General features: G+C 43.8%; 12 protein-coding genes, 2 long non-coding RNA genes and 2 other non-coding genes across 31 annotated transcripts; 8 read left to right on the top strand and 8 right to left on the bottom strand.

The window, feature by feature from the left end:
• The first annotated feature begins 26495 nt into the window (after positions 1–26495).
• On the top strand, positions 26496–31110 carry psmd7 (proteasome 26S subunit, non-ATPase 7). Its single transcript, XM_003228431.4, has 7 exons — positions 26496–26676; positions 27968–28059; positions 28137–28229; positions 29033–29130; positions 30125–30205; positions 30330–30421; positions 30576–31110. Exons 1-7 carry the CDS (start codon positions 26519–26521, stop codon positions 31057–31059), a joined length of 1098 nt encoding a protein of 365 aa, XP_003228479.1. The 5' UTR covers positions 26496–26518; the 3' UTR covers positions 31060–31110.
• A 3757-nt stretch (positions 31111–34867) lies between these two features.
• Positions 34868–75332, bottom strand: wwp2 (WW domain containing E3 ubiquitin protein ligase 2). Of its 5 annotated transcripts, none has more exons than XM_008122078.3 (24): positions 75200–75332; positions 70875–70938; positions 67831–67981; positions 67027–67148; positions 62280–62423; positions 60423–60522; positions 54494–54624; positions 54231–54408; positions 49765–49854; positions 49373–49547; positions 47359–47413; positions 44985–45066; positions 44718–44846; positions 44027–44105; positions 43831–43902; positions 42848–42936; positions 42096–42255; positions 38920–39053; positions 38433–38573; positions 37800–37920; positions 36960–37064; positions 36622–36718; positions 36282–36354; positions 34868–36162 (listed from the first exon to the last, which is right to left on the bottom strand). In XM_008122078.3, the coding sequence occupies exons 2-24, from the start codon at positions 70921–70923 to the stop codon at positions 36063–36065; spliced, it is 2577 nt and encodes an 858-aa protein (XP_008120285.2). In that variant the 5' UTR covers positions 70924–70938; positions 75200–75332; the 3' UTR covers positions 34868–36062. The 5 variants fall into 5 exon arrangements, with proteins under 5 accessions (XP_008120285.2, XP_008120282.2, XP_008120283.2 ...); XM_008122075.3 differs by having other exon boundaries at positions 75120–75272; XM_008122076.3 differs by having other exon boundaries at positions 54494–54621; positions 75120–75272.
• On the bottom strand, positions 42488–42592 carry mir140 (microRNA mir-140). Its single transcript, NR_129861.1, has one exon. It is a non-coding gene; the product is annotated as a microRNA mir-140 (primary transcript).
• On the top strand, positions 75324–85877 carry nob1 (NIN1 (RPN12) binding protein 1 homolog). The gene is made up of 9 exons (XM_008122079.3): positions 75324–75478; positions 77311–77443; positions 78340–78473; positions 79717–79788; positions 80020–80169; positions 80253–80450; positions 81928–82025; positions 83211–83355; positions 84991–85877. The coding sequence occupies exons 1-9, from the start codon at positions 75416–75418 to the stop codon at positions 85261–85263; spliced, it is 1266 nt and encodes a 421-aa protein (XP_008120286.3). The 5' UTR covers positions 75324–75415; the 3' UTR covers positions 85264–85877.
• Positions 85878–91817: 5940 nt separating this feature from the next.
• On the top strand, positions 91818–97833 carry nqo1 (NAD(P)H quinone dehydrogenase 1). The gene is made up of 6 exons (XM_008122074.3): positions 91818–91931; positions 94344–94508; positions 94586–94719; positions 95036–95149; positions 95269–95370; positions 96710–97833. The coding sequence occupies exons 1-6, from the start codon at positions 91925–91927 to the stop codon at positions 97007–97009; spliced, it is 822 nt and encodes a 273-aa protein (XP_008120281.1). The 5' UTR covers positions 91818–91924; the 3' UTR covers positions 97010–97833.
• A 1197-nt stretch (positions 97834–99030) lies between these two features.
• Positions 99031–144984, bottom strand: nfat5 (nuclear factor of activated T cells 5). Of its 10 annotated transcripts, none has more exons than XM_062961621.1 (14): positions 144846–144983; positions 124379–124504; positions 115404–115977; positions 112848–113040; positions 111387–111577; positions 109797–109969; positions 108813–108947; positions 108624–108676; positions 108334–108466; positions 107665–107742; positions 106740–106885; positions 103585–106039; positions 103063–103285; positions 99031–102904 (listed from the first exon to the last, which is right to left on the bottom strand). In XM_062961621.1, exons 1-13 carry the CDS (start codon positions 144937–144939, stop codon positions 103071–103073), a joined length of 4566 nt encoding a protein of 1521 aa, XP_062817691.1. In that variant the 5' UTR covers positions 144940–144983; the 3' UTR covers positions 99031–102904; positions 103063–103070. The 10 variants fall into 10 exon arrangements, with proteins under 10 accessions (XP_062817691.1, XP_062817692.1, XP_062817695.1 ...); XM_062961622.1 differs by lacking the exon at positions 144846–144983 and adding an exon at positions 136614–136835; XM_062961625.1 differs by lacking the exon at positions 144846–144983 and adding an exon at positions 120195–120307.
• LOC134293699 (U7 small nuclear RNA) lies at positions 113969–114028 on the top strand. Its single transcript, XR_010000660.1, has one exon. It is a non-coding gene; the product is annotated as a U7 small nuclear RNA (small nuclear RNA).
• Positions 137390–164176, top strand: LOC134293587 (uncharacterized). The gene is made up of 3 exons (XR_010000537.1): positions 137390–137581; positions 142202–142284; positions 161267–164176. It is a non-coding gene; the product is annotated as an uncharacterized LOC134293587 (long non-coding RNA).
• Positions 151045–166038, bottom strand: LOC100560941 (cytochrome b5 type B). 2 transcript variants are annotated; one of them, XM_008122068.3, is made up of 5 exons: positions 165576–166038; positions 159812–159940; positions 159193–159219; positions 152831–152862; positions 151045–151715 (listed from the first exon to the last, which is right to left on the bottom strand). In XM_008122068.3, the coding sequence occupies exons 1-5, from the start codon at positions 165720–165722 to the stop codon at positions 151625–151627; spliced, it is 426 nt and encodes a 141-aa protein (XP_008120275.1). In that variant the 5' UTR covers positions 165723–166038; the 3' UTR covers positions 151045–151624. The 2 variants fall into 2 exon arrangements, with proteins under 2 accessions (XP_008120275.1, XP_062817699.1); XM_062961629.1 differs by lacking the exon at positions 152831–152862 and having other exon boundaries at positions 165576–165824.
• A 986-nt stretch (positions 166039–167024) lies between these two features.
• Positions 167025–181239, bottom strand: LOC134293588 (uncharacterized). Its single transcript, XR_010000538.1, has 2 exons — positions 177313–181239; positions 167025–177179 (listed from the first exon to the last, which is right to left on the bottom strand). It is a non-coding gene; the product is annotated as an uncharacterized LOC134293588 (long non-coding RNA).
• A 203-nt stretch (positions 181240–181442) lies between these two features.
• Positions 181443–193785, top strand: terf2 (telomeric repeat binding factor 2). Its single transcript, XM_003228422.3, has 10 exons — positions 181443–181795; positions 185130–185213; positions 186398–186528; positions 187288–187374; positions 187771–187917; positions 188984–189408; positions 189709–190131; positions 191064–191149; positions 191374–191432; positions 193077–193785. The coding sequence occupies exons 1-10, from the start codon at positions 181609–181611 to the stop codon at positions 193233–193235; spliced, it is 1788 nt and encodes a 595-aa protein (XP_003228470.2). The 5' UTR covers positions 181443–181608; the 3' UTR covers positions 193236–193785.
• Positions 193786–193918: 133 nt separating this feature from the next.
• Positions 193919–198730, top strand: tmed6 (transmembrane p24 trafficking protein 6). Its single transcript, XM_003228425.4, has 4 exons — positions 193919–196020; positions 196545–196674; positions 197695–197846; positions 198275–198730. The coding sequence occupies exons 1-4, from the start codon at positions 195733–195735 to the stop codon at positions 198506–198508; spliced, it is 804 nt and encodes a 267-aa protein (XP_003228473.2). The 5' UTR covers positions 193919–195732; the 3' UTR covers positions 198509–198730.
• Positions 198731–199439: 709 nt separating this feature from the next.
• Positions 199440–202753, bottom strand: nip7 (nucleolar pre-rRNA processing protein NIP7). Its single transcript, XM_003228421.4, has 5 exons — positions 202646–202753; positions 200909–200995; positions 200534–200672; positions 199873–200013; positions 199440–199782 (listed from the first exon to the last, which is right to left on the bottom strand). The coding sequence occupies exons 1-5, from the start codon at positions 202699–202701 to the stop codon at positions 199663–199665; spliced, it is 543 nt and encodes a 180-aa protein (XP_003228469.1). The 5' UTR covers positions 202702–202753; the 3' UTR covers positions 199440–199662.
• A 24-nt stretch (positions 202754–202777) lies between these two features.
• cog8 (component of oligomeric golgi complex 8) lies at positions 202778–217677 on the top strand. Of its 2 annotated transcripts, XM_062961628.1 has the most exons (7): positions 202827–203250; positions 205817–206024; positions 206766–207596; positions 208551–208719; positions 210124–210277; positions 210855–210865; positions 217108–217677. In XM_062961628.1, the coding sequence occupies exons 1-7, from the start codon at positions 202874–202876 to the stop codon at positions 217263–217265; spliced, it is 1908 nt and encodes a 635-aa protein (XP_062817698.1). In that variant the 5' UTR covers positions 202827–202873; the 3' UTR covers positions 217266–217677. The 2 variants fall into 2 exon arrangements, with proteins under 2 accessions (XP_062817696.1, XP_062817698.1); XM_062961626.1 differs by lacking the exons at positions 210855–210865; positions 217108–217677 and having other exon boundaries at positions 202778–203250; positions 210124–210699.
• Positions 217678–217741: 64 nt separating this feature from the next.
• vps4a (vacuolar protein sorting 4 homolog A) lies at positions 217742–228266 on the bottom strand. The gene is made up of 11 exons (XM_003228420.4): positions 228087–228266; positions 223091–223202; positions 222821–222968; positions 222486–222547; positions 222281–222400; positions 222039–222195; positions 221016–221164; positions 220812–220893; positions 220316–220535; positions 219113–219253; positions 217742–218926 (listed from the first exon to the last, which is right to left on the bottom strand). Exons 1-11 carry the CDS (start codon positions 228105–228107, stop codon positions 218825–218827), a joined length of 1314 nt encoding a protein of 437 aa, XP_003228468.1. The 5' UTR covers positions 228108–228266; the 3' UTR covers positions 217742–218824.
• Positions 228267–230401: 2135 nt separating this feature from the next.
• sntb2 (syntrophin beta 2) lies at positions 230402–259732 on the bottom strand. The gene is made up of 7 exons (XM_062961620.1): positions 259144–259732; positions 247358–247568; positions 244601–244811; positions 241865–242007; positions 238397–238587; positions 236397–236584; positions 230402–234032 (listed from the first exon to the last, which is right to left on the bottom strand). The coding sequence occupies exons 1-7, from the start codon at positions 259679–259681 to the stop codon at positions 233940–233942; spliced, it is 1575 nt and encodes a 524-aa protein (XP_062817690.1). The 5' UTR covers positions 259682–259732; the 3' UTR covers positions 230402–233939.
• Positions 259733–262109: the final 2377 nt, after the last annotated feature.

The following is a 262109-nucleotide window of genomic DNA, read 5'->3' as shown; positions in this document are numbered from 1 at the left end:
GGGAAAAGGAAAGGGCCTGAGGCCAGGAATTGTGGGAGTTGAAGTCCAAAACACCTGAAGGGCCCAAGTCTGCCCATGCCTGACGTATAGGATGCACTCCTCTATGTGTATGTAGCTAGCTTATGCTATAGGACTACAGTTGGGTCCAGAAGACAATTTAGTCCAAATGCCAACTGTCTGCTTGAAAAGAGCTCTCAAATCGCATGGATTTTAATTATTGTAAAGTCCAGTCTCCAATAATAATGATGATTATGATAATAACAATAATAATAAGGATGATGGTATCCAGCATATCATCCCCTTGTGATGCTTGTAATCGATAGTGAATTGACGTTTCTCCCTCCATCCCTTTCTTTCTCCAGCAATAATTCCTCGGATCTTTCCCTCTTTCCGCCCTTTTCTTTCCTGCACTGTGATTTATAAATTTTTTAAACTAATGGTACAACAAACACAAACCCATGATATCCGTGATCTATGGTGGATCCTGGGATGAATAAGTGATGAGAGAGGAAATAACAGAGAAGGAGAAGGGCTCCCCAATAAAGGGTGTTTTGGGTTACAGGGTCATCCAGGCCACAGGGCTAGTGGTGACCCACTTCTGTCCCTCCATTCCTCCCTCCGTCCAGGCGAAGAGCAAAAAGGCAGCAGAGCCAGGTTTAAGTCTGAATTGCTCTAAGTTTTCTGGGCTGTATAGCTATGTTCCAGAAGCATTCTTTCCTGACGTTTTGCCCACATCTATGGCAGGCATCCTCAGAGGTTGTGAGGTCTGTTGGAAACTAGGCAAGTGGTGTTTATATATCTGTGGAATGTTCAGGGTGGGAGAAAGAACTCTTGTCTGCCTGAGGCAGGTGTGAATCTTGCAACAGGCTAGCTTGAATAGCAATGAATAGCCTGGCAGCTTCAAAGCCTGGCTGCTTCCTGCGTGGAGGGATCCTTTGTTGGGAGGTGTTAACTGGCCCTGATTGTTTCTTGTCTGGAATTCCCCTGTTTTATGAGTATTGTTCTTTATTTACTCTCCTGATTTTAGATTTCTTTTAATACTGGAAGCCAGATTTTGTTCATTTTAATGGTTTCTTCCTTTCTGCTGAAATTGTCCACATGCTTGTGGATTTCAGTGGCTTCTCTGTGTAGTCTGACATGGTGGTTGTTAGAGCTGGCCAACTGCAACATTCATACTTGCCTCAAACAGCTGGCCACCCTGAACATCCCCACAGATATATAAACCCCACTTGCCTAGTTTTCAACAGACCTCACACCTCTGAGGATGCCTGCCATAGATGTGGGTGAAACGTAAGGAGGGAATGGTTCTGGAACATGGCCATACAGCCCAGAAAACTCACAGCAACCCAGTGATTCTGGCCATGAAAGTCTTCAACAACACATTAAGTCTGGATGTTTGGAGGAGCTCTCCAAGGTGCTGGAAATGCTCTGGAAAAAGGGCCCTGCCCCTTTCAGATGAGTACTTCAAGATTTGAACTAAAACCCAGGGCAGGTTCAACATCTCTAAGGAGAGAGAAGGAAAGAAGGAAGAAAGGAAGGAGAAGGAAGAAAGAGAGCCTACTTTTGCCCATATATTTGTGGGGGGCACCAGCTGCTCCTATTGCCTCATGTGGAGAACTCTGCCCAACACCCTTTCCCTCTTCTTCCTCCCTCCTCCTCCATCTTTGACACTCCATCCTTTCCTGGCAGAAGGCAATTATTCAGCATCCCGAAACAGAGCCCTGCCGTTGAATGCTATTTCTGTCTCTATCAGGCCTTTGGTAATTTGTTTACGACTCCCACATCCAGTCATAGACAGCAAATGCAGCCCCGTGTATGTTAATGCCCCCTCTTTTTTCTCTCTCGCTCTTTCCCTCCCTTTTTTTCTTTCCCTTCTTCTTCTTTCAGATCATGTTCTGAATAAATATTAAGCAAAACCCCTGTTTGTAAAATACACCGAAGATGAGACACTCGTTGGGGGGAAATCCTAGAAAATACACATCTCTCATTATTATTATTATTATTATTATTATTATTATTATTATTATTATTATTATTTCAAAACTTAATCTCTTAAGTATACCGTTAGTGAAATTACAACCTGCTTGTGACATAATAAATTTACGACTAAATTCATTCCATAAATTATTCAATCCGAGAGGAGAGGAAGATCACCGCATGCGCTGGCGATTAGCATCTGAAAGGAAAACGTCCCAACTGTCACCGGCATTTGAAGCCGGATGGCAAAGTTTTGTACAATTACCATTAAAGGAGGCACAGTTAAGGCACAGCACCAGAGCCCCCATAAAAGGCTCTAACTATTCAATTTACATTACGGGTTCATTTGTTCTCCCTTCAGCTGTCTCCCACAGAACATAAAAACCCACTCGGATAAATGCGCCCTCAATCAAGGGCCCATTAAAACAAAAGGATGGTACAGTTCCGCAAAAGTGGCGTATCAGAAGGAGGAAAGAACCTTCCTCCTTTTGTTCATAAAAACACAATTATTGCATAGTGAGACGTGGTTGCAAACATGTCCACTGCACACATCCAACAGGGTTAAACAGCTTGCCTCCTGGGTTCATTATTGCCAAAAGTGTCCCCAAGTAGACAGCGATGCAATAAAGGGGTGAACACTACTATGACCACTCTTCATTTACTTGCACCAGTAAAATCTGTTTGTATGTATTTTCCAAGATGGCCCCCACTTCCAGAGAGCACTGTAACTCCTGCCAATAACAGATCTGGACCAAACTTGGCCCACAGATCCCACATGACCAACAGAAAATACTGGAAGTATTTAGAAGGGGGGGGGTTTGACCCGGGATTTTAGGAGTAGTTCATCCAAATCCAGAGAGGACTCTGAACCCAGCTGAAGATGGATCTGAACTAAACTTGGCACACAGACCTGACATGACCAACTTCAAACACTGGCAGGGTTTGGGTGGGGGGATTGACCCAAAATTTGGGTATTGTAGTTCACCCACAATCAAAGAACACTATGAACCCAAATGACAATGAATCTGGACCAAACCTGTTACACAGACCCAACATGATCAACTTTAAATACTGGCAGAGTTTGGGTGAGGGGATTGACCCACAATTTTGGGCATTGTAGTTCACCCACAACCAAAGAGCACTGTGAACCCAAATGACAATGAATCTGTACAAAACTTGGCACACAGACCCAATATGATCAACTTTAAATACTGGCAGCGTTTAGGGAAATTGACCCAGGATGATGGGAGTTATAGTTCACCCATATCCTTATACATTTTCTAATGGGACCATTCATAAAACCACAAAACAAGCAATGACTTCTTCTAATATTTATCACTACAAAAGACCTAATCCAGGCATCGGCCTAAGCTACTATATATAGAGAGTTTTGATGGTGTTTTGCGTCCAGTCCCACCACAGTTGGGTGAACCAGTCTTCCCAGTTTCCAACATCTGTTTCTGGGACCCCATCCCATGGATGGGAAGGGCCTCAGAGAAGGGGCTTTTGTGGCCTCTGATCTCACTGCAGCTGCTCCCAAAGAGGATGGGGGCTGCAGGGGTCTCCTTTCGCCCTGCTCCAGGATGCATTCAATGGGTCCCTTCTCTCTCAGACCCAGAGCACTTTGCTCTTAAGTCCTTCCCAGGATCCGTTTTCATGTTACATAATTCATTGGGATAATCAAAAATATGCAGAAAGGCGCGACAGAGGCAAAGGGGGGGGCGTGATGAAGGGGCCTCCTTGGTCCGCAGCCAAAGGGCCCCCCTGCTTCAAGGGGGAGCTGGATTTTCCCACGTCTCTGGTTTCCTGGTGAGACTCTGGGCAAAAATCATGCAACAGACCTCCCTCTCCCACCCCAAATATGAGTGGGGTGGCATTCTGTCTCAGCCCCATTGAGGAAAAGAGGAAAGACTTCCTTTCTGCTGCTCTGGAGACTGGGACACAATGGAGTAATGGATTCAAGCTGCAGGAAAATGGATTCCACTTAAATCTTAAGAAGAGCTGTATGACAATGGAATTTCCTGCTGCCTCTAGATCCAGTGAAGTCTCCTTCTCTGCAGGTTTTGGAAGAGGCTGGATGGCCATCTGTTGGGATGGCATGGATAGTGCCTTCCTGCCTGGATGAATCAGGTTGGACTTGATCCCCTTTGGGGTCCCTTCCAGCCCAGGATTCAGATTCTAAGGTTCTATGAACACAATCTAGACCAGGTATGGGCAAACTCTGGCTTTCCAGGTGTTTTGGACTCCAACTACCAGCTGTTAGGAATTGTGGGAGTTGAAATCTAAAGCACCTGGATGGCTGAAGTTTGCCCATGCCTGGTCTAGATGGCATTTGGGGTTTCCTTCAAACACAAATGAAATATCAACTACCTGGGAGTCCAGTAGAATTTGCATCCTCCTCTGGAGGATTTTAAGCAGAAGCTGAATGGCCATCTGTCAGGATGGGAGGGATTGGATTGTTTCTGGAAAAAGGGAGTTAAACTGGATGGTCCTTGGGATCTCTTCCAGCTCTAGCATTCTTCTATGCTTCCTTCTTCTTTTAAGAAGAGACTGGATGGCCATCTGTCAGGAGGGTGCCTTCCTGCCTGGCAGAAGGCAGCTGGACTGGATGGCCCTTGGAGCCCCTTCCAACTGCAGGATTCTATGATTCTGACTCTGGGCCTGTCTTGGATGGCATCCAGGCCTGGCCTCTCATTCGGAGTCTGCCAAAGCTGCCTTTGACACATCAGGCGGAACAGAGAGAAAACTTCTGTTGACCATCATTCACTTAAGGGCTGTTCATTTTAAGTGTTGGATTGGGCCCTGGGAGACCAGGATTTGAGTTCCAGTACTCAGCCTACAAAAAAGGCAAGAGTAAAACTGAAGAAATTTAAGAAAACCCAGTGAATGATAACTTTGCTGTATGTTGAAGTTGACCTGAAGGTCCAGCTTAATACACCCCTCCGCTGAGCTGAGAATGGAGCAGATTTAAGACGGAAAGCCCTGTCCTTTGTCATCTTTCCTCTATTTTCTTTGCAAATATACAGTAGGAGCCTTTTCTTCTCGTTTTGGCAAGTGGAAACAATAAACACGGCCTGCTCCGGCATCTGGAGAAATGGGAGCTGAGGCCAAGCTGTCCTGCGCTCCTCTGCCTTTGAACTCCCTCCGCTTGTCTAGCAAACCACAGGGAGGTTACGCCTGCAAAGGATCGGCTAAACCAACACAGGCAATTAGGCCCCAAAGACACAGATGGCTTTTGCATGGAGATGGCAAGCATTCCTTTGGGATGAAGGCATCGGTGACCCAAAATCACTTTATTGATGGACCAAAGGGCTTTTGCATGTGAACTTGGAAAGAGAGCAACCACAGGTCAGGTTCTGGGCCCAGTTGGTAAGTCACTAAATGGATATAACAACAGCAACAGCAGCAGCAACAACAACAACAACGTCATTTAGTAACCATCCTATCCATCTCAAGTGGAAAGGTCATTTGGGAAAATGACCTTTTGCTCAAACCCAACACTTTCTTGCATTCGGAACTGCTTCAAGATGCTGGTTGATATCTAGACTGTAGGGTTAATGCAGTCTGATGTCACTTGAACTGCCTTGGCTCCGTGCTCCCTATGGGATCCTGGGAATAGTAGTTTTTAGAAGTCTTTAGCCTTCTCTGCCAAGGAGTGCTGGTACCCCAGCAAATTACAGCTCCCGGGGCTCCATGGCAATCCGAGTGGTGCCAAACTGCATTCATTCCACAGTGTGGATGAACCCAGAGTTAACAGCACCTCAACTCTTGGGCAGAGAAGTTTGAAGGCCTTGCAAAACTAAAACTCCCAGGATCCCATAGCAGTTGTACTACATCTCTTGACCATACTGGGTGGACATTTCAAAGTGGACAAGCAACACAAGGGAACAATTGGCAATGTTTTAAAGAGTCAGCCCAATGTTAAAGAGAGTGACTGATGGAATAAATGAATAGATGGTATAATTAGACCCTGGCCATTTTCATTTTCTGGAGCTTTGGGCCTGGAGGCCATTTATTTCCTTGGTGTTAATGGGTCTCTTCTTTTCGGGCCCCAACTGATCAGGAATGTTAATCCAGCGGACAGTAGGACTGTAAGGCGGTTTAAAATTAGCCTGGAAACACTGCACAACTCATTAAAAGCGTAATCATGCGTAAAATGAGATCGATGTGAACGCATCCGAAAGTGCAAGGAGAAGGCATTTTTCCCAGCGCGATCTGGAGCTTAATAGACGGGATTTTTAATTTAGTCTCTTTGCAGCCCAAAGACCCTCCTGGCGAAATGGGAGCTCTCTTCTCCTCCCAGCGATTGGACCGACACCTCATTTTCTGCCCTTTTCCTTCTCCTATTCAATCTTATCTCTTCAGCTGAAGAGAGGCTTCAATATATTGCCAGAATTTGTTTTCTTTACATTTTTTTCCATTAAGGCTTTTCATTTGCATGATAAATGATCAGAGGCAGGAGCAGGATGAACACCAAGCCGGGCTCTTCTTTTATTAATTTGGGAGGAATAAAAGGGTGGGAAAGTCATGGCAATTTGGTTGCATTTTTCCCTTCAAAAAATAAAAAGAAAGAGAGAGATTGAGAGAGCTTTTGCTCTCATTTGGTGCATCCAAAGGAGTTGCATGATATGGTGAGTGTAGACCCATATAGTGCAGTTCAATGGCATTATATGGGTCTACACTTCAATGCAGTTAAACTGCATTATATGGGTCTACACCCATATATGGCAAAATAGATGGGGACACTGACTATATAATGCAATTCCAAACTGCATGATATGGCAATATATAATGCATTTTGGAATTGCATTGAATATGCTCAGTTTAGACCCATATAATACCATATGGGTCATTGAACTGTAGACCCATATAATGCAGTTGAAAAGCATTGGAATGTTGATTCATATAATGTAGTTTGGAGTTGCCTTATATGGGCTGATACAGACCATATGATGGAGTTCCAAACTGTGTTATTCGCCAGTGTAGATCCAGCCCATGCCTCGCACCTCGGTGCATCTGCTCCTGCTTTAGGATTTAAATGCAAAGCCGCCTCCTTTAAGCAGAGGCACCAATAAATCCTGGAAGCGGGAATGTCCCCAAACGCTAATGATGGGGTGCCTCTTGCTTGCGCTTGACTCCGGTTAACCTTTTCCCTTTCTTCCCTGGTGCTGCTTTTTAACATCTCCAAAGCAGGGACTAATGTGGGGCCAATATGGGCTTTATGTTCCCTGAAGGAATAGCCAGAGAGAGAAGGAGAGGGCCCTGCATAGTATCACAATCCGGCTGCCAGGAAAGAAATGGCAGGATTTCAGATCAAAGCCTCCCGGAGAAGGAATTTAATAACGACGGCGGCGGGGCGAAGGGTGCCCATCTGCGTCTGTTTGTGCGGGAGCCGTTCTTTATGGAATATTAATCCCAAACACAATGCGGCTGGAAATGAAAAGGCAGAGTGGGGGGGGGGGGAGAAGTCCAGGTGCCTCCCACCATGGAGGGCCCTTTAGAAGATACCCTTCAAGCTCTGGAGCATTTGGAAACATCTACACTGGAGAATTAATGCAGTTTTGCACCACTTGAATTGCTGTGGCCTCAGTGTAATGAGATCCTGGCCACTTCTATTCTCTTGGACCATATTTGGGGAGAGAAGACCAGTTCATAGACTTCTTTCCTGGGCTGCAGGTGATTCGGAGGCGATGGCAAGGCCCAACCAAAGCCCTGGCTCCAATTATGTCTCCAATTACGCTACTGAACACTCTGTTTATTATAAAGATATCTTAAAACAACACTCCTAATCGGCTCCACATGACCAGGCGTCTCTTTCCCTCTTCAAGATGCTCAGTCGGGGCCGTTAGGAACCTTTCCCAGCCCTTAACATATGGAAAAGTTCCTTTTGGAACCTCTCATCCAGCATGGCCAAGGCAGAGCCCCTTCGTCCAAACCCATGAACCCTATGACCCCTAGGCCCAATATAGACCTCCCATCAAAATCTGGATAAGTTCTTTTTCTGCAGGCTCCACACCAACATGGCCATGGTTGACCCCTTCCATCCTAAATGCCACTCAAGGGGCACTATGGGTTTCACCATCAGCATTTGGTGAAGTTCCTTTTTTGGCAGCATGGACATGATTGATCCCCTCCAGCCAAACCCATGAACCCCATGACTCTTTGGCCCATCATAGGCTTCCCCATCAAAATCTTTAAAAGCTTCTCTCTCTCTCTTTTTTTTTTTTTTTTTTTTTTTTTTGCAATCTTCAAGCTATGGTGGGACTCTCTCATCCTAAAAACCATTCAAGTGCCACCATATGTCTGTCAAAATTTGAGAAAGTTCCTTTTTGGCCATCTCCCAGCAGCATTGCCATGGTTGAGCCCTTCCATCTAAACTCATGAACTCCATGTTAGGTTATTTCTGCTTCTGCAAGAACCGTGGGCTCGGGGCCAAGTGTACCAACCTTCCAAAGGCCAGATGAGACACAGACAAGTTGAAGGCAATACCAAAGGCATTATTCTCAATCACCAAAGAGGATGTCAGTGGAGACTGCCCTCCAAAGAACTAAAATACCACAAACATACAGATTTATAGCACTTTACTCCTGACTCGTCTGAAACGTTGCTGGTTAGGATCCACTTCCTGATAAGTCCAAGGCTCCGTTCAACATCATCGCTGGTTCGTTCCAGTTGTGGCGGGAGATTTTAATAAACTGTTATTGAATTATTTTGAAGAGTTGTGTTTGTTTATTGATCCGCCCAAGAGAGGGCCGTGACCAGAAAAGGAAAGCAGTGTGGCAAGCAATAATTGGCTGGAATGGGTCTTGATATCCTATCTTCCGTTAATACAATGGGCACCAGTCAGGAAAACAAAGAGTGCTCAGGGTGTTGGCAATGTCAATGGAAACCCCAAGGAGGGGGTCCGATTTTAGTGACAGACGTGAGGAAACTTTCTTAGGAATAGATCAAATCATATCAGGAAGAAACAGGAAACAACCCAGAGGTTCTTGCATAAGTCCATTGTGTTCCATGGGTCTTCATAAGGCTTTGTGAAAGGATTATGCTATCGGAAGTGTTGCCATCCCCTGAGGTTGGAGTTGTGAATGGTGTCTGTGCATCATTCTGGTAGGGTGGTTCTAATTAAAATAACTGTGAAACTAAGAATGAAGTCAACGCATACTCCATCATTCACCCCTATGGAACCATGAGTGATGGGGTTCATCATTTTGGGATCCGGTTTTGGACAACATCCATGACTCTTAATAGGTTTCCCCATCAGAATTTGAAGACATTCCTTTTCTGCAGGCGGCAAGGCCATGCTTTTTCCCGCAGCCCTTCCTTCTCCTTCTCTTCCACGATGGCCGCCTTTCCCAAGATGGAAGCAATTATGGCCATCTGCTGCCGCCCCAAACCCTGTTTCCTCCCTCGCAGCTCATTCTTCAAGCCCTCGGTAGCTTCCTCCCTTTACATTTGTAAATGCTGTTGACTGTGGATCAAATCCATGTTGACTTTGTCTTGGGACCGGGTTTTAATGGCCAGCAGATGTTCCGCTCCGTTCTGCTTTGCTTGGCGCTACTCCTCTCAAGGGGAAGCGGCAAAAGGAAAATCTTTATTTTGCATTTAAATCGGAAGGTGGTTGCAGACTAAATAAAATGCCAAGCGGTTATTGGAGGCAACAGGGCCGCTGCCGTAACCAGGCCTGACATTTGCTTTCCAGGCCACGATAATTTTGTTGTTCGGGAGTCGCTTGAGCGGAAGATGGTTTTCACATTGGGAAGTTCCTTCCTCTGCAGGAGCCTTCCTCAGAAATGATTTGCAAGGAGGCTGGTGCAGACTTTTGGAATTTGTTTTTATTTAATACCAGCCTATGAGTTTATGAAATGCCGGGATTAGGATGCGAGAGACAGCGGATAGATTGCCGAATGCAAACCATCCCTCCGGATTCATATTTCAATACACATTATCCCCTTGAACCCGGTCGGTAAATGCCCTTTATTCCATAAATATGCATCGTCTTCCTGGACTGATTTGGCTGCTTTGTCTCTGGTTCCTTTCATATTTATGGCCACCTTTGATGTTCAAGATGCCCCCTGGGATTGATCCCTCGAAGGTGTCTGTGGCTTCAAGCAACGGCAATTCAGGGCAAACCTAGATTCCAATTCCTCCCAAAATTAGTCCATCCATGGAGTCCTAGAATCATAGATTCATATAATCCTAGAGTTGGAAGGGGCACTCAAAGGCCATCCAGTCCAACCCTTTTCTGCCAGGCAGGAAAAGCACAATCAAAGCCCTCCCAACAGATAGTCATCCAGCCTCATAGACATTAGTGGGTTTATGGAGAAACAGGGCTAAAGAATCCTAGAATTCTAGTGTTGGAAGGAACCCTCAAAGGCCATCCAGTTCAACTTCTACCATAAAGGAAAACATAATCAAAGCACTCCCGACAGCTGACCATCCAACCTCTGCTTAATAGCCTCCAGAGATGAAGACAGACTCCAAATCCATTTGGATATATCCTTCCCCCATGAATGAGGGTGACGATGGTAAAGATGAGGGACACCACAGTCTGACACTAGTTTAACTGCCATTACACTGCACAATGGCTCAATGCCATGGAATGTAGGAGTTGCAATTTTACAAGGTCTTGAGCCTTCTCTGCCAAAAAGTGCTGGTGCTCCCAGGATTTTAATAGCCTTCAGCCAAGGCAGTGAAATGGGGCCAAACTGCAATAATTCCACAGTGTAGATACACCCCAAGTGATATACAGGGTTACTTAGGCTCCATATACACTGTAGAATGACTCAACTTGAACTCCCCTGGCTCAAGGCTACGGAGTCATGTGAATTGTGATTTTACAGGGTCTCTAGTCCTCTCTGTCAAAGAGTGCTGGGACCTCAAACTACAACTCCCAAGATCCAAATAGCAGTCCAGGTGGTGCCAAACTGCATCAACACCACAGTGTAGACAGGCCCCAGGCTTGAAGGAACCCGCACTGCTCTATGACATGGTGTGCTGGTCTGAATTAGCAGCTCATTAAACAAAAACCTTTGCCAGGGTAGGTCTGGAAGGCAAAGCCCCCCAACTGTCAGGGGCAATTTCCCGCTGGAGGATAAACCCAGAAAGATGTCCGCCTCAAAGGAACAGGTGTGCCTTGGCCTTGCGACCCGCGACGTCAGCCCCACAAGCTCTCTGTTTACAGACCTTTATGGCCCTTTGGTCTCGCTCTTCTGGCACAATCCCTGCTTCATAAAATACGGAAACAGTTAGAACAAATGCCTTGCTCCGTCCCAAAGGAGAGCAGAGCTTTTCTCTCCAGAGGTCTGTAAATCAGAGGAAAGTTTCACATATTCCCCGACAGGTTCGGAAATCTGTTTGCGGTTTACAGTTCATTTTCAGGCATTCTATCTGGTCAAGCCACAAAGAAAAGGAGAGAGAGAGAAAGAAAGAAAAAAGAAAGGGAAATATATTCCAAATATATTTTCGGGTAACAAGCCAGTGGCCTTTGAAAACATTGGTCCGGCCCTTCCTTCCTTCTCGCCTGGAGGACTTTTCCTTCTAAGGCTGGCTTTTGCACAGAGAAGACATGCAGATGCCTCCCCTCCTCCCTCCCTTTACTTCTGTTTTCTGCTTTCTCAATGCTCTGGAATTTTTCAATATCAGCAGGAATTTCCCTGGCTTTGGAACTGCCCCGGGGAGAAAGGGATTAAGTCTCCCGGCCCATGATGTGTGCCATGGCTCCTTGGCACCATCGTCTGCAAGGCCGGAAGGAGGCTGGATGCGAAGGAGAAGTCTGGGCAGCACCATCCCCAAGCCAGACGTCAAATGGGAGACCACTGACCCCTCAACTTCAAGGGAGACGGGAAAGAAGGGGAATCACAGAATCATAACATCTTAGAGTGGAAAGAGATCCCAAAGGGTCTATCTAGTCCAACTCCTTATGCCAGGCAGAAAGGCACCATCCAAGCCCACCCAACAGAAGGCCATGCAGCCTCTGTTTCAAAACCTCCGGAGAAGGAAAGTCCATTGGACTCTCAAGAAGAAGCATATCATAAGAGTCAAATTGCTCTTCACAAAATTTTGGTGAAATCTCTTTTCCTGCAATTGAAAACCATGGGTCCTTTGTACCAGGCCAAAAGAACATTTTTTTCCTTATTTGAAATCCAGTTTACAGCAGCTGAGGACAAAGGGGATAGATAGGAGGAAGAGAGGGGAACTGGGATATGTTCAAGGCAACCTAAAAAATGGGATGGCAGAGGATTAACAGGAACTATGGCACAAAGGGAAAGGGTTCTACACATTGATTTTTGCCGTCATCCTCATCCAGAGTCTCCTTCTCTGGAGGTCTTTAAGCAGAAGCTGTATGGCCATTAGAGGGGTCTCTTCCACTCTAGGATACTATTATGATTATGATTATGATGATTATTATTATTAAGCAGAAGCTGGATGGCCATTTGTCAGGAGGGTATGGATAACACCTTCCTGGCAGAAGGGGATTGGACTGGATGGCCCTTGGGGCTCCTTTCCAACCCTATGAGTCTATCCTGTTCTCCCCAAAAGACCAGGATGGAGTGCAATCCTGTGGAAGTTTTGCCCGTTAGGATGAGCCCCCTCTTTGCATTAATCCCATGCTTTCCAATGGAGATGCAGAAGGCCTTGAGCCGGCATTACCCTTGTTCTGTGAGACATATATATATATATATATATATATATATATATATATATACACACACACACACACACTTATCCCTTCCAGACCGTTTCATTAATCGCTCTGCAGGACGTTTGCCTCCTTTGCAGAGAATCTGTCTGTCTGTCCTGCCAGGAACCGCGAGGCCTGGGCCCAATTAAAGTGGCTGATTTAATTTATGACACCGAGGCGCAAGGCAGGGACGGCTTAAGCGATGCTGACAGGACAGGGTTTTTTTCTTAAAATAAAAAACAAATGCTGCTTTTCTTCCTCCCCAACAATTACGTAGCATTCGGAGCAGGCTCATAATACATTCCATGGAAATGAAATAAACTCAGAAGGCTCACACTGCCGCCTCTTAAATATCTAAAAACTGGACTCCACAGGTTCAGTGCCATAGGATTCTGGGAGTTGTAGTTTCTCTAAGGGTGGATCTATACTGTGGAATGAATGCAGTTGGGCACAACTTTGACTACCATGGCACAATGCAATGGGACCCTGGGAATTGTAGTTTGACAAGGCTTTTTAGCCTCCTCTGCCAACGAGTGAAAACTACAACTCCCAGTAATCCATAGCATTAGGACATGGCAGATATAGTGGATTCAAACTACATTCATTCCACAATCTAGATGCACCCAGAGAAAACTATGTACCTTGGCAAACTACAACTCCCAGGACTCCATAGGCTTGAGACATGGCAGTTAAAGGACTATCAACCTGCTTTAATTCAATAGTGATGCACCCATAACTTTGCTTGAGGTTTCCTTCACAAGCAGAAAAGGAAATGACTTTTTAAGAGAGAAAAAGCGATAACACTTATAATACTAATAATACGCTGCAATCTGGCCATTGTGTGGCAAGAATCGCAAAATATAAGCCCAAGGAAGCCTTTAATCTCCAAACAGGTGGCCCATTATGATTCTTCTCATTGCAAGGATGTTAAAGGGGGCTCAGAGGGAGAAATATGCCACCGCCAAAAAGTCATCAGATCAGAGTTTGAAACCAAATGATCTTCCACTGTCTTTCCCCCCTTTTCTTCAATAGGAGCCTTCCCGTCATCGCAACTGGAGCCCTCTGCATCTGCCATCGGGAACCAAACAGGGGACCGGTCATAAATCTCCCCAAAGCTTCAAATTGTTCTGGGGCTTAGTAGCGGGGACTATGAACGGACCGTTTGTTTCTGGGACAGGAGACCCCCAAAGCGATGGGTGGCCACCATTGGATCTATGCCCCTGGCTCCATATAGCCACATGTTATTTCATTTTAATAGGTGATTATCCCCACACACATGTGCCCTCCTTGTCTGTTGTTATATGGCAACCCCATGGGTTTTATGGGATTTTCTTAGGCAAGGCAGGCCCAGAGGTGTTTGGCCAGTTCCTGCCTCTGGAACTCTCCCATCCTGGTCTCCCATCCAAGTCCTCACCAGGGATGACTCTCCTTGACTACTATTGGTGTCTTTAAGTTTCCTATCAATTTATGGAGGCCCTATTAATTGAAAACAGGGTTTTCTTAAGCAAGGACGGCTCAGAGATGGCTTTTAACATTAGGTCCTTCCTTTGAAATAAAGCATTCAGTGTTTGTTGCCGGTCTCCCATCCAAGTTCTAACCAGGACTGATCCTGCTTAGCATCCAAGATCACTTTGCCTGGGGACTTCTTATTCTTCTTATGTTTATATCATAATACTTATTGTGACCGCATGCATTCCACAAGTCGGTTTGCAATTTCTTCCTCTGAAATAGCAGGTCTTCCATCAAAGTAGTCACCAGGGCTGACACTGCTTAGCTTTCAATATCAATGTGTGTGCCTTCAAGTTGCCTCTGAACTTCTTATTCTACAATAATGCACTCTGCACATGCTCAAGAACTCCTTCCCTTCTGAAATACCTCCAGGGCACACCTTTAGCCCTGGGCATTCGGTGCACTGTCCAGTAATTAGTGCATCCTTCAATTAAAGGGACAAAAAAGAAATATTGGCTGACCAATGCAAAAACCAGCCAGCGATGAAAGCGCACAATTTCTCCCAAGGAAGATCCCTTCTGAGTCGCTTTCCTTTAATGGCCAAAAAGAGGGCAAACACAGCTGGGAAGGGAATACAACACAGAGACAAAGTCTGCCCTGACCTCTAGCGGAGGACAAGGGAGGACAACAGAGGCCCAAATGGCCGGACAGCTGACCCTCAGGGCAGAGAAACCACTGGGGGATTTTTCCTTTCGGAAATCAAGGTAAAAGGCAGGACAAATGTATCTTCATTTCATAGGATCTTATGGAGAGGGACCCAAAGGCCATCTAGTCCATCCCCACATTTTTTATTTGGAGAGATATTTCATTATTAGTTGGCTGTGGAACGTCTTTTCTGAGGCAAGGTGTACTTTTATCTTTATTGGTATTATTTTTATCCTTGTCGGTATTATTTTTAGACTTTTAAAAATCAGACTTTTCTATGGAGAAGTGTATTTTTATCTTTACTGGCATTATTTTGACACTTTTAAAATGAATGCCATTGAAATATGATAGCCTTGGGTCCCATGCTGGGAGAAAGACAGGATGAAATAATAGTAACAACAACAAGAAAAACAATATAGCAATAACAACAATAACTTATGAATAATAATAATAATATAGCATTAACAACAATAATAGATGGATACTACTAGTACTACTACAACTATTATTATTATTATTATTAATAATAATAATAGCAATATTAATGAAAATGTATACAGTGTTCCCTCACTTATTGCTGGGGTTAGGTTCCAGGACTCATCTTGGGCAAAGAGACCCCAAAAGACACCAAACTCATAACAAAACAGTTATCCCCATAATCTGCTGCCACTGAGAGAGACTCTAGGTTCTATTATCCACAGTTTCCAGTGTATTTGCAATTTTGTGGTTCCTTCCATTTCCCTCTCATCTTCCCCAACTCTCCTTCATTCATATTTTGCCAATTTTGCTGATTTCTGCAGAACCCCATCCAGGTCTGTGTTTGCTGTTTTGTTTTCCTGTGCTTTTGCATCTAACGTCTGAGTCATGGAGAGCAAAACGAATCCAGGGGCTCCGTAATGCAATTTTACAGTCATTTACTGCCCTTTATTGATCGGCCCCTTTAAAGTGCCACGGTATCATTTCACCACTGTATTGCATTAAAGCCCCACTTTAATTTTTTTTAAATGTGACTCAGGTATATATAGCAAGAGCAAAGCTTCTGGCAAAATAAATCAAAAGTCATAAGGAAAACATATCAGAAAGGGGCCTTCACCCCCTCCTCATTTAAGGCAGTCATAAACAGAGTGATCCAAAGGAGAAATTTCCCCCCAAATGCAATGAATTATGTTAGATTTCTTTTTTTCCTTTATCCATCTGGTGCTTTCTTACATCTGCTATATTCATTTAGGGCTTTTTGTAAAAAAATAAACCCTCCATTCATAGGTTGCCATATTTCGTTCCCAAAGGACCGCAATGCATAATATAAACCAGGTAGATGGAGGAGGGACATAATGGAATATGTGTGTGTGTGTGTGTGTATGCAGAAATTGAATTTCTGACTCTATGCAATAGTCTAACTATCCTTATTGCTCCAGGTATTTCACAAGTTTTTTCTGACCCAGCTCCTAAGTCCAGGGGTGCATCTATACTACTGATTATATGCAGTTTGAAATCACTTTAACTGTTATGGCTCAATGTTATGGGATCCTGGGAGTTGATATTTTACAAGGACTTTAGCCTTCTCTTCAAAGAGTGCAAACTACATCTCCCAGGATCCCACAGCATTGAACCAGGGCAGGGAAAGTGGTCTCAAACTGCATTCGTTCCGCAGTGTAGATGCAACCAGAAAAGGCCCAAAACCTTCTAAAATGAAAACTGTGTACATATGTATATGTAAGTGTGTGTGAGTGCATGCATACATATGTGTGTGTTTGTGTATATATATGTATATATTTGTGTGTGTATATATATATGTTTTGGAGCCATTGATGGCGCAGTGTGTTAAAGCGCTGAGCTGCTGAACTTGCAGACCAAAAGGTTGCAGGTTCAAAACCAGGAGCAGAGTGAGCGCCCGCTGTTAGCTCCAGCTTCTGCCAACCTAGAAGTTCAAAAACATGCAAATGTGAGTAGATCAATAGGTACCGCTCCGGCAGGAAGGTAACGGCGCTCCATGCAGTCATGCCGGCCACATGATCTTGGAGGTGTCTATGGACAACGGCAGCTCTTCAGCTTAGAAATAGAGATGAGCACCAACCCCCAGAGTCAGACACGACTGGACTTAACGTCAGGGGAAACCTTTACTTTTATCAACCTACGTCCTGAACCTATATATGTTTTATATGTGTGTATTTGTATATATGGGTATGTATTTTTATACAGATAGAAGATATGTACGTATCTATGTATACAGACAGATAATGTGTGTTTCTATATATACATACATATATGTGTGCATGTTTGTGTATACAGGCGAACCCTGAGTTACAATCATCAGATTTACAAACAGCTCATAGTTAAGAATGTGGGTAAAACAAGAGGAAATGAGAGAAATCTGCCCCTTAGAAGGAAAATCCACTCCTGAAAGTGTTATTATCATGGGGTAAAGGGGTTTCCAATAAAGCCTTATCACCAATCCTTGTTTAACATGAGTGTTTAACATTTATACAAATGATCAGCCACTGCCAAAAGGGACAGAGAATTTCATCTATGCTGACAATTATGTCATCACTGCTCAAGCAGGGAACTTTGAAATAGTTGAACAGAAGCTCTCTGTAGCTTTAGGTGCTCTTACTGCCTATTACAGAGAAAACCAGATGATTCCTAATCCATTTAAAATGCAGACGGGTGCTTTCCACCTTAAAAATAGACAAACTTTTCGAGTTCCGAGGAGTACCTGGAAAGAGATCCCACTGGAGCACTGCAGCACACCAAAATACCTGGGAGTCACTCTGGACCATGTTCTGTTGTATAAGAAGCACTGTTTGAATATCAAGCAAAAAGTGGGTGCTAGAAATAATATCATACGAAAGCTGACTGGAACAATCTGGGGATCACAACCAGATATAGTGAAGACATCTGCCATTGTGCTTGGCTACTCTGCTGCTGAATACACATGCCCACTGTGGAATACATCTCACCACATTAAAACAGTGGATGTGACTCTTAATGTGATGTGGCTCTTAATGAGACATAGTAGTAGTAATTGATGGGATATAAATATTTGCTCCAATTGTCCCATTGAAAATTTCATCATACATGTGTATCTATGTCTCATATAAATATAGAGTTGGATGAGACTTCTTGGGGCCATCCAGTCCAATCCCCTTCTACCTCCATGCAGGAAAAGCACAATCAAAGCACCCACAGCAGATGACCATTCAGCCTTTGTTTAAAAGCCTCCAAGGAAGGAATTTCCTATATATATATATATATATATATATATATATATATATATATACATATACACACACACACATACATACATACATACATACATATACATACATACACACACACACACATACACACACAAACATATATACATATAAAATATATATTTATGTATATGTGTATGTGTGAGTATATAAATAGATAGATAGGGTTTTCCCCTTTTTCTTGCTTCTAGGCCTAAATTCCATCATCCGTTTTCACAATCCTCTTTTTGAAGCCTCTCTAAACAAAAGCAAAAAAAGCCCCAATTGCCAACTGCAACATATAATAAATAACCAGGAATGCATTTTGGGAGAGTCACTATTTTCAACAATAGCTCGCAACAACAACAACAGCAACAACAACAACAACTACAGAGGTAGCTTTGCAGTGTTTTGTATGAATAATCCCTGGGTATTGCAAAAGAAATCCAGGCCAGAAACGGAGGGCCCATCTGCTTTCCTTCTCCGCCTTTATTTCCAGACTAATAGGAACGATCCCTGGCTAATAGGAAACAGGGCTGCGACTTCGCTTGCAGATGGCCCTTAAATGATCGAACATAAAAGCCCACATTTTTATAAAAACTGACCCCCAAACTGCTTTGTAAAGGGGATATATATATATATATATATATATATCCTTCTTTTTTAGATCTTTAAAAACTTTAAAGACATTGCTGCATTAAAAAAGGGCCCCAGAGGACAAAACAGGGCTTATAATTTTCCATCTTAAAATATCAGAGACAAAAGGTTTAACCCTGCATTAAGTATCAGAAATAACACACCGGTCCCTCTGCGGCTCTTATAGAGAAGGAAGCCAGGCTCCTGGCCAAAGCCTTTCTTGCTCTGGATTTAAGGACCGCCATAAAATTACAACAAACAGACCCACTTTGCCATACTTTCCAAAGCAATTTTTACAATGAAACAAAATGCAGGAAAATTCTTACTATTTTTTTGGAACGGGGATCCTGGGAGTTGCAGTTCAATTGTCGTCTATGCATCCGGTTCTTCTCCTTTATTGCTTTTCTTCCAATGTCTTGTTTCAGTGGGATGGTGGATCCATCCAAGTTTCCTTTTAAAAAATTGTATTAAGTTATGAACAAAATGGTATAATGCTTTTTTTCAAACAGAACAAACAAAAAACTCACCAGGCAATGCATATTATTTACCTCCAAAGAAAAAAAATAACATTTATTACTTATAAATAATATTTATTATTATTATTAATAATAATAATATTTATTTTCAAAATAATAATAATCATTGGTTCTCTCTCTTAAAAATAAAAACTGAGTGATAATAACAACAACAATAATAATAAATTTGCAGTGTATATGAAATATTTAGTTTGTTGGTTCAGAGCCTGAGAGAATAATATTGAATGTGCAATTCAACTAAAGTATCTCTCCAAAAATGTAAATTCCCTGCTATGATAAAAATTAAAAAGAAGCTGCCTTCTGGTGGGCCATTTCTATCATCTTGTGCTGCGGATAACCATTTCCCCCAAAAGTGTGATTTCCGAAATATTTTTTATACCAGGCTTGAATGGGGAAGTACTTTTTTTTCCAACTCTAAACCATTATTAATCTTCCAGCGAAGTATGGAGAGGAGCCCTATTTGGAGGCCAATGGGTTTGTCACTTGGTTTATTTTCAGGAATATCTCTCCCTAAATTCAGAAATACAGGGACGCTCTTGTGACACGTGAAAATATGGACCCAATGCTCCACAGTTTTTTTAGAGTAACATTTTGCTATATATTTCTGGGTTGCAGTTTGATAATAGGAGCTCTCCAAAGTGCTGTTTGTTTCAGTAGGAAATAAGGGATTCAGCACCTTGGAGAGCTCTGAGAGGAAAACTCTGAAGATCCTATCTGGTCCATTTAGAGGGAAGCCATGCATCTGGAAAGCGGATTTCTTCAGTCTTCCTCCCTCCCTCTCTCCACTTTCTTCCTCTCTTTCCTTCCCCTTCCTTTCTTCCTTCCTCCCACCTTTTCCTTCCCCTTCCTTCTTCCCTTTCCTTCCTCTTCCTTTCTTCTTCCTATTACTTCACCTTCCTTCCTTCTTCCCTTTCCTTCCCCTTCCTCCCTTTCCTTCCTTCCTTCCCCCTCCTTCATACCTTCCTTCGTCCCCTTCCTCCCTTTCATTCCCCTGCTTTCTTTCCTTCTTACCTTTCCTTCCCCTTCCTCCCTCCCTTTCATTTCCTTTCTTCCTCCTTTTCCTTCCCATGCTTTCCTTCCTTCTTACTTTTCCTTCCCCTTCCTCCCTCCCTCTCCTTCCCCTTCCTCCCTTCCTCCCTTTCCTTCCCTTCCCTTCCTTCCTTCCTTCCTTCCTCTTTTACCAGTTTTTATAACTGTCCTGTTCAAAGAGTTAAATTGTTGAACAGCCTTGTAGTTTGCTTAAATTATTTTTATTGCTTTAAATTTTTAAAACGCTTAAATCACTTTTGTTGTACAGCACCCTGCCGTCCCTGTCTATAAATGCTTAAATAAATCTAATAAATTTAGACCTTGGACATAAATATGGAGATAATCAAACATTTAAAGCATTGCTTCAGACAAAGATACGTGGCGCTGGTTCAGTTGCAAAGTCTACTAAGAAAAGCTTTTGCCTCGGTCTTATCCTCAAAAGGCCCGCAAGATGTTTTCTTTGAGAAAAACAAGGCCAGATCTCCTATATTTCCAAAACGGGTCTTAATGAAGGGGAAGGCGTCTTCTGGAAATGATTTTGATGGATTGAAATATGACCATTACTTTTGCTAATAGTTGTAAAAGTTTAATTCCTCCGCTGTCACCTTACGTCACAATGAGGGTGAACCAGCTGTTTTGCATTTCAATCACAAAAATAAAAGTGGGAAATAAATAAATATAATATCATCATCATTCTCAGAATATAAATAGGGCTCACCATCAATTGCTTCCTTTAATTGTTGCAGAAATCAAATTCCTGAGTGGTTACCTTAAGTTACAATCAGAGGGAATCGGTTGCTTTTCATCTCAATTGAAGAGATAAAAGCAGAATACTACTACTACTACTAATAATAATAATAATAATAATAATAAATAGCATATTCACAAATTAATTGAAAAGTTTGTTGCCATTCTTATAAATTTGCCAGTAACAGGGGACAGAAAATAACATTATTATTTGGATGCCATTTTTTAAAATGTAAAAACAATGGTGTTTTGCACCCTCACAAATCAAGGAAATGGCAAAAACATAAGGATTTTATATTCTCCTAAATCAGGATTATCTGGGTTTTCTTAGGAACGTAGGAAGGAAAGGCAGGAGAGTTTCTTCCTCTCAATTAAAATCAAAATTAAGAGCTGGGAAATAAGTAATACATACTTAATATGTATGTGTGTGTGTGTGAATTTGTATCACTGGGGGATCCTCTGTCCCATCAGCGCAGCGACTGTGCCATCCATCATCCCCAGGAGACGGAGACCAATGCAGAAACACACATTTTAAAGAAGGCTATAGAACAAAAGAACTCATTTTATCGCTGGAGAAAATGGCCGGACTCTGGGTGATAAATGCGCAGCCTCCAGATCTTTATTGCCCTCCTAAATCATAGGACTGACAGCCGTTAATAAGGAGGCTTTTGAGCCTGGCTTCGGACAAATAAAAAGACCTGTGAAAGAATTAGCTAGTCCTCAAGGTTTGCGGAAAACGACTCCAAGGAAAGCCTGGCTGCTTCTGCGTTTGTCGTTTAAAAATATATATCTTTCCCTCTTCTTTCTCCACAAACTGCAGCTCAGAGGATCCCATGGCAGTAAAAGTGGTATCAAACTGCATTAATTCAACAGTGTAGGGACACTCTAGGTTTTACTTAAACCAACCCTCTTCTTAACAGGCCTTGAATTGTCCAAAATACAGCTGCTTTGAGTCTCATTCAAGAGAGAAAATCAGATTAATAATAACAACAATATAATAATAATTAAGCTAAGAGTGCCCTGTATGTATTGAACATGGAGTTCAACAAAAGGGAATAATCATTCCAAGTGCAAGGAATTATATTCACAAAATCAGTCCAGTGTGAACTACTACTACTACTACTCCAACTCCGGTTGCTCCTGACACGAAAAAAAACAAAACAAAAAACTACTACCACTAATAATAATAATAATAATAATAAGTATTAGGGTTCTTTATTAAGCTAATAGCGCCTCCCATGTAATGAACATGGACTATTATTCTACTTTCTTTAAAAAAGAGATAATCATAATCCAAGGTGGAAGACATGATCCTTCATAAAATCAACTCAGTGTGAACTGATACTAATACTAATAATATAGTTAAGCGTTCTTCATTAAGGTAATATTTACTTCCATGTAAGGAACAAGAGCTATTCTTAAGGAAGAGAATCATAAATCCAGGTAGAAGAAATGATAATTCACAAAATCTACTACTACTAATAATAATAATGTTAAGAATTCTTCATTAAATTAACAGTGTCCTGCTTGTAATGAACATGGTGTTTAACAAAAGAGAACACTCATTCCAAGTGCAAGGAATGATAAATGATAAAATCAGCTTAGTGTGAATTATTATTATTATTAATTCTACTACTATTACTACTACTACTACTACTACTAATAATAATAATAATAATAATAATAATAAGACGCTTCATTTATATTCCACTTTATCACCTTGGAGGGAGCGGATTACAGTATCATATAGGCAAACATTCATGCCTTTTTACACAACAAACAATGACATACAATATACAGATAAAGTAAAGGCCTTTCCCTTTTCATCTCCAGCATCTGGAGGCACTGCTTAACTTCCAGCCATGGGGAGGTGCTCTTGTTCCATTTTCTATGCCCAGAAGCCTGCTGTCTGTAGACATCTCTGATCTTTTTGCCAGCAAGTCTGCATGGGGTGCCCTTTTACCTTCCCGCCAAGGTGGTACATACTGATCTACTCACGTTGCATGCTGTCGATCTGCTAGGTTCGCAAAAGCTAGGGCTGATAGTCCGGAACTCACCCCGACTCGTGGCTTCGAACTGCTAATACTAATACTACAAATAATAATAATAGTAATGCTAATTTTATTTCTTACTCATCTCTCCTTGTGGCTCGAGTCGGGTTGCAACGTAATATAATTAAGCTAATAGTACCTTCCGTGCAATGAACAAGGGCTATTTTTTAAAAAGGGAATAATTCCAGATGGAAGAAATGATAATTCACAAAACCATCCCAGTGTGAACCATTGCTACTACTATCACTACTACTACTATAATAACTTATAATAATACAGTTAAGGGTTCTTCATTAAGTTAATAGCACCTTCCATGTAATGAACATGGGCTATTTTTCAGAAAGAGAATCATGATTCCAGACAGAGGAAATGATAATTCATGAAATCGGCCCAATTTTTTTCCATGAGAAGAAGGCAAGTGTCGATTTGCCTGATTTAAAAATCCATATTTTAAACCTGTGATTAACGAACGGATGGATTAACGTGCCGATTAGTGAGACAGATGCCACCTTTGCCAAAAAGGAGAAGCGATGCCTGGAAGCCGGAGGTCAATCCAAGCCACGGGGTTATTATTGCCTGACATGATTTAACAACTGTAATGCCTTATTTAACGATGTCAAAGGTTTTTTAGGAAATTGACCGTATTTCACCCGCGATATATATTTCTCCTTGATTACTGGGCGGTTAAAAAGATTTTTTTTTGAAAAAAGAAAAACCACGGCAGCAAAATAAAGCCGTAATAAAATCAATAGGAAGCGCTTAAAACCTCCCTTCTATTAGGTAATGGCATTTAAAATATCCGCAGCTTGTAATGGCACTTAGGAAAGGCCCCAAAATCAATGGGCTAAATGACTTATTGAACTAGTTAATTTGGACACTGGGTTTTATATGTATATTGATAATAGAAGGGTCCAAAGACGGCAGGGTTTTGCTTACATTTGATTCAATCAGATGGTCAAATGTCTCCCTCTCCAGGAAAAGGGCCAAAATTCCACCTAAAAGGGAAAAATAAAAAGAAATAAATACAGGAATACAATACATAAATAACTGGACAGCTAAGATGTGGGAAATAATAGAAATAAACAAGTCAAGGAATAAGTCAATGGACCTTTTTACAATAAAGGAAAAGGAAAGTCTTTAATGTTTAGGTTTGGAGATACATAAACGGTCAGGGTATTTAATTAGTAATGTTAAAATAACTGGAAATAAACTATTTGTGGGACTTAAAGTGGAAGAAAAATACTAAATTATAGGGAAGAAACCCACTTTTAAAATCAATTTATGTATATATATTTGTAGTCTACAAACTTAGATGTAATGAAAATGTATGCCATGTAGTCTGATATGTAATTGTTGTTAGATATGTCTGTGTTTATGTATACATAAGGATTGTTGCTGTTATTCATTTGGGTTTTTTTGTTAAATATTTTAATTAAATATATGTGTGCTTGTGTATGTGTAATTATTATTACTATTATTGTGTCTAGACCTAGGTACCATCTCTGATATATATATAGATATAGATATCAGAGAACAGTGTTCCATGCAGTCATGCCGGCCACATGACCTTGGAGGTGTCTACGGACAACGCCGGCTCTTTGGCTTAGAAATGGAGATGAGCACCAACCCCCAGAGATGGACACGACTAGACTTAATGTCAGGGGAAAACTTTACCGTTACTATATATATGTGTGTGTGTGTGTAAATATTCCAAAATCCAATATTTCTCGTTCTGAGGATAAGAGATGCTCCACCTGTACTGAAAGCAGTGAGAGGTGAGTAATAAATAAAATTATAATTATTATTGCATTCAAATTAGAAATAGGGAAAAGTTAAAGACTGGATTGACCTCAATTATTATTAGTTATTATTATTATATTTATATTCTGGTTCCCTCCTAGGTCTCTCCACAGAGGGACTTCATTGAATGGAAGTGAACCTGACTGGGTGCCCTTTCCAATCTCACCACATGAAAAGGGGAAAGTTTTATATTAAAAATTATAACTAGTATTTATTTATTTATTTTACAATGATATAGACATATATACCGTAGGTGGTTCAGTTCACCTTGGAGGAGGTGGGGTTCTCAGATTCCTTTTACACAGTCTGCCAGGGCTTTAATTGCGCTTCTTTTTTGACTTGGGTGATAGTTTGAGTTTTTATGTAGGTATCTATCAGTATATATAGATTTTCTGTAAACTTTGTGGCCCAATTGTTGATTGGGTTTGCGGATGACTAGGACATCTACAAATGGCAGTTTTCCTTCCTTTTCTTTTTCCATGGTGAATTGGATGTTTGGGTGGATGCTGTTGAGGTGGTCCAGGAACTTGTTGAGTTCTTCTTCTCCATGGCTCCAAGTGGTGAAGATATCATCCATGTATCTGAACTATATATAAAAAAATTGGTCTTGTTTCCAGGGCTTGTTCTGACCAGGCTGAGAGAGCTCCCCATGGCTACTCCATCTTTCTGTTCATTGAATTCATTGTCCAACTGGAAGTAGCTTGTGGTGAGGCAATGGTGAAACAGGGTCGTGATGTTTTCTAGGAAATTCTGGTTGATTAGTGCAATGGTGTTTGCAGCCGGGACCTTGATAACTAGAGATACCATATCAAAGCGATCAGTTTGTCATTGGTTGTGGTGGTTCAGGTTGCTGATTTTTTTCTTTCTCCCATCCTGGACATCATTCCATAGACATAGAAACCTCACTTGCCTAGTTTCCAACAGAACTCATAACCTGCCAGAGATGTGGCTGAAATGTCAGGACAGAATGCTTCTGGAACATGGTCAGACAGGCCGGAAAACTCACCGCAACCCATTTTTCATGATAGTTTCTGTCCATACAGTTTAGCCTTCTCGTTGTGAAATGCCACTTCCAAATTAATTTAGAATAATTTTCTTTTATTCTAATTGACATGTTTTTAATTGCCTTGCTTTCCATATCGCTTCCCAATTTTTCTCTGTAGTTCTTATTCCTACTTTCTCCTCACATAATTCTCTTCAGGTTAGTCTTTATTTCCCTCCTGCGTCCTTAATTAATATAAAATGATAACTTTAGTCTTTATGTCCCCTGTATCCTTAATTAATATAAATGATAACTAGCAAAACTAATAAGGAAGTATTTACAGAGAATTCCCTGCAAGGCCTCTTGTCTTCTGCCCCGCCTTCTGTCCACTGAGCCTCCCAAAATGGCGCCCCCTCCATTTGCCCTTCCCAAGATGGCGGAGAGTGAGGAGAATAAGGCATTCTTCCCGCCTTTTGCTCTTCCCAAGATGGCGCCTGCTCTGACAGGAGAGTGAGTAGGAAAAGGCATTTTTCCTGCCTCTTGCCCTCCCCAAGATGGCGCCTGCTCTGCCAGGAGAGTGAAGAGGAAAAGGCATTCTTCCTGTCTCTCGCCCTTCACAAGATGGCGGAGCCTTCCCGACAGCCTCTGAGTTGCCTTACTCACGCCGTGCGCGACGCTAGGAGGCGCAGTGCATGCTGGGATTGAGGCGGCCGCCGGTGAGTGAAGCCACAAAAAGAAGGCCTGACGGTTCGGACTCGGAAAGCGGCCTGAGGATGCCTCCGGACCTGGCGGTGGAGCGGGTGGTGGTCCACCCCTTGGTGCTGCTCAGCGTCGTCGACCACTTCAACCGGTGAGAGAGTCTCAAGGGGAAAACGAGGCGAAGGTGCCGAGTCACGGCCTTCAACCATCAGTTCCCTCAGGCCTGGGCCAGGTTGGGCCCTCCCTCTAGGTGTTTTGGACTCCAACTCCCACCATTCCTGACAGCCTCAGGCGCTTTCCTTTTCCTCTCAGCCGCTTAAGCCTGAGGCTGTCAGGAATGGTGGGAGTTATAATAATAATAATAATTATAATAATAATAATAATTATACAGTGAAGTCTCACTTATCCAAAGTTCTGGATTATCCAACACATTTTTGTAAATGTTTTCAATACATCATGATATTTTGGTGCTAAATTCGTAAATACATTAATTACTACATAGCATTACTGCGTATTGAACTACTTTTTCTCCCAAATTTGTTGTATAACATGATGTTTTGGTGCTTAATTTGTAAAATCATAATCTAATTTGATGTTTAATAGGCTTTTCCTTAATCCCTCCTTATTTTCCAACATATTCGCTTATCCAGCATTCTGCCAGCACTTTTATGTTGGATAATTGAGACTCTACTGTAATGATAGCTGGGGCTAACAGCGGGCGCTCATTCCGCTCCCGGGGTTTGAACCTGGGACCTTTTGGTCTGCAAGTTCAGCAGCTCAGCGCTTGTAACACACTGCTCCACCAGGGACAATAAATACATCAAGAAAAAGCATACAACGACAATTTAAACAATGTTCAATGCATTATAACTTCTAGTGGAATGGTATAGCGATAAGGTGCAAAGTGTTGGAATAAAAAGTGGTAGGGGCTCACTTTGATGTTCTTCTTAATTAAAAATGGTTTGAAAAAAACCAGGCTTTCAGATCTTTCTTGAAGGAGGTCAGCGTGGGTGCTAGTTGGGAGTCCAAAACACCTGGAGGAAAGGAGATTCCACCTGAATATTAGGAAGAACTTCTTAACTGAGATCTGTTCAGCAGTGGAACTCTTTCTGCCCCAGAGTGTGGTTTTTGGAGGCTTTTAAGCAGAAGCTGGATGGCTGCCTGTTTGGGGAGCTCTGAATGCGATTTTCCTGCTTCTTGGCAGAATGGGGTTGGACTGGATGGCTCTTCCGACTATGATTCTATGATTTTAAGAAGAAGTGGGATGATGAATATGATGACAATGCCTTCCTTTCTTGCTGCCAAGGCTCTCTTCTGGAACCCTCCTACTCTTTGCCCCACCTCTTCCTTGCTCTTCACTTCCTTGGTTTGGCAGAACTTACAGTATTTTCCTTTCTGTGCCGGGCATGCATTGTGTCCTAATCCCCCTCTGTTTCATTTAGGATTGGGAAAGTCGGGAACCAGAAGCGTGTAGTGGGTGTCCTCCTAGGCTCCTGGCAGAAGAAGATCTTGGATGTCTCCAACAGCTTTGCAGGTAATAAAGGAGAGCTTCTTTCTTTTGCATTTGGGGTACTTGTGCCATGCAATAACAACCCACCTTTCTCCCCGCAGTTCCCTTTGACGAAGATGACAAAGACGACTCTGTGTGGTTCCTGGACCATGATTACCTGGAGAACATGTACGGGATGTTCAAGAAGGTCAATGGTAAGCAGCGCTTGGCTTGTGAATCCTATTGCTGTGAATGGTGTCCTTTGTATAACTTGGCTCTAGTTCTTCCCAGATGGCTAGTTATCTCGGAAATCTCATCTGTGGGTTGAATCTAGTGATGTTGCCATTGAGAACTTGAATGGGGCAAGTTACAGGAATAATAATAATTAATAATAATTATCATGAGTTTTGAATTTGCATTCTATTGCTCCTATATGTTGCATTTTGTACCCTGTGTAATTGTATATTTTAATCTATGCATTTTATTGTATGTGTGTTATGCTCACACATTTTGACTTTATTGTACCTTGCCTTGAGCCGTTAGAGACAGATAATTTATTATTATTATTATTATTATTATTATTATTATTATTATTATTATTATGTCTTGCCTGCCTCTCCTCACAACTCGAGTGGGGCACAACATAGTTAAAAACATAACAAAAATTCAGTAAAAACTATATATTATTAAAAATATTTCTCTCAACTTCTTTGTTGCAAGAGCTGAAATGGCTGGCAGTGTCTTTCTGATCATAATTCAAAGTGTTGGTGTTGAATTACAAGTCCCTGAATGAATCAGGTCCACTTTATCGAAAGCAGATAATCAGCTGGCAGTTCTCTTTTTTTGCCAGGGACTGATACTATACTTTTGCCCATTGATAGCTGGGAACTTGCCAGAGATTGTGGCTCAGAGACTGGCACCAATCTGGGTACCACCACTTTGAGAAACACTGATTTAAAGGAACTGTATATTCTTTTAATGCTTTCCCCTCTGTGTGTCCTTTCTTCTCCTTCCTTAGCCAGAGAGCGGATTGTGGGCTGGTATCACACAGGTCCAAAGCTGCACAAGAACGACATTGCCATCAACGAGCTCATGAAGCGCTACTGCTCCAATTCGGTAAGGGGTGCCTTTGGAACCACAGGCCCAGCTGCATTTATGGCAGCACTGACTGTGTTCGTTGCATCCTTTTTCCAGAGCCATATTTAGTAACTATTAACAGCTGGGTGGCCATCTGTCAGGGGCACTTTGATTGTGCTTTTCCTGCCTGGTAGAAAGGGGTTGGACTGGGTGGCCCACTTTGTCCCTTCCAACTCGCCAATTTTAGGATTCTATGATATGTATTTTTAACAGATGGATGGCCATCTGTTGGGAGGTCTCAAATTGTGTCCTACCTGGGAGAAAGAGGTTGGACTAGATGGCCCTTGGGATCCCTTCCTACTCTGTTTTTAAATTGATTTGTATATAATTCAGACAGGTTCATTTCTTAAGTGTCACTTCAGCCAAAAAATATATATAACTTAGCTTTGTTTAGCATAGGGAAGGGTTGACACCTCTGTGGTGTGTGTTTTCCTGCCTGTGCCCTTGTTCAGAAGACTTCCCCTTACTTTCTGTCCCTGTGACAATTGGATTTTGAAAAATTTGGCTTGTTGTGGAAACCAGGATTGGAGATAAAACTTCAATGGGGACACCTTTTCCCATGTTGGTAACTCTTCCAGGAGTGGATTTCCCTTCCAAGGGGAAGATTTCTCTCATTCCCTGTTGTCTCACCCCATGCTTTACTATGAATGTCTTGTAAGTTGGATGTTTGGAACTTGGGGACTGCCTATATATATATACAACTTTTAAACAATGATTTGTTAAGCCATATATATATATGGCTTAACAAATCATTGTTTAAAAGTTGTATATATATAGGCAGTCCCCAAGTTCCAAACATCCAACTTACAAGACATTCATAGTAAAGCATGGGGTGAGACAACAGGGAATGAGAGAAATCTTCCCCTTATATATATATGGCTTAACAAATCATTGTTTAAAAGTTGTTCGTAAGCCACCCTGGAATTCTTTGAATTATCAATCTTTTGACGGTGTTGGGATTCTTTCCCCATAGGTCCTGGTGATTATCGACGTGAAACCTAAAGACCTGGGTCTCCCCACAGAGGCATACATCTCGGTGGAAGAAGTCCATGACGTGAGTAGCCTTTTCCTGGGTCCAAGCACATTAACCCCTCCCTGCCCAGGAGCCACAAATAATGCCACACAAAGACCCCTCTCTGGCTCTGACTAGTTCTTGCTTTGCTGTTGTCGCCCCAAAGGATGGCACACCAACGTCCAAGACCTTTGAGCACGTGACCAGCGAAATTGGGGCCGAGGAAGCAGAGGAAGTCGGTGTGGAGCATTTGCTACGGTAAGAGACAGTCTCCTAGTGCTAAGGGTTCTATAGGTGTTGCTTTCTTGTGCTTTTCCTGCCTGGCAGGATGGGATGGCCCTTGGGGTCTCTTCCAGCAATACGCTTCTGTGATTCCCCTTCTGATGTGCTTTTCCTCCTCTCCTCCTGGTAGTGACATCAAGGATACGACGGTGGGCACGCTCTCGCAGCGCATCACCAACCAGGTCCACGGCCTGAAGGGGCTAAACTCCAAGCTGCTGGATATCCGGGGCTACCTGGAGCGGGTGGCCCTGGGCAAGCTGCCCATCAACCACCAGATTATCTACCAGCTGCAGGACGTCTTTAACCTACTGCCGGACGTCAACCTACAGGAATTTGTCAAGGCCTTCTACCTGAAGACCAACGACCAGATGGTGGTGGTCTACCTGGCCTCCCTCATCCGCTCCGTGGTCGCCCTCCACAACCTCATCAACAACAAGATCGCCAACCGGGACGCTGAGAAGAAGGAGGGCCAGGAGAAGGAGGAGAGCAAGAAGGAGCGCAAGGACGAGAAGGACAAAGACAAGGAAAAAGATAAGGACAAGGAGAAAGAGAAAGAGAAGGAGAAGGGCAGCAGCGAGAGCAAGAAGGAAGAGGGCAAGAAAGAGAAGAAGTAGCGGCGGCGCAGGGGCTGGTGTTTGTATAAATTAAAAGGTATGATAATTGAACCCTGGGGCTTTTGATGATGGTTCTTTGCTAACTGGTTCCAGGAGGAGAAGTGGATCTCTGTGTGAATGGACCAGGTATGTGACTTGATTCTGGCAGTGATACCTGTAGAAAGGGACTCCTTTTGACTCTTGCAGGAAGGGAGAGACCCAGGGCAACCAGGACATTTAGGGCACCATGGAGGGTGCAGAAAAGCCCCTCTCTATGGCAGCCATATAGACGCACAAACAAAAGCCCTTTTTGGATGTAGCACCCTACTATAGAGATGTATCAGACCCAGAAGAGCAAGCTCCGTAGCGCTCCTGCCATTTTGCTTTTGGGTTTTAGTTAAATGCCCTACTCTTATCTCACCATCCTGTTTGAAGGTACAGCAATGTGCAGAGCAAGAGGTGTTTATGGTTGGGCTTCTTTTTTTAGGGCCCCTGCACTACTGGCCTTCTGTCAGCAGGAGGCAGCAGTGTCTTTTGCACAGGCAGCTTTCAAAGCCCATCAATTATTTCCATGATCATTTAGAAAAAACTCTGGCCTGCCTCTCACTGCTTTCTTTAATCATCAGAGGTATTCTTCCTAAGGTTTAGATGGAATCCCTCTTGTTGTTTGAATCCAGTGTTTTGTGTCCTGTTTTTGTCCCATTTGCTTACACATGACAGCCCCTGTTATAATATGCCTCCTGCATCACCCTCTGTCCTTCTCTAACCTTAACATACCTCATTATCGGAGCTCTTCTTCACAAGGCTTTGCTTAGGCTAATGCCGAAAACTTGCAAGAAAGTAAAGAGAGCCTTCAGTGGTGCTTTATGTTAAGCCAGGCCCTAAAATGTAAGCAGTTCCTGTGGCTGAAAAAAGTCTGATGGCTTTGACAGAGTTTGATAGAGGGCAGAAGGGCTGAATTTGGGACACAGTACAGGCCCTGGGGCCTTCTGCTGGAAGCCAGGAACCAAGGCAGCCAATGATCTCAAGTCCGTGATTAAAGGATAAAGACGGTCAGAAGATCCCTCTTTCAGTGGCTGCAGGGAGCAACTAAAAAGAAGTTCTGGAGAGTTTGCCAAATTCCCATTTTATGGGGAAGAGACGATCTGCTGAGTGATGGCCTCCACTTGGGGAAGTGACCTTTTGAGCTCCTAGTCCCCCAACTAAACACGTACCTTCCTCCAAGGTCTGAGCCCCTCTCTTAAATGCTTTAAATGTTCATGGTGTCTTGGGTTTTTAACCTTTTAGGCCTTTTTCTGGGTTTTTTTGGGGCGCTGATTCAAAACATTGTTTTGAAGACACCACATCAGCACTGGTTTCTTAGGGTTACCTATAATTTCTCTGTGGGCGACTGGTTTATGGCATTATGTTCTGTATTCCAAAAGCTAGAGCTGATGGGGAAACGGGTGCCAGTTCTGGAATTTGCAGGACAAATATATCCAGAAATGGGGCTCACCTTTGAGGCACCAGAATGTGCATTTGTCAGTGTTATGTGTCAGATCCATCTTCCCAGCCCTCCGCAGATGGAAATGTCTTGCCGAGGCTGGTTTCTTTTGCCCTGGTATGAAAAAGCCAGGCCCTTCTGCCCCCAACATCTGTACCCCTTTTCCTTTGCTTTGGTGTTTTCTTCCCCAAGCAGGCTCCTCGCATAGGTTCCAAATCGGGCCTTGCCTCCTCCTGTTGGCCCTCCGCCGCACACGTTTCCCACTTGGAACATGGACAGGACTAGTGGGAGGTGGCCGGAAATACAGGAGGGGTGGGGAGACTGGAAAATGGCAGGAGCTTGGCCCTCCCAAGCCACAGTGCCCCTCCTGCGAGGAAGGGAGCGCTCTCCAGGCCAAAAAAGGCCACTCAGTGCCTGGCAGGGGAGGGAACGGCGCCTCCCCCTCCTCCAAAACAGCACCGGGAAGACATGGCTGGCTGGCTTCCCGCAAGAACAGGGCCGCCTTCTTTTCCCACTCAGCTCAGCGCCAAGCCTGCTTCTGGGGCCAAGTCAAACATGTTTTGCTGCGACTCCTGCCAGGCCTCTTCTGCCCACAAAGCCAGGGGCGGCTTCAAAATGGGCCAGAGACCCTCCTCCCTCTCTTCTGCCTCTGTTTTTTTGTGGAGTCTCTGGTCCTGGCAGAAAGCCTCCTCCACTGTGAGCATCCCCTTGGAATACAACCCATCCTTGGCTCCCTTTCTTCAATACTGGTCTTCCTTCTGACATTGGAGAGCTGTCCTTAGGTGCCTGCCATTGGCCTCAGCGGGGCCACTCTACCTCCCTCTTTCCACCCCCAGGGGCTAGCGTCCCAAGTTCCATCTTGCGCACCATCCCTGCCATCGAGTCCCTTGGCACCAGCCTTGCTGGCAGGAGGCAAGGGAGACCTGATGGAAGCAGCAGCCCTCTTGTTCCAACCAAGTGGAAACACACGTCTCCCGGACCTTTTCCAGAATTGTTTAAAGCAGGAGACATTTGGAAGTCCCTAATGCTCTCCCATCCATCCCCCCGTTTGGAAATGTATCTCTTTGCTTCCTGGCAGATAGAGCCCTTCAATAGTGGAATCTGCTGCTGCCTGGGAGTCTGGTGGAATCACCTCTGGAGGTTTTCAAACAACTGCCTGGATGGCCATCTGTCAGGAGGGCTTGGATTGGGTCTTCTTTCCTGGCAGAAGTAGTTTAGACTGGATTACCTTTGGGGATCCCTTCCAACTCTAGGATTTTGTGGAAGACCAGGATTTTTTCCTACTTGCACATTTCCTTTTCTGGAGATCTTTAAACAGGCTAGATGGGCATCTGTTGGGAGGACTTTGAAGGTGTCTTCCTGCCTTGCAGAAGGGGACTGGACTGGATGGCTTTTGAGAGTCCCTTCCAACTCTTGATTTTTTTTTCGTGTCAGGAGCAACTTGAGTCACTTCTGGAGGGAGAGAATTGGCCGTCTGCAAGGACGTTGCCCAGGGGACGCCCGGATGTTTTGATGTTTTTACCATCCTTGTGGGAGGCTTCTCTCATGTCCCCGCATGGAGCTGATAGAGGGAGCTCATCCGCACTCTCTCCGGGTGGGATTCAAACCTGGCAGCCTTCAGGTCAGCAACCCAAACTTCAAGTCATGAGGCTTTAGTCCACTACGCCATCAGGGGCTCCTAACTCTACGATTATATGACTATAACATTTTCCATAAAACTAATATCTATGAGGGCAAATTGCCATCTGTTGAGAAGGATTTGATGGTGTTTTCCAGCCTGGCAGAAGGGGTTAGGCTGGGTGACCTTTGGGGTCCCTTCCAATGGCTGTGGATCATGCTTCTGCCTGGGAGTCCAATGGGGCCATCGTCTCTGGAGGTTTTTAAGCAGACGTTGGATAACCATCTGTTGGGAGGGATTGAATTGTGCTGGACCAGATGACCTTTTGGGGGCGGGGGTCTCTTCCAATTTGGATTCTATGACTCTATAGTCTTACTTCTCCATAAAACTACTATGAGAGTGGATAGTCATCTGTCAGGAGGGCTTTGATGGTGTCTTCCTGTCTGGACTGAATGGCACATGAGGGCAGCAGACTCCATGACTGAGCCAACATTTTCACTTTGTGGCTGATGTGATTCTTAAAAGCAGGGAAGTCTTACTCCTTTCAGCCTTTTGAGCCTAGACTTGTCCCCCCGAAGTGGGGCCACACTCTCTGGCCTCATTGTTTACCAGAGGAACACAATTCTTCCGGAAGGCAAGCAGTGGGGGGTCTGAGTGCCGCAAAGCGGTACTCAGCCCCCTCCCTGGCCCCATGGCGCACCCCAGAAATGATCCCCGAAAGAGAGAGGTCAGAGGCAAAGCCCACAAGCAGCTGCTGCGGATTGTTTATTGCACAAGAAATTGGCATCGGCTGAGGCAGGCTGGTGCAGTAAAAAACTATCCAGGATCCCCGTCATCAAAAGAGCTATTGCAGTCCTTTGTATCCACAGACACATATATACAGATTTTTATATATTTATAAGTATGTACACACAGACACATTCTCTTCTTTCGCGGAGACTGAGACACAGAGGCTAGCTGAGGCATGGGCCAACTTTGGCCCTCCCTCCAGGTGTTTTGGATGCCAACTCCCACAATTCCTAACAGCCGGTAGGCTGTTAGGAATTGTGGGAGTTGGCGTCCAAAACACCTGGAGGGAGGGCCAAAGTTGGCCCATGCCTCAGCTAGGCACTGGGCAGGGAGGTGCTCCTATTCCCACTGAGTCCTCTAATAGGAGACCCACATCAAGGCAGAGGGGCTCTTCCGCTTTCTATGGGACTCTTAGAGTGCCGACCTTCCCGCCAAAGATGCTGCCCCGTTCCTGCAAGACTCCATGGGCACAAGGGCAGCCGGAGAGTGGACAGTCCCTTCGGGTCTGGACAATTCCCCCAAAACCTGCTCTGCAATGTGGGTAGAGTGGTATGAAGGACTGCAAGGGCCCTGTCTTCTTGTTCAGTGATGGGCCAGGTGCAAAGAGTAGGTGGATCTAGAAGCCTTTCTCGCTTGACCCAAGTGGGGAGGCCAGGAGGGCTTTGACGTCCACTCTGCACCAGTGGAGGACATCATGTATTTTGCGAGGGGGGAGAGCTTCCCCAAAGTGCTCGTTCCTTGGTTTGTGCTGAGTGCTTTTGGTTGAGACATTGGGGCAGGAGAGAGGAGGCCTATCCAAGCAGCACCCACATTATCCAGGGCAGAGGTACCGAGATGGTAGCCACAGCTTAGGATTGGGATGTGGGAGCTTTTGGAAATGGGGGCTGGACATGTGTTTGCCCTGTCAGGAGCCCCATGAAGCGGCTACCTCTTTGGTGTCATGGTTTGACAAATGGAAAGAATCAGAGGCCACCTTTGGCTTCAGGAAGGGGGAAAGAATGGGCCTGCAACTGCAAGGCCTCTCATGGTCTGAGCCTGAACACTCAAGAGGTGGTTCTGGCCACCATCTTGGCAGGAAGGAAGCAGGGGGGCAGCACCTTGGCTCCCTTTCAGAGCTGGCCTTCTTCCGCTTCCTCACTCCTGGCCAAAACCCTCCGTCTCCTCGATGGCGAAGAGAAGCTTCTCCTTCAGCTGCTCAAAACTTTTATAGGGAGGAAGGTCCAGGCGGTTGAAGCTGCCGAGGGGCAAAAGGAGACCGTCAGCATAGGTCCCTTCATTGCCCCCCACATCCTGGGAGGGAGGGAAGGAAGGAAGGAACAGGGACATTTTCCACCCACCCCAAATAGGACTCACCAGGTGTGGCTGCGAGGGAGCCAGGTCTCCTTGCCCACCTTGTCAATGCAGAACTTCTGCGGACCGTTGCTGCCTATTAAGGGGGGAAATCAGGAGGCATTCGATCCAAAGGAAAGGGATGCTGCAGGACACAGCAGTACAGCATTATGACAAACTACCAGGACAGTTAAAATTCTGGTGTCGTGCAAGGAAGCAACCAGGGAAAATGGGACTGGGAGAGTCAAGAGGGTCAACAACGGTGTCCACCTCCCGCAACCCTTCGTCTGTATGGCCCCAGGGCAAGCCCCACATACAGCCAACCCCGTCATCCCACAAAGACAGTAGAGGAGGGACCAAGTACCAATCAACTCTGCGAATCCTCCCACCGGCAGGCGGCACGTCCCTGTCACAAACTGCAGCAGCCGGATCCTCTTCTCATTGTCCATCTCTTTGACCACCTGGAAAGTCACATTTTGGGAGGAATGGCATGAAGTTGTGTCTTTTCAGAGTTACTGGATCATCCTTCAGAGCCAACTGGGGGACTTCTAGAGCTGGAAGGGACCCCCAAAGTCCATCCAGTCCAGTTCCCTTCTTTCGGCCAGGCAGGGAGACACAGTCCGAGCCCTTCCATCCAGCCTCTGCTTTAAAACCTTCCCCAAAGGAGACTCCCCGGGGCTCTAGGCCCTCCATATTCCTGACCTGCCAGAACCACTGGATCTGCTTGCTGTTCTTGGTGTAATGGCGATAGATAGTGTTCTTCTGCCAGTCACTCATGTCGATCTCCTGCATCCCACACAGCATCAGCTTTGTTTGGAGGGAGCAGAAAAGGGGAAGAGCATGAATGGCCTGGAATGGGGCAGAACGTGGCCTGCAAGTTCCCACCAAGGAGCCCAGCTGCCAAACCATGATCTGGTGGGTCCCTCTCCCTTCTGGGTTAACAAAATCTTTGGCAATGGATAAAGTGGGATAACACAAATGCCATGCATCACAAGGATAGTCTCCTGAAAGGCCATAATGGATGAACTGAAGGACAAATGGACAAGTCTTTGCTGTGGTTTGTTTGCTTGGGTGCTTTTGTTTCTGACTCATGGTGACCTCAGTTATTAATAGCATTATATTTATATTTTGCTTGAGACACAAAGCAGCCCCAAGACAAATCTTCAGCCCCGCAAAAATGGAAGTCTGTGAAAGGTGTGTTTACTTCTTTGCTTTGAATGCGATTTCCTGCTTCTTGGCAGGGGGTTGGACTAGATGGCCCATGAGGTCTCTTCCAACTCTACTATTCTATGATTCTCTGGAAATACCCCTAGTTCATATTACAACCAAACTAAATGTCCTAAAAGGCACTAGATTATGTCTGATAATGGAATTATACAGGGTCAGCCTTTGGGAGACCACGAGTAAATCCCAGGTGCTGGAGGCGGCATTTCAGGAGAAGGAATAGGCAGAACCACCTCTGAGGATTCCTGGCCTAATGAAAACTAATGGGGTCCCTGAGGAGTGGCTTTGTTTCTAGACCTAGAAGCCTTTCTCATTCACCTCCAGCTCCTTCTCGTCAAAGTAACGCAGCCATTCGAGGGGTGCCACTTCGTTGAAGCCATCCAAGAAGGCCTTGGTCTGCTCCTCCACACCCCGAGTGAAGCGCCAGTCCGTCAGCAGCCTGGAAGGGAAGGAGGGAAGGAGTAAAGAGGAAAGAAGGTAGATACTCAGCACCTCCAGGGCTCCCTGCGGATCCAGTGGATCCCATCCTGGCCCAGTCCTGATCCAGCCCTTGGAGCAGCTTGGCAACAGCTAGTGCTCTTTTGGAGATAGGCAAAGAAGCCTGACTAAGTGCTCTCTCCATCCTTGCCATTGCTTTCCCTCGGCCCATAGTGGCCTCTTTCACATCATGCAGTTTGACTGCTTTGATCCCAAAGCTTCATTCTATGCAGCCCTGGGACTTCTAGTCTTGGGTGGGGTCTCCTGAGCTCTCTGGGACCTCAACCAAACTCTACATCTCAGGGTTTCATGCAAGTGTGAAGTGTGAAAGAGCTCCCCGCCCTTTTTGGTGGAAGATCTGGACTCTGTAGAGCCCAGGCCAAACTGGGGAGCCTCACACTGCATGGATTTGAGCTACAAGGACCACCCCTTGGAGCCCCCCATTGCCCCGCACACATGTGTGCACACACTTACATGATGTACTCTTCCTTGTTCTCCTCAGTGACCCGAATGCTCTCCCCGCCCTCCTTAAGCTCGTGGGTGGTCACTTTGCCCAGGATGTCCATGTCCTGGATGAAGAACAGCTCCAGGCCACACTCCTCCACGTTATTCTCCCTGCAAAAAAGGAAGGAAGGTTGCATCACTTGAAGGGGAACTGGGCCCTGAGGGCTCTAGACCTTCTCAGCCAGGCCAGCAAGCTACGCTCCGATGGATTTCCCATATGGCTCTCTCTACGGCAAATAACAATTATTATTATTAAGCAGGGGCTGGGTGGCCATCTGTCGTGAGGGATTGGATGCTGCCTTCCTTTATGGCAGGAGGGACTGGGTGGCTTTTGGGGTCTCCTCCAATTCTAGGATTCTGCAATTAATTGATTGATTTCGTTGTTGCGCCTTTCTGCCTGGCATAATGAGTGTGGGCTGGATGTCCTTCGGGGTCCCTTTCTAATTCTAGGACTCACTTGATCCAGACGATGGAGTTGTAGAACTCAGGGTCAATGGACTCCAGGTCCTTGAGGGTGGGCCGCTTGTTGAGCATACGCTTGTAGAAGGGTAGGGTGAAGCCGGTGTCGATGAACTTTCCGTGGTACAAGGCCTGTAAGTCAGGAGATGGAGGAAGTGTCGGTAAAGCCATGGCCATGGCTCTGGGCAGAGCATGTCCTGGAGAGACTGGCCACGGAACAGGCCACACACAAGCAGTGAAGGCCTAAGCCCCTCCAGGTTTGAAACCACCTTTCGTAAATATGTACTCCACACCTCATGGACATTACAACTGGAGCATTCCTTAAAACTGCTTTAAATTGGTAATGCCAATAGTCCTGCCCTGAAACCTTGGGATACAGAGCAGCGTAGAAATGCTTTAATAAAATAAACCAAGAATTACACAGCCAGAATAAAGAGCAGGATGTAAAACAGGTTTTGTAATAGAACTCATCGAAATTTCCAGGAAAAAATGAAACCGTTTCTACCCTTGTGCTGAAAAGATATTAACAGGGGAGTGGGCAAATGTATTAATATTTTATCCCACATTCCTTCTGATAATCACGACTCAGGGCGGCCAATGACAAACACAACACCATACAATTAAACACATTAAAATATGAATAAAAACAGTTTTAAAAGCCAAAATTATTTCTGTCACGGAACACGGAAATACTGAAATACATTTGAAACCACATTTAGAAATGATGGTTTTTTGTTTGTTTTTAACTATGTACTTTCAATATGTTCTGCATTGAATTCTAATTCAATGCTTGCATGCACTGTGTTTTAATTTCCATATGGATTTTGTTTTAGTATGAGCTTTAAGTCTCCTTTGGGAGAGGAAAAAGTAATCGTATAATAAAAAAATATAATGATGATACAATATACACAAATAATAAATCATATAATAGTATAATAATGTATAATAATACAGTAATAGTATAATAATACATGCTAATAATAATATAATACTTCTAATAAAATGTAATATAATATATGCAAATTACATATCGTATAGTAATATAATGGAGTCACCGGTGGCACAGCGGGTTAAACCACTGAGCTGCTGAATTTGCTGATTGAAAGGTTGGCGGTTCAAATCCGGGGAGCAGAGTGAGTTCTTGCTATTAGCCCCAGCTTCTGCTAATCTAGCAGTTCAAAAACATGTATATGTGAGTACACTGATAGCTATCACTTCTGCGGGAAGGTAATGACGCTCCATGCAGTCATGCCAGTGGCCACATGACCTTGAAGGTGTCTACAGACAACACCGGCTCTTTGGCTTAGAAATGAAAATGAGCACCAACCCCCAGAGCCGGACACGACTAAACTTAATGTCAGGGGAAATCTTATAATAATGATATAATATACAGTAATAATAATATAATATAATATATGCTAATAAATATAATACTAATAACAAAATGTGGTAATATATATTCATAAAATAATAGTAATTAGTATAATAATATGATATACTGTACACAGTATACAATAATAATAATAATAATACTGTATATACTTGAGTATAAGCCTAATTTTTCAGCCCCTTTTTTAGGACTAAAAAAGCCCCTCTCGGCTTATACTCGAGTGAGGGTCCTGGCTGGCTTATACTCAAGTATATATGGTACATTTATTATTTTTCTCTATTTTTATTGATATTATTACATTTATTATTTTACTCTATTATTATTGTTAGTATTACTTTTTATTCTATTTTATTATTAATAATATATTTATTATTTCACTATGATATTATTGTTATTACATTTATTATTTTACTTTATTATTATTAAAAGGATACATAAGGGCATTTACATTGAAGAAGATAAGAATAATGATTTAATCAGAGTTGGACAGTCTTATCTTAAATTAAAGTTTTATGTAACTATTCAAAAACATTTAACCTAATGATGCCTCGATTAATGTAATTTTATTGGTTTCTATTTTATTTCTGAAATTTACCACTCTCGGCTTATACTTGAGTCAATGTTTTCCCAGTTTTCTTGTGATAAAATTAGGTGCCTCAGCTTATACTTGAGTATATACGGTAATAATAATAATAATAATAATAATAATAATAATAATAATAATAATAATAATAATAATAATAATAATAATACAACTAAGCCTCTAGAAAAGGAATCAAGTTCCCTCCGATAAAAGGGCTCCTTGTAAAACGAGTTTTTGCAAAGGAGACCTGAGCCTGATAGAGGAACAGGATGAAACCCAAAGGGCCCACAGCAGTTGAGACCCCAGACCCGCTTCCCTTTTAAAAAGATGCCCCCACATGCTTCCTCCTTGATTTTTCCCTCCCTTCAGGGCCCCCCAAGCGGCTGGGTTCAGCCAGGGCCCCCTCTGCGGCCACAGAACGACTTCCGAGGAGCCAAGAATAACCCAGACGTTTCTGGGCTGCGTCTGGAGGAAAAAGGAGCCCTTGGCGGCAGCAGCAGCGAGTGAGTAATAGTCTGGGGTTTTGGGGGGAGAAACCCCACTCATTTTCCCAAAGGCTAAAGGAAACGGAGAAAGGAGCCAGGAATTGGGGGCATAGACAGCACAGGGCCCCAGAGGCTGAGAAAAAGGCTGCAAAGGATGAAATGCGCTCTCTTTCTAGAAGGGAGCAAACATTCGGAGCCATGGGACCACAAATGCCACATTTCTTCGATTCTAAGATGCCAAGACACACAGTCATTGCAGGATAGGGAAAAATGCATCATATATATCTCCACGATTCCAAGACATCCCCTCAATGATGTCTATGTAAGAAGGAAAGTGCATCTTAGAATCCAAGAAACATGGCAAAAAGAACTGGGAAACCAATTCTTGGTGGGACCACTATTTTCCACATGGTCTCCAGTCTGTCCCAATTACCTTCTGTTACTTGTGTTTAAACTCAAACCAGTGCAGTTTCATGGCAAATGTGAAGTTACGGAAGATGAAAGTACTGTAATTTCGCTTCAAAATGAAAAACCATGGGGAATATTATTTTCGGTGTTTTTCAAATATCTCGATAGAACTTTCCGGACTCCCTTCCCAATTGGGTCCCTTGTTTTTAAGGGTCCGAAGGGTGGCGGTTTCTGGGCCAAGCTAAGACCGTCCCATAACTTGGGTCCCAAAGACCCTCCCCAAAAAACAACCCTATTCCCCATCTCACCATGGCGATGAACCGGCCAATGAAGCGGAAGTAGGTCAAGTGGTCGGGGTTGATAGAGGAGGCCGGGTTGATCTGGAGGCAGTAGTTGTTCTTCCCGGCGTATTCAAAGAGGCAGTACATGGGGTTCAGCACTTCGTGGGACAAGAGGAAGAACCACTCCCTGCAGGGAGAGAGAAGGAAGCCTCAGGATATCGGGCCTAGGAATTGTGGGAATTGAAGTCCAAAACATGTAGAGGAGGGTCGAAATTGGCCCAGGCCTAATGTAGGGGCAAGAAGCCAAACACCTAGATGAAGGAAACAAGGAGCAAAACCAGACCACAATTTGCACACACACACACACGCATGGCTCCATGTGCAAGTGTCGATCCTCGTCCAGATTGTCGCTGCTCTGGCGCAGAGAGCCCCGGCATCCCGTCCGTGGTTCTACCCTGTGGTAGAACAGCATGACGTAACCTACCATAGGGTAAAACCACTGGAAGGACACAGAGAGAGGAAGGAGGAGAGTGGACGCCATGGAGAGAGGAAGAAGAGCCAGAACGGAGTGCATTCTCAGTCCAGAAGTCCCTCCGCAAAAACCCCAAAGGCCCTCCTCCGTCTGATGCCACAGAACAAGGGAGGGTCAGCCCCATGCCGTTCTGCAGAACCCCCAGCCCACCTCTATAGTCCTCCCCTCCAGGTCTCTCCAGCACTGTGGTCCCAAAGGAACACCAAGACAGGAAAGGCACCATTCTTGGTGCACATGCCGCACTCACCGGGCGATGCCTCCGTAGTCCAGCCCCTCTTCCCCGCGCATGATGATGTAGAGCCGCCGGCGGAGGTCATAAGGCTTCATGTTCATGATCTGGGCACAGAAATCAATCCTCAAGTTAAAAGGGGCACTCAAGGGCCATCCAGATCAACCCCCTTCTGCCATAAAGGAAGGCAAAATCCTCCCAACAGACAGCCATCCAGCCTCAATTTGAAGGATGGAAGGAGGGAATGTGATACAATGTTCCCTCACTTATCGCTGGGGTTAGGTTCCATGATCACCCGCAATAAGTGAAAATCCACGAAGTAGGGGCACTTTATTTATTTTAATATTTATACATTATTTTAATAGGTAAAGGTTTTCCCTGACATTAAGTCCAGTCATGTCTGACTCTGGGGGTTGGTGCTCATCTCCATTTCTAAGCCGAAGAGCTGGCGTTGTCCGTAGACACCTCCAAGGTCATGTGGCCAGCATGACTGCATGGAGCGGTGTTACCTTCCCGCCGAAGCGGTACCTATTGATCTACTCACATTAGCATGTTTTCGAACTGCTAGATTGGCAGAAGATGGAGCTAACAGCGGGTGCTCACTCCACTCCCAGGATTTGAACCTGGGACCATTCTGTCTGCAAATTCAGCAGCTCAGTGCTTTAACACACTTCGCCACCGGGGCTCCTTATTTTAATAGTTATACATTATTTTAGTAGTTATACACTATTTTAGTCTTTATCAACCAATTGTGTATTGATAAATTGCCTCCTTCTCCTCCCGTTGCCACTTGGGTTCTTTTTCTCTCCCTTTGGCTTCTCCTTCCTCCATTCCTTAGGCTGTAAATTGTAATTTTTGTGATTTATAATAGTATTTTAGAGTTTATTAAAAACCCGCAAAACAGCAAATCCGCAAAAAGTGAACCACAAAGTAGTGAGGGAACACTGTATTTGGAGGTGGGAGAGAGAAGGCTTGACCACAGTCCCCAATGCAAGTCTCACCTGCTGGAAGGAGTCCTCAAAGAGCGTTTGCCGTGAGACGCTGATCTTGACGTGGCTGGGAAGCGCATTCGACTGCCAAGGGAGGAATGAAGGAATAAAGGAAGGCAACACTCGAATCCCCTCCCTTCATTGTCCCACTTTTTTGGGGGACCCTTCAAGCCCCCTCCCCTCTCCCCCAAAGGCAGGGGTCACTCACGTGGCACAGGAAGCGGAACTGGTGGAACTTCCAGCGGAAACTGCGGTCGTAGGCACCGGGGGAGCCTCCTTGTTTGCTCCTGAAAAGGGCAACGAAGGAGAGCTCTTCAGGTGGGCATCGCAGGCTGAACCCAGAGCAACGAAGCTTTATGGACACAGTCAACGACAAAACCCATGGTCCCCAGACTCCCCTTTGTGTGCCCCTCTTTCCCTATACCTCCCAGAATCCTATGGCAAGAGGATTCTGGGAGTTGCGATCCAAAAAATCCACCCTTCCACAAGCTCTGAGAGGAATGGAGGACCCATCGGAGGCCATAGCCCAGGTCTCCAAGGGGTCCCACAATCATCAAAGCCCCAAGAAGGGAGAGAGGGGTAGAAACAGACGTGGCATCCTCTTCCTCCCACTTGGTGACCTCCCATCATCCTCCCAAGGCTGAGCCGCAGACTGAGGATGATGGAGGATATTGTCCAGGCAGAGAGATGTCTGGGAACTCAGGTGTCATATTGGGAAGCCTGCTTCCAATCTGCCAATGTGATCACCCAGAACTTGGCGAGTCTCCTCCTCTTGTCACCACTTCCTTGCCTTGTAAACAAGCGTCCCATGCTGCATGCACAGACCATATTTTTAGGAACAACACCCTATAACAGCACCCCATAGGAGGAGAAAAGTGCCACCTGCAAGGGAGCCTTACCCGGACTCGAACCCGGGACGGGGGTCCTTGAAGGTGGTGGTGCGGGTGTTGTGGTCCACAAAGTAGCGCACCCCTTCGCTGGTGTACTTCATCTCCCATCCGGGGGGAAGCGCCGGCTCCTGGATCATTCTGTCCGGAGAGAAAAGAAAGGACCCTCAGGACCAGAACCCTGGACATCAAGACTCCCCTTCTCCCTGGACCCAACATGCACTGGAGGGGTCCGGCCTTTGCTTCCAAGGCCCAAAACAGGCCCTCTTGCCCCCTTACCCCTGCGTGCGGGGGTCCTCCCATTGCGTGGTGCGTGTGTTGTGGTTGACGTAGTAGACGCGGCCGTTGTCCTGCCTCTTCTCTGGAAACGGAAAGAACGACATGTGAGCGGTCCATCGTCAGCATAGGATCAGGGGCTTGTGGGAGACCCACAAGGACCACAACAAGACAACTAGGCCCCTTCCCTCAATAGATGCAAGATAAGAAAGTGCAAAAATGGGTGCAAAAGGAACCTCATTTCTCTGGACGGATGAGGCGTGTTTCAAAGGGGACAGACTCTCCTTGTCCGCTGGCCAATCCTCTAAGTAAGGGGAGGGGTCTCTGGTCCCAAAGGGTGTCCATACAAAGCCTCCAAAGGGACCCCATGGAGATATTAGGCTCAGGATCTGCCCACAACCCAGATAACCCTATGGATAAGCAAAGGTGATTCCATTTGAGCTTCTCCTAAATTCCACTGCCAAGTGTATAGGAGAAGATAGCAGCTCCTCTCAAGCCCCGGTGCCATCCCAGTGGGGTCGCTCTTCAAAAGGAAGCCAACAGATACACAAAGACACAACACGCACTAGGACACCCAGGCCTGGTCTGTTTGGATGCCCTCAGTGTGCCCCATTCACCAACTTGGTCGGCCATTTCACCCCACATGCATGTCCCATCTCCCAGCCTGCATGCCTGGATGGCTCCAACATTTTTTGGTGCAGGTTTTGGTACCATTTCCCCAGCTCAGAGCCTTCTCTTCAAGCTGCAAAACCCCAGAGGAATTCTCTCTCCAACTTCCTTCCTCTTCTTTTCAACCGTCACTCTATCCATCATGAGTCAGGGACGGAAATAATGGAGAGAAGAAGCCCTAGAAAGGGACTCCCATCGTCCCCTTACTTCAGGACAGGAACTGCCATTGAGCCTGATCTGAACTCAAGACCCCGTGGGAGAGAGCTGCCATCCATTTCCATCTCTGGAGGCTTTTAAGCAAAGGCTGGATGGCCATGTTAGGAGGGATTGGTTTGTGTCTTCTTGCTGGAAAGAAAGGGTTTGGACTGGATGGCCCTTGGGTGCCCCTTTCATAGAATCATAGAATCCTAGAGTTGGAAGAGACCTTGTGGGCCATCCAGTCCAAATCTATTCTGCCAGGAAGCAGGAAAATCGCATTCAAAGCCCCCCTGACAAATGGTCAACCAGTCTCTGTTTAAAAGCCTCCAAAGAAGGAGCCTCCACCACACTCCGAGGCAGAGTTCCACTGCTGAACAGATCTCAGTTAGGAAATTCTTCCTCATGTTCAGGTGGAATTTTCTTTCCTGTAGTTTGAAGACGTTCCACATCCTAGTCTCCAGGGCAGTGGAAACAAGCCTGCTCCCTCTTCCCTATGACTTCCTTCCCCTCACATCTTGATCCATGGCCCTCATCATATCTCCTCTCAACCTTCTCATCTGCAGGCTAAACATGCTCAGCTCTTTCAGCCGCTCTTCATAGGGCTTGTTCTCCAGACCCTTGATCATGTTAGTCGCCTTCCTCTGGACACATTCCAGCTTGTCAACATTTCCCTTCAATTGTGATGCCCAGAATGGGACACAGTGTGTGGTCTGACTAAGGCAAAAAAGAAGAGAGGGGGAGCATGACTTCCCTGGATCTAGGGACTGGACTCCTATTTTTACAGGACAAAGTCCCATTGGTTTTTTTTAGCTGCTGCATCACATTGGGGCCCCTGGTGGCACAGTGTGTTAAAGCGCTGAGCTGCTGAACTTGTGGACCAAAAGGTGCCAGGTTCAAATCCCGGGAGCGGAATGAGCGCCCACTGTTAGCCCCAGCTCCTGCCAACCTAGCAGTTCGAAAACATGCCAATGCGAGTAGATAGGTAGGTACCGCTCCGGCGGGAAGGTAACGGCGCTCCATGCAGTCATGCCAGTGGCCACGTGACCTTGGAGGTGTCTACGGACAACGCCCGCTCTTCGGCTTAGAAATGGAGATGAGCACCAACCCCCAGAGTCGGTCACGACTGGACTTAACGTCAGGGGAAAACCTTTACCTTTACTATCACATTGGTGGCTCATGGAGGCTCCACATCTCTGTGGAGGCTTTTAAGCAGAGGCTGGATGAGGGAAGAAACCCTTTCTTCCTGCTGGAAAGAAAGATTTTGGACTGGGTGGCCCTTGGGTGCCCCTTTCAACCTTAGGACTTTATGAAGAGAGACTTCCATCATTTCGGGACTTTCAAAGTGATACATGTGGAGTCAGGATTTGAACTAAGAGCCCATGGGAGAGAGTCTTTCCTCTGCTGCTTTCAATAGTAAACAAAAAAAGCCCGAAGCAATGAATGATCCCAGGGGAACACAACCAAAGTGCAGACACAAATAAAGCCAAGAAGTCAAAGAGTGGGCACTTACCCCATCCGGTGGGCAGCGGTCCGAGGGGGTCATTGTCCGGCGGGGCACCCGAGGACTAGAGGGGCAGAAGAGGCACCAGGTGAGGGTGAAGGAGAGGCTGGGGGTGGTGAGACGGGGGCTGTGTCCCTTCCCTGCAGAGGCCAAGAAGGCCATCCTGGCCAGGAGCCCATACAGAAGGCATGGGACGGATCAAGGGTGAAGAGACGGAGGGCAAAACTGGGCAGCCGAAGCTCCAAGGTGAGGCGAGGAAGGCGTCTGCTGCTGTTGCCGCTGCCGACTGAGTCCCCTCTGGGTCCCACCTCCAAACCCAAGCCCCCTCCTCCTCCTCCTCCTCCTTCTTCCCCCAAAAAAGAAGCAGGGGAAAAACATCCCTCATGGCAGGCCTTTCCAATGAAATCATCCCCACAAGCCCCGCCGCCGTGTCCACGCCCAGCGCTTCCTGGCTGGGACTGGAGGGGAGAAGGAAGGCCCAAACGGTGCCGCCTGAGCCTCCCTCCCGCCCTCCCGCCCTCTCCGCCAACACTAACCCCCCAACCCCACCCCACCTTCGCTGCCTTGACACTGGGCTGCGAAACCTGCCAGCGGAGACTGAAGGAACATTCATGCCACACAGACAGAAAGACAGACAGGCGTTTCCCCCCTGAACCGCACCACTCCCCCAAAGGCACACACACACGGGGCCCCATACAAAGCACCTTTATCCCGCTTCCAGGCCCCTGTTTGCATTAACCCCCCCTCCGCTCTCTGCCAGATGGGACCCAGGAGGCTCCCGTCAAAGGCCCCTTACAATTCCTGTGCAAAAAAGGGCATCCTTGTCCCAAGCAGGTAGGGCTCCTGCCCGGTTCTTTCAGGCGAGGAAGGAAAATGGGGCGCATTCAGAGGAACGCTCCCAACCTGGTCCTCGCAAACTGGAAGCCAAGGGAGCCTTCCCACTTTCCAAATAAGCCAAATGTCCCACTTTTGGAAGTATAGGGCCCGTCTCTGTGTGTTAATTAGATGCATACAATTACAAGCAGAAGGGTCAATATATAGTACTATCTACAAGGGAGGAGGATTGCATGAGCTAAATATCAAAAGCAGGCCTGGGCCAACTTGGGCCCTCCAGGTGTTTTGGACTTCAACTCCCACAATTCCTAACAGCCAGTCAAATTGAGCCATACTAAACTGGGTTCTGCCAACCTAGCAGTTCGAAAACATGCCAATGTGAGTAGATCAATAGGTACCGCTCTGGCGGGAAGGTAACGGCGCTCCATGCAGTCATGCCAGCCTTATGAACTTGGAGGTGTCTATGGACAACACCAGCTCTTCAGCTTAGAAATGGAGATGAGCACCAACCCCCAGAGTCAGACATGACTAGACTGGACTTTACCTTTACTTAGACTGGGATGCATTGGCAAAGCCATGGATCTAGTTACTGACAATATGGGGAATGTACTGTACACGGGCCCTTTGATGTTGCATTTCTTGAAATACTTCTAGAACATGGCTATACAGCCCAGAAAACATACAACAACCCTGTGATGTTGCTTTTGACAACATTTCCTGAATTATTTGCATTGCAATGGCATACGGACATCCTAGTGGCCATTGCACCTTTCTGCGTCTATCCATAGAGTCAGACAGTCCAACCCCCTTCTGCCAGACAGGTAAAGCACCATCAAAGCACCCCTGACAGATGACAATCTAGCCTCTGTTAAAAAGCATCCAAAGATGGAGCCTCTGCTGGACCCCAATCCAGCTATAAAAAGAATAATAATGACTTGTGATTTTAGATCAGGCAGTGAGGCTAAGCCTAACAGGACCCAAAATAGGGTGAAAAAACACTCCAAAAGAAGCACTTGCCAGCCTTGCATAGATACTACCCTAATGCTTCTCTCTGAGGAAGGAAAGGTTCCAAGGGAACACCATTTGGGGCACTTCCTGGTCCATTTTGCCACTTTCTTTGAGCTCACGGAACGCAGGAAAGTGGACCTTTTCAGGTTCAGAGCTCTGCCCCCCAGTCTCCCTTTATTACCTGGTAGAGGAAGCGCTGGCTGAAATGCTGCATGGCGCCGTGGAGCTGGCTGCGCTGGCTCTGCCACTGTTCGTAGTTGCGCACGTACTCGGCCGTGGGGCGCTGCCAGGTGGTGGTGCGCGTGTTGTGGTCCACATAGTAGTAGCGCCCGCGGGGGTCCACCCGCTTCTCCCAGCTGCAGAGACAATAGGGAGGCACCTCAGGGACCGGGATGCATAGGAAGGGGTCTCCATTTGGACCCTTCTGCCCTACATGCCAATCCAAGCCCCTCTCATTTCCAGAAATGGCCAAGAGCTGCAGAAACAGCTCTGGGTTGTTTCTGGACATTGGTCTAGTAGGGCTTTAGGGTCAAAGATGGTAGGGGGAGCCTTGCTGTGGCACCTATGACTTACCCAGGGGGAAGGGGCCGCTCCCAGGTGGTGGTCTTGGTGTTGTGGTCCACATAGTAGACTCTCCCGTTGGACAGCTCCCGCTGCTCCCACCTTCCAGGAAGGAAAAGAAAGACAGAGAGGCACTCAACGGTCATCCAGTCCAGCCCTAAGGCATTTTCCAGCTGCCCACAAAGTATTTTGGGAGTTTTGCAATAATAATAGTATAATAATAATAGTCCCCCACCTCTCCTTTCAGCTCAAGGCAGGGCACAACATAATTAAATATATTTATGCATGTTTTGCAAAGTTTTGAAGAATAGTTTAGATAATGAACCCTAGAATTCCTCCTCCGCCATGAGCTAGAATGTTCACCCAGAAAGGAACTCTTTGACTCTCTTTTTCTGGAGAGATAAATCAGGGTACAAACAACAACAATAACCACCACAACAACCAACACCACCACCTTCGGGGTGAGAAGGGCAGAGTATAAGTACAGTAAATAAACTACTACTACTACTACTACTACGACAACCACTACTACTACTTTTTTTTGTGTCAGGAGCAACTTGAGTTGCTTCTGGAGTGAGAGAATTGGCCGTCTGCAAGGACGTTGCCCAGGGGACATTGCCCGGATGTTTTGATGTTTTTACCATCCTTGTGGGAGGCTTCTCTCATGTCCCTGCATGGAGCTAGAGCTGATACAGGGAGCTCATCAGCACTCTCCCCGGGTGGGATTCGAACATGGCAGCCTTCAGGTCAGCAACCCAACTTTTAAGTCATGAGGCTTTATTTATTTATTTATTTTCAGCATTTATACCCCGCCCTTCTCACCCGGGGGGACTCAAGGCAGCTTACAACAGTTGGTAACATTTAATGCCAAGAACATAATAATAAAACAAAAACAGTACATATAAGCAATTAAAACTATAAAAATATATCATTAAAATCTATATATAAAAGAGTGATGGCATCACGGCGACCCACAAAACAACAAAACTACAGGCCCCCCGACCTCGAAATTTGACAACACAACCCATCATCCATGGCTCTAGGTTGATACAACAAAAAGAAAAGAAAAATAAAGTCCTAATTAGAGAGAGAGGAATAATTGCTTTTATCCAATTGCTGCCAGTTAGAAGGCTAAGCTCCTCCAACTTGGTCTCCTAGCAACCCAATAAAAAATAATAAAAAACACTAAAAAATAATTAAAAACACTAAAAAATTAATAAAATAAAATACTATAACAGAAAATAACTAAAAATAATACAAGAAAATAATAAAATATAATAAAAAGATAACTTACAATAAAATTTATTAAAAAATACAAATAACGTCAAATAAAAATTGCACAATTTTTAACCAATACCACCACCACTTTGCCACAGCAACGCGTGGCCGGGCACAGCTAGTACATTATAAAAATTAAAACATATGTAAATTAGATCCATTTGTCTAAAAACCTCATGCTTCAGCCTTCAATCGGACCATGTCAACATTATCGTATTACTCGTTAAAAGCTTGTGCACACAGCCATGTTTTCACAGCCTTTCTAAAACCCAGAAGAGTTAGGGCTTTAGTCCACTACGCCATCGGGGGCTCCACTACTACTACTACTATTACTACTACTATTCTTCCAAGCCCCAGGCAAACTGCCTGTAGGTTTCCTTTGTGAGCAAAATTTCACATCCTCCTCAAGTGTCAAAACCCCAGAACTGAACCCTGATACTGTCAGCAAAATATGGAAAGAGACCCCTTGAAAGGCAGATTAAGGGACCCTGTTGTTTCTCCCAAACAGCCTTCTCATGAGGACCAGAAACTTGCATTTTTATTAAAGCAAATGTGGGATGTGGAGTCATGGGGAGGACTGAGATGCCCAAACCGTGCCAGGGAACTGCCCATGCTCCCTCCCAACCAAACCCTAAGAGTCTGTGCACCCACCCCAACGCCTCCTGGCCCAGGCCTGGCTCAGGGAGGCCTCTGTCCCGCCAGCTGGCCACTTTGCCCAAACTGCTTGCCACACGGGCCACCTCCTCTTCCTCCTCCCTCGCCGAGGCCCATTCGCTCGCAGGCAAGGTAAGTCTGCCATCCAAGCAAGACGCCCGGCGGGCCTTACGTAAGGAACCACAGCCCCGCAGCGGCTGCCAGGGAGCACAATGCGCCTCTTTGTGCTATGCGCAAGCAGCAAGAGAGTGAGAGAGACGAGGCGCAAAGTGCTGTAGGCACTGCTGTGTTAATGAGGGCGGCTGCTGTCTGTCCCCGGTGCAGCCTCCGCTGATAGGAACCAGATGCAGGAGGCAAAGGAGGAGGAGGAGGCCATGGCAACTGCGGCAGGGCCACCAGATGTAACGGGAGTGCGCATGTATGTGCGTATCTATGTGCAAGACCAAGACATTCACCTTCCCCATTTGTGTGCACCAACAGCACCCCATTTCTGGTCTCGCGCCAATGAACGGTTCGGCCTCCAAACTCAAGTCCTAAAGGGCGCTTTGTTGCCGGCCACATGGAGCGCAGATGTGAGCAAGGAGAGCATCACAGAGCCATAGAGAGCCCTCCTCTCTTCCTCTTTGACAGGGCTTTACCTCAATATTATCTGGGCTCATGCAGAGCTCCGAGGAGGAGCTGAAGTTTGCAACATGCGCTCGCTCGGAAGTGCCAAGCCAAGCGCACTGCGCTTGGCTTGGCACTTCCGAGCGAGCGCATGTTGCAAACTTCAGCTCCTCCTCGGAGCTCTGCATGAGCCCAGATAATATTGAGGTGGGAAAAGGAGCAAGGCATGCACCCCAAGGAGCCTCTATGTGCCAAGTAAAAGGCACCCTGACCTCCAGGACCCCCGGGTGCAAGAGGGGCAAGAGCAGGGGCTGTGGGGAAGCATGTCCATGGCGAAGGTGAAGAAGAAAGGGCCCTTTGAGGCACCTGGCCTTTTCCATCCCTCGGCAAACAGGAAGCGGGGGGTGCTACTCGCAACCCGGCATCGAGGCGGCCCGAACTACCTGAGAGCAACTCATGCACACAGAAACACACACAGAGGGAGGAACAAAGGGCTCCCTTCTTCCTCGTCAGAAACACAGACGGACATTTCAAGCCGTCTGGGAGCCAAAGAAGGAGGGCTGTGTGGCCACCCCTTCATAGGAAAGACTCAAGGAAAAAGGAGGCTTGTGGGTCGCCCCAAAAGGAAGGCAGGGGCTTGTCATTTGCACACAGAGATGCCAAAGAATGGAAAGGAGATAGGTGAAGACTATTGGGAAAACCAGCCTTTTGGAAGCATGACCCTTTTATAATAATAATAATAATAATTTTATTCTTATATCCCGCCCCATCTCCCCGGAGGGACTCGGGGCGGCTTACATGGGGCCATGCCCAGACACGACAGCACAAGTCAGATAAAACATTAAACCGAGCAGTAAAACTTCAACATGATTAAAAACAGTCATAAAAGTCAATATACACAATAATATTAAAATCCCGATTTGGGTCAAAAGATCCAGGCCAAGGTGCAAAGCAATATCAAGTTTGGAGATTATTATTTATTTATTTATTTATTTATTTATTTACAGCATTTATATTCTGCCCTTCTCACCCCGAAGGGGACTCAGGGCGGATCACATTACACATATAAGGCAAACATTCAATGCCTTAACATAGAACAAAGGCAAGACAAACACGGGGCTCTGAGCTGGCCTCGAACTCATGACCTCCTGGTCAGATTAATTGGCACTCCCACTATTTGGAATGATCATAACCTTTTAGAAAAGTAGGACCTTTAAATTAGAGATCGTAACCTTTTGGCGAAATGCGTTAAAGCACTGAGGTCCCAGGTTCAAACCCCGGGAGCGGCGTGAGAGGCCGCTGTTAGCTCCAGCTCCTGCCAACCTAGCAGTTCAAAAACATGCCAATGTGAGTAGATCAATAGGTACTGCTCCGGCGGGAAGGTAACGGCACTCCATGCAGTCATGCTGGCCACATGACCTTGCAGGCATCTACGGACAATGCCGGCTCTTCGGCTTAGAAATGGAGATGAGCACCAACTCCCAGAGTCGGTCACGACTGGACTTAACTTCAGGGGAAACCTTTACCTTTACCTTAACCTTTTGGTAAAGTATGATCTTACTGAGAAGAGCTAAAAACTCACTTCAGTCCATCTACTCCTTAGTGATAGACACCCACAAGTATTCATGCAAGACCGTTTAGGTTTCTTAGTTGTTAGACTGATATACCTGGTTACCTCTCTGAACGGTTAGGAACAAAGATATGCCAATGTACAAAATATATAGCAGATCTTCAGATGTGTTATTTCAGTTGCCCAAAAAATATCTACTCTCATAGAGGCTTCAGGGATCTCTTTGCTCCCAAGTAAGGACCGTGGCCTCTTTCCATGAGCAGCCTCTTACCTGCCCAGAGGTACATCACAGGGTGATGGAGAGAGACCAAGAAGCGGGAGGCAGTGCCAGTGTTCTGAAGCAAGGTCCCACTCCCCAGGCGCCACTTACCCGGTGGGCAGTGCCTCCTGAGCATGTGCAGAGGGCTGGGAGGCCTGGCTCCTGGGGTTGGGGGGCGCCTCTTCCTCCGTCCCAGCAGGCTCCTGAGTCGCACCTGAGTCGGCACTCAATGCAGGTGCAGGGGCCTCATCTTCGGCTTCGGGGAGAGAGACGGCAGGGTCCCCATTCACTGAGAGGAGAAAGACAGAACTGTGGGTGAAGTGGGCAGCAGAAGCCCATATAGTGCCCTTGCATGTCCCCTATGCAAGCCATACCTGTGCCATTCAGGACAGTGCTGCTCTGGGCCTTTCCTGCTGCCTGGCGCCGCAGCCGGGGGCTCGGGCTTTGCTCCCCGTTGACCGGACTCTGCCTGGCTTCTCCAGCTGCCCCTTGTCTGTGCGATCTGCTGAGGAAGGGGACACGGGATTGTCACCATCCTCACCCTCATCCCACGGATATCCCAACCTTTAGCTTGGCCTCAAGACACCTGACACACAAATCCAAGGAATGCAGTGCTTTCCACACTTCCCACTTCTCTGGCACCTCTTTGTTTCAATGACGATTATAACAATGACAAGACAGACAACAGATAAGAGGTATATATCAATATTATATATTATCAATATTATATGGAATACAATATTATACTACTAATAATACAATATAATAATATAAATTATATATTATATATTAAATGTAATATTACTAATAATATTACCATATAATGATATAGCACAATATAGTAATTTAATGCTTATAATTGTGCTATGCTAATACTATATTGGATGTTCATTTTGATTTGTAAGCTGCTCTGAGTCCCCTTCGGGGTGAGAAGAGCGGGATATAAATGTAGTAAACAAAAAAATATATAGGCTTTCCCATCTTTCGGCATCTTTGGTGGCTGTGCTCAGTTCCGACCCTGCTGAAGAGCTTTCTTTGTACATAAACTTTCTCCTTTGTCGAGCCTAAATAAAACCTCCCCGCTTTAATGTGGTTCCTATTTACTCACATTTCTATTTACTCACATTTCTCAGCTTATATTCGGGTCGGCTTATACTCTAGTATATACGGTAATACTGAAGTCTTTTAAGAAATAGAATGAGACAAAAGGCACATACCATCTTAAAAAATCTTTCCGAAGAACCAGTTATACTGCCAGATGATGATGATTAATATACATTTTTCCTTATTTTTTTAATTTTTTTAATTAATTTATCAATCCAAATATACAAGCTCACATTTTCCTCATTCTACAATATCTCAAACACATCATGTTGCATACATTCCGACAACAACAACAAAAAAATCAAGAACATCCCCAAGCATATTTCCCATCAGTCTTTTAACTTTTCCATTACTTCACTATACATCTCTCCACTACACACCCTTCATCTACCTATACATGTTTTATTTTCAATATTATTATTATTAATTTATAATTCAAAATGTATAAGTATACATTCTTTCCTCATTTTACAGTATCCCAGACATATCACATTGTATGCAATCCAACAATAAAGAAAATTCAGAATCAAAACATCTTTATGCATATTTCTTATCAGTTTTAGACTTTTTCATTACAACTTTACTACATATCTCTCTACTACACCTTTTTATCTACTTATACATGTTTTATTTATTATTATTATTATCATTATTATTGTTATACCTTTTCCCCCTCTTCCCTTCCCCTTATTTTGTGCCACCTTCACCAGGACCAACCAACTCATATTGTTTCACAAGTCCAAAATTTCATTGTCTCTGATTTTTCCTTAAAGAGACTCAAAGCGGTGAAAGAAAAAGCTATTTTGGAAGGTATTTCTTCAGAAGCGATGGGCAAGAGGGCCTCCCTTTGAGGCTGAGAGAGTGTGACTTTTACTCAAAGTCTCCTAGTGGATTCTAGAGTCCTATTTCACTGCATTACGCAGTTGAGTTTTGTACATCGTTATGTTCAGATACTTTTTCAGGCCAACTCTCCTCCTCCAATTCCACATCTGGCATAAATGTGCCCAAGTGAGTGCATCTGGGCCAGAAAGGGGTCCGAGGAGGAAGATTCCATTGTCCCGCTCCTCCCTCCAGAAACCCCAAAGAGCCCAGGCAAACCCCAAAGAGCCCTCCTGCCTGACGGGGTGGCCGCCTCTTCCCCTCCGGGGCTCCTAAACTCGGCAGGGCCTTTTAATAGCTCACATGGAAGCAAACCAAAGTGAAGCCAGTCACGTGGCCGAGAGAACGGCTGAGGAGCGCGCCAAAGACAATGCGGCCGGGGCTTAAAATAGGAGCCGAGCAGTGGGAAGAACAGGCCACAAAATGAGGACGATTTGGGGAGGAGGGCGTATGCGTCACAGTGGTCAAAGGAGCCTCTAGTCCCATTGAGAGAAGCCTAGGAAAGTGCCACAGATCAGACACAGAAGGAGGTGCAAGTGACATCTATATATATAAAAGCATCACGGCAGCGGACAAAACAACAAAACTACAGGCCCCCCAACCTCAAAATTTGACAACACAACCCATCATTCACGGCTCTAGGTTGATACAACAAAAAGAAAAGAAAAAATAAAGTCCTAATTACAGGGAGAGGAATAATAGTTTTTATCCAATTTCTGCCACTTTGAAGGCTAAGCTCTGCCCACTTGGTCTCCTAGCAACCTCCTCAGCCCAGGGGACAGGCACAGTTAGGTCTCACTTAGGCCTCTTCCACAGATTATCAGATTTTAACTGGATTATATGGCAGTGTAGACTCAAGGCCCTTCTACACAGCTATATAACCCATTTATAATCTTAGATTATCTGCTTTGAACTGGATTATATTGACTCCACACTGCCATATAATCCACTTCAGTGTGCATACTAAACATAAAGACAACCATACAACAGACATTCAATACCACCACTACCTCAACAATTTCTCACCAACACCACCAGACAACGCCACAGCAATGCGTGGCCGGGCACAGCTAGTTTTATATATATATATATATATATATATATACATACATACATACACACATACACACACACACACACACACACACGCTAGTTTTTGCCTGGCCACGCGTTGCTGTGGCTTATGCTTTCAGAGTGTTGCTCTTTTATTTACTGTCCTGATTTTAGAGATTATATTGCTCTGTATTATTATATCACAGTAATTATTACATATTATATTCATAATCTTACATTATCTGGTTAGAACTGGATTATATGAGGGCCCTTCTACACAGCTGTATAAAATGCACACTGAAGTGGATTATATGGCAGTGTAGACTCAAGGCCCACACAGCTATATAACCCATTTATAATCTTATATTATCTGCTTTGAACTGGATTATCTCGACTCCACACTGCCATATAATCCAGTTAAAATCAGATAATTTGTATTTTATAGGCAGTGTGGAAGAGGCCTAAGTGAGGCCTAACTCTACTTGTGCCCTGGGCTGAGTAGGTTGCTAGGAGACCAAGTGGGCGGAGCTTAGCCTTCTAATTGGCAGCAATTGGATGAAAGCAATTATTGCTCTCCCTTTATTTTTCTTTTCTTTTTGTTGTATGAACGTAGAGGCATGGATGAGGGGTTGTGCTGCCAAGTTTAGTGTTTCTGGGATGTGTAGTTTTGTTGTTTTGTCCTAGGCCGAAATTTCATTACACACAATACACACATACATGTACATATATACACCTTTTAACTGATTCCCCCGGTAGTAAGCAGCCAGACCTTGAAGCTGAAGGGTTATTCAATGCTAATCAAGGCGGCCAATTGCAGCATTCATACCTGCCTCAAACAGACAAGAGTTCTTTCTTTCAACCTAGACATTATTCCACAGATATATAAATCCCACTTGCCTAGGTTCCAAAAGACCTCACAACCTCTGAAAATGCCTGCCACAGATGCAGGTGAAACGTCAGGAGAGAATGCTTCTGGAACATGGCCATACAGCCTGGAAAACTCACAGCAACCCAACCAATTAGTGGCACAAGGCCGTGACATTTCTCTGCTCTGAAAGGGGTACTCTTCCGCAGATGAGGATGATGACTCCTCAGCTAGACCCAAATATCTCTGAGCCAATTATCTCTGCTCTGATTCCACTTTCCTTTGCAAAAGGCTCAGGCTCCAAGAGAGCAGGGGGCTCATTCTCAAACCCATGTGAAGCCCCCAGACCTAGGGTCACAAGGGAGTCAGGGGTCAGCAAGGCTCCGAATGAGCCAAGAGAGAGCTGCCTCTTGGGAAGGAAGAGCCTCTATGTTAGCAAAGGACACCCCACTCACTGCTCTCCCTGTTGTGTCAATAGGATCAAACAGATGTGTTGAATTTGGCAGCTGGGTGATACTGCTACCGCTGTCTCCATCCATCACGACAGAACTGCCAGACCCAAATGAAGAAGTTGCTGAAAGTTTTCTGGACTGTCTGGCCATGTTCCAGAAGCATTCTCTCCTGACGTTTTGCCCACATCTATGGCAGGCATCCTCAGAGATTGTGGGGTCTGTTGGAAACTAGGCAAGGGAGGTTTATATATCTGTAGGATAATGTCCAGGGTGGGAGAAAGTGTGATTGTTGTAATTAATCACCTTGATTAGCATTCAATAGCCTTGCAGCTTCAAGGCCTGGCTGATTCCTGCTTGGAGGAATCCTTTGTTGGGAGGTGTTAGCTGGCCCTGATTGTTTCCTATCTGAAATTCCCGTTTTCAGAAAGTTGCTCTTTATTTACTCTAAAAAACGCTAAAATCAGGACAGTAAATAAAGAACACATTGAAAACAGTAAATAAAGAACAACACTCTGAAAACAGGAGAATTCCAGACATGAAACAATCAGGGCCAGATAACACCTCCCAACAAAGGATTCCCCCCAAGCAGAAATCAGCCAGGCCTTGAAACTGAAGCCATTAAATGCTAATCAAGGTGATGAATTACAACATTTTATTTTATTTATTTTATTTCCATCATTTCTATCCCGCCCTTCCCACCCGAAAAGACTCAGGGCGGCTTACAAAACTGGCAGAATTTGATGCCAATACACAACAATACAAAATAATAAAACAGAAGCAGTTAAATACAGATTTAAAACAATACAAAATACTTGAGCCATTCATCCACAAAAACCTTGTACATAAACCTTAGTCCAGACCGAGTCGAAGCCAATGAAACTTATTCTTTGAACGCTTGCTCACATAGCCAGGTCTTCTCTTCCAAGAGACAAGAGTTCTTTCTCCCATCCTGGACATTATTCCACAGAAATATAACCTCCCTTGCCTAGTTTCCAATATACCTCGCAACCTCTGAGGATGCCTGCCATGGATGTGGGCAAAATGTCAGGAGAGAATGCTTCAGGAATATAGCCATACAGCCTGGAAAACTCACAGCAACACATTTATTTATTACTCGCCTCTCCTTATGGCTGGAAGGGCATACGACATGGTTAAGTTATAGATAAAGGACCATAAGAAAATTTACATATGTATTAAAAAAGCAAGGAGCAAACACCATAATCATTATTAATAATAATGATTATGGTGTTCAAGGCATATTATTATAATCATAACAATAATGCATTCCCCTTTAAATTCACTTTGGATCTTCATTGCTAAGAACAACAACAACACATGTTTTTACTTATTACTCGCCTATCCTGATGACTGGAGGCATTTAATACAATTAAAATACATAGGAAAATACATGGCCATACAGCCTGGAAAACTCACAGCAACCCAGTAAAAGGAGATTGGGGTGCAGGGATGGCACCCCTCCAGAGACCCAAAGGCAAGCAACTGGGAGAAGAGGAGGAAGTGGAAGGGGGGCAGCATGGGGGTCTTTGGCTCTTTCTACACGGAAGAGGCTGGGCATCCCAAGGCACCAAGGGGCACATACAGCCATGGGCAAGCACGGAGCCTTGCTCGCAACCCTCTTTGGTTTGGGGCCAAAGAGCTCCAGACAGGAAGCAGCGCAGCCCTCCCTGTCCTTCCTGGCAACACAGAAGAGGCAGCCTGGCTATTAAAAGCCCGTCCCTCCCATCTTGCGCTGCCCACGCAGCCCTTCTTGGCCGGGACTCCTTCTCCCTCCTCTCTTGGCTTCCTCTCCCTTTCCCTCCTTCTGCCCCAATCCTCTGCTTCTCTGCCTCCTCCCGGCCACCCCATGCCACCGCATGCCCCCTTCCCAAAGTGTGCCAAGGCCTCCTCTATGAACATCCAAGTCCTGTCGGAAGCAGCGCAAGGCCTCACCTGGAGCGGCCGCTGAAGCAGTTGGTGCTGGGGGGCTGGGACCTGTTTTCGGGGGACGCAGCTGAGCCTCCGCCGGGGTCCCTTCCGGCACCTTGGGACCCTGCAGAACAACAACAAGAAGAGCGATGGAACACCCTATAGCCTCACAAAGGGGTTTTTTTTTCGTGTCAGGATCAACCGAAGTTGCTTCTGGAGTGAGAGAATTGGCCGTCTGCAAGGACGTTGCCCAGGGGACGCCCGGATGTTTTTGATGTTTTACCATCCTTGTGGGAGGCTTCTCTCATGTCCCCGCATGGAGCTGGAGCTGACAGAGGGAGCTCATCCTCGCTCTCCCCGGGTAGGATTCGAACTTGGCAGCTTTCAGGTCAGCAACCCAACCGTCAAGTCACGAGGCTTTTATCCCCTAGGCCACCGGAGGCTCCTCACAAAGGGTTGAGTGCAATACATGGCCTTTGTCTTTCCTCTACTGGTCCTGACTCAGAGGAAAGGCCCTAATTTGACTTCCTGGGACTCCTTTCCAGGCTCCTTAAGAGAGAGCCTTCTCCTGCCTTCCTGCAGCCTCCCATCCAAGGAACAACCTAGCCAGGTGTGGTCAGGTGTGGAGGAGAAGAGCACAGACTGTTGTTGTTGTTGTTTGCTTTTATTCTGCTTTTCTTCCATGAATGGATCTCAAAGCAACGTACATAAGACCACAACAAACACATACAGTAGAGTCTCACTTATCCAACATAAACGGGCTGGCAGAATGTTGGATAAGGGAATATGTTGGATAATAAGGAGGGATTAAGGAAAAGCCTATTAAACATCAAATTAGGTTATGATTTTACAAATTAAGCACAAAAACATGTTATACAACAAATTTGACAGAAAAAAAAGTTCAACATGCAGTAATACCATGTAGTAATTACTGTATTTACGAATTTAGCACCAAAATACTATGATGTATTGAAAACATTGACTACAAAAATGCGTTGGATAATCCAGAACGTTGGATAAGCGAGTGTTGGATAAGTGAGACTCTACTGTAATAATAAAGGTAAAGGTTTCCCCTGACGTTAAGTCCAGTCATGTCTAACTCTGGGGGTTGGGGCTCATCTCCATTTCTAAGCCGAAGAGCCAGCGTTGTCCGTAGACACCTCCAAGGTCATGTGGCCACTGGCATGACTGCATGGAGCACCGTTACCTTCCCGCCGGAGCGGTACCTATTGATCTACTCACATTGGCATGTTTTCGAACTGCTAGGTTGGCAGAAGCTGGAGCTAACAGCAGACGCTCACTCCTCCGCTCCTGGGATTTGCAGTTCAAAACATGCAAATGTGAGTAGATCAATAGGTACTGCTCCAGCGGGAAGGTAACAGCACTCCATGCAGTCATGCCGCCCACATGACAACGCCGGCTATTGTCTATGGACAACGCCGGCTATTCGGCTTAGAAATGGAGATGAGCACCAACCTCCAGAGTCGGTCATGTGCTGCCGTCCAGTCCAACCCCTTGCCATGTAGGAAAAACACAATCAAACCACCCCTGATAGATGGCCATCCTTCAAATGCAGCAAGGCTTCAAACCTCTGGAGTTTAGCAGTACGCTTGGAGACATGAGAAGCAATGGAAAAGATGCCTCTGAGCACACCCAAAGTGCTTGTATTCCAGGATAGAAACCCCAGACAGGGTTCAGAATTTGTGGTTCAGACATATCCCACTTCTGGCCTGACCAGACCCAGTTCGGAGAGCAGAAGCCCCAGGGCCTGGCAGGCCTCAACGGTGGCAGTGGTGCCGACGTCACCCGCTTGCCCTCCATCCGTCGGTCCCTCCGTCCCTTCCTTGTGGCACCCAAACGCTGGCACTTGCGCTCACTCACCTTCTGCCAGGACGATGCCTCCGCCATTCGGCAGGCTTCCCACGTCAACACCGGGCCCGTCCAGGAAAATCGTCAGCTCCCCTCCGGAGACAAGGCTGCCTTTGTTCTCCATCTGCAGGTTCAAGATCAGCTGCTTGTTCTCCACTGAGAGGGGAAGACAGGAGGGAAGACAGTGACACAGGGACCGACGGACAGAGCGGCCTCCCTTCTTTGGGACCAAACCGCCCCAAAGCCTTACTGCATCCTCCCTATGGCCCCACTGGATCGTGGAGCACTAGAGACAGCTCTGAACCACATCCAGAGGGTCTAGCATCGTGCACATTTCCTACCATAAACTCATATATAGCACTGTCTCTGCTAGAGACATCACATATTCCTACAGATTCTGCATTTGGAAAAGGCTAGATCCCGCTTTTCTCCAGCCGGACAAGGCACTCCTCCATTTGTCATAGGGGCAAGGAGTGTGGGCGCATTCCCAAAAAGTTTTGGGGAAATTGAATAGGGGAAAATGCATTGCACATACATTTGGGGACCGTTCTTCACCGAAAAGCAGGGTTTCTTTGGGGGAATTGGAAGGGGCCGAGCCAAGAAACAAGCAGGCCTTCTCAAACGGAGCAAGCCCTTTTCCCGAACGACAGGCCCTCTTTGTGTGCGCATGGCCATGCTCCACACACACACACACACACACACACACACACAGCGGCCTCGCCCTCCCCAGCAAAGACAAGGTGCCTGTGTCTCCTCTGGGCAGTGCCTGCCTCGCCTGCCTCGCTCCCTCCCATGGCTTCCTTTAAGAAAATAAACACTGCGGCATAAAGGGGACCTTGCTCTCCTGGCCTCCTCCTCCTTGTACACAAAGCCAGGTTGTATGTGTGTATGTGCAAAGTAGCATGTCGGGACTGTTATGGTTCGGGGGGAGAGCCATGAATGGGGCCTCAGTTCCAGGCCTCCGCTGTTGCCGAAACATCACCCAGGGCCCCCATTTAGACAGGAATTCCCAAACGGAGCTTTCAAGCAGCCAGGAAGAGAGACAGCTTGAGCGCAAGTCAACCACAACATCATCATCATCTTCCTCCTCTTTCTCCTGATTCCAAGAGAGATGCATTTCCAACCTTTCTGGTGTCTCTTTGCAGGCTCCTGTCGTATTGCTTGCCTTCAAAGAGACACCAGAAATGTTGGAAAAACAGCAACACTCAGCCTTGAAGAGTGAAGAATGCCTCTCTGTGATAGGATCAGATAGTTGAAGTCACTTAAAGCATCCTCCCTTACTATCCTGACACTCTGTGATGTACTGTATATACTCGAGTATAAGCCGACCTGAGTATAAGCCGAGGCACCTAATTTTACCACAAAAACTGGGAAAACTTAAAGACTCGAGTATAAGCCGAGAGTGGGAAATGCAGCTGCTACTGGTAAATTTCAAAAATAAAAATAGATATTAATAAAATTGGATTATTTGAGGCATCAGTAGGTCTGGCTGCTTACTGCCTGTGGGAATCCTTTGTTGAGAAGTGTTAGCTGGCCTTGATTGTTTCCTGTCTGGAGTCCCACAGTTTTCTGAGTTGTTCTTTATTTACTGTCCTGATGTTAGAGCTTTTTCTAATACTGGTAGATTGTGTTCATTTTCATGGTTCCCTCCTTTCTGTTGACATTGTCCTCATGCTTGTGGATTTCAGTGGCTTCACTCTGTAGTCTTACATGGTGGTTGTTCGAGTGGTCCAGCATTTCTGTGCTCGCTTGATGAACCAACCTGGACACAGCATATTATTTGAGAACACAGAAATGCTGGACCACTCTCACAACCACCATGTCAGACTACACAACAACAACAACAACAACAACAATTTATTGATAGCCAGTTGGCCTTATCAAGCACAGACAAAACAAACACAAGATACAACATACATCTGGTTCACTTAAAATATAATACAGATATAATGTCAGACTACACAGAGAAGCCACTAAAATCCACAAGCCTGTGGACAATTTCAACAGAAAGGGGGAAAACATGAAAATGAACAACATCTGGATCCCATTATTAAAAAAAAACAGGACAGTAAATAAACAACAACACTCAGAAAACAGGGGATTCCCAGACAGGAAACAATCAGGGCCAGCTAACACCTCCCAAGAAAGGATTTCTCCAGACAGTAAGCAGCCAGACCTTGAAGCTGAAAGGCTATTCAATGCTAATCAAGGTGGTCAATTGAAATATTCACACCGGTCTCAAATAAACGAGAGTTCTTTCTCTCACTCTGAATATTCCACAAATATATAAAACCCACGCACCTAGTTTCTAACATGCCTCACAACTTCTGAGGATGCCTGTTACAAATGCAGGTGAAATATCAGGAAAGACAGCCTGGAAAACTCACAGCAACTCTGAGGGATGTCCCTCTGTCTCATCTTCTCTCAACCTTCAAATACAGTAGAGTCTCACTTATCCAACATTCGCTTATCCAATGTTCTGGATTATCCAACACATTTTTGTAGTCAATGTTTTCAATACATCGTGATATTTTGGTGCTAAATTCATAAATACAGTAATTACTATGTAGCATTACTGCATATTGAACTACTTTTTCTGCCAAATTTGTTGTATAACATGATGTTTTGGTGCTTAATTTGTAAAATCATAACCTAATTTGATGTTTAATAGGCTTCTTCTTAATCTCTCCTTATTATCCAACATATTTGCTTATCCAACGTTCTGCCAGCCCTTTTATGTTGGATAAGTGAGACTCTACTGTACTTGGTTAGGCATGATCACTTTCCTGCCTTAGAACAACGGAGTCTCTACAGTAAAGCTGCAATTCTCCTTTTCTCTCCTCATTCGCCATAAAAACAAGGGGGCCACAAACGGGCATCTCAGGACACCACAAGGAGAGGAACAGACAACAAAATTAGATTAGTTGAAAGGAGCGGTTTTAGTCCTGTGTTTTATTTTTTTAATGTTCCTCTCCATTGCACGCATCATTGCAAGGCGGTTGGGGAAGGAGGGATGAGCTGAGATGGGATAGACACTCCATTTAAATAAATGCTTTTGGTACATAAATAAATTCAAGTTGCCAAACATCGGCCTCCCAGCGAGGAAGGCTTCTCCAGCTGGAAGAAGGGAGAAAGGGCCAAAGCAGGACACAAAAAATCGTTGTGGCGTGGAATCAGGCAAAAACACCATTGAGGTGCTGCTCCAGGTTCTGGTTTCAGAGGATGGCAGTCTTTTGGGTGACTCTTCCAACTGGAGCCTGAGTTCCCCAGTTATGGGGAGAAGAAGGGACCCAGTCAGTCTCAAGCGGGGTCTTTGTAGAGAACTGTAAAAGCCAGGTGAAAGGAGGGGCTCCCCAAACAAGGCCCTCTTGATGCCACCTGAAAGTAGAGTGGAGAAGGGGGCTCTGTTTGCATAGGGTGGCTTGGCAGGCCCAAAGCCCCTCGCTTTACTACCCATGGGCTTGCTTTACTCATATGCACACTGAGGTGCCTGTTATGGGTGCACAGAGACCCCATAGTGGCTGTGCTGCACTCCACTCTTCTAGGGATACCAAATATTCCTGCAGAGAGGATCCCACTCCTTGCCCCAGAAGAGGAGTCGAGGCACTTCCCTGCACCTCTCAAGAGGAGCTCTGTGTTTTTAAGCAGATGGAGAGGGAGCGGTTTTGGCCCTGAGGGGAGCCTCTCCCTTCCCCTGAATAGAGAGGCCTTTATGCCGCACTACGAGACCACAAGCAACAACAACAACAACAAGCGCAGGAGCCAAAGGCCTGAGGTTGCAGGGCCTTTGGCATCAGGGAAAGGCTGCCTCTCTGTGAAAGACATACACAACACTGGGAGCCACAGCAGACACCTCACAGACCTGGGAGGCCTCTCAACTATATCACAAGGAGGCCTTGTTTCCCCATTATTATTGCTGCATTTATATTTATTGTGCCTTCAAGTCATTTCCAAATGACGCAGTCTCCAGGTGAACCAACGACAGGGTTTTCTGGGCAAGACCAATTCAGAGCGAGATAACCATGTCCACGGCCAAGTAGGGATTTGAACCCTGGTCTTTCAGAGCTGCCTGCCACACTGCCTCTCTTAGCAATGTTTATTCAGAAGAGGTTTTGCTATCTGAAGCTGAGAAAGTGTGATGTGCCCAAGGTCACCTGCAAGGATTTGGCCTCTGGTCTCCAAAGTTGTGATCCTACACTCAAACCACTACATCAGACTAGCTCTTTATAGATATCCCTGTCCTCTTCCCACTCTGTGGGTCCACATACACTGTCAAATAAATGCAGTTTGACACCACTTGAACTGCCAAGGCTCAATGCTATAGCATCCTGGGAGCTGCAGTTCTCCAAGGTCTTTCACCCTGTCTACCAAATACGAACATCCTTCAGAAAATACATTAAATACATCTAGAACAGTGGTTCTCAACCTGCGGGTCCCCAGATGTTTTGGTCTTCAGCTCCCAGAAATCCTAACAGCTGGTAAACTGGGAACCACTGATCTAGAGCCTGTCTGCATCATTCCAATAAATATTTACAAATAGGCTATTGTCTTCAGAGTATAGCATTCTTCTCCCATCCAGTGGGTTTACAGCCTTTCTTTGGAGCTTCATTTGTGCAACTCCCCTGATTCCAAGGCCTTGAGCCATGGCAGTTGAACTGCATCCCTTTTACAATATAGACACACTGCAGGAAAAGGGTTCTAGGGCCCGAGAGCCATCCCAGAAGGCTCTGCTCCCACTGGAGCCTGGAACCAGGCCTACCTCTGCCCTTGCTCTGCCTGAGAAGACCGGGGAGGCCGACGGAGGCCGCACCAAGCAACTCGTTGCGCAGCGTGTGGCAGCTCCACAGCTTGACCTCCAGCTGGGTCTGTGGTGTGACATTTCTGTGGGGAAAAGGAGGGCAAAGACAAAGGAGTGAGGCTGCAGATCGGGGCCAGACCCACAAGAGCAGGGCCATTGCAAAAAGCACGCAAAGAAAAGCCACTAAATCCTTTCTGCAACAAAACTCCAAAAGGCCCCACTCTCAGCATTTATTTATTTGTTTACAGTATTTATATTCTGCCCTTCTCACCCTGAAGGGGACTCAGGGTGAATCACATTATATACATATGTGCCCATAAACACATCAAACCGAGACAGAGACAGACAGATGCAGAGGCAATTTAACCTTCTCCTGAGGGGATGTTTGATTCTGGCCACAGGGGGGAGCAGCTGCTTCATCATCCACTCTGATGGAACTTCTTCATTCCAATGTCGTAAATTAGTTAAACTTGCCTCCCCACTTTTATACCTTATTTCCTACTTGATAGATGCAACTATCTTTTGGGTTGCTAGGTCAGCAACGAGCAGGGGCTATTTTTTATTTTTTAATTGATGGGTGCTCACCCCACCATGGGCTGGCCTCGAACTCATGACCTCATGGTCAGAGTGATTTATTGCAGCAGGCTGCTCACCAGCCTGCGCCACAGCCTGGCCCGACATTGTCTCAGATCCTGCACCCCTTTCCTCACTCCTTGCACCCAGCTCCCCAAAAAGACCCCATACAAAACCTGCTCAGATTCTCACAGGACAAGGCTTTCATTCCAGAGCAGCTCTGCGCCCCCCGCCTTCTTGGCCGTCCTCTTGGTCTCGCTGGGGAGGCCATCAGCCGCCACTTCCACGAAGGAGGTGATGCGGGGCTGCCGCCTGCCAGGGCCCTTAGGCTTCGCCGATACAACTGCAAGAGAGGGGAGAAGAGAACGGAGAGTTAAAGAGAGGCTGGCTCCTGAGACTACTGGCCTTAGGATTGGCCAATACAGATAGCCAATATCAGTACTGAGACATTGCTATTCTTCCAGAGCTATTAAGGGCCCAACAGATTCAAACTGCAGCAAAAGATATTCTATCAAACTGTTAGGATATATTATTAATATTGTTATTACTACTACATTTATTTATACCCCGCGTTTCGCTCTCAATCAAGACCCAAAGCAGCTCAGAGTACTGAAAACAATGCAACTCAAAACCTACAATATATAAATGCCAGAATATAATTAAACCTATAATTATTACAAGTTGGTTATAACCCTATTCAATTATTAAAATAATATCTTGGCGCTAATAACTGTTGAACAGTTGAACGGTAGCCTTAGAGAGTGGTGGGCTCTGTGCAAATTGTGCACATGGTATTTCTTGCAAAGGAAACTGAATTTTATAATAATACAGTAGAGTCTCACTTATCCAAGCCTTGCTTATCCAAGCTTCTGGATTATCCAAGCCATTTTTGTAGTCAATGTTTTCAATATATCGTGATATTTTTGGTGCTAAATTTGTAAATACAGTAATTACAACATAAAATTACTGCGTATTGAACTACTTTTTCTGTCAAATTTGTTGTATAACATGATGTTTTGGTGCTTAATTTGTAAAATCATAACCTAATTTGATGTTTAATAGGCTTTTCCTTAACTCCTCCTTATTATCCAAGATATTCGCTTATCCAAGTTTCTGTCGGCCCGTTTAGCTTGGATAAGTGAGACTCTACTGTAATAATAATAATAATAAAACTTTATTTATACCCCGCCACCATCTCCCCGTGGGGATTTGGGGCGGCTCACATGGGGCAAGGCCCGACTAACACAATTTACAAAACAACAGCATAAATACATTGAACAATATACAAAAAAATGAAACACAGTAAGAATAAAACAAGAGTTAATAATATCAATCAACCACCAAGTAAAATTCAGTCGACTTCATTGGTGGGGAGGACTGCAGCAGCAATATAAAAATAACATCATCAGTTAAAATACCAGAATAAAAGGGACCTAATAAAATTCAGGATAGAGTTATAATTTTATATATATATATATATATATATATATATATATATATATAGAGAGAGAGAGAGAGAGAGAGAGAGAGAGAGAGAGTTATAATTGTATGCAGAGGAGACAATGTATTCTGTGTAGAAGATGATAGTATATTGTTTTCTGCAATGGAAAAGGAATAGACTCCTACAGTTGGAAGAAACTCCAAGGGCCATCCAGTCCAAGCAGAAGACACGATCAAAGCACTCCCGACAGATAGTCATCCAGCTAATCCACTTCTGAATCTTGCTTTGAACAAACCTAGACCTGTGGAGACTCTTGTCAATCTAGGGTTCTTCTCATCAGAGTTTCCTGGCTATTTTCCAGATATATCTGAATAGCCTCCCCATCCCTCCTGCCCAGATGTTTCCAGGAGAAGCTCAAACAGAACTGTGGGTCGAGGGAGCCCCCTGGTGGCACATGAGGAGAGTTTAAATCCACACAAAAGGCTGGCCTGGCCCCACAGCTGCACGGAGGTCACCCCCTCTCTGCCCCATCATTTCCCCAGAAATAGTAGACCATTCACAGTATTGCACCGGACCAATACAAGCCCATATCTCTTTGGAAAGAAGGGAGCCAAAATATCCAACTTATTTGCATTAATATAACTCCTGGATGGGTATTAGCTTTAAATGTATTTACTTCTATTTAGCGGACATTGGATCCATTAGTAGAAGAGAAGTATAACAGATACCATGGTTGCGAGAAATCAATTGTGTTTTTAATGGTCTGCTAATTTTATTAGTATTTTTTCTAATTTTTTTAAGAGATGAGATATGAAGTTAGTGAGGAAGTCATGAGAAAGGAGGACTCAGGGTGTTTTAGTATTGTTTTGATGTCAATCCGTCAGCAATTGGACAGAGAGTCCAAACAAATTGCAAAAGCTCCCGTCCAGGACAGCTTCATGTCCCCAGTTGAATGCCGAACGACAACAAACAGACTACAAGGGGAAAGGGGGAGGCATGTAGGCATCATTCCTACTTTTTGAAAGGCCCTTGTGAATTTTACATTGCCTTGAACTACAAGTAAAGGGTAAAGGTAAAGGTTTCCCCTGACGTTAAGTCCAGTCATGTCCAACTCTGGGGATTGATGCTCATCTCCATTTCTAAGCCGAAGAGCCAGCGTTGTCCGTAGACACCTCCAAGGTCATGTGGCCGGCATGACTGCATGGAACGCCGTTACCTTCCCGCCGGAGCAGTACCTATTGATCTACTCACATTTGCATGTTTTCAAATCGCTAGGTTGGCAGAAGCTGGAGCTAACAGCAGGAGGTCACACTGCTCCCGGGGTTTGAACCTGGGACCTTTCGGTCTGCAAGTTCAGCAACTCAGCACTTTAACACACTGAGCCACTGGAGGCTCCTCTTGAACTACAAAGATTCTTATAAATCCAGAATTTTTCTCAATTTTTTTTTCAAATATTTTTCAAATAGTTCTGGATATCCTCCCTTAGTGCCTCAAATCCAAGTTTTTGAGTTCAACAATACTCTAGAAACCAAAGACAAAAAGAAATGTGACGTGATCCTCATATCCCCCTGTCCTTTCGATGAAGGAAAGAAACGAAACAACACATCTCTGCTTAGAATCGGGTCTTTGGGGTTCTCTCAAGCCTCCATCCAAGGCTCTGGACACCTGCTGAGCTCACCTGCTTTTGAGTGAACCCTAAAGACTTGGTACTGGATGATGATCACATACACAGATATATACACATCAATGCTCAGGTAGTCTTCCACCAAACAGCAGCCAAACTCTTAAGGCTCACCTTTCACAGTCAGCGGAGATTTCTCTCCAGAGAGCCCTGCAGAAGCCATTGCATCATCAGTGGCCTGGAAAAGAGCAAAAGAATAATAGCACATGCTGAGTGAAAGATAAAGGCAGGCAAAAGTTCTTCTGTTTTGATAGGCTTGGGGCTTTTTACAAGTTGATTAGAAAGGATTCTTAATGTGTCTCTGTTTTTAAGTGATTCTGAATTATTTTTAAGTGTTGTCATTCCATCTTATGATGACTCTCTCCTAAGGAGTCCTTGGCAAAGTTTATTTAGAAGATGCTTGCCTTTGACTTCCTTTGAAACAGAGTGCCTTGCCCAAGGTCACCCAATGGGAAGAAGAAGATATAAAGATGATGATAATCTAATAATGACAACAACAACAATCTATATATATAAAAGGGTAATGAAATTTTGGCCTAGGATAAAACAACAAAACTACACATCCCAAAAACATTAAACTTGGCAGCACAACCCGTCATCCATGCCTGTACATTCATACAACAAAAAGAAAAGAAAAATAAAGTCCTAATTAGAGGGAGAGGAATAATTGTATTTTATCCCATTTCTGCCAGTTAGAAGGCTAAGCTCCGCCCAGGGGACAGGCAGAGTTAGGCCTCACTTAGGCCTCTTCCACACTGCCTATAAAATACAGATTATCTGATTTTACCCTGGCTCTTTACTAGAGCTTTTAATCTATGTTAATTTTATCAATATTTGTATGTATGTATTTTTATCCTTTACAATTTTATCTTGTAAATCGCCTAGAACATCGTGGATGGAGGGCGATTAATAAGTAATTAAATGATGATGATGATTATGATGATGATGATTTTAACTGGATTATATGGCAGTGTAGACTCAAGACCCTTCCCCACAGCTATATAACCCATTTATAATGGACTTAATGTCAGGGGAAAACCTTTACCCTTGACCTTAACTACCAATTCCTCAATACTTTATTTCCCATACCACCATACTTCGCCACAGCAACGCGTGGCCGGGCACAGCTAGTAATACAAATAATAATAGGTTTTCAGGCCTGTGTACAGATTTGAACCCTGGTGTCCAGGGTCCAATGCTGAAACCACTATAACAAACTGAGTGTTAAAAATAGGATTAGCTATTTTTTAAATCGCATTATATATTGTTTTAGTTTATGTTTGGTTTGAACCTATATTGCAAGCCCCCTTGGGTCCCACATGGGGAGAAAGGTAGGATGAAATATACACATATGTGTACTACCTATGCACTCGTTCTTGGCCTAAGAAGGTTTATGTTCTGCTTTGAGAAAATAATTTTGTGGGCAAAAAAGACAACATTTGCCCAAACATGTGCAAAAGACAAGCAGATTAGCACCAAAGCAAATATCCTAAAGGCCTCAGATCCTGTCTGATCTTTAAAGCTAAGCAGGGTCAGTGTGGGTTAGGACTTGGGCAGGAGACTACCAAGGATTACTAGAAATTCAGAGGAAGAAACTGGCTAAACCAATGAAAACACATAAAGAAAACAACAGATATGGGTTATATGGCTGTATGGAAGGGCTCTGAGTTTCTATATTTCTTTCTATCTATCTATTTATTTCTTAGAGGGTTGAACTGGATGGTGCTGGGTTCTCTCCCAACTCTAGCATTCTATTATTAACTATATTTATATCCCACCCTTTTCACCCCGAAGGGGACTCAAAGCGGTTTACAAATAATATTTAAATACAATGTAATATTATTAGCATTGCACAATATTAGCATTATATATTACTATATACTATACTATACCACTGTACTATAATATGATTAGTAATATTACATGTAATATATAATATATAATTAATATTATTTTATTATATTATTATTAGCATTATATTGTATTACATTATAATATTATTATCAATATTATATGTACATACAATATATTAAGTATCATTATTGTAAATTATATTGTAAATTATATACAATACACACACACATATATATACAGTAGAGTCTCACTTATCCAAGCTTCACTTATCCAATGTTCTGTATTATCCAAGGCAGTCTGCCTTTTAGTAGTCAATGTTTTTGAAGTAAATGTTGCAATGTTTTGGTGCTAAATTCGTAAATACAGTAATTACTACATAACATTACTGTGTATTGAACTGCTTTTTCTGTCATTTTGTTGTATAACATGATGTTTGGGTGCTTAATTTGTAAAATCATAAACTAATTTGATGTTTAATAGGCTTTTCCTTAATCCCTCCTTATTATCCAAGATATTTGCTTATCCAAGCTTCTGCCGGCTCGTTTAGCTTGGATAAATGAGACTCTACTGTATGTTTATTTTAAATAATGACTTGTTTAATTTGTTTTTAAATGCATTCTTTGATGTCTCAACTGCTGATTTTATGATATTATATGATTGTATTGGGCTTGCCCCCGTGTGAGCTGCTCCGAGTCCCCGTTGGGGAGATGGAGGCGGCATACAAAAATAAAATTATTATATTATTATTATATGTGTTTTGACCTACAACTCCCAGAAATCCTAGTCAGTTTACCAGCTGTTAGGATTTCTGGGAGTTGAAGGCCAAAACATCTGGGGATCCACAGGTTGAGAACCAGTTTTAGGGGATTGGACTGGATAGCCCTGGGTTCTCTTCTAGTTGTAAGAATCTATCTGTCTTTGAAAGGGACAGACTGGATAGCCCTTGGAGTCTCTTCCAACTCAAGGATTCATCTATCGATCTACTTTTCTATCTCTTTGGACTGGATGGGCCTTGGGGTCCCTCCCAGCTCTAGGATTCTATGAGCAACCTGAGTTTGTTAAACCTTGCTGGCCTGCAACACCCTTGTATGAGTCCAGTGAACACAGCGGCTGCTCCGAAGGCACCAAACCAACAATTGCCTTCTTCCATTGGCACCCACTGGATCACTCTCGGTGTCTCTCTGAGTGTAACAGATAAGGCTCATTCTTGTTTGTATCATCCTTTTTCTTTGGAGGCTTTTTAGGCTGGATGGCTATCTGCCAGGAGGGGCTTTGAATGCAATTTTACTGTGTCTTGGCAGAACGGGGATGGACTGGGTGATTCTATATAACAACAACACAAAGGGGTCTTCTCATTAGCAGCCTTTAAGAAAGACCTGAAAACATGGCTCTTCCGTTGTGCTTTTGGAGAGTAATTACCACATACATCTTTTCTGTTACTCCCCTCCAATATCTATCCTCTAGATTGCACCTCTATTTTATGACCCTGTTCTTTGTGGTTTTTATTCCTATTTCTTTCTCACCCTGAGTTTTAACTTAGTGTTCATGTGGCCCGCCCTTGTTTTAATGTTCTTCTGATTTTGCGCTGTAATGTATATTATCATTTATTGTATTGTTCAATGTGTTATGATTTGTTGTTTTTTATATTTTGTTATACTGTATTGTTCTGGGCATGGCCCCATGTAAGCCGCCCAGAGTCCCCATTGGAGAGACGGTGGCAGGGTATAAATAAAGTATTATTATTATTATTATTATTATTATTATTCTCAGTGGCTGCCCCTTGACTCTGGAAAGGGGGAATTTCCCCCTCCTTGCTATCTTTCAGGCGGCGGGCTAAAACCTTTTAATTCAAGCAGGCTTTTAAAGAGGAAGGTGTTTACGACCTAGTCAGGGAGTGCTGACTGTAACTGTTTTGATGGATTTTAACTGTGAATGTGATTAATTCTATTTTAATGTTTGCATTTTTGTACGTTTTAAATTGCATCTTAATGCTTTTACATCAAGCCACTTTGAGTCCCCTTTGGGGAGATAGAAGTAAAAGTAATAATAACAAAAACAACAATAACAACCAGGTTCCTGGATCAATGGTTGATCTGTCAGAGCACGCCTGGGCTAATGCTGGCCTTCCAGGTGTTTTGGACTCCAACTCCCACCATTCCTAACAGCCTCAGGCCCCTTCCTTTTCCCCCTCAGCCGCTTAAGCGGCTGAGGGGGAAAAGGAAAGGGCCTGAGGCTGTTAGGAATGGTGGGAGTTGGAGTCCAAAACACCTGGAGGGAGGGCCCAAGTTGGCCCAGGCCTGTGTCAAAGTCAGAAGAAGGCCTTCTGGGTTTGAGGAAGGGTCTTCCTATCGGACTACAACGCCCAGAATCCCCTAGTAGGCCATACTGGGAAGTGTAGCCCGATAAGGCCCTTTTTCCTTCCTCTGACGTTTCCCGCCGGTCTCCCCTCCAAGCCCCATCCAAGGCCGACCCGTCTCAGCTCCCAACACCAAGAAGGCCTCGTACCCAAAGGGGACGTCCTCTAAGCCTCGTAGCAGCAACACAAACAACAACAATACTAACGGGCAGCAGGCTCTTCCTCTTACCGGCGGCGGCTGGGCTCCTTCCTCTTCCCACTTCCGCCTCCTGTAAGTCGTGGGTCATGTGACAGACAGCCGAGGAATCACATGACCCTCCCCCCTCTCTGTGGCAAAAGCTCCGTGAGGGGACCAATCGTACTTCCGGTTCGGGAGAGGCTAAAGCGGACCAATCAGGGGCGGACTACGTTTCCCAGCCTGCCTTGCGCGGGGAAGGAGAGCAAGATGGCGCCGGTGGAACACGTTGTGGCCGACGCCGGGGCCTTTCTGAAGGGAGCCCCGCTCCAGGTGAGCCTCGCAGGCCCCGAGCCGGGCTCTACGTTGTGAAGCGTCCAGAGAAGGGCCTCCAAGAGCGCCAGAGGCCTGGAAGCCATGAATCTCTCGCAGGAGGGGATGAGGGAGCCTTAGGGGGTGTTTATTATTCATTTATTTATTTATTATTTACTACATTTATATCCCGCTCTTCTCACCCTGAAGGGGACTCAGATCGGCTTACAAATCAAATGTATATAAAATATATTTTTAGAATAGCACAATATAAGCATTAAATTACTATATTGTGCTATCTATATATATAAATCTCTCTCTCTATACAGTAGAGTCTCACTTATCCAACACTCGCTTATCCAACGTTCTGGATTATCCAACGCATTTTTGTAGTCAATGTTTTCAATACATCGTGATATTTTGGTACTAAATTCATAAATACAGTAATTACAACAAAACATTACTGCATATTGAACTACCTTTTCTTTAAAATTTGTTGTATAACATGATGTTTTGGTGCTCAATTTGTAAAATCATAACCTAATTTGATGTTTAATAAGCTTTTTCTTAATCTCTCCTTATTATCCAACATATTCGCTTATCCAACATTCTGCTGGCCCGTTTACGTTGGATAAGTGAGACTCTACTGTATATAAAAGGGTAATGAAATTTCGGCCTAGGACAAAACAACAAAACTACACATCCCAGAAACACTAAACTTGGCAGCACAACCCCTCATCCATGCCTCTACGTTCATACAACAAAAAGAAAAGAAAAATAAAGTCCTAATTAGAGGGAGAGGAATAATTGTTTTTATCCAATTGCTGCCAGTTAGAAGGCTAAGCTCCACTCACTTGGTCTCCTAGCAACCCACTCAGCCCACGGGACAGGCAGAGTTAGGCCTCACAAATGAGAGTAGATGAATAGGTACTGCTCCAGCGGGAAGGTAACGGCGCTCCATGCAGTCATGCCAATGGCCACATGACCTTGGAGGTGTCTACAGACAACGCCGGCTCTTCGGCTTAGAAATGAAGATGAGCACCAACCCCCAGAGTCAGACACAATTGGACTTAATGTCAGGGGAAAACCTTTACCCTTTATCTTAACTACCACCAATTCCTCAATACTTTATTTCCCATACCACCATACTTCGCCACAGCAACGCGTGGCCAGGCACAGCTAGTATCATTATATGGTAATATGATTAGTAATATTACATTTAATATATAATATATAATTAATATTATTATATTGAATTATTACTAGTATAATATTGTATTCCATTATAATAGTATAATCAATATTATATGTATATATGATATACTATATATTTATAAAATATTATACATTATATATATATATATATATATATCAGGCATGGGCAAACTTCAGCCCTTCAGGGGTTTTGGACTTCAACTCCCACAATTCCTGACCTCGGGCCCTTTTATTTTCTCCCCTCAGCTGCTTAAGCCCAAATGTCAGCCCAGGAAGATGCGATAATGGTCAGGAGTGCTTATCAGCTTTGACCGATAATACGCACTCCTTATTTTTACTTCTGATATATCAACACCAGGCCTGGGCCAGCTTTGGCCTTCCCTCCATGTGTTTTGGACTTCAACTCTCACGATTCTGATAGGAATTGTTGAGTTGATGTCCAAAACACCTGGAGGGAAAACTGATGTTGGCTCAGGGCTGATTTAGACACTGTACTTCTATAGATTCTACATGAACATGAGGAAGTGCTTTCTGACCATAAGAAGAGTAGTTCAGCAGTGGAACTCTCTGCCTTGGAGTCTGATGGAGGCTCCTTCCTTGACTGTGCCCCCCTGACCCCCCCCCCCCTCTTTCTGCAGGACTTTGGCCAGAGTGTCTACACAGTGCGGGAGGTGGTGGCCGAGATCCGGGACAAGGAGACCAAGCGGCGCCTGGCGGTTCTTCCTTATCAGCTCCACTTCAAACAGCCCTTCCCCGAATACATCCGCCTGGGTGAGCCTCACTTGCAGACGCACTGCTTTTGCTCCTTGATTGTCATCCGCCTCCAGAGGGTTTGAATACAAGCCTTATACAGTGGAAGAGTGTCCCAACTTAAGAGCCATCGCTCAGCCTGGATTTCACTTTGACATACAAGTGGTGTTTTGAGTTAAGAGCCTGTACCAGAGGCAGGGCTAGAGCAAGAGAGCGGGGCTTTAGGGCTTCAAGGGAGAAGCTTTTGTGCCTCGTGCTCTTTCTGTCCACTTTGAGGAACTTTGGGTGAGTTGATTTTCTGTGGTTTTTATTCCTGATCTGTTTGGCTTCATGAAGAGAGGTGGGGAGACTGGAATGAGGCCAGAAGGAAGAAGAAAAGGATGCTTCTGCCTTTTCACTTGGTGCTTTGGGCTTCCTTGCCATAACTTTGTGCTTCAGCCATTTTAAAGTTGATCTTTCTTTTTTATTGTTCCATGTGCATTTATACATTATTTGAAGCCACCTGTTTGGATTCTTGGCAGACTTATGGATGAGAGCTCTCCAAAAGCCTCAGTCATTCAGAAATCTTTCTTATTTGGGGCAGCCATAACTTCCTTATATAAGATCCCAGGTCTCTGAAAGTTCCTTTTTGGCCTTGGCATGTTCTGTATGCTGCATTTTCTGCTACCTTGGTTTTATTGGACACAGCTTTGGTTGTGTGTTTTCTGTTACAATCTTCTGCGTTGTAGCCCAAATCATAAATACTTATTTTGATAAATAATTCCCAGAACAGAGGGATGGGACCATGTCCCTGAGCAAGCATTGTTAGCCTCTACTCTTCTTTCTTAGCCTTTTCTTCGGAAAGCATGGGGCATTCAAACTGATGTTCTGCATATAGATTCAATGACAGAATGCCCTTTTCTCTCCCTTTTTTTTAGTGACGGAGTTTTCCAAGAAGACGGGCGACTATCCCAGCCTTTCAGCCACAGACTTAAAAGTCCTTGCTTTGACTTACCAGCTGGAAGCCGAGAATGTTGGTGTTGCTCACCTGAAGACGGAACCTGAGCAGAAGGTGGGAACGGCAGGCATGTCTATCTTTGCCTCCTCAATGTGCAAAATACATAATTATACTCCCGTTAGTCTGCTTTTTTAGATGCCTCCAAATGTAATTTACTCTTGTTGCAAATGATAATGTTATATGTATTTTAATAGTATTGTGTTTTAACTGTGTTGTACTCCACCTTGAGCTATTATTATTATTATTATTATTATTATTATTATTATTATTATTATTAAAAGTTCTGAATTTCAGGGTACATCTCTTTGGTTTGCCAGTGACATTTGAAAAAGGATGGGTGTGTTGTTTTCTGGTGTTGCTGGGGAAGGCATTTAATTTCGTTGTTTAATAGCACATTGACAATACAGCTATTCTATTCTGTTCTAAAAGGAAGTTAGGATCAGGGATTTCATTGATGAGATACTATACATTGTCTTACCCTAAAGGCCTCCTGACATGATATCTTTTATAATGTTTTTGCGGATAATCGATAGATTGGCATCTTGGAGTTATAAATACAGTAGAGTCTCACTTATCCAACACTCGCTTATCCAACATTCTGGATTATCCAACGCATTTTTGTAGTCAATGTTTTCAATATATCGTGATATTTTGGTGCTAAATCCATAAATACAGTAATTACTACATAGCATTACTGCGTATTGAACTACTTTTTCTGTCAAATTTGTAGTATAACATGATGCTTTGGTGCTTAATTTATAAAATCATAACCTAATTTGATGTTTAATAGGCTTTTCCTTAATGCCTCCTTATTATCCAACATATTCGCTTATCCAACATTCTACCGGCCCGTTTATGTTGGATAAGTGAGACTCTACTGTAGTATTATTATAAAAGCACAAAGGCACCTAGAATCTAGGATTCCAATGATGAGATGTTATACATGGTCTTGCACAAATGTCTACCTTTTATAAATGACTTTAAGGAGAATAAGTAAATATTGCCTTAAGCATGATGTAAAATAAAATATTCTATAATGAAGCTTCTTTTGAGAATTTTCTGGGGGAAAGCCTCATCCATGCCTACCCAGACAACTTTAATGACAAATTTTAAACTTTCATCTTATGTTTAATCTTTGATTTGTGTATTTTAATATGTATTTTATGGAAATATATTTTAATGTGTGTATTTCAAAGAAAGTTTTTGGGAGAATTTGTTGTAGCCCACCTCAAGCCATGATAAGAGGAGGGCAAGAAATAAAAACTATTATTATTATCCTTCCTTTGAACCTTTGCAGGTGAGGGTCAGCTCTACAAAGCATCACCCCGAGGCCCTTGTCCATGTGGCCGGATTCCACCTCCCTTCCAAGGTAACTCCCTTCCAAACCTTAGCTGCCCTTCTTTCTTCCCTGAAAGCTTTGCCCTTGTTTTTATGGAGAGGCAAAGCATGATTCAGAAGAAAAAGTTGCCTTGTATGGAAGACGGAGATGACAGCATCAGCAGCGTTGGGCTTGTTTATTGTGTTCATTTATTTTTCTAAAAGCAGTTACCACTTTTGCCAATGTGCAATCAAAAATAAGGCATTATTTTCTTTTTTAAAGACTAAGCACTTTGGAGGTGAAAAGGAGCCTTCGACGCGAGAAAGACAAGAGCAGGCAGAGACCGTTGGCCCCGAAGCCTCTGAGTTTGGCTCCTTCCTGTTCTGGAGGAACCCCCTGCCCAGTATAGAGGAAGACCTGCAAGCCTTACTGGTGAGGAGGCAAACTTTGAGGCTGCTCCCCAGTTCATGCTCTGCCATGGACTCCTCCCTGAGTTGGCTCTCTGTCTCTGCCAGGATGCGGACGCCGTCTGTGTGGGGCCCGAAGACCCCAAGGGCCAGGAGAGCGAGGAGGAGGAAGAGGAGGAGAGTGATGAAGATGAGGAAGGCTGGATCACACCTAATAACATCAGGCAGATCCAGCAAGAGCTGGGTCAAGGGGCTGAGCCGGTCGGAGTGAAAGTGGGCTGCCTGACCACCGACTTCGCCATGCAGGCAAGTGGCCTGGGAGCCGCCCTTAGGAAGCCTCTGTCCTCGCAGGTGGAGCATCCACTCTCTTTGGGGAGGCGGAAAGGGAGGCCAGAGCACGTGGGCACCAAGGACCTGACCCAAATCTTGGCCTTTCCTGGATTTGGGTCAGCTACCCAGGGAACAGTGACTGAAATGGTCAAAAGTCTGGAAATCATTAACCCTTCTGTGAAGCGGCATGGAGAGCAGGAGGCTGAGAGAAGGGGCCACGAGACCCAGGTTTAAATACTGGAAAAGAGGTCCCATTGAGGAGAAGTGTCCAAGCTTCTTGTCTGCTGCTCTGGAGACACAATAAAGCCATGGATTCAAATGGCAGGAAATGAGATTCCAAGTAAACATTAGGAAGAACTTCTTGATGGTAAAGGCTAGTGAAATATGCTGCCAAGGAGTCTGGTGGAGTCGCTTCTCTGGAGATATTTAATCAGAGGCTGGCAGGCCATTTGTAGGGAGAGCTTGGATAATAATAACTTTATTTTTATACCACGTCTCTATCTCCCCAAAGGGGACTCAGGGCGGCTTACATGGGGCCAACCCCGAATAAAAACAATAGCAATATAAAACACAACAATAGACAAAAAAACATGCACAATTATATAAAATTTAAACATTAGCCAATAAAAACAAATGACAAAAACTAATAAAAACATGGATTAAAACGGAGAGGTTGTAAAAGTAGACTGGGTAAGGTGCAACTTATAAATATTGTAAACACGAGGTGACTGATAAAGTGCTGTAAATTCTTGGAAGTGCCAATTGGGATGGGAGTAGTCCCTGTGTCTATATCAAGTTGACAAAGGTAAAAAGTACAAACTGGTACAAGAATGGTCACAGATACAGGATTGTTATGGGGATGAGCAATCTTTATCCGAAGGCCTGAGTGAAGAGCCAGGTTTTCAAGCTCTTTCTGAATGCTACCATGGTGGGGGCTTGCCTGATTTCCCTGAGGAGCGATTGGATTGTGTCTATATGGCAGAAGGGGGTTGGACTGAGTGGCCCTTTGGATTTAAATGGCAGGACAAGATATTCCACCTAAACGTTAGGAAGAAGCTCCTGATGGGCAGAGGAATCTGCTGCCTAAGAGTCCAGTGGAAGGTTTCTACCCGAGGCTGGGTGGCCATCTGTTGGGAGTGCTTTGATTGTGTGTTCCTACATAGCAGAATGTGCTTGGCCTTTGGGGGTCCCAACTCTAGTGGGATATAGACTGCCTGGGAGTCTGGTAGAGCTTCATTCGTGCTCTGGAGGCTTTGAATCAAGAGGGCAAATAGTCCGTCAGAATGGTTTGGATTGTGTATTCCTTCCTGGCAGAAGGGGGTTGGCCTGGATGGCCTTTGGAGGTCCCTTCCAACTCTCAGATTCTATGGCATTATTCTGAGGACACAACAAGCCGGGGGTTTGATGGCCAGGTTCCATATCTGATTCCCTGTCCACTCACTGTCTTTTGCAGAACGTCCTGCTGCAGATGGGTTTGCATGTCCTGGCAGTGGACGGACTCCTCATCCGCCAGGCCAGGAGCTACGTCCTGCGCTGCCATGGATGCTTCAAGTAGGCTCCCACCTTTGTATTTTTTCCGACATGCTGTTTCATTATTATTCTCTGTTATCTTTATTTCCATGGGTTTCTCACAATATGGGGCCTAGAGTAGCTCACTGCATGAAGTAAAAAACGATACAGTCAGAAACAACCTGCTTTATCTAACAGTTATGCTTAATATTCTTAAATACAGTAGAGTCTCACTTATCCAAGCCTCGCTTATCCAAGCCATTTTTGTAGTCAATGTTTTCAATGTATCATGATATTTGGTGCTAAATTCGTAAATACAGTAATTACAACGTAACATTACTGCGTATTGAACTACTTTTTCTGTCAAATTTGTTGTGTTTTGGTGCTTAGTGTTTTGGTGCTTAATTTGTAAAATCATAATCTAATTTGATGTTTAATAGGCTTTTCCTTAATCCAGGGGTCCCCAAACTAAGGCCCGGGGGCCAGATGTGGCCCATCGAAGCTATTTATCCGGCCCCCACGGCACAAGGGCAGAAGGGGGTTGGGCTAAATGACCCAAGGGGTCTCTTCTTCTCTTACAACCATTATTATTATTATTATTATTATTGTTGTTGTTGTTGTTGTTGTTAACATTGACGCTGGGTGGCCATCTGTCAGGGGTGCTTTGCTTGTGCTTTTGGTGCCCAAAGGCAGAAGGCGGTTGGACTAAATGGCCCAAGGGGTCTCTTCCAACCCTCTTTTTTATTATTGTTGTTGTTGTTATTATTATTATTATTGCTCGGTGGCCAACTATAGTCCGGCCTTCCAACGCCAAAGAATCGTGAACTGGCCCTCTGTTTTAAAAGTTTGGGGACCCCTGCCTTAATCTCTCCTTATTATCCAACATATTTGCTTATCCAAGCTTCGGCCGGCCCGTTTAGCTTGGATAAGTGAGACTCTACTGTATAACAATTGAGTTAATGTTGGCATTGCCGGTTTACAAGTCGCTTTCCAACTTAAGATGGGTTTTTTGCTTAAGTTTTTTCAAAGGGCTTTTGCCTTTGCTTTCAGAAGTCCATCTTCAGCAGTGCGCATCCTGGAAATACATTTCAAAGGGGCTAGCAAATGCGTCCAGTTTGTTATCGATGGGTTCATTGTGTGCCGCCCTCCTCCCAGAATGGGACCCAAGGGGGCTTCGGAATCTGCCTCTGATCTCCGTCTGACCCGACCTCCCTTTGTTTCCCTAAGGACAACCTCAGACATGACACGGCTCTTCTGCCCACATTGTGGCAACAAGACCCTCAAGAAGGTGGCAGTGTCCGTGGCCGACGACGGCAGCCTCCACTTGCATTTCTCCCGGAACCCAAAGGTTCTGAACCCGCGCGGACTAAGGGTGAGCGGCCTGTTTACCACTGTTGCACCATTATGCATATAGAGATAAAGGTCTCCCCTTTGTTGCTATGTCCAGACCTATCACTGCCACTGTATTTCCTCATGCAAAACCAGTTTGGCCAGTCAGGCGCTGCCTAGAGCTTCATAAGGGAATGGAAGGCCCCTTTAGCAAAACAACCATTCTCTTCATTGGAGGATTCTCTTGTAATTGGGTGCTGCATAGGCTGACAGAGAACCCCTTTAGGCAACCGTTTCCCAGCAGAGAAAGACCTGGAGTCTTGCATATTATGGGAGGGAAGCAATACACAGAGCATTAGCCTTTTATCTACTGGAAATCAGCATATAACAGGTAAGACCAGTGTTTCTTTCTCACTCCTAAAATGACAACCTGTCAAAATGGTTGTTGGTTGATCCAAACTATTTCTTCCACCAGCCACTGCTTTTCCAGAGCCCCGCACAGAACTCCCCTTGAACCAGCATTCTTTGGCAAATATACAGCCTGGTTTTAAAAAATAAAATACTGGCATATGTGCCTGGCTGCTTCCTCCCTTCTCCGCCTCACTTCCATAGGTGGATAACTAGCTCAGGTGATGCCAGGGTTAAGTATTTTGTATTAGGAATAATCATTATTTTGGTTTTGGATGTTTAAAAAGGTCATGTTATAAATACATTTGGCTCTCCAGTTGTACGCAACACATTGGTGCTTGAATGTGTGTGGATTACCGTTCTCAATGTCCCATTTCATTGTCCCCCAAACTCCATCAGTATTTAAAAGTTGGTCATGGTGGGTCTGTGTGCCAAGTCTTGTTGTTGGCAGTTAGTGATCTCCGGATGTGGGTGAACTACAACTCCCACCATCTTTTATCAGTCATCTATATGTGGGTGGATTACAGCTCTCATTATTCTCTGCTAATCCCTACTGAAACCCTTGCAGTATGTATAGTTGGTTGTGGAGGTGGGGTTGTGCCAGGTTTGGCCCAGATCCATCGGAGGTGGGAGTCACACGGCTCTTCAGATGTGGGAGGCATCTTGGAAAATGCATACACAGATTACATGCTTGCTTATTTATTTGCGACATTTATACCCTTCTCACTCTGCATACGCAGAATGGCTTACAAGTTATATGTACGTATAATATAATATTAGCATAGCACAATATTAGCATTATATATTACTATATTGTACTTTACCACTATATTGCAATATTATTAGTAATATTACATGTAACATAATATACAACTAAAATAATGTATTATTATTATATTGTATTACATTATAATATAATTATCCATATTATATGTATATACAATATATTAGTAGAGCATAATATTAGTATTATATATTATTATGTTGTTATATTAACACAGGAGACATGGTGGAATGATGGCTTCCTGGCCCCCTTTTTTCAAAATAATACGTACTTTGACTTACATGGATGGATGGAAATGACCAGCTGTTAGGAATTGTGGGAGTTGAAGTCCAAAACACCTGGAGGGAGGGCCAAAGTTGGCCCGTTCCTGGGTTAGGCTGTGGACTGGAGGGAGTGTGTCCCAAGTATATGTAACTTGCCTCGAGGAGAGATGGTTAAAAATAAAATTCTTATTATTGCATTTTTATCTCCTGTCCTTCTCTGTAGCATCCTCTCCCTGCACCTCAAGGGGGGAAGCACAGCAGCAACCCGCACTTGGCCTGGGACCAGCGCTTCCCGCAGCAGCGCCCTTCCCGCAAGGCCAGGCAGAAGACGGACGCCTTGGCCCCGGACTACCTGGCAGGCCTCTCGCCGTTTGCAGAGAACGATGTCTATAGCCGGGCCGCCAGCCTCCAGATCCGGGACGTGGCACAAGGGGCCGGGCGCAGGCGCATGAACCCCAATGCAGCGTCCGGCAAGAGGTGCGGCAAGAAGAGGTGAAGCCGGGTGGCACCGTCTGGACTGGGTTGGTGACCCTGAGAGAGGAGGAAGAAGAAGTAGCCTTCGTCTTCCTGCAAAGAGTTGGGCCCTAGTTGGCAAATAGGGCAGTCCTTGCCCTGCAAATACAAAGGGAGCGAGAGCACCGGAGAGACTTTGGGGAAGGCAGAAGGCCCAACCGTTAGGCCATCTGCTTCTTGGACAAATAGCCGTGGAGAGCTTCCGAATAAACCAGCCTTTTCCCCTGCACTCTCTTGTCTTCTTGGTGAAACTCCGGTAGGGAGGATAAGCAGCTCTGTCACTTTCAGGCCCCCAAAAAGTCAAAATAGTAGCAGGATAATTACATATTTTTATTCAAGCAGGCTTTTAAAGAAGAAACCCTTTTTTAAGACCAAGTCACGGGATATTGTATGGTGTTTTATGCATTTCAGATCGCTTTTGATGCTGTTAAGTATTTTTCAAATAGTGCTAGGCTTAATTCAATTTAACGTTTATAGTCTTTTGGATTAAAAATGTGTATTGTATTGTCTTTACCACTGCTCTTGAGTCACTTAAATGGGGAGAAAGTCTTCTATAAATAAATATATAATAACTAATAAAAGTAATATTATTTGTCACGCAGGTCTCGTAGCTTGAGGTTGGGTACAACCTAGTTAATAATAAAACTTGAATAAAATTTTATTTCTGCCTTGCCACCATCTCCCAGAAGGGACTTGCAAAGCACTCGTACTGTAACAATACATACAGTGCAATAAATACAGATACAGTAGAGTCTCACTTATTCAACATTCGCTTATCCAACGTTCTGGATTATCCAACAGTTTGCCTCCTGCCCGGATCCACAGCTGTTTCTCTAGGCAGCAAGGATTGAATTTTTTAGGGATTTACGTAATTTCTGAAAATGTTACTGCAAATTCATTTTATGCCAATCTATTTTGATTTGTGGTCAATTTGTTAGTAGCCAATTTTTTTTAGTCAATGTTGTCAATACATTGTGATCTTTTGGTGCTAAATTTGTAAATACAGTAATTACTACACAAAGTTACCGTGTATTGAACTGCTTTTTCTGTCGATTTGTTGTAAAACATGATATTTTGGTGCTTAATTTCTAAAATCATAATGCAATTTGACATTTAATAGGCTTTTTCTTAATCCCTCCTTATTATCAATATTATCCTCAATCCTGGCCCATTTATGTTGCAGTAACATTTATGAAAATGTTACTGCAAGTTCATTTTATGCCAATCTATCTTGATTTGTGGTCAATTTGTTAGTAGCCAATGTTTTTTAAGTCAATGTTTTCAATACATTGTGATCTTTTGGTGCTAAATTCGTAAATACAGTAATTACTACAAAAGTGACCGTGTATTGAACTGCTTTTTCTGTTGATTTGTTGTAAAACATGATATTTTGGTGCTTAATTTCTAAAATCATAATGTAATTTGACATTTAATAGGCTTTTTCTTAATCCCTCCTTATTATCATTATTATCCTTAATCTCGGCCCATTTATGCTGGATAAGTGAGACTCTACTGTCCATCAATATCAAAGGAAAACATAATTCACATCAATCCATAAAACAATACCACATAGACCTGCTGGAAGCATTGAATCATAGAGTTGGAAAACTCTGCAACCCCCTCCATCCATGCTGGAAAAGCACAATCAAAGCACCCCCAACAGATGGCCATCCAAGTTTTGATTAAAAGTCTCCAAGGAAGGTGCTTCTACCAGAGAAAAGCCTTCATTTGCAGAGCATAGGGCCTTTATGGTTCAAATTCTGGGATCAGATACACTTCTGGAAGGCAGTTTGTCTCCCTTTCTCCTCCTCTTGTATTACCTTTCCTCTTATTACCTCTAAAAGTAAAAAGTCCCTCCTTCCCACGCCTTGACACGCAACTGCAGCACAAGGGCAAAAGGAGCTGGCAGCTATGATAACAATGTTTTGATAGCTGTATTTGCTGAGCAAAGACGCCAGCAAATTGCAAACGGAAATGGCTCTCCAAAGGACTGTCAAAAGGGCCCACGTCTCCATCTTCCTGGAGAAAGGCTACTGCTTGCGTTTTCCACAGAGAGCTACAGCCAGGCTTTTCTTTTGACTTTGAAAGCCCTTTGCACAAGCAAAAGAAACACAAGCACACCTCGTTTTTCCCTGCAGAAAATTTGGTTTTGTTCAGAATATATTTCACCATCGAAATACCTCTGCCCCTCAAAACATCTCATGGGTTTTTATTGTTGCGAGTTCTGTGCCTTCAAGTTACAGTAGAGTCTCACTTATCCAACATAAACAGGCCGGCGGAACATTGGATAAGCGAAAATGTTGGATAATAAGGAGGGATTAAGGAAAAGCCTATTCAACATCAAATTATGTTATGATTTTACAAATTAAGCACCAAAACATGATGCTTTACAACAAATGGATAGAAAAAGCAGTTCAGTACACAATAACGTTATGTAATAATTACTGTATTTATGAATTTAACGCCAAAATTTTGCAATTTATTGGAAAATTGACTACAAAAACATTGAGTGCTAAAAGGCAAACTGTGTTGGATAATAGAACCTTGGATAAGCGGAGCTTGGATAAGCGAGAGACTGCTGTATTTCCAACTGGGCCAGATCCAGTTAGATTTTGGGACTTTGAAAGGGGAGGGGAAAGTCTTCTGTAAATAAATATATAACAACTAATACTACCTTTCCTCCTGTTATCTCTGAAAGGAAAAAGCCCTCGGGCCGTTCTTTCATCCCTCCTTCCAAGGCCTTGACACGCAACCACAGCACAAGGGCGGCACAAGGGCAAATGGACTTGAAGTTATTTCCAACTGGCCCAGAACTTGTTGGATTATGGAAGCTAAGCAGGGTCAGCCCTGGTTAGGACTTGGATGAGAGACCAATTACAGAATCTGGGCTCTGTAGAAAGGGAAATAGGCTTTTCCGAAGTCCTATTTCCAAGGGCTGCCCCTCCCTACTGGGTCGAAGCCAGTCCGACAACAAAGATTTATTGGAAGGAAGGGCTGTTTATTCTTCCTGCGACCCAGGCCAAACCGCCAAACCGGACCTTTCTGGCTTTGTCTGGATGGCACCAAACCATGGGGCGGCAATGGGTCTCTTTTTTCATTTCTAAGGCACACATTCCGCCTGCATAAACATCTCTAATAATGGGATGCGTCTTGGAATCACAGGTGTATCTTATGTATTGTTTTTTTATTTTTTTATATATAATGTTTATTTATTTTCATTCATTCAAATATACATACATTGCAAGTGTTTGTTGCATACAGTGCAATACTTTCATCTATTAGTCTTTCATAATCATTTCTCAGACAATATATTTTCAATAAGGGGTCACAGGCTTCTATTTGAATAGTACATATAAAAATATAAGTTCGAAATTAATATCCGTTTCCTCCCTGCCTTCAGTCTATTATCTTCCTCTATGTACATTTTTAGATTAATTTTACATTGAGATGTTGGATCATTGGTTGCCATTCATTAACAAAGTTCTCTAAAGGTTCTCCTAAGTGTACAATTATTTTGTCTATTATCAGCAACTCTGTAATATATTGTTCCAGTTCTGCTAAGGGAGGGACCTCTGAGTTTTTCCAATATCTAGCGTATACTATCCGAGCTGCCACTGTCACGTAAAACAAAATTCTTCCATATTTCCTTTCCAGTTCTTCTTCGGGCATGTCCAAAAGGTACATTTGTGGTGTCATTTTAAAATTTGTATTTAATATCTTTTCTAGATGTACATGAATCTGTTTCTAGATTGTTGTTTTTTTGTGTGTGTCAGGAACGACTTGAGAAACTGCAAGTCACTTCTGGTGTGAGAGAATGGGCCATCTACAAAGACATTGCCCAGGGGACACCTGGATGTTTTACCATCCTGTGGGAGGCTTCTCCCATGTCCTCGCATGGAAAGCTGGAGCTGACAGATCGGAGCTCACCCTGTCTGGATTCGAACCGCTGACCTTTTGGTTAGCAGTCCTGCCGGCACAAGGGCTTAGCCCATTCATTACTGAAATTAGGGTGCATCTTACAGTTGAAGAAATAGTATATATATATATGTGTGTGTATGCGTGTGTGTGTGTGTGTGTGCACATACCCATTTATTGATATGTATATATATGTATATAATATATATTTAATTATATATGGATGTGTTACAAATTATAAATATAATTATTATGAAGTTTATTTATAATAATAATAAAATATATATTATTATAATTATTGTACTGTAGAGTCTCACTTATCCAACATAAACGGGCCGGCAGAATGTTGGATAAGCAAATATCTTGGATAATAAGGAGGGATTAAGGAAAAGCCTATTAAACATCAAATTAGGTTATGATTTTACAAATTAAGCACCAAAACATCATGTTATACAACAAATTTGTCAGAAAAAGTAGTTCAATACACAGTAATGTTATGTTGTAATTACTGTATTAACGAATTTCGAACCAAAATATCACGATGCATTGAAAACATTGACTACAAAAATGCCTTGGATAATCCAGAACCTTGGATAAGTGAGTCTTGGATAATTGTGACCCTACTGTATATATGTGTGTTACACATTATAAATATAATAGAATTATTATTAAGTTTATTATTATTATTATTAATAATAATAATAATAAATAGAATATATTATTTTATTAGATATCCTGGAAATGCACTGCAAATATATACTATATATTATATTATATTATTATAATAATATAATATCTTATTCGAATAGGTATATAACATTATAATAAATGTAATACAGTAGAGTCTCACTTATCCAACACTCGCTTATCCAACGTTCTAGATTATCCAACGCATTTTTGTAGTCAATGTTTTCAATATATCGTGATATTTTGGTGCTAAATTCATAAATACAGTAATTACAACATAGCATTGCTGCGTATTGAACTACTTTTTCTGCCAAATGTGTTGTATAACATGATGTTTTGGTGCTTAATTTGTAAAATCATAACCTAATTTGATGTTGAATAGGCTTTTCCTTAATGCCTCCTTATTATCCAACATATTCGCTTATCCAACATTCTGCTGGCCCATTTATGTTGGATAAGTGAGACTCTACTGTAATATAATCTAGATCTATATCTATATATAATAAAATGGAATATATTATATGTTGTTGATAGCCGGAATCACTGGGTTGCTGTGAGTTTTCCGGGCTGTATGGCCATGTTCAAGAAGCATTTTCTCTTGACGTTTCACCCGCATCTATGGCAGGCATCCCCAGAGGTTGTGAGGCCTGTTAGAAACTAGACAAGTGGGGTTGGGGTTTTTATTTATATATCCATATCTATCTATCTATCTATCTATCTATCTATCTATCTATCTATCTATCTATCTATGGGTCCCTTTGGGGGAGAAGAGCGGTATATAAATAAAAATTTATATAAATAAAAATTATATATATATATATATCACAATCTATCTCTCTCTCTCTCTCTGTATGTATATATATATATATATATATATATATATATCACTATCTCTATGTATTTATCTATCTATATATATCTCACTATCTCTCTCTCTCTCTCTCTCTATATATATATATATATATATCACTATCTATATCTATCTATATATATATCTCACTATATCTATATCTATATATCTCTCTCACTATATCTATCTATATATCACTATCTCTCTATATATATATGTATCTCACTATCTCTATCTATCTCTATCTATATCTCTCTCACTCACTATTTATCTATATATATATATCTCACTATCTCTATCTCTATCTCTATCTATCACTATATCTATCTATCTATATATATATATCTCACTATATCTATCTATATCTATATATCTCTCTCACTATATCTATCTATATATCACTATCTCTCTCTCTATATATATATGTATCTCACTATCTCTATCTATCTATATCTCTCTCTCACTATCTATCTCTCTATATATATATATCTCACTATCTCTATCTCTATCTATATACATCACTATATCTATCTATCTATCTATATATATATATCTCACTATATCTATCTATATCTATATATCTCTCTCACTATATCTATCTATATATCACTATCTCTCTCTATATATATATATGTATCTCACTATCTCTATATATCTCTCTCTCACTCACTATCTATCTCTCTCTATATATATATCTCACTATATCTCTATCTATATATATCACTATATCTATCTATCTATATCTATCTATCTATCTATCTATCTATATATATATCACTCTCTATCTATCTATCTATCTATCTATCTATCTATCTATCTATCTATCTATCTATCTATCTATCTATCTATCTATCTATCTATCTATCTATCTATCTATGTATCTGTGGAATAATGTCCAGGGACCAAAATTTAACTCATACAAACCACCTGAAACAAAATCTTCTCTGGATGGCCATCTGTCCGGAAGGCTTTGTCTGGTTATCCCCGTTGAGCTAAAGAATGGCATTTGACCCTTTTGTGACCTCTCCCCAACTCTCTTTCATTCAATCTGTGCTCATCTTCAAGGGGGCGGAGCAAAGGAGGCGGAGTGGGCGGGGCCGGAGACCGTGACTCAGCACTTTCCCTGGCCCCGCCCCTTCCTCTGAGCTTAAGGCCTTCTGGGCGCGCCTCCAGCTTTGCAAAGCGGATCATCATGGCTGGTGAGTAAAGCAGGGTTTTGCACGGCTTGCAAAGGGAAAAGACCCCAGAAACGGACGAAGGAGGAGGAAGGAGGGTGGCTATTCACTAGGCTGGATGGCTAGAGCTCTTTACAACAGGGAGGCACCAGTTAAACCCTCCCTGCAGATGGCCATCCAGCCCCTGCTGAAAATAACTCCAAGAGAAAGAAACTCCCAAGCAGTTTAATTGCTCGATTTGCATTGCAAAGGATGAGGGAGAGTGGAAGTGAAGGTCCAGATTGGGAGAAAGAACTCTAGTATTTTGTGGTTTTAATTTGTTCAGTTTACCTGTTTGATGATGTTGTTTATATATGCATTTTATTTTTATTTGTTTACTGTTTGTTCTTTGGGCTTAGCCCCATGTTAGCCGCCCTGAGTCCCTGCAGGGAGATGGGTAGAAAAATATATTATTATTACTGTATTATTATTATTATTATTATTATTATTATTATTATTGAGACAAAGACATAGTATGACACAACAAACGAGATGTATATGCTGGATTTTGTATCACAAAATGACAAGTCGAACACTTCCCAAGTATTTAGGACTCTGTGATAGTATTATTATTATGTTGTTGTTGTTGTTGTCTGCTTGAGGCAAGTGTCAATGTCACCATTAGCCGGCTTGATTAGCATTGAATAGCCTTGCAGCTTCAAAGCCTGGCTGCTTCCTGCCTGAGGGAATCCTTTGTTGGGAGGTGTTAGTTGGCCTTGATTGTTTCATGCCAGGCTTTGTATGTATGTATGTATTTTAGAGTGTTGTATTTTAATATGTATGTCTGTACTTCTTGTATGTTTTATTTGGTTTACTGTTTTTATTCGGGCTTGGCCCCATGTAAGCTGCCCCAAGTCCCTTTGGGGAGATGGTGGCGGGGTATAAAAATAAATTATTATCATTATTATTATTATTATCCTATATTTTACCTATGTATATTAATCGTGTTGAACCCTGCCTCCAGCCACCAGGATAGGCCAGTAATAAGTAGAAACATGAATTGTTGTTGTTATTATTATTATTATTAGCAATGAAGATCCAAAGTGAATTAAAAAGAGAAGGCATTATTATTAAGAGGATTATCATGTTCAAGACATATTGTTGTTATTATTATTTTATGGTGTTTGCTCCTTGCTTTTTAATACATACGTAATTTTATTATGATCCTTTCTCTATAACTTAACCATGTCGTACACTCCATCCAGCCTTGAGAGGTGAGTAATAAATAAATGGGTTGCTGTGAGTTTTCCAGACTGTCTGGCCATGTTCCAGAAGCATTATCTCTTGACGTTTCACCCACAGTTGACAACTTCCTCCTTGCGGGAGGGGAACTCTGCATATGCTCAGAGGCCGGGGCTTCGTGCTGTGGGTGAAGCTGTGGATTGGGGGAGCCAATCAGCTGCAAGCCTGTCACTCTGAATGGCTTTGGGTATTAAGAGCCTGGTGCTCCAGGGTTGAAGCCCAGCCCAAAGCTTTGCATCCACACGTGTCCTGGCCTGCAGCCTCAGGGAGTGCCTTTGCTCTTGATAATCGGAGCAAAGATTAGATAATCCCCTTTGCAGAAAAGGCAAAACGCCCTCCTTTGTTTCTTGCTCTGCACCTTAAACCGGGGGTGGAACCCATAGAGGCTCCCATCAGATCCTGGCAGCAATTCTACCCCATGCCATAGTATCCTAGAGTTGGAAGAGACCCCCCAAAGGCCATCCAGTCCAACCCCCTTCTGCTAAGCAAGAAGGCACCATCCAAGTCGTCCCAGCAGCTGCTGGAAATAGAAACCTCCCAAGCCTTTCCCTATTTATTTGTTAATGTATACATTTGCTAACCTGTATTCTCTTTGGTGTGGGAGGGGTTATAGACATGTGATTGTACTGAGCATGTTCAGACTTAGGACTCCATTTTGTATTCAGTATCTGCTTTCCACCTCAGTGGAGGCGGATGTGTATCTTCTTTACACCGCAGTGGAGGCGGATGTGTATCTGCTATCCACCGCAGTGGAGGCAGATGTGTATCTGCTATCCACCGCAGTGGAGGCGGATGTGTATCTGCTTTACACCACAGTGGAGGCGGATGTGTATCTGCTTTACACCTCAGTGGAGGCGGATGTGTATCTGCTTTACACCTCAGTGGAAGCGGATGTGTATCTGCTTTACACCTCAGTGGAAGCGGATGTGTATCTGCTTTACACCTCAGTGGAAGCGGATGTGTATCTGCTTTACACCTCAGTGGAGGTGGATGCATGTTTGCATCAGACCTCAGTGGAGCTGGGTCCACGTTGCTTGCCCACACCTGTTTAAAGACCATTCTGTTTCTGACAGGCAGGAAAGCACCATCCAGGACCAAGCCCTCCTGACAGATGGCCTGACAGATGCCCCATTCTTTCTCCTTTTTTATTTTCAGGGAAGAAAGCACTGATCGTCTTGGCCCACGCTGAGAAGACTTCCTTCAACTTTGCCATGAAGGAGACGGCCGTGGAGGCCCTGCGGAAGTGTGGCTGGAGCGTGACCGTCTCCGATCTCTACGCCATGAAGTTCAACCCGATCATTTCAAGGGGGGACATCACAGGTAGGCACAGGTGGGCTCTGGGTATCCTTCCTTCATTACCCTCTTTGACCTATCCTTCTTCCTTACTTGTTGGCCAGATGCCTCAAAGAACTTGGAAGAGTCGTTCAACTACGGCATGGAGACTGGCAAAGCCTGGAAGGAAGGCCGCCTGAGCCAGGACATCCAGGCGGAGCAGGAGAAGCTGGGGGCCGCTGACCTGGTCATCTTCCAGGTGAAGAGTCACCCAAAGTGGGGATAAGACTTGGGAAGGGAAGAGAAGAGAAGGGAGGGAGTGTCAAGTGGACGATGGATGTGAGGCGGATATATTGAGACACTTACAGCCTTCAGTCTCAATTCTCCCCTCCATTTGGCAGCTCAGCATCTACCTAGTAGTATGAATAAATAAGACTGCATAGTTGTCTGCTGATCCCAGCAGTAATAAATCTTTATTATACAGCTAGGAAAGGAAGGAGGTGAAAGAGAGGAAAGAGAAGGAAAACAAGTAGAAAAAAAAGTGATCTAATGCTCCTCTTTCTCCCGGCTTCCAGTTTCCTATGCAGTGGTTTGGGGTGCCGGCCATCTTGAAAGGCTGGTTTGACCGCGTCCTGACCTCGGGCTTTTCCTATTCCTACCATGCCTTGTACGACCAGGGACCCTTCAAGGTAGGCCTGTCGGGGCCCAAGGGGAGGGCGGCAAAAAATGAGACTCTGGCTTTGCCTGCAAAACGGCTGAAATCCGTCCCTTCCATGGAGTGTAACGTGAGTTTGGCTTCCTTATCTAGAACAAGAAGGCCGTCTTGTCCCTCACCACCGGTGGAATGGCCTCCATGTACACCCCTGAAGGCATCAATGGAGACATGAACGTCCTCCTTTGGCCCATACAGGTAAATATATATATATATATATATACGCACACTAAAAGTCTAGCTACTAAAAGACGGTGTAAGATTCTGTCTTCCTCAAGGCCCTTTCGTCAGGAAATGCACCCAAAGAGCTCTCTGTGACCCAGAAGCTTGCACTCAGCTTTGCAAATGGAAAGACTTAATTCCAAGGCCTGGCCTCTTCTGTGAATAATGCGGCATGAAGAGCCACATCCACTGTTTTAACGTGGTGAGATGCATTCCACACTGGGCATGCGTATTCAGCAGCAGAGTAGCAAAGCGCAAGGGCAGATGTCTTCACTGTGTCTGGTTGTGATCCCCAGGTTGTGCCAGTCAGCTTTCGTATAGTACTATTTCTAGTGCCCACTTTTTGCTTGATAGTCAAGCAGTGCTTCTTGGAAGTCAGAGCACGGTCCAGGGTGACTCCCAGGTATTTTGGAGTGCTGCAATGCTTCAGTGTGATTCCTTCCCACGTCATGCTCAGAGCTTGAGATGCTTAAAAAACTGACAAATCAGAACAGTAAATAAGAAGCAACACTCTGAGACATGGGAACTAGGGGCAGTTAACAAAGAATGCCCCCAGGCAGAAAGTAGCTAGTAGAAGTAGACATTCAATGCAAATTGGGGTGATTAACTGGAACATTTACGCTAACCTCCAACTGACAAGAGTTCTTCCCTCACCCTGGACTTCCCACAGATATATATATATAAGCATTCCTTGCTTAGTTTTTCCATACCTCACAACTTCTGAGGATGCCTGCCATAGATGTGGGCGAAACGTCAGGAGAGAATATTGGAACATGGCCACACAGCCCGAAAGACATACAACAATCCTGTGATCCTGGCCATGAAAGCCTGCGACAACACTTGAGATGCTTGTCTGTTCTTAGGGTGAAAAGCACACATTTGTGTTTTAGATGGATTAGGGATCAGCTGGCTTTCCCTGTAATAGGCAGTAAGAGCACCTAAAGCTTCAGAGAGCTTCTGTTCAACCATTTCACAACTCCTTGCTTGGGTGGAAACTGCCCCTTCTAACAGTGGCTAATTGTGTAAATGTTAAACATTGATGGAGCACGCATATTCTCCTGAAGCATGCCGTTCTTGTTTTCGCCATCTGCTTCTCTGGCCCTGGAATTCAACAAAAAAACTCCTATTTCGTAGCAGATTTCCTATGAAGCGGGTGAGGTGGTCGTCCTTTGTGATATTATAAGTTTTTCTCAGGAAAAGGTGATGATTTACTGACAGGTCTATGAAGACAGCTCCTGTAACCTGCTGCCTTTCAAAACCAGGTTGAGGAGGCCTGCATTTAATGCCTTTCTGGCCATCCCTCTCCTCCCTGCAGAGAGGTGCCCTCCAGTTCTGTGGCTTCCAAATCCTGGAGCCCCAGATCGCCTACAGCATCGGCCACACTCCGGCGGAGGCTCGCACTCAGATCCTGGAGGGATGGAAGAAACGGCTGGGCTCCATCTGGGACGAGAAGCCCCTCTCTTTCGTCCCGACGGCTGACTTCGAGCCCATGTCCCAGGGCTTTCAGCTGCGGAAGGAGGTCCTGGAGCAGCAGAAGGGCAAGAAGTACGGCCTGAGCGTGGGGCAGCACCTGGGCAAGGCTTTCCCGCCCAACAGCCAGGTCAAGGCCGAATAGCCATCGCAGGAATCACTTGGACCACTGGCACTTTCCTGGTCATTAGGCCACTTCTTTTATTCTCGAAATACTGTATTTCATTGTATAATAGTTGCACATTCCCTCCCTTTTTTATTACAACGGGGTGCGACTATTATATGGGGAATTTTATATATATATAAATCCCAAAAAGGGAAAGAGGAGGGATGATCCAACCTCAAACAAATCACAGAGCCATTAAACTGCAGAGCCATTTTGGGCTGATTCTCCCTTCCTTCCTTCCTTTCTCTGAAGGCTTTAAGGCAGACAGCCTCAAACAGGGGTGCGACTATTATATGAGGAACGCAAAAATCACTCTTTTTGGCATCCAAGAAATGGAGAATGTGACTATTATGCGATGAGATACAGTAGTTTGAAACAGAGTTGCCTGTTTGCGAGTCAGGCACCAAAGGGCTTTGCACACTCAAGAAGGCCCTGGGCATTTCAACGGTTTGGCACTAGCACCATGACATTGGCGAGATTTCGGGGCAGGGGTTCAGACAGCACTTTTCTTTACTTATTCCCTTACCTGCTCTTTTCTTTGGATGCTTCTGAAAGAAGTGATGTGTACTCTCTTCTTTGGGGACAGACGTTCTGTCAAAGGCAAAACTGAATTCCAGCAGAGATGGGAATCGTATTACACTCCAGAGGGGAATAAATACCTCTCAAGGTTTTTTCCAAGGCATCTTCTTTGTCTCCCAAAAATAAAAGCTTAGTGTCGCCTCCTTTTTTATATATTTTCCACTGGTGGAATGTAATCACTGAAGCCTTAACGTATACTGAATTAAAAAGAAAAGACCTTTGAACTCCCTGGTTGTGGCCTTCATTAAAAGGGGAATTGTTCAGAAAATAATTCCAAGTCCATGTTTTTTTCTGAAAAAGATTTATGCATTTTGGGTTTGTGGAGATTTCCTTGCTGGTGTTGTATGTCTTCCAGCCATATATCACAGATTGTGGCCTGCTGGTGCAGTGAAGCCTTTGGACCGTAGAAAAAGTGACCCAAAGCCATCCCTGCCACCAGTGTTTTTGTTCTGGCTGCCAAGTCAATGCTAAGCCGCAAGGGGGCATGGGTGAGCCATAAAGGGATGGATCCTGCTTAACTTGAGCTTGGCAACCAAACAGAAGGCTACTTGCTGACTTTCATATGCAGAGGCTCTGTTGACTGAGAAAGAGGCCCAGCAGAAGCAGAGCAGGACACCAAAGGCTACTAGAGGATGTAACCTGGAACTCAATAAGCCATACATTCAAGAAAGACCCTTCCGGTGCCAGCAAACAAAACTCTTCCACAGACAGAATGCCTATCCCCTTAGGGCTTCCATCCAGGCTACATTTGCTGGTCTCCTATTTTGCTCCAAGAACAACAGGAACAGCTCACTGTGTGCACCAGAAAGCGAGGTATATACCTCACAACCTCTGAGGATGCCTGCCATAGATGTGGGCGAAACGTCAGGAGAGAAGACTTCTAGAACATGGCCATACTGTCCGGAAAACACAACAATCCTGTTCTATGAATTGCAGGGCAATTGGGACCTCGGCGTCCCTGTGCCTCCGCATTCCAGGGCATAATCCAGCCCTCCTCCTCTTCTCAGCAGATTGCCACATGCTTCTAATTTTAGGATGCTCTTAAACACTTTCCATTGCTTTGAGCAGCAGCTGAAAAGCCCTGTCGGCATCCGACTTTTTGGCAGGGAACCACCTGGGGAGAGGCCTGGGCAGCTCAATCCTTGGCTTCCAGTGTCCTTTACGGTGCCAATTATGCCTAGGCAGAAAGGTCTGGTGGGCTCCAGTCTTGGCAAGTGGCAAGGAAGGTCCTTCTGTCTCACCAGATGTCCTTCCAATGGGCACAACATACCTGGCAGGTGCGTAAGGAGGTCCAATAGCAACATAAACACTACCCCTGAGACTGAAACGGGAAGAGTGACTTTTCATTTGTCTTTTGTATCATCTTGGCCTCGAAAGGCCGGAAGGAAGGAAGAGGGCGCAAGGCTCCAGACACTGCAAAGTGAAAACTTTCAAAGTTTTATTCTCGACTGCAGCTGTGTACAGAAATATAGTTGCCAAGTATACAAATGTCCCCATAGAAGCAAAATATCTCTGTTTTTATTTAATATTCAACAAGTTATCACAGAATAGCTAAAAACAAATGCAAATGAGGTCCCCTCCCCCCCTCCCCCTCCCCTTAGAACAGACTGAACATGGAGGATCAGTGCTCTGGAGAAGCCCACCGACACAAGCCAGGGACGCACAACACGCACAACGGGGCCCTCGGGGGCTACATTCACATTGAAGGGTCGTGGAACGAGGAGGCGGCTGCCCGGAGGCTGGTCCGGATGCTCTAGCAGCCAAATGTGGCAGAAAGGCAGACAGAGGAACTCTTGGAGGCCCGCCAAAGACAGAGCTTGGCCTCAAGGGCCCCAGAAGGAATGGGGTGTTTCCAAGAGGAAACACCAAGCACTGGCAAATGGGCCAGCTTCTGTGGCCAGTGGCTCACAGGGGATTAGGCAGCCGGGGCACATAATATCAATTCCCTAATGGCAGCCCTGTTGCCAGGATGTTTTGGACCCAATCTAAAGTAGTGAACTGAGACCAGGTGATGGGACAAACCTGACCAGTCCTGAAGCAAGGACCCAGAGATGTAAGCTGAGGTTTGTGGGCCAGACAGAGTCCTTTCCTCTGGAAAAGCCTTGCCCTTTTGGTCCTTCCCCTCTATTTTTGAACAGGGTTGGCCCATTTTTTAAATAATGGAAAGCCTTCTCCTTGGGGCCAAGACTGTTGGTAACCTTTCAGTTCAGCCAGTGCCTTTTCTAAGTTATTAGCTTTATGTGGTGAAACTTCGTAAATAGAAAGGCAGCACAGAAGACTTCTCTTGGCATGGAGGGGAACGTCTTGGGCCCTCAAGGGATGCTGGAATAGATAGCCCAAGGGCTCCCCTGTGGCCAGGGCGGATTCAGGAAGAAGGCACATGGCCAATGATCCTGGAGGGGAAACGGATGGAAGTCAGGAAGCATCTCTCAGCGGAAAGTGCTCTTGACCCTAATGGTTCCCTCAGAAGCGCCTGCTGCTGCCCTGGTGGCTTCTACCCTTCTACAGAACGTCCTCCTCCATGGTTGAGCTCTCCAAAGGCGAGAGGGCTTGCCAGGCCAGGGCTCGTGGCTCCCATCTGCCATAAAGGGCCTGGAGATGGGGCAGAAGTGCCTTTGTGCCTCCCTGCCTTGGCAGTCCCCTGCCCTCCCCTCTGCCTCCACGCCTTCAGCAGAATCTGCCAATTGGAAAGACACAGCATCCATTTCCCGCAGCCACCGAGCAGCACCTCGGTTCCAAAGACACACTCTTTTTGTAACCAAATTACACAATTCAAAAGGTTGCACATTTAAATATTGACCTAAAATGGACCAACATGAGAAAAAAAGTTAAGGAATTAAAAACTAGGCCAAGAAGCACGAATGTTCCCCCATTTTGCAGCAGCAGGAACCTTCGCGATGGGCACAAGAAATGGATCACTGGGGGAGAAGGGGCGGCTGGCTGGATCTGGACACAAGGCCTGGTTCAGCCAAGGATGGATTGGTCCCTGGGCCTTGGCTTCTCCTTGTCCCCCGGAAAACGGCCCTGAAATAGTTGGGGAAACAATTCAGGGTGGGAAGGCTTCCTTTTTTACTCATGAGCAAACGTGGAAGCCACTGATGTATCTCTCCTCCCTTGACCCATTCCTTGCCCATAAGCGACCTTTGTGTATCGGCTGCTTCTCGCCTTCAACATTGCCTTGTCAAGTTAAAAAAAATACTGGAGCAATGCAGACATTATGGGACAGAGAAATGATGCCTGCTCCTGTTCTGGATTTGTAGTGTTATTATAAATTAAAAAGCCAGCAAAATAAACAGAATAAAAACAAACAGTGAGTAAAAGACTGAGCCAGAGGGTTTCTTCGCCAGGTCGCGATGCCCCTTTGGCAGGGAAGCTGCCCTCATGGCCTGCGGTCCAAATGGACGCTGCCTGACAGAAGGGCCGGAGATGGATACCACTCAGTCAGCTGCAAAAAGGACTGAAAAATACGGCGCAAAGACTCGACAAACAAGACCCCCACTTTGCCCTCAATCACTAGACGCCATTTTGTGGGAGGACAGACGGTAAATCTCACACATTCGCCACAAAAATCTGTGGCAGAGAGAATATATGTGTGTGAATATATATGCATATATATATATATATATATATTTATATAGTTTATATTTATGCCCATGTACTCAACTCAGTACAAGTAGCAAAATAGTTTATTGTTTTCCTAAAATACAAAATAGAGCTTTCCAAAAAAATGAAACACACGATTAGATATAAACCATCCAAAACTTGAACGATTGAAAACAGTATTCAAAATTAAACGACCCAAGAGCAGGTCTCTTTCTGAAAAAAGTTCCCTTCATATCGGCAAAAGAGCCTGTACTACTGAAAACGTTACTCGATCGACAGACAGACAGACAGACGGGACAAATTACTGACTGCAAACGTCAGACTTACATTAAACAGGACGAGAACCAAAAGCCACCCTCCCAAAAGAACCCAAAAATGACTCTACGGAGCTCAAAGGACACACACAAGGAGAGGGAAACCCAGAGAACCGCTGCACAAGAGTAACGGAAACGGACACCGACTGAAAAACGAACACGATCCCCAAGGCCAAAAGGAGCTACGCAGGAAGCCGTTGTGAGACTGACAACAGCAGTAGTGCTGGATGGGTAGGAGAGGGAGGCGGAAGGGGGGCAACACCCCCTGGAGAGCACCTGAAAAGAGGGGGCTGGAGTCGAATGGGGGTGGAGCCAGCCCCATGGAGGGTGGGAGGCCTCACCTGGACTTCCAAGGAGGCTGGGTGGGAAGCGGAAACCAGTTTGGCTTTACAGACGCCTCCCATTTCATCCTGCCAGTGACCAGCAAAGGGCACGTGTGTGTCCCCAGCCACTTCATGGACTCTGGACCTGCCAGTTTTGCAGGCTCCCTCTCTCAAATGTGGGGTGTTTGGGTCCCAACTTTAATGGGCCTTGGACTCCCGCCGGCCATAGGACCCTCTGGCCTCCTAGAAAGCTTATTTATAAGAAGAGACAAGGGAGTGGAATGGGAGCTAAGGAGGGGATCAGTTCCTGTGCTGAGGAAACATCCTCCCTTCAAGAGTACAGGAAAGCCCCTCTCCTCTGAAAAACTATGCCATTTTAACTCCCAAACCTTTCCAGAAGCTGAAGTCACATTTGTGGATTCACCCACCCCCCTCAACCGTTAAGGCAATACCCCAAAGCCAAGGGAAGCTCTCAAGTTCCATATGGCATTCACTGACCCCTCCCCCTCCCAGTGTTATTTCACAGCTTTCCCCATTCTATTCAATCAGCAGGAGCTTCCGCTGAACAGCGGGTGAAATTCACAACGACAGGCTGAACACTTGTGTTAATTCACATTGCCTCAAGAAACCGTTTGCAATAGAAAAATCACATAAATATTCAGCTGCAAATCACGGGACTAGCACGCATTTGTAACCAAACGATTTCAGAACCTGGATATTATGTCATGATGTTTTGCAGCATCCAGAGATGAGTTGCGGAGGGTGAAGAGTTGCGACCCATCTTCACCTCTTCCCTCACTGGAAAGAGGACTTAGGGGACAGAGAGGGGAGCAACACAAGGCTCCATTGCTCTTCCGCCACTCCCCCGGCACCCTTTTCTTTTGACCAACAGCCACTACCCAGGCTCCAAAGGGATGCTTCTCTGCAGCAAGGATGAAGCTTTCCCTTGGATCCAGGCCATCCTTTGAAAGAGGAAGTTGGAGTCCAAACAGCCTAAATTCCAGAGTTACGGGAGCTTAAGGAGTCTTCAAATCTGCCTGTCCATAACAGGATTTCTGGAAGGGCAAGCAAAAGGGGAAGGGAGTGTGAGACTTGTGCAGCTAGGTTTTCACTTCATTCTAAAACTCATTAATGGATAAAAGCAGACGATTATACCTCCCAACCCATAGAGAGAGAGAGAGGAATGCCTTGAACTCCAATTGCCTCCTCTCACCTGGCCAGTTAAAAGGAGCCGGCCATGTTATTGTTCCCCTGGTTTTGCAAGGACACCAGCAGGTCGTCAATCTTCTTCATATTCTGGTTGGAGGTCAGGGAAGGAGACAACTGGGAGCCCTCCGACATCTGCTGGGACAGGAGCGTCGTGACTGAAGGCTGCACCTCTGTGATCATCTGCTCTGACATGGCACCCGACCCAGAGGAGAGGAGCTGCCCACAGTCTGTGGAAAGAGAGAAAAGACACACGGTTGGTCAAGCTTGCACGGGTGCTTTGGGCCACTCAGTCTTCAACATGTATCATGTGCAACTAGCACTAGCTATCTAGATAATGATAGATAAGATAGATAGAGCCTTAAATTACACAGGCTCTAGAGTCAAGGTTGTAATAGTGGTCCACTTTGGACCTAGTTCCAACTCTATGGAACGACCCAAAAGGCCACAAAAGTAGGGGAAGACACCCAAACATGCAGAAGGCCAGTTCATCTAATGACAGCCCTGGGCTCCTCATTTATACACTTACTGTCTTGGATGCCAAAGAGGAATATCCCGGAGGTCTGCTGAGATGAAGCAGAGGAGTTCTGCAGTTGGCCAATGGCACCGCCTCCATTATGGAACAAGGCGGCCTGTTGCTGCTGCTGTTGTTGGTGCTGCTGCTGTTGTTGGTGCTGCTGGCGCTGCTCTTGTGGGGGTGAAGAGGTGCTCTGGAGGCCGGAATAGAGTGAGGCCTGCTGCATTTCTTGCTGGCTGATGCTGTTCTGCAAAGCCGACATGGAGGAGGAGGAGATGAAGAGGGTGAGCGGCTGCTCCTGTGAGCCCGGGGAACCCTGCACCATCTGCAGCTGTGGAGAGTTGTGGAACAAGGTGGGAGGCGGTGGTGGCTGCTGTGGGGAGGCCTCGGCTTGGGATCCACTGGGGCTGGGGCTCTGGAACTGCATGGGCTGCTGTGGCTCCTGGTTCATGGCCGCCATGGTGCTCTGTGAGTGGAAGAGGGGCTGGCCCTGTGGCGGCGGGGGCTGCTCCTGGCTAGCCAATGAAGTCATGGGGCCCAGAGTCCCCTGGCTGCTGTAGTGCAGGGTTGGCTGCTGTGTCTGCTCTGGCGTAGAGGAGCTGTTCTGAAGGGCCACCATCGAGTGCGAGGACTGGAACAGGGCTTCCTGTTGGTTTGAGGGCACTGCAGAGGGAGGGAGGGCTCCCAGAGGCAGCTGAGACTGGAACATGCCTTGCTGGGGGGGCTGGGAGCCCTGCAAGTGGGAAAGCTGTTGTTGCTGCTGCTGTTGCTGGAATGATGATGGCGGCTGTTCAGGGCTGGCTGAGAGAGAGTTCTGGCTTGTGAAGAACTGCATGGGCTCCTCCTGTGTAACGGAGCCACCCATGGGGTTCGGGGAAAGAAACATGCCGCCAGGCTGTTGCTGCTGCTGCTCCTGGACCACCGCCATGGAGGCCTGAGAGTGGAACATGGCGCTTGACATCTGCTCCGAGGAGGCAGAGGAGGAGGCAGCAGTGCTCTGGCTGCTGAAGAGGGAGCTCGGATTCTCCTGGGTGATGCTCTGGCCATCCCCGAGGGGGCTCTGGGAGTGGAAGAGTGGAGCCTGCGAGTGGGACGTCTGCTGCAAGAAGGGGCTTGGCTGGAGGGACATCATCTCCCCGCTCGGCTGGAAGAGGCCCCTGCTCTGTGGTGCCTGTGGAGGCTGCTGTTGGGTCGGCTGTGGCACTCCACCGCCCTGCATCATGTTCTCCGAGGTAGAGAAGAGGCTGACCTGCGGAGCCTGGCCCTCCCCACTGTGCTGCATCTGTACCATGGCCTGAAAGACGTCACTCCGCATCTGCTTGGTCTGATTTGAGGCCTCTCCACTTTCAGCAGAGCCAGGGGGCTGGAAAAGGGCAGAGCCATTAGCAGTTACTTGCTGCTGCTGTTGTTGCTGTTGCTGCTGCTGTTGGTTTGGCGTTGCCCCTTCACTGCCAGAAACGTTGGAGGGAGAGAACATCTCACACTGCATCTGCATGTCTTCACTCGCCGAGAGGCTGCCCATCATGTGGGAAGCCTGCTGGTACACGGGGGACGGCTGGATGTTTCCGCTGCCTGACGAAGATGAGGCAAAGAGGTCAGCCTGCATCTGGCTGGCTGCCTGGCACAGGCCTTGCTGGATCTCCATAACCATGGCGGCGGCGGCAGCTGCAGAGGTCTCCATGGCTTGCTGCTGCTGCTGCTGGCTGGACAAAGAGCCCTCCGTCTGTGGATGGACACTCTCTGTTCTGCTGGAAAGCAGGCCTTCAGCCCTCGAGTGGACCCCGTCTGGAGAAGAAAACATCCCCTGGCCCACACCATTCTGTATCTGGTTGACCTGCTGGAAAATCTCTGCGTTGAGCTGCTCTTGAACGTCCTCATTGTCGGACCCCGAAAACAAGACAGACGACAGTTGCTGCTGGGCCTCCAGGACCTGCTGGACGAGGTCGACGTTCCTGCTGTTGCTGCTGGCACCACTGGACGGAAAGGCCCCAGCCTGCAGCTGCTGGATGGTGCTCTGCAGCTGGCTCACTCCGCCAGCTGAGGAGAAGAGACTGGAGGAGATCTGCTGCTGCAGCGCTTGGCCCGAGTCTTGGAGCGAGGACTGCTGCTGCTGCTGCTGCTGGGGGGCATCTGTCAGCTGGGTCAGGGTCACCACTGTCCCGTCCGACTGGAGCACCTCCCGGGTCCCTTGGCCGTCTCTTGGGGGAAAGCTGGAGGCTGCCTGCTGCAACAGGGAGTCGCTGCTCTGCAGCTGGCTGCTAGCAGAATCTGTGAAGCCACCCGGAGGGGCTATGTCCTGCGCGTGGAGGGTGGGCAGAACCTCTGGAGGGTAGCCCTTAGGCGGCAGGGGCTGTTTTTCACTTTCGGGAGCCAAGTGAGGTGCCGAAGAGGGGAATGAGCCATTCCCCAGGATGCTGGACATGCTGGCCTCTAGCGGTGTTTGGGAGGGACCAGCTGCACTGGCCGCCTGAAGGGAAACACATACAGGGCAAAGAGAGCCTTTTAGCCCACAATGTCACTCCCCGGGCAGGAAGGAGGCACTGGCTGCTCCCCAAAGTTAACTTGCTGCAGCCAAAAGCACAACGGTGCCAGCCAACAGCAGAAAGCAAAGCACTACTTAACGCTACGTCTATCACTGCCAGGAAAATGTCACTCATATATATTACCACCGACAAACAGTAAGGTGGAAAAACTAGGATGAGTGGCACAGTGACTCTGATTTCCGTTCAGTTCCAAGGCTGAGCAACAGTTGCGGCTAAGTGTCGCATTAGTCACCCCACAAAGCCCTTAAAGAGCCACACTTCACCATCACACCCCTCCCTTGGGAAAAAACTGCCCCCAAGATATTTAATTTATATTCTGTTTTTCTCCCAAATGATACCCAAAGTGGCTTAACATATACGAGCTAAAAACCAGGAATATAAAAACAGAAACACAATGGAATAAGCTATCCAAAGAGCATGGAAGTATGGCAAGCTACTTTCACCATGTTTTGGGGGTCCCTGGGGCATTACAAGAGGAAGCCACTTCCTGTTTGTTTCTTGTTTTTTAAAAGCCTCACCTCGTGGTCAAAACACTTCTTGTTCTCCTCCAGGGCATTAGGAGTCGTTTGGGGGCAATCTCTTATTTCTTCACCAGCAGGGCAAGGCAAGAAACAACCTGCTTACCTTAAAGACAGGAGGAGATCTTTTTTCAGGTGTAAGCTCCATGGGAGCAGCCTCTTCGTTCTTGACATTGTTGCTGGGCCTGAGTGGAGTTATCAAGGCACTTGGGAGGAGACTGACCTTGTCCCGATTGCAGCCCCCGGGATTCACTGCAAAAACATAAACACAGAATGAAGGGCTGTCCTGAAAGACAGGCAGCAGAGGAAATGGCTCGAAGTGCAGCAGCCAAGAGAGAGCATGGGGCAGGTGCCAAGGCAGGACACCCCTCCATCCCCAAGAAACAAGGGTCTAAAGCAGGGCCTCCTAATCTGGGCCCAGGGACATACAGGAAACACTCCACATTTGCTGCATTTTGAGGTCTGCCCCTGCCCCCCACTTGAAAGGGGATAAACCATGAATAAAAGGCACCAGAAGCTGGAGCCAAATGGTTAGTTAATAGGAACTAGAGTCAAAGACACTTCCTTGTGATAGACAAAGACAGGCAACAGACAAATGGCAAGAATTCATGCTACTAATTAAAGAAAAGAAAGCCCCAGAGAGCAACTACCGACTGAGGGTATAATGTGGATGTTCAGGTGGCATTTTGTGTTTCTAGTGGGCTGGAGACTGCCACCATGCTAAATACTTTTCAGCTGAAGGTCTAGAACTCTGCTAAACATCTCAATTTCTTTACTGTTTGTAATGTTTACATTGCAAACACTGACATCTTCCTGAATGCTTTCTGAAACATAATTAGCTGGTTTTAAGATATGACGCTGAGGGCCATCTAGTCCAATCACATTCTGCCATGCAGGAAGACACAGAAAAAGCACTCCTGAAAGATGCCCACCCAACCTCTGTTTTAAAGGCCTTCACAGAAGGAGAGTCCTCCTCCATCTCTGAGGACCTCCAAAATGCAAGATCAATACCACTGGAAAGAATTAAGTACCTTTGATTGCATCATCAAAAGAGCAAGGCTGGGTCGGGCTAGATATTTCCTGTTTCACGTTCACATTCAGAGTACTGGCTGTTGATGGAGCAAAAGATATCACTGACACTCAAAGAACGGTGGAAAAGGACATTTTCAAAGCTCAGTGTGGCCGGCCCCTGCCTACTCTTGTGGTTGCTAAAAGACTTCGACTCCAGAGCTGGAAAGATAAGTCTTCCTTATCCATTGCTTAATGGCCAAAGATCCTACTGCTTTAGCTATTCAGAAACGTGTTCTGGTAAGGACTTTCCAGCATTGATTCATTGAAATGACCAGCTCATACTCATATTCTGTGTATTCCCCCCTCCTTTACTTTAAAACTACAGTAAAATCTATCTCTTTCCTTCTCCCCCCCAACCTTCTGCTTCCCATTTTCCAAAGAAAAGAACTAGCTGCAGACCCCCAAGTAAGATGTGTAAACAGAGGACCCTTCCTTCTCTTCCTTCCATCTACTCTTCCAGTTTCATAGGTGCCTTCTTAGACCCCATATTTCCTACTGCAGAGGCCCCAGATCAAGGAGGGTAAGATGTACTGCCCACTAAACATCCCTGCCTCCTTTTCCAGCCTCTACTAGGACTCAAACACTGAAGCAAAGGATGGCCACAGCCCTCCTGACTGCTTTTTCCTTACATGTGTCCGGAGTGTAAGTGAATGGCTGTATGTCATGGGATCGTCCAGCGTTGGTCACCACGTAGATCCCCACAGAGACAGGAGATGTTATCTTCTGGTCATGATATGGGGGTGCTTTCACAATCAGATGGTTCTGAAACCAAAAGAGGAATTCAGCAGATTGAAAGACCTTACCAACAATTAGCACTGTAAGAACACTTCATACACACACAGCTGTTAGATGTCCTGACAATGAAGAGGAAAGGTTTTTATGCTTGTATTTTGATACACTTCCCAAAAGAGCAAAATACCTGATGAAATAGTTCCATGTCGATTTCCGCTTCTGCTTTCCAAGAGCTGTCATCTGTTTGAAAACCAAAGAGAGGCTTATTACTGTACATGCTGGGCTACCTTTATGGATACACTCTCTTGGGCTCCCACAGTCTGGCCCCACTTGCTCTCATCCCTTAATGTACAGCACACGCAGCCTGGGCACTCACCAGATGTGTTCTCTTGGAAGATGACTTTGGTTCCCTTCAAGAAGTTCTTGCCAATCAGAAAGACTTCCTCTTCTCCCTTCACGGAACAGCTGTGCAGGCTCTTCTTTAGGATCTCTGGTATCCCCGCTGGCTGAGCTACAGAGAGAAGCAGAATGAAGACACTCTTTAAAGGAAAACATGCATGTTCTTGGCAATCTTTCCAGAGCTCTCCTTAATGAACTAGGCAAAGCACTCTCGGTTTGTTCGGTTCTTTTTAATGCTCCTGCTTCCCCTTCTTCTGAGTTAAGCACAGCACATATTCTGAGTAACAGCACATGGCTGCAATCTCTGAGAAAACGAGATACTAGTATCCCTCACCGTTAAGCAACAATACAAGGAACTAGTACAGATCTTCAGCTTCACAAATGAGCTTAACATCAGGAGTCTTCAAAGAAAACCAACATTGTTTCGGATGTGGTAAAAAGTCCTGAAAAATCAGCCTCACAAAAAGGCTGGTCCCCTTGGCTGGATGCCTGGCAAATCCCCAAATGTATAAATTAACCCAAACAAACCATATTATAATATTACATAGGAGGAAGAGATGAATAATTTGCTATCTTAAGTACAATACAGCTGAACAAAGAAGTCATTTTCCTCCAGCCAGTGATGAATATTCTGCTCTAGAGAAGCAGCTGCCTCAAGCTGCTACTAAATGCTGATTCTAGGGATTAAAGAATCTACAATTGTTAAATGCATTTGATGCTGTCCTCTGAGTTAACTTAATGCACTGAAGCAATATTAGTGGGTTTGTTTCTTCATATTTGGTCACTAGTCCACTGAAAAGAGTTTTTACTGGGATCCCCCAATATTATCACATTAAATCTCTGACTGGGGTTGTTGAGTATTGTTTTTAAGACATAAAAACACAAACTCTGACAGGTTAAAGTGAGGCACAGAACTGCAAGTCCCAGCAAGAGGGCCCCAGAGCCTGCGCTGGGCACTTACTGCACAGAATTGGCGAGGAGGGCGTCTGTAGGGTGAGTGTGGAGCCATCTTTCCGAGGGACGTTCACGCGGAAGACCAGCCGGGCTCGAGTGCTTTTCTTCTTGGACCCAGCAATGCCTATGCGGGCTTCAACATCCGCATTCCTCAGCTTCAGGATTCCCACACAGTCTACCCTGGAAGCACAAGACCTTCTCATTTAAGAAAGCTTTTAACTAAAGTTTTATGCTTCAGGGCTGGGTTGAGTTTTAAGGTTTAATTACTTGGCTATCAAAGGGTTTTATATGGGGGAGGTGGTAAATGGTTTTATGAAGGTTTGATTTTAACCATGTTTTAACTTTTGTACTGTGTTTTATTTTGTTGTAAGCCGCCTTGGGTCCGCTTGCAGAGAAAAGCAGTGTAAAAATATCTTAAGTAAATAAATAAGGTTCAGTCTGACGTCACATACTGCATTTCATCGCATAATGTAGAGTGGAGATGTATGTTTTTTAAGTAATCACTGTCTAAGCATGTCTATGTTTATGTACTTGTAAGTATTGTTGTTTTTTATTTTAGTGTGTATTTTTATTGTCAAAAATTTAAATAAAAATATTGACCAAAAAAATAAAGATGCTGAGGAAAGATCTGAACAAACGACTTAGCCCCACACTATAAAATGATCTGTCCTTAAACCCCTGAAGTTTTTACATGACTTGGCTGTTCCATTTTAAGGATAAGAAGCCAAATCGGAATTGCGGGTTACAATCCCAGGAGATGAGACCAACTGAGTCACAGGCCGCTCCATGTTTCCCAATCAGAGCAGCCTGGAGCTTGGCCTGGTGGCTCCTGTTTATAAGAGCTTTGTGTTTGCTGAAAGGCTGCATTGTCTGGCACGGCTGTGGCAGAGCCAGACTGAGGGGGCACCTCATCATAGGATACTCTACTTGTTCAGATGGCAGCCCAGTTAAAGGGACTTTTGGCAAGAGCAAAGCCAAAGCCTGTGTCCGCCTCACCACTGCCGATAGGAGCACAGCCAACTCACTGGCAGCTTCCAAGGGATGGTGCTCCCCAGAACGGCAGCTTCCCTCCATTTGCCATGTTTTATAACCACCAGAACACCTCACCCAAAAGGAGGAGGGGGAAAACTGATCCCCAGAAAAGCCTCTACCATTGTAATGAATATGCTCAAGGGAGGCACTGTGTGAGTTCAGGTCCTTAGGCTGGCAGGGATTCCCATGGAATTTCCGAGATTTATTTGGACTTGACTGTTCCCTGTACATACACTGAGTCCCATGCAAGGTTGGGGTTGCTGCATTCAAGTCAACAGAAAAGAGTGATAGGTCACAGAACATAAATACAGCAAATACCGACATAACTGAACAGACAGGCCATACTCTTAAGAGTGAGAAATAAACCTGCCCTGCACAACATGAAATGAATAGCCAGTCCACAAGAAAACTCTCTGCATGTGTGCACAGAGATACATATAGACATATATTCACTGCTTCCCAGATATACTTATTTCCCCTAGCTGAGAAGGTATCACCATTTGGACCCCCAGCTTATGTATCTGTAACAGATCTATAATTGATATGCCAAGAAACTGTGACTTACGCCAGGGTCATGTTGTTGCCCGGGTCCAGGCCCACCTCGATGACAGTGGTGCCCTCGATGTCCACCTCTTTACAGGGCGTGGTGTTCCGCCCAGTAACCCTGCAGGCCTGATAGAACCCGTGCGGCTTCACCCGGCCAGAGTCGTTCCCCACAAACACCTGGAGCGTCACAGGCTCATTGTGGCCTTCCAGCTGGAACCACAAAAAGAGGCGGAAAAGATTAGGAGAACGTGGTAGGCAAGGCGATACATTTTCAAACACCATGACATAAGGAACATTTCTGATGTCTTAAAACCCAATGTGCAAAAAAAGTATAAAAACAGTTGAATTTCTCATTCTAATTAGGAATGACTCTTTTTATAGACACAATATAAAATCTGTAATTTCCAAATTGACATTATTTTATGTTAACTTAATTGTTTCCTTGCAGAAGAGGCAACATTTTCAAAAGTCACTTAGGAAGAAGGACCCTTTTAAGCATGTAATCACCACAGAAAAGGGTTGAATAATTAAGAGGTTTTAATATACCGCTTTGGCAGTGCATATACATGTCTGAAAAATTTAATTTCTGTGCTATTGAGCTAAAAGAAAAGTGAAAAAGGTGACATAGTCTAGTTATTTAAAAATTGCTTTTCATTCATCTTTCCTCAAAATTACTCACATCACCCTGAATTCTGCTGCCTATATCTATCTTGGAGGCTTTTAAACAGAGGCTGGATGGGGTTGTTGTATGTTTTCCGAGCTGTATGGTCATGTTCCAGAAGTATTCTCTCCTGACATTTCACCCACATCTATGGCAGGCATCCTCAGAGGTTGTGAGGTATGGAGAAACTAAGCAGGAAGGTTTATATATATCTGTGGAAAGTCCAGGGTGAGGCTGGATGGCCATTGGTTTGGGGTGCTTTGATTGTGGTCTCTCCCAACTCTATGATTCTACACTGGTTTCAGAGTAGGAAGGGAACATAAATCATGATTCATCACTGAGTTCTGGACTTATGTGTCATTTTCTAGGTGCCCTACAGAATTACAAGATGACGTCGCAAAAACTTGCTTCTCCTCCAATCTAAAGACCAACAATGTTGCTTACAATGCAGATTCAGGAGGGCTTCCTCCTCCTCCTCCTTTCCTGAGGAGCTAACACAGGAGCCCATTGCCCTCACAGACCATGCTCTATGCATTCATCTGAAAATTCAATGCTGGGAGCACTGTGTTTACATACATGTCCTTCAACTTCCCTCGGCAAGAAAGGCGTCCCTGTTCTAACCCGAGAAACATCCAGTTCTCTCCAAGCGACAAAATGGTCACCTCTCTGGGGAATGTAGAACTGTATACACGAGTTCTAGTTCAATGCCATTCAAGCTGATCTTGACAAAAACGTACACAATGCTGACAGAGTGCTCCCCGCAGAACAGAAGCCCACAAAGACCCTGGGGACCAGGACCCATCCCTCTGGCCCTCCTACCTTGACGGTGGGGAAGCCCTGCTGCGTCCGATCCTTCACAGAGCCCCGGCTGCCTTCTGTCAGGTAGCGCGCCCTGTGCTGCGTCTCCGGCTGCACCACGATCTTCAGCTCCTTGCCTTCCTGTTTGCTGGGATACTGGCCACACAGCATCGGACTCTTCTTCCCACTTGCGGTTTTGGGGGTTTCAGGTGTCCTGAGGTGTCAAAACAGAACACATGAACCTGGCACCAGACGCCTTCCTTTAAACACTAGCAAGGCCTTGCTGGGGACAAACATAGACTCAAGCCATCCTTATAATACATGGCCAGGAAGACATGCAGTAGGGAGGGGAGATGGGTAATTCCTTGCACTCTCATCGTAAGAGAAATTAAAGTTTGCTGTGATTAAATAGCATGTAGCCTGATATGTTCCATCTTGTTTTGCAACAATAAGAGTTAAACTGATGTACAGGCAGCAATACTTGCATAAATCAAGGAAAGTGGCACTGAATACAGCCATGCTGAAAGACTTTACCATACACTGACTCTCTAAATGTGACCATTTTTAACATTGTAATGTATTTGTAGAACCCTCCCTCGATGCTAATTATGTAAATAAACATATATATTTGAGCAAAATATTAAATGCTCTGAGTTTCCTAAAGTTACGATGGATTTTGAGGACGAATCCATAACAACACAATGGATTCTATTTATCCAAACATAATAGCTCTTTAATGACTATACTGTGACTAAACAATCTGTTCCATTGACATGTGGGCTACCTCCCAAACCATATGATGTTGGATGTTGCTTAATTCCATTCCTTCAAAAGACAATAGAATTTTCATCATGCATTTCTTCATACATGTACACATACATTCTCACACACTACATAAGGCTCAATCCATAACATTTGGGATTTCTTACTAAATTCAGCCAGTCTTCTGTGTATCTCTCCTACTGAAGTCAATTGTGTTTAAAGACTCCTAACCGTGTGCCTACAAACCTTTTATTTAAAAACAGATATTAAAATAAAAAAGAGGTCTCCTCAGACCACGTAACTATGTCATTAGGGCTCCAGAAATGGGATGTGCTTCCTAAATCGGGGTGAGATTTGTTCACAGCTCCTGATATAGCTGTCAGATTACAGGTCTTTTAGTATTTGTCTAGTAGGCTTTCTGCAGTAAGTGGAGAGCCCCACATTTATTTTTAAAGATTTATATCAACTCTGATGTGGCTGTTGGACTTCAGCTCCCATCATTTTTCCTTACACTAGGGAGGCCTGCGTGATGCTCACCCAATGGCCTGCAAACTCTGTCTAGCTCTTTTGTCTTACTGTGAATGAAGAGATGGACAATGCTTGTCAATTTTGGAATCCACAATCATTTCGCACTCCCATTTCGCAGTTTAGGAGCTTTTATCCGCTGGATGGGGAGAGCAGGGAACATCAAAGATACATGTCACACTGAGTGGAAACAACTCCCCAATAGAATCCCCAAAGGGCTTCTCGATAAAAGAGCTACTCTGGAGAGTTTATTTCATTACAGCTTTACAAAGGAATATTTTAAGTGTGGACCTGGAACAACTAAGGACCACAATCTAAAGGTACTTTTCTTTTAGATTAGTTTTTTTCCTCTCACAGTATTTACCAATTCATTCTTTCATACTCACATATGAGAATATGTCACAAACATAAGGTAAAAGAAGCCAACTATTTAATTATGGGTCAAAGAATTCCAGCACATAATACTTAGATCCAAAGATTCCCTTGTAGGAGCAGAAAGTATTTTGTCTCTGGGGAGGGCAGAATGTGACTGATTCTTCAGGCATCTTTTGACACATGAACACACAACACTATATTCTGGAGCCTTTATAAAGGACATGGGATCTGCCACAGACACATGGGCAAAAGGTTTCTTCTCTCCATAAAGTGGGACCCTTGGATCTAAGCCTTTATCTCTAGACTGAGGTGCCGTAAAGTGAAAGAGATGAGAAGCCATCACCCAGACAAGGACATCACATGCCCTGCATGTGTGAGAAGCACACAGCCAAACAGGATTAGAAGGTGATTTCTGAACAACCAAATACAAGATTGAAGTGACATGGAACACAAACTGAGGTCAAGATCTCTGAACCTTTAAGTAAGTGTTAGTATAAAGATTAAAATCTTTAATTGATGGAGAATGAAACAGAAGAAGGTGAAGTGTAGGCTTAGCTCCTCACACAGAGCTTTGTATGGAACTGTGGGGGGAGACATGGAAGAGTCAAGCTCAGTTCCTGGGTTTATGTTTTTAGCATAACTTTTATCAACATGCTTCCTATCCACTACATAGGCTCCAAAGGAAAGTGGTAGCCAGTTGTTTCAGTACTGGTTAACTCAATGGCAAGTAAATCATCCCTCTGCACAGTTCTAGTTCCACACATGTGTGCATTGAACCTAGACCCACATATTGGCTGTCCTGTCCTTCTGAGTGAGAACCTAAGCTGAACTGTAGAGAAAAGTCAAGGTAACTGTTTTAGTGTGGGTTTTTTTTTAAAAAAAATATCCTGACAGAAGGTAAAAGCAGATACCAACCCATTTCCCGCTTTCACGTTGCTCTTGCTGTCGGTGCTGAGCTGCGAAAGGACATAATGGGGCGCCTTGGCGCTGTCGGCGTCAAAGATGTCCATGGTCGACTCCTCGCAATCCCGCCGCTTGATGCCCGGCCTTTGTTTGGGGTTGCGCTTCCGCGATTTGCGCGGCACCTCGGTGTTATCGTTGTAGGAGCTGGTGCTCATATTACTGAAGTTGGAGGGGGAGTCCTCCACCCATATGCTGCAGCTGTGCTCGGACTCTAGGCCGCAACCTTCTTCCTGGCAGGACATCCGGCTGGTATCCAGCAGGTCCTCTGGCGGTGGTGAGATGCACAGGACTGTGTGCCGCTTCGGGGTGGGCTGAGCTTGTGGCTGCGGCGGCTGGGCTGCGTTATGGGTTAACGGCTGGTCACTTACCCCTCGGTTACTTACCCCCATGGCTGAGGAGCAGCTCTCCACTTGCATAGCTTTGCTGTCAGTGACTGAGGTAGAGTAAATGGTGGGGCTGGAAGAGGTGGTGGCAAAGGAGCTGCAAGCACCGCCCATGGAGGAAGAGGAGGGAGCTGAAGAAGCATCTGCGGTGTACAATTCAGAAGTCAATACAGGGCACACCATCCCCAACTCCGCTGGCTATAGCAGTCCCTTTGAAATCGCAAGATTTGGTGGGCTCATTGCTTTTCCCCCAAAGGAGCGTTTTGGAATTTGGCTTGGCTCTCCAATTTGAGCCCTTCAAACGACAAAGGCTTAAGCAGCACAGTGATATTCGGAAACAGCCTCCAAATGGTAGCTCTGTTTTTATGTGCGTGGCAATCGGGCCTTTTAAAAACGTCTGGTTAAGGCATACAAAGGCTGCAAGCAAACAAGGGCGCTTTTCTTGCCTCGGCCAGTTTACGAATTTAAGCCGTTTTTCATACAAAATGATAGGAAACCCAATGCGAGATAATAGATAGCATTTTTAAGCCACATTCAATGCCAATCGTTGAGCAATATTTTTTTTCTTTTTGGTAAAAAATGGGACTGTGCTTAGCCACAAAGTATTAAAATAAGTTTCTAACCTATGAAGCAGAGAACTACAGGTCATTTTTAATGCAGACACTCCCTGCTTCAGAGGCAAATCCTGGAATAAAAATACGAGAAAATAAATGAGAAGAGAGCTGCTTTATTATTCCAGATATCCATTGTAAAATGAGAAATGAAATATAAAAAATAAATGGCAACAAAATGGAACTGGTATCAATCGACATCTGTGGCTTTTCAAAAGTAAATAAGCTAAGTCACAGCATACTAAGAAAGGCAAGAAGACTGCAGAGGCAGAACTAGTCATCCCTCCTTAAAGTGGATTAGGGAGAGACCCTAGAAAGGGAAGACTTTTGAGACTCCAGAGGAGTTGGCGACAGAGTCAGAGCCCTGTTTCTCAACTGGACTGAAGCGCTGAATCCCAATGGCAAAATAATTCTGCCAGAAAGGACAGCAGGCCATCTAATATTTAGAGATCTCTTAGAGACTATAATAGTCAGGAGAGCAGTCAGGAAGAGTTCTTCAATATAACATGATGAATGACTCAGGAAGCCTCCAAAGCACTCTCCAGAGGTCAAAGGAAATATGCTGAGTTTTGTGCCTCGGAATCAGGCCTCATAAGACTAGTACAGCTTAAACCAAGGCAGCCAACAGTTCCACATCATAAGAGAACAAGTAGCTCCCTAAACAGACAGAGTAAAGGAGAGGTTATCTCTTAAGTTAACAATACAAAGGTGAAGGCTTGATGGACAGAAATGAAGTAGAATCAGCCCTGTGTAGGAATGCAATTGTTTCAATCATTTCAGATCCCTGGGGGCATTTTGTTTTGCCTGAATTGTACTGAACATATGCTTATCTTAATCTACAAAATACCCACATTTTAACTGAAAATGTTGGCATTGCATTAAGAAGTGCAATAAATATGGACTAAGAGAAAAACTGACAGATCTTGTATTTGGTGTCTCAGAAGAAAAAAATTATCATGTGCCCCTCCTTTGGATCAACCCACTTCCTTCTGGAGCCATTGACTGATACCAGTTTCATTTTTTCAGCTTGCTTCTTGGCAAAATTAGTGTCTGAAATCGGAAGATTCAGTCACTCAGAATTGCATCTTAATTATAAAAAAAAACATTTTTTCAAATTCTTTGTATCATGCATTAAATGCAATGCTTTCCTTAGAAAGTAAAATTTGTTTATTTCAATAACTAGAGTTGCTGATTTGCAGCCACTTTGAATTAGAACACATTGCTATCGGATGTGTGTCGAACCTGAGTTTTGTTAAAACAGTGCTGGTTTCTATTGAGTTTTCAAACACCTGAAAATGCAAGTATGCAGCTCCCATACATTCAGTGCTTGGCATATGCCGTGGAAAGGCATGCAGGTAGGAAGGCGGCTGCCCTCTCCTCCCATGACCCCAATAAACCCTCCCCAAAGGAAACTTCATGCAGAAGGGGACCATCTTTGGATTTCTGCTCAAGGGAAAGATGATCACACCAAGGACAGGCAAAGAAAGGAAGGGATGCAATATGTTTGTGTTTTGTTCAGTGCAGAATGTGGATTTAAAAAGGCCAGGTCTGGAAATAAAACATCAGTGCCTCTCTAAAATGGAAAAATTTAGTGTTTCCATTCTAGCCCAAGCTGGGACGTTTTTATACTTTCAGGTGAAAAGAAAACCAATGATTTCTATATATTATCATAAAGTCCAATAGTGGAAGCACATGTTGCTAATGACAACCTCTCCCAAAGGAGGTTCCTTCCAATCCATACTGCTTTACAGATCATTAGAAGGGAATATGCTTTCCTGGAGGCCACCGGTTCCCTGCTTTTCTCTTGCCAGCCCTGTGCTTGAGCCATGCAAGTTGCAAGGGAGGGAGAGCAGGGCAAGTTAAACAATGCCTTTAAGCTTTCCAAAGCTTAAAAAGCATAAGTGATTTTAGTCATGCCTGTTAAGAAGAACCAATTCTATGACCAAACAGGGAGATTAACTGTATGTAAGCTGGGGCCGGCCTCCTGTTGCAGAGGTTGAAGTCTGGAGGAAGACTTCCTACTTCTGAAGGGGAATAAGAGGCAGCAAATGTTCAATGCCTTACTGCACTAAACACTGACTTTTCACACACTATAAACATAGTTTGAAGCAATGTGAGCTTTAGTGCTTCAAACGGAATGGGAAATTATTGAATGGAAGCTGTCTTGAAGAAACTAATGAATAAAAGTGCTTCACCAACTGTCATCTGCTCAGGACAGGCCAAACTGCCAGCCACAGAAGAGAAGCCCTGCCCCAAATGAGAGAAAATGGGCTCAAGCTAAGAAGGTGGTCACCAAAAGGATGCACATCCCACTCAGAACCTTAAGCTACAAAGCTCCCGCTTTAAGCATCTCCTTAATTCTTCCAAGGACAGAAATTATTCTCTAGAACTCAAGAGACACGGCCCAATAAGCACAAACTCAAGGCTGGGGGAGGGATGTATGGTTTTTACTGTATTTTTTTAAATACAAGAATACAGACTGACAAGAATCAGTTACATCTTAAAAGCCATTTCAGAATTACAATCACATGCCAGGTATGTTTTATAACAGTCTTCAGGGGCATGGTGATAAGAACCACAATACACTGTACAAAAGTCAACTCATTCCAATGAGAGAACACACTGGAAGCTAGAAGTCTTTTGGGCTCCCACATCACCAGGATTCCAAATTGAAATAAAGTACGGAGTTCAGGAACACACAGGACACTGGCACTGTCCAAAGCATTTGTCTCCTTCAGTTCTGTTTCAGTGAAGACAACAGCTAGGCAAAGGCCAACCCCGATCTCTGACACAGTTTGGGTTTATCTCAGCTGGCGATGACCCTTGCTCATGTGTGCACACACTCACTGCCTCCCGGCCACTAGCAGCCTTTAACATCGGCTCATTTCATTTTTATGGCAGTGAAGCAGAGCTTTTAAAAGCCTCTCCTCTGCAGAAGAACCAAGAGGCGAGGAGCTGCAGCTTGAGTGAGTAGCTCAGTGCTAACTTTCTAGAACCAGGAAAGGGTGAAAGATCTTAAGCGCTTTAAAACTCTTTGTCCTTCATCAGCTCAGTGCCAGCCACAAAGGGATTTGCTATCTTTAGGCAGAGCTTAAATGAAGGCATCTTTCTCTAGGAGGCCCATAGGTATTTCTGGAAGTCTCTTGGTGGAACCCTTTAAGGGCCAAAGGGTTTTTCATATGGGAACAAAGCATCTGACTAATAATCAGAAAGTAACAGAGCAGCAGAGAAGGCCCCCGATCTCCCAGGGGAGAGCTAAGAGATCACAGGTCAAGTTTTCCCAAATGTCTTGTCCACTTTACGTATACTATGGCTGAAGGCAGAAATCGCTGCTTCCCAGAGCCTAGCACACTTGCCATGCTGTCTGCCACTTGTTCTGCAACAACACACGTCTGAGCCTGGCCCATTTTGCTCTCAGCTTCCAGTACAGCCCAAGTCTTTCTGTAGGTTTATTATCAAGGACTACTGAGCACAGAGGCATCGTTCCGGAGTGTACTGTCAGGAGGAAGTGAACCTTTGTGGAGTCAAAGGCAGAAGTATGGATCAAGACGTACAAAGTGGCTGCAAACCTGCTTCTGACACCTTCTATCTCAATTGTGAGCTTTCTACTTTTCTTCAGCTTTACTTAATGATGTCAAGTCAAAAACTTTATTAGAGTTTAACTTCAGTCAATCCACTATTTATTTATCAACAAAACAAAAACAAAGAAAGGAAATAGACTTATGAAAAAGTCTGAAAACAAGACCGACCTACACCCTGGGTGAGATTGGATGGGTTAAGTGTCTCTGGTACTATTTGTCTTCACTATTGACAGACACTGTCACACAACCCACCACACGATGCCTGTCTCTGAATGGCGGAGCTAGAATGCAAGTTAAGTGTATTAATAGAGAAAACAACTAGCATCCCAGCAAATATCATCAAGCAATCCAACTTACTTTAAAGGTTCAAAGTAGCTTGGTTACTTAACATTAACCCCCAAACAATTTTTTAAAAACCCCTTACATTCTCATGCCAAAACAATTAACAGAATAAAGACAAAATTCAGTCTCCACTGACAGTTAGAAAAATTATTATAATACTCATGTTCTCAGATGCACAAGTGGTTATTTCTTACCTGGAATTTTTGCTGAGTGGTTCATGTTCACCAGTTCAAGCCAGGAGGCCTGACATCCAAAACTGACCACCAGAACAACCAACCAGCAAGCCTGAATGCAAGGCCCTCACCCTTATTCCCTTTGTGACCACAAACCCCAAAGCAGGCACACAAAGTTAGTTTCTTGGCTGGTCTTTCAAAAGGTAACAAATGTGCTGAAAAGAACAGATCCCACATTGTATCTGTGCTTGGTATGGGAGTTTACTGAGAATTTTAAAGCACCTCTGCTAGCCAAAAAAGGGGAACAGAAATGGTTGTAACTGGACAATAGACATCAGGCTCTGGCACACTGCGGGTTTACTTCCACTGAATTTAGTGGCAGAAAATATTTCTACTTCAATGCATGAAGTCAATGAGTAAAGTCAAACTCCGTTCATGTGGGTAAGGAAACATTCCCTCAAACAACCTATAAACATTGAATTATTCCACACCTCCCTCTGCATGCCACTGTGAGACTAAGTTATCAAGGTATTCACTCTGGAAAAGTTACCAGAATCCCCTTCTAACTTTGGATAGGCAAAAGTGTACTCTGTGCCTGAAATTTTACATTGACATCCAAAGAAAAGGAACAAATTCCAGCCCTCATAAAAATAACCCACAATAGACATGCCAATCCACTGCTATTAAGAATGGCAAAAAAGTAACAACAACAATAACAAAAGACTATGATTCCACTGTTGCTAACTTACCCCCTACAGGCTGTTATTTTTTGTCAGAATACTTTAGGGAGCTTTACGAAGACATGCCAACCAAACAGGACAAAAAATCTTGCTATCAACTCAGACTCTATGTCAAAAATGAAAACTAAAATGCACTCTATCTGAACTAATGTCATGCTTGGAGTGAAACCGCAGAACCCACAGGAGCACAATGGTTGCTCTGTAACAGGGGAAGGAACTGCACAGCCCTCCTGGTGCTGTGCAATGACAATTCTCAGTCACTGTGGCCTGCACAGGCCAGGAGCCAGGAAAGCTGAGGGATACCATTCCATCACAACTGGAGGGTTGCCCTGTCCTCACCCTTGCTAAGATCCTTCCCAATGGCTCTATTCCTCTATATATATTAGATTTGATGTGCCCATATATTTCACTGTTGTCTGTATTGCTTTGTGAAGAGCTAGACCTCAAGAAAAGCCAGAAAGATTTTAGGTACCTGCTTTGTTTGCACAGCTCTGCTTCTCTTTTCTCTAAGCCACCTCTACAAAGCAAAGAGATCCAGAGAGAAATGGAGGATGATCTGAACATTCAGGGTTGCTAGTTGGTTGGGATTATGAAGGAATTCCTCCAGGGTTTGACTCATGAATATGAAACACCCACTTCTGTGTCAAAATAATCAAATGTGCTCTTGAAAGACAGTTACCAAGCTTCAGTTTTAAAACAGTTTAAACAACTTTGTAAATGGGAAACAAATAGTCGCAGCAGAACTCGCAGTCTGTTCCTTTGGGCCCTCGTAGCTGAGACCAGCCAATCCCATTCCTCCAAAAACCTGAAGTTAACTGCAACACATCTTTATATAATCTGTTTATATGTCTCGGAACCTCAGATCAAAGCTCTGAGAGAAAAACCTGGGGCGATCTGATTTGCAGCCAGATACTGTGTCACCCTGTGGCCAGGGAAGTGATGAACAAATGAAGTTAAGCCTTAAATAAGGAAACTATTTTCCCCAGCCCTCACCTCTTAATCTACTCACTGGCACCAGGAGAGAGACATACGTCAGAGAGCTTAACTGGGAGGGCAGCTTCCATGGAGCCAAAACACAGAGCACCACCTCAGTGCTTCATGAAATAAATGCATTCAGATTTTTAAAAAGATTGTCAAATACAACACACTTGACTTCTTTTTCTGAAAGGATAATAAAAAATAATAAGAGGCCAGAGGTGTATGAAAAACAATGAAAATATTTGGTTTTAGGATATAAAGGAGTGGGCTCTCACAGCTCTGCATCACTCAAGGTCACCTTGCCCTCTCAGATGCCTGGCAATGTGGCTGATGGAGATTTCACCCATAAGCAACTCCTTTAGCTTGGAAGATTCCCCCAAAACTGACTGAAAAACAAGAAGAGCTATTGCTTTACTGGTTATGATTTGCTGCATACAGGAGCTGCCATGTTTGAGTCAGCCTTTAGGTCAACATGGTCGGTTTCTGCAGAAAATATCTGAGCTGGATTTTACATGTCTAGACTTAATGCCAACAATGTATCCTCCAAAACACTAGAAGGTTTTTCCATTTTAAGACATATTTCTAAGGCCAAGGATGATTATGAAAATATTAAAGAAGATATTAATATTCAGAAATAATGTAATCACATGTAAACTGGGGCAATCTGAATGAATTCTTTACAGGGAAGGGTTTTAAACTTTATGTAAACTGAAAAAGAGGTATTTAATTAATATTATTCTGAAGTCTAAAGTATATTATACTCAAGTAATATAATTCAAGTTCTTGCTCATACAGCTAATTTTCTCCTGATTCCTTTAGCGTGAACTATGCTTTGTTCAGATTTTGTAAGGAAGTGGATTGACCATCAGACAACTGAGGCCCAGGAATAACAGACAAGTAATTCTCCTTATCATGTCCTGCAAATTCTTGAAAATGGTTTCAATATGAAATAAAACCTACAGTGAAATGTGTGGATTTTAGTTCTTAATAGTTTTATAAAGATTTTATAATCATTGCTCTTTTTTGACTGAATCAACTTTGACATGCAAACTGCATAGGATGCTTTGTTCCTGAAGCATTTTGTATCTAAGGATCATTTTTCCCTAACCCACAGGTAAATCCACATATTTCACACAAGGTAAAAGTATCAATACATCAGCATTGAGCAGTGCTGTAAAGTTCCTATCCTAGACTTAAGCCCTGTACTTTCAAACTAAGGGACTGTATAAGAAATATGCTAGCAAAGCAAAAGACATCCCTTCAGCTAGCTCCTTGGCTCAATTTCATAGTAATTTTGAGGAGGAAGCATTTCTCTAAACATAAGCTAGATATGGTTTCTGAAGCATTTTGACACATGAAAGGAAACAATGGAACACTCTATCAAACAAGAACATGCTGAAGCTCATGGTGGAAACATTTAGGATGTGCTTAAAAGAGCTCTGAGTACCAATGGCCCAAATCAAGTTTGCCCCTCGAAACTAAAAGTTCATTTTTTACTTTAAAAAAGAAAAATGGGGGCGGGGGGGGGGGGGTCCAAAAGAAGACTTTTTCCCCCCAAATTTTTACATAGTACTATATAGTACTGACTGAATTGCTTTGTTTAGTAAGTTAAAAAGTGGGATGGGGAGGTAAACACATCTAAGCTAATTGTGCCATTACCCATCTTGCAAGCAATTAAGGCTTCAAACAGCAAGTAACATGGTTTAACCATAACTTGGAGGGGAGGGGAAAGAACAGGGAATGGGAATTTGTTTCCATAAAATACAAGAGAAGCCAAAAGGCCTGAACATGACTGTAAAGTTTCCCTAACTTGTTAAATGGGGTTTCCTGACCCATTTAACATTTGAGTTCTGTTGCAAATTGGAAAATTCTAAACAACTGTATTCCAAAAATCCCTTCGGGTGAGAAAGGCAGGGTAAAAATGTTGTAAATAAAAAGAATACATTTGAGGGCCTGAGCGCCACCATTGAGGGCAAAAAATGAAAAGTACAGTAAAACTTTGTCCAGTTCTATTTTGTTATGCTGTTTTAAGAGCCCAAACTTTCCCAGCACTGCTCAGGATAGCAATATTCGCACTATGCATTATGAGGCACTTGCTTGATCGAAGGGCAGGGCTTACCAGCAGCGATGACACCCGGCGGAGGCGATCCTGCCTCGCCGCCACTTGTTTGACTCATGGAGGCGACTGAGAGTTCCCTGGAAGGTGGCAACTGCAGCTCCTTGGGGAGAAGGTCATAGACAGATTCTGAAGGGAGGAAACAAAGAAAGCATCTAAAGAAAAGGCCAGGGTGCTACAGAACAATTATTACTCTTCTGTATTGCTGAAATTACTATCGGTTGCATTTATTCCCACCGCTCCACAAAAAAGATCAGGACAGTTAACCTTCTACATAAAAACAGACCTAAAACCACACATTAAAAATGTATATAAAAAGTGCAAAAGTCTACTAACATACAATAAAAACCATGTACATAAGTAACAATAAAAAAGCAAGCACTTCCTTACTTCCTAGGAGCTTGTACAAACAGATATGTTTTTAACTGGCAAGAATGTCAGAGACAACCAGATCTCAAACACAAGGCAATTCCATAATGAAGGCATTGCTACTGGAACATATGACCGCCAATTATACACCACGGTAAGAAATGTTAGAAAACTCCAATTTCTGATAGCAGAAATTTGAACTGACAGAAGGCAGGTAGTGTTGATATCTGTCACTGATTTTTAAAAGAGGAAGCCATATACATCTTCACAGAGAAAAGAGTTCAAAAGCATTTCAGAACCTGGTGACTACATAATTTCAGAAGAACATCACAACATAACATCATTAATAAGCAATAGTGTAAATATGTCTTTAGGCTTTTATATGTACTAACGAGTGGGGTAAAGGCCTGTGATATTTGCTTTGCCAACATGGTCTGGAATCTAACTCACTCTTTTTGTGAGGTATTGTTTATTTTCAACAATCACTACATACCTTTATTGTTTATTTCCAACAATACAGTAACAAGATTGGCATTAGAATACGATCTTACACAAATTTTTTGTGTATGTATTCTAACAACATGTTTCTTCAGTTAAAATCTCTTAATTTCTTCAGAAAGAATCAATAAGTTCTTTTAAAATATATTTAAATTAACTGAGGTATTGAAATATGCGACCCTCTTTCGTCATCATAATGGTTAGGCCACTTCCTTCCTCAGATGTCCAAGATTGCCAAAATATCTATTTCCACACACCTTTCCTTGAATCAAGACCAAGTGTTCCCCCTTTATGCTTCCACTTCCAAAAAAATCCTCCAACTTGTTATGAAAAAGAATGGAAAATTCAAGGCCAACAAATACATTCAAAATAGGCAACCACATCCTCATTTGAACCATCTCAACTCTACTGCCTCTCGCTTTTTATAATGAACTTCAAAGGCAAATCTGCTTGCTGTGATGAGCTACAATACACAAAAACAAGATACAGTAGAGTCTCACTTATCCAACATAAATGGGCCAGCAGAATGTTGGATAAGCGAATATGTTGGATAATAAGGAGGCATTAAGGAAGAGCCTATTAAACATCAAATTAGGTTATGATTTTACAAATTAAGCACCAAAACATCATGTTAGACAACAAATTTGACAGAAAAAGTAGTTCAATATGCAGTAATGCTATGTAGTAATTACTGTATTTACAAATTTAGCACCAAAATATCACGATGTATTGAAAACATTGACTACAAAAATGCGTTGGATAATCCAGAACGTTGGATAAGCGAGTGTTGGATAAGTGAGACTCTACTGTATATATGTAACTAGAAACAAAGAGTACACTCTGAACCAAATTATGTAACGAGGGGGTCCCAGAGAACAGCAATTCTTCTATATTAACAGAGACCAAGACAGCTGTCTGGCAGCTAGTAATGTCTATCTTCCGCCTGCATGGATGCTCATTGTATTAACTAAGAAGAGCTTTGCAAATGAACATTAAACCAATTTATCTTCAAGCCAATGGCTCCGAGCTATATTGCAGGACCTAATTTTAACACTCCCAATTTTCTTTCCCTGTTTGAGCAGGAAACCATGGTCTACTATGAACATTATTGTGTATTGTATGTACCTTTTAAAGACACTTTAATGCTTTGCTAAGAATCATAGAATCATAGAATCATAGAATCATAGAATAGTAGAGTTGGAAGAGACCACATGGGCCATCTAGTCCAACCCCCTGCTAAGAACCTCAAAACCTCTGAGGATGCCTGCCATAGATGTGGACAAAACGTCAGGAGAGAATGCTTCTGGAACATGGCCATACAGCCCGGAAAACTCACAGAAACCCTTTGCTAAGAATGTTTTTCACAGAAAACAAAACTGACAACACTGGGAGTCTGCAACACTGCTCTCGCTAAATGCATATCAGGTATGTGAAAGGCCTACCCACCAAGAAAACCACTTTAAGAAAATGGGACAAGTTTCTCAGTGATGGCTTTTAATATTAAACAAGATGCTAAGAAGACCTGGTTTTTCATCTTTGCCTTTTTAAATATTTCTTGACCTTAACTTATATATATATATATTCCTTATATTGTACAGATGTTCATTAATTTAGGTATGTGTTTGATCATGTTTTGGCTGGCAATGACTCCTCAAGCACAATAAAGCAAAAAGAAAGCATTCATAACATAATTTCTGTCACAAAATCTATTTCCAAAATCTATATCCACTTCTGAGTTGAATCTGAGTGGCTTGAGTACCTTTTAAAAGGAAGGCCCTGATTCCTCAGCTTCTCCCATAATGACAGAACCCCCAGGTCTTTTTCTCTGTGTCAGCAGATGGAGAAAAAGAGAGGCCAACATTCTCAGAAAGCCTAAACCTTTGCCAGATTCTACAATCTCTGCTGCTCAGCACAGGTACCTATTAATAGCACTCACTATTACTCAAGCACTTGCCAGGTTATAGACTCCTGTGGCGTAGTAAACACAGCCCACGTTAGCAAGTCCATCAATGTCACTTTCCTGCAATGCCAAGAATTCAGTCTGGCTCTTGACGACTTGGGGAGATGGCAACACAGGGGTATGTGAGACTTTATAGTGTGTGTGTGTGTGTGTGTGTGTGTGTGTGTTGTTTTTTTTTATGATGCTGTATATGAATCATCCAGATCATTAGGAGGACCTTTTGGCATTGCCAAATCAAGCCTGAGCTCTTATTGGGACACCATGATAGCAAACTTTCAGTTAGATAAATAACTTGAGCACCTGATGAAAAAATACTACCACTAAAGCAAGCTTTTCTAGCCATCTAATTTATATGTATATAAGTGCGGTTTTAAAAGATGAAAATGCCCAGGTCAGTCACTTTCCTCTCGGGCTGAGAGTATGTGACTTGCTCAAGGGTTTCTATGGTGGAACAGGTATTCCAACTCTGGTCTTCAGAACCCTAGTCCAGCACCAACCATTATAGCACACTATCTCTCATATAAGTCCGTGTAACAAGGGGACAACATCATAATGTAGCTAGCTATACAATATGCAGAAAATCATTCTTGTACATGCAAAAACACTTGAGACTGAAAGGAAATATCTTGCCATTACACTACTTAGGAGAAAAAAGTGACAATTTAATCCAATTTCATGTTTATGTGAGAACAAGACAAGCAAGAACTTGCATCTCTACATATTTTCTTCCAGCAAGAGTTCTATTAAGGATTTCACAACCTTTTAAGTTTTAATGAAGCACACAATTAACATAAGGCCCCTCAGGTCCCCAAGCGCTCCTGCGGCAATGCACTGTGACAAACCACTTGAAGATTAGTTAGTTCTGAATATGCTTTTTAATGGATTTTAAATGATTTTTTAAAATACCAATGATATTTAACTCTGTTTTATTGTTTGTATATTTGTAGATTTTAACTTGTATGGAAGTGCTTTTAATGTAAGCCGCTTTGAGTCTAATAATAATAATCATAATACAATTTTGGTGTATTTAACGTATTTTAATATTGTTTTTACCACACTGTTACTATTTAATTGCTTTTTAACTTTTGTATTGTACCTTTTAAATTTATCCAGTGTGGAGTGTTAGTCACGTTGAGGCCCCACAGGGAGAAAGGAGGGGTACAAATAAAGACTATTATATTATTATTATTATTATTATTATTATTATTATTATTATTATTATTATTATATGATACAAAGGCCAAGTGAAAGGGCACCAAAAGCTCGGAAAGGATGGAGCCAGCTAGAACTCCCACAGAAATGAGTTTCACAGCCAGGATTATGCTACAGGGGAAACAATGGCATGATTTAGATTTCCCCCCCTCATACAAGAAAGGTTTATTTTAATACCCAGTGTTGTTTTAACTGACTGTTTTAAGTGCGTGTTGCTATGAAAACCCTTTGGTATGGAAAGACAAGAGATAAATATCTCAGATAAGCAGCCTGCTGTTTCTTTACCATGTAATTAGGTTTTTGGAGTACAGCTTGTGAAAAATATTTGCTGACCTTGTATATTAATATTATCTGCAGGTTTCGAAGAATTATAGAGGAAAACAAAGAGTCACGAAAGACTAGCAAATAGCTTAGAACACATAGGATTCTACAAAAGAAGTGCTTGCTACTGTTTATGGTGCTACTAAAGTGATTGCCTCAGTCAAGTTTGGCTCAATAGGCTCACAAGAGCTACTGGGTGGTATTTCAGTCAGAAGGCTGTATTTGCATGTTGTTGTATGCCTTCAAGTGATTTCTGGTTTATGATGACCCCATCACAAGGTTTTCTTGGCAAGATTTGCTCAGATGGAGTTTCTTTTTGTCTTCCTCTGAGATTGAGAGAATGTGACCAGCCCAGGATAACCCAGGAGGTTGCTGTGGCTAAGCAGAGTTTAAAACACTGGTCTCTAGAGAAGGAGTCCAAGACTCAAACCACTGCACCATGCTGGCTGTTGAAGTCTTCAGAGGAACACATTTTATTGTAGGTTTATGGACTGCTATAAATTAGTATTAGAAATAACAAAAACTACTCTAGCTCTTAAGATGTAAGAAATGTTATAATCACATGAGCTTTTGTGGACGACAGCCATGAAACATACAGTTTGTGCTATAGCACTATCACCTTCCTAGGCCAACTGGATATAAAATATAGCCCCCATACCTAGTACTTCTATGGTTTAATTTCACCTGCTATTACAAATGAAAGAAATACATCCATTTATTCATAATTCAGAGTACTACTTCTGGTATCACTACAAAAGGAACATTTGTTTGGCCAACTTGAGCTGTGCCTAAGTTGTGCCTAAAAGGCACAAACATTAAGACCTGTACATTATCCAAATGTACACCCTCAAAGCAGGATTTCAAATCTTTCAAACTGGAGTAGGAGTGAAAGCCTTGAACCCTCCAGATGTTTTAGACCCCCATGTATGTGCTGGTATTCAGTTTCCTTTACTCTATGGTTCCTGAGAAGTTATAAAAGGGGCTGCAGACCACATGCTCTTTCTCTCTCTCTCCTTTCGACTATGTGACCTGTTGATAGCTGTTTTGTTACAAGAGAGATGTCCTGGCCAGATGGCACAAAGATAATCTCAAACATATCTGAAACTGTACTGATAAGTTTTGTACCTGTGTATGCTGAACACATGAACGTTGTGAGTAAACCAAATAAGTTATTTTTTATCAAAGTCTATTTCATTTTTGTCTCTTGAGTGCATGATATAAAACAAGCTGTTATATGGGAAAGTATATATTTTGGGGCACTGAAAAAACACTTCTAAAGCTCAGCTGTTTTATGTACTGTAAAATCTCTGTTTCCCTAACAGATCAGAGATAACAGGATAACAACTGCAACTATTGCCTAGCATAATTATATCTGGTGTATATCACAAGAGAAGATTCTACTCGAGGGTTTTTAGATCTTCTTTGAAAGGTCATGCTTTTCTAAAAAGTTATGATTTCCAAATGGTGTTTTCCAAAAGGTTATGAATGCCATTTTCCAAAAGCAAAAGGTATCATAAGGCATGTTGCCATTGATGGCTACATTCTTGCTTATCTTCAAGGACCATTCTGCCAAGTCTTGAGAGGTCGTTTTTGTTTTAAGCAGTCACTTAAATGCTCTTTTTAAAGGGAATGAATTAAATTTTATGTATTTATGGCATTCATTTGTTACCCCATAAGACAGGACTCTGGATGGCTTACAATAAATTATACCTACGCACCAACAGTATTGTTATTTGCTTAAGTCATCTAAGCAATAGCTGTCATCATCCATTCAAAACTATTTCTAAAAGCTAACATATTCTAAAGATTGCATTTATTTGCTGGGTTACAAAAGCCAAGTTCTCCAAGTCTATGATAACAGAGGCCTAACAAAAATAAATAAATGGTTATCTACAGGTATTCAGAATAAGCTTTACTAAACATTTAGAAACTGCTGGCAAGCCTCAAAGATGTCATGTTCAAAGCACATTCCATACAAAGAAAATCAAAATAATTCTGGAAAAGGGCATGTGTGCTGCTCATAACTTGAACCTAAGCAGATAAAAGCAGACAAACAACAGCTACTGATGCAGAATCATAGCTGTAAATTGTGAAAAGTGCCTAAAAAGACTATAGATTAGTACACAGAGATTAATATCAGAACAAAGTAGGTTTTTTAGCTGGGATCTTAAAACATCTGTGAACATGTAAGGCTATTAGCCTGCCAGTATGTCACAAGCGCCAGTGTTTAATAGTTGGGACACTGAACAATAACTCTGGAGACCTCAGTTTGAATCCCCATTCAGCCATGGTTACCCACTGAATGTCCTTGGGGAAGGCATTGTCAGCTTCAGAGAAGAAAAAAAAAACCCGCATGTGATAGTCACCATAAGGGGGAATTGATATAAAGGCCCACACCAAAGTTTCCAAGTTCACAGAAATTCTCAGCCTGACTGATAAAATGTAATCACTGATGGGATCAGTAAAACCAACACGGTCAGGACAGTAGCACCAGGTATCATCACAGTGATGGACAACCCTATTTCTCAGGTATCATTATTTGCATAATGTTCACTTATTTCATACTTGGTAAATATATTTTGCCATACAGGCAACTAGGCCTACTTGTCCCTGGGAGATGGTTCAACAGAATTTAGTGTGATGAGAAAATTATCTTCTATTGAAGTCAATGGGAGATTACTAATATTTACAGGTGTCCTCCCCAAAACTTGCTTTTCACAAGGAAACAAGCCCCTGAAGCACTTTCAACATGCTTTGCCTTTGCCTTTCATCTTGTGAAAGCTTTGTTTATAGCTTGAGCCGGGGAGGCTAAATACAAAACCAAACACACAGATCTCACTGTTCAGGTTATCTGAAGCTTTAGATGCCTTTCTTAATCTAATCTCTCTTAATTTTGACCTTTGACATATTTTGGCAACAGAAGTCTGTATTTACTAGGCACACTTACTTGTGCTTTTGCTCTCTCCTTCATCAAGTGACTCAAGTTTCTCATATTACAAAAGAAAAGATCAAACAAGATTTCCAAGTGATGCTACTACATCCTGTCTTTATTCAGAACTCAAGCAGTCCCCTCCATGGATTCTGGCCATGCTAAGGCAACCTCAAAGCTAGTCCTGCTCAGGAAGCTAAAATGTACTGATGAACAAGGAGCATCCCCCTTGCATCTCCACCTCCTCCTAGTTCTAGAGGACAAGAGAAGCTCCATCCTGCTAAGCATGCCAGGAGAAGCTCCAGTTTAATGAGCTCTCCATTCAAAGACTGCCCAGACTTCTTTTCTTTTACAACAGAAGGAAAATCAGTACTATACACAGCCATTGCATTCTCCCAACAGCAGGAATGAATAGGGCTTCACATGCCTCACCCCAATCAGATGTACCAAATTGGAAGATATTCATGCCACCCTCAAAAATTACCTATGCTCTTTTTTTATGGAGACTCCATAAATATTTCAAGAATCACTAGGCCTGCACTATCTTGATAGCAAAAGCAGAAGAAGGTCAAATTTCAGGCCGAAAGGCTATAATTTAACTGGACTCCAGTTTAATGGAACAGAAACTATAAACAGAAGGCCTACAGGCATCTAAGTAAGCTACCAGTAGCTGCTCTGGCTCCATATTTGGAGCCAATTAAAGCACTTCTCTAAAGATATAAGCATGATTTTGAATATATTGAAAGGGAGAAAGCACATATATACTACAGTAAGGAAAATGAGCCATGGATCTGAGCCACCCACAATCCTATGCAATGTCATATGCATTTTGGAGTTTCACAAGATTGTTGCTAAGTCTGACCTATGTTACTAGTTTGTGCAATTTTTTTCCTTGCGGGCATGCACGGAAATAACTCCTGCATTTTGTGTTGGTGGAAAAAAAGTCAGTTCAATTGGCCCTCTGTTTTGGAATCGACACAGTGCTTGTTTTGACGCTCCTGCGAAAACCCTGTGATCTGGCTGCCCATGTTCAGCTTTAAACAGAATATCTTTGTTTTCTCATCCCATGTTAGGAATCCCACTGGACCTTTCAGGACCTCCTACTTCATGTTGAGGAGGAGAAGGCTTTCCGGTTAACTGTGACACATACACTGGGCTTTTCACTCATCAAGATGAGAGAGAGGCCTTCTAGGGTTCCTGACTGGCGAGCCACAAGTCTGTAGCAACAGAGAAGGCTAGCTGACACCAAACATTATTTTGGGAATAAAGTATTTGAAGGGGAGCTGTTCGCTGCCTTTATTTTAGTGTTTGTTTTGTATTCTCTCCCTTGCGAGAATGAACTTACAGGCACAGCTTAGATAAAAAAGGACAGAAATATCTACCACCCAAATGTTATTGCATCCTTGCATCCATACTTCCTCCAAGAAACTCAGGAAATCATCCCCCTCTCCATTCTACAATTTCAATAATTTCTATCCTAGCTTTCTCTCAGTGCAGTACCCAAGAGAGCTTACAACATAAATTAAAACAAATACAACTGAATTCAGACTGATATAAATTTAAGGCACAATTGCAATTAATTTGCCCATTTTAAAACCAAGCACTGAATTAAAATATATTTCACCGTTTAAAACTGTAACAAAAAAGAAACACAACATACAATCCCGTCACTAAAACAGAATTTTCAGGATAAGTCAATAACAGCAGCAGTATCATCACTACCTTTATTACTATCATCAATTCATTTTTTATTTCACATTTCCCTCAACAGAGACTCCGAGCTGTTGCTTTCTAAGGGTGGAAGAGCTAAGTAACAATAGTAATCGTAAAAGTAATAATAACTGCAGAATATTATTGTTATCTTTCATTATTTATAGCCCACTTTTTCTAGGACTTGAATTGTAAGCTGCTTCTTATTAAGGCATTTCACAGTGGTAAGGGAAATAAATAATAACAGTAGTAGCAGTAATAACAAAATCATGGCCAAAATCTTATTGTTAGTCCAAATTACAGTATTGCCACTGAATCCATTGAAATAACCTAGTGTTGACTCACCAGTCAACAACAGATTTAACGGTTCTACTCTAGTTGGGACTAAGCAGCCATTGTTCTTAATTCAACTCCCAAATACTGAGACTCTGAGTCCATGCTTTTTAAAGTCATTTTGCAACTAAAAGAGTAGGCGTAGCAATAAAAGGAGCAATAATAACAACAATAGTATTTGTTGGAGCGGGCAGCCAGTATAACCAAACCAGCAGACTTCCGTTTCTGCACAATTAAGAGTAGTAGTAGTAGTAGCAACAGCAAGAACAGCAAGAACATAATAATAAAAATATATTTGTTACCTGCCTCTCCTTAAGGTTTAAGGCAAGGTACAACACAGTTAAAATACATAGAAAAAATACTAACACACCTAAGATTAAAACACATTAAAATCATTCTTACTAATAAAATACTAAAATATGATAACATTTTAACAGGTTTAGATGATTTTAACAATTTATGTTTAATTCTATTTTTAATGTTCATATGTTGTAGGTTCTGAATTGCATTGCTTTTAGTGTTGTAAACCACTCCGAATCTTATCTTCAGAGAGGAAAGGAGGATATTATTAATTACTAATAATAAGAAGTTTAAATTCTTAGATTAAAATTGACTTGGTAGATTGGCTAGAATTGTTAGGTCTTTCAATTTGTTTTAAATTCTGCCAGTTCTTTAGTATTCCTATCATTATTACTAAATCATATATATATACACACACAGACACACACACACACATACACACACAGATACATATAGACCTGGCATGGGCGAACGTTGGCCCTCCAGATGTTTGCTGATAGGCTGTTAGGAATTACGGGAGTTGAAGTCCAAAACACCTGGAGGGCCAAAGTTTGCCCATGCCTAATATAGACCATGGCAGCTTAGCAGGAACCAAAACAAACGCTAGTGTGCAATAATGGAAAATAGGCAATTATTTTTATTATTTTTATGTATTATTATTAATACTATTATTACTAATTTTACACCAGCCAGTTTTAGCCTGCATGTTATTGGCATTGGTTTTGGTGTGTGTGATTTTTGATATATGCATTTTAATGGGGCTGTATTTGCCTGTCTGTTTTAATCACCTTGAGACAGAGGGAGATAGGGGTAATAAATAAAATATATTGTTATTGGAATGTATGGCATCTTACCAGAAACCAAAGAAGCCATGGGGAAAATATTACTGTAGTAATTATCATTATTAGAACTTATGGCATCTTACCAGAAACAAAAAAAAATCACCATGGGGAGGAAATTATTATTATTATTATCACCATTAAATCCCATGGCATTTTACCATAAACCAAAAAAACCCCATGGGGTGGAAGTTACGAATACATTATTATCATTATCATTAAATCCCAAGGCATCTTAACAGAAACAAAAAAAAAAACCCTGCATGGGGTGGAGGTTATTATTATATTATTATTGTTATCATCATCATCATCATTATATCCCATGGCATCTTACCAGAGACACACAAAAAAAAAAACCCATGGGGTGGAAGGTATTATTATTATTATTATTATTATTATTATTATTATTATATACCATGGTATCTTACCAGAAACAAAAAAAAACCATGGGATGGAATTTATTAATTTTATTTTTGAATCCCATGGCATCTTACCAGAGACAAAAAAAACCCCATGGGGTGGAAGTTATTGTTATTGTTATTATTAAAATCCCAAGGCATCTTACCAGAAATCAGAAAAAACCCATGGAATGGAACTTATTAATTTTATTTTTGAATCCCATGGCATCTTACCAGAGACAAAAAAAACCCCATGGGGTGGAAGTTATTGTTATTATTATTATTATTATTAAATCCCAAGGCATTTTACCAGAAATCAGAAAAAAAACCTATGGGATGGAACTTATTAATTTTATTTTTGAATCCCATGGCATCTTACCAGAGACAAAAAAAACCCATGGGGTGGAAGTTATTGTTATTGTTATTATTAAATCCCAAGGCATCTTACCAGAAACCAAAAAAAACCCCATTGGATGGAACTTCTTATCTATCATTATATCCCATAGCATCTTACCAGAAACAAGAAAAAAAAACCCATTGGGTAGAACTTATTATTATTATTATTATTATTATTATTATTACTGAATCCCATGGTATCTTACCAGAAATATATATACATATATATATATATATATATACACAGTAGAGTCTCACTTATCCAACATAAACGGGCCGGCAGAATGTTGGATAAGCGAATATGTTGGATAATAAGGAGGCATTAAGGAAAAGCCTATTAAACATCAAATTAGGTTATGATTTTACAAATGAACCACCAAAACATCATGTTAGACAACAAATTTGGCAGAAAAGGTACTTCAATATGCAGTAATGCTATGTAGTAATGACTGTATTTATGAATTTAGCACCAAAATACCACGGTATATTGAAAACATTGACTACAAAAATGCGTTGGATAATCCAGAATGTTGGATAAGCGAGTCTTGGATAAGTGAGACTCTACTGTATATGGAGGGAATATATTACTATGATGATGAGATGCTGCTTTGTCTCTTTAAGAGACTGAATGAATAACGGAAGGAGGGAAAGAGGCCAAAGGAGGAGGGAGGGAAAGGGGCGGGGACCAGGGTGCCTCTAGGCATGAGCAGAGCGCCCCCTCCCCTCCCTTCCCCTTGGTTTAATTGGGCAGCGATGGCGGTCTCTCTATAACAGGCCTGGGTCAGCTTGGGCCCTCCTTTCAGGTGTTTTGGACTTCAACTCCCATCATTCCTCACAGCCTCAGGCCTCTTCCTTTTCCCCCTCAGCCGCTTAAAGGCCCAAGCTGACCCAGGCCTACTCTGTAACACAAAGAAGCGCGAAGGATGCTCGCCGTCGAGAGAGGCCTCCGTGAGGGGAAAAGGGGCTCACTCACCCTTGGAGTAGAGGGACTTGGGAGACTCGAGGTCGAGGTCGGCGCTGAGGAGAGAGATAAAGTCCGAGGGCATCGCAGTGGGAAGGAAGGGGCGAGAGAGAGGAGGCGCGGAGAAGGAGGAAAAGCAGGCCGGAGGAGGAGAAGAAACGGCCCGCCGGCGTCGTTCCTCCTCTTCTCCTTCTTCTTCTGACAGGAATCCGCCCCCCTCGCACTGTGGTTGCCGCGCGCATGCGCCGCCGCCGCGGGAATCCAAAACAGGGCCCCAAGACGCATGCGCAAAGGAGGAGCGGGGGGAAATATGGAGAGCTCGGGACGATCTCAGGGATAAAAAAAAACCAAGGGGAAAGGGGTGCCGATGTGCGCATGCTCAACGGAGAGCGAAGCGCCCAGGAGAGGTATTGATGTGCGCATGCGTGGGAGCCCGAGTAGGCCACAGTCAAGGGAAAGTTGTTTTGATGTGCGCATGCGCGTGCTGACATTTTTTTTCCTCAGTCAAGGGAAAGTGATTTTGATGTCCGGATTTCCCCCCCCCCCCCCTCAAATAAAAAACAAAAACAAATGATCAGCTTTTTTTGGCATGAAAAGTGAAGAGCCAGTGGAGGTATTAGTGCGCAGGCGCAAGAGGCCCACTGATTGAGAACGAGAGGAAAAAAGTACACGCTTGTGCGCATGCGCACTAATAAACTACCCCGAACGGACGGAGTGGAGAGAAGAGGTGAAGCCTGCCAGCGAAGGTATTAGTGCGCAGGCGCAAGAGGCCCATTGTTGGAGACCCAGAGGAAAAGGAGACACTTCTGCGCATGCGCACCAATAAACTACCAGAGGGAGATGAAAGGCCTCCATTTTTCTAATTTATATTTTTCTCAATCTTGTCACTTCTGTCCCAAGAATATGTTTCCATTTTAGCCACATGAAGGTTGCTTAGCACAGGCCAACCATCCACCTAGAATGGTCTCTTGAGCAGAAAGGTAGGATAAAAGCAACTTGAGGAAAAGTTGGAAATAATATTCATGAGGGAAAACAAAAGACAGTTGTACACTTGTTGTTATTTCTGGTATATCGACACCAGGCCTGGGCCAACTTCAGCCTTCCCTTCAGGTGTTTTGGACTTCAACTCCCACAATTCCTAACAGCCTACCGGCTGTTAGGAATTGTGGGAGCTGAAGTCCAAAACACCTGGAGGGAAGGCCGAAGTTGGCCCAGGCCTGATTTAGACACTATACTTCTATAGATTCCACCTGAACATGAGGAAGAACTTCTTGACTGTAAGAAGAGCTGTTCAGCAGTGGAACTCTCTGCCTTGGAGTCTGGCGGAAGCTCCTTCCTTGGAGGCTTTTAAACAGGCTGGATTGCCATCTGTTGAGAGTGTTTTGATTATGGTTTTCTTGCATGGCAGGGGGCTGGACTAGATGGCCCATGTGGTCTCTTCCAACCCTATGTTATGTGGTGTCATTCCATCCCCAATGTTCTTTAATATTTACATTAAGCCACTGGGAAAGAGCATCCGTAGGCATGGGGCAAGGTGTTATCAGTATGCTGATGACACCCAAATATATTTCTCCATGCTTTCAAAAACAGCTTCTGTTAAGGATAGCATATCTGAATGAATGCTGGGAGCAAGCAATGGGCTGGATGAGGAAAAACAAATTGAAACAGCGGTGCTTGCCATCAAGGGATATCCCATCACGGGATAGAGGTGTGTCAACCAGTTCTGGATGGGGTCCTACTCCCACTTGAAAGATTGTGGGATTCTCCTGGATCTGTCCCTCCAAAATGTCATCCCAGGAAGATGCGACAATGGTCAAGAGTTCAATGTGTTGTCGAAGGCTTTCATGGCCAGAATCACAGGGTTGTTGTATGTCTTTCGGGCTGTGTGGCCATGTCACCAGGAGAGAATGCTTCTGGAACATGGCCACACAGCCCGAAAGACATACAACAACCCAATGGTCAAGAGTGTTTACTATCAGCTTCGACTGATCCGCCAGCTGTGAGCCTTTCTAGATTTGGAGTACCTGAAGGTGGTTGTGCTTGCACTGGTAACCTCAAGGTTGGACTTCTGCAATGCGCTTTACATTTATTTATTTATTTATTTATTTATTGGGCCACCCTTGTACAGAAACCCCAGTTGGCTCAAAATACAGAAGCCAGATTAGTTACAGGAACATCTAGAAGCAAGCATATCCTAAAGCAGTGGTTCTCAACCTGTGGGTCGCCAGTTGTTTTGGCCTACAACTCCCAGGAATCTCAGCTAGTTAACTGGCTGTTAGGATTTCTGGGAGTTGAAGGCCAAAGCATCTGGGGACCCACAGGTTGAGAACCACTGTCTTAAAGTCACTCCACTGGCTGCCAGTTAGTTTCCGGACAAAGTATAAAATGTTGGTTTTGACCTTTAAAGCCCTACATGGTTTGGGTCCAGGTTACCTGACTCTGGCTCTGACTCTGGCTTGAAACTTCCCCTTTTGTAATAGTCACATGGTTTTATTTGTTTTAATTTGATTTGATATCAGTTTTTATTTCTGTTTTATATTTGGTTTTTCTACTTGTTGTATTATATATAGCATTTAATTCTGCCTTTATGTAAGACCGCTCTTTATGTAAGACCCCGAGGGAAAAGAGTGGTATATAAAATAAATAAATAAATAATACCTAAAGGATTGCCTTCTCCCATACAATCCTCCCCACACACTTTGGTCTTCTGGGAGTTTCTGCTCCAACCAGCCAGAATCCAGCTGGCAACTACCAGCCAGAAGACCTTTTCATCGGCCACCCCACAACTGTGGAATGACCTGCCAGAAGAACTCCCATCAGCTAAATGAGCTGTTGGAATTTTAAAACCATGTAAAAACCTATCTCTTCCGGCAGGGTTACCCAGACAGTCTTTAAACATGAATTTGAAGTTCCTTTGTTTGATCTCTGTTTTGAGTGTTTTAGTGTGTATTTTGTAGAGATAAGTTTTGGTATGTAACTTTTACAGAGGTACATTTTAGTGTGTGTATTTGTAGTGTTTTTCTATGCTTATGTATGGAGAGAGGCAGGTAAGAAATAAAATTATTATTATTAATAATCTATATGAATTCCTCCCATTGGGAATGGGCTGGGAATCTTTCCCAAGAAAGAGGGATCTATGAGCCATTGTGATCCCATCAAGTGAGCCAGGTTACTCTGGCCTCTGCCAATGTGATGCAATGGGAGGGTGTGTTTGGGGTTTATTTTGGGACCGGCAGGGAGAGACGTAGTGCGGCCAGACTCCTTTTGTTGTCATTGCCATGTGACTTCATCCGGACGGGAAAAGACCGCGAAACCACATACTTTGCATGACTGACTCACAGAGAGAGAGAGAGAGTGACACACACACACACACACTTGCATCATCATGACTAACTCTTACTCTATTGATGTATATAATCTGCCTATTTCCCAAGAGTGGAAGTCAAGGAGGGGGCATCATCTACACTGTGGAATGAATCCAGTGTGACACCACTTTTAATTGCCATGGCTCAGTGCTGTGGAATCCTGGGAGGTCTCTTTTCTTTAGGTGCACCTAGGCCCCCTTCCACACAGCTGTATAAAATCCACATTGAACTGGATTATATGGCAGTGTGGACTCAGATAACCCAGTTCAAAGCAGATATTGTGGATTATCTGCTTTGATATTCTGGGTTATATGTCTGTGTGGAAGGGCCCTACGCTTTAGAATGAATGCAGTTTGATCCCACTTGAACTGTCATAATAATAATACTTTTATTTCTCTCATGACTCGAGGTGGGTTACAAACATAGCTAAAACACATTATCATCATAAACATTATATAAAATATGGATAATAAAATGTATTTCTATAAAAGACATATATTAAAATACACAGAACAAAGATTAAAATAGAGTGAGCACAATTCCTGAGTTTAAAAGTCATGGCTCAATAGTACTACACAATCCTGGGAGTTGTAGTTTAGCAAGACCTTTAGCCTTTCCTGCCAAAGGAGTTCTGTTGTCTCCCCAAACTACAGATCTCAGGATCTCATCTCATTGAACCATGGCAGTTAAAGTGGTGCCAGACTGCATTAACTCATCAGTGTAGATGCATTAACTGGACAGACTGATTTGAACCTTTGCTTGACCCATTGAGTGACCTCAGAAAAGTCACACTCTCAGATTCAAAGGGAGGTCTTTTTTTTTTTGCCAAGAAAACCTTGTGAAAACTTATTTCCTTCACCATATCAGCCACCTCCCACTGCATTCTAGTTAAGGGGGAGAAATGTTCCTTTTTGTCAGTTCTGAATAATGGGCCATTATTTATTTTTTTCTGAAAGAATGTTCCCAGCAAAGCCTTTTTTTGAAAAGAACACACAAAAATTCGTAATCAGTTTCCCCCTATCTTTCATCACTTGCCTTTTCTGTTCCTTTCAAAAGGAAACAAAGCCAATCGCTCCATTATTTATTCTCGCCCTCCTCCATACTTTGGGATATGTGAAGGAGGCATATCTCCCCACATTCTTGTTCAGATTTTTAGTTATTTGTTTAATCCAGCACACAGTGTTGCTGGGTTTGTTTTGTTTTCTGTTAGAGGAACAACAAAAGTTGCAAGACTCACAGAAAAAATATTACCAACCTATCTGGGAGAGAGGAAATGTTGCCTTCCAAGAAAGAATGTCCTTGTGGCCCTAAATATTTGCAGTTTTAATTATTATTGTTGTTGTTGTTGTTGTTGTTAGCATTTCAGTATCCTGCTATTATCCCTTGATTGAGATCCAAATTGGCTTCTCAAATATGTATTATCATTATTATTATCATTATCATTATTACTATTACTATTATATGTTAATATTCTGCTATTATCTCTTAATTGAGACCCAAAGTGGCTCCCCAAATATGTATTATGATCATCAATTTTACCATTATTAAAATTATTACTATTATGATTACTCTTATCATTATTATTATGATGTTAATAACAATAATACCATTATTTTATTATCCTATCATCTCTGGATAGGGACCCAAAGTGGCTTCCCAAATATGTATTATCATCATCATTGTTACTATCATTATAATTAATATTATTTTAATATTCTGCCATTATTTCTTGATTGAGAAAGAAAGCCGCTTCCCATATATGTATTATCATTATCAATATTACTATGATCATTATTATTACTATTATTTTATTATCATGCTAATATCTCTTGATTGAGATAGAAAGTTGCTTCCCAAATATGTATTATCATCATCAATATTGCTATCATCATTCTTATTACCATTAGTATTCATCATCATCATAATTACTATTATTATGATGTTAACATGCTGCTATTATCTCTTGATGGAGACCTAAAGTGGCTTCCGAAATATGTGTTATCATTATTATTATTATTATTATTATTATTATTATTATTATTATTGTTTATTGCTATTATCTCTTGATTGAGACCCAATATGGCTTTCCAAATATGCAGATCCTGCATTTTTTCTGGCTCCCAAAATACACTGAACTGCTGCACCTCTGAGAGCAAAAAACAGTATTTAAGGGTTTAACTTGAGGACAAGAAGTGGACTTCTGGACACATTGCTTTATTCTAATTTATTTTTCAGTTGTCCACATGGAAAAGCAGCATAACAGAATGGCTGGAGCACTAGACTACACTTTTGGGTTCGAATCCCCACTGAGCCATTGGGTGAGTCGCACTCTCAGGCCCATGAAGCCTTTTCATGAGGTCACCATAAGCTAGAAACAATACCAAAGTCATCCTAATAGACCCCAAAGGATGCCCACGTTTTGCTGCGAAATTTTGGGCTAAACTGGGCACAATAATTACCATTTTAAAGCCAGTTAAGAACATGAAAGAGAGTAGGAAGGGCAGAATGAGCAGGTGCTTCCTTCGTCGGTTTCTGAAGCACGGGATTATTTTCCAACTAGCAAATGGAAAAATATATGTCAGGAAATAATGAGGATCTATCAGCAGCTTTGGACCTTTGTTGGTCACGATGGTACATCCTATGTGTACATTTTGTGTGTTGTTCCATTGCATTGTTGGCTCTGAAGTCATGCTCTTCCCATTTGGCAGGGAGCCCCCGTTAATCCTCTTTCATCCCAGAATGCATCTACACTGTAGGATAAATCCAGTGTGATCCCACTTTAATTGCCATGGCCCAAGACTATGGGATTCTGAGAGTCGCAATTTCACAAGGCCTTTCACTTCTCTGCCAAATTACATCTTCCATTTTGGGAGTTGCATTGAGTCATGGCAGTTAAAAGTGGGGCCAAACCGCATTAAATCTGCAATACAGATAAGCCTTGAAAGGGGCTGAGGAGCATTGGCTTTATGTTCCAAAAAAGGCCAAGAGAAAGTTGGATTCTAAAAGTTCTCGTCAGAAATGTGCAATGTATTAGGTTTGATAAAAGATGAGTCAACCGGCATTTTATTTCAAAAGTATAGAAACCAATAGAGAAAATAAAAATAATTGGATTTTGGGTTGCTGAGTTTTCCGGGCTATATGGCAATGTTACAGAAGCATTCTCTCCTGACGTTTCACCCACATCTATGGCAGGCATTCTCTGGAACATGGCCATACAGCCTGGAAAACTCAAAGCAACCCAGTGATTCCCGCCATGAAAGCCTTTGACAGCACATTGCGAGTTTTGAATATTAAGTAAAACATCCATACAGTAAGGTATAATCAAGAAGTTGTTTATGATAAGAAGTGAATAGGATGACAATCATATTTTCCTTGTATGTCTTTAAGGTGGGAAATCCATGTTAACTTTTTAATTTTTGTATTTTATGATTATTCTGATGTATTGGAAAAATAAATGAGTTTGCATTTACTTACATTGCTGAAAATACATATGTATATGAAATAATAATATAATGTAAATATAATAGTGCATGTTTTAAAAACCAGGATCAGCTAAAATAAATAAATAAATAGAGCTGATATGATTCTATGTCAAGGTGTGACAAACAGTGTTTATATCCCCCAGTAGCGAATTGGGTTAAACCCTTATGCCGGCAGGACTGCTGACCAAAAGATCAGCAGTTCAAATCTGGGGAGCGGGTGAGCTCTTGTCTGTCAGCTCCAGCTTCCCATGAGGGAACAAGAGAGAAACCTCCAGCAGGATGGTAAAACATCCAGGCATCCCCTGGGCAACGTCCTTGCAGACTGCCAATTCTCTTACACCAGAATCGACTTGCAGTTTCTCAAGTCACTCCTGACATGGAAAAAATACAGTGTTTATATGTTGTTAAGATGATGCTGGAAGGCCATCTGTGGGGAGGGTTTGGGTAGTGCCTTTCTGCCTGGCAGATTGCGATTGGACTGGATGACCTTTAGAGATCCCGTCCTACTCTAGGAGCCTATCCTTCTATGTCAAAGTTGGGAGGGCATATCATTGTTAAACAGAGTGTGAATGGCCATCTGTTGGGAGGGCTTGGATGGTGGCTTCCTGTCTCGCAGAAGAGGGTTGGACTGGATAACCTTTAGAGACCTCTTATAACTCTAGGAGTTTATAATTCTCTTTCAGGTCTGTATTGGGGAGATAGTGCTGGATAAAAATAAATCTATTATTATTATTATTATTATTATTATTATTATTGACACAATAACATTGTATGACACAGCAAACAAGATAGATATGCTGGGTTTTGTATCACAAAATCACAAATCGAACATTTCCCAAGTGTTAGGACTGTGTGATGTATTTTCGGATGATGCGCGCAGATCCCAGTCGGGTGGCCTTTTGCAGTTGGCAGATCGTAATTTTGTCAATGTCTATTGTTTCCAAATGCTGGCTGAGATTATTATTATTATTATTATTATTATTATTATTATTATTATTATTATTTATGTCAGGGGGCATATAGTGTTTATATGTTGTTAAGCAGAGCCCAGATGGCTGTCTGTCAGGAGGGCTTGGATGGTGTCTTCCTTCCTGGCAGAAAGTAGTTGCGCTGGATGGCCTTTGGGGAGAGGGGGGTCCCTTATTATGCCTTCCTTCCTCCTTCCCTCTCTTCCTTCTTTCCTAACAGAAGGGGGTTGGACTGGATGGCCTTTAGAGATCTCTTCCTACTCTAGGAGCCTATCATTCTATGTCAAAGTTGTTAAACAGAGGCTGGATGGCCATCTGTCAGGAGGGCATGGATGGTATCTTCCTTCCTGGCAGAAGGGTCAGACTGGATGGCCTTTGGGGCTCTCTTCAGACTCTGAGATTCTTAGATTCTGTGCCTTCCCGACTTACCTGGCGTTGACAGGCGGGGGTCGTGGGGTCCCCAGGGCCACGTCCAGCAGTTCCAGTCAAGCGGGGTGACATCAGGGGTCCAGGAGGGGCGCATGGTGGGGGTCAAAGAGCATGCAGACCCCCTCCAGGAAGGACCCTGTGGAGCAGCCAGCTTGGCGAGTTACGGGATCCTCTGCCTTGTGCTCCAGGAGAGGAAGCCCTAGGGGGAGGAGCCTTGCCTTTGCCTCCTCCCACTCCTCCTCCCCCTGAGCCCCCCTCCTGTGACCCCTGGCCCTCCTTTCCCGGCCCCTCCCCTCCCAAGGGGGTCCTCTGGGCAAGTTGCTCAGAAGGGCTTGCCTTCCGAATAGCAGCAGCTTTGCCTCCCAATGGAGCTAGAAACAGGATGAGCATAACAATAATTGCCTTTGCCTCCTCCACAAGACTGAGAGAGAAAAGTTAGTTACGCTGAATTACACAAGCCAACAAGTATTTACCATCAGGTATAATTTTAGGTCATTCTCAAAGAATTCAGATCTGTGTTTATTTTCTCTCTATCAAGATGAGGCTAATCGAATAATTAATACATTTACGCACTGATATCGATGAGATTTGATTATATCAGTGCGCAAATGCATTACAGTAGAGCCTCACTTATCCAAGACTCGCTTATCCAAGGTTCTGGATTATCCAAGGTATTTTTGTAGTCAATGTTTTCAATATATCATGATATTTTGGTGCTAAATTCATAAATACAGTAATTACAACATAACATTTCTGCGTATTGAACTGCTTTTTCTCTCAAATTTGTTGTATAACATGTTTTGGTGCTTAATTTGTAAAATCATAACCTAATTTGATGTTTAATAGGCTTTTCCTTAATCCCTCCATATTATCCAAGATATTTGCTTATCCAAGATTCTGCCGGCCCGTTTAGCTTGGATAAGTGAGACTCTACTGTAATTATTCAATTAGTCTTTACTTTATGTGCATCCCACCGTTCTCCCAACAAGGCTGGTCTAGGTGGCCTTTGGGGATCCCTTCCCATCTAATGGCTTATTTAAAGACATCCCTCTTTCCCTGGGGGTCTTTAAACAAAAGCTAGATGGCCATCTGTCAGGGCTTTGATTGTGTCTTCCTGGCAGAAGAAGGTTAGTCTGGGTGGCCCTTCGGGGGTCCCTTCCAACTCTAGGATTCTAGGATTCTACAAACAGAATCATAGTCCTCTCTTGGGAGGGCTTGAATCATGTCTTCCTGCTTGGCAGAAAGGGGGTTGGACTGAATGGCCTTTGGGGATCCCTTCCCACTCTAATGGCATATTTATTTATTAATTATTTATTTAGTACATTTATATCCTGCCCTTCTCACCCCGAAGAGGACTCAGAGTGGCTTACAAATTAAATTTACATACAATATTATATTATTAGCATAGCACAATACTGGCAATAAATTACCATATTGTACTATATCTACATACAGTAGAGTCTCCCTTATCCAACATAAACGGGCCGGCAGAACATTGGATAAGCAAATATGTTGGATAATAAGGAGGGATTAAGGAAAAGCCTATTAAACATCAAATTAGGTTATGATTTTACAAATTAAGCACCAAAACATCCCGTTTAACAACAAATTTGACAGAAAAAGTAGTTCAATATAAAATAATGCTATGTAGTAATTACTGTATTTAAGAATTTAGCACCAAAATATCACGATTTATTGAAAACATCGACTACAAAAATGTGTTGGATAATCCAGAATGTTGGATAATTGAGTGTTGGATAAGTGAGACTCTACTGTATTGTAATATTATTAATAATATTGCATGTAATATATAATATATAATTAATATTATTATGTTGTATTATTAGTATTATATTGTATTATAAAATATTATTAATATTATATGCATATACAATATATTATAATATTATATATTATTGTAAATTGTATTGTATATATGTATATATGCATGTGTGTACATACACACACACACACACACACATATATACACATATATACTTTCTAAGAGTCTAGTGGAGTCTGGGTTGCTGTGAGTTTTCTGGTCTGTTTGGCCATGTTCTAGAAGCATTCTCTCCTGACATTTCACCCACATCTATGACAAGTATCCTCAGAGGTTGTGAGGTCTGTTGGAAACTAGGCAAGTGGAATTTATATATCTGTGGGAGAAAGAACTCTTGTCTGTTTGAGGAAAGTTTGAAAGTTGCAATTAACCATCTTGATTAGCATTGAATAGCCTTGCAATTTCAAAGCTTTGGCTGTTTCGTGCCTGGAGGAATCCTATGCTGGGAGGTGATTAGCTGGGCCTGATTGTTTCTTGTCTGGAAATCCCCTGTTTTTGGGTGTTGTTCTTTATTTACTGTCCTGATTTTAAAGTTTTTAAATATTTTTTAATAAATGTTCATTTTCATGGTTTACCCCCTTCTGTTGAAATTGTCCACATGATTTTTAGAGAATGCTTCTGGAATATGGCCATACAGCCCGGAAAACTCACAGCAACCCAGTGATTCTGGCCATGAATCGACAACACTAGTGGAGTCTCTTTGTCTGAAGAAGCCGGATGGCTATCTGTCAGGAAGGCTTTGATTGTATCCTCCTGGTAGAAGAGGGCTTGTTGGATGGCCCTTGGGGGTCCCTTCCACCTCTAGGTTTCTATGAATCTATATAGACTAGGTGTGGGCAAACTTGGGCCCTCCAGGTGTTTTGGACTTCAACTCCCACAATTCCTAACAGTCACCATAAGTCAAAGCCCGTGGCAGTTAACAACAACAACAACAATAACAAGAAGAAGACATGTTTTGATTGATGACTTTATGATCAATTGGAGGAGGAAGAGGAGGAGGAAGAGAGCAAGGAGAGGAAAGGACAGCCAAGAGGGAAGCTTTGCCAACCACCAGCCTCAGGGCTGCAGCCAAACTGGTGGATCCAGATCCATCAAAACCACCATCCTGTTTACATTGCAAAGCAGCAAACCGGGGCCCCATTTTGCCCCCCAGGCTGGCAGGCCTGATGCCGCAATGCTGAACAACGGCGGGGCTTGTTTTGCAGTAAACGGACTTCAGGTTGCATCCGTTGTTGTTGAGTTGAAACTCCCAGCAGCCCCACTTGGTCCCAATTGCTTGCAGTAAGGAACGTTGGGAGCTGCAGTTCGACAGCTGAAGAAGCACATAGTTTTCACCCTTTGTGCAGTGAAACTGGAGGGGGTCATCCAAGCCCCAATGCCACTGGGGCAGTGAATCCGCTTTGGATTTTAGTCTGAACTTTTTTTAAAATTCATTTTATTGAGTATAAAATAATAGTGAAAGAAGGGGAAAAGACCCTTTAAAGAGTCTCTTGAGGAGCCCCCAATGGCGCAATGGGTTTTAAACCCTTGTGTCATCAGGACTGCTGACTTGAAGGTTGGTTTGCTGACCTGAAGGTTGCCAGTTCAAATCCAGGGAGACCGCAGATGAGCTCCCTCTGTCAGCTCCAGTTCCCCATGCGGGGACATGAGAGAAGCCTCCCACAAAGATGATAAAACATCAAAAATATCCGGGCATCCGGTGGGCAATGTCCTTGGATTTTATCATAGTATATTTATTGTATGTTGACCCATGACTTGTTTTATTGTTGATTGATTGTTTTATTATTATGTTTTATATTGTTGTGACCTGGGCTTGGCCCCATGTAAGCCGCCCGAGTCCCTTCGGGGAGATGGGGCGGGGTATAAAAATAAAGTTGTTATTATTATTATTATTCTTATTATTATTATTAGTGCCAGCAGGACTGCTTACTTGAAGGTTGCCAGTTCGAATCCGAGGAGTGCGGATGAGCTCCCTCTGTCAGCTCCAGCTCCCAATGCAGGGACATGAGAGAAGCCTCCCACAAGGATGGTAAAATATCAAAAACCGGGCGTCCTCTAAGCAATGTCCAAGGTTTTGGGCTGCAACTCCTAACTTCCCCAATTGCAGAATTATAGTCCAATCCTCCACTTTCTCCTGTTCCTCGCAGCTTTTGAGTATTTTGGATTCAAGGGAGTTTGGAATGTTTTGGATTTCTAGGATTCCTGATGCTCAACGTGAATTGTTTTATGATGCATTGTTTCAGAGGGTTTGCTTATCATATAGATACTGTTTCTGTCTGCTTTAAGGTTGATTTTGGCATGGTTTTTCATTGTGATTTCCCCCCCTTTGCAAGACGATGGGATATCAATAACAGTGATTAATATTCCCCACTTTCGGATGGAAGTTGCAAGGCCTTAAGGAAGCAGGAGATTTTCCCGGAACCAGGAGCCAGCTCAGCTGACGGGATCAGTTTCCATGGCAACGGGATCTGGACTCTGGATCTGCAGATAGCGCCTTGGGCATACCTTGCTCCCTCCTTATCAGCTAAATCCAACAAAGGCACAAGAACAGGCTTGAAGGAGTTGTCCAAAAAGCCCATTTCCCAGCTGGCTGCATTTCGGGGGATTGATTTCAGCCAAAGATTTGGATGTTATTTCATCTGTTCTTCCTTTGGAGAATCTGCACTTCTTGGCTTCTCTTGGAGAGAAGCAAGGATTGTCTCTTGAATCATGCAACAATGCATCTACACTCTCAAACAAATGCAGTTGGGACACCACTTTGATGGCAAAGGCTCAGTGCTTCGGAATCAAGGGAGTTGTAGTTTGGCACTCCTTGGCAGGGAAGGCTATGGATCTTGGGAAACTACATATCCCAGGATCCAATAGATTTGAACTGTGGCAGTTTACGTGGGGTCAAACTCCATTCATTCAACAGTATATTATTATTATTGTTATTATTATTTGAAACACAACAAGATGAGTCCACAGCAGACACTCTGCTGGCTGTTTTATTGGATCACACGTCGGACACTTCCCAAGTGTCTAGGACTGTGTGATGTATCAGCGAACAATGCGTGGAGATCCCAGCAAGGTGGCCTTCTGCAGCTGGCAGGTGGGGATTTTGTCAGTGCCTATTGTGTTTAAGGGTAGGCCAAGGTCTTTAAGCACTGCACCGTGTGCCGATCACCACTGGGACCACCTTGATTGGCTTATGCTAGGGTGTTTTTATTATTATTATTTTATTATGACACAGCAAACAAGATAGATATGCTGGATTAATTAAATTATTATTATTATTATTATTATTATTATTATTATTATTATTATTTATACTTTGCCTTTCTCCCCATGGGCACTCAAGGCATCTAACAATCCCACACTTAGTCAAGTTTTAAAAGCACAATACAAAAGTTTTAAAAAATAAGTCAGGTAAAAAAACATATTTAAATACACTTAAATGGCCTTAAAACTCAGTGTAGTTACACTCAGAGCAGGCTCTGAACCTTGGGAAATTAACTCTCCCAGGATCCCATAGCATCGAGCTATGGCAGCTAAAATGGTGTCAAATTGCATTCATTCCACAGTGTAGATGCAGCCAGAAAAGACTATGAACTTTGGAAAACTACTTCCCAGGATTCCATAGCATTGTGCTATGGCAGCTAGAGTGGTGTCAAATTGCATTCATTCCACAGTGTAGATGCACCCAAAAGAGACTATGGACCTTGGAAAACTACATCTCCCAGAATCCCACAGCCTTGATCCATGGCAGTTCAAGCGGGGTCAAACTGAATTCATCCCACAATGTAAGTGCACCTCTAGATTCAAACCAGGAACCAGTAGGCAAAATGGTTCAGAGCATGGGACAATTCCTCTTTTTGGAACTATAGCTTATTTGGGAACCAACAGGAAGAGGAAAAGGGGGGAACAGCTCACCTGTTTCAGAAACTTTGCCTTCTTTATGTTGCTGGTATGTTTTGCATGAGGCTGGAACCGGAGCCCATCCCCCTCAATTAGGGTCCGCTGGGTTTAAGAGGGATCTTCTCCCTCTGCCTTGGTTGAGGCCTACTTCAATGTGTCTGCAGCCAAAAGAGCCTTCTTCTAGCTCAGAATGGAGATAAGAGGTTGCTACAAAGGGGAAACTTAAGCAAGGAGGCACAAATACCAGAGAGATGGACGCTCTAAAGCAGGCCTGGGCAAACTTTGGCCCTCCAGGTGTTTTGGACTTCAACTCTCACAATTCCTAACAGCCTACCGGCTGTTAGGAATTGTGAGAGTTGAAGTCCAAAACACCTGGAGGGCCAAAGTTTGCCTATGCCTGCTCTAAAGGCTGTGTATCAGAGGCATACGGTTTGTATTTTGGAGGTCAAGAAAACACCAGAGTCATTGAGAGTGTTATTTATTACACAGCTGGCCGATTAAAAAGGCATACAGTCAACCAGTAGTACATCAACCAAAGTACTGCTGAAAAAATACAGATCTGTTTAACCGTTTTTTAAAACCACAGAAACAGAGAAAAGGCAGTTGGAAAGATGAAAAACAGAGCTTCTTCTCGATTATGTGACATGTCTTTTTAACCTTCCTAGGAATATTCTAGTCCCTCCAGTATAACCTCCTCATACTGGACAACCTAGAAATTCCTAGAGGATTGTTTTTTCAGGTTAAAAAATAATAGGCTTTTTCTCATGTGTAGTTACCACACTTCCATGGAGCTCTGTGCCCCTAACCCTTCCATACTTGGATGGGTTAGAACTGTGCACAAAGTGGAAGGATACTGGCTGAGAAGTGACTCACAGTCAACGACTACAAATCATGGAATGGAGGCGGATGCTTTTTTGTGTGTTCTCAACAACAAAGTCATGGTGGGTCCCTCGGGGTTCCCCTTGGTGAGGAGAATGGGTGATGGATGGACGACGGAGGCGGCCAAAACTTCAAGAGCCTACGTTCTGCTCCCCGCAACGGATCAAGAGGACTTTGCATCCATGACATAGAAGCGGTACATCAAGCCCAGGACCACGGCCCCTACGATGGGAATCAGCCACACCGTCCAGAAGCTGCAAAAAAAGAGAGAGGAAAAAAAGAGGTTAAACCATGCATGTATGTATATATGTACGAATATGCATGCACCAAATACAAAGTGAAAGGACTCCAGGGAAAGTCAGCACAGATAATAGGAGAGAAATCGAGGAAGTGGGACAATTTTCTAATTCTTAAAAAGGAAGCATTACTTGGTTTACTGTGACAGTTGTTATTGTTTTCATTATATCAAGAGAATATGTGGACAAGTCTACATAGGGATCATCAAATGCAGCATCCAAATACAAATCAAGGAACATGAAAGGCACTGCAGACTAGCTCAACCAGAGAAGTCAGCCAAAGCAGAGCACTTGATAAACCAACCTGGACAAAGTATATTATTTGAGAACACAGAAATGCTGAACCACTCTCACAACCACCATGTCAGACTACAGAGAGAAGCCACTGAAATCCACAACAATTTCAACAGAAAGGAGGAAGCCATGAAAAAGAACAAAATCTGGTTACCAGTATTAAAAAAACTCTAAAATCGGGTCAGTAAATAAAGAACAACACTCAGAAGACAGGGAAATTCCAGACATGAACCTCCCAACAAAGGATGCCCCCAGGCTGGAAGCAGCCAGACCTTGAAGCTGCAAGGCTTTTCAATGCTAACCAAGGTGGCTACTTGCAACATTCACACTTGCCTCAAACAGACAAGAGTTCTTTCTCCCACCCTAGACTTTCCACAGATACATAAACCCCACATGCCTAGTTTCCAACAGACCTCACAACCTCTGAGGATGCCTTCCATAGATGGAGGTGAAATGTCAGGAGAGAATGCATCTGGAACTTGGCCATACAGCCTGGAAAACTCACAGAAACCCATCAAGAGAATACTTTACCTTGGATCATTTTAGGGGGATTTGTTTGGCTAATGATGATGATGATGATGATGATATCATCATCATTATTATTACTATTATTATTATTATACCAAAAGACTACTTTACCTTGACTTGTTCAAGGAAGATTTGTTTGGAACATTATCATCATTATATCAAGAGAATACCATACTACTTTGAGGGGAGGTTTGGGACATCATCATCATCATCATCATCATTATTATTATTATACTAAGAGAATACTTTACCTTGACTCATTGGAAGGAGATTTGTTTGGATCCTAGGAAGAAAAGGGGAAACAGGGATGTCATGTCCGGTGGTGATTACAATGATGGTTAACTTTATTTAGGCCTTGCCTTTCCCCCAAAACAGGGACATAAGGCAGCTTAAGGCACAAAACTACTAACAACATGTAAAAACTCTTTCAAGTATTAAAAGACATATCTGTTTTCAAAAACAGTACAATTCAGACAATAGAAACAGAATGGCATTTTCTCCAAAAGCCTTTTCTTTTCTCAATTTAGGGTTCCCTGAGAGACCCCCCAAGATCTCCCTTTATCCTCAACTGTGGCTTCCAACAAGGTCAAACCACCCACAAGCATTTTACCATCTTTTCCTATCTTGAACCTTAGAGAAAGATATTATTATTATTATTATCCCATCACCTGACCAAGCAGTATGGTCTTTTCCAATGGGTCATGTTATCTCTTGGTATGTCCAAATTATGACAGTCTTGGTCAGTTTATTTGGCTGTCCATTATGGCCACAGAACGTGACTCTCTTCCTCTCTGCTTTCTTCCCTGTCCAGCTTTCACAGCCATGGAAGCACCTGAATTTGGCATTAACGATCTATCTTTACACTTGAGGAACTTCTCTAGTTCCTCTGTAGTTGGTTTTGATATTAAATCTTGGGGGTTTTGGGGTACGTGGCACTTCCTTTTGACTCCAAACAGAGCAGGCCACAATGATCCTCCCTGTTCTGTCCAAGGGAAACTGGAGAAAGAGAAAAGTTGCCTTAGCCTTTAAGATACCAGAATCTTGGGAGCCACCTCTTTTGAATATTGGCCAGCATTCTGATAGTGCACTACACTGGCAGAACTGCACCAGAACAGGCCAGTGAAACAGAATGAATCCATCCACATATGTATATATGGGTCAAGCAATTTTTTTTGCTTTAGTGGGGCAAACAAAAAGGCCTTTGTGTCCCAGAAAGAAATGGAACAATGTGGTAAGAGAGATCCCAAAGGGAAGGTGGTACCGAAGCCCCCATCTCTGAATTACTGGGGCATGATATGGCTTTGAAGGCCCTTTCGAGCGGCTTCCTTGAGCCACCTTTGCAACCAAGCAGGGCTTTGAGCAAACAGAAACTTCTGCTGCGCCGACGGATCAACCCAACCCAAGGCAATAAAGACAAAGTTGCATATTTGGGTCGCTATTCACCATAAACCAGGGACATCAGAAGAGAGGACAGAGAAAGCCGGGAGTATTAGTAAGAGCCCTGTGTTTACCGCTGGGCGATGTGATCAAAGCGCTTCTGCAGAGAAAGTGACATACTTTGCGACGCTGGAGGGGAAGGTCATAGGACCAGAGATGATGAAAACATCATGGGACATCTAGTCCAGAGCCCTGGTGTCAAAGGAATATATACCTAAAGTATATGCCTCTTTACTCAGGGCCACCTATGTCTAAAAGGACATACAGAGAGATTAAATAAATAAAATAAAGTTCTTCCTAAAGTGAAACTAGAATTTTCTTTATAGTCATTTGAACCACTGGTTTGGATCCTGTCCTCTGGAGCAAAAGCAAAGGACAAGTTCATTCCAGCTTAATAATAATACAGTAGAGTCTCACTTATCCAAGCTTCACTTATCCAGGTTCTGTATTATCCAAGGCAGTCTGCATTTTAGTAGTCATTGTTTTTGTAGTTAATGTTGCAATGTTTTGGTGCTAATTCGTAAATACAGTAATTACAGTAGAGTCTCAGTTATCCAATATTCGCTAATAATAATAATAATAACAACTTTATTTTTATTCCCCGCCCCATCTCCCCGAAGGGACTCGGGGTGGCTTACATGGGGCCTAGCCCGATAAAACAATCAAATATCAATGATACAACAATAAAACAATTATACCAATAAAACCTCAATCCAACGTTCTGGATTATCTAATGCATTTTTGTAGTCAATGTTTTCAATACATTGTGATATTTTGGTGCTAAATTCGTAAATACAGTAATTACAACATAACTCTGTGTATTGAACTACTTTTTCTGTCAAATTTGTTGTATAACATGATGTTTTGGTGCTTAATTTGTAAAATCATAACCTAATTTGATGTTTAATAGGCTTCTCCTTAATCTCTCATTATCCAACATATTCGTTTATCCAACGTTCTGCCGGCCCGTTTATGTTGGATAAGTGAAACTCCACTGTACTACATAACATTACTCTGTACTGAACTGCTTTTTCTGTCTGTTTCTTGTAAAACATTATGTTTTGTGCTTAATTTGTAAAATCATAATGTAATTTTATGTTGAATAGGCTTCCCTCCTTATTAACAAAGATTTTCGCTTATTCAAGGTTCTGCCGGCCCGTTTATCTTGGATAAGTGAGACTCTACTGTAATAATAACTTAATTTATATCCCGCCACCATATCCCAAAAGGGATTCAGGGTCTTCCTAATGCTGAAATTGAACTTTTTTCTTTCATTTGAATCCACTGAACCCACAAAGCAGAGAACAAGTTCATTCTAGCTTTCTCCAAACTCGGTTGTCCCAAAGCCCCACAGCTTCCCTTTTGCTCTCTCTTTCTCCTTCTTCCCTTTCCTCCATTTTCGCAGAGATTCACCACTTCCCTGTCTGAGGTTCTCTGGGCCAAAGCCTTGGGGTCTGGTGTCGCTTTTAAGACATTGAAGAGACCCCACGATGCTTCCAGGTGCAACCCTTTCCTCTTTGGCGCAACACCTCCTGATCAGATGCCGACCCAAAGCAGGAACATCTCCAGGCATCAAAGGTCTGACCCAGACGCCAACCACAGAGGCCAAGAGGGACAACTTCTGCTATTGTCCATGGGTCACATCATGCCTTCAGAAGATGTCTATATTGAGGAAGTACTTCAACCCAAGTGTCCAGAAGTAATGGCATGTGCCAACTTGGGCCCTCTGGGTGTTTTGGACTTCAACTCCCACAATTCCTAACAGCCTACCGGCTGTTGAATTGTGGGAGTTGAAGTCCAAAACACCCGGAGGGCACAAGTTTGGACATGCCTGTCATAGAACAACTTCAAGTATGGGTCTCTTTCTAGAAGTTCATTTAGGAGCTCCAAAGAGCACTTCCAATGTCTCAAAATGAAAAGAAATAGAGACTGAGTCTTCTCATGGAGATAATGCAAGACAGGCTTCTTTGTTCTTAGAGGCCACAGTGTCCTCCATCTCTGTGGACTCCATGAGTTGCTCAATGAACAAATATAACAACAGTGTCCAACTTGAGTCCTTTAAATCTCACTGTCGCATTTCAGTCTTCAAACAGTTATTTGCAGACAGCAAACAAGAAGGCTCTGATCTCACTAAGCTTTCATCCAGAAAGTAGAACAACACCAGGACTTTGAACCTAGATGAGATCCTCAAATGTGAACTCATATCACTAAACACCAAGGCCAGGATCAACCAGGCCCCTCGGATTCTTGATTTTTGTGTGCAGTCATGAATGCTGGAGAGAGAAGAAGCAAGCAGGTTGGAAGACAAACAATTTCAGAATTTAGGGGAGGTCTGGGAACTGTAGTCCTACACAACAGTGCAAAACAAGGGGAAAATAAGGAGGAATAGGCCCCACAGAGACCATTTCGCTTGGAGAAGGTGAGAGTTAGTGCTTGAGACTCACAGAAGCTGTTTTGCACGCAGAGAAAGCCAACACTGAACAAGCGAGGAAGAAGAGGAAGAGGAGGCCCGCATGCAAAAGGCAACCCTGGGTTAGGCCTGGCAGAGGAGAGGAGACACAAAAAAGACACAAAGGCAGTCTTAAGAGCGGGACGAGGGCCAAGGAGAAACGCAAACCCGGGACACTGGAAACTTTAGTCTGCATGAGGAGGGTCCACTTCGTTGCTGACTACAGGAGACCATTCTAGTACAAACCTTCCCATTAGGAAACCAGCAATCAAATATAGGTGCATCTATACTGTAGAATGTAAAGCAGAGGTGTGTGTACATTATGGAATTATCACAGTTCAACACCTCTTTAACTGCCCTGGTTCAATGCTATGGGATCCTGGGAGTTGTCACTTTAGAAGAGCCTTTCGCCTTCTCTGCCCAAGAGATGCTGGGGCCTCCCCAGACTCCATAGCACTGAGATAATGAAGGTTAAGGTGGTGCCAAACTGCATCAATTCTACAATGTAGATGCACCCACCACAAAAAAATGGTGAGCAAATAGATTTCCCATCTTCCTTTCCAATTAAAACTAACATGCTTTCCTATCTGTATAGTTGCCAGCTTTTCTCTCTGTGTCTAAATGGAATATGCTGCCAGGGAGGCTGGATGGTCATCTGTTGGGAGGGCTTCAATGGTGTTTTCTTTATGGCAGAAGGGTTTTGGATTAGATGGCCCCTGAAGGTCTCTTCTAGTTTTATCAGTCTGTGATCTTAAGTCTTTTCTGGAGCGAATGGCTTTAACAACAATGGAGGAAGCCATCGCTTGACTTACTGAAACCTCTTCTCAGGTAGAGATATAGTCATTGTTTCAGAAAGGAGAACACAAAAGCAAAATATGTGGAGTAAAAAGGGATTGGGGCTTCTTCTCTTGCAAAAGAACCTTCCTCTGACACATTTTAGTGTCTTTAAAAGAGAACAAACTGGGGAAGGGGAAGCATAAAAAGGCACTGGAAGTCCACTCAGTCCCTACATTCAAGAAACAAGGAGCAAAACCAGCCCTGCTTCACCCGTCTCCTCGCAGACACATCTATTTATGAGTTCCTCTCTCCCTGCGAAACTCTCAATCTGGGCGGCTTTACACATGAAACTGTAGCCTGTGTGTTTGCAAGAACAACAAGGGGCCAAGGCTGTTTGGAGGGCCATAAATCACAGTAAGGTATGGACACAGATTCCTAAGAGGCTGGTATTGCCTTTGCACAAGGCCCTTTAGGACGGACTCCAGAGGGAGACCGCAGGGGATTGACCAGGGCCTCCATGGATGACAGGTGGGGAAAGGGAAGGGCCACTTGAATGGAAGCTGGATGGCCATCTCTTAGGAGGGCTTTGATGGTGTTTTTTTACCTAGCAGAAGTGGATCAGGCTAGATGCCACTTCCAATTCTAGTGGAATATAGACTTCCTAGGAGTCCAGCAGAGCTTCCATCTCTGGAGGCCTTTTAGTAATGACTGGATGGAGATTTGTCGGGTTTTGATGCCTTCCTGTCCAGCAGAAAGGGATTGGATAGCCTTTGGGGGGTTCCTTTCAACTCTAGAAGAATGTAGACCTCCTAAAAGTCTAGTGGGGTCTCCTCTGGAAGTCTATGTAGAGGCTGGATGGCTATCTGTTGGGAGAGATCGGAATATATCTTCCTTTATGGCAGAGGGAGCTAGGACTAGGTGGCCTTTGCAGGGTCTATTTCAACTCTTTTGGAATATAATTTCCTAAGAGTCCAATGGAGTCTCCTCCTCCTGAAGTCTTTAATTAGAGGCTGGATGTCCATCTGTCGGGAGGGTTTTAATGCTGTCAACTTCTGCCTGGACTGGATGGCCTCTGGGGTCCCTTCCAGCTCTAGGATTATATAAAAATGGGTCATTGGATCTGGAGATCTGGTCCCAACTCTTCTATGATTGTGTCTCTCAAGTGACAGAGTCCAAAAAGGCCTGGCTCCAAGCCTTTGTTGACATGAAACTGGGGAAGAAGACAATACCTCAAGCCCCGAAGGGAGAAATGTTTTAATCCTTCTCCAACATTTGTCAGCGGCTGATCCGATCCGCAGGGCATCTGGGCAGCGCAACACACCAGTCTGTTGATTCGGACAGACAAAGGCGCCTTCCCCAAAAAACGTGGGAAAGTGCTCCCGCCAAGGCATTATGATTACCCACGGTTCACCTGGCGCTGGGATCACTGGGCTGCACTGGTTTCCCCAGCCTCCTAGAGCTTTGAAGGATGCCATTCCTGCTCAAAGGCTCACCCCAGAGGCACAAAAGAGTTTCCCCTGCCTTTGGATTCACTCCAGCTGCCCTAATCCAGCCTCGGCGTTTGTGGTTTTAAACGATTTAAATCTTTGACGCCTTTGGTAACTCATGTAACTGTTTACATTTTTTAAGATTCCGTGTATCTTGATTTTGGAACCAACGTTCAGACCCTCCAGGTGTTTTGGACTCCATAACATCTGAGAGTCTACATTTTGCACTCCAATACTTTTTTTAGTCTTATGATCCCACAGGGGAAAATAGCCAGGAAATTGTCGAACACATAAGGAATGATTTGAGAGCAAAATTTTAAACACCTTTGGGATACAGCTCTCCAAATTGCGTTTGCGGCCCACAAGACCCTTCCCTGCTCCTAAGTAACAGCAAGATAATGGCTGCCTTCATGTCCTTTTCCCAGACGCTTCCATCTTACAAGGGGAATGAAAAGAGGCTTACCTTGGAGCCGCCTGGCTTCAGGTCATCCTGCGGAGAGAATGCAAAAGAAGAGGCAAAGATAGTTAAGTCTCTGGAAGGAAAGTAGTTTCCTACAAATGAAGAGAAGGCCCTTCCCTGCCTTCTACAACAAGCAGAGGCTGGATGGCCATCTGTCAGGAGGGCTTGGGTGGTGTCCTTTCTGGCAGAAGGGGGTTGGAGTGGATGTCCTTTGTAGTCTCTTTTAGGATTCTAATAACCTCTTTGAGCATCATTTAAGAGAGGAAAGCAGAATAAGAATAACAACAACAACAATTTAAAGATCGAATTACAAAGACTCTAGCACAAGCCAGTCAAGGTGGTCCCAGTAGTGATTGGCACATTGGGTGCAGTGCCTAAAGACCTTGGCCTACACTTAAACACAATTGGCGCTGACAAAATCCCCACCTGCCAGCTGCAGAAGGCCACCTTACTGGGATCTGCACGCATTATTCGCTGATACATCACACAGTCCTAGACACTTGGGAAGTGTCCAACGTGTGATCCAATAAAACAGCCAGCAGAGTGTCTGCTGTGGACTCATCTTGTTGTGTTTCAAATAATAATAACAATAACAACAACAACAGGAGGCAGAGAGTCTCACCGGGTGAACTTCTCCTATGAGGTATTGCTTGAGCATTTCGTGGGCGTCTTCAGAGTGGCCCACATCGTCGAAGCTCTCTGTTGCGTCCTGACCGGCTTGTTCAAGGAGAACCTCCTCTCCACCGGGATGCTGAAAGGAATCAACAGAGAACATAAGAAAGCAAGAGTAGGACCCCACCTTAAGTGACCAAACACAGGGAGTCTTTACATATATAACCCAATAAATGCCAAGCCTTCCTGGTGCGACCTTCAACATCAGTGCTGCTGCCATTGTTTGAAACCCAGCTTTCAAAAGGGTGGTGAAACTGGAGGCCAACAGCACTTCATTTACATAGAGTTATTTATACGCAGTAAGACTCCCATATCCACAGGGGATATATTCCGATGGATCACAGCTTCCTAAAATCACAAATATGTCAAATGCCATTAAGTAACCAGACTTCTGGTCTCAGCATATTGCAGAATAGCACTGGAAGAGATTCTTAGGGTGCATCAACATAGTAGAATGTATGCAGTTTGACACCACTTTGACTGCCATGGGATCCTGGGAGTTGCAGTTTGCAAAGTCTTGAGCCTTATCTGCCAAAGACAGCTGGTGTTTCACCAAACTATAAATCCCAAGATCCTATAACATTGAGACATTGCCATTAAAGCCGTGTCTAGCTGCATTAATTCAACGGTGTAGATACAACCCATGGGTATACGACGGCAACTCCTAGGATGCCATAACATTGAGCTGTGGCAGGTAAAAGTGGCGTCATTCATTCTACAGCGTAGATGCACTCTCTAAGGATTTGCAAGGTTCTCCAGTGCAACTCCATGTCAACTTCCGGGGAAAGAATGAATTGGAGTCAACTGCATTAATTCTACAATACAGATGCACCTTTTTAGAATTTGCAAAGTCCTCCAGTGCAACTCCATGGCAGCTTCCGTGGAAGCAATTGAGCAGTAGACCTAGCAAAGTCCCAAAGAAACCATCCCACTCGGAAGGAGGAAGTGAAATCATGGATATGGGGGCTCTGTAGAAGATTCGAAAGTCACACTCCTTTTTCAAGATTATAAAAGTGTGTCTGGACACAGACCGACTGCCCATGTTGTTGTTGGTTGTATGACCCTGGCAAAGACAATATCAGGGCAAAGGAGCCTCCTAGGAAAGGAGACTGTTGACGGCAATGAATGACGTTGGGCTCAATGTCCCCAGGTTGTCAATTCCACTGTCTTTCATGGGGTCGGAAGGGGCAAAGCTGGGAAAACAGGCCCAGACAAGCCTCAAGGGGCCCTGAAGTAAGGTAGGCTCTGTGGGCAGGTGAAGGGGGCCACTCCCGATTGACGTCAACCAGCTTACCCCTCTGGCAGGCCTCACATTTCTCCCCAGAAAGACAGCAAAGGGCAAGGCAATGCAACAACTTCAGTTAAGCCTCCAGCAACTGACTTTGTCCTTTCTCTTTGTGCTTAGACTTCAAAGTGAAGAACAGACCTATCCCGCCAGCCTTTCTGGGAGAGGAGAACACACATCAGGCCTGTTGCTCAAGTGACTTTCATGAGCATAGTGTCCTTTTGCCTTCATTCCTTAGTTTATTCTCATCTGCAAAGAAAAGGGACCACCCTTTTTTGGGTCGATAGGTATTATGTTGAAAGAAAGATTAGATCAAAATGGGAACAATTGAGCTCTCTGTCTCAGAGTGTGGTGGAGGCTGCTTCCCTGGTGACTTTTAAACACAGGCCGGATGACCATCTGTTGGGGGTGCTTTGTTCTTTTTCTGCAAGGCAGGGGGTTAGACTAGATGGCCCATGGGATCTCTTCCAACTCTACGATTCTATGATATTGGGATGGGATGCAGCAGATTAAATTACAAGAACTGAACTTGAGACAAAATGTTTATATTGCTTGTACTGATATCACTCATGGTTATGTATTATACTTAGCTATATTTCCCCCAATTTTCAAGCAAAGAGTAGAAGGCCACAAGCCAAGCAAAGCTGGAACAGGAAAATTTCAAATTGCTCTTTGCTGGGCTCATGTAAGTCATGAATGTGGGTTTAAAGATTATAAAGACTGCAGAAATATTATTATCATCTCAGGAGGAGACTCAAAACAACCACAGTAGAGTCTCACTTATCCAAGCTAAATGGGCCGGCAGAACCTTGGATAAGTGAATATCTTGGTTAATAAGGAGGGATTAAGGAACAGCCTATTAAACATCAAATTAGGTTATGATTTTACAAATGAAGCACCAAAACATGTTATACAACAAATTTGGCAGAAAAAGTAGTTCAATATAGAGTAATGCTCCGTAGTAATTACTGTATTTACAAATTTAGCACCGTAATATCACGGTTTTGAAAACATTGAGTACAAAAATGCGTTGGATAATCCAGAACGTTGGATAAGCGAGTGTTGGATAAGTGAGACTCTACTGTATATATATACAGTGGTTGGAAGAGTTCCCAAAGGCTATGTATGCAGTTCAGCTCTAGCCCTTGAGATGGAAGGAGAGGCAGGTCATGTATTAAGCACCAAAACATCATGTTATACAACAAATTTGACAGAAAAAGTAGTTCAATACACAGTAATATTATGTTGTAATTACTGTTTTTATGAATTTAGCACCAAAATATCATGATATATTGAAAACAATGACTACAAAAATGCCTTGGATAATCAAGAACCTTGGATAAGCGAGTCTTGGATACGTGAGACTCTACTGTACTTTCTTACTTTGCAGCCTAAGGGGCATCTACACTGTTGAAATTATTATTACTAGATTATTGTTATTATTATTATTATTATTTTATTATTATTAATTATATCCTTCTTTTTCTCTCTTAAAAGAGATTCAGGGCAATACACACCAAATACACAAGGCATTTTGACTCTACTTGTGACTGCCATGCCTCAATGCTATGGAAGCTTGGGATATGTAGTTTGGTGAGGCCCCACACTCTAGGACAATGACAGCTAAATGTCTTGCAAAACCACAACTCCCATGATCCCATAGCATTGAGCAAGGTAGGTATAGTGGTGCCAAAGTGTATCAATTCTACAATGTAGACACAGCCCCAGAATACCGGTATTTTAGATACTCCTTTCTAATCAGAGTTGGTTACAACATCATAAACCTACTTTATGGAGCCTATTCATCATCATCCTCACTAAAAGACTGACATCATGTGTCTTCATACCATAGAAGTACAAGGGTTACCAATATTACAATCTTTTTGGCTCTAGACCAAAGTATTATTGTTTTCTCAGATGTTTAAAGTTTGGCCCAGTTGCTGAATCCCTCTTGATTTCTCTGTCGCATTACGGCAGTATTGTTTTATTATACTGTTTTATTTTGATGTATAGTTGAGCTGTATATCTGGCGCATGTTGCCCTGCTCTCCACCAGGACAAAGGGCGCTCCCAATAGATTGCCTTTCAAGGGCTACAATAAAGGAAAGGCGACTTAGGAAACTATTGCGAATCTTTCCGGAGCGGCCAGGTCTCCTTCATTCCAAGGCGCCTCTGCCGCCCGAGAGTCCAATGTCTTCACTTCCATTGCATCACACTATAAACAAAACTGGTTTTAAGTAGTCACCCATCGACACACAAACAGGCCAGCAACTGATTGACTTGCAAAACTCTGACCAAATGGCTTCTAACCCGTTGAGCTGCTTGGGTGCATCTACATTGTGGAACTGATACACTTTGACACTTTAACTGCCCTGTCTTTGGTCAAAAAAGAAAATCCAGACTGGATCTATATTGCCATATAATCCAGTTCAAAGCAAGTAATCTGGATATAGCCGTGTAAATGGGGCCTCAGTGATAGCCCGTCCTATTAAACATATTGGGAAAGGGGAAAACACATCATTTAAGTAGTTGGCCATCAAGACTGAAAGAGTTTTGTATACACAAAACATATAAACAGGAAGGTGTTTAAGATCTAGTGAGGGAGTACTGTGGTTTTTAACTGAAAATATATTTTGATGGATTTTAACTGAAAATTTTTTGAGCTGTTTGTGTTTAATTCTGTAATATTTGTATATTTTAATGCTTTTTATGTCAAGCCAATTTGAGTCCCCTCTGGAGAGATAAAGCATGGTATAAATAAATAAATATAATATTACTAATAATGTTATTTTGTGGCTTATTTTACTATAGTAATGTTTGGGATTTTTTAATGTTGTTCAAAGTGCTTTTACATAATCATTGTTTCTTGATGGTTGGTATTTTGCATTAATTTTTTTTGTTTTATCTTAATTTGATATGTTATGTATTTTGTTTATATTATCTAATATGTTTTCTTTCATGATTATAAGCCGCTCTGGCTCCCTTTTTGGGAGATGGGGTGAGGTATAAATAAAGTTTTATTATTATATAACTATTATTTTGCTTGTGTTTTGCTACTCTGCTGCTGAGTATGCATACCCAGTGTTGAAATTGTCCACATGCTTGTGGATTTCAATGGCTTCTCTATATAGTCTTGACGTGGTGGTTGTTAGAGTGGTCCAGCATTTAAGTGTTCTTAAATAATATGCTGTGTCCACGTTGGTTCATCAAGTGCTCTGCTGTGGCTGTATTCTCTTGAGTTAGTCTGTAGTGTATAATGATATAGTAGAATATAGTAATTGAATGCTTATATTGTGCTATGCTAATAATATATTGTATGTTCATTTGATTTGTAAGCCGCTCTGAGTCCCCTTCGGGGTGAGAAGAGCGGGATCTAAATTTAGTAAATAAATAATAAATAAATAATAGTGTCCACAAGCATATGGACAATTTCAACAGAAAGGAGGAAATCACGAAAACGAACAAAATCTGGCTTCCAGTATTAAAAAGCTCTAAACTTAGAGCTTTTTAATACTTGGAAAAATTAGTACAGTAGAGTCTCACTTATCCAACGTTCTGGATTATCCAACACATTTTTGTAGTCAATGTTTTCAATATATCATGATATTTTGGTGATAAATTCGTAAATACAGTAATTACTACATAGCATTAATGTGTATTGAACTACTTTTTCTGTCAAATTTGTTGTATAACATGATGTTTTGGTGCTTAATTTGTAAAATCATAACTTATTTTGATGTTTAATAGGCTTTTTCTTAATCTCTCCTTATTATCCAACATATTCGCTTATGCAACGTTCTGCTGGCCCGTTTTTGTTGGATAAGTGAGACTCTACTGTATTAGTAATTATACTAACACTCAGAAGACAAGGGAATCCCAGACATGAATCAATCAGGGCCAACTAACACCTCCCAACAAAGGATGCCCCCAGTCAGGAAGTAGCCAAGCTTTGAAGCTGCAAGGCAATTTAGTGCTAACCAACAAACAAGTTCTTTCTCCCATCATGGATTTTCCACAGATATATGTAAACCTCATGTGCCTAGTTTCCAACAGACCTCACAACCTCTGAGGATACCTGCTATAGATGTGGGCGAAATGTCAGGAGAGAATGCTTCTGGAACATACAGCCCTGAAAACTGACAGCAACCCAATGATAATAATTCAGATACCAGTAGCAATCTAGGGCTGCATCTACATTGTAGAATGAACGCACTTTGACACCACTTACTGCCAAGAGCATGAGACTTCTAATCCTGAAAGAAGTGAGAGGCGGAGTTCCAGGTTCCTAGGGGGCGTGGCCTCTGCTCCACGCTGGTTCCGCCATCTGCATGTATTAGCTCAAGCCCCGCCCACATCCGGGTCTCCTCGATCTGACTTTCCCCCATCCTGAGGGGAGCAAGGGCCTCATTTGCATAAGGCAGCCGACCCACCTCGTCCAGGAAGCGGGTCACGTCGTAGACGCGGCCGTGGATGACCAGCCAGGTCTCTTTCCCGGTGCTCCGCTTCGCCACCTCGTCCATGGTGAAGAACGGGCCGCCCTGAGGGGGCTCCGCGCCGCCCGCCTCCTGCGTCCCCATTCGGCCCTCGCTTGCCTCGCCAACAGTGGACGCTTGGACTCGCAAGGCCGCCGTAACCGAAGACACGCCCACTCGCCGGCAGAAGACAGGGGCATTTGTCCTATTGGCTATATGGGAAGAAGGCGGGAGGCCGTGGTTCTCAGGGGCCAATCGGGAGTGCGCGTTTTCTCTCACAACCAATGAAACGCCGAGGTCTCCTCGCCTGCCAGCCCCACTCTTTTTCTTAGTGGTAGTGGTGGGCGGGTTTGCTGGTTGATTGACAGCTGTCAACCTCTGATCAGTGGGCCAGGTCCAGAATAAGGGTAGGCCTTCATTGTTACCTGTGTGTAGTATATATACCTGCATTTACTTATATAATTACACATATATTTATCTTGTTTACTTAATCTTATTTACTGACATACACAACATAGGAAAATAGTTCCATCTTGTCTCCTGTGCCATAGCAACATGCTATGCTAATGTTATATACATATATATATATATATATATATATATATATATAATATGCAGTAATTTATAAATATATATTTTATAAACGTATAATATTGATAATAATATTATAATGTAATACAATATTATACTAATAATAATATAATTAATAATGATTATATATTAAATGTAATCTATATATATAAAAGAGTGATGGCATCACGGCAGCGGACAAAACAACAAAAGTAAACACCCCACAACCTCGAAAATTGACATCACAACCCCTTATCCATGCCTCTAGGTTGATACAACAAAAAGAAAAGAAAAATAAAGTCCTAATTAGAGGGAGAGGAATAATTGTTTTTATCCAATTGCTGCCAGTTACAAGGCTAAGCTCCGCCCACTTGGTCTCCTAGCAACCCACTCAGCCCAGTGTTAATAAAATAATGATAAAAAAATAAATACAAATAATACAATAAAAAATTATAAAAAACACTAAAATAATTAATACAATAAAATACTATAAAAATGACTAAAAATAATACAACAAAATAATACAATATAATAAATAAAAAAGATAAGTGACAATAAAATTAATTTTTAAAAAATACAAATAATGTCAAATAAAAATTCCACAACAAGTTTTAACCGATACCACCACCACTTTGCCACAGCAACGCGTGGCCGGGCACAGCTAGTATTACTATATAATGATATAGTACAATATAGTAATTTAATGCTTATATTATGCTATGCTAATAATATATTGTATGTACATTTGATTTGTAAGCCGCTCTGAGTCTCCTTCAGAGTGAGAAAAGCGGGATATAAATGTAGTAAATAAATAAATAAAATACACACACACATATATATAATACACAATATATATTTTATATATAATATTAATTATATATTATATTTTACATGTAATATTACTAATAATATTACAATATATTGATATAGTGAAATATAGTAATTTATTAACAGTATTGTACTATCCTAATAATATAATATTGTATGTAAATTTAATTTGTAAACCGCTCTGAGTACCATTCGGGGTGAGAAGGGCGGCATATAAATGTAGCAAATAAAATAAATAAATAAATAATTTCTAAATAAATAATATAATGTATATACATATAATATTGATAATATTATAATGTAATACAATATTATACTAATAATAATACAATGCAATAATATTAATTATATATTAAATGTAATATTACTAATAATATTACCATATAATGATATAGTACAATATAGTAATTTAATGCTTATATTGTGCTATGCTAATAATATATTGTATGTACATTTGATTTGTAAGCCACTCTGAGTCCTCTTTGGGGTGAGAAGAGCAGGATATAAATGTAATAAAATAAATAAATAAATAAATAACATACCTGCATATATATATAAAATATTGAACTGTGTGTAGTACAGGCATGGGCAAACTTAGGTCCTACTGGTGAGTATATATACACACATATCCTTTTTACTGACATATATGACCTATACGTCCATTTATATATATATAAATATAATATTGATATACATATATAATAGAGACATATTTTATATTTATAAGTGTATGTACACACTATATATATAGTATAAACACATATATCTGTGTTTATATATACATATCTTGTTTATGTATACACAAACTATACACACACAGTTATACATTCATTTATTTACATTATATATGTACGTATATTTATTGATATACATATATAATAGAGCCATATTTCTTTTATGTATATGTATACACAAACTATATATATATACACTAGGTTGCTGTGAGTTTTCTGGGCTGTCTAGCCATGTTCCAGAAGCATTCTCTCCTGACACTTCACCCACATCTATGGCAGGTATCCTCAGAGGTTGTGAGGTCTGCTGGAAACTAGGCACATGGGGTTTATATATATCCCTGTGGAATAATGTCCAGGGTGGGAGAAAGAACTGTTGTCTGTTGGTTGGCATTGAATTGCCTTGCAGCTTCAAAGCTTGGCTGCTTCCTGCCTGGGGGCATCCTTTGTTGGGAGGTGTTAGCTGGCCCTGATTGATTCATGTCTGGAATTCCCATGTTTTCTCTGTGTTGTTTTTTTTATTACTTGAGGCAAGTGTGAATTTTGCAATTGGTCCGCTTTTTTTTTTCCGTCTCAGGAGCAACTAGAGAAACTGCAAGTTGCTTCTGGTGTAAGAGAATTGCAAGGATGTTGTCCAGGGGATGCCCAGATGTTTTGATGTTTTACCATCATTGTGGGAGGCTTCTTTCATGTCCCCACATGGAGCTGGAGCTAACAGCAAGCTCATCAGCACTCTCTCCAGGTTGGATTCAAACCGGCAACCTTCAGGTCAGCAACCCAGCCTTCAAGTCAGCAGTCTGCCACCTTGATTAGCATTGAATCACCTCAGAGGATGCCTGCCATAGATGCGGGCAAAACATCAGGAGAGAATGCTTCTGGAACATGGCCATACAGCCTGGAAAACTCACAGCAACCCAGCGATTCCAGCCATGAAATCTTCAACAACACATTATTATTTGACCAGGAAAATGGTCAGAAAAGGAGGCCTCCTAAACCCAGATGTTAAACCTATGTGGAACATCACATGAGCATATTTACACACGTGTCTTTTTGCCGGTTTCTTCCCCCATGATGCTCTTGCCTTCCTAATCTCTGTTTGTTCAGCCTCAGGAAATACTTTCAGTTGCTGGTGGCTGAACTGTATGGAAAGACATACCTTTCTCAGGAAACATTAATTTTTCTATATTATTTTCCCGTCAAGCGAGTCGGACCACATGAGCTGGCATCTGGCCCAACGGCCTCATCTATTTTGTTAATATTTTAAACCATCAAGTTACACAGAGATTGGAAAAAAGGAGCAATAAGGATAGAATCTCCAGGTCGCTCCGTTTGCACAGTGGCCCCAGCTTATCTACCATCATAAAGAACAAAAAAATGCAGATTGGTTAGATCTGTCTCTTTTATTGCAGCAATTTGGTTATTTGTTGAAAGATGAGTCATGTTCGCCGGTGCTTCTGGAATGTCTCTGATTCAGGGACACAATGGTGGCAGAGGTCTTTTATTTTTCTCTTCCCCATCTTTCAACCATATGAAAAAGTTAAGTTTAAAAATCATGTGTTTTTTAAATATTTAATATAATATATTCATTAATCAGGCACTAAATTTGAAGTCATTCTTTTATATTATGAATAATGAGAGCCATCATGATGTACTGGTTTGTGCATTGATGCTGGAATCTAGTGTTCGAATTCCCACTTGGCCATGGAAACTCATTGGTTGACTCCGGGCAAGTCACACTCTCTCAGCCTTTGCAAAGGCAACCTCCTCTGAACAAATCTTTTTAGTGTCATTATATTTATTTTTATCTCGTTTTCTCTCTCTTAAAAGAGACTTTCCTTGCTGAGAAAAACCCAAGGTAAATTTAGCTTAGAGTTGCCACAAACCAGGAATGACTTGAAGATGCTCAACAACATCAATAATGGGGTTGTTGTATGTTTTCTGGGCTGTATGGCCATGTTCCAGAAGTATTCTCTCCTGACGTTTCGCCCACATCTATGGCAGGCATCCTCAGAGGTTATGAGGTATGGAGAAACTAAGCAAGGAAGGTTTATATATATATATATATATATATCTACCAGTATTTAAAAAAAACTCAAAAATCAGAACAGTAAATAAGAACCCACACTCTGAAAACAGAGGAGTTCCAGACATGAATCAACCAGGGGCAACTAACGACTCTGAACAAAGGATGCCCCCTGGTAGGAAGAAGCCAGGAGATGAAGCTATTCAATGCTAATCAAGGTGATTAATTACAACATTCACACTGGCCTCCAACAAGAGTTCATCTCTCACCCTGGACTTTCCACAGATATATATACAGTAGAGTCTCACTTATCCAACACTCGTTTATCCAACGTTCTGGATTATCCAACACATTTTTGTAGTCAATGTTTTTAATACATCGTGATATTTTGGTGCTAAATTTGTAAATACAGTAATTACTACATAGCATTACTGTGTATTGAACTACTTTTTCTGTCAAATTTGTTGTATAACATGATGTTTTGGTGCTTCCTTTGTAAAATCATAACTTAATTTGATGTTTAATAGGCTTTTCCTTAATCTCTCCTTATTATCCAACATATTTGCTTATCCAACGTTATGCCGGCCCGTTTACGTTGGATAAGTGAGACTCTACTGTATAAACCTTCCTTGCTTAGTTTCTCCATACCTCACAACCTCTGAGGATGCCTGCTATAGATGTGGGCGAAACGTCAGGAGAGAATACTTCTGGAACATGGCCATACAGCCCGGAAAACATACAACAACCTTGTGATCCTGGCCATGAAAGCCTTCGACAACACATTGAACATCAATAATATTAATAATGTTATTGTCAGAAATATTAATTAAAATATTGAAAAAATCAATAATAATAATTTGCCTTGTTAAACTTAAGAAAGTTTGAGTGACCTTTTTATGTTGACAACAACGTATGTTATAACAGTCCATGGACAAGGGTTGTTTCTGATGCAAACAAAACAAAGAGACCATATGGTTTAAATATAATCCTTTACCATCTCTCCCTGTGTCTCATGGGTTTTAAGAGTCCGTTTTCCCCTGGGCTGGCTGTGTTTGGGCAAGGCTTTCTTCCAGGCCCCACAGTTTAAAAGGGATCCTGACCAGCTGGAAAAGGTGCTCCAAAGAGCAAAGAGAATTTTGAAACTCTGCAAAGTGGTTGAAAGAGCTGAGTCCATCTGCTTGGCCTGGAGGGGAGAAAGGTGGTCAAGGATATGATAGCCATCTGAAGTCCAAAGAGGAGGAAGGGAGCTTATTTTCGAATGTTCCAGTGGGTAAAACCCGAATGACAAGGAACAAATTTTCAGCTAAAAATTAGCAAGAAGTTTCTGGTGGAGGTTTTAAAATGTGTTGGAGGACCTTTTGTTAGGGAGATCTTCAGTGCAGATTCCTCCATTGAAATCCTGATTAAATTGGGATCCCTCCTAAATGTATTGTAATTTGATGTTATGTTCCTTCGTGTAGTTTCCTACTCACAGAGACCCAAAAGCAAACTTAGCCTGAGGTTTTCTGGCACCAAGAGAGTGTGACTTGCTCTGAGTCACCCAGTGCCAAATCTATTAACTTTGCAGGGATACCATTCCTAGTCCAGCCCAAAGATCCAGAGCAGGGGTCCCCAAACTAAGGCCCTCCAAGGTCATTTACCTGGCCCCCACCCTCAGTTTTATAATATATTTTTATATCAGTTTTAATAATATAATATATTGTATATACATATAATATTGATAAAACTATTATCATGTTATACATTATAATACTACTAATAATACCATATAATATTAATTATATGTTATATATTACATATAGTATTACAGTATAGTGGTATAGTTCAATATAGTAATGTTTAATGCTAATATTGTGCTATGCTAATAATATACATTGTATGTACATACAGCTGCTCTGAGTCCCCTTCGGGGTAAGAAGGGTGGGATATAAATGTAGTAAATAAATTTAGTAAGTAAGTAAATAAATAATTTTAGACTTAGGCTCACCCAAATTCTGAAATGACTTGAAGGCACACAACAACAACAAACAACAATCCTAATTAACTTGACTATCTCATTGGCCAGTAGCAGGCCCATACTTTCCATTGAAATCCTGATAGGTTTATGTTGGTTAAGATTGTTTTCATTTTTAAATATTGTATTGTTCTTTTATTGTTGTTGTTGTTGTTTTGCACTACAAATAAGACATGTGCCGTGTGCATAGGAATTTGTTTGTATTTTTTTTCAAATGATAATTTGGCCCCTCAACAGTCTGAAGGATTGTAGACCGGCCCTTTGCTTTAAAAGTTTGAGGACCCCTGATCCAGAGTATCCTGGGCTATACAAACCCGCTTCTTCAGATGCAGGACGGAATGACATTAAAGCCTTAGGTTATAAAGCGCATTTATATAATTGCATAGCTGGTTGCTCCCAGAAGGGCTTAGTAGATGTTCAAGATTAGATAGAGGCGGAGGGGGTGCTTTTCTAGCGTTTCCTGCGGCAAGAGCCAGGCTTTGTGCTCCCAAGGGAGCCCCTTGTACTTTTCCCTTTGCCGCCCCACTGGCAGTAAGGCAGGCAGGAGGCCAGGCGCATGGGACCGCGGCGATAAGACCCAGGTCTCAGACCAGGAATGTCTCCCTTTCATCTCTAAGGGCTCGTGAATCACACAAGTCTCCGCGGAAAGCCCAAGCGAGACGGCGATGCCTTTCTTCCAGGCCGCTGTTGGTTTTGGCACAGTGAAACCCTGGCTTTCCTGGCTGGGAAGGAGGATAAGGAGAATGGTGATGATGATGCTGATGACACCAGGAGAGAGGAATGCAGTGAACAAGTACCGGGGGCTTCCCCCGCCTTCTCCGCGACAAAAGACAGTAGGAAGCTGAGGATGACCTCACTGTTAACATGCCCAGAGTGCGCCTTGAACATGGGGCTTCCTGCTTCCCAAAAGGAATGCTGCAATGGACTAAAGGACAGGTCCCCAAAACATGGAATCGCCTCAAAGCCTGTGCCAAAGTTTTAGAGTAATTTTGCAACTGGATGGCACTGAACTTTCTCCTGCCACCAGACACAGGTTGAGCTTTCTTTCCCCAAAATGCTTGGTACCAGAACAGTTTTGTATCCAGAATAGTTGAATGTAAACATACGTATCCTAGCAATAGTCAAATATATACGAGGGTTGAATAAAAAGTAATGCCTCCACCTTCGTAACTCCTCAATAGATGGCAGTCCTGGTATGTGGCAGGTACTGGCTTGTTCAGTAGACTCTCCTCTACAGTTCCATTTGGCAAGAAGCCTTAGCATTGAACGGCTGTGTTGTCCAAGTGCAAAGTATGGAACCCTGCACAGATGGGGAAGCCTTAGCATTGAACTGTTGTGTTGTTAAAGTGCAAAGTATGGAACCCTGCGCAGATGGAGAAGCCTTAGCATTGAACTGTTGTGTTGTTAAAGTGCGAAGTAGGGAACCCTGTACAGAAGGTCAGTCAATGCGACTTAAGCAACGTGCAGTCATTGGATTTTTGACAGAAGGTGTCACCCCAAAGGAGATTCATGAGAGATTCATCTGTTCCCGATAATAAAAGAAGATCTGCGGGGACATCTTTACGCTTCTGATGAAGACTTTGAGAGAACAGTGAGACGCTGGTTGCGGAAACAGAGTGTCGACTACTTCCGTGACGGCTTCAAAAAACTTGTTAATCGTTGGCAGAAATGCATCCAATTGTCTGGTGATGATGTGGAAAAGTGAATAGTGGTAGTTAAAGAGCACATTCTAAGGATGATTTCTGCATTTGATTAATAAAATATTCCCATTCAAACCCAAGTAATGAAGATGGAAGCATTACTTTTCATTCAACCCTCGTATATACACACATATATGAGAGGAATATACATACGTATTGTATATTGTATTGTTTTGGGCATGGCCCCATGTAAGCCGCCCCGAGTCCCCATTGGGGAGATGGTGGTGGGGTATAAATAAAGTTTTTTTTATTATTATTATTATACGAGGTATATCTCTTGGGAGATTGAGTCCTATACAGGTAGTCACTGAGTTACAAACATCTGATTTGCAAACGACAAACCGTGGATTTTGAAGAAGCACAAATTGAGGACGAAAGAAAGAAATGGGCCAGGAGGAAGAAGGTGTTTCAAGCAAACCCTTGTCGGGACCCCCTTCCATCTGGAAATTGATGTCCGCACTACCAAAGAAAGACCATGCGGATTCATAATAGGTCTCTACAGTCACCTACGGACCCATTGCCAAGACTCTACATTCATACTTGGCAATAAGTGATAGCCTGTGATTATGATGACATATATAGTTTGCAGATGGAGCCCATTAACAGCAACAAAGAAACTTGCTTTGACATGTAGACCATCTTTTTCTCCCTTCCTCCAAAGTTATTTAAACCAATAACAATGCCAACATTTAAAAAACACATAGTCAGTTGATAGATTCTGCTCTAGATCACATGTCTGACCCTGGCTTCCTTCTTAAAATTCCATGGCTTCCTAAACCAAACGCATGATCTTGCAAGCTCTGATGCCCTACCCTGTTTCCCCTAAAATAAGACATCCCCAGAAAATAAGACCTAGTAGAGGTTTTGCTGAATTGCTAAATATAAGGCCTCCCCTGAAAGTAAGACCTAGCAAAGTTTTTACTTGGAAGCATGCCCGCCGAAGAGAACACCAGAGCATGTAGGATCGGTAAATGTACGTACCATAAAGTGTTGTACATGGAAATATTGATAGTAACAAGAAATTCTTGATAGGATTCAGAGTTTGTCTGGTTATGCTGGTTTGTGATGACAACTACTGTACAGTATATATAAAATGTTCATTTTTTGTTCAATAATAAATGTGAATTCTTCTTCATGGAAAAATAAGACATCCCCTGAAAATAAGACCTAGTGCATCTTTGGGAGCAAAAATTAATATAAGGCACTGTCTTATTTTCGGGGAAACACGGTATTAAGAAAGATTATAGATTCTAACACAGTAATGTTACTTCTGGGGAAACACTAGAAAGTAGATAGAATAGAAAACAATGGATTGAAACTACAAGGAAAGAGGTGATTCGGAGTCTACCCGAGTCTAATGCGCCCCTCAATTTTCAAAATCTAGCAAGCAAAAAAGAGTATTTGATGCCAAATATAGTGCGCAGCAACAAAAAAGGGGGACACTTTTTGTCTTCCAATGTGCTTTCAACAATTGATCACAAGAATTAATCTCAATGTTTCTACAACCCTTATTTGGTAATTCTATCTTCGTTTATCCTACCTCAAATTTTCTCCTTCTGCTAAAGCACCTTTTATCAATTGTTAGATTTTAAACCGATACACTCTTTGCACCACTGCCCAGCCTTTTTACTATTTTAACCTATTGTATTGTTTTTACTTGACGGTCTTATCCATTATTATATTGTTATCAAAAATGCCAGTTTGATCTTTGTAATGTTACATGTTTATATTATGTTCATTTTATTGTAAATGTATTTTATGTTATTTTGCGTATTGTGGATATTTGAGCTTGGCCCCATGTTAGCCACCCTGAGTCCCTACGGGGAGATGGAGGCAGGATATTAAAAAAAGTTATTACACTTATCCGACACTCGCTTATCCAACATTCTGGATTATCCAACGCATTTTTGTAGTCAATGTTTTCAATACATCGTGATATTTTGGTGCTAAATTTGTAAATACAGTAATTATTACATAGCATTATTGCGTATTGAACTACTTTTTCTCTCAAATTTATTGTCTAACATGATGTTTTGGTGCTTAATTTGTAAAATCGTAACCTAATTTGATGTTTAATAGGCTTTTCCTTAATCCCTCCTTATTATCCAACATATTCACTTATCCAACGTTCTGCTATTACTGAATTATTATTATTATTATTATTATTATTATTATTATTATTATTATTATTATTATTAGGCCATTGCAGTTGCTGCCAGCTTAAAATTCTTTAAAAATAAACATTGGGGTGCACTATGCTGTAGAATGAATTCACTTTAATTTCCTTGGTTCAGTGCTATGGAGTCATGGGGAGGTAGTTTGACGAGGTCTTGAGCCTTTTCTCTGCCAAAGAATGCTGATGTCGTGCCAAACTACAAATCCCAGGATGGCATAGCATTGCGCCATGGCCATTAAATTAGAGATGTCATCCCTCAAAGAGCAGCTACTGAAACAGCTTTACTTTTGGATTTGGCTCAGTACTACGTATGATGATCACATTACACAAATCATAGAAACATAGAATAGTAGAGTTGGAAGAGACCTCATGGGCCATCCAGTCCAACCCCCTGCCAAGAAGCAGAAAATCACATTCAAAGCTCCCTCGACAGATGGCCATCCAGCCTCTGCTTAAAAGCCTAATGGGCACCCTAGTAAATAGTAAATTGTATGTTGTATTATATTGTAATACGATATAATACTAATAATACAATATATTAATTATATATTATATATTACATGTCCTATCTATATATATAAAATGATAAAGTTGTTTGCGCAGTGACTATAACAACAAAACTAAACATCCCAGAAATACGAAATTTGGCAACACAATGCAAAAGGCTTGCCTCCAGGTTACAACAACACAACCACACCACAAAACCACAATCCGGACCCACAAAACTCACAACAACGCATCATGCGATAACAACACAACTAAACGCCCCGGAAATACAAAACTTGGCAACACAATGCAAAAGCCTTGCCTCCCAGTTGTAACAACACAACCACACCACAAAACCACACAGGACCCACAAAACTCACAACAACGCATTGTGACTATAACAACACAACTAAACGCCCCAGAAATACGAAACTTGGCAACACAACGCAAAAGCCTTCCCTCCAGGTTGTAACAACACAACCACACCACAAAACCACAATCCGGACCCATAAAACTCACAACAACGCATCATGACTATAACAACACAACTAAACGCCCCAGAAATACAAAACTTGGCACACAACTAAACGCCCCAGAAATACAAAACTTGACAACACAACACAAAAGCCTTTTCTCCCGGTTGTAACAACACAACTACACCACAAAACCTCACAACTCACAACAACGCATTGTGACTATAACAAATACAAAATTTGACAACACAACTCATCCACCTCCCCAATCCCTACATTCACACTTGGTCTCCAAAAAAACAATTACAATAATAACAATGACAACAACAACAATAAGAATCAACACCATCACAGGCAAGAAACAGCCAGGCACTGAGGCTGAGAGGCCAGTCAGTGCTACACTGGGCCTCCAAAAAACAATACAGTCGCATCTAACTTATCCAACCTTCATGACCACAACAACAACAACAATAATAAACACCTACACAGGCAAAACAAAAAAAAGGACTATTGTACCACAATAAAAATATAAACCGCACTCAGCAGAATCAGACATTACAACTAACAACAAACCAAAGACAACAGGGATCTCAAGCAATTATCAATCAACACAAAAATTGAAGAAGGTAACAGACTTCAAATACTACTACTAATGTGAGTATAAAGAAGGTGGAGGTCACAGCATAAATACAACCTAATGTAAACTGACCAACACCACCAGACTAAGCCACAGCAACGCGTGGCCGGGCACAGCTAGTCTCTATATATAAAAGAGTGATGGCATCAGGGCAGCGGACAAAACAACAAAACTACAGGCCCCCCAACCTCGAAATTTGACAACACAACCCATCATCCACGGCTCTAGGTTGATACAACAAAAAGAAAAGAAAAATAAAGTCCTAATTACAGGGAGAGGAATAATAGGTTTTATCCAATTGCTGCCAGTTACAAGGCTAAGTTCTGCCCACTTGGTCTCCTAGCAACCTACTCAGCCCAGGGGACAGGCACAGTTGGACTTAATGTCAGGGGAAAACATTTACCCTTTACCTTAACTACCACCAATTCCTCAATACTTTATTTCCCATACCACCATACTTCGCCACTGCAACGCGTGACCGGGCACAGCTAGTTACTAATAATATGACACTATATTGATATAGTGCAATATAGTAATTTAATGCCAGTATTGTGCTATGCTAATAATATAATATATTGTATGTAAATTTAGTTTGTAAGCCGCTCTGAGTCCCCTTCGGGGTGAGAAGGGCGGGATATAAATGTAGTAAATAAATAATTAAAATAAAAATATGTTTTTTGGGGGCATTGAAGGGTTTCATTGAGTCTGGTTCCCGCTTCTGTTTGCAATGCAAGCGGTGTCTGCGCCTGTTCCTTGGTAGTTGGCACACATTGCTACCGGGTTGTAAGAGATCCCTTGGCTGCTGGCCATGGTCTACAAAGCCCTGTATGGCTCAGATCTCGGGTGTCCAAGAAGCAGCTTTCTCCCTTCTTTCATTCCAAAATGCCCTTTTCCCTAAATTCTAAAATTGAGTTTATTGGTTACGTTTCATAATTTTCCATTTTGAGTGACCAGGGTAATTTCCTCGCTTTAATTAGGGTGATGATGATGATTTTCCTCCCAGCGGAGTGGGCACTTCCTTTCAGGCCCAAGAGAGATCTCAGGAATGAACTCCTATTTCCTTCCTCTTCGCAAACAGAAACAGAAGGGAGTCCATCACAGATTTATATCGACCCAATTGAGAATTCATTAGCAGGGAGGCTGAGTTTCCCATGGCTCCCACACAACGGAGGGACGGGGATACTGGTCCCATAGAGAGAGCCATTCCAGTTTAATTGTCCAACAGTAACAACAACAACAACAAACCAGGCATGCATATTAAGTGCAAGTGGGCTGCGTAGTTATGTACAATATAAATAATAATAATAAGTTTCCACTCTGGGTTTTAGTCTGAACCTAAAGTGAATTGACATTAGTTTTCACTCAGAATTGTATTATATGGTCTATTGACTCAGGCCTCATCTACACTGCCATATAATCCAGTTTCTGAATCCAGGTTAAAACAGTATTATATGGCAGTGTAGACTCATATAATCCAGTTCAAATCATATTCATTACCATCCTCGTTTATCCTACCTCAGTTTTCCCTCTTTTTACTACAGCACTTTATTTACTATATCAGATTTGAACCCATGTATTTTGCGCCACTGCCCTGTATTTCACTATTTTAACCTGCAAATTCTTTCTTATCTGGCGGTTTTACTTATTATTATATTGATGTTAAAATGCTGGTTTAATCTATGTAATGTTATATGTCTATTATGTTTGTTTTATTGTAAATGTACTTTATTTTGTTTATTGTGGATATTTGGGCTTCGCCCCATGTTAGCTGCCGCAAGTCCCTGCAGGGAGATGGAGGCGGGATATAAAAATAAAGTTATTATTATTATTATTATTATTATTATTGACACAACGACATAGTATGACACAGCAAACAAGATAGATATGCTGGATTTCGTGTCACAAAATCACAAGTCGAACACTTCCCAAGCGTATTATTATTATTATTCAGAAGCTGGATTATATGGATTATATGAAGATCGAAGAGTCTACACTGACCCTATAATCCAGATCATCAATGTCCAAATAATAATAATAATATGCTCTGGGTCTTTAGCCTGAACTTTAAGGGAGCAGTGATTTGGCTCCAGGTTTTTATCTGAACTTTAAAAGAGTCACCCAAGATGCTGAAACTTACCCCAAAAGTGTTTTGGATTTCAGATTTTGGAATATTTCCCATCTACGTTATGGGATATCTTGGAGATGGGAAAGTTTAACTGCAAAATGTTGTATGTATGTCCTACGCATAGTCTAAAAATTATTTCAAGACCAAGCACACTTGTTGAATGCCATCTAGTGGTTCTCCATGGCTGAGCAGATGAGATGCAAATCCCAGGCTCTCCCTAATTACAATATCAGGGGATGATGGGAGTTACGGACTGCGATGTCCGTAACTTTGGGTATGTTTTTACATCTATGTGCTTTTAGCTGTAATTTTAGGGCTGGTGAATCTGAGAGTCCAGCACTAAGAGTGCATCTATATGCATCAGATGGCTTCAGCGTTCTCCGGGCATCCCCTGGGCAACATCCTTGCAGACAGCCAATTTTCTCACACCAGAAGCAACTTGCAGTTTCTCAAGTCGCTCATGACACGAAAAAAAAGCGTTCTCTGAATACGGGTGAACTATAACTCCTGGATGTCAAGGTCAATCACCCCCAAATCCTGCCAGTGTGCAAATTTGGGAGTGACTGACCTTGACATCCAGGAGTTATAGTTCACCCGTATTCAGAGAATGCTGAACCCATCTGATGACGGATGTGGACCAGACTTGGCAATCATATTCAACATGGCCAACTGGGAACACTGGTAGACTTTGAGGGCGATTGACATTAAATTCTGGGAATTATAGTCCATCTGTATTCCATGAGCCCTCTGAACCCTACCAATGACTGATCTGGACCAAACTTGGCACACAGATCCAACGCTGACAACTTGGGGTGATTGACCTTGGCATCAGAGAGTTATAGTTCACCCTTATTAAGAGAACACTGAATCCAGCAAATGATGGATCTAGACCACACTTGGCACAGAGACCTAACATTGCCAAATGTGAATAGGCAGGCTTTACTGTTTGTCCTATATTGGACCTTTTAACGCCTTGGATGAGTGTTTAATATTTTAATTATGTCTATTTTAAATCATGACTTGTTTAATTTGTTTTTAAATGCGTTCTTTGATGTCTCAACTGTTGATTTTATGATATTATATGATTTATTGGGCTTGCCCCTGTGTGAGCCGCTGAGTCCCCGTTGGGGAGATGGGAGGCGGCATACAAAAATAAGATTATTATTAATATTATTATTATTACGGATGATTGACCTTGGCATCAGAGTTATAGTTTATTTATTTATTATTTATTAGCAACGTTTATATCCCACCCTTCTCACCCCAAAAGGGACTCAAGGCAGCTTACAAGTTATATATTCAGTAGAGTCTCACTTATCCAAGCCTCTGGATTATCCAAGCCATTTTTGTAGTCAATGTTTTCAAAATATCATGATATTTTGGTGCTAAATTCGTAAATACAGTAATTACAACATAACATTACTGTGTATTGGACTACTTTTTCTGTCAAATTTGTTGTATAACATGATGTTTTGATGCTTAAGTTGTAAAATCATAACCTAATTTGCTGTTTAATAGGCTTTTCCTTAATCCCTCCTTATTATCCAAGATATTCGCTTATCCAACTTCTGCCGGCCCGTTTAGCTTGGATAAGTGAGACTCTACTGTACATACAATATATTATATTATTAGTATAGCACAATATAAGCACTATATAAGCATCATATATTACTATATTGTACTATACGACTGTATTGCAATATTATTACATGTAATATATAAATATACAATTATAATAGTGTATTATTAGTATTACATTGCATTATGTCATAATATTATTATCAATATTGTACGTATGTATATAAAAATATATATATACAATAGTTCACCCATATTAAGAGAACACTGAATCCAGCAGATGACCGATCTGGACCAAACTTGGCACACAGACCCAACATGGCCAACTGTGAATACTGGGAGAGTTTTGGGAGGGTTGACCCAAGATTTTTGGGAATTGTTGTTCACCCACATCCTTATGCATTTTCTAATGGGAGCAGTCATAAAAAGATAACAGGAAAGACTGGGGTTATTTTCTACGAAATAGCATAACATATGACCAAACTGATATTACCTCACATCCAAGGACAAACGAGGCCCCTTTCAAATAACCCAAAATAAGCCTCTTCCCAAAGTCCAGAAGGCCTGCCAATAAATCCCTGTAAACGAAGACTAGAAGAGACTTGATAGCGCATGCGCGCGCACTAGCCCGCCGCTAAGCATGCCGGGAAATGAAGTCCGGCCGAGTTGCAGTAAGTGACGACATCGCGACAGTGATGGCGACGGTCGAAGAAGCTTCCTTGTGCCTGGAGAAGACGGTGAACCGCTGGGCCCTGCTCTTTTACTGCCACCGGGCCGTGCAGGCCTTCCGGGAAGGAAGCAGCCGCAACTTTCGACAGTTGCGTGACGTCATTTACGGTGAGCCAGGGATGGGCTTTCCGGTAGTTTTTAAATGGCGCGCTTTTCTCCTCAGTTTGAAAAGGGACGGATTCTCTTCATATTTACTAGGCCTGGGCCAACTTGGGCCCCTCTCCAGGTGTTTTGGACTCCAACTCCCACCATTCCTCCCACCATTATCTTTGTGTTCATGCGGCCTGCTCTTGTTTTACTGTTTTCTTGATTTTTTGATGTGATGTTTATTATTATCTATTGTATTACTTTTAATTATGCTAGGATATGCTGTTTTTATATTTTATTATATTGTATTGCTCTGGGCATGGCCCCATGTTAGCCGCCCCGAGTCCCCGCTGGGGAGATGGTGGCGGGGTATAAATAAAGTTTTATTATTATTATATTATTATTCCTAACAGCCTCAGGCCTTTCTTTTCTCCCTCAGCCGCTTAGCGTTAGATTAAGTGGCCCTATGTTGCCAGGTGAAGTGGCCCTCTGGCACCAGGCCAGTGGTTTCAACATGTGGGTCCCCAGATGTTTTGGCCTTCAACTCCCAGAGATCCTAACAGCGGGGAAACTGGCTGGGATTTCTGGGAATTGTTGGCCAAAACACCTGGGGACCCACAGGTTGCAAACCACTCCACTTAAGAGGGATGTGGGTTTTAAAAGAATTTTCAAATGCCTGTCATAGATGTGGGCGAAAGGTCAGGAGAGAGTACTTCTGGAACATGGCCACACAGCCCGAAAGACATACAACAACCCTGTGATCCTGGCCATGAAAGCCTTCGACAACACAATTTTCAAAGATACATGTAATGACTATAAGTCCCATATGTTTTGATTGACCTAAGTTGCAAAAGGCCTATGTTTGAGGAAGGCCTGCACTTGAGAGAAAATGCTGATGTTTGGGAAAAGAGTTGTTCCAGAGAAAAGAAGTTACTTTCAAATAATAACAATACATCAAATCAGAACCAGTTCCCATACCATTTCGAGCGTACACTTGCAACAAGTCAGGGTCAGTAACATGAAAGCACCATTGTCTAAAGAATCACAAGTTGTTACATCATAGAAAACCAATGGGATTGCATGGTGGTTAGGATGCTTGTGACGTAGACAACATTAGACAAATGGGGTAAATGATCTTTGTAAGCCAATAAGGATATGCTTGCTAATTTCTGTGAAGGTGATAAAAACCCTTGCAACCATTTTGGAAATTTGGACAAATCCTTTGATTGCATGTATGCATGTATTTGTCACATTGCTATGGCCACGCAATAAATAGTTCTTTTGCAGTATGAAAATCCAACTTTGGTGGGATCTTTCCTCGCCCTCTCAACAGAAAAGGGGCCTCCTGCTTTTGACTTTGGATTAAGAGGAGTATTTTTACATCTTTTACATCTTTGCTCCTTCACACTAAGCGAAGTGACCATATGTTGTTGTCGTCAAAGGCTTTCATGGCCCAGATCACGGGTTGTTGTATGTTTTCCGGGCTGTATGGCCATGTTCCAGAAGTATTCTCTCCTGACGTTTCGCCCACATGTATGGCAGGCATCCTCAGAGGTTGTGAGGTATGGAGAAAACTAAGCAAGGAAGGTGAATAGATTTCAGTGGAAAGTCCAGGGTGTGAGAAGAACTCTTTGTCAGTTGGAAATCCAGTGTGAATGTTGCAGTTAATCACCTTAATTAGCATTGGAAAGATTCATCTCCTGGCTATTTCTGCCTGGGGGCATCCTTTGTTCAGAGTCATTAACTGCCCTTGGAACTCTTCTGTTTTCAGAGTGTTGCTTCCTATTTACTGTTCTGATTTTTGAGTTCTTTAATACTGGTAATAATAATAATAATAATAATAATAATAATAATAATAATAATAATACTTTATTTATACCCCACCCCCATCTCCCCAACCGGGACTCGGGGCGGCTTACATGGGGCCATGTCCAGAACAATACAATATAACAGAATATAAAAAGAACAACAAATCATAACACATTGAACAATACAATAAATGAAAATATACATTACAACGCAAGAACAATAAAAATAAGGGCGGGCCACATGAACACTAAGTTAAGTTGGTAGCCAGATTTTGTTCATTTTCATGGTTTCCTCTTTTCTGTTGTTGTCCACATGCTTGTGAATTTTAATGGCTTCTCTGTGTAGTTTGACATGATAGTTGTTGGAGTGGTCAAGCATTTCTGTGTTCTGTGTTAGATGTGGGCGAAACGTCAGGAGAGAATATTTCTGGAACATGGCCATACAGCCCGGAAAACATACAACAACCCTGTGACCATATGTTGCTAGGTGAAGTGGCCCTCTGGTGCTATGCAAAGTAGCCCTTTTGCATTGGATGTAGTGGCCCTTTGGTACTAGGCGAGGTGGTCCGCTGTTGCTGGATGAAATAGTCCTCTGTTGCTAGGTGAAGTGGCAGAATACTCACCCAACCCCCAAATTGTGCAGGAAGCGGCTGAAGGGGGAAATGAAAGGGCCTGAGGCTGTTAAGAATTGTGGGAGTTGGAGTCCAAAACACCTGGAGGGCCCAGGTTGGCCCAGGGGTGGTTTGAATGCCTAAACTGCCTCCCTGACTATAGGCTTGCTTTTATATATACCCTGTTTCCCCTAAAATAAGACATCCCCAAAAAATAAGACCTAGTAGAGGTTTTGCTGAATTGCTAAATATAAGGCCTCCCCCGAAAGTAAGACCTAGCAAGTTTTTGTTTGGAAGCATGCCCGGCGTCCACCAAACAAAACACCATAGCATGGAGGATTGGTAAATGTACATACCAGTTGTACAGTATATGGAAATAATGGTAGTAACAAGAAATTCTTGACAGAAGTCACAGTTTGTCTGGTTTGGTTATGTTGGTTTGTGATGACAGTATAGAATAAATGTTCATTTTGTTGTTCAACAATAAATGTGAATTCTTCTTCATGGAAAAATAAGACATCCCCTGAAAATAAGACCTAGCGCATCTTTGGGAGTAAAAAATAATATAAGACACTGTCTTATTTTCGGGGAAACACGGTATACACATATACACACAATTTATCATTTACATGTACGCCATTGACTGTATCACTGGATTATTACTTTTCTTCCAATTTTTACATAATCTATTTAAAATTTAAAATGTATTTAACACGATGTGAGGTCTGTTGGAAACAAGGCAAGTGGGATTTAGAATCTGCAAACCCCACTTCTTGGTCTTGGCCTTTTTCTATATTGCGACTAGCATATTGGTCAATCCATTTTTCAATCATGTTCTTTTTAAATGTAATCACTTACTATTAAATCTACCTTACTATTGCTTTTAGGTTTATTCTTTATGGTTTTTTTGTTTCTGTTTTCCTTGCCTTTCTTCAGCGGTTTTGGCAAGGCCTCTGGCCTTAGAGCAAAGTATTCTGCTTCAGTTGCGGATCATCCAACTACTTTCCAGGATAGAAGAAGGTTTGTGGTCCTAAATAAGGCTTTATACATTATTATTATTATTATTATTATTATTATTATTATTATTATTATTATTTTAATCCTTCTTTCATCTCCCTTGCAATTTCCCTACAATTTGTACATAAGCTCTTTTGTGGAGCCAAACTCTCATGTGAGCATTGAACTGCTCTTTCTGTACCTTTGCAAGTAGGAAAACAGTAGATATGGATTTCTGTAAAACCTGTTTAGCATTTATTTGAATAGCACATGCAAAAGAGAAATTAGGTATTTTAAAATGTTTTTATGTTAAATTCTATTTCAGTGTTTATATGTGTTAACAATTCCCACATTGTTATGGTTTTTAGCATTAGCTGCTTTGAGTGCGCATCCAGACAGGCCCCATATCCCAGGATCTGATTCCAGGTTTTCTGCTTTAAATGGGATTATGTGAGTCCGCACTGCCAGATAATCCGGGATAAACAGAAAATCTGGGATCAGATCCTGGGATATAGGGTTTGCCTGGCAGAGAGAACATGGAGCATAAATACTAATTCTGCTAATAATGGATATTTAAACTTAAATCTATGTTTATAGGAAAATATGTAGAGCACATGTAAATAGGTTTAAATATAACATTCAAAATTCTGAAAGCTATGTGTAGAAGTAATTTTAATTACGATAATTTGTTGTTATCTTATTATGACCAAAATGTAGACATGTGGCCTATGTTTGCTGTAAATGAAAACAAAGGTCATTATTATTATTTTATTTCTTATCCATCTCTTCTTGTGGCTTAAAAACACACCATCATTAAACAGTATGCAAAATACATGTATTAAATTGTGTTTCAATGAAATATATTGAAATACACAGGACAAAGATTAAAATACAATAAACACAGGACGTGAGTTTAGAACTCAATGGACTGGTCCCTTATTTAAATTGGTAGATACTCCTTGTGGTTGATTTTGAACTTGGGATTTAATTAGATGTCTGCACATTCACAAAGTGTTTCTTCTGATTGGTTTGATATGGCAAATATAAGAGCCCAAAAGTGAGAAATAAGAAAAGGACGATGTCTGGCCTGTTCTTAACGCGTTTTTTGTGTGAAGTTGAAGCCAGAATCTGTCCTAGCTCCTATTGCTTCTGTTGTGAAGTGGTTATTATATTTTCCCGGTAAAACAAGGTTTTTGTTTGTGCTACAGACTGGACCGTCGATATCAGCACCCAGCTGACACCGCTGGAATGTGCTCTCCATCTTCTGAAAAAGATGAGCAGTGAGTTCACTGTCGATGCAAATAAATTTGAAGAAATTCATCAAAAAGTAGCAGAAGCTGTAAGTGTTCCCATTTCCTTTTTGTATAGACACATTTGCCTGACTCGCTCGGTTGTCAACGAACCTGAGGACGATTGTGGTCTGGGAGGCACTGTTTTGCTTTAGGGAAAGAGTGATCTAATTTCCCCAAAGTCGTATTCTTTTCCCAGTGTAACTGGAAGCCCCAGGATTAGACCGTTTTTGTCTCAGTCCTTTAAATATGTTAATAGATTCTAGTGGTTTCCCCTCCATTGTCGATGGGACATTTCTGTGGAAGTAGATGGGGAGGTTGTGGGTGGGATTTTGGGAGGGTGGTCAGTTTTAAATGTCATTTTAAATTCTATTTATTACGTGTTAACGTTAGAGCCACACAAATATTTAATTTTTTAATATTTTTCTTTTAAATGATTATTAGCTATGAATAGGTTTTTAACTGATTTTTAGGTTTTTAACTTTATTTTTCATACTGTTCATGTTTAATTCCATTTTGATGTCTGCATATTTTTAGGTATTAATTGTATAGTACTTGGTTTTGTTGCGAGCCGCTTTGAGTATATTTTTTGAAGATGAAAGGTGGGGTGTAAAAATAATAATAATAATAATGATGATGATAATAATAATTACAATGGTGTGGTTGTTAACCACCTCGATTCTGCACAGGGAGAAATACAAGATACAAATAATGTTAATGGTGATGATGATGTAATGGAATGTATTCTGGGACTTGGAGAATACACAGAAAATCTTCCTTGTTGACTGTCTTCTTTCTATTTGCTCCAGGCGGTAGTTTCTTGCATTAAGAACAAAGAATACAACAGAGCCAAAAGAATTCTTAAGAAATACAAGCCCAAAGACCCCAGCACTCTGGTAAGCAGTGAATGGGTTGGCCCTTTGTTCTGGGGTGGAATGGACGGCAGCGTGAGTCCTCCTTGTTGCAGGGCCAGAGTTAGACAGATGCAGGGCTTCCTCTCCAGCAGTCCTTTTGCGGCCCTGTCTTGTTACAGAGTTCATCTGGAGATGCATCTGGCACAGCTTATTTATTTATTTACTTACGACACTTTTATCCCGCCTTTCTCAACCCCGGAGGGGACTCAAGGCAACTTCACAACATAGGCAGTGCCTTTAAAAACAAGAGTACAATAAAAACAACCGCACCATTAAAACGATTAAAAACATTTGAATCCGTACAATAAAGTAACAGAAAATTTGATTAATCTCATCCACTCCCTTGAAAGTGCTCAAAACCTTTTTTTCTTTATCCAGAAAAAGAGAATATTGTACCACAGCATCATCCAAGAGAAGGAGCACTCCAACCCGGCCATCTTGCGCTTCCCGTTTGAGTTTTTCCAGCAGTCTGTCCTGGTGCTTCTGGAGAGCTATATTGAGGATTCCGAGCCCTTACTCTTAATGGTCAGTGCGATCTCAGGCACTAGTCAGTTTTTGCTTTGTGAATTGTTATTTAATCTGCATTTATTATTGAATTTTAACCTGCCTTTTAACTCTGGGTATCTTGTATTTTGATAGTGTTTTATCTCTTTGTTTTCATGGTGTTGTACGCTGCCTTGAGCCACAAGGCGAGGCGGGTAATAAAATTATTATTGTGGTTATTGTTATTAGTGGGACTTGGATGAGGTGCTATTGTGTGTTATGTGGCCACATTTGCAACTCTTCTCTATTATTACTATTATTTATACCCCACTTTTTCTCTCTTATAAAAAATCAAAATGGCTTACAGCTAAAATCAGTACAATTTAAAGCCTAAAAATATGTCAGCATTAAGATAAAACTGAGTACTAACGGCATTAAAATAAACAGTTAAAACCCTTAAAACTGATTAAAAATCTATTCATAGATAAAACCAAAGCACCCCCGGATCTAACCTACCATATATACTCAAGTGTAAGCTGAGTTTTTCAGCCCTTTCTTTAGGACTGAAAAAAACCTTGGCTTTTACTCTAGTGAGGTTCCTGGCCAGCTTATATTCGGGTCAGCTTATACTCGAGTATATAGGTAATCAAAGTTGGACAGTCTAATCTCATTAAAGTCTTATTAGTATCTTAAATTAGTTTTATGCAAATATTCAAAACATTTAACCTACTGATGCCTCAATTAATGTAATTTTATTGATTTCTATTTTTATTTTTGAAATTGACCAGTAGCTGCTGCGTTTCCCACTCTTGGCTTAAACTCGAGTCAATAAGTTTCCCCAGTTTTTTGTGGTAAAGTCAGGTGCCTCAGGTTGTATTCAGGTCAGCTTATACTTGAGTATATACGGTACTTCATCTGTAGTAAACATTATAAGTGCCTGAGGCTTCAAAACAGGAGCCTGATCTTGCAGAGGGAGCCAGATGCACAGCACAGCATCTGGCTCAAGGCATGGCAACCCAAAGCCCATTTGACTGTTTCTAAATATCAGAAGTGGATCACGTGTTGAAGCTTTCTCCTGACTCTGTTCTTGGCCTTTCCTTATTTAAAGATGGCTGAAAAGTTTTCCTGTGAGCTGGTGGAGCCCCAGATGAATCCCATAGAAGCCGACAGCGAGGAGATGGAGGTGTCTGAACATGTGGTGGAAAAAGAAGTGGAGGAGGAGGACGTGGCCTCTATGGTCACAGCATTAGGCTCTCCGCTTTGGGAAAGATCACAGGAGGCCTCTGTGAAGGACGGTCTCAAGATTGACATACAAGATATGCCTGAAGAAGAGTCAGAGAGGCTGGAGGGAGGCCACCTGGCAGGCACCAAGGTTTCACCGTCAGCCAGTGAAAAAGAAGTCACTTTGCGCTGTTTGAGAGACGTCTGTGAAGTCTCTTTGCGTTGTTTAGGAGACATCTGTGAGAGAAGACCAGCCTCTGAATGTGGGGAAAGCTCCAGAAACAGTGCAGAGCCTGTTAGGGTCTCAGACAGGTACAGTGTTTGTATTGCTGGGAAGATAGTTTGAGTCATGGATATACCGTATTTCTTCAATTCTAGGACACCATCACTTGTAAGATGCACACTCATTTCAGTACCACCAACAGATATAGGTATATGCATGTGCTCGCAATTCTAAAATGCACCCTGGTTTTAGAGATATTTATTTGAGGGGAAAGTGCAACTTAGAGTTGAAGAAACACACTATTTTCCAAGAGGTTAAGATTTGGGGTGTCAATAGCCACACAAAGTGGCAAACATGTCTTGCTTATGTAGGATTCCTTTGTCTCCTAGCCGCCCACTGGAGAGACCAACTTCCTATGGGTTCTCTGTGATTAGACAGGCGTTCGAGATCCTCTCAGACTCCGAGGACCCTGATGCCACCTTTCAGAAACTGGACGAGACGGACTGGACTTTTCCCAAGGTGACTGAGAGGCCTGCATCTCACAGAGCCAAGCGTCAGAGGGTGGAAGAAGAGGAGACGGACAAAGAAGAGGCGGAGGAGGAGAAAAGGGGGCCCAAAGTCCAGTCCTTCTCAAAGGCAGGCAATCACCCAGTCACTATCAGTAGTTTCCTTTTGGGGAAAGAAAACGCCATTTCGAAGGACAAGACTGACAAGCGCATGGTGCCCAAGCAGCTGCTGGTGACTGTGGCTCTTCAGGCAGAAGAGGAACCGCAGAAGAAACCCCCCAAGGCAGATTCCAGGCCCTCTCCCAAGTAGGTGGCTAGGAATAATAATAATAATAATAATAATAATAATAATAATAATAATAATAATAATAATAGTTTATTTATACCCCGCCTCCATCCCCCCCAAAGGGGACTCGGGGCGGCTCACAGATAATACCAGATAAAAACAATAACAATATACAATACATCAATGAGCAAAAACATACACAAATTATAAAATTTAAATATTAACCTCTAGAAATAAAAACACAATAAAACATGGAATTAAAAACAGTGAGGTTATGATAATATACTAAGTAAAGTGCACATTATAAAAGTTGTAAACTCAAGATAACAGATAAAGTGCTGCAGTTTCATTGGAGATCAATTTGGGATGGGAAGAGCCCTGAGTTAATATCAAATTAACCAGGAAAAGTGCAACCGATGCAAAAATAGTCAAGAAACACAATTGTGATAGGAATAGCTGATTTGTTTTTTGGTCCAAGCTGCATTAAGGGCCTTTGCAGTTGTAATGGTTCCTGGGTTTTTTATCTGCCCAGGATAACATTCAGTGGTCTGGTGGAGTCACATGCCATGCTATAATGATGTATTGGAGAGAGACATGTTAAAAGGGGTGCCTCATGACCCATCATCCCATTGAAGTTGTCCTTTGTTCTGCTGCTATAATGGTTATGAATGGCCAGCCTTCATCCAGCCTTTAGAGACCCTTTCTCCTTTGTTCTGGAGAGTGCTGGCCCTTCCGCAGGGCAAGGGAGAGGCCATCATGCTCTTCCAAGGGAAACTTGTCTCTTAGCTGGAGGTCCCCAATTTGGTCTCTCCCTCCCAAGGATTTTCTCAGGTGGCCTTCTGTAAAAATGGGAGGTGTGTACCACTCGAGACTGTACAGACTGGAAGGAATCCATTTTAAATATTTTGCCAGTCCTCTGGGTAAGAGATTAATCATTTTTTGCTGTATCCAGGTCCTCCAAGGCAATCAGCACCACAAATGAGGAGGAAGAAGAGAAGGAGGTTTGGAGTGACGAAGAGGAGCTATTCATTGACTTTGGTAAGCAGACACACTGTGAACTGCAAGGGAAATGGCCAGTGGACTGTCCTGTTAGGCGGGTGGCCAGGAGGGCTCAGGGTATAAGATAGTAGCCACAAGGCTTGCTGGGGCACTTGGTTTGGGGTGAGCATGGCGTAGTGGCCGCATAAGGGTTGCCTCTCTCTTCGCGACACTGCCTTCCCATGCCCACAGAAGGTGTGGACACTGATGGGGTTCTCTTTCAGGACGAAAAGGCAGAAAGAGCACCAGCAGCAACACTTCCATCACCAGCAGCAAGAGGAAGGTATGGCGACATCCCCTCTCTATCAATTTCTTAAGTCCTCCAGGGTGACTGTGTTAATGCCTGATTTCAATAGGGTTTGCTCTTATCCATGGTTTTCTGTTTACATGGTAAGTTTAGGTCCATATCCCCCATATATATGGAAGTTGTACTGTTTTTAGCAGAAGTTTGGTTGGCATAGTGACAAAGCTTATGGTTACAGAATTTCAAGGCTTAGTTGTTACTGTTTGTAATGTTACTTATTCTCAAGAATTCTCCCTGTCTCCTCCCAATTGGATCTCACAACAACAACAACAACAACAACAACAACAATAATAATAATAATAATAATAATAGACAAAATTACAATCTGTCAACTGCAAAAGGCCACCCTACTGGGATCTGTACGCATCATCCGAAAATACATCACACAGTCCTAGACACTTAGGAAGTGTTCGACTTGTGATTTTGTGAAACGAAATCCAGCATGTCTATCTTGTTTGCTGTGTCATACAATAAAATAATAATAATAATAAATCTTTATTTCTATCCCGCTTTTCTCTCTCGTGGGACCCAAGGCGGTTTACAACATTTTAAAATAATGTAAACAACAATACCAATACATCAATAATAAGTATGAAACATCATAAACAGTTTAAAACAATAATATGCATTCACATTCTTGTGGCATCGTGTCAGATTATATTGCACTTTGTTCCAGTCCATAAACATTATGGTGTTTCTTATCACTCCAGTATCACTTAGTTTCCTTCACTAAAGGCCTGTTTAAACAGGAAAGTTTTGAATTTGTTATTGAAAAAAGAAAGGGGGGAGCTGTTTTAATTTCTTTTGGGAGGGTGTTCCACAGGGTTGGGACAGCTACTGAAAATGGCCTATCCCTCGTTGATATCAGTCGCATTTGCGATGGTGATGGAAGTGAGAGTAAGGTCTCACCAGAAGATCTTAAAGAGTGTGCTGGTTGGTATGAGGAAATGCGGTCAGATAAGTAAGTTGGACCTGAACCATTTAAATATACCATATAAATACCCAAGTGACCCCCACAACAGAGACCCATTGCTTTGACTGTCTCTCCCTCAACTTCTCCCACTGGCTGTGTCATATCTTTCATTATCATAGTCCAAATAATGCAAGGCAGAATAGTTCATTACCTTGTTTTGAATAACACAACATAAATTTTCTGAGATATCTGAGGAATTTCTGCTGTCATCTCCATGGGCTTTGTGTTGTTTTCCTTTTGCTGGGAGATAATTTTATTCGATGCAACAAATAAAAAACGGAAAGAGCAATGTCCATTTTCCCTGTCTTTCCACTTCTCTGGCATATTTAACACTTGCCTTGCCATTCTCCTTCCATAAGCGTACATTATGCATATACAAATATGCACACTTTCCCTTTGAATCACATTAAGGGAGGGGTCACTACGATTCCCTGTATGTTCTCTACTAAGACACAGAGAGAATGCCTCCCAGTGGGCTTTGTGTCATCAGACCAAAGCATTTCCTGAGTTATTGGCCACTTGGAGAGAGGAAGTCACAGAACGGTGCAAGGAGCCTTGCCTTTTGTCAGTATCGGGGGCTTGTTTAGAAAAGCCCTCCCTGTTTCGGCCATCCTTGTGGCTCACAGAAGCCTTTCCTGCTTTCCCTGCAGAAGTGGACGAGGGAAGAGTCCCAATGGATCAGGGCCGGCGTGAGGAAGTACGGAGAAGGCAATTGGAAGGCCATCTGCAAAAGCTATCCCTTCAAGGATCGAACACCAGTCATGATAAAGGACCGCTGGCGGACCATGAAGAAGCTTGGGATCCAGTAGATCTGTGGAGGAGAATGGAGGACAGCAGAGCATGGCCTGTGCAGTTTGAAAACATCGCCCAGAACTGCTTCCTCTGGCATTGGACTGGCCTTCGTGGCAGGGCCTTGTTCAGCCAACGAGACTGGAAGTCCACTTTCTCCTTCCTGCGAAAGTCACTATTTGTTTGGCAGTTCCACACAACATCCTTGTTTTTCCTGTTCCTTGGACTATAGTTGGAGGGTAGGACAAAGGGGGTGGATGGACAGGTGGAAAGATAACTATTGCGAGCAAAAGGTGGGACTCCATTTTCCCCGAGTTCTCATCAGTGTGTGAAAAAGGAGACCTAAGATGTTTCCTCTCATTTTCCAAATAGACTGCGGCAGGGCCTTCCCTGGAGACTTAACTTTAACAATTTAAAGACTTCTGTGCCATGGAATAGAGAGAGGATAATCTATCGTTTGGCTTTGATTTTTTCTTTCTTTCTTAGGGCTCGTTGAGGCCAAACAAAAGAGAGATTTGGGGCTAACTTTGTATGTTTTTGCAAAATAAAGTTTTATATTATTTGCTCACATTTCTTCTCGGGTCTGTGGTCTCCAAGGGGAAAGCTCCAAGGCTACTTTGAGATGAAAACAAGATGATGATGCTAATAATAATAAGATGCCACTGCTGAAGTTGCCTGTTAGGTCTGATTACTGTTTTGAACGTATTGCCACAGAAGCTTGATTTTGAATGGGACCTGGGTTGTAGTTTCACTGAAAAGAGGCTGCAGATCAATATTCTGGCAAAACAGTGGTTTTATGATGGCAAAAAGAGCAGGACAATGTAGTTTCTGATATTCAGAGGATCTGTATGTATATTAGAGTCTCACTTATCCAACATTCTGGATTATCCAACGCATTTTTGTAGTCAATGTTTTCAAAACATCGTGATATTTTGGTGCTAAATTCGTAAATACAGTAATTACTACATAGCATTACTGCGTATTGAACTACTTTTTCTGTCAAATTTGTTGTAAAACACGATGTTTTAGTGCTTAATTTGTAAAATCATAACCTAATTTGATGTTTAATAGGCTTTTCCTTAATTCCTCCTTATTATCCAACGTATTTACTTATCCAGCGTTCTGCTGGCCCGTTTATGTTGGATAAGTGAGACTCTACTGTATTAAATACCAAACCTGGGCAAGGATGAGGAATGAACGTAAGTACCAACATAGGATGAAGGTATTGGGGTGCCTGGCTAACTCTGGCTTGGTGCGTCTTTTATCAGTGTTTTTTTTGTTGCAACTTGTGGTGTGTGACTTAACCTGGTCTCCTGTTTGCCTGCCTTTTATATCTGCCAGTTCAGTGTGTGTTGTGTGTGTTAAACCTGGTGCTGGTATTGCTCGGCTTGTCTTATTGCTAGATTTGGAAAATATTTACTTAATGGTAGGAAATGTTTGGGAGAAAGTGTGGACCATAGCTGTGATGACCAGGCTTGACTCCCCGCTTCACCATGAAAACGTGCTGGGTCACATTCTCTCAGCCTTGGGAGAATTGGCCAACAAGGTTGCCATAGGTTGGAAATGACTTGAAAGCATGCAACAGGAACAGTTTCACCCAGAAACACAGAATTGGTTGCTCTGGCTATTGCTGTGCCTCCTGAGCTGTCCTTTCCTAGAACTGTTTGCCCAGTCTCCTGGGCCATTCTCTCTTATCTGCACCGCTGGGAAAGCTCTCTCCTGGGACCCATGATGTGTGTCCTTCGGCTGCAGCGGCCACCAAGGAGAAGTCAGTCTGGTGGAGCAACTTTTCAAAAGCAAGGAACACAGGTGGACAGGAATGCTGCCAATCAGGTTTGTATTCTTTTTTTAAAAGATCTTCGGTCTTTGGTTTGGAAGGAGAAGCCTCGTGGCAAGAGGCAGATTTTGTAAAGGATGCAGTGTGGAAAAGAGCTTGACACAAATAGACTGAGTTGAAGGCTGAAAAGTTATGCATGAGCGCCAAGGATCTCAGATTGTAATGTTTAGTTTCTCTGCATGTTCTCCCAGTGGGTAACTTTTCTTGAGCTCTGCGTCTGTCGCCTTAAGCACAGCTGAGTTCAAAGCTCCACTCAGCTGAGAATCCCATTGGACAGCCTTGGGGCCGGTCTGCCTTGCAGGATGTATGTCAACTTACGTTCTGTATTGAAAAAGTGGTGTGAAAGTGGCAGCTATGATAAATTAACTTGTAGATTTTCTGACTCTTTAGAGCCCTTCGGGCACCTTGAAGAAAAGCAAATTGAGGATCGCTGCAGATTCCTAGGAGAAGAAAAATTTACAGCAGTGATGGAAAATGTCTTGGCTTCCAGTCGGCACTGGACTTCGTGTTCCATCATCCCTGGCGAGTTAGATGGGGTTGCAGGTTTCAAATCTATGGGTTTCCCCCATCCATCCTTCAAAGGGCACCAATAAGGTTTCCTTGAGGAACAAGTGACAAGCGCAAGGCTGCGTGAGTGGCTGAGTTAATCGTTAACCTGATCTGCCTTCCTTCACTGCCAGATGGCCAACTCACACTCCATGAGAGAGAGATCTCCATCTTCCAGGCTCCGCTCCAGCTGTCTTCTCTGCGCCATGTGCCTGCTGTTCCCTTTTGCCGTGATTGTAGCCGCCTTGGGGGGGCTGCAACTGGCTGAAGCCCGCAAGTCTGAGCCCCTGAGCGGTTCCGGCGACCAGCCCCTCTTCCGTGGGTCAAACATGAACGACTTTGCTATTGTCGTTCCAGCCGGCGGCATCGAGTGCTTCTGGCAGTTTGCGCACCAGAGCGGCCAGTTCTACTTCAGCTATGAGGTGGGTGCGAGAGGGCTGCTCTTTCCTCAGATGATGATGATGAGAGTAATAATATTTTCTGTGTTACCCACCTCTCCTCATGGGATCCATTTATTTCTTGCCTTTCTCTGAGTATAGGGCTCGGGAGCTTCCCCTGGGCTTTGTCATCTTGCGGGATTTTGGCATTTGCAGTTGTGAAAGCATCCTTAACATTCTCCATCAGCTTGGGGATATATATACATATATACATACACATGTTTATATATGTGTGTGTGAATGATATATTACAAAAAGTATTAGCAACTCATTTACAGTCTTGCGGGATTTTGGCATTTGCAGTTGAGAAAGCATCCTTAACATTCGCCATCAGCTTGGGGATATATATACATATATACATACACACGTTTATATAGGTATGTGTGAATGATATATTACAAAAAGTAGTAGCAACTCATTTACAGTCTTGGATTACACCTCTTCCTTCCTAAACCACCCAGACCCCCAAAGGGAATTCCCTGCCCAATCTCCTTGTGTCTCCCTTCCAGGTGCAGTGGAGCTCCGGGATCGGCCAAGACAGCAGGCATATCCTGGCCACAGCCAACGACCCCAACGGCCTTCATCTTGGCACCTCGCAGGACATCCGGGGGCTGATCCACTTCCACACTATGGAGACAGGTGACCTAAAGCCCCACCTCGAACCCTCTTAACCTGACCTCCCATAATGAGGAAGCAGGGGGAGGCCAAGGGAAGGGTGTATTTTGACCACAGGTATAATAAAGACCTACCTTAGAAGTAAGGCAACTGGTTGAGAAAGCGCTAAAGCTGGCTTGACTTGGAAGATTGGACCCATCAAAACAAGGACCAGAGCCTTCATTTGACCATTTTACATAAGGAATACCATTATGCTATCCTATTGTAAATAATGGGACTTGAGCCGCCATGGATTTGGGTACCAAACAATCAGCCCTCCTGACTTTGGTATTTGACTTGCCAAAAGAAGGAAAAGTCACAGCTATGGAGGCTACAGAAGAGCATTGGCGAAATGGGCAGCTCAAAACCCCATGTATTCGATCTGGATCCCATTAGTGACCTAAGTGGAGCCTCCGATGGCCTAGGGGATAAAAGCCTTGTGACTTGAAGGTTGGGTTGCTGACCTGAAGGCTGCCAGGTTCAAATCCCACCTGGGGAGAGCACGCATGAGCTCCCTCTGTCAGCTCCAGCTCCATGCGGGGATATGAGAGAAGCCTCCCACAAGGATGGTAAAACATCAAAACATCTGGGTGTCCCCTGGGCAACGTCCTTGCAGACAGCCAATTCTCTCACTCCAGAAGCAACTCTGGTTGCTCCTGACATGAAAAAAAGTGACCTAAGTGCACTCATTCCACTTACCTAACCATTGTATGTCCTTTTGGGTGTCAGAATTCTGCACTGACCACATGCAAAAAGACAAAATGTATCCAGGGCCCACTATTTTTAGCCTGAAGCCTCCAATCCATGTCAATTTTAGTGCCTAGTGGAGAGTAGATTGAGACACACTGAAGGGTTTGAACATACAGATACAAAGGAATCTTATCCCCACGGGCCTTGAAGGAAGCACGTTGAACCTCTTTGCCAGTTTCTCCCATCAATGTGGCCCAGTAGCACTTTTGTGGGAAAGCCTCCTAATCTAAACGCAAATCAAACACTTCCTTGCAGGGTTCTACCAGCTCTGCCTAAGCAACCAGTACAACCACTTTGGGTCGGTCCAGGTCTACCTCAACTTCGGCGTCATCTACGAGGGATTTGACCTAGAGGACACGCCGGAACTCGAGAGACAGAGGCTCAACGACACTTTGGAAGCCATTGATGTAAGTGTTACGAAAGAACCAAGGAGGTCCTGAGAATATTATGTAGCATATGGGAAAAAGTAAATGTGGGACAGACAGGAACTCAAGACCATTCCAAAATAGGGGCTTCTGGTTGTGAAAGGGGTTAAGAGAGAGAGACATGGCTCCTCTTGGGCCAAAGATGTGACGGAGGATACTTATCGGGCACCTTTCTGTCCCAAGGGCCATATTCAATTCGGTTTTTGGGAGCCAATTACACTCTCAGCTTCAGGCTTTGACCCACCAGTAGTACAGCCTTGGGAGAGCCACAGTTGGGAAACAAATTGAGAATAAAACTGAGGAACCATCCAAGCCTGGTGCCATGGGGAAGCCTGGGACGCCAGGCCAAGGCTGGGAAGGGAGAAACTGGCCCTGATTTAGGTCTGTGTTGCTTTGCCTCCCTTGGGCAGGAGAGCACCCGGAAGCTGTTGCTGCAGGTCTTCCACATGTGGCGGCACTGCAGCATCTCCCGCATGAAGAGCACCTCCGACTTCTTCCTTCTCCAGTCCAACCTCAATTATGTCAACTGGTGGTCTGCCGCTCAGAGTCTAGCCATCATCCTCTCAGGCCTCCTCCAGCTCTATTTCCTCAAGCGCTTCTTCACCGTCCGGACCACAACCGACACCCACAAGCCACGCTGCTGAAGACCAGGTGCTTGGCCTGGCCCCACTCAACCATCTCCTGCAGGCCCCAAAAGGAAGGCGGAGCCCTGAAATACCAGGAAAGGGCTAAGGGCAGTGCTTCCGTACATCTTGGCTTGGCTTTCAGGGACCAAATTGGAACGATCCAGGCACCACTGTGATAACTGAAAGGGACTGACTCACCTGCTCTCCATCCACAATAAAGCTGGTCAAGATAAAAGAGCACTCTCTTTGTTGAAGCCTTTCCTAATGCAATGACTGCATGCATTCCGTATACAGCAGAACTGACACTGGCAGCACAGTTAACTCCAGACCCAGTTAATTAACAGGTACTCCATGCAGGTACCACACCTTTCCTTCTGTGCTCCCCTCCACACTATTTGCTTATTGAGCTGAAAATCTGGGGCTGAAGCCAGGACCTCCCCACAATTCATATAGATTCCTAGGTTTTGTATAGGCTTTTTCTTCCATTCTAAAAAGGCTTATTACAGTAGAGTCTCACTTATCCAACATAAACGGGCCGGCAGAACGTTGGATAAGCAAATATGTTGGATAATAAGGAGGGATTAAGGAAAAGCCTATTAAACATCAAATTAGGTTATGATTTTACAAATTAAGCACCAAAACATCATGTTATACAACAAATTTGATAGAAAAAGTAGTTCAATACACAGTAATGCTATGTAGTAATTATTGTATTTATGAATTTAGCACCAAAATATCATGATGTATTGAAAACATTGACTACAAAAATTCGTTGGATAATTCAGAACATTGGATAAGTGAGTGTTGGATAAGTGAGACTCTACTGTACTTAGTGGCAGTCATGATTACTAAAGCAAAGCTGCTTTGTGGCAATTCAGCGATAAAGAGCCACCTAAGCTGGGGATAATGGCAAAGGCTGTATGCCCCACCAAGGAGGCAATCAAAGGCATACAATCAAATATCTTTTATCATTTCCTGCCAGACCAGTTAGGTCTGTGATTACATCCCAAAAAAAAGCATAGCGGTGATACTTGATCCATCACCGAACAAGCGGCTGTTTCTCCACTGCTTCCAAATACACACAAGTAGGCTCTCCAGTCTATAGAAAAGGGGGTGACAAAAAGTCCAGAATATAATCTCTTGTTTTTCCAAGTCTTTGGGGTTCCCTGGACTTAAGTCAGGGTCTCTTCGTGCCGGATGTACTCCCCGATGTCTGCTTGGTGGAAGACTACGATGGCCATGGGGTCCATCCTGCGGCACTCCTGGGTAGACTTGGCCGCCACTCCAAAGCCCTGTGGAAGGAAGATCCAAAGGGAGAAAAGCCCAATTAAGACTCTTGTTTTGAAAAAGAGTCTTCCCAGATCTTTGAGCCGGTCACTCACCAACGGGACATCAGCCATGGAGTAGACCACCACTCCTTGGTACTGGGACGTGCTTTCTGTGATGCGCCCCAAGCCGGACTTCAGGACGTGGTTCCCGTAGAGGAAGGACTGCTCTGCACTGGGCTTCACCCAGACCTTGTACTGTGGGAGGAAGAAAAGGAAGAGACAGCTAGGAAATCCTACAGGCTAAGGAATAAGTCATGTGAAGGTGCACAAAGGTTCACCACCTAACACCAAAAACACCCAGAAAGAAAAAATATATCCTGCAGGCCCCAATGTCTGGGAAAGCGTACACACTGGGAACTCAGCAAAATACTTTTCCTCCTATTGGCAAAGCAGAGTTACAACTATGATAATAATATAATATCTTATATATACATGTAATATTGATACTAATAATGTAATGCAATATAATACTAATAATAATACAATATAATAATATTTATTATATATTAAATGTAATTACTAATAATATTACGGTATAGTGGTATAGTGCAATATAGTAATATATAATGCTGTTATTATGCTATGCTAATGATATAATATATTGTATGCAAATATAACTTGTAAGCCGCTCTGAGTCCCCTTCGGGGTGAGAGAGGGCGGGGTATAAATGTAGTAAACAAATAAAGAGGAGTGAGAAGAGAATGCCCACATTTACCTTTGCATAAGGGGCCAGGTAATCCAAGGCAGTGATGTGGAGGCGGAACTTCTGTGTCTTGGTAAACTTCCCAAAGCAAGTGCCCAAGGAGATCAGGTTCTGGCGGGGAACGTTTGTAGCCAGCTTCAAGATCCTCTCACTAAGAAATAATAATAGTTTTTACTACAAATTGAGGAGGCTTGGGGTGCATCTACAGCAGGCATGGGCCAACTTTGGCCTTCCGGGTGTTTTGGACTACAACTCCCACAATTCCTAACAGCCTACCGGCTGTTAGGAATTGTGGGAGTTGCAGTCCAAAACACCCGGAAGGTCAAAGTTGGCCCATGCCTGCTCTTGAGAGTCAGATCAAACTGCTTTGGCATCCACGGGCCTGACCTGAGGTAGTAGACACGGTCCTTGTGGAGGCGGAAGCAGTAGGCTCCGTCCGGACGCTCGATCAGGAGCTGGATATTCTCCCCGATGCTGCGGAGAGAGAGAAAGAGCCGAAGTCAGGTTTCTATGGGAGTGGAATGGCTTCATGGGGTCCACAGGGTTGAACCATACACATTTATTTATTTCTGCAATTTCTATGCCGCTTTTCTCCCAAGCAGACCCAAGGCGGCTCAGAACATATTTTAAAATGTACATACTAATATCAAGACCATTAATTAAAACCCGGTGGAGCCCCGAGTGGCGTAGTGGATTAAAGCCTTGTGACTTGAAAGTTGGGTTGCTGATCTGAAAGCTGCCAGGTTCGAATCCCACCCGGGGCGAGCGCGGATGAGCTCCCTCTATCAGCTCCAGCTCCATGCGGGGACATGAGAGAAGCCTCCCACAAGGATGATAAAAAAAAACATCAAAACACTCTGGCAACGTCCCCTGGGCAACGTCCTTGCAGACGGCCAATTCTCTCACACCAGGAGCGATTCCTGACACGAAAAAAAATTAAAACCCATGTGTGATGTTCAATGATGCTTAAAACTATCCATGGTTTAAACATTAAAGATATCACAGAGTTGCTGTGAGTTTTCCGAGCTGTCTGGCCATGTTCCAGAAGCATTCTCTCCTGATGTTTCGCCCACATCTATGGAAGGCATCCTCAGAGGTTGTGAGATCTGTTGGAAATGAGGCAAGTGGGGTTTATATTATATATTAAATGTAATATTACTACTAATATTACGGTATAGTGGTATAGTGCAATATAGTAATATATAATACTATTATTGTGCTATGCTAATGATATAATATATTGTATGTAAATACAACTTGTAAGCCGCTCTGAGTCCCTTTCGGGGTGAGAGAGAGCGGTGTATAAATGTAGAAAAGAAATAAATATCTGTGGAATAATGTCCAAGGTGGGAGAAAGAATCCTTGTCTGTTGGAGGCGAGTGTGAATGTTGCAGTTGGCCACCTTGATTAGCATTGGATGAAAATGTATTGAGTATATTTTTTAATGAGGGAAAGGGGTATAAGCCAGCAACAGAGACAATGAAATTTTGGACTTGTGAAACAATATGAGTTGGTTGGTGAAGGTGGCACAAAATAAAGGGAAGGGAAGAGGGGGGAAAGTATAACAATAACAATAATAACAATAGTAATAATAGGGTTGTTGTATGTCTTTCGGGCTGTGTGGCCATGTTCCAGAAGTATTATCTCCTGAATAATAATAAATAAAATATGTATAAGTAGATAAAAGGGTGTAGTAGAGAGATATGTAGTAAAGTTGTAATGGAAAAGTCTAAAACTGATAAGAAATATGTTTAAAGATGCTTGATTTTTTTACTGTCGGATTGTATACAACATGATATTTTTAAGATATTGTAAAATGAGGAAAATGTAAACTTATACATTTTGATTGATAAATTAATAAAAAAAAAACATAGACAGCATTGGATGGCCTTGCAGCTTCAAAGCCTGGCTATTGCTGCCCGGGGGAATCCTTTGTTGGGAGGTGTTAGCTGGCCCTGATTGTCTCCTGTCCAGGAAAAGAAAAGGGCCTGAGGGCGGGAATTGTGGGAGTTGAAGTCCAAAACACCTGGAGGGCAGAAGTTTGCCCGTGCCTGCTATAACAATAACAACCACCCACTCCTCCAGCAATTAGGAACCTCCAGCAGCCGTGGGCCCGAAGCTTACTATTTGGAGAGTTTCTCGAAGAGCGCGCGGGTTTCTTCTTCGGTGAGCGGCCGCATCGTGGAGGCTTCGAAGCAGGAAACTGAAACGGGAAACCGGAAGTGGCGCAATGTTGCCACTCCCGGAAGTGGCTCAATGCTGCCACTCCCGGAAGTGGCTCAATGCTGCCCCTCCCGGAAGTGGCCGCGGTGTTGCCATAGCGATCACTTCCTGCTCCACGTCGCGGCCGTCATGGCGGCTCTTGAGGAGCCCTCCGCTCCTGGGCCTTCGGGGCTTTCAGGGCCTTCGGACTTGGAGGAGGCCAGCCTCCTGGCCTGGCTGTTCCGCGGGCGAGGTCAGGCCCCGGCTTCTTCTCCTTCCTCGGGAGAGGAGGCCTACCTGGGCCGGCTGTCCGGGCTGGGCCTGGAGGCGCTGCGGAGGGAGCCCGGGCGCCTGGCCGAGGAGCGGGCCCAGCTGGGCGCCCAGACCCGCGCCCTGGCCTTCGCCCACTACAAGACCTTCATCCGCTCCGCCGAGTGCACCGCCCAGACGCGCAGAGGCTTCTCCGGCACCGAGGCTGGCCTCGACCGCCTCCTCGCCCGCCTCCCGCCCTTCGCCCACAGCTGCCGGTGAGCGATGGAGGGACCCCAGAGGCCATCCAGCCCCACCCACCCCCTTTCTACCACACAGGACAGGCACAGTCCAAGCCCTCCCCGTAGATGGCCATCCATCTTCTATAATAATAATCTTACCATGTCAGAAGCAAATTGAGAATACAGTTATGACGTACAGTAGAGTTTTACTTATCCAAGACTCGCTTATCCAAGGTACTTGATTATCCAATACGTTTTTGTAGTCAATATTTTCAATATATCATGATATTTTGGTGCTAAATTCGTAAATACAGTAATTACTACATTGCATTAGAGCCCCGGTGGCAAAGTGTGTTAAAGCACTGAGCTGCTGAACTTGCAGACTGAAAGGTCCCAGGTTGTTGCTCTGGCTTCTGCCAACCTAGCAGTTCGAAAACATGCCAATGTGAGTAGAGCAATAGGTACCGCTCTGGCAGGAAGGTAATGGCACTCCATGCAGTCATGCCAGCCACATGACCTTGGAGGTGTCTACAGACAATGCCGGCTCTTCGGCTTAGAAATGGAGATGAGCACTAACCCCTAGAGTCAGACATGACTGGACTTAACGTCCAGGGGAAACCTTTACCTTACTTACTACATAGCATTACTGCATATCGAACTACTTTTTCTGTCAAATTTGTTGTATGGTTTGGTGCTTAATTTGTAAAATCATAACCTAATTTGATGTTTAATAGGCTTTTCCTTAATCCCTCCTTATTATTCAAAATATTCGCTTATCCAAGGTTCTGCCGGCCCGTTTAGCTTGGATAAGTGAGACTCTACTGTATTATATATGTGTGTGTATAAATATATATTTGTGTGTGTATATATATATTATATGTGTGTATTTTTAAAGGTACATAAAAACTTAGCATTGTACTAGATTTCCTTTGACCAGAATCTGGCCACTTGGAGTGCCTCTGGCGTTGCCATAATAAGGTCCTCCCTTGTGCATGTGGCAGGGCTCAGACCGCTTTGGAGTCTGGTCTGTGGTTTGCTCTTCGCCACACTTTGTGGCCTCATTTCATAAGGTTGGCTCTGCATCTTGTGGTGCCAGAGCGCAGTCTTTTCAGCACCTTCCACGTCACCCAGTCTTCTGTGTGACCAGAGGGGAGTTTCTCATCCAGTAGAATCATAGAATAGTAGAGTTGGAAGAGACCTGATGGGCCATCCAGTCCAACCCCCTGCCAAGAAGCAGGAAATCGCTTCTTGGCAGGGGGTTGGACTGGATGGCCCATGAGGTCTCTTCCAACTCTATCATCCATTGATTGAAGTTCCGGCTTTTAGCCTGCCACTTTTGGACTCTCACTTGCTGAGGTGTTTCTGCAAGTATCCCTGTAGATCTTAGGAAGCTATTTCTTGATGTAAGGCGTTGACTTACTGGTTGATATCAGAATAGAGGATGGGCTGGATATGTCAATGCCTTGGTCCTTTCATTACTGGCTGCTACTTCCTGATCTCTATAGATCTTAGGAAGCCGTTTCTTGATTTAAGGCATTAGCATGCTGGCTAATATCTGAACAGAGGATGGGCCGGAGATGTCATTGTCTTGGTTCTTTCATTGCTGGCTGCTACTTCCTGGCAGATATCAAGTGGTGCAGTACCGGCTAAACAGTATAATTTCTCCAGTGATGTTGGGCATAGATATCCTGTGATGATGTAGCATGTCTCATTAAGAGCCACACCCACTGTTTTAATGTTTTGAGATGTGTTCCACGCTGGGCATGCGTATTCAGCAGCAGAGTAGCAAACCACAATGTAGTAGCAATATCTTCACTGTATCTGGCTGTGATCCCCAGGTTGTGCCAGTCAGCTTTCATATGATATTTTTTCTAACACCTACTTTTTGCTTTGTAGAAAAGCAGTGCTTCTTGTAAGTCAGAGCACGGTCCTCAATAGTAGTAATAATAATACCGTAGAACTGTAGAATCCTAAAGTGGGAATGGCCATCCAGCCCAACCCTGTTCTCCCAGGTAGAGAGACACAGTCCAAGCCCTCCCGGCTAGTGGCCATCCATCCTCAATAGTAATAATAATATTTTATTATTTATTTGAGAAATTTATATCCCAGTTTTTTCTGAGCACAGGCCCAAGGCGGTTACAACAGAATGAAAACAAACCCATTAAAACATAAACATTTGAAACTGCAAACACAATTAAAACAGTGTGAATATTAAAATCAAGATAAAAAGTCAGAGCTTTGGCTACCACTTGTTTGGCTTAATTAAACTCTTCCGCGAAAAGGAACATCTTCACACCCTTATAGAACCATAGAATCCTAGAGTAGGAAGGCCATCCAGCCCAATCCAGGTCTCCCAGACAGAGAGACACAGTCCAAGCCCTCCCGACAGATGGCCACCAGTCTGGACTCTTAGGGGGCCTAGAACACTATGTAACCAAATTTGAAAAAAAAGGTACTGTTGCCCATTCAGTCCTACCCCCTTCTCTCTGCCAGGCAGGAGCTGCCACCAAGCTGGAGATCTAAAGGTTCAGACAGATCGCCCATCTCTCTTTTCCTGGGAGGCTTGTGTGTGAACTCATTCTGGCTCCTTTTCTTCCTCCAGAAACTTCATGCGGGAGGCGGAGCAGATTGCGCAGAGCCGCCGTATGAACAACCTGACCCTGAACCGCCACACGGAGATCCTGGAAATCCTGGAGATCCCTCAGCTGATGGACACCTGCGTCCGCAATGGGTACTACGAGGAGGCCCTGGAGCTGGTGGCTTACGTCCGCCGCCTGGAGAAGAAGCACGCCTCCATTCCCGTCATCCAGGTGCTTTAGGAGGAGGAGCTGCTCTAATTGGGGTGGGATGGGGTTAGAAAGATCCAGCAAGCACATCTGTGGTGGCCTTTGCACTGGCTTAACTGCTTGGTCTCTTTGGCTTGACCCCAATGACCCAGTGGTTTGATCTCCCAGCAAAGCTCTCATCTAGGAGTGTTAGGCCCATCTGTGCTGTCCTTATATTCCAGGATCTGATCCCAGGTTATCTGCTTTGAACTGTAACACAATATAATAATAATAATAATAATAATAATAATAATAATAATAATACACTATTATAATTGTATATTTATATTACATGTAATATTACTAATAATATTACAATATAATCGTATAGTACAATATAATAATATATAATGCTTATGTAGTGCTTATATTGTGGTATACTAATAATATAATATATTGTATGTATATATAACTTATAAGCCGCCCTGAGTCCCCTTTGGGGTGAGAAGGGCGGGATATAAATGTCGTTAATAAATAAATAAATAAGATGGATTATATGGGTCTCTGCTGCCATATAATTTATGATAAGAAGATAATCTGGGATCAGATCCTGGGATATAGGGCAGTGTAGAAGGGGCTTTAGTAGATGTCAAGATGGACATGAGTGAGCAGTGTGATGCAACAGCTTTAGAGGTCCCTTCCAGCTCTAGGATTCTAACCAGGCCTGCCCACCTTTGATCTGGATGTAGATGGAGTGATTAATGTGATTCTCCTCCTCCACCGCAGGGCATCGTGGCTGAGGTGCGCCAATCTTCCCAGCTGATGTTGACCCAATTGATCCAGCAGCTGCGCACTAACCTCCCGCTGCCTGCCTGCCTGCGTGTCATTGGCTACCTGCGCTGCATGGATGTCTTCACGGAGGCGGAGCTGCGCATCACCTTCCTGCAGGCCCGAGATGCCTGGCTGCGCTCCGTCCTGGCCGCCATCCCCGAGGAGGACCCCTACGTTCACGTGACCAAGACCGTGGAGGCCTGCCGCGTCCACCTCTTTGACGTGGTCACCCAGTATCGAGCCATCTTTGCTGACGAGGAGCCACTGGTGCCGGTCCCCGGGCAGCAGGAGGCCCTGGGCGAGGGGGCCCTCTTCCACGGCTGGGTCCTGCAGAAGGTTTCCCAGTTCCTGCTGCTGCTGGAGCGCGACCTGCAGCGGGGGGCCGGCGGCCGGCTGGACTCCTTGCTGGGCCAGTGCATGTACTTTGGCCTCTCCTTCAGCCGGGTGGGGGCTGACTTCCGAGGCCAGCTGGTCCCCATTTTCCAGCGCGCAGCACTCCTTGCCTTCCAGAAGGCCACGCAAGAAGCCGCCAGCAGATTCCGAGAGGAGATGGACTGCTACACATTGGTCTCGGCCCCGGCAGTCCTGGGCAGTGCCCTTCCAACCCCTCCCGTGGGGCAAACTGCGCAGCCAGGGACCTTGCAGCCCCCCATGGGGCTCCTGGACTTCCCACCCCTGGCCTGCTTCCTCAACGGCATCCTGGCCGCCTTCAATGACTTGCGCCTATGCTGCCCGGTGGCCCTGGCTCCGGAGGTGGCTGCAGCCGTGGAGGAAGCGCTTCTCCAGGTTGGCCCCCCTCTTCTTCCTGTTTCATTTTAGCCTTTGCTTTGCACTGTTTAATCATATGCACCTTGAGAAAAGTAGGGAGGAAATCCATACATTATCTGCAGTGAAGGGAAAAGGGGAAAGCTCTGATATTGCAGGTAAATGAGCATTTGAGATGTTTCACTGATAAAGCGCAAAATGGTCTTGACCAACAGCTGGCTTTGAACATGACATTATTAGGAAGGGTTCTTTGGATTTCCCACTGGCCTTTTCCTCGAAGGGGCAAATTTCTTCTATTTCTTCAGTTTCTTTTATAATATATTATTGTTATAATTAATATATTATATTATTGTTAAACTGCTGAGCTGCGAAACTTGCTGACTGAACGGTCAGTGGTTCAAATCTGGGGAGCGGGATGAGCTCCCACTGTTATCCCCAGCTTCTGCCAACCTAGCAGTTCAAAAACATGCAAATGTGAGTAGATCAATAGATACTGCTTTGGTGGGAAGGTAACAGTGCATTATTATTGCTAGTATTATTTTAAGCCTAGGAGGGCCTTTTTTTCCTTTTTTTGTTGAAAAAAGCATGTGTCGAAGAGGGTTGTTCCCAAGAGGGAATGTCATTCCCCAGTGATTCCCAAACTCTGGCTCTCCAGGGTTTTTGGGCTTCAACTCCCAGAAGCTCTGGCCACTGGTCAAACTTGCTGAGGCTCATGGGAAAGGAAATCCCAAACTCTTGGAGGGTTTGGGAATGGCTGCCTGAGTCACTGACTTTTGTCCATTGCAATCCATGGCTCTTCCCTTCCTTGTCTTTCTGTGTCTCCAACTCAGGGAGCGGCACATGCCATCATCCCTTGGGGCTTTTCACTTTGTGGGAGAAGGCTGTCCACTTGGAGCCTTGGTGGAACTGTGCTCTCTCCCTCGGTGTCCATCCTGTGGTCATTCCAATCCCGCTCTCCGTGTCTCTTCCTTGCAGGTAGCCAAGGTCATCCTGGCTTTCCATCGGGCTGAGTCCATGGCCTTCAGTGGCCGAGAGCAAGAGCTTTTCGTTCAGTTCTGCACCGCGTTCCTGGAAGACTTGGTGCCCTACCTCAACCGCTGCCTCCCGCTCCTTTTCCCAGCTGCTCAACTGGCACAGACGCTGGGTAGGGTTCTCTTTGCTCCTAAGGGTCGTTCAGTCCAACCACTTCTGCCTGGCAGAAAAAGCACAATCAAAGCTGTCCTAACAGATGGCCATCCAGCCTCTGCTTAAAAGCTTCCAAAGATGGAACCTCTTGGGAGTCACATTGAAGGGGCTGTTGGAGGAGGGCAGGTCATAGTTCAGTGTCCTGTGGCTCCACAGACGATCCACCTGGTCAGCTTGGAGGCTGTTATTTATTTATTGTATTTATTTACAGTATTTATATTCCGCCCTTCTCACCCCGAGGGGAATCAGGGCAGATCACATTGTACACATATAAGGCAAACAGTCAATGCCATATAACATAGAACAGAGACAGAGGCAGAGGCAATTTAAACCTTCTCCAACTTCCAGCTTCCTGAGGGTATGCTTGATTCTGGCCACAGGGAGAGCAGTTGTTTCATCCACTGCGATGGCACTTGCTCATTCCAATGGCGGCTGGGTGATTTTTATGGTGTCGTAAATTAGCCTTTCCACATATAAGTGGTACCTAAATTTCCTACTTGATAGATGCAACTATCTTTTGGGTTGCTTAGGTCAGCAACAAGCAGGGGCTATATTTTATTTTTAATTGTTAGGTGCTCACCCCGACATGGGCTGGCCTCAAACTCATGACCTCTTGGTCAGAGTGATTTATTGCAGCTGGCTGCTAACCAGCCTGCGCCACAGCCTGGCCCCAGGTAAAGAGACCTGACCAAAGCAGAAGAACAGAGTGGGACTCTGACACCACTCTAATAGTTGCTGACAGTTTTTTATTTGATTCACATAAAAGGCTAACAAATAAATACATGAAAATCAGATTATTAAATACAGTATAAAATACACCATTAAAATACTATATAAATCATTAAAATGCTACATATATCAGTGGCAAGATATGCCTTTAAAATACTATATAAGATACTGCATGGACGAGCACCTGCATAATTAAAAACCAGGTAAAACCAGGTAAATATAGCAGTATTAAAACATAAGCAGGGAACACCTTGGATATAAACAGCCACTATAGGTTAAAACCATCCGCAGCACAGTCGACTGCAATATCAGAAATTAATCTTGTCCGGATTTTCTGTGCTGCCCGGGCAAAAAGAGACACCTTGTGAGTAACCACAGGGTTAGTGTCAGACAAAAAGTAGAAAATCTTTTCTGAGAGAGTATTGGTTTGAAGGAGATCAAGAACAGGCCCCAGGATTTTAGTTCTTGGCTCAGAATACAGAGAGCAGGAAAACAAATAGTGAGGCAAATCTTCAATTTCCGGGGCCCCACAAACGCATAAACGAAGAGCCACTCAGGCCTCAAGGGGAATGCTCTCTGCATAACTTAATATTTGAATGCCTTCTCTCTTTCTGTCTTCCTTCTTTTCTCCCAGGGGTTCCTCCGACTCAGCTGCACAAATACGGGAGCCTGGGCTGCGTGGACGAGCGTCCGGTCCGAGATCTGCTCTCCTCCATCCTTCCTGAGAAAGAGACTGCCCTTCCTTTGCCTGCGGAGGAGGAGGAAGCCCCGGCCCAAGAGAGCCCTCCGCTTCCCTTGGAAGTCTCGGACTCAAAGCCGGTCGCAGAGCCCACGGTTGTTGCTCTTCCGGAGGCGGAAGAGAGGAGCGCTCCTTCTGGCGACGCTGCGTAGATGAGGGCCTCCTCTTACTGGAGAGTGGTTCATTATTGGGGCTTAAATACTCAACTGGAGATTCGACGGTTCGATCTTGGGCTTCCTTTGCAAGGAGAGGAGGGGTGAGGCCTGGCTTTTCGTGGCTCTGTCAAGACGCCAGGCCTGGGAATGCGAAGGAAGAAGAATCTGAACAATCAACACGGTTTGCATGTGGATTCTTGAAGCAGCGAAACAGGAGCCCCATCACAGACTGTTCACGGAGCCTCTTTCTGCCCTACCTTGATTTAAAGAGGACAAATACAATGAAATCCTAAAATAAATGAATATATTATTTTAACAGTGTAGCTGCCATAGATAAAGGCAAAGCTTTCCCCTTGACATTAGGTCTGGTCGTGTCCGATTCTGGGGGTTGGTGCTCATCTCCAATTCTAAGCTGAAGAGCCAGCATTGTCCATAGATACCTCCAAGGTCATGCGGCCATGGGCATGACAGCATGGAGCCCCGTTACCTTCCTGCTGGAGCAGTACCTATTGATCTACTCATATTTGCATGCTTTTGAACTGAACTTTTGAATATTTAAAAGGTAAAGGTTTCCCTTGACGTTAAGTCCAGTCGTGACCGACTCTGGGGCTTGGTGCTCATCTCCATTTCTAAGCCGAAGAGCCGGCATTGTCCATAGACATCTCCAGGTCATGTGGCCAGCATGACTGCATGGAGCGCCGTTACCTTCCCGCCGGAGCGCTACCTATTGTTCTACTCACATTGGCATGCTTTCAAACTGTTAGGTTGGCAGGAGCTGGGGCTAACAGCAGGCACTCATTCCACTCCTGGGATTTGAACCTGGGACCTTTTGGTCCGCAAGTTCAGCAGCTCAGCACTTTAACACACTGTGCCACCAGGAGCCCCATATTAATATGAATATATATTACATATTAAATGGAATACAGTAGAGTCTCACTCATCCAACATTCGCTTATCTAATGTTCTGGATTATCCAACGCATTTTTGTAGTCAATGTTTTCAATACATCGTGATATTTTGGTGCTAAATTTGTAAATACAGTAATTTCTACATAGCGTTACTGCATATTGAACTACTTTTTCTGTCAAATTTGTTGTATAACATGATGTTTTGGTGCTTCATTTGTAAAATCATAACCTAATTTGGTGTTTAATAGGCTTCTCCTTAATCTCCTAATTATCCAACATATTCGCTTATCCAACGTTCTGCCGGCCCGTTTATGTTGGATAAGTGAGACTCTACTGTATTACTAAGAATATTACCATATAATGATATAGTACAATATAGTAATTTAATGCTTATATTGTGCTATGCTAATAATATATTGTATGTAATGATTTGTTAGCCGCTCTGAGTCCCCTCTGGGGTGAGAAGAGCAGGATATAAATGTAGTAAATAAATAAATAGTTTGGCAGAAGCTGGGGCTAACTGTGGGAGCTCCGCCTGCCCCCCCCCTCGGATTCGAACCACCGACCTTTTAGTCTGCAAGTTCAGCAGCTCAGCGACTTAATCCACTGCGCCACTGGGGGCTAATAATAATAATAGTGTTCGACTTCTGATTTTGTGAAACGAAATCCAGCATATCTATCTTGTTTGCTGTGTCATACAATAAAATAATAATAATAATAATATGCAGTAGAGTCTCACTTATCCAAGCTAAATGGGCCGGCAGAAGCTTTGATAAGCGAATATCTTGGATAATAAGAAGGGATTAAGGAAAAGCCTATTAAATATTTAATTAGGTTATGATTTTACAAATTAAGCACCAAAACATCATGTAATACAACAAATTTGACAGAAAAAGTAGTTCAATGCGCAGTAATGTTATGTTGTAATTACTGTATTTACGAATTTAGCACCAAAATATCACGATGTATTGAAAACATTGACTACAAAAATGGCTTGGATAATCCAGAGGCTTGGAGAAGCGAGACTTGGATAAGTGAGACTCTACTGAAATAATAATCTTTATTTATACCCTGTCACCATCTCCCATAGGGACTCAGGGCAGCTTACAAAATAGCATGCAATGGTGCCATACAATAAATAAATGCAATACAACAAGAAATAAAATCAATAACACAATACATAAAGCCAGACATATAAAAATAACAAAAGCAACCTCTATTCAATAGAGTCAATAAAATATGGCTGTAGCTATTGATTAAAAGATCCATACAAACAATTTATCATCCAAACAAACAAGTGGAGCTGCCATGGAGGTAGACACTCTTTTTCAAATTTGTATAATCGAAGACTTTCACGGCCAGAATCACGGACTGGGTGGCCAATGTGTCAAGATTAAAAAAAAATCAAGATTAAAAAAAAATTGCACTTTGAATTGGGACCGGAAACTTATCGACAACCAGTGGATAGTACAATAAAATACAATGGCTCCAGACAAAGGATTCCTCCAGGCAGTAAGCAGCCAGACCTTGAAGTTGCAAGGCTATTCAATGCTAATCAAGGTGGCCAATTGCAACCACACTCGCCTCAAACAGACAAAAGAGTTCTTTCTCCCACCCTGGACATTATTCCACAGATATATAACCCCCATTTTGCCTAGTTTCGAACAGACCTCACAACCTCTGAGGATGCCTGCCATAGATGCAGGCGAAACGTCAGGAGAGAATGCTTCTGGAACATGGCCAGACAGCTTAGAAAACTCAGCAAACCATGAAAGCCTTCCACAATGGATGCAGGGTTTTGTTTTTGTTTTTTGTGAAGATGCCTCTTTCAGCCGCTAGAGGGCGCGCGTTTTCCCCATTGCGAGCTGTTGAAGACTACATTTCCCAGCATCCCCCGCTTCTTCCGGGTTCTTCAATGGCGCCTGGCAGGTGAATCTGAATCCATTGAGAGCGTGGCGGCAGGTAGGAAGGAAAGAAATGTTGTTTTTCCCCCAACTTCAAAGCCCATTCAGTGACATTTGAAGAGAAACTTGGTCTAGAATAGGCCTGGGCCAAGTTGGGCTTTCCCTTGAGGTGTTTTGGACTGCAACTCCCACCATTCCTAACCGCCTCAGGCCCTTTCCTTTTGCCCCTCAGCCGCTTAAGCGGCTGAGGGGCAAAAGGAAAGGGCCTGAGGCGGTTAGGAATGGTGGGAGTTGCAGTCCAAAACACCTCAAGGGAAGGCCCAACTTGGCCCAGGCCTGTACTACACATAATTTAATATTATATCCCTGCTTAAGCAGTACCTATTTATCTACTCACCTTGACTCAGGATAGTTAACTTGCAGAAGGAAGTATTTATTTATTTGCTACATTTATATCCCACCATTCTCAACCCGAAGGGGATTCAAAGCGGCTTACAAATCATATTTATATACAGTGTATTATATCACTAGCACAGCACAACACTAGCACTACCGTGTTTCCCCGAAAATAAGACAGTGTCTTATATTAATTTTTGCTCCTAAAGATGTGCTAGGTCTTATTTTCAGGGGATGTCTTATTTTTCCATGAAGAAGAATTCACATTTATTGTTGAACAAAAAATGAACATTTATTATATATTGTACAGTAGTTGTCATTACAAACCAACATAACCAGACAAACTCTGAACCCTATCATGAATTTCTTGTTACTACCATTATTTCCATGTACAACTGGTATGTACATTTACCAATCCTGCATGCTCTGGTGTTCTGTTTCGCAGACGCTGGGCATGCTTCCAAACAAAAAAGTTGCTAGGTCTTACTTTTGGGGGAGGCCTTATATTTAGCAATTCAGCAAAACTTCTACTAGGTCTTATTTTTCGGGGATGTCTTATTTTCGGGGAAACAGGGTACATACCAGCCTATTGCACCACACCAATAGACTCTAATATTACATGTAATATTACATGTAATAATATATATTTAATATTATTATATTGTATTATTAGTATTATATTGTATTACATCATGATATTATCAATATTACATGTACAGTAGAGTCTCACTTATCCAAGCTAAACGGGCCGGCAGAAGCTTGGATAAGGGAATATCTTGGATAATAAGGAGGGATTAAGGAAAAGCCTATTAAACATCAAATTAGGTTATGATTTTACAAATTAAATACCAAAACATCATGTTACACAACAAATTTGACAGACAAAGTAGTTCAATACACAGTAATGCTAGGTAGTAATTACTGTATTTACGAATTTAGCACCAAAATATCATGATATATTGAAAACATTGACTACAAAAATGGGTTGGATAATCCAGAACGTTGGATAAGCGAGTCTTGGATAAGTGAGACTCTACTGTATATTGTATTACATCATAATATTATCAATATTACATGTACAGTAGAGTCTCACTTATCCAAGACTCGCTAATAATAATAATAATAATAATAATATATAATTATTATATTGTATTATTAGTATTATATTGTATTACATTATAATATTATCAATATTACATGTACAGTAGAGTCTCACTTATCCAAGACTCGCTTATAATAATAATAATAATAATAACTTTAATTGTATTATTAGTATTATATTGTATTACATTATAATATTATCAATATTACATGTACAGTAGAGTCTCACTTATCCAAGACTTGCTAATAATAATAATAATAATAATAATAATAATAATAATAATAATAATAATAATAATAATTTTATTTTTATACCCCGCCTCTTATCTCCCCAAAGGGGACTCAGGGCGGCTTACATGGGGCCAAGCCCGAATCAAAACAATAGCAATATAAAACACAACAATAGACAAAAGACATGCACAATTATAAAAATCTAAACATTAGCCAATAAAAACAAATGACAAGAATTAATAAAAACATGGATTAAAACAGAGAGGTTGTAAAAGTAGACTGGGTAAGGTGCACCATATAAATATTGTAAACATGAGGTGACTGATAAAGTGCTGCAAATTCTTGGAAGTGCAAACCTTATCCAAGGTTCTGGATTATACAAGGCATTTTTGTAGTCAATGTTTTCGATACATCGTGATATTTTGGTGCTAAATTCGTAAATACAGTAATTACAACATAACATGACTGCGTATTGAACTACTTTTTCTGTCAAATATGTTGTATAACATGATGTTTTGTTGCTTAACCCAAATCATAACCTAATTTAATGTTTAATAGGCTTTTCATTAATCTCTCCTTATTATCCAACATATTCGCTTATCCAAGGTTCTGCCGGCCTGTTTACGTTGGATAAGCGAGACTCTACTGTATACCTTTATGGGCAGGGATTTTGTTAATGAGCCCACAAACCCAACAAACAGTTCTTGCTGTGGTCATCCATTACCTTAGCAACCTCCCATGTTTTCTTCCTAATTGATTGTTCTGCATTCCCAACAAATAATTCCTTTCCGGTCTCTGTTTTGCAGGCAGCTGGACAGAGCCGTCATGGCGGTTTGCTGGCCGAAGCCTGGAGCGCTGACAGCATTGAGCCGGATTGTTCTGGACAATCCTTGCATCCGTTCCTCCTCTTCCCTTTCTTCCTCTCCTGCGACAAAACAGCGTAGTTACTGGCAGTACCTCCGCCGCAAGGTCCTGAAGCCCCCCGTGCCCCCTTTCAGCCGCGTCTGCCAAGTGGGGGACCCTGTCCTGCGCTCCCTGGCTGCTCCTGTGGAGCCTTCGCAGGTCACCGGGAAGGACGTGCAGGCCCTGATCCAGAGTCTGGTGCGCCTGATGCGGAGGGAGCGCTGCGTGGCCCTCAGCGCCCCGCAGGTGGGCGTCCCCCTCCGGGTCTTTGTGGCCGAATACCCCACGAGGCTCTTGGAGGAGCACCCTCCGGATGTGCGCCAGGCCCGCCAGATGGCCCCCTTCCCCCTGAGGGTCTTCATCAACCCGACGATGCGGGTCCTCGATTCCCAGGTGGTCTCCCATCCAGAGGGCTGCCGGAGCGTCCACGGCTTCTCCGCCTGCGTCCCGAGATTCCTGGCTGTCCAGGTTGCAGGTGGGTCGACACTGGGGAATTGCATCAGCATGGAATGTGGCTCTATCACAGGCATGGCCGAACTTTGGCCATCCCTCCGGGTGTTTTGAATTGTGGGCGTTGAAGTCCAAAACACCCGGAGGGAGGGCTAAAGTTTGCCCAGGCCTGGTGTCGATATAGCAGACCCATCTAATCATTGAATGTAGATGATTCCATTGGAAATCCTGGAGCCAGTTTGACTACTCAGATGGGGTTGACTCAAACCACAGAGCACTGATATGTATTAAGGGGCTTTTTTTTGCTGGGCTTTAGAAAAGCTTTAAAGACATGGCTGTGTGGTACGAATTAAGGTTTTTGCGCAAGGTTCTGGATGAATGGATTTAATTACATATGTGTTTTAAGTTTTATATTGCATTTTAAACTGTATTATTAATTGAGGTATAGGTACTGTGATGTTTTTACAATTAAGTTTTTAATTGTAGAAGGGTGAGGGTATAAATGCTGTAAATTAAATTAAATTAATTAATTCTTTTGTGCATTTGTTGTCAAATCATAGCAGTTTGATGCTAGCTTTGAAGTGTGTGAAATACTCAGTGTAGATTGACAAACCCTTGCCCTGGAAGGGAGGCAGGAGGTGGTGCAGTGGTTTGGACAATGACTCTTGAGGGAAATTGTTCAGTCAAGGTTTCTAGAGCCAAGAACATCTTGCTCTCTTGGCCCGGATACCATTGGGTCTGATTTTTTCCCACCCGCACCCTACCTGAGCATAAGCACCTGAGTCCCTTTGGAGTTCAATTTCTCATGTCTCCTCTCTTGCTTTGATCAAGGCCTGAATGAAGCGGGAGAAGAGTCCTCCTGGGAGGCCTGCGGGTGGGCGGCCCGCATCGTGCAGCACGAGATGGACCACCTGCAGGGAATCCTCTATGTCGACAGGATGGAGAGCAGGACCTTCACCAGTGTGCGCTGGGCGGATGTCCGCGAGTGACTGGAGGTGGGCGGAGGCAGCGACAGGAGACTGTCTGTTGCCCTTGCGCTCTGTGGTGAGGTGGGGTGAAAAGCAGGGTGTTCAGATGCAGCATCCTCACTCCCCAGTTTCTCTTTGGAGCAATACTGTCAAAGTGGGCCCTGCTGCAGCAATAAACCCTCAGTGCTCTGCCTATGAGGCTGCAAGGTGAGGTGGGATTAAGTGGCTGAGGGGCAAAAGGAAAGGGAATGGTGGGAGCTGAAATCCAAAACACCCGGAGGGACAAACTTTGCCCTTGCTTGCTTTAAAATTAGTGAATGTGACAATATTTTCCTGCCTTCCTGGTCTGTTTCATTTCCTGCACATCTTGCTTGCAGATTGGGGGCTCTGATGTTTCCCCAGGTGAGATAAAATAAAAAATTATGCCGTTGCATTGTTTAGTAGGAAATCTATATGAATATATATATATATACATAAAGGCAACAATCTCCAGGCCCTTGTTTCCAACACTTTTTATTACTTTCTAAACCGTCCCTCCCCAGACAGGCATTGATCTACACAGGTCCAGGAACTGGAGAGAAAGGCTCGGCTCAGCCCTTAGCACTAGAAATCCCTCTCAAACACATCCACCAGGCCTTCCTCAGTAATGCTAAGGTGGGACTAAAGCAGGAGGGGTGTGTGTTAAGTGTCGCAGGGTGCCAAGCCAAATGTTTTGGAGGAGCAAAAGCCTTGCCAGGGATAGGGAGCGGTAGGAGGCAGTGCAAGTGGCATCCAAATAAGAAATCCATCCCTAGGGAAGGAATGGGGGCCTGCAGAGAGGAAACAAGGAAGGAGTCAGTCCAAAGGAACGTAACCGAATCAGCGATCCTTCCCTCTAGACATCAGTCCCCGGGCAAGACTCATGCCAACCATTTGCTGTGATACAGGTGGTATCATTGGCCCAACTGGGCCAGAATCCTTCCCAGAAAAAGCAGGGAGAGCGGCAACCAAAGAAAGGCCGATCTGCACCGTTCCAGTCTGTTTGCAGCCTGGCAGGATGGAGGAATCCAGACAGTGTTCTCTTGCAGCCAGAAGGGAAGCCATGCAAGCGGCCGCCGTAGAAGGAAAGGAAGGCAGCTGAGCCACTCTGGATCTTGGGTCCAAATGTTTGATGCAACGGAGAGAGAGGCCTCCCTGCTCTTCATTTATCTCCCGACGGATGAGAAGTGGCCACAGGAGAGCCATCTGATACATTTTGTTCCAGTCAAGAGAGACAGCCAGGCCTCAGGAAAAAGGCTGTGGACCGGCGGCAGGTTTGGGCTGTGTTTTTATTCGTATGGACACAAAATCAAGCAGCGGTAATTAAAAAGAAAAAAACAGCAACTGTAAAGGAGGTGGGGTGTCCTGAAAAGGGGGGGAGGGACCTTGGCGTCCATTGCGCATTGCGAGGCTGTGCCGCCGTCTCCCCCCTTTCTCCAAAAACCAGGCCCCCCAAGTAGAGACGGGCAGAGCGCCAAGACGGGGGCAAAGCTCAGCTTGGCACAGCCGGCCACCGGCACAAAAGGCCTTCCTTTTCTCTGCGGCAAAATGGCCCAGCGGTGCTAGCCCTCCTGGCCAAAGTCTTCTGTGAACTTCTTGATCTTGAGGAGGTCCTCTGCGTTGACGGTGGGGCGAGTGGTGGCCAGCGAGCGCAGCATGTCCGACTGCAAGGGAAGAGAAGGAGTGTTTGGGAAGGCTCTTGTGAGGCGCAGTCCAAATCAGACTGTCCTCCAGAGTGCTGGGCGTTCCCAAACTTGCACCATGGACATCTGCCCTGGTCTCTGATGAGGGTCCAAGGCAGGGGATCTGGGGGTCCCAGGGAAGGCGGGCCTGCAGACGTTCCCACTCACCATGCAGACCACGGGTTCCAGGAGCTTGTCCCCCGGCACCTCCATCCAGGTCATCTCGATGGCGCCAGGGTCCCCCGGAGAACACGGGGTCAGCAGGTCATCCACTGTCACGCCGGGGGTCGTGCGGGAAGGGCCGCGGACCTGCAATGAGGACACAGATGACGAGAGGGGTCTCTTCAGGAGTCTGAACAGAAATGGAGCATAACACACACTGCTCTGGGGACTCCCAAGATATTCACTCCTGCAGGCAGAACTCTGCTTATGCTGCATTTCATCCACGGAATTCATATGGAAAGTGTAGAGCAACTTACACATCAGAAATACCGTTTTCCCAAAAATAAGACATCCTCAGGAAATAAGACCTAGTAGAGGTTTTGCTGAATTGCTAAGTATAAGGCCTCCCCCAAAAGTAAGACCTAGCAAAGTTTTTGTTTGGAAGCATGCCTGCTGAACAGAACATCAGAGTATGAAGGATCAGTAAATGTACGTACCATAGATAGTTGAATATGGAAATAATGGTAGTAATAAGAAATTCTTGATAGGATTCACAGTTTATCTGGTTATGCTGGTTTGTGGTGACAACTGTTGTACAGTATATAATAAGTGTTCATTTTTTGTTCAACAATAAATGTGAATTCTTCTTCATAGAAAAATAAGTCATCCCCTGAAAATAAGACCTAGCACAGCTTTGGGAGCAAAAATTAATATAAGACACTGTCTTATTTTCGGCGAACGGTATTAAATATTAACTAGGTATTTTTAATTACAAAATTGTGAGTCAAGCACTGAAAGGTTTAAATACGCATCACCCTGAGGAGAGTAAGCCAAAGCCTGTTAGAGTAAGTGGGCCAAAGCTAGTGTCGTTCTGAGGAGTGTGAGAGAAGCCTCAATATGAGAAAGCCTGGTGTAAGCTTTGGTGAGAGAAGCTCGAGGCTGAAGGCCTCATGTAAAAGCTCGTGTGTGAAGCTCCTGTGTAAGTTCTTTGTGAGAGGAGGCTCTGTGAGAGCGAAGCTGGTTATCTGAGAGATGCATGAAGGGGAGCAGATTCCTTTTGGCCCTCAGAAGCTCCTCAGATGTTTCCCAGAAAGTTCTGAGCCCAAAAGTGGAGGAGACAGGCCCAATGGGGCAGGGCCCACCAAGGACAGCAGTGCCCATGGCCCCACTCCACCCCATAAAGCAAAGACCTCTTCTCTCCACTCTGACCTTCTTGAAGTGGGTGGCCGACTGGACTTTGCGCACGGGCTGCATGAGGGCATCGCGTACAATGATGCTGATGTCGGCCCCCGAGTAGCCGTCCGTCTTGCGGGCCAGTTCATGGATGTTGGTGTCTGTCAGGCTGTGGGGCGTGTTGCCCAGGTGCAGCTTGAACATCTGGGCCCGGGCTGGCTCCTCCGGGAGAGGGATGTAGATGCGCTTCTCAAACCTGGAGGAAGAGAAGGAGGCAGCAGTGAAGAGGGCTCTGCAGAGAAAAAGGAGGAGCTCTCCACAGCTCTTGGTTCTTGAATGGGGGGCATTGAGAGCAGGCCGCCTTCTGGTGCAAGGAGAAGAAGTTTCAAAGGTTGATCTTAAAGCTAAGCAAAACTAACCTTGGAAAGAGCTATTTGGTCAGGTTTGCTTGTCTTGTGTTGGTTGAATTATGTCATGAGATAACAAACAGGGCAGAAAGGCTTTCAATCTAACCCCAATGAATGAAACCCACCTTCGCCGAATGGCAGCGTCCAAGACCCAGGGGATGTTTGTGGCGCCCAAGACCAGCGTCCCGTCGTTGTTGTTGCCGACGCCTGTCAGGAAAGAAGCCATTGCTACTACTAAGGCCTTGCTGGGGAAGGGACGGGTGGAGAGAGCAACTATCTGTATTGCCCTCCCTTTCAAACATCTCCTGACCTCCGCTGATGCCACCCACCCTGCATCTGCACCAGGAACTCCGTCTTGATCCGTCGCGCTGCTTCGCTCTCGTTCTCGTTCCGGGAGCCACACAGAGAGTCCACTTCGTCGATGAAGATGATGGAGGGCTTGTGCTGCCTGGCCAGCTCAAAGAGGTTCTTCACCAACCTGCGATGAGAGAGAAGAAGGTAAATGGGACGGTTCATGGCCACTTTTTAGGTGCAGAAGGCCACCCCAGAAGGCTAGCCCGCAAACTGTGGCTTCGAGGACCTGGCAATTCAACATCATAGACATTAGCCAGTGCATGGAGAAATAGAGCTATAGAGTCAGAAGAGAACCCTCCAAGGGCCAGCCAGTCCAACCCCAGGTGTGCCAGGCAGCAAGACCCTATGCGATCCCTCCTGACAGATGGCCATCCAACTTCATAATTAACAGGCGCATGGAGAAATAGGGCTATAGAGTCAGAAGAGAACCCTCCAAGGGCCATCCAGTCCAGCTCCAGGTCTGCCAGGCAGAAAGACCCAATCCAATCCCTCCCGACAGATGGCCATCCAACCTCATAATTAACAGGCATATGGAGAAATAGAGCTATAGAGTCAGAAGAGAACCCTCCAAGGGCCATCCAGTCCATCCCCAAGTCTGCCAGGCAGACAGACCCAATGCGATCTCTCCTGACAGATGGCCATCCAACCTCATAATTAACAAGCGCATGGAGAAATAGGGCTATAGAGTCAGAAAAGGACCCTCCAAGGGCCAGCCAGTCCAACCCCAGGTCTGCCAGGCAGAAAGACTCAATCCAATCCCTCCCGACAAATGGCCATGCAACCCCATAGACATTATAGCAGGCTCATGGGGAACTAGGGCTATAGTGCCAGACTCCCAGCATTGGCAAGACCTCAAGGGCCATCTAGACTGACTCCATTGTTCTGCCAGGAAGGAAAATACAATCTGATCCCTCCCAGTTGTCCCATCCCACTCCTTTCTGTGTCCATCCTACGAACTACTGAGGAAGAGAATGGCTGGGCCTCCTCATTTCACTCACTTCTCACTCTCTCCAAGCCACTTGGACACCAGGTCCGAAGAGGAGATGGAGAAGAAGGTAGAGTTGCTGGCTTCGGTGGCCACAGCTTTGGCCAGGTAGGACTTCCCAGTGCCTGGCGGGCCGAAGAGGAGGATCCCTCGCCACGGGGTGCGTTTCCCTGGTGCGAAAGAGGAGGAAATGGACTCAGTTGCCGCTCTCCAACATGGGGATCTCCCTGTGGCAAGGAAAGTCCTCCTTCTCACCCGTGAACAAGTGGGGGAACTTGATGGGGAGGATGACGGCCTCCTTGAGGGCCTCCTTGGCTCCCTCCAGACCGGCCACGTCATTCCATCTCACGTTGGGCTTCTCCATCACGATGGCACCTGCGAAGGACCAAGCAATGGCATGAGCGTGGCAATTTTTTGTTCTGGGAGACATTGACAGGATTGGGAAGTGGACATGGCTTACCCATCAGCTGCTCCTGCAGTTTCTTCTTCTCGGGGTTGTCCCCTTCGCTGTCGCTGTCACTCCTGGAAAAGTTTGTCAGAACAAAGAGAAGGGACACCTTAGAACCTCATACCTTACTGTCTTCTATGGGTCTGGCCCATAGGCCATTCTGTTGCCTCTCTGGGTGTTTTAGACTTCAACTCCCACCATTCCTAACAGCCTCAGGCCCCTTCCTTTTCCCCCTCCGCCGCTTAAGCGGCGGAGGGGGAAAAGGAAAGGGCCTGAGGCTGTTAGGAATGGTGGGAGTTGAAGTCCAAAACCCCTGGGGGGCCCAAGTTTTGCCTCTCCGTCCGCACCCTTTGCCATCATTCTGGGTTTCCTTGACGGGCTTCTTGCTCTGCTTCTCCTTGTTCCGCAAGTAGTCCTTCAGCTTCTCGGCCCGGTCCAGGTATTGCGCGCACTTCGCCCGGATGCTCTCCTTGGCCTTGTCGCTGTGCGCGTCGTCTGCAAGGTAAACAAAGCGGACTCTGAGAAAGGGACCCCCTCCCCAGGCCTGGCCTCCCACCTACTTTCACAGGCTTCAAGGGAATACAGAAGGAGATGGGCTCCCTGCCATGTGGACTCACACTTGATGGCGTGCAGGAAATACTCCACCGCATGCTGGTAGAGACGCAGGGCTTCCTCATAGTTCTTGGCCTTGTCCTCCTCCGTGGCTTTCGTGACCAAATCAATGGCTTTCTGGGAAAGGAAAGAAGGGAGTTTCAAAATGGGAGAGTTCAGGATCAGCAGAGAAGGCAACAGGGGGTCTTCTTTTTCTTCCAGCTAGGTCTATTTTGCTCTGGGCTAATAATAATAATAATCATCATCATCATCCAGTACATGTGGTCCCAGTGGTGATCAGCACACTGGGTGCCGTGCCAAAAGACCTCAGCCGGCATTTGGAAACAATGAACATTGACAAAATTACAATCTGTCAACTGCAAAAGGCCACCTTACTGGGATCTGCACACATCATCCAAAAATACATCACACAGTCCTAAACGCTTGGGAAGTGTTCGACTTGTGATTTTGTAATACGAAATCCAGCATATAGATCTCGTTTGCTGTGTCATACTATGTTGTTGTGTCGATGATGATGATGATGATAATAATAATAATAATAATATACTTTATTTTTGTACCCCGCCTCCATCTCCCTGAAGGTAAAAACAGCAGCCAAAATAAAACACATCAAAAGTTACAGTCACAAATATGAAAATTTTACACATTTACATAGTAAGAAATTTAAAATCATAACCATAGTAAAACATGAATTTGGCACCCAAGTAAAGGTAGTAAAAACAAACTGGGCAAAGTGCATCGAGTGAGTTTTGTAAACACATGGTAGTTGACTAAGTGCTACAAACAATGAGAGAGCAACTTGGGGTGGGGCGGACCCTATGGCTATATCAAACTAATAGAACAAGGAAAAGTGCAACAGATAAGGAAATGGGCACCGGTACGAATGTTGACTAGTTATTCCTAGTTACTCCTGTGATGCTGCTTTTTGAGTAGAATTATTGGGATTATCATCACCATTATCATCATCATCATTACTATAATAATGATAGTAATATAATTATTATTACGTAATTATTATTACATTTTATAGTTGCCCTTGGTTGCCCAATGGGTTAAACCCTTGTGCTGGCTGGACTGCTGATTGAAAGGGTGGGGGTTCGAATCCAGGGAGCGGAGTGAGCAGTCTGTCAGCTCCAGGTTCCTATATGGGGACATGAGAGAAGCCTCCCACAGGATAGTAAAACATCCGGGCATCCCCTGGGCAATGTCCTTGCAGACGGCCAATTCTGCTGTTTCTCAAGTCACTCCTGACATGAAAAAAAATTACATTTTGTAATACGATTTTTGTTCCTGGGTTATAAATGTCATTTCCTAATTGGTTCTATCATAAAAAAAACATGGAAAAAAGTGTACTAAACTTCAGAAACTTGGCTTCTGTGGGGGGGACATCCTGCAGCATCACATTATGCTCTAGTTTTATCCATCAAGTCTCAACAAAGTTTGTGGCAGCCACAAAAACGAAGTTTCTGGAGGAGAACAATTACCGTCAAAGTAAGGACCGCACAATTAAACAGGAAATAACACTTTCAAACCAAGAACAGAACATTTTTCAATTTTTGTTACATAGTGTGATTATCATTATCACTTCCCTCTCTTCATCAAGCGGCGCACAGACATCAAAAGCAATTAAAAAACCTATGGTATATAAATAAATATCAAAATAGAGTTGAACCTGACATTGTTAAAACAAATCACATAAAGTCATTAAAAACGTTAAAAGTCATTTTGCAAAATGGCAACAAAGAGCAGGGAAGCAGTTATTAAAGAGCGTGTGTAATAATAAAGGAAAATACTGGTTGACTTAGGCGTGTGTTTCTTTGTAAAATTAAGATGTTGCTTTTCATAGGGCGGTCTGCACCATAAAATGGATAGGTTTTGGCTTCTGGAGGAGCTTCCAAGGCCTCAAGCGGGGAGTGTCCCTTTAAGTCCAGCTTCTGTTTCTCCATTAAGGATTAAGGAGAGGCACCTGGGAGCCTGCAAAGAGCTCTTCCAACCTGGGCTTTTGGTTGTTTATGAGAATTTGTGATGCTCTCCTGGCACAATTTTAATTTCTCCCGGAGCAATTGTTCCTTTCCAAGTTCATCTGACATTAAACCAAACGAAGATTTCTTCAGAGCAGAAGGAAAGAGCACTTCCAGGCCTCAAGAACAAAAGAGGTATGGTTGAAAACGCTTCACAAGGCCTTACTTTGAGTTCTTCTGCATCGGTGTCTTTAGATATTTTGCCCTTTTGTTTAGGGTTTGTAGCAAACCATTTCTATCCACAAATGCAACAACAGTCCAACGTAATATATGTGTTTTTATCTGGAATGGCATCATAGAAATGTGCCTGTGGAGGCTGAGCAAAAGGGCTACCTCTCTTTCCTCAATTAATCTCATTTGTCTCCTTAGTATAGGATTCCTTTCCTTCCTATAGATAAACCCTCCTCCAGGTTAATGAATAAGTTTAAATCTTATCTCGATTTGTTCTCCAGGGAGAAGAGGGCAGCCATTTTAGTCCCCAATGCATATAACTGCATTATATGTTTTGCAATTGTATTTTATTTATAAATCGTTTGGCAGATGTTGAATTAGGCCTTTTATATATGTGTGTGTTTGTGTGTGCATGTAAGTATGTGTATGCATATGTGTGTATATATACATATGCTGCTGGGAAGTTGTGGGTTTGATGTTAACAACAGCATTAATTGTATTTTTACCCACCTCTCCTGATGGCTTTATATTTAAAATTTAGCGTTTAAATGAAATTTTGAGTTTATTTTAACTTTGTAGTCATGAGATAAGTATTTAATTGTGGGTTTTTTTTTAAATTGTTGTGTCTGCCTTGTTTCTAAATTTGTATTGGGTCAAGTCATTAAATTGTTAAACCACCTTAAGTCCATATGAGGACAATGGTAGGATACAAATAAAGATAATAATAATAGGTATACAAACATTATTATTACTGGGTTGTTGTGTGTTTTCCAGGCTGTATGGCAATGTTCCAGAAGTATAATTCTGGAGCATGGCCATACAGCCCAGGAAACACACAACAAGCCTGGCCATAATATAAACATATACATACACACAAGTATATACATTAGTATTGTATTTCTTCAGTTCTAAGGCACACTTTTTTCCTTCTGTAAACACACGTAAAAACTGGGTGCATCTTAGAATTGCAGGTGATATATATAATAGAATATATATATTGAAAGCTTCCTTTTCCCCCCGTTAGTCGTACCGAAATTATCTGTTTATGTATAGATGTATTTGTGTGACTGTGTGTATACATACATATACATACACACATTATATGTGTGTGTGTATATGTGTGTATATATACAGTAGAGTCTCACTTATCCAAGACTCGCTTATCCAAGGTTCTGGATTATCCAAGGCATTTTTGTAGTCAATGTTTTCAATATATCGTGATATTTTTGTGCTAAATTCATAAATATAATAATTACAACATAACATTACTGCGTATTGAACTACTTTTTCTGTCAAATGTGTTGTATAACATGATGTTTTGGTGCTTAATTTGTAAAATCATAACCTAATTTGATGTTTAATAGGCTTTTCCTTAATCCCTCCTTATTATCCAAGATATTCGCTTATCCAAGCTTCTGCTGGCCCGTTTAGCTTGGATAAGTGAGACTCTCTCTATATATACATACTTGTATGTATGTATCTGTTTAGATAAATATAAATTGAAAGCTTTCTTTTTCACTGTTGTACTAAAACTATCTATTTATGTACAGATGTATTTGTGTGCGCATGTGCATATATAATATATATGTATATCTATTACATATGTGTGTATATTATATATGTGTATCTATTATATATGTGTGTGCATATATATGTGTGTGTGTGTATATATATTTTATTATGTTTGTGTATATATTTTATTATGTTTGTGTATATATCTGCCCATATTTGTGTGGCCCGTTTAACTTGGATAAGTGAGACTCTATATATATATATATATATATACATACTTGTATGTGTGTATCTGTTTACATAAATATAAATTGAAAGCTTTCTTTCTCACTGTTGTACTGTAATTGTTTATGTACAGATGTATTTGTGTGCGCATGTGTATATATAATATATATGTATATATACATATGTATGTGTGTGTGTGTGTGTGTGTGTATATATATATATATATATATATATTATATGTGTGTGCATATATATGTGTGTGTGTATATATTTTTTTATTAAGTTTGTGTATATATCTACCCATATTTGTGGCCCGTTTAACTTGGATAAGTGAGACTCTCTCTCTATACATATACATACTTGTATGTGTATATCTGTTTATATAAATATTGAAAGCTTTCTTTTTCACTGTTGTACTGAAATTATCTGTTTATGTATAGATGTATTTGTGTGCGCATGTGTATATATAATATATATGTATATATACATATGTATATGTGTATATCTATTATCTATGTGTATATCTGTTTATATATGTGTATGTATTATATATGTGTGTATATTATATTAGTGTATTATATGTGTGTGCATATATATGTGTGTGTGTGTGTGTGTGTATATGTATATATATATATATATATTATGTTTGTGTATATATCTGCCCATATTTGTTTCCAAAAAGTGCCAAATCCACACACACACAAATTTGGAAAAAATGAATTGTTGCTGTTATTGTTGTTATCCTGTCAAAACAAATCCCGTTGGCATTCCAGAGCCAAAGAAGGCATCCTCCTCCGCATGTTTCCTTTTGTAAAATATGTCCAAGAGAATTTTGAAAACAATTTCCTCACAGATTTGTGTGTAAAGAGATACACACATATAATATATGTATCTTTGTGGGCCTACGTCTTGCCAGGCACTGTCCTTTGACGGCGCCATAGAAATAATCAACAAAACGGAGGCGGAGGGCCTGGGCTCGCCTTTCCCGATGAAATTCCAGGGAAGGCCGCAAAGCCGGGGACTCGCGTAGACTGGTGGCCGGGGAAGGGGGGAAGGTTGGTGGCGGCCTTACCTGGAGGGCGGACGTTGTCATCGCATCTCCTCGCTGCGGCGCTGAAACAAAAGCAGAGCGAGGCCGGAGCCTCCGAGGAAGCGGCGAAGGAAGGAAGAAAAGGCCTCAAAGCCGGGGAAAGCAGCAGCAGTAGGACCCGACTGTGCCTTCAGACTACAGCTCCCAGGATGCCGCGCGGAGGGTGACGTCACTTCCCAACAAGGTTTGGAGCCTGGCACTCTGCGCATGTGCGGAGTCTGGAGCAAATAGCCTGACCTTTATTGTTGTGATGACACTATGTAACACTATGATCTTTGTTCCTGGGTTTTCAATGTAATTTCCTAATTGGTTCTATCATAAAGACATGGGAGAAAGTAGATTAAACTGCAAAAACTTTGTCTTTGCAGGTATGGGCAAACTTGGGCCCTCCAGGTGTTTTGGACTTCAACTCCCACAATTCCTAACAGCCGGTAGGCTGTTAGGAATTGTGGGAGTTGAAGTCCAAAACACCTGGAGGGCCCAAGTTTGCCCATGCCACACTTACATTATATTTATTATATTTATTATTATTATTATTATTATTATTATTATTATTATTATTATTATTATTATTTATATACAATTTTGCGGGACATCCTGCAACATCATATTATATTGTTATTATATTTATTATATTACTATTATTGTGTTATCGAAGGCTTTCATGGCCGGAATCACTGAATTGCAGTGAGTTTTCCAGCCTGTCTGGCCATGTTCCGGAAGCATTCTCTCCTGACGTTTCACCCACATCGATGTCAGGCATCCTCAGAGGTAGTGAGGTCTGTTGGAAACTAGGCAAGTGGGGTTTATATATCTGTGGAATGATATCCAGGGTGGGAGAATGTTGCAATTGGCCAGCTTGATTAGCATTGAATAGCTAATAGCATTGCATATTCAATGCTTATCAAGGTGGCCAATTGCAACATACACACTTGCCTCAAGCAGACAAGAGTTCGTTCTGCCAGCACATTATTGTTGTTGTCATTATTATTATTATTATTATTATTATTATTATTATATTTATACCCCACTTTATCTCCCAGAAGAGGACTCAGTATTCCCCCGTCCATTGTTCAAGAATCTTACTTTCTGGATACAGATAGCAAATCCTGTTGATGTGGGTGAACTATAACTCCCAACCTTTGAGTTCAGTCTACTCGAAACCCCACCGGTATTCAAAGTTTGGCAAGTTGGGTATGTGTGGTAAGTTTATTAGTTCCATGACCAGTTTGGTATAGAGTACTCTCTGAGTGTTGGTAAACTATGGAATACAATATTATACTACAAATAATACAATATAGTAATATTAATTATATATTTTATATACAGTAGAGCCTCACTTATCCAAGCCAAACGGGCCGGCAGAAGCTTGGATAAGCGAATATCTTGGATAATGAGGGATTAAGGAAAAGCCTATTAAACATCAAATTAGGTTATGATTTTACAAATTAAGCACCAAAACATCACTTTATACAACAAATTTGACAGAAAAAGTAGTTCAATACGCAGTAATATTATGTTGTAACTACTGTATTTACGAATTTAGCACGAAAATATCTCGATATATTGAAAACATTGACTACAAAAATGCCTTGGATAATCCAGAACCTTGGATAAGCGAGGCTTAGATAAGTGAGACTCTACTGTATATATATTTCGTTTCAGGAGCAACTGGAGTTGCTTCTGGAGTGAGAGAATTGGCCGTCTGCAAGGACGTTGCCCATGGGACGCCTGGATGTTTTGATGTTTTTACCACCCTTGTGGGAGGCTTCTCTCATGTCCCTGCATGGAGCTGGAGCTGATAGAGGGAGCTCATCCACACTCTCCCTGGGTGGGATTCGAACCTGGCAGCCTTCAGGTCAGCAAACTCAACCTTCAAGTCACAAGGCTTTTATCCCCTGGGCCACTGGAGGCTCCTTATATATTAAATATTATATTTAATATATATTAAATGTAATACTAATAAGATTACCATATAATGATATAGTACAATATAGTAATTTAATGCTTATATTGTGCTATGCTAATATTATATTGTATGTTCATTTGATTTGTAAGCCACTCTGAGTCCCCTTCGGGGTGAGAAGAGCGGGATATAAAAGTAGTAAGTAAATAAATAAAATAAACTACAACTCCCAGAATTCAAAAACAGCCCCTCCAACTCCACCAGTATTCAATGTTGGCCATGTACGGTAAGTAGTGTGCAAAGTTTGGTGCAAATCCATTGTGGGCTAGGTTCTTTGATTAACAAAATCTTTTTCCTCTCAAACAGCCAAACGTCGGAAGGAGACTCGAACTGTCAAAACACCTTTTATTATACACAGGATAAAGGCTAACAAGTTTGCCCTTAGTCACCGTTTCCATTGTAATGTACAATACTATACAGTTGTGTTAACTCTGGGGCTGAGAAGTGCGTCCATAGGGTTGCCTTGAACTATTTATTACTCTTCTCGCCGCTCGGTTTGACTCCAGCATTTGAGAGAGAGACAGACAGAAAAAGAAGTCCTTCTTGCATATAAATACCATTTACAAAGAATACAAAAATAAAGTTGCTTGTACGTTTTCGAGGGGCTGTGGCAGTTAATACGGGACTGTGCCTTTTTTTTGTAATGCTCACGGGTGAATATATTATTAAACTGTACACACAGATCGAGAGAGACAGACACTCGCCTCTTTCACGCAGCATAGAGACAGGCAGGGAGCTGTAGTGGTTTCTGTGCAAAAAAGGTCTCTGCACAAGGAAGCCTCTTCTTTGGCACTGTAAACCAGGCATGAGCAAACTTGGGCCCTCCGGGTGTTTTGGACTCCAACTCCCACAATTCCTAACAGCCTACCGGCTGTTAGGAATTGTGGGAGTTGGAGTCCAAAACACCCGGAGGGCCCAAGTTTGCTCGTGCCTGCTGTAAACGCTCAACCCACGAGACCTTCAAGGAGAAACGGCTGCAGGACAAAGGGATAGTGCTTTCAGAAAGGTCCTGAACTAGACCCTGGTTGGTGCCACCAAGGGTAGAGTGTCCCAGGAGTGGGTGGCCTCAGGTGGATCCTTAAGGCCTCTTTCCATAAGAGGCAGAACGAAGGGCCTCTAAACGCCCGCCAATGCCTCTTTCTAAACCTCTTCTGACGTCAGACACCTTCCTTGCCTTCCATCCTTCCTTCCTACCTTCTATTATCTGCCTTCCTTCTTTCTATCCTTCATTCCTGCTTGCCTTGCTTGCTTTTCCTTGCCTTCCTTCTTTCTCTTCCCTTCTTGGGTTGTTGTATGTTGTATGGCCATGTCTCAGAAGCATTCTCTCCTGACGTTTCACCCACATCTATGGCAGGCATCCTTAGAAGTTGTGAGGTCTGTTGGAAACGAGACACGTGGGGTATATCTCACAACCTCTGAGGATGCCTGCTGTAGATGTGGGCGAAACGTCAGTAGAGAATACTTCCGGAACATGGCCAGACAGCCCGGAAAACAAACAACCCTTTGATCCTGACCATGAAAGCCTTCAACAACATATCTTCCCTTTGGGCTGTTGTATATTTTCCGGGTTGTATGGCCGTGTTCCAGAAGTATATTCTCCTGACGTTTCAACCACATCTATGGCAGGCATCCTCAGAGACTGTGAGGTCTGTTGGAAACAAGGCAAGTGGGGTATATCCTACAACCTCACAACCTCTGAGGATGCCTGCCATAGATGTGGGCGAAACGTCAGGAGAGAATGCTTCCGGAACATGGCCATACAGCCCGGAAAACATACAAGAACCCTGTGATCCTGGCCATGAAAGCCTTCGATTCGCATCTTTCCTTGGGGCTGTTGTATGTTTTCTGGGCTGTATGGCCATGTTATTATCTCCTGACGTTTCGCCCACATCTATGGCAGGCATCCTCAGGTTGTGATGTACAGCCCGGAAAATATACAACCCTGTGATCCTGGCCATGAAAGCCTTCGACTCACATCTTCCCTTGGGGTTGTTGTATGTTTTCCGGGCTGCACGGCCATGTTCCAGAAGTATTCTCTCCTGACGTTTTGCCCACATCTATAGCAGGCATCCTCAGAGGTTGTGAGTTACAGCCCGGAAAACATACAATGCTGTGATCCCAGCCATGAAAGCCTTTGACAACACATCTTCCCTTCTCGTCTTCCTTCTTGCGTTCTTACCTTCCCTCTATTTCTTCCCTTCTTCTCCAAACTGCAATAAATATCCACAACGCCATGCCAATAATTTGATTGCAGCCCTTAAGGAGCTTAGCCTTTCCACAGCAGCAGGCCCAGCTCAGCATTCCACCCAACCCCATGTATTTGGTTCTCATCAGCCTAAACTAGCTGATGGAACACAGGAAACATCTGAAAGGGAGCCTGTGGATCTGAGAAGCAATAGGCTCCAAGGACCATTGACCAATTTCCCCAGCAGTGAGGGCCACGAGCCCCATCACCAAGGGCTGCTCTGTGCCCCATGGACACTGCGTCCTGCACAGGACTCGGGCGGAAACAGGGGTCTCTTTCTTAGGCACGTAACACACTTTCCCTCCTGCCCCCCTCCTCCAACAATGCATTTTGGCACAACTCTGGGCTCACAACCGCAACTCTACTCCATCCCACGCTGAGGGCTACGTCTCCTACGTTTCCTCCATTGGCCTTCTCTATCACCTCAACACGATCAGCGTTTCCTGCACAACAAGGACAGGATCTTTGTGTCCCAGAATATCACTGATTTGCAAAAACAAAAGAAGACTGTCTAGTCCTCCTCACACAGAACACAACCCACCCCCACATTGAGTGCAAGTGCTATTTTCTGGATCCTCACAACACCTCACAACATTGCTTCCTGCAATGAGAGTTGAGACTCAAAAGCAAAAGGCATAAGAAACCTCCAAAGGAAACTCAGTAAAAAGAGAGGCTGAGACTCAGGAAAGAAAGAGGGAGTTGTCTCCCTTAAGTTGGCAGAATAAGACTTTGCTTTTATCCCTTCCAAGGCTCTGCCTTCTCTTTTGGTCTCAAAAATAGTCACAATCTCTGTCCTCCTGACCACTGGGATCACAGAGTTGGAAGAGACCACATGGGCCATCTAGTCCCACCCCCTGGCAGGCAGGAAAAGCACAATCAAAGCAATCCCAACAGATGGCCAACTAGCCTCTGTTTAAAAGCTTCCAAGGAAGGAACCTCCATAAGTCTCTGAGGCAGTGAGTTCCACTGTTGAAGAGCTCTTACAGTCAGGAAGTTCTTCCTAATGTCCAGGTGGGATCTCCTTTCCTGTCATTTGAACTCATTGCTTCATATCCTAGCGACAGCAGAAAACAAGCCTGCACCCTCTTCCTCATGACACCCTTTCACATATTTATACATGGCTCTCATGTCTCCTCTCAACCTTCTCTTCTGGAAGCTAAACAGACCCAGATCAATAAACCAGGGGAAAGGCTGCTTTTACCCTTTTTTTGGAGGTCCCTGCAAGAAAGTGAGCCCCACCGTAGACCAGGCACAGCACTGGCCCTTTGTTCTGCAGCCCTCCTTCCGGCCCCAAAGGCACTTTTGGTGAGTGATACGGGAAACATGGCTTCTTGAGACCCGAAGATGGGAGCTGACCGAGGGCCTGCCCTCAGGGCCCGGCTCCCAGCGAATAATCGGATGGCGAGGGCATCTGTCCCTTCCTTTCCCTTCCCTTCCAGCGTCCATTGCTCCTCTTTCGGGAAGGCGGTCCTTCCCCCGAAGCCCTTCTTCTGCCGCTGCCCCTCGGGGGCCCCACTAAGGCACTGAGGCGTCAAAGGGAGGGAAGAAGGAAGGGAGGAGCAGGGATCGGCAAAGGCAGGAGTCGGTGCCGCTTTGTGGCTGGTGCCGCCCTCAAAATCGCCTGCTACACCAGGAGGCCCATGCGGGTCACTTTGGCCGAGAGGAACGTGTGCATCACAAAGACAATGGGCTTCGGGCAGGAATGGAGCTCCAGCGCCTGAAGAAAGAGGAACAACCAAGTCATTTGGAGTCAATGCATTGAAGCAAGAGCAAGAGCAGGTTTAAACCACCTTCAGATCAAAGTGAGATTTTGATTAAAGGACTAGGGGAAGATACACTTCTTATTAAGAAAATTAGATAGCAGAGCAGGCATGGGAAAACTTTGGCCCTCCCTCCATGCGATATCAAGGAAGAAACCCAGGCATGGTTAGTGTAGAGTCTCCTCAAAAGGTTTTTGAAGAAGAGGCTGGATGGCCATCTGTCAAGAGGAATTGGATAGTGCCTTCCTGCCTTGAAAAAAGGAGTTGGGCTGCTTGGCTCTCTTTGGGGGTCCCCTCCAACTCTAGGAGTCCATGGTACAATATTATTTATATATTTATTTGCGACATTTATATCCCGCCCTTCCCACCCCAAAGGGGACTCAGGGTGGCTCACAAGTCATATGTACATACAATATATTATATTATTTATATAGCACAATACAGGCATTATATATTACTATATTGTAGGTAAAGTTGCGGCTGGTGGGGACGAGAGAGAGGGCCTTCTCCGCTGTGGCCCCCCGCCTCTGGAACTCACTCCCGAGGGAGATTAGACAGGCCCCCACCCTCCTTGCCTTTCGAAAAAGCCTTAAAACCTGGCTTTTCCAGAGGGCCTTCGATGACTAATTTTTGGGGGTTGATTTGTCTGCCCATTTAATTTAATTAGAGAGTGTTCTGCCATGATTATTGATACCTTGCTGAGTACTTCTGCCACGAAGCTACAGAAGCCCTCTATTTCGGCCTAGAACTGTTTTATCTCCTTGTTTTTAACATGTGATGTATGTATTGATTGTATGACTGCTTTTCATGTTTGATTTTACAATGTGTAATTTGTCACTCTTTTTATTATTGTTGTGAGCCGCCCCGAGTCCCCTCGGGGAGATGGGGCGGGATATAAGAATAAATTTTTTATTATTATTATTATTATTATTATTATTATTATTATTATTATTATTGTACTATAACACTATATTGTAATATTAGTAATATTACAAGTAATATAAATATACCATTATAATAGTGTATAATTATTATATTGTATTACATTATAATATTATTAATATTATACGCATATACAATATATTAGGAGCCCCGGTGGCGAAGTGCATTAAAGTGCTGAGCTGCTAAACTTGCAGACCGAAAGGTCCCAGGTTCAAACCCCGGGAGCAGCGTGAGCGGCCGCTGTTAGCTCCAGCTCCTGCCAACCTAGCAGTTTGAAAACATGCCAATGTGAGTAGATCAATAGGTACTGCTCCGACGGGAAGGTAACGGCGCTCCATGCAGTCATGCCGGCCACATGACCTTGGAGGTGTCTACGGACAACGCCGGCTCTTCGGCTTAGAAATGGAGATGAGCTTCAACCCCCAGTCAGACATGACTGGACTTAACGTCAGGGGAAACCTTTACCTTTACCTACAATATATTACATTATTAGTATAGCACAGGGGTCCCCAAACGAAGGCCCGGGGGCCACATGCGGCCCATCGAAGCCATTTATCCGGCACCCACAGCACAAAGGCAGAAGGGAGTTGGGCTAGATGACCCAAGGGTTCGGTTCTCTTCCAATTATTATATTATGTCACGACGACATTGTATGACACAGCAAACAAGATAGTTATACTGGATTTCGTATCACAAAATCACAAGTTGAATACTTTCCAAGTAGTAGTAGTAGTAGTAGTAGTAGTAATTATTATTATTATTAACATTGAGGCTGGGAGGCCATCTGTCAGGGGTGCTTTGCTTGTGCTTTTGGTGCCCAAAGGGAGAAGGGGACTGGACTCAATGGCCCAAAGGGTCTCTATTTATTATTATTATTATTATTATTATTATTATTATTATTATTATTATTATTATTATTATTAACTATAGTCCGGCCCTCCAACGATCCAAAGGATCGTGAACTGCCCCCCTGTTTAAAAAGTTTGGGGATCCCTGGTATAGCATAATATTATTATATATTGTTATATTGGCACAGGAAACATGGTGGAATGATGTCTTCCTGCCCCCTTATTCATTCTGTCTCAGAATGGCAGTTATTCCTTATTGTTGTTGTTGTTATGCAGAGGCTAAATGGCCATCTGTCAGGAGGGCCTGGATGGTGCCTGCCTGGCAAAGAGCAGATAGATTTAGGGGACCCCTTCCAACTCTAGAAATCTGTGGTTCTATATTATCACTATTAAGAAAAGGCTGGCTGGCCATCTGTTGGGAGGGCTTGAACGGTGCCTTCCTGCCTGGCAAAGACTAGATGGCCTTTGGGGGTCCCTTCCCACTCTAGGACTCAATGTCCATGATCACTCTGAGATGGGCGGCCCACTCACCAGCTCCCCCTCCGGTCCCCCGAAATCCAGGTAGAGGTTCCTGAGGCCGTCGTCCGCAGACATCCGCAGCTTCTCAAAGGGATACCGGAAGAGGACGCTGGAGGAGCCTCCTGCCTCCTCCTTGGAAATGGTGAAGCCGTTCTCGTAGTGGACCCTGAGGCGGACCTCCTGGTTGTTCCAGACGCAGCCTGGGAAGGGATGAATATAAGGAGGCAGTGAGCCAAAGGTAAACAACGGCCTTTCAGATGTTACTGCTCTGTGGCCGCACAGCCAGCACAACCAATGTCTGGGAAGGCTGGGAGCTGCAGTGCAGAACCCTCTTTGCCCATCTGTGGCCCTCGCCCAAGTCAAGCTTCCACATCCAGTGGAAAAGAAAGGAGACCTCTTTCTCTGCCTGAAACCATGGGGACTCTCTGCTGTTTTGAAATCAGAGCCCAAGATCAGCGGAACTAGAGCTCAGACAAGGAGTTGCAATTCCAAGCACCCTGAATGGAGTCCCTATAATTCTATCTTAATACTTCTTTTAATGTTTGTAAGTTGTAGGTTTGAAATTGTAATTTGTACTGTTTTTAGTATTGTGAGCTACTTTGAGTCTCCTTTCAAAGAATAAAACAGGATATAAATATAATAATAATAATAGGGTTGTTGTATGTATTCCAGGCTGTATGGCCATGTTCCAGAAGCATTCTCTCCTGACGTTTCGCCCACATCTATGGCAGGCATCCTCAGAGGTTGTAAGGCATGGAGAAACTAGGCAAGGAAGGTTAATATATATCTCTGGAGAGTCCAGGGTGTGAGAAGAGTTCTTTGTCAGTTGGAAGTCAGCATGAATGTTGCAGTTAATCACCTTAATTAGCATTGGAAAGAACATGGCCATACAGCCCGGAATACATACAACAACCCTGTGATCCCGGCCATGAAAGCCTTCGACATCACAATAATAATAATGATCTAACTCCAGGACAAACAGGTCCCTGTGTTCACAGCTGCACTCTGTGCGCTCAGTGTCCTAAAAGTCTGCAACTAAAAAGTGAACAGCATAATTGTATTATAATTATAATATTATAATTGTGTATTTGTATTACATGCAATATTACTAATAATATTGCAATATAGTCATATAGTGCTTATATAATATATAATGCTTATGTAGTGCTTATATTGTGCTATACTAATATAATTTATTGTATGTATATATACCCTGTTCCCCCAAAAATAAGACATCCCCAGAAAATAAGACCTAGTAGAGGTTTTGCTGAATTGCTAAATATAAGGCCTCCCCCAAAAGCAAGACCTAGCCAAGTTTTTGTTTGGAAGCATGCCCAACGAACAGAACCCCATAGCATGTAGGATCAGTAAATGTATGTACCATAGAGTGTTGTACATGGAAATAATGGTAGTAACAAGAAATTCTTGATAGGATTCACAGTTTGTTTGATTATGTTGGTTTGTGATGACAACTACTGTATAGTATATAATAAATGTTCATTTTTTTGTTCAACAATTAATGTGAATTCTTCTTCATGGAAAAATAAGACATCCCCTGAAAATAAGACCTAGCGCATGTTTGGGAGCAAAAATTAATATAAGATACTGTCTTATTTTCAGAGAAACACGGTAGCTTGTAAGCCGCCCTGAGTCCCCTTCGGGGTGAGAAAGGCAGGATATAAATGTCGCTAATAAATAAATAATAAATAATTCTCAGCAATCCCTTTAAATAAGAGGCAGTTTCTACTGAAATACTGGATCATTCTCAATGTATCATTTTCAATCAAGGCTTTTGGAATATGGATTATTTTGCTTCTGTTTCCATGGAGCCCCAGAAGAGAGGCCTTTCTGATGCTGAGCTTGCAACCAGGGAGCCTTACCTGCACTAAAGAGCTGCCGCTCCCCACAAACGCTAGAGGGAGCCCGAGGCCCACCAAAATGCCATGAAAAGCTGAATCCTCCCACAACAGCCAGGACCAAGGAGAAATATGTCTACACAAGGCTGCACTGACCTAAGGACACCTCCTTGATGAGCTCTGCAGCAGTGTGGCAGCCTTGCACCAGGATGCGGGTCCAGGAGGAGAGGTCCCGATGAGTCTCCACGCGGAAGATGTGCATCTCGATGCCTTGCCGGGAACCCGTCCGTGTGGCAAAGGTCAGCTCCGAGCCCAGGCAGGGCGACCGAGAGCCAGAGTGGACCAGCCTGGAGGAAGAGGAAGAGGAGAGAAGGGCCTTAGTCAAGAAATGGGCAGGGGAGGAAGGGTCTTGAAAGCCCTCTCTGAACCGCCCATCTAAACCAGTGGTCCCCAACCTTTGGTCTTCCAGGTGTTTGGGACTTCAGCTCCCACAATTCCCATCAGATGGTGAGCTGGCTAGGATTTCTGGGAGTTGAAGTCCATAAGACAGTGATGGCCAACCTATGACACGCGTCAGCACTGACACGCCTAGCCATTTTTGCTGACACGCTGCTGCATGCAGATTGATTGGATGACTATGTCTTTTGTGGCCAAATTTGGTGTGGTTTGGTCCAGTGGTTTTGTTGTTTACTCCATGAGAATTATGCACATTACATATATATATATATATATATATATATATATATATATATATATACACATACACACACACACATACATACACACACACACACACACACACACACACACACACACACATACATACAGTAGAGTCTCACTTATCCAACATAAACAGGCCGGCAGAACGTTGGATAAGCGAATATGTTGGATAATAAGGAGAAACTAAGGAAAAGCCTATTCAACATCAAATTAGGTTATGATTTTACAAATTAAGCATCAAAACATCATGTTATACAACAAATTTGACAGAAAAACTAGTTCAATACTCAGTAATGCTATGTAGTAATTTTTGTATTTATGAATTTAGCACCAAAATATCACGATGTATTGAAAACATTGACTACAAAAACGCGTTGGATAATCCAGAATGTTGGATAAGCAAGTGTTGGATAAGTGAGACTCTACTGTATATATGTATGTGTGTGTGTGTGTGTGTATATATAAATGTCTATTATTTTATTATTATTGTAGTATATTATCATATTATTACTATTATATTATTATTATATTATTCATTGCTCATGACTATATTGAAACTAGAATAGAGAGAAATCAGCGTGGAAACTGCAAGAGGTACCATAGATTGTTGTACATGGAAATAACGGTATTAAATAGTTTTTGATTTATTGAATACAGTTATATATCACAATTATATATTTTTGTTATTTAAACTATACATATTGCAAAATTATGGATTTTTTCTCAAAGTGACACACCACCCAAGTCATGCTAGGTTTTTTGGTGAATTTTGACACACTAAGCGCAACAGGTTGCCCATCATTGCCATAAGACCTGGTTGGGAAGCACTGCTCCCAACGGAGCTCCAGGAAGGAAACACCCCTCACTAGGGGCCTTTGATGGAGTCATGCTTTCCAGGCATCCTCTTCTTGGACATTAAAGAAATACACATTGTCCTGCAGAGGCTACAATCCCGCTCCTCAAAGGGTCCTGGGGCATAAATCCAGAAACCCACCCTATGGATTTTATCCAAGAGTTGCATAAATTGGGAAAACACAGTAACACAGAGTTGCGGAGTCTGAGGGCTGGGAGGAGACAGGTGGGGAAGGAGGTGAGCACTGAAGCCGCTTTGGCCAAGAGTCTCTTTTTTGGTGCCGGATTTTGGCAGAAGACAGAGACCTGGGAGGGAGCCTAATTGACTCCAGCTGCTTCAGCCCCCCCTTCCCTCCCTCCCTTCCGGAAGCCCTGCCAAGAGCCCCACCTCTTTGGGCCGCAAAGGGCAGAAGCCCAGGGAGGGGCACAAATGCAGTCAGTGCTGCTGCTGTCCAAGGAGGATATATCTCCCAAATTGGGGGAGACTGCAGAACAAGCAACTTGGGCTTGAATCTGCGGCAGGACCACAGAGCAGCTATGAGGGGTCATGGCCACCCCACCCGACCACAGAAGGCCAAACATGTTTGGTAGACGGCTGCCAGGACACTTTGTGAACCTCCCCCCTCCCACATCCTTAAACACATATGGCTTTTGGAGTGTAAAAGAATGAGGCAGGCTCCCATCGTGAGGCCCACTACACTCAGAGGACCAAGAGGAGCCAAATCCCAGCTGCAGAAGAACTCCCGTTTCTGGGCCTCAAAGAACTTTATAAGCACAAAGCCCAGCAGGGAGTCAAAGTGGGACAGACAACTGGGTGCCGGTCCTGCAGTTGTTTTTATACATATATATATATATACATACATACATATACATATACATACACACACACACACACACACACACACACATATATATATATATATATAGGAGTCAAAGTGGGACAACTGGGTGCCGGTCCTGCAGTTGTTTTTATACATACATACATATACATATACATATATATATATATATAGGAGTCAAAGTGGGACAACTGGGTGCCAGTCCTGCAGTTTGTGTGTGTGTGTGTGTGTGTGTGTGTGTGTGTATATATATGGTAAAGGTTTTCCCCTGACGTTAAGTCCAGTCATGTCTGACTCTGGGGGTTGGTGCTCATCTCCATTTCTAAGCCGAAGAGCTAGCGTTGTCCGTAGACACCTCCAAGGTCATGTGGCCACTGGCATGCCTACATGGAGCGCCGTTACCTTCCCGCCGGAGCGGTACCTATTGATCTACTCACATTGGCATGTTTTCGAACTGCTAGGTTGGCAGGAGCTGGAGCTAACAGCGGCCGCTCACGCCACTCCCGGGGTTTGGACCTGGGACCTTTCGGTCTCCAGCTCAGTGCTTTAACGCACTTCACCACTGTGACTCATATATATCTATATATAGGAGTCAAAGTGGGACAACTGGGTGCCGGTCCTGCAGTTGTGTTTATATATATATGTGTGTGTGTGTGTGTGTGTATTATCTTACGAAGGTCATGGGATTTGCATCCACTGCCCTCAGCTTCCTAGGAGACTCCCACTTCAGGGCTGTGTAACACCAACTCAGTTGAGGCCAGGGAGAGCCAGCGCAGGGGCCTTCAGCATTCCTGGAATGTGGCACTACGAAAGAGAGGCCTGGTGGGCCAAGCAATGCAAACTGCAAGGAAGCAGGTGGCAGGGGAACGTCTCAGGTGCCTGGCTGGGCCTCCTCCTTAGCAAAAGGACACCTTTCAGGGAAACATCTCTGGACTGAGTGGTGGAGTGAGTGAGAGGAGTCACAAAGGACTCTCTTTCCACAGGGAAGCATTTGGAGTGGGAGTGGAACTGTGCAGGAAAACAGCAAGGATCAATCTCCCCACCAGTCTCTCCCAACATGCACCTGATGCACCTCAAACAGAGAGGAGGAGGAAAAGTCAGGAACCTTTGTGGGGTCCTTTTGAAGTGCTGTTTTTAAGGGGGCCCAGATGCTCACAGGCTCCCCCTACATTCTCCCTCTGGTTCCACCCGAACAGCCCGTCCTCCCTCTTACCTGGTGGCGATGAGGGGGTAGCTGTGGCAGGGGGAGGCCCAGGCGTCCCTCGTCCAGGGCACGCTGTCGTAAAGCAGCAGGTCCTTCTCCGTCACAGCCAGGACAACCGGCCGCCACTGCTGCCGGCCCCCGTCCAGTCGGGCCTGAGAAAACCAAAAGGAAGGAAGTGAGATTGGATGGCTGTCCTCGCAAGTGGACAGGGGTCTTGGGAAGCAAAAGGAAAGGGCAAAGCAGATGTGCAGGGCAACGCTACCTGCAAACACAGGTCCTTGGTCTGGCTAAAGGGAGAGCATCAGGAAAGCGGTGTAATCGACAAAGTGATGCCGATTTGCGCCTTGGGATGAGAGCTTGGAAGACAGGCTCTGCAGTCCCAAGAGCATTCCAACACCACTTTGGCCATAGAATGACCCTCAGACCACATATTGCCTTGCCCTCCTAAAAGTTGCATCATTTTAGAGTGCTTTACACCCTTATTTGTGCATGTTTTGAAAACAAAGAATTTAACAGGGGCCGGGCTGTGGCGCAGCTGGCTAGTAACCAGCTGCTATAAATCACTACTGACCGAGAGGTCATGAGTTCGAAGCCCGGGTCGGGTTAAGCCTCCGACCATTAATAGCCCCGGCTTGCTGTTGACCTATGCAGCCCTGAAAGACAGTTGCATCTGTCAATTAGGGAAATTTAGGGATGCTTTATGCGGGGAGGCTAATTTACAACACCATAAAACTGCCAGCAAAACATGAGGAAAGGAATGAGGAAGTACAGCCACTACTGGACGGTGAAGCAACAGCTCCCCCTGTGGCCGGAATCATGAAGCTGGAAAAATGTTAAAAATGCCTCTGAGTCTGTCTAATGTATGTTGTTTGTCTGTTGGCATTGAATGTTTGCCATATATGTGTTCATTGTAATCCGCCCTGAGTCCCCTTCGGGGTGAGAAGGGCAGAATATAAATACTGTAAATAAATACTGTAAATAAATAAAAAGCAAACTGACTTACATAATGGGCAAGACTTGAAGAGTTACTCAAGTAAAAAGAACAATTAACACAGAGGATGCACAGGTTTGTTTTCTATACCAGGGTCCCGAATATCTCCCTGCCACACTTTTTTTGGAATGCTCTAAAAAGGCACATCTGGGCCCAGAGGGCTGGGTATCTGCCTCATCTTGCTCCCTCCTTTGGGAAGGATCGAGCTGCCACAGAAATGTCATGGCTCTCTGGACACATTTATGCGAGAGCCAGGCGCACTTCCTGTTCCTGGCAGCAGCAGGAAAAGGGTGCGGTGCCAGACTTGACCTGCTGTGGCATCAACTTGTCTAGGCAACCATCCACTGCAGATGCACAAACTGGGCTGAAAATATGGAGCTGCAATGGTGAGAAGCTTGAGGACCAAAAGAAAGCACAAAAGGGAAAGGAAGGAATGAAATTTAAAAGGGGAGTGATAGAACATGGATATCAACAGCGCTCCAGATCAGCTGGCTCTGTCTAGCTCCCTTGTCCACCATCCATGCAGTTCAGTCTGTGATGTGTGGGCACACAGCAACACACCACTTCTACCTATTCAAGAGTGGGCCACAAATGACCTGCATGATGGCCTGCCCAGTTTAATGGGATTAAAACTGGGAGAATACTGTGCTCCAGGAAGTTCAAGTCACCTTTCAAACAAAGCAAACACCCCACTTTCGTTTTGTTGTCGTTTTCTGCAACACGGGGATTTATTTTAATCTAGGCACCAGGCATTGCACGGGTTACCTTTTTCATTACGCTATTTATTAAAAATAGTCATGGTTTGGTTTTGGATTATGCACTAGAACAGGGGTCCCCAAACTAAGGCCCGGGGGCCACATGCGGCCTATCAAAGCCATTTATCCGGCCCCCGTGGTAGCGGTGGCTCTCTCCTCTGCGTGCGGCTTGAGGGAGGACGGAAAGGCACACGCCTTTATTGTTATTATTATTATTAACAACATTGAGGCTGGGTGGCCATCTGTCAGGGGTGCTTTGCTTGTTCTTTTGGTGCACAAAGGTAGAAGGGGATTGGACTAAATGGTCCAAGGAGTCTCTTCCCACCCTCTTTATTAGTTTTATTATGATTATGATTATTATTAACACTGAGGCTGGCTTTGTTCCCGTTCGTTTGTTTTTTACTTCAAAATAAGAGATGTGCAGTGTGCATAGGAATTTGTTTATAGGGGTTTTTTTTTCTTCAACTATAGTCCGGCCCTCCAACGGTCTGATGGACTGTGAACTGGCCCCCTCTTTAAAAAGTTTGGGGGACCCCTGCACTAGAAGATGCCTAACTGTATAACCGGACCATTTTTAAAATCATACAGAGGATGGGGTGCAACTCCCATCAGCCCTAGATCTGGTCAGCTTGCAACTTTCGTAATCCAGATCTGGCTGGATGCAATTATCAGATCCCTTGTTGGAGGGATTCACAGATATGGGTGGCCTACACCTCCCATCATCCTGGGTCAATTGCAGCCCCCCCCCCCCCCCAAAGCCTCCAAACCAACTCAGTATTTTAAACCCATCTGGGTATATATGTGCTAAGTTTGGTCCTTTGATTATGTGGGTAGGCCAAGGTGTGAGGAAGTCCCAGTAAATTTGTTTTGTTTTTGTTATTTTCAGGATTTCAAATTTAGACGGCAGAACTCCTGCCTTTGATTGTGTGGCCAGGCCATGCCAAGGCTGCTTCCTAAAGAGTGCTGATGTCCCAGTAAAGCTGCATGCAAGCCTCTCACCTGTTCAGCCAGCCAGGCAATGTGCTTGACCTCCTTGCTGCTCCCGGGGCTGTTGCTGGCAGCCAGCATGGCATTGAGCTCTGCCAGGACCTGTGGCAGAAGGGCCGCTATGTTGGCCTGGATGGCCGCAAACCAGGCCTGCGCTGTAGCCGGATCCTTGCACCGTAGAATCAGGGTGTTGCGGCCATCCGGGGAGTGCAGCTCGATCAGCCTGCAGAGCAAAACAGAGAGGGAGCTGATCAGAAAAACTGTAGGAACATCCAGATCTATAGCTTCAATTTGCGAGACTGCCTGCCATTCTTTGCAACACTCTCTGTGTCCAGGCCCATCCCACTATGCATGCCTGGCTTTGCCAACCAATATCTGAGGGCACATGTCTGGCGTCACGCATTTGCTCCTTCATTGGGCAGCAGACGGGGAAGACAAAATCCACATTGATGTGTTTCCCCTCTGAATATTTGTGACTCCGAAAAGACACAATAAACAATGATTCGCTGGTAGTACTTGTCATGAGACAACTAAATGGGCAGCTGTTCATTTTTGGAGCATAGCTCCCATCATCCCTCACTGCTTATTACCAATGGGGTGTTTTTTTTTTTTGTTTTTTTTTGCTGCTGGAGGGGTGGGTAAAGGCTTTCACACTTCCACACACAGCAAAGGTGGCATTTCTGATCAGAAAGGACTTGCAGTATGGCATTGAGGACTTGCAGCATTTCTGCACAAACTTAAGGCTGCTGTCATCCCCCAACTTCTTTCACTTGCTTTCTATCTCTTGTCCAAAGCCCACCCAAGTCACTGACCAAGTACAACTTTCACCAGAACGATCCATTGCATATCAAGCATCTAGCCATACAAAAGCTGAGTCTTGTAGCACCATCCTCCTCTTCATCCCCCCCCCCCCCCCCCGCGGTGATCTCTTGTTGGGATTGATTGGATAAAGGCAAACCGCACACACAAGGCAACACAAAGGTAAAGCCTTCCCTGGGGATTATGCATCTGCTAATCCCTTGACACACGACGGGAGGGCGGCACAGGGATCTCCTTGCTGCTCTTTGACCTGGGCTTGGGAACCTTTTCCTGGAACAAGCCAGGCAAAGGCTAGAGGCCAAAGCAAGCATGCAGAATTCAGTACTGGGTATATAGTTGTTGTTATTAACTATTACTATTTACTCCCCGCCTTTCCTTGTGTACATATTCAGGGCCCGGCAGGTTTGTTTTAGAATGCCAACACGATTCAGGCAACAGTTTGCAAAGAGCTGGAGAGGCAGTCTTGCGAAGGGGGCCCACCTCACCTCAAAGCCAGCCAGATCAAACCTCCACACTCACTGCCAGCATTACAAAGTGCTTGCTCACTAAGTGACAAGGAAAACTATGTTGAACATCTCCCTTCAAAGTTGGAGCGACGTAGCTGAGATGGCTTGTGAGAGCCATAAAGAGCTCTTGCTCCAGCCGGCTAAGCCCCAAAGCTGCTGGCAAGAAAGGAAACCACCTCTTGGCATCTGAGCTCCTAAGCCGGTCTCTCAGATCACAGCAAGGTGAGTCTGAAGCACTCTCCACAGGCAGCCAGGGTTTCAAGGAAGCGGTTTGTCAGGGTGGTGGCTCCTGCTTTTTGGTGCTAAGTGTGAGCCAGGGCTGTAAGCTGAGGACCCAAGGATCTGAGCCCTGAGGCGCCTAAACATTCAAAGGTTGCTTGATCTTTGCTTTCTGAAAGGGCTCAAAGGCAGCTGCAGCAAAAAAGCTGCAAAGGCAACTGAGAGACAGCCAGCCCCAAGAGCAGAGGGATGCTGGCCATAAACCCAAGAAGGCCCTAACATTTTCTTGGGAGGATTTACAACTCGAGGAGGGACTGAGCCAGGAGCCTGCAGTCGCCCCCACCCCACCTCCTTGTTCCTGTTTGACTGAAACTCAACACCCGGGAAGGAACCGGGGATGATGAGCAGACACTTCCTCTCTGGCTCCATCTGCATGTGGCCTGGGCCCAAAGTTCATCTCTCTCCCAGGAAGGGAGCCAGGACAGGATTAAGTGTGTATCCTGGGCCATCCAAGAGCACAGACTGGCTCTGGAATAAGAAAAGGGGAGGGAGGGAGACGGTCAGGACTGTTGATGGGAATGAAGGAAGGGCAGCACAGGACCAGGATCTGGTCCTCAGTTTGTTTATTGCCTTTGCACCTGACTTGCAGAGCTAGCCAAGCTGTCACTGCAGACATGTGCTACATGAGAAGATTAGGAGCAGAATTCGGAAGGAAGAAGGTGAGTGTGGAGGTTTGCCCTTCCTCTGAACTTTACTCTCAAGGGAACCCGAGAGCACAGTTCAGCGGTGGGACAATCCAGCCTGCAGCCTGTCCCTATGGCACACTTCTCTGGGGAGTGAAAAGGCAACACAGGGGTGCAGCTTTCTCTGCCCTGACATCAACACAAGAAACATTTCCCAGAAAGAACATGGCAAGATTCAATCCGAAGGACACCAACACCTCAACCCTGTTGATATCCCAACTTCCTAGTTTTGCAAATCCACACAAGAATGTGCTTTTTGTGAGGGAAATGAATGGCTCAGACCAGTAGACTGCTCACCTGGGAAAGGCCTCACCTGGCCTGGCTGTTCACTGAAAATGTAGGACCAAGGGGATAAATAGTGTTTGGTCCCCCCAGTCCTGGGACCGTACCTACTCCTCAGAGTAAATAATACAACCCCTGGTGTTGCTGCTAGAGGACGCCTCGCTCCCTCCCCACCTTTGACTGCTGTCTCCTTGGCGCACCTGTTCTCCAGGTCCGGCATGCTCAGGTTCCGGGTGGCATAGCACATCTTCAAGGGGATCACCTTGCGGTCCTTGGCGGGGATGTGCTTCGGGGAGCCGGAGTCCTCACTGCCGCTGAGGCTGGGGGACTGCGGAGGGGCCCCATCCCAGGGCAGGTCCGACACGAGCGAGGGTTTCTTGATGTACGGGGTGGCCTCCCGCATGTATTTCACTGGGAGCAAGAGAGAAAACACAGGGGAAGAGAGAGGGGGGTCAGCAGCCATTTTCAGGTTGGGCAACATCAGTGCCCATGTAGGAGATATATTGGAAGAGAACGCTCTCCTCCCCTCCTGCCAGCAACTAACACTTGGCAAATGCTGGCTGGACAAAAGAGGAGTCAATTTCCTCCAACTGTTTGGCCCACAAGTTTCTCTGCTGCCCAAAGGAAAGTGTGGAACGTGTTTATTCAACAGGAAAAAGGTTTGCTGGTGGAACAGGATGAGTCACGGGAGAGCTTCTCCTCCAGCTGGCTCTGGGAAAAGCTTTTGGCTCAACAAAGCCCCAAGGTGCTCCAAACCTCCCCACTTCAACCCTCAACAGTCCAAGGGAGGTACAGACACAGAGCCTGGAAACTAGAGTTCCATAGCAAAGGATTGACCAGTTGCCCATTTTTATTTTTACTGCACTTTATTCCTTTAGCCGGCCATAGTCTCCTTTGTTTATGCCTTCCCCAGCACTTTAATGGGATAATGGTTTTGTATCGTCCTCTCCCCGACTGTATCTGATACTACTAGCACTTTTATGGCCCAGTTCTTTTTAGGAGCCAACCCAGGATTTTATCAAGAATGTTTGTTTTATATGATTTTATTTGTTTTATGACTTGCTTTATTGTTGATTGATTTGTGTTATTGTTGTGTTTTATATTGTCTGTTTTTCCTGGGCTTGGCCCCATGTAAGCCGCCCCGAGTCCCCTTGCGGAGATGGGGCGGGATATAAAAATAAAATTATTATTATTATTATTATTATTATTATTATTTTATGACACAGAAAACAAGATAGATATGCTGGATTTCGTATCACAAAATCACAACTCGAACACTTCCCAAGTGTCTAGGACTGTGTGATGTATTTTTGGATGATACGTGCAGATCCCAGTAGGGTGGCCTTTTGCAGTTGGCAGATCATAATTTTGCCAATGTCTGTTGTTTCCAAATGCCGGCTGTGATCTTTTGGGACGGCACCCAATGTGCCGATCACCACCAGGACCACCTGTACTGGTTTCTGCCAGAGACTTTGAAGTTCAATCTTGAGGTCCTGATAGCGGCTGAGTTTTTCCTGTTGTTTTTCGTCAATGCGGCTGTCACCTGGGATGGCGACATCAATGATCCAAAGCTTTTTCCTTTCCACAACTGTGATGTCTGGTGTGTTGTGTTCCAGAACTTTGTCATTCTGGATTCGGAAGTCCCACAGTATCTTTGCGTGCTCATTTTCCAATACTTTTGCAGGTTTGTGATCCCACCAGTTCATTATTATTATTATTATTATTATTATTATTATTATTATTATTATCATCATCATCATTATTATTATTAGAGTTGTGGCCCAAAAGGAAAGCTGTCCCAATATTTGGCATGAAAACATAACAAGCCAGTTTTCAAAATGCTTCAGATAGGGTTAGAAGACTGCCTTTATCATCCTCCCAGATTGTTCGAAGGGAGGATTTGAAAATGTTCCTTTTGGGATCAGTTTCCAGAATACTCTGGAAGCGGAACAGCAGAGCCCTCTAACCATACTGAAAAACTGGCTTGTTATGTTTTGGAAGGAGTTTTTCCCCAAAACTAGGAGGAAAAAAGCAACAGGAATCCAAGACTAGATTTTTTTTACAGATTCACACACCCTCCCTTCAAGGATCTGAGAAAGGCACTGTTTCAGAATCAAACATGTATGGAATAACCCAGACAAACAAGCCTCAGAAGCTTCTCTCTGCATTAATATGTCAGATTTGTGCATTATGGTTTCCCAAGGAATAATAAAGACCCACTGGCAATATTTGAGGCAAGAAGAGCAGGCATGTCTACTGGCAAAGGGAGGATAACGTGACCTCAAGCAAGAACCGATACATGGGATGGATGTAGAGCAGGCATAGGCAAACTTGGGCCCTGCAGGTGTTTTGGACTTCAACTTCCACAATTCCTAACAGCCTCAGGCCCTTTCCTTTCCCCCCTCAGCCGCTTAAGCGGCTGAGGGGGGAAAGGAAGGGGCCTGAGGCTGTTAGGAATTGTGGAAGTTGAAGTCCAAAACACCTGCAGGGCCCAAGTTTGCCCATGCCTGATGTAGAGCTCAGTGTAATTTAAATGGAAACGGTTGAATAGAAAGTAGAAAATGGACCAAGTTCAGGAATCCTGGATTCTCTCCTGGCAAAGGTGGCAGCTCCTGAAAAGCAATACTTCAATGCCGCTGAAAACACAGCACACCCAGAGTGCTTTCCTGGGTCTGTCAGCTTGGTAGGGCATCTGGTGCAATCTCCTTTGCTGTCCTAGCCTCCAAGTCCACCAAAACTGGGCAGACTGGTACTGGCCCATTGCAAGAGGTGCGCACCTGGGAGGTGCGCTGCTTGGCTGCAAGGGGAGGGAGAAAGCTGCCCATCGAAAGCACCGGCTTTGGGCTCTTGGGGGAGGATTACAGCAAACAGGCTTCGTGCTGCTAATCCCTGCTTGCAAAGGTGCCCTTTCCTCCGCTAGAATACTGATAGGTCTGCCAGGCCTGGAAAGAAAAGGGAAAGGGCCACAGCTCACTCCTGCTGCAGGGCTCTCTCTCAAACTGGGGCCAAGGCACCTGGACAATTGCTACAGCTCTGAGGCCACTTTCCCAGGCCCGGCACACTTCTGTCAAGTGAGAGTGAGCAACGCAATGTGCTGAAGCAGGCACTTTTGGGAGGAAAGCCTCCCCTTCCCCAACGGCAAATCCAAGCAGAGTTCAACAAGGCCGTGAGTCATCTGCTGCGAAGGAAACATGGAAGGGCTGAGTCGCCATGGGCCTCGCTCAAGGGATCCTCTCACTTGCCAAAAGTGTTCTCTGAAAGGGGGAGGCAGAGTCCTTATAAGGGAAACAATCCTATGTGCTTACATCCAGTTTAAGCCAGGCTCTAGAGTGGAAGTTAAGAGGCAGATCCCGCTTTTCAGCCCCCCAAATCCCACTCTAGAGCATCTGCAGAGTCTGGCTTGAATCGTGTGTAGGATTTCCTGGCTGAGAGAGAAAGGGAGAACAAATAGGCCAGAGAAAGGACAGCCTAAATCACAGGCTGGAAAGTCCATTCTTTGCATAGGTAAGGTAAAGATAAAGGTTTCCCCCTAACGTTAAGTCCAGTCATGTCTGACTCTGGGGGTTGGAACTCATATCCATTTCTAAGCCGAAGAGCCGGCGTTGTCCGTAGACACCTCCAAGGTCATGTGGGCGGCATGACTGCATGGCGCACCGTTACCTTCCTGTTGGAGCGGTACCTATTGATCTACTCACATTGGCATGTTTTCGAACTGCTAGGTTGGCAGAAGCTGGAGCTAACAGCAGCTGCTCACGCCGCTCCCGGGGTTTGAACCTGGGAACTTTGGGTCTGCAAATTCAGCAGCTCAGCGCTTTAACACACTGAGCCACCGGGGACTTGCATGGGACATGAGCCAATATGTACCTTTCCCCAAAGACAGACAATTTCTGTTGTGTATTAGTCTCCTGTTTTTAACATTTTATGGTGTATGTTGATTTTTATGACGGTTTTATTGATGCTGATGTTTTATTGTTGGGATAATTGTTTTATTATTTTTGTTGTTGTTATTATATTGTTGTATCAGGCAAGGCCCCATGTAAGCCGTCCCGAGTCCCTTCGGGGAGATGGGGCGGGGTATAAAAATAAAGTTATTATTATTATATTATTTCTACTTGCTATCAGAAAGAAGAAAACCCCTTTCCACCTATTGTAATGCAAACTGAGTCCTGCCACATGCAAAACAGAGCAACATCAGAGGCACTCCAAGCACTCAGCTACTGGTCAAAGGACATTTAGTATAACGCCAAATTTTTAACTTTTTGTGTTTTTAAATACATTACAATTGTACCCTCGGTTCACTTTCGATACGATAAATAAAATAAATATCTATAAACTATAAATGTCTAGGCAAAATAAAGTGTTATGTTATTTAAAAAGAGTGCTCTGCTCTGCTTAGCTATGTCTTGTCCCCCTGAATGCTATGGGCACACACTGTCCCTCTGGCCAACTGAGGCCACATCCTGCCCTTCCCTCCACAAACGTGTTTTGTTCACCTCCGGGATGAGCCTGCAACAGGAAATGCCATCTCCCTTTTTCCTCTGCAAATGTAAGGTGATCCCTGGGAAAGGATGAGCTCAAACATTTGGCATAGCCGGTGTCAGCTTGCAGCCCAAATAGGTTTATGCTCCAGAGCCCAGAAGTCCCCTGATGAAGGGAAGGAGGGAGGTGCTTCACCTCAGCCCCTCTGTCTGGCATATCTTGGGGCTATCCCAAATTCATACCATATGAATGGCTGGATCCCAAGACATACCGGAAGGCAGCAGTGGATTAAAAGACAGGGCTGCTCTTCATGGGAAGGACAAACTCAGCAGCCTCCCAAAAAGTGGGGCTCTTTGCCCATCTCATCTGGTGTGACCCAGACTCAGTGTCATTTCTCTATAAGCAAGAGCAGGTCTTTGAACAGGCACTGTCCTGGATTGAACCCAGAACCTTCAAGAACCTTAAGAACCCTCTATGTCTGTAGCAGCAGTAAACAAAATCTGACTATGCTATCAAGCATCCTTTTCAGCCCATGAAGAAAACACCAAGCAATTTCTCCCTTTTTCATTGCTCTCCTGGATCTGTGTCCTCCAAGACGTAGATGGATCATTCACCACAATCTTCCATTCATACAAGCGCATACCCACATCCCAAGAAAAGCTTGGCTCTAGCAGGGCGTGAGGCAGCCCACAACCCACAGGACTCTGCTTGTGGGCGCATGTGGACGGAAACCTTAAACCAAAGAGACTTGTGAGAGCAATAGCAAGCTGTCTCCACCTGCTTGCCTCTGCTGCAGTCAAATAGCCACAGATTAGAAAACTCTTAGAAAAAGTGAGGGAACTTATTTCTGTGCAGGGACGCCCAGCAACTGTAGTGAACACAGCCGAAAAAGCAAACATTAGTTGGCAACAGACAACAGCAGCACAACTGTTTGCTTCCTATCGAGGACCATCGCAAACATCTTGTCCCAAGAGCCTGTCCACGCTGCTCATGAAAGGCCCATGGAAGAGGAGCTAAATGTGCCACGCGCTTCCCGGCCCCGTGGGCCACAATGGACAATCTGTGTTGCTCAGGGGAAGCAGGCCAAGGCCACATTCGGAGCCTCTGAGGCAGAATCATCGCCTTTGTCTCCAGGCAGAGGACTCTGGAGAAAGGACAGGCTTTGCCAGTGTCTTTGCAACAAGGAGGAACAGCTCTTGGCCCAGCTTTCTCCCCCCCCCCCCCCAATCCTAACAATGTACTGTTTATTTTTATATGTAGGTTGATTTCCACACCTTTAGATTGAACAATAATATATTCTTAGGACAGGGAGCAGATATGAATACACCAAATTTTTAATTTATCTGCTCCTCATCAATGAGGAGAGATTTTAACTTTACCCTCTGCTCGTCCTTTGAAGGACTGCAACTTAAAACCCCATCCAGCATGGCCAGCTGGGAATTCTGGGAATTGCAGTCTCAAAAACTAACTTTTCCAAGCTCTTCTCGTCTCTGCCTTCTCTACAGAAAAGCACTACGGGAAGCATACTGTGCCCAATTTTTGCTCCAAAGAGATATGTCAAAGCCTGGGCATTATGGCGACTGAGGGAAGGAAAAAGCAGGAAAAAGACCCTGAACAGTTGTTTTTATGAAGGTTGGCACTGCCCTCCTGTCTCGAGCCTGTTTTGAGGCTGGGCCGAGTTCATGTGTCTGCCCATCACCACCACCAGACTCGCATGGAGGGGAAATGTTTCAAAAAGTGCAAAAAAAAAATCTACTCTTTCTACGTGGTCAGTTCTACATCAATCAGCATCTACATTCTATGCACTGACTATTATGCCCTAGGTATGAAACCCCGAAACCCAGTCCCAGAAGAATAATACAGGTGGAATTGAGCACCCTTTTCAAATCTAGAGTATCTTTGGGAAGCTGCTCCAGGGCCCAGGCCTGCAAGCCGATAAAAGGGAAGGCCCGCTGTGGCTTGTCCGATGCCTCCCTGCAAACCCGATCTGGCAGAAAGGCCAGGCAGAGGTCAGATCTTCCGCTTGGCAGACAGCGGCAGGGGCCACTGGCTCAGGAGGGGGGCACCGTAGGTAGGAAGCTGCCAAACGCTGTCTGCCAGAATGGCTTGGCAACTAGGGGAGGCACCAGCCCCATGACCAGACAGCCCTCGCTGGGAGGCAGGAGCGGCACATGTCCACGCACAGGTTTGCTGCCCTTCCTGCCAAATGCGTGTGAACATAGGGAGAGACACCCCTTTATTCTCCGTACGGCACAAACAGGGCAGAGAGCAGCCCTCCCCTTCCCGGCCTGTTGTGCTGGAAGAGGATTCCCACAGCTGGCTGCCAGATGTGGCCTCCCCCCCCCCTCCCAAAAGAAAACTGGACCAAACTCCAACAAGGTCACAAAACTCAATATTTTGCCACCAATATTCCAGGCCAAAACAAAGCCTCCCAGGCTCAAAGCAAAAAAGGAAATGAAAATAGCCTTCCTTTGAGGCTGAAGGGGGAGGGGTGCGCTCAAAGTCCGCAAGGGATTTCCATGACTGAGTGGGGAGTTTGGGAGATGGAGTCCAACATTCAAACCACTGCACCGTCCACACAGCCTCTCAGCTCAAAGTCCTAAACCCGGCCAGTTTAGCTACAGACAATGCGGTTGCTGTTGCCCGTTTTTGGCCTAAAACTATTTAGTTGCTTGTGATTTCCTTTTTTCTCCCATCATTTTAAAATGTATTTGTTATGCAATGCTTTTGACACAAAATAAATAAATAACCCGGCCAGTGCCCAGTCCAGTTGTTGGTTCCTTCTGAATATGAGAAAGCCAATGTTTTCTGCAGGTGCCAGGTGACCTCAAAATAAAAGGCAGGAAAAGGGAGCCAAGGAGACCCCCTTTCCCCCGCAATTTCTCAGGGAAAAAGAGACAAGCCATGGTTTGGCTCAGCAGAAGCCAAGGTAGCTGTTTTAGTCCAGCAGCAGAGAGGCCAAGAGAGGGGCGCAGATACTCTTTTTTGTGTTTTTAGCATCTCAGTTGCAGAACCCGCCCAAAAGCAGAGCTGGCTCACATCAGCTGTGCAATTCCTGCAAAACCCAACCTCAGGGCCACTCCTGTTGTGGCTGCCATGATTCCCACTCAAAGCATCTGCTGCCACATCAGTGTGTTAGTTTTGCTCGCTCCCTGGCCTCTTCTCTTGGGAAATAATCATCAACAGGAAGTTCCTTCATGTATTAAAACTCTTGCTAGGATTTTCATGCCTCCTCAGAAGACGCTAAAATACAACCAAAGAACTCTCTCTGCTTAGAGAGAGAGGAGCCATCTAGATCACTCTGCAGTATTTTGCACTTTGCAGATCCTAGAAAGAAGCGATCGCGGAGCATGAGATTCCTCTGACAGAAACTCAGCCCGTTCCAAGCCTTACACAAACTGAAGCTGCGAAAAGGGAAAGAGGCAGCAACATTTCCTGGAATTAAGCAGGCCTTTTATACAGCAAATGCGTAAAAGCTGGAGAAGGGGCTCAGACAAACCCCATGAGACCACAACCATAATGCATTCATCTGCACTGAACTTCTATATGGCTGAGAAGGAAGAATTACATCCCAAAAGGTCAACAGGGGAGGACTAATGAAAGGATAGGCTTTTGATAAAAAGCACTTCTTCTTGCAAATGTCTCCTGGGCTGCAAGGCACCGAGTCCTATGAGCCCTTCCTCAGTCCACTTGCTTCAGAGAGAGAAACAGCAGGTGGACCGGAGGTATCAGGCACACCTGCCCTCCCCTGGCATACGGTGCCACGCCTGGTTAGAAATTTGCATCAAAGGCATGCCAGGACCTGTCCCTGTAATGCACGGCTCCATGGAGATTGCCAGCAACCTGCCATTTCCTCCCTGAAGAGCAATAGCTGCCCCTTAAGGACTGGAATCATGCTTCGACTGCAGAGTGTGGCTCTGGGTTTGCTGCCCAACATGGGTCTGCACTAGCTGGACCAGCCAGTGGGTTGAGGCCAGGCATGGGCAAACTTCAGCCCTTCATGTGTTTTGGACTACTGGCTGTTAGCAATTGTGGGCGTTAAAAGTCCAAAGCACTTGGAGGGCTGAATTTTGCCCATGCCTGGTTTAGGCCAAAGGGCTTTCCTTCATGACAGATACAAAAGGGGTGATGAGAAAACTGAAATATTATTTTTGATCTTTGGGGAGATAAGCAAAGCCTAGAATGTCTCAAAAGAAGCCATATCTCAGGAAAATGAGTGGCCTGGGGAGGGCATGGCACCACGGCTCTATTCTGGGAGATGCCCACAGGGCTTGCCTGATGCCACTGTAATGTCCAAGGCAATCTCCCCTATTGCTTTCCTTTCCCAAAATACTCCTTCCTTCCAAAGGAAAGCAGGAGAGAGTCAGTCTTTCCATCTCTTCTGAACAGCTGAAGCTGCAGACGGATTCACTGCACTTCTAAAAACACCCCTCGGTCTATCTCCTTGCCGGTCCCAAAGAACAACCGCCCCCAGACAGCAATGCTTCCTGGCCCCAAGCAAAACAAACTGTTCCAGCGCATAAATGGCAGCTTGTCTACCAGAGCTGACAAGCCTGTCAGATAGAAAGAGGACAGCACACACATGTTCTTGCCTTTCTTCACATTGTTTGTGGCTTTCGAAGCTGGCAGTCTCCCGACTGGATGTTTTAGAAGTCAAGGCGTATTTTGCGCAACCAGAAACCTCAGTGTGTGAAGCACACTTTCTTGATCAGATTCCATGGAAGTGATGAAAGACAAAAAATGGCTGGCTACCAACTTGGTACAATGATTTTTACAGGATGACTGACCTATGTTTCAGGGTTTTGTCATTTAGAGAATACCAGGTTCCGTGAATCACTCATCATCCTAACTATTGTGTGGAAGTAATTGCTTCAAAGTTAGACAATTTGATTTTTTTTAGTTAGCATTTAACGTAAAAGCAAACTAAAACGAATGAAGCTGAGGACTGCGAGGCCCCCCTCCTGCTCTTTAGAGGTTTTTGTGTGTGGTACTCTACACATTGTTATCACATTTGTAAAGTTTATCCTTGACTGGCATTCTACTCATTACAAAGGGGTCTTTCCCCGCTCACTTTCTCTGCTTGGGAAAGCCAGCTTAAGAACCTCGGATACAAAAGAGTAATTACGCCAAATTCATGGGGGTGGGAAATGCACTTTTCCTGCTCTCACAAAGAAAGGGATGGGGACCACCCAGAGAGATGCAAGGGGCCGCAAGGCAACCCCTCCTTCACCTGGGGAAAAAGAGCGGGTCGGTGTTCACATGGCTCCCACGAAAGGGAGAGTGCCTTGGCTGGGTCCCAGAAAGACACCAAGGAGGTGCCTCCCAATGCAAAATACTTTTCCAGCCAGGGGAGACATCCTTCGCTCCCTTTGCCAGTGGAAAGGAAAAGAGGAAGGAAAGAAAAAGAAAAGCAGCAAAAGCATTTAAGTTCCTTGGCAGGAAAAGGGGGGCTTTTAATTATTTTATTTTTATTTTAATCTAGGACTGGAACACACTTTACCCCTCTGCATAGAATATCAAAACTTCCAAAACGCATCCTGCAAAAGTCCATGACTTCCCTGGAAAAATCAGGGACATACACAAGGCTTCCTTATTTATTTATTTTTCACCTCCATAAAAGTCCCCTGAAGAGGGCAATGAGACCAGTTGGGCCTCCCACTGTGAAGGTTTCTGGGAAGTGACAGTCACCACCTTCTCGAGGCCGAATCCCACCTCCTGGAACACTTTCAGCACCTTGGAGGTCTCCAATACAGTCTGGACTACAACCAAACTGGGCGAGAAAGATGCCTTCTGGAGCCAGGCTTTGGCAGCCAGACTTAAGCCTTTTTATCCTTGCATTGTGACGTTATTATGCCATTATTTAATATATTTTAAAAATAATACCAGTCTGTTCTTGCCAATCTTAAAGTAACATATAGTAGAGGAGCTCTGGGATTACGGCTTATACATTTTTTCTTTCTGGCAGAAGGAAGGCTCTTTGGGGATCCCTTCCAATTAAAGAGTCTTTAATTCTACAGCCCAGGTATGGGCCAACTTGGACACTCCTCTAGGTGTTTTGGACTTCAACTCCCACAGTTCTTAACAGCCTACCAGCGCTTAGGAATTGTGGAAGCTGACGTCCTAAAAGCCTCTAGGACTGAATTTTGCCCATGCCTACTATATCCCTATTTCTCCATGAAGCTGCTATTATCTATCAAGCTGGATGGCCACCTGTCGGGAGGGCTTGAATGGTGTCTTCCTGTCCGGCAGAAAGAAGGGCGCTAGACTGGATGGACATTGGAGGGGTCTCCTCTGACTCTATGCATTTGCCTGCCTACCTACCTATTTATCATCTACTATAGGGGATTGGACTGGGTGGTCCTTGGGTGGTCTTTTCTGACTAGAATTCTATCCATCCATCCATCCATCTCTTAAGAGTTGAACTGAAGGTCCTTGGGGACTCTAAGCATTTATTTATTTATGTACTTTAGAAGGCCTCTGGGAACCCCTTCCAACTCTAGGACATATCTGGCATCTCTCGCTCAATCACATTTATGGCCATCTACCTTTGGCTGAATGGCCATCTGTTGGGAGAGATCGGATGGTGCTCTCTTTCCTGGACTGGATGGCCTTTGAGGGTTTCTCCTTCAGTTCTAGAATTCTATATAAGCATCTCTCTCAGTCACATCTTTGGTTGGAAGGCCATCTGTCGGGAGGGTTTGAACCAGGCATGGGCCAACTTGGCCCTCCAGGTGTTTTGGACTTCCAACTCCCATGATTCCTAACAGCCAGTAGTTGCAGTCCAAAACACCCAGAGGGCTGAAGTTCGCCCATGTCTGATCTCTCTCAATAACATCTTTGGCTGGATGGCCATCTGTTGAGAAGGTTTGGATGGTTTTCCCTGCCTGGCAGAAAGAAGTGGGCTGGGCTGGATGGCCTCTGGAGTGCCCCTTCTATCCTAAGACCCTATGACTTAAGCATCTCTCTCACTCAATGACATCTTTGGCTGGATGGCCATCTGTTGGGAGGGTTTGGATGGTGTCCTCCTGCCTGGCAGAAAGAAGTGGGCTGGCCTGGATGGCCTTTGGGGTGCCTTTCCCACTCTAAGACTATATGACTGAAGCATCTCTCTCTCTCTCTTTCTGTCTCTCTCTCAATAACATCTATGGCTGGATGGCCATCTGTGGGGAGGGTTTGGATGGTGCCTCACACCTATCTCTCTCTCAATCAATCAATCAATCACATCTATGGCTAGATGGCTATCTGTGGGGAGGGTTTGGATGGTGTCTGGCATCTCTCTCTCTCTCAATGACATCTATGGCTATATGGCCATCTGTGGGGAGGGTTTGGATGGTGTCTGGCATCTCTCTCTCTCTCTCTCTCTCTCTCTCTCTCTCTCTCTCAATGACATCTATGGCTGGATAGCCCTCTGTGGGGAGGGTTTGGACGGTGTCCCGCACATATCTCTCCCCCAATGACATCTACGGCTGGCTGGCCCTCTGTGGGGAGGGTTCGGGCGGCGGCTCACCTTCGAGGAGGACCTCCCTCCCGGCGCGCTTGAGGGCCTGCACGGCCTGGTCGTGGGTGGCCTCCCGGAGGTCGACGCCGTTGACGGAGAGGATGGCGTCTCCGAGGCGCAGGGCTCCGCTCCGCTCGGCCGCCAGCCCCGGGAAGATGCGCGAGATGAGGACGGGCATGCGGTTCTCGCGCCCGCCCTTGATGCTGATGCCCAGCCCGCCCGCCTCGGCCTTCACCACCCGCACGCGCCGCACCCCCGGCGGAGGGGAAGGCAGCAGGGGCGGCGAGCCCGGCGAGGAGGGCGGCGAGGCGGAGGCAGAGGCGGCCCCGCGCAGCTCCGGCGGGCTGGACCCGGACCCGGCCTCGCTGCGCCTCCCTCCGGGGCTGCCCCACTCCGAGCCGTTCGGGAGGCCGTTCAGCGGCGGCTCCGGCTCCGAGCTGAGGATCAAGGCCTCGCCGCTCAGCTCGGCCAGCGCCCGCACCCAGCAGCGCTCGCGGAGCAGCACCTCCACCAGGCCGGCCTTGCACGCCCGCGTCCACACCGCCATCGGGGGAGCCGAGCGCAGCGCCACACGTCCCGCCTCATCCACCGCTCGCCTCAGACTGAGCCGGCGTCTCTGAGGAGAAAGGGGAGGAGCCTCCACCGAGGGGTCCCATTGGCTGGGAGGCGAAGGGGGCGGGGCCTCTCGCGGCCTCGCGCCTCAAGCACAGCGTCCCATTGGGTGACAAGTAAGGGAGAGGCGGGGCCTAGCCAATGGGACGCTGTGGGAAAGTAATGAGCCCGAGGAATCCGATGGGAAAAGGGGTGGGGCATCTATGAAGCTCATTGGCTGAAAAAAGGAAAGAGGGAGGAGCCTCTTCCACATCGGCCGGCATCTCTAAGGAGAAAGGGGAGACGCCTCCGCGGAGGGTTTCCATTGGCTGGGAGGAAAAGGGGGCGGGACCTCACACCTCAGCCACAGCGTCCCATTGGGTGCCAGGTAAGGAAAGGCGGGACCTACCCAAACGTTGAAGGGGCGGGACCCGATCGGAATTGCCACAGCGTCCCATTGACTACCAAGTGGGATATGAGCGGGGTATTTATGAAAGAAACTCATTGGATGAGAGGGAAAGGAGGCGGGATAAGAAAGAGGGAGGAGCTTCATCCACAGCATCCCATTGGGTATAAAGTACGGGAGAGGCGGGGCAAAGCCAAACGCCTTAGTTAGAGGGGAGAGATCCAATGGAAAAGGGGCGTGGCCTCCTAGAATAGACAAGAAATCCCATTGGCTATAAAGTCAGAGGATGAAAATAGATGGGAGGGGCTAAGGAGGAATGGGAGGAGCAAAAGGAAAGAGGCGTGGCCTACAGATGGAAGGAAAAGAATCCAGGGGAGCTGTTCCATTGATAATTTTTTTTTAAAGACTCCAACTCCCAGAAGCCTCAGCTGCTTTGGCCAATGTCCAGGGATTCTGGGGATTGAAGTCCAAAACACTTGGTAGAGCAAATATAGGAAAAACTGGGGAATTCCAGACAGGAATCAATCAAGCTAACACCTCCCAACAAAGGATTCCCTCCGGCAGGGAGCAGCCAGGCTTTGAAGCTGCAAGACCATTCAATGCTAACCAAGCATGCAACATTCACACTTGCTTCAAACAGACTTTCTCCCGCCCTGGACATCATTCCAGGGATATATACACCCCACTTGCATAGTTTTCCAACAGACCTCACAACCTCTGAGCATGCCTGCCATAGATGCAGGTGAAACAACAGGAAAAAAAAGCTTCTGGAATGTGGCCATACAGCTCGGTGATTCCGGCCATGAAAGCCTTTGACAACACATTATTATTATTATTATTATTATTATTATTATTATTATTATTATTTATTGTGGGATTTTGTCCCATTGAATGTCCTTCAGTGCCTCTCAGGGGACAGAGAAGGCAGGATTTGACCCCTGATTTGATCTTTGACCCAACGGTCTGAGGTCCAGAGGCCAAAGCTTTGCTGCTGATCTTCAGGACGAGGGAGGAAAAGGCCTATTTTTAACCCCGGAGGCTATGTAATCGTCCGGCCTCCTGAGGACATCTCCTTAAAGAAAGAAAGTTAATGCTCTTGAACAGGAAAGGATCCCGCCTGGGCCTTGGAGCCGCTTCTAAAAGAGGAAAAGCAGCAAATCAATACCAATATATATCCAGTTGATTTCATATGTACACTATATTACTACTGTATTTGAATCTTTGTTCCACATATTTTAATATATGTATTTTATAGTAATGTCTTTTCATATGTGTATTGTACATTTTATGGCGATTAAAATAATCAAAATCCTATTATTATTATCAATACTATTATTGTTATTGTTCAATGTGTTGTCTTCTCCCCCAAATATTTTCCCGTGCAGAAGAAAATATTATGTAATTCTATATTATATAGTAATATACAATAAAATAGAGTATTATATATCCCATTATTATTATCCTCAATACTATTATTGTTGTTCAATGTGTTGTCTTCTCCCACAAATAAATAGTTTCCTGTGAAGAAAATATTATGTAAATCTATATAATATAATAATATATAATAAAAAATTATATATCGCATTATTATTATTATCCTCAATACTATTATTATTGTTGTTCAATGTGTTGTCTTCTCCCCAAATAGTTTCCCATGAAGAAAATATTATTATGTAATTCTATATTATATAATATACAGTAAAATATTATATATCCCATTATTATCATCATCAATACTATTATTGTTGTTGAATGTGTTGTCTTCTCCCCCAAATAAATAGTTTCCCGTGAAGAAGAAAATATTATGTAAATCTATATTATATAATAATATACAATAAAATATTATATATCCCATTATTATTATCATCATCAATACTATTATTGTTGTTGTTCAATGTGTTGTCTTCTCTCCCAAATAAATAGTTTCCCACGAATAAAATATTATGAAATTCTATATTATATAATATACAATAAAATA

Source organism: Anolis carolinensis, unplaced genomic scaffold (assembly GCF_035594765.1).
Source record: "Anolis carolinensis isolate JA03-04 unplaced genomic scaffold, rAnoCar3.1.pri scaffold_9, whole genome shotgun sequence".
In the NCBI taxonomy this organism is placed as follows: Eukaryota; Metazoa; Chordata; class Lepidosauria; order Squamata; family Dactyloidae; genus Anolis; species Anolis carolinensis.
This window is presented reverse-complemented; position numbering and strand designations above follow the sequence as displayed.

Coding starts and splice junctions, on each gene's coding strand:
- tmed6 (XM_003228425.4), top strand. CDS start 195,733: ATGGCCAACTCACACTCCATGAGAGAGAGATCTCCATCTTCCAGGCTC. Junction 196,675..197,694: donor CTTCCACACTATGGAGACAG/GTGACCTAAAGC, acceptor ACTTCCTTGCAG/GGTTCTACCAGCTCTGCCTA. Junction 197,847..198,274: donor ACACTTTGGAAGCCATTGAT/GTAAGTGTTACG, acceptor TCCCTTGGGCAG/GAGAGCACCCGGAAGCTGTT.
- vps4a (XM_003228420.4), bottom strand. CDS start 228,107: ATGACAACGTCCGCCCTCCAG. Junction 220,894..221,015: donor GTTCCTGGTGCAGATGCAGG/GTGGGTGGCATC, acceptor CTTTCCTGACAG/GCGTCGGCAACAACAACGAC. Junction 220,536..220,811: donor GACGCTGCCATTCGGCGAAG/GTGGGTTTCATT, acceptor CTCTTCCTCCAG/GTTTGAGAAGCGCATCTACA.
- sntb2 (XM_062961620.1), bottom strand. CDS start 259,681: ATGGCGGTGTGGACGCGGGCGTGCAAGGCCGGCCTGGTGGAGGTGCTG. Junction 244,812..247,357: donor ATGCCGGACCTGGAGAACAG/GTGCGCCAAGGA, acceptor TTTGCTCTGCAG/GCTGATCGAGCTGCACTCCC. Junction 234,033..236,396: donor GGGGACCGGAGGGGGAGCTG/GTGAGTGGGCCG, acceptor CTCTTTCTTCAG/GCGCTGGAGCTCCATTCCTG.
- psmd7 (XM_003228431.4), top strand. CDS start 26,519: ATGCTGGGATTGAGGCGGCCGCCGGTGAGTGAAGCCACAAAAAGAAGG. Junction 28,230..29,032: donor GATGTTCAAGAAGGTCAATG/GTAAGCAGCGCT, acceptor CTCCTTCCTTAG/CCAGAGAGCGGATTGTGGGC. Junction 29,131..30,124: donor AGCGCTACTGCTCCAATTCG/GTAAGGGGTGCC, acceptor CTTTCCCCATAG/GTCCTGGTGATTATCGACGT.
- terf2 (XM_003228422.3), top strand. CDS start 181,609: ATGAAGTCCGGCCGAGTTGCAGTAAGTGACGACATCGCGACAGTGATG. Junction 185,214..186,397: donor ACTTTCCAGGATAGAAGAAG/GTTTGTGGTCCT, acceptor TTTGTGCTACAG/ACTGGACCGTCGATATCAGC. Junction 191,433..193,076: donor TCACCAGCAGCAAGAGGAAG/GTATGGCGACAT, acceptor CTTTCCCTGCAG/AAGTGGACGAGGGAAGAGTC.
- wwp2 (XM_008122075.3), bottom strand. CDS start 75,257: ATGACCCACGACTTACAGGAGGCGGAAGTGGGAAGAGGAAGGAGCCCA. Junction 49,855..54,230: donor CAGGAGGCACTGCCCACCGG/GTAAGTGGCGCC, acceptor CCTTCCTGGAAG/GTGGGAGCAGCGGGAGCTGT. Junction 38,574..38,919: donor AACTCCATCGTCTGGATCAA/GTGAGTCCTAGA, acceptor CCTTTTTTGCAG/GGAGAATAACGTGGAGGAGT.
- LOC100560941 (XM_008122068.3), bottom strand. CDS start 165,722: ATGGGGACGCAGGAGGCGGGCGGCGCGGAGCCCCCTCAGGGCGGCCCG. Junction 159,220..159,811: donor TCATAGGAGAAGTTCACCCG/GTGAGACTCTCT, acceptor TTCTCTCCGCAG/GATGACCTGAAGCCAGGCGG. Junction 152,863..159,192: donor TGAAGCCAGGCGGCTCCAAG/GTAAGCCTCTTT, acceptor TTTTCTTCCTAG/GATCCAAACAAATCTCCTTC.
- cog8 (XM_062961626.1), top strand. CDS start 202,778: ATGCTGCCACTCCCGGAAGTGGCTCAATGCTGCCCCTCCCGGAAGTGG. Junction 206,025..206,765: donor CCTCCATTCCCGTCATCCAG/GTGCTTTAGGAG, acceptor CCTCCACCGCAG/GGCATCGTGGCTGAGGTGCG. Junction 208,720..210,123: donor TCAACTGGCACAGACGCTGG/GTAGGGTTCTCT, acceptor CTTTTCTCCCAG/GGGTTCCTCCGACTCAGCTG.
- nob1 (XM_008122079.3), top strand. CDS start 75,416: ATGGCGCCGGTGGAACACGTTGTGGCCGACGCCGGGGCCTTTCTGAAG. Junction 75,479..77,310: donor TGAAGGGAGCCCCGCTCCAG/GTGAGCCTCGCA, acceptor CTCTTTCTGCAG/GACTTTGGCCAGAGTGTCTA. Junction 80,451..81,927: donor CCACCGACTTCGCCATGCAG/GCAAGTGGCCTG, acceptor TGTCTTTTGCAG/AACGTCCTGCTGCAGATGGG.
- nfat5 (XM_062961621.1), bottom strand. CDS start 144,939: ATGCGCCCCTCCTGGACCCCTGATGTCACCCCGCTTGACTGGAACTGC. Junction 107,743..108,333: donor CACTTACACTCCGGACACAT/GTAAGGAAAAAG, acceptor CTCCATCAACAG/CCAGTACTCTGAATGTGAAC. Junction 103,286..103,584: donor CCTCTTTGGCATCCAAGACA/GTAAGTGTATAA, acceptor CTCTTTCCACAG/ACTGTGGGCAGCTCCTCTCC.
- nqo1 (XM_008122074.3), top strand. Junction 94,509..94,585: donor TTCAAGGGGGGACATCACAG/GTAGGCACAGGT, acceptor CTTGTTGGCCAG/ATGCCTCAAAGAACTTGGAA. Junction 95,371..96,709: donor TCCTCCTTTGGCCCATACAG/GTAAATATATAT, acceptor TCCTCCCTGCAG/AGAGGTGCCCTCCAGTTCTG.
- nip7 (XM_003228421.4), bottom strand. CDS start 202,701: ATGCGGCCGCTCACCGAAGAAGAAACCCGCGCGCTCTTCGAGAAACTC. Junction 200,996..202,645: donor TTCGAGAAACTCTCCAAATA/GTAAGCTTCGGG, acceptor CTCTCTCCGCAG/CATCGGGGAGAATATCCAGC. Junction 199,783..199,872: donor CCATGGCTGATGTCCCGTTG/GTGAGTGACCGG, acceptor TTCCTTCCACAG/GGCTTTGGAGTGGCGGCCAA.